The sequence below is a fragment of the Pogona vitticeps genome, chromosome 1, assembly GCF_051106095.1.
Source record: "Pogona vitticeps strain Pit_001003342236 chromosome 1, PviZW2.1, whole genome shotgun sequence".
Taxonomy (NCBI): domain Eukaryota; kingdom Metazoa; phylum Chordata; class Lepidosauria; order Squamata; family Agamidae; genus Pogona; species Pogona vitticeps.
Window position 1 is genome coordinate 282,803,224 of NC_135783.1, and position 288,358 is coordinate 283,091,581.

A 288,358-nucleotide genomic window follows, 5' to 3' on the forward strand; every position below is an offset into this window, starting at 1 on the left:
TGTGGTTTTCACTATTTTAAGAAGTAATCTTCTATTCCTCCTGACACATTTGTGTAAGTTCCCCCCCCCAAGCCTTTTAATAGGTGTTTTTCTTTGTTTGGTTTGGTAGGATGAGTGGGAGAAAGATTCCGTAGATTGGTAAAGGACCACAGAATATGACCTTAAAGCTGGGGGGGGGGGGGGAATTTGTATGCTTGCCCCATTTTTCGGCTTTAGCTATCCAAAACCATGCATGCATTGAGGAATACTTAACATACCTATCTTGTAGTCATTGCTGAGCTGAGTGATTATACCTCCACATATTTCCAGGAAAACAGTTTCTTTAAAAAAGAAGAAGAAGAAATAAAGTATCGATTCAGACAGTTCAAATTTCAGCAGAGACTAAAATTCCTGCTAGCTGCTTCTCACATTGGTAGGAAAAAAACCTGTTACAGTAGTACCAGAGACTGTAAAACAGGAACATCTCTGAGAGCATATGCCATATTCAGCAGCTGTTAATTCCTTTTCCATTTTGGTTTCTGGGAAACGGATAACAAATGGAAAAGTCGTAAGTAGTTTCTCCTGCCAAAATAATTTAGAGGTATGTTTTAGTTCAGTTTCTGTCCTGATCCTAGTGGGAGCAAGTACAGAAACTTAAATAAAATGTATTATAACTTTTACTGAGTGTTGATACCCTGTTCCAGTAAAGGAGATCCTTTGGTTTCAGTTTGTTTGAATTTGAGGCCATTTGTGCCATTACAAGGAGAGTGCATGGTTAAAACAATGAGATGGTGTACCACAAGATATGGTTATGCTCTCCAACTTCTTGTTCTCTAGCATCAAGTTATCTCTGATTGTGGTAACCCTATGAATCAGTAACCTCCAAAATGTCATGTTTTCTTTTATTGAGTCAATCCATCTCATATTTGGTCTTCTGCTTTTCCTGCTGCCTTCAGTTTTTCTTCGCATTATTGTCTCTTCCAGCAAGTCTCCCTTCCCATAATGTACCCACAGTACAACTGCCTAAGTTGAGTCATTTTTGCTTCTAGAGAGTTTAGGCTTTGTTCTAGGACCCACATGTTGATGGGTTCCTAGATTGTTCAGAATTTGGTCAAAGACCCACTTGTTTGTCTTTCTGGCAGTCCAGAGTATCTGCAAAATTCTTTTAACTTGAATGGTTTTAAAAGACTGGGAAGGGGTGGAATCATGGATAATAAGGCTATGAGAGGCAATCTGTTATGGAAATTCTGCAGTAGGAGGGCCAGTCTCTTATTGCCATTCTAGCCATGGAAACCCTTTAGATCTTTTAGTAGGCCTTCTGTAGGCATCTTGTTAACCACGGTTGGAACAATGCTGTACAAGATAGGTCTCTGGTCAGGTCCAGGAATGTTTTTTATGTTCTTGGGAAGCTGGTGTTAACAAACAGTCTCTCTTTATAAACAGGAAAGTATGGAATAAGACAGCTTAATCCCTTCCAACTTTAGCCATCTATTAGATGGGAGTGTAATCTCTTGTCACATCTGGCAAAATATATGTTTCTGTACACTGGGAGCCAACGTGCAATCTGTAAATATCAGATAAGTGTAGCTGACATCATTTCGAGCAGACCGATATCCGAAGAGATCTATTGAGTTCCACTGCCAGTAGACAGCATCTTTTCTGATAACAGTACCTCAAGTGATGGGCCTGGTTTGAATCATCTTGATCATAGTTGCCTCTCAAGACTCAAAGCACAATAGTGTTTTTACATACATTAGCCATTGGGTCTTTAAAATACATAAGGCTGTTAACTAAGTATTGTTCTCAGCCCTTATACTTGCTCTAGAAGGCTTTCTCTCTGCTGCTTCAACTGACAGGTCTCTTTATTTAACTCTTATTTATAGCTTGCAGCTTTTTATCACTCAGCACAATGCACAGAGTCCCATGTGGTGTTCCTTTGCCATTTACATGATAATATACAATTTAACTGTGTAATTCTTTTTAGCGCCGATTGCCAGCGTGCATTTTGCAACCCACTCGGATGCAGCGTTTCAAGATACATTCACCTAATGAAAATACATTTGAATAATATATCAGCGGCATAAATTTTAAACTGCCTGTAAGAGCAAAACGGCGGGGCTACAAACATCCGAAGGTCTCTCCTTCTGTAGAAACGTTTCTGGAAGTATCAACACACAATTGTACTTTCAGTCACTAAATGGATGACACATCATTGCTGCTATAGTGCCTATGCCAAGAAAATTACACCTTTCAAAAAAAAAAAAAAAGCAGGGAGCTTCCTTTTTGAGGATTGGTGACCATTTCAAATTATATATAGGAAGTATGTTCAGGGGAAAAAAAGAATCATTTTAAGTAGATGACACTGATCACTGCAAGCAAGTGGAAATGTGCTTTCGTAAGAAAAGGGTCCAGGATGCATGAACAGACTGTTAGAGCCATTGAACTGCTCTTGTGCATCTCAACTTTGTTCCTTTGCTCGCTTTTCTCTGTTGCTCTTCTTTGCCTTGATGTCCTGCCTGTCCTTCGTTCTTTCAGCGGAGTCTCAGTGAGGTAGTAATCCTGTATCTGGGCTATATCCATGAAAGCTAGCTCTCATGGCCAGAATCCAGTTGGTAGTCTCCAGTTTAAGGAATTCCATTGACTCAATGAAATTGACGTAAGTGTCCCTCACCCTTCAGCAGTTGATTCAATGAATCTATTCTGGCTGGGATTAGCAGTTGGATTTAGGTCCATGAAATGAAACATTCTTTCTACCCAGTTTTACTTCGTATAGAAAACTCATGAAAGAGAAAAGTTCTAGTCTAGCATCCAGCTTCAAATGCAGATTCTAGATGCCAGCCATTCATGGCAGTCCGCAGTGCCTAGCCATTCCACTTTGGTGGGTATTAGGCTTGAGTTTGTGTGTCCTGTTGGCTCAGCTACCCTTAGCCTTAGCTGCTCTGATGCAACAAGTGATTCTGTGTGCATGCTCTGCACAGTTTACAGCTTAAGGGAAACATCCAGGGATCAGTGAGCAGTCTATTTAAAAACTGAAACAACTGTTGCTGACCCAACAAGGGGGTCATCTGAATGTTTTCTGCATCCTTCAAAGGACAAACAGTGAACACTCATAGCAGAAGTAAAATTAGACACCATTTTTTTAATTACTGTGTTTATACAATTGCTTTAATAAAATGCTGGCCTTATGTTTTATGTGGCAGGCTTTAATTGGAAGTTTCCCTAGTTCTGAGGAGACTTGTGAGGATATCCCAATAGTGAACTAGTGTCCAATGGTTTGCTGTTTAGTTGTTAAAAATACACACTCAGATCTGTTGTCAGCCCGTGTCTTGTTCCCACTTGGGTTCAGCCACAGACCTAACAGAGACATGAATTATCTAGTCTGGGACAGAATCTTACACTAAAAAAGTGCACATGAATGCATGCCAAGCCTCTTGCTTTGTGGGACGAACAATACCCAAACTGCGTCGTGACATTTAATGATGTGTTTTGGAATTGTGGGGAAAAAAACACTGTGGAATTCTCTGCATATTATTCTGCTAGTGCCAGGGACCCTGTGTCTCCAAAAAGATACATTCTTGAATTACTATCAAGTTAAGAAACACTCCCTTTCTTTATTTTTTTTTTAAACAAACCACTCTTCTATACATTCTTGGTCAACTGCATTCCTAGCATTCCAACTTCTGCTTAATACAGTGCTGCAGCCTAACTACTGCTGTTCACCCAAAACAAAGAGCATAAATGGTAAAGAAGACTGATTAGAGCAAAAAAAAACTTGTCACAAGAAAAGATGCACCAAGCCCAATAACCTGTAGAAATTTCCATATGGTAGCTGCCTTCCTGAGAAGTTATAAGACAAAAGGAAGCTCATCTATGGCAAGAGAGATGGCTGACTGATTAGGGTATGTAGACAACAGGAGATCTAAAGTCCAATGTGACTTCTGCTAGTAAACAAATCCCCATTTTTTTCAATGAGCCTACTCTAAAAATGCCTACTTGGGATCATCCCATTGGGGTGTCACCTAGATGTTTTGGATAAAGAGTCTCATAGTCTCTGATTGTTAGTCATGCTTGCGGGAACTGACAAGAGACTGGTCCAGATCATCTGGGAGGTGACAGGTTGCCTTCCCTGATGTACATCTACAGGATAATGTCTGTGTTACTGTTTCCACAACATCAGTGTCATTATCAAGGTAGGTGGCCATTATCTCTGCAATTAGGGTTGGGCTGTCTGATACTTCTTGTGCATTTTAAAATCTGTGCTACTTTGGTAAGGACACTGGGGATTCTGCTCTTGTGGGACTGAATCAGAAGAGTGCTGTATGCACAATTCCTTGTTCAGCATTTGAGTATCATTGAAGCTGAGATTAACTGGCTGACTGAATTTCTTCTATTATTATCTTCTATTATTAACTTACCCTTTTTGCACAGAGCATGGAGAAATTATGTTGTTGGACATACAACCTTCAAAGCCATGGTGGTTAGGAGATCCAAAATACAGTATTTAACTTTTTAAAGCAATGCTTTTGCATGTTGGAAGGTCTCTTGGGTTCAATCTCTGCCACGGGCAGGAAGAGTTGAGGAAAGCTTCTGCATAAAACCCTAAAGAGCCACTGCCTTGACTGTGGAGGCCAGGGCCACCAGCATCCCTAATCCAGCCTCTAGAGCTCCGTAGCGGGCTCATCAGAAGGGAAATGGGGTACAAGAGCACCTGAGTTGTGGCCTTGAGATTGTGGCACCACTATTATCTTTCTCCCTCAAGGGAGAAGGCAAAAGAGAGTCAAAGCTAAGGATGATCAACTTTGTCACCCTTTGTGCAGGAAAGAGCGGGTACAGAGCAAAGACAGGTTCCCGATCAAGGTCTGGATCAAAGCCCCAACCAGCCCTTCAGCAAGGGCCTGATGACTTAAAGGAGAATGAGTCTAATTTGGTACCAGTGTTGTGATCCCAGCATTGGTCCACAAGGAGATCCAGGGTTGGGGGGATCTGGATGCCTGGCCTTAAAATGTTTTCCAGCTTTAATACGTGGGACTGCTGCACCAAGGGCTGAATTCATGTAAGGGAACTCCTGCTCCTCTTAAGAGGTAGGTCTTTCAAATAACTTTTTCAGTTTCCTGTCTATGAAACTCACGTTATGATGTTGAGTTAACTCTTCATTGCACTAACACAAAGTTTCCGGTGGATGTGAAATGTGTACAAAAAGCCAGAAGAGGACATTGACACAAATTCATGCCTTGAGAGGTCAGTGTGGCTGAAGTTGTGCATTGTATAAGAGGTCTGTGCCATTTCAGGTTTCAGCAAATATTCATCACATAAATTACTCTGCTGAAGTGAAGAATAAGAGTCAGTTGGCAGGGAGGGGGAAGTTAGAAACTCAACCAACTCTCACCACGTCAGCTTCCTATGAATAGTGACTTTATTAGCTTTTCTCTGCTGGCTGGTTCACACTGGACAGTTTATATTCTGTGACTATTGGAGTAAAAGATTGATCTTTCCAACTGATTCTGCTGCAAGCATATCACAATGAAACTTGGTTACTGAGTCCCTTGCAATTGCCATGCAGTTTGAGCTGCTACTAATTGTAAGGTTGTGTATTTTCTATTTATCTGACTCCACCAAAATCCTGGAACTGGAAGTCAATGTGCACATGAAATAACCTCATTGATGATTTCACTGATAACAACTGAGGAGGACAGATTTGTATGTAACTTTCACAATTACTCAGTAGCTTTAAGACAAGCATGGAACATGCAAACAAGTGTGTTACATCTTTGAAATCTGGGACAGATTTGGAGGCAATTTGTATAAAATGACAAACATCCAACCTTTGTTCTTCTATCTTGGGGGTTGGGGAGTGGGATATAAGTTCAATAAATAAATAGGCTTAAACCACCAACTGAAAAACAAATAAAGGGTGTGATGTGATTTGAAGATAAGGGTCAGAATTCGATTGCTTTCATTATTGTGCCAGGATGATTATTCAAGTGATGGAAGCTGCTTTCTGAGTGTCATGTGGCTGTGTGAATGGGAAACTGGAAAACACAACAGCCCTATTTGTGAATGCCCTTACATCTGCTTAACAGAATGTTGGGCAAATTTTGGTTTAGAGCCTACTACAGTACATTGGAAAGGGTCCCTCCAGATTTGGCTTGGACTTCTTCAGAGGATGCTTGCTTTGGCATGCATGGGTTGATTCAAAACCTCACTATGGAAAATGTGAAATATTATCTGTCTGCCCATCGACTATGAGAGGAAATCAAGAAATCGCTTTAACTTATCTGGTTTTTGATGTTGTTTGGCGTGTGTGTGTGGGGGGGTGCGGTATAAAATGAAATTTAGGCAGGCATAAAACCACCTCCTGACTGGATGAAGCAGAGCAAAGTGTGCTACTTCATCCAGCCTGCCTGGTTTCAGACAAATAGTGCTGTAATGTGCAAGGGAGTCTGTAATACCTTTGAAGTCTGGGACAGATTTGTGGGCAGTTTGTATGAAATGACAAATATCATGGACGTGCCTCTAGGTAAAAAATCAGGGAAGAAATATGGGTGGGAGTCAAGGAGCTATGGGGAATGGGGAATGGAAAACAGATTTTGACTAGCGGGGGGAAGGCTGTGCTATTTTCTGCTCAACTGAGAACACTAGAGTCACAGAAATCTAAATATTTTCTTCTTGATACCAGATGTGACTGGCACTAGATGCCACTGCAAGTAGTGCTTGATGCTGTTATAAAACACCAGTATCTTGCACATTGCTCGCCACACTTGCTTCCTTTTATTTTCCCTCAGGCAGAGGAGAGTCTCTTTTTTTGACTCTTTGCTTTTAGGTGAGAAGCCTAGCTCACCATATGACTTTAAACTAAAACAGGTCCCCCCCACCCCCACGCCACCTGACCCCTACTCATCCCAAAGTCCTCTTTGGTTGCTTTGGTTGCTACATAGTCTGTAGTTGCAACTATGAAGTTGTTGGCTGGCACCATTTTTAGGAGGAAAACCTGCCTTCCTTTCAGTCAGAGGTAAAATGCTGCAGGAGCTTGACTGAGGTTGTGGGGACACTGTGGAACACAGTGTTCTTGCTCAGGGAGCTGGTATCGGGAGCTTCACGCTGAAGAGGCACCAGTGGTTCTGGGCATCTCCCCATTAACCCTCCGCTCAAGCTCCTCCTGAAAACCCTTGAGTACTATGGCTGCTGCTGCTGCTGATAGCTGCTGGCAATGTTGCTGCAGTTCCACAGCCAAAAAATGTGATGGAAATTCAGGAGTAGCCTTGGATATGTTTCTTCTGCATCCCTTCTTAAAGCATCGTGGCTAGATGTAAGACGGAGAACTTGGCAAAGCTGTTCTCTGATTGGAAGGAGGAGCTGTCAGTCACAAAACTCAATTTCTTTTTTCCCAACTGGTGTTTATATAGTGAGTTTGGGGCACAATAGAATGCAGTCATTTTGTCTGTATCCCTCCAAAGCTCCGGAAGAAGCAAAACTCCCATCTGATAAATTTGAAGCAAATTACCTTTGCTCTGTACAAATCAGAAATCTCTCCAACGTGTCTCACCTCAGTTCAGGATTTGCTCAGAGATCTATACCTCTGCTTTATTCTGTTTGAAAACTAGACACAGTTGATCATCCAAAAGTGACATACATTACAGGGGATTGAATTTTACAATGAGCAGTTTTATGGTGAGAGCTGAAATTGCCCAGTATAGGATGTGGAGCTGCTAATCTGTCATGAGATGAGAGATATAAGCAATATCTTGTTAATTAGCAACAATTTGCCATTGGGATTTAAGCCATTGTGTTTATGCCAGCATAACTAAAGAACAGAATTCTGGCAGTTATATGCTTATTTCTGTGCATACGCTGTTTTTATTTATTGTTTTTTTTCTCCTTTGAGCAACATGGTACACTTTCTTTGTGATCTTTTCCCAATGGTCAGTGTGCTGTCTCCTCCTTCACTTGCAAGCTACTGGAGCACAGGCAGGGCAGAATTCAGTGGTCGAGTAAATAGTAAGTTTGGTTTCACTACCAGAGTGTGGGCTATTCAAATGCAGCCCAGCAGTGATGGATAAAGTTGAAAGCTTCATTTGACTCCAGAGGGGTTTAGAGAAAATGCTGCTTTTTTTTTAACATCGCCTAAACCAAGTTTCATTATTTGTTTCCTTTGAATTTTGTCTCCTCCTGGGTGACTGTATTTAACTGATCCCCATTTGCATGCTTGTTGGCTGAGGCCCTAAAATCACATTAAGACTTAACTCTGCTTGGTATGTTACTCTAGAATCATACTATAAAAATTTAACAGCGGCTTTGGGGCCGTGCACCATGTAACCTCTCTACTAACAATAGAGTCAAATGCATAATCAACGACTCAGTAGGAGTCTGTCCGAGAATGATGGCAGGGATTGGGTACACAACCTATAATTTTTTTATATGCAGGTCACTAGCCCAAGGCACTAGGAAGTACACTTTTCTCTGTACTGAGCACATGATCTAGTTTTACAGCCAAGGCAGCAGGGTAGATGTATCGGCAGCAAGCACAAATCCTTGGCCACAAGCAGGCAGACAGAACTGCTATAGGCAACATGTTGTATTTCTTTCTCGTACTCTGTTTTCCAGATCTGTAGAGCAAATTGACAAAAAGGGTAACAACACAGCAATCAAAGTGACCCACCAATGATCTCACACTACTGCAACCTTCTGTCAGGACTGTGTGCGCACCACCAGTCAATAAGGCCTCCGAGCACTTCACTTGCATTAATTCAGTCATCTTTTTATGACAACTTCTATGAGGCAAGCTAGTATTATTACCCTGAAATTATGGAATGGAGCTGAAGGATGGTAGTCTACCGAAGGCTGCACATAATTCATATAGTTTCTAGCTTCCACTTCAGAACTCATCTGTATAATAATTATATTATGATGTAAGGCCTGTTGGTCTACACATGTAGAATTGCTCTTAAGGCACTACGTCCCTCCTGAAAACTTGTCTAAAGGGCTGCTTGCCTCCTTCTGTTCATGGAGCCTATCTAAGAATATAGGAAGGAGCCAACTAGCTGCTCCAGGATCTTGTCCTTGCATAAGCCTGTCCAACGCCCATGGAATTTGGAACATGATGGAACACGAGTACAATAACAGCCTTCTGCTTGTCTGCCCTCAGGTAATTAATGTTGACAGACATACCGCCTCTGATACCAAAGGAGATAGATAAACTTGTCCAGGTTCCTTTTAAACCTGCCCAGGTTCAAACCCACCACTGCAACCTTGCAGTACAGAATTATATAATTTGATTACACACATTATGAAGAAGTCCCAGTTCTAAATCTCCCAGTATTTGGCATCATTCTGTGAGTTTGGAGTCTAGTGTAAATAACGAAGTTTCCCCCCCCCCTTCAACTTCTCTATCCCTAGTACTGATGCTGTTTCTCAAGGACCCAAGCACTTCAGAGAGCCCATTGCTGTATCTCCTGTTCCCATATAAGGGCAAAGTATGAGCACAGTAAAAAGGCTAGCAACTGTACCAATTAAATTTCTTTGCAAACAATGTGTAATGATAAATTTGGAAGTACAGGTGTTCATCATTGCCACCTCCATGGCCAGTCTCTCGCAATGAAAAACCTGAAGTACAAGCCAGTGGATCAATCCATATTAACAAATGTGTCCTAACAGATTTGCATTCTCCAGAAACAGGTATTTTGTAATAGCTTTTAGCAGCCTTTTAAAGACCATTCCAGGGGCAGCAAATGGCTGGACAGCAATGGTAGAATCTGGACCAAACATTAAAAATGGAATCTGCCCCTTCCTTTGCCACTTTGCTCAAGTGACCAGCAACAAGTCTGAAGAGGAGAGGTTCCTGCTAATGTATAGCCTCTGGATATTTATGACCCCAACGCATTAGAAAAACTCATTTGCCACAAGCTGTGATCATATTTCCATTTATTTAGGAATTTGTTTACATATTTTTGCATACATAGGAATGATGTCCTTTAAAGTCAAGGTTTCTTCACACATTATACCTGAAGCATGCACATGGAGTAAATGTGTTAAAACTACAGTTTATGAGAGAGATGAAGTAATGCTTGAAAATAAGTGTACATTCATGTAAAAGCCATACTAAAGCATCAAGGAGGAGTCATTTCTGCTCCATAGGCTTATACACATAAAGGAGTTCACAGTGACTTTGCGTATATCAGTAAACGAGAAGAGACGGAGGCAAATGAGGTTTGTTGTTTCTTCTATTTTTTCCATCAAAAACCATTTTTCATGCCTCAGCAAAGCGTGTCCCAAAAATCCGAGGAAGGCACCATACACCCAAGTACTTACAGAAAGCAGAATTAACAGACTAATAAAACAGATGGTGCATTTAGTGGAAGTGCTCTGAATAAATTCTTGCCTCGGCATTTCAGCAAAGCACAAAAGAAAGGTAGCTCATTTCTGTGCCTGTGCATTTCTGTCATAGGAATCATCCTTTTTTAAAAAAAAATGTGTCTGTCTTGCTATCTTCTTCTTTTGTGTCCTGCTGTGGGGAAGAAATGCATTAATAAACCATATTTCAAAGCTGCTGGTGCAAATTTTTTTCTTCTTCTGTAGGTGATTTTCTGAAACCGAGCTGGGAACTTTCCATTCTGTTCTTTAAAATTGCTGTATATTGCTCTGCATTTTCATTTGTAGCTATGTCGCCTTCAGACTTCTGAACATTTTCTTTCAAATTGCACTTTTATTTCCAGAGCTAATATTGTATTTGGAAACTGCTGGTCTGACAAATATTTTGTGTGCTTCTTATCTAGTCTTCCTTCTGACAAAAAAACATTCATGTGATCTCTGCATGATAGATACATTTGAAGGAGAGGAGAGAGCCATCCTATGGACTAGAGTTACATTTTGTACAGCTAAGAGTAACTTTTTTTGGAAAAATTAATCTTGTCATGAACTTTTGGACTTTTAAGTTCTTCTTGCTGATACATGCCTGATGAAGTGGATGGTCCTGATCCATAAAAGCCCACAGATTGTATAATAGTTTTTTAGTGGCCTGTAAAGTTGTTGGCTACACTTTCATTTGTATTTTGTATTGACCACACAGCTCCCTTTTACAGGGATACCAAGAAATTGCCCCCCTCCTGCTACCAACAAGAACGCACTTGGACTCTCAACATCAGCAGAGCAGAACTACAACCACTAGGTAATATTATTTTGACTTTAAACTGTCTGCAGTTGGCTAAACCTAGTGAGTTTATGAAATTATTACTGCAATTCCCAGGTGGAGAACTCAGGTTTTATAGATCTCCTCCCCACACCAACACCCTGACCAAGCAAAAATGTATCCATTAAAAAAAGAAACCAGATGAGGAAGTGTGTGGGAGTGCATGGCTCATGCCTCATTGTTTGAAGAACTGGGTTGTGATATCCAATCCACAGCTGCCACAGCTATAACTTTAAAACAACAGGCCTAATGCAGCCTGCATCTTACATCTAAGAAAGACGTGTCTGATGACATCCATCTTGCTAAGAATGTTTGAACTTTAAGTTCTTCACAATGTTACATGCCCAACAGAAGTGGATGGTCTTGATACAGGTTATTTACGGGTTCATATAATTTGTTATGAGTGATTTCATCCCAAGCTACATTCACAGATGACAGAGGGTCTAGCTTGGAGAGGTGAAAACCATCACATCTGTGTAGGAACCTTGCCCTTCTTGGTGTATGAAAGCAGCTAGAGGAGACTGGCTGAATGAGTTGTGGAGTGGTGAATTCCTTCTCGCAACAAGGCAGTGTACTAGAATGCCTAAAGGAGACAGAAGTAAGACCATTATTTTAAAAGCTCTCCTTGAATTTTACTGTATTGGATAATAATTGGCCAGTCTCCAATAACCCAGCTCTGGGCAAGGTTTTAAAGCATGTGATGGCAACTCAGATCCAGGGATTCCTTGATGAAGTGGATTATCTAGATCTATTTCAATCTGGCTTCATGCCCAGTTAAAGAAAAGAGACAGTGTTGGTTACCTTGCTGGGAACTGGACATGGGGAGCGTGTCTGTGTTGGTTCTGCTGGATCTTTCAGCCGCTTTTGATACCATTGACCATGGGGTCCTTCTAGGACATCTTTCTGGGATGGGTCTTGCAAGTATTGTTTAACAGTGATTCTGGTTCTTCTTGGTAGGCTGAACCCAGAAAGTGGTATTGGAGGAATCCTTTCCTGACCTTTGGCCCATGGCATTCCCCAGGGTGCAGTCCTGCTTCCCTCATGCTTTTCAACATCTATATGAAACTGCTGGGAGAGGTTGTCTCAATTTTTGAGATATGGTGTAATCTCTACCTTTCCTTTCCATCTGGTTCCAAGGAAGCCAATTACCAATTTTAATTTTTGTAAGCTGCCCTGTGGGGAGAAAGGTGATATATAAATAACATAAATAAATAAATACAGAAATATAGAAATTATGAAAATGATCTACTTAGGGGGTATTATCTTTTCATTTGAAATTACTGGGAATTGTAGTAATTTCTAATGAAAAGAAACAAATATGGAGTTCAGGAACCACTGGAATGTCAAACAAAGGAGATATAGGCATTGCTCCACTTTCTTTCTACCACAACATTCCACCCACTGGCTTTTGTCTGGGTAAGGAACAGAATTTGAGAGGGACAAATCACCACAGCAGTCCAGGACAGACTGCTGACTGAAGCACAGCTACTGTATAACTGACATCTCAATCCCAGTGAAGGCAAGGCCCATAGTAAACAAAGCCATTGAAGTTATTCTGGTATGTGAGGCAGATAATCCCAAACACAGGATAGATTTGAGCTGCCTTGGGGTACCATGCACCTTGAATTGGGTTGGCAAGAGTACCATTTGCTACTGCACAACTATCAGCCATATGTCTTGGACCCTTACTGCCAACTTACCACTACAGTATCAGACTCTCCCATACCCACTATTAAAAAACAAAACTAAAAACCAATGGGGGTTGAATGTTGTGTTATGAACAGGGTGGAATAACATGTCCCCTTTGTTTGGGAATTCTACCCATAAGCTCCTTTCCTCACACCAGCAGTGTGGTGATGATGACAATGATGTCTGTGTAAATAACTAACAATATGCTGCCATTTCAGGACAGCCAAAATCTGTTCCACTCCACCTAATGGTTGAACCTACCATATTAATCAGTTCTTGTGTAGGTGCTATTTGACATTTCTTTAAGAAAATTATTTCAGAAGTAACACATTAATATGAGTCTTAGAATGGATGCATTTTCTACTTTATAGAAGACTGAGTAATTTATAGAATATTGAGATAAACTGGGATTGTATTACAAAACATTCAATACAGGTGGTTGCTCCATAATTAATTTTTACATGGTTAAAAATCTATTTTATAGAATCACACTTTAGAAAGTTGTAAAACAGAAACATGATGCTGCATGATGGATGGCATGCATTATTATTAGTTTTTTTTATAGTCTGTATAGAGCCAGAATTATATAATTTTGCAACCAATGCATAGCTGGCATTGGATCTGACTAATTATATGCAAATATAGACAAATACCTCCATCCAGGGTCTGCTAACAGATATCAACAACTCAACACAGAACCCAGAATCAGTCTGGAAACATCTGTTATAGAGATTTGAGGACTTGTAAAGTCTTCTGTGAAAAATTAGGTACCTGACAGGCTAATCTTCATAACCTTGAAGTGCATGAGATAATTTGAGGAATATAAACCAACCTAAGTCACACAGAAAAGGAGAGAGATTTTAACTTATAACAAAATTCAGATATTTATTTGGGTTTTCCTTCCTCCCTTAAGTGAAGAGTGCTATCCAATATAAGCAATCTTATGAACCACAAGGGATGTTATAGACAGGCAGTTCTCTTTCAGGCTTCTCAAGAGAAATTCAGATTTTTAGGACTGCCCTGTTTTTCTGCACTACTGTTACAAGTTTTGGCAAACATTTTTATTATTTGGGTCAGGATCCAGTCGGGCCACTGTGGTGGAGGAAGAGGCCTATTTCAGAGGAAACAATTGGAGGGATTAGGGAATTGGTCATTTCCTTTTGGTGCCTGAGATCCCTCCAGTCTCATCTCTTCCTTCGGAAAAGCAAAATGATCAGTCTGGATCCTTGGTTAAAGGAGCAAAAACATTTAGTTATAGTACATGCTTTTGTTCTTTCCTTTTGTGTAAAGTGGAGCTACATTTCCAGACACCTCTCTTCAGAGAGGAGAAAAATGGAGGAGAAAGGAAAGGTAGCTAAGAAAGAAGCAACAGGAAGAAATGGTGCTCTCAAGGAGACTGAGAAAACTCTGGAGGAAAACTCTGTAGTTGTGCTAGTCACAGGTAGTAATTGGGAATTATAAACAAGCAGGTCATCCTCCCCACCGGCACCCAAGAAGTAGCATGCTTCTCTTCCCCACTCCAACACTTACTTCCCACCAAACCAAAATGGGCTCCCATTTTCGGCTCTGGAAAGCTGGGATCTCCTCTAGAGCAGTTGTTCCCAACCTTGGTTGACACAGGTGTTTGTGGACTCTGACTCCCAGAAATGTGGCCAGCACAGGTATGGTGAAGGGAATTGCAGTCCAAGAACACCTGGATTGCCCAGGATTTGGGAACTATTGCTCTAGAGGAACATTTCTACTTCCAGAAGAATGTTCCAGTGTGGGGGTCGGGGGTCTATGTTTAAAGGCTTCTTCAATCAGCTCCAGGACCTGATTGGGTTCTGGCCTTTATTGTTAATTATTTTGAACTGCAGATGACCTGTTTCTTAAGATTTGGTAAACAGTTTTCCTCGCTTCATCACTAGAACCAGCCTAAGACCTTTTGCTGCTGAGGAAGAGTAGCAAATGATCCTCTTCTTCATTTCTCACACCCAAGTCAAAGTGCAAAGGACCAGTAGTAAGCCAGGTTATTCTGGCACATGAGGCAGAAAATCTCATAGACAAAGAGCTCCACAGCTCATAACAGAGTGCTTCACTAATAACTAGATTTTCCTCTAACTACTAGATAACAGGGATGTTGCCAAGTCTTTGCTACTAAGCCCCAAGTCCAAGTCCCTCTTAAAAACAAGTCACACACACACACACCCCAGAAAAAGGAAGGGGTGGGTGGGTTACGAGTTTTGAGCGGAGTCTGAGCCATCGAAATAAAATCTGAGTTGAGTCCAAGTCTAGTCACCAGTGTGACTTAAGTCCGATTTAACAGTGAGTCCTGTGACCCGTCCCTGCTAGGTAATATTTTTCCTGTGGCTTTTCTACTTAGTGTGTCAATGAAGTTTAATTTCCAACTGTTCTGATATTGTGGTTGCCATGTCTCTGTTTGCCCCGATCCCAGTTAAAAAAGAAACGATATTCTTCCGTACAAGGCAAAGGAGAATATTCTAGGACACTGGTTCTTAACCTTGGGTTACTCAGGGGTTTTGGACTGCAACTCCCAGAAGCCTTCACCACCAACTGTGCTGGCTGGGGTTTCTGGGAGTTGCAGTTCAAAAACATCTGAGTAACAAAGGTTAAGAACCACTGTGCTAGGAGACGAACAACCCTGTATCTACAAAAATAGAGAAAGATAGATTCATCCTATGCAGTCCGAGTAACACCTGGTACCTCAAATTGATGCAACAAGTTTAGTGTCTCCATCGTGGGGCTTTAACACAGACAGAATCAGAAAATCAGAGAATCATGAAGTTGGAAGGGGCCTATAAGGCCATCAAGCCCAGCCCCCTGCTCAATGCAGGAATACAAATCAAAGGATATCTGCCAGGGGGTTTAAATTTCTCTTGAATGCCTCCAGTGTTGGAGCACTCACCACCTCTCCAAGTCATTGGTTCCATTGCTGTACTTCTCTAACATTTAGGACGTTTTTCCTAACATTCAACCAAAATCTGGCTTCCTGTAACCTGAGCACATTGTTGTGTGTCCTATACTCTGGGATGATCTAGAACAGATAATGCCCCCCCAAAATGACAGCCTTGCAAGTATTTGAAAAATGCTGTTATATCTGACACTGCAACATCTTGTCAGGGTAATTTGGGGGCTATTCTGTTTCTCTCCCTCCCCCTCTCCCAAGCTCTGCCATGCCCTACTGGACTTAGAAGCTCACCTGTTTTTAATATTTTCATGTCCTAATAAAATAATCTTATGCCACTTTAAAGATTAATAAGAGCCATTTGGCATAAGCCACATCTTCTGCAGTCCACAAAAGCTTGTGGCAAATAAAACTGTTAGTAGTCTCTGAAGTGCCACAGGAATTGGTTATTTTAGTGACAGTTGATTAACATGGCTACTCTCTGCCACCACCCTGCCCTGGAAATTTCCACTGTCAATACATATACAAAACATAGCAGAGCCTCTGCCTTGAGAAATGTGACTTCACTGCAACATAAATGCAACCTCAAAGGAAGTTGTACACCAGATGGTAACATGTGTCCTGAACTCTTCAGCAAAATGTGCTCTATTTGTTTAGACCCACATTAATTGCCTTCATTAATGAATACTCAAGGCTTATCCAGATGTACATTTCAAAGAGCTTGGCACAGTTTCGAATTTTCAAAAGAGAATATTGCTGCCTGCAAATTACAGCGCTTTGGAGGTGGGGGCAGGAATCAAAGTTATTTAAAAGGCACAACTTTAAAAACAATTGGGTTGGTGAGATTCCAGATCTCCGGTGAGAGGAAGGAGCCAGAGCATGGGAGATCTGCTCTTTGCTCTTCCTCCCCTCTTTCTGAACTTTCCCAATTTGCTTTCTGTCTCCTAACAAGTTTAGCTATGCCAAGTCTCTCCATTCTTTCTAAAAGCAGCAGCTGTGTTTTACAACTAGCTACCTTTCCTCTGCAGTCCAAAGAAAGCGCTCTCCCTGCCCCTCACTTTGTAAACTGTAAATGTTTTGTTTTTCCCCAAACCATTTCTTTCTCCAAGGCTCATCACACAGTTCTCCTGTAGAGTGTCAGATTAAGTCACACTTGGGTGATCCAGGTTTCAGACCCCACAAACCATGAAATTCACTGCATGGCCAGGGCCAGTTGCCAATTCCAAGCCTCCTTCACAGAGGTGTTGTGAGAATAAAATCAGTGGGGTTGAAGAAAACCATGTCCAGTGCTTTGACCTTCTTCGGTAAGAGTCTAGCGAATAAATGATAAATAAATGGCAGAAGCTTCAAAAATTATCTGTCTCTCATTGCAACAGGATAGTATACTATATCATGTGAAGATTACACAAGATACTTCTAAAGCGCAGAAGAGGAGCACATTATCATTTAACCCAATGGGCTATATTATTGACCTATGGCTTAATGACCTCCAGAAAACCCTTGCTCAGGTCTTGCAAACAGAAGGCCATGGCTTCTTTTATTGAGTTAATTTATCTCATGTTAGAACTTCCCCTTTTCCTACTGCCTCCAACTTTTCCTAGCATTATTGCCTTTTCCAACTAGCCTTAACTTCTTGTATGACTCGCACGGGACAATCTCAATTTAGTTAGCTTAACTTCTAATGAGAGTTCAGATTTCATTTTATTTATTTATTTATTTATTTATTGTATTTTTACCCCGCCTATCTGGTCAGATGACCACTCTGATTTGACCTAGAACCCATGTATTTGAAATGCAGCCTGTATACATAAACATAAAGTCATTGGCTATACTGGAATCAAAACCTATCTCTTGATTTCATACTCCTAGCTAGATTGAGCATTACTTCTTTTGCTACATTCCTCTGAGGAAGTACAAACCAGAAAGTTCTGACAAGTGTGACGTGGATGAGAGATTTCCATTAAGGGTGCTAATATGAATTTTCTAGTGTCTGTCAGCAAGAACAAAAGACATTATCTGATGATTGACAGCTGTAGCCTAGCTGGAAATAGCTGATCTGGTTTTTCCGTTTTTTTATTATTATTAAAAGAATACAAAATACACCTACTACTACAGAAAAAAAAACTATAAAATACAAAACAAAACAGTACAATTACCCATGTGCACCCTTCACCTTCAGGACTAGCATTACACTTCATTCCATCCATTTTCACTCCAAAATTTCATTGTTTCTTCCCTCGGTGTAAACCCCCTCCCTCTCCAAAATACATGTTCTAAAAATACATTCCATATTTTCTTAAAATTGTTATTTTTCATTTGGCCTCTACTTATTTTCATATCACATGTCAGTTTATCATTAATAGCCATGTCTCATAATTCTCTATGCCATTCCTCCAGGTTAAATTGATTTTCATTTCTCCAATTCCTTGCCATAATTATCCTTGCTGCCGTAATCATTATTACTATTAAATCCTTATTTTCTTTTGCCAGTTGATCTTTAACCATATTCAATAAAGCTATTATTGCAGACATTGGAATATTCAATCCAATTATTTCAGATATTTCTTTAAGTATTAATTTCCATTCTTTCTTTTTTCACATAGCCACCACATATGTAAATACGTCCCCTTCTCTTTTTTGCAACTCCAGCATAATGTTGATCTGAATCATAATATCAAACTTTTTACCTAGTCTAGTAGAACATGGAAGGGTTAAACACAATGCTGTCAGACATTTTTTTTACTTATTGTAAAAGCAGGTGGTTTTTTCCTTATTTTGTTGGCATCTTCTTTAAGAACAGAATGCTGAAATAAATCTACCTGTACCTCTCTGATTTTATATTATCTATATTTATCTACCTGATTAACTATCCCAGAATGATACAACACTGCTGGCTTTCTTTTTGTGTTATTTTCATCATGGACAAGGCAGGAAACAGTGTGCTCTGCAATGTCCCCTAGCAGTGAGATGTTATGGGGGTAGTGCCATAAGGGGGTCATTTCCTTTGGCTGAAAGAGAGCATTTGAGGTTCATGGGGCCTTTGAAGTGTTTGTTTTTGTAGATGTAAAAGCAGAGCACAGTGGAGGCAAGAAGATTGCTATGAACAGAAAGCACAGCATAGATTTTACATTGGATTCTCACATCACAGCGTGAGAGTCAGAGCTCTGAGGAGCTGTAGGTAACTCAGTGGCCAACAGAGCATATGTGTTGCATGCCAGAGGATCAATCGACTACATCTTCAATGTAAGTTGAAATGTTCTTCTGAAACCTTGAAAAGTTTCTATGGGTAGACCAGTTTTTCTCAACCTGACATCTTTCAGAGTGTTGGAATACAATTCCCATCTTGCCCAACCAGCTAGTTGGTATGATGGCTGGGCATGATGGGAGTTGCACTCCAACATAGCGAGGGGGGGATGTCAGATTGTGAAAGTCTGCTGTAGACCCATTGATCTAGATGAACCAGAGATCTGATTTGGTGTCTAGTGTTCCTGTACACTATATTGTAAATCCAGAGCTATTTGTCTTCTCCTTTTCCAATCTCTCTCTCTTTCTCTCATTCACAAACACTCATACACACAGAGTACCTTTGAAATTTCTTTTATTGTACTATACTTGCCTGAATCTCTCAGCCAGTTATTCAGGGATTCATAGAATCACAAAATTGCACACTTGGATGGGAAATCAGAGATCACTTAAACTAACCTCTTTTCAATACTGGGCTCCACAGCTAAGCATCCCTGTCAAGTTGCCAGCAACCACTGTTCAAAAAAGCCTCCAATAAAGAAGAGTCCACTACCATCACAGGCAGTTCATTTCACTGCTGAACAACTTGTAACATCAGGAAAGTGAAGACCAAAGGAAACACTTGAAAGGTAGTCATACAGAGAGGGGCATGATCAGGTCTCAGTCTGGCTCAAGTTACAGGAAGCTAGATTTAGACTGAAAATCAGGGAAAAAAACTTTTTAACTGTTAGAGCAGTACAACAATGTAACCAATTATCTTTGGAGGTGGTGAGTTCCTCAACACTGAAGCTAAGCAGCCACCTGTCAGATATACTTTAACTTGTATTCCTGCACTGAGCAGAGTTGGCGTCAATTGCCTTGTAGACCTCTCCCAACTCTATTATATTAAGATGGCATGATAAATTCTTCATAAAGTTTCAGTGAAATTTCATTTCCTGTAATCTCCCCACTTGTTCACAGTGGTCAGACACTGGACTCACATGGTGTCTTTGTTCATGACTGTGTTCGAAACCTCCAGAAGAGAACATGGAAATGATTTTGTAATTGTCTCTCATTCTTTAAATGCTTATGTTACTCTTTACTTGCTTGATTAATAGCTGCAGTGTGCAGTGGCATCTTTATTGTGGCAGAACTTAAAGCTAATGAAGGCTCTGACATGGGAGCTGAGATGATGTCCAAGATCTTTTAAGTCAGCCGCCTGATCCTTGATAGGATGTCCACCATGGCCACAGGGCAACCTCAGTTCATTATGCTGAGGTGTCTCAGGACCCTTATTATTTACCTGCAATATATTATACCAGGGAAGGTGCACATTTATGGCTGAGTTTTATTGCAGTTTGACATTTTGTACGAAGAGTGAGTGGGAGGGAGAGAAGGAGAGGGGGAGAGAGAAATACAAAATTATGTCAGTTATCATGAAAGAAAGAGGGAGTAGACAATACCTATCTAGATGGATGGGTGATCTAAGTGAAAGGCAGTTTTGTTCCATTCCTGAGTTAAAGGCAGTACTGTAGAATGAGCAGGCAGTCAAGAGATAATTATGCCCTATTTTGAACTTGCTCAAGAATCTATCATCTGTCTCCAAGCTCAACCCATGGATCACAGTAATATATAGAGACAAATGGATTTTGCAGCTGAATAAATGGCAATAGAATGTTCGGCATTACAACATAGTCAGTATGTCTAAAAATCCTGAAGAAAATCTATGGCTGAAAAATAAACATAACAGTACTTGGGGTGGGGAGCTTCTGGAGTCAAATAACATGAGTTTACAGAACTGGAAAAAAATATTTATTCTACCCACAACTACCAAGAATTGTGTAGTCAATAAGGAGTTGTGGTCCAACAAAACCCTATTTTTTCCAAAGTCATTCATATGTAACATTTAATTAAAACCCCACTATGAGGCAGCTTAGTATGACCTATATCTAAATTGGTATGCCTCATCTCTTATATAGACATCTGAGCTGTTCCTTCGGACTAGAAGGGCATTTCCAGTAAGATATCTGAGGCTCCAGAAATCTTTCTTAAATAGAAGTTATGATGACATAGTGAGAGACACACACCGTTTTATGATATAAATGCAAATCAGTGTTTATTTCATTGTTATTTTCCAGCGTGCTGTCATTTTAATGGCTGCCATAAGTTTCTTTCAGTTAACAACTAGGATGAGTATGTTCACTATCATCTGCTGAATTTATTCTTCAGTGAAGGAAACAATTTGCTCATCTGGACACAGCGAAAAAAGGCAGATCAGAAAGTTCCTCAGTACTGAATTATTTCCATTAGGATCATACAAGAACAAAGATACCTCTCTCAGATGGATGCCTGCTCCAACATTCTTTTCACTCTGACAATATCTACTAACCCATTCTTATTTTCTGCTATGTTCACAGATTTTATTAAGTATAATAATAGCAGTGTAACAGTCCTAAAAAGAATTAGGAAATGGACTTACAATTGTCATTATCACTGGCCTATCATACCTCTCATTCCAGTCATGAAATAATAACAAAAAAAGTGATTTCCACTTAGATAGGAGAACATATTTTATCCATTGATCTCAAAGGACTGACTGCCAGTCCTATGAGGATTTTGTGATACAGAAAGCAGTGAGTACAGAAAGCACTGAGTTCTATGACTATGCTGCTTTTTCTTTGGCTCCTAAAACTCTCTACTTGTGGTGAATGACAAATGGTCACCTGGCTTGTGTACCATGAAACACCAGTTTATACAGTACATCTTAACTTACAGAAGAAGAGGTCTGTGGAAGACAGAAGAACGTCACTGCTCAATAATTTCAGCAGCATGAGGTCAACCACAGGAAGACCTGCATCTGTTCTGATTCTCAGTCATTCCAAACCTTAGGGTTCGGGCAGAATGGAGTGGCAGTCTCAGGAAGGCAAAGATGGGTGTCATAAGATACTCAGCCACCACACCAGGAATTTTTTTTAAAAAAATAGCATGAGTGAAGCAGCAGATATTTCCTGAGAAACCAACATGTTGGCCCACAGAATATGTCAATTCTGCTTCTTGGCATGTATGTCATCATTTTTGGTGCTATAGTCTACATTTGTTGGAGCCATAAAGTGCCTCAGCAGCCAAAACAATCAATTTGTTGGGACAAATTTTTGCCCCCATTTTTTTTTTTTTGCCTGTAAAAAGGTGGGAAGGGGGACTGATTGTACATGACAAGGACCTGAAGATTAGGATATTTTTTATCATTTATAAGGGGACAATGTTGTAGAAAGCCTATGTTAATATATCTCCTTCAGGTTGGGTCCTCTGACAAAGCATGGTTCTAGAGGGCTGAAATATTCTGTCCTGGTGCATAAGGAATAATTTGCTAATCTGTCAGTATTTAACATGCTTGGAAATCCCTTCCCCGCTTTTCCCTTTAATTTGCCAACTTGCCTGGAAGCTGTATACAGATACTACAAGGCTGACAAAGGCCGAGGCAGCTATCTAAGCAGTAGCTGCAGTGAATAAGGAGCTGCTGAAAATGAGGACAATGTTAAGAGTGGAGAAAGTAGGATGCCATCCAAGAAGGGCAGTGTGCATGGCTGAGTTCAGAATCTAGCCTGATCATTTTTCCTGCTGCCAAGCTGGCAGGGCAACATTTTCCAAGATGTTGGTACTGGCACGCCTGCGGCTGCAATAAATAAAATGGCTTCTGATGCCCCAGCACTGTCACGGCATGCACACTTTCAGTACTAACTAACAGACAGCAACTTTAAGTGAGAGGACTTGAAGCTGTGGGAAAATTAAGGTCAAACTACAGGCAAGGTAACCCAGAAGTAATCAGAGTGGCCTGAGAAAAGTGTGTGACACGAAACCTGAGCTGATGCACTGCTGGGAGTAAGCAAGACTTGATTTCAGACGTGAGAAGTAAATGAAATTATCTAAATTCGGTCCTGGTGGTGGCTGCAGCTAGGATTGGTTCCAGTCCAGCTAAAACAACAAAGAGTCTTGTGTTTTTTGTGCAGCTGACTAATAACGGCCATCTCGAAAAAAGTCCAACTGAGTTAGACCAAGGAGGCAAGAGAGCAACCCTATGCACTTCTATTGAGCAGTGACCCCTACTGCATCCACCTGCGATTTTGAGTACATATGTATATGGGCTGCAGGTCATATTGAAATAATGGGATAAACCTATCACCACTAAAATGCCCCACTACTTTCAATCAAAATAGTCGCAGCTAATGTTCATGACTTACTGCAACTCAGCTTGCAAGTAAGCCTACACAGATGAACTGAAAACAAAATCATATTGCTTCCCTATTTAGCACAATCTACACTTTCCTTCCCTTATTTCTCCTGGGTTGAAATGAAGATTGGCTGTTCCTTGGGGCAGAAACCTCTGCTCTTGTACTGTGGCAACAGCCATGCACACTGAGAGAACTTCCTGTTATTTTTTTAATGAGTGGATGACCTTCTCCTCCTTCACTACCACCAGTAAATTAATAAATATCATAGTCAAACTCACAAGTGTTTCTTGTTCTTAATGAGCAGGGGCATATAGAGGTTTCTGTCTCTCCCTCCCTCCCTCCCTTTCTTTTACACAAAATTGCTTTTTTGGGAGATGACCATTTTTGAATGCACACTGTAAGACATTATGTATATTTGACAAGGACTAATGAAGACATTAGGATGGATCTAGACTTGCAAGGACGCCACGGCAAATGGGCACACACACCCATCACTTTTTCTACTGCTGTAATCTTCAGTTGTCATTTACACCAATGTGATGAGGCTATAAAACTGTGGCCAATCAGGAGACTTACCAGTTTGCAAAGGGGCAAATTGCCATTAAAAGCATGCTGCAGTATGAAATTAGATTTGTTATAACTCATATAGCATGCATTTATGATATTCTCCAATTTAATTGTGGTAATATAAAGAACTTTTAAAATGGTAATTTTTAAGGGGAAATCTTTTATGGCAGCATAAATTTAAGGAAATTAAACAATCACAGAAGGTAAGACTTGAATGGATCGTCAGACAGCTAAAGCCATGTAATCACAGGTTTTATTATTAGAGTAGGCGTGACTCCAGTCTTACAGATGAAATAGGGTTTCTGATCAGTTGATCTACTCCAGTTGTATTGCACTGATTCTACTACTCTGCTCCTAGCTTAAGAAGTTATTTGGGCTCTTGAGAAGCTGCTATTAAGTTACTGGGACTTCTGCACATGTAGGGTGTGCTCTAACTCAAACGAGGAGCAATGGATTGATAAACTAGGAAGGAGTTGGATATAAGTCTAGCCAGCATGAATAAACCTACACAGGTACAATAATATACAGTCAACCCTCGACTTACAAATTTAATCCGTTCCGGAAAGAAGTTTGTAAGTCGATAAGTTCATAAATTGAATCAGCATTTCCCATAGGAATGCATTGAAAACCAATTGATCAGTTCTGGTTGCTTTTGGTTCTTAGGTCGAGGGGCAGTTTGTAACTCGAATCATTAGTTCCCATAGGAACTAATGCAAAGCAGGTTAATCCGTTCCTACCACTAGAGGCAGAATTTTTTCCTTTTTTTCCTTTTAACCTAAAATGACTTAGGTTTTAAAAAAAGGAAAGAAAAGAGGGAGTGGGGAAGGAGGGAACAGACACCTTTTCAACAGAACACCTTGAAAAGCACCTTTTCAGCCAAGACAAGCACCTTCTGGGAAAAACCAAGCACCTTTCAAACAACAGATCACCTTGAAAAGCACCTTTTCAATCAAGACAAGCCAATACAAACACCTTTTGGGGGAAAAGGGGGCAGCAAAGGAGGGAGGGAACACCTTTTAAAGATCGAAAAATCCAAAATTTAAAAAAAGCCAACAAAATTAAAATACAGTCCACACAGCACTGTACCAGGCAATACCAGGCAGTCTGAAGCCTGTCTCCAAATCCACTTTCAAAACACTGGGAAGAGTGAGGAAGCAGGCAGGCACCCTCTTCACTGGCCAACGGTTAACTGAAAGTTTAAATTTCGCACTTTCCCCACCTCCCGTTCACAAGTACAGGCATTAGTTCCCATAGGAACTAATGCAAAGCCAGTTAATCCATACTCTACCACTGTTGTTGTTGTTTAGTCATTTAGTCATGTCCGACTCTTCGTGACCCCATGGACCAGAGCACGCCAGGCCCTCCTATCTTCCACTGCCTCCTAGAGTTGGGTCAAATTCATCTTGGTAGCTTCGGTAAACGTCCAACCATCTCATCCTCTGTCATCCCCTTCTCTTCTTTCCTTCACACTTTCCTAACATCAGGGTCTTTTCCAGGGAGTCTTCTCTTCTCATAAGATGGCCAAAGTATTGGAGCCTCAGCTTCAGGATCTGTCCTTCCAGTGAGCACTCAGGGTTGATTTCCTGCAAAATGGATAGGTTTGTTCTCCTTGCAGTCCAGACAAGGTAGCAATCCATGAAGAGGACTCTACCACTAGGGGAGAAATTTTTTTCTTTTTTCTTCTTTTGACCTAAGATGAACTTAGGTCAAAAAAAGGGCAGGAAAGGAGGGAGGGGGGAGGAAACACATTTTAAACAGAACACCTTTTAACCCAAGCGCCTTTTAAAGAAAACCAAGCATCTTTTAGCTTTAAAAAAGGGCAGGAGAACACTTTTTAAGCAGAACACTTTTTTCCATTCATAACTCGAAGCTCCGTTTGAGCAGTTCGTAAGTCGAAATGTTTGTAGGTAGGGACGTTCGTAAGTCGAGGTTCTACTGTATATGAAAACTAAATTTAAATTGCAGGCAAAAACTTAAGTAAATCCAAATTCAATTCAAAATATAAAAGCATAAGTACAATAAAAATATCAAAAATAATGTTTCATTTACATTTTAAAAATGCAAGGACTTATAGCCTAAAAGGGCATATTCAAGAAGCAGAGAATATCTCTAAAAGTCAAAGGTTCTTAAGAATGAAATATATTAAAGAAAATTACTTTCTTAGCCTTTAAGCATATTAAGAAGAGTTATAGGGGCCTGATGCACCAAGAATATTTTTATAATAGAAATTTCTATTGTTTTTTCACCTCCTGTAAATACAAGGGCTTGTAACTGAGAATCTGGCAGGTTGTCACTGTGATGATCAACAGTATTGTTGTAACTAAAATTTGCAAAGCCTGGAGGAATAAAGATATGTAAAATAAAGGATCTAGTACACCACGGTACTGTAAAACAAAGTAGAGTAGCTACAGAGAGTGCAGGTTATAGGACTTGCAAACACCATTTCCAGTCATATTAACATGTTGCAACATTTTACCAATTATTTCAATATGCTTTCAATTCTCTCCCACGGCTTGACTGGCAGCCATGAAAGAAATTCCTTTGCAGTGCTATTTTACAATAATCTTGCTCACTGGCGGGGCTGGAGCTGGCTGATTTTTTTGCAATGACTTTTAATAAACTGTTATTCAAACCTCATTTTAAAAATACAATGTACATTTTCAGGGCTGCTTTTTCTACACCATGCTTAGCTTAACACTCTATACATATAAATTTCACATCTTGACATGATGTCTAAAGCCTTAATTTCCTTGTAAGGAGACAAAATATTCAGGAATCTGAGAACTTGAATTTAACTTGTTTTAAACTGGTTTAGCTTAGAATTTGCTTTAAACTGAAAATCCTTCTCAGGACCAGAAGCAGGACACTTCTAAGGTTGTTACATCTAATCCTTGAGCTTCCCCCATTCCAATATCCTTTCCTGGTTTAAAAAGGCTTAACTGTAAGTCTTAGCAAAGAGGAAAACAAAGCATTTTACTGTTGCATTTGAGCAGAGCAAGACTAAGGGGCAATTAATTGGTGGAGCAGCCAGGCAGAGCTTAAAAACAGCCAAGCAGTTGTTACTCACCTTTGTTCCAGCAGCTTTACTATTGGTCCCCTCATCTCTTACAAAGAACTGACCTTAAAAAAGAGTGGTGTTATCTGCTTGTGATTCCCCTGTGGACTATTTACCACAGTACATGTGGTGTTTTCAATCCTTATGATAACAGGCTGCTGTCCATATGAAAGATTGGTGTCACCTTCACAGGCATTTGATTTTTAGCCTGGCCCTCTAAAGTTCACCAAATGATTGAAAAATTCTCCTCTCTTCTTCCAATGTATCACAAATGCTTCTCAGCTCTGAAGGCAGGAAGGGCACACCATGTATTTAAACTAAAAGGTTTTGAAGGCATAGCAAGTGGAATGTGGGCATAATGTGCCTCAGACATTTCTATGCCTGCTGGTGGGGAGAGCCTAAACTGTTGGGAAAATGTTGTTGGATTGTTTAATAATATATCATTTCTTTAAATACTAGTAAAAAATAATTGACAATTTGCTGACTTGTGATGACATCCCTAGGGATGTGGTGGCGCTGCAGGTTAAACCACAAAGCCTCTGGGCTGCAAGGTTGAAAGATCAGCAGTTCGATTCCACACAGCAGAGTGAGCTCCCATTGCTTGTCCCAGCTCCTGCCAACCTAGCAGTTCAAAAGCATGTAAATGCGAGTAGGTACATAGGTACCACCACGGTGGGAAGGTAACAGCGTCTAGTTGCACTGGCCACATGACTACGGAAACTGTCTACAGACAAACGCTGGCTGTATGGCTTCGAAACGGGGATGAGCACCACCCTCTAGAGTCAGACACAACTGGACAATTTGTCAAGGGGAACCTTTACCTTTACCTTAATGACATCCCAGAATCTGTCACCCGAGTTTTGTCACTTCAGTTCCTCTAACTGTAGGATTAACCCTGACAACAAACATTAAAGTTTACCTAGAGATTTTACTAAGTCCTGTGTTTCTGATGACTTTGGATACAGAACTATAACAATACTACCTTACATTTCACTAGTACCAAATGACATTTTTCTCACCTGTGGAAGATATCCAAAAGGAAAATATATTTTCCTGTTTCTAAATCTTCAGTTGTAGAAAGAAAAAGTCATACACACATCATAAATATCTATCAAAATACTGCTACTGGTTTCTAAGGACCTTTTCAGGGGATCATTTTATCAAGGAACAAATACTTAGGTGTTTCTCACATGAAGTGTGAGATATATAGGCCTCCTTCTGAGGAAGTAGTTGTGTTTTAAAATCATTACTTTTCCCCAGAGTCAAATATATTTAACAATATATTTCCAGCATTAAAATTCATCTGACACCCCACCTTGCATACCCTTTGTTCCTTGGAGTGTGGTGAAATATGGTTGCATGAAAGGCATGTGAGTTAACTGGATATCCTGGTGTGTGTACGCCAGTGAGTACCTCGTGAAAGGTCTGGTGAAACATTCCTCAGCTGAGTTCAGACTAGCATATCTGGTTTTGTACTGCATTCATTTAGAGAAAAGGTGGACAAACTCACCTTCCCTTTGCTGTAGGACTGAATCTCCATTCAGCCATCGCCAGCAGGTTAATAGAAGCTCTTGTTCAGAAGCATCAGGAGGGCCAGAAGACAACTGCTAGATGCTGGTACCTGAGATGACATCCTGGCCTTCATTCACAGCAGAGAAATCAACCTCACAGCCTCTTGCTTTTGGTAAGACACAGAGAAAAAGCCCTCTTTTCTTCTTGCAGGAAATTTGTTTTGGAAATCAAATTACGTAGTGGGAAATCATTAAAAAAAAACCCATAAGGAATGCACCATCACTGACACTCAGTGTCAGGATTAGTAGTTGAGCAGGGATGGAAACCAGACTGAAAGAGATGTGCATTACACACTGTAAAATCATTGCCCTTGAAGAAGGCCACATATTGATTGGGCTGAAATGTGTTGGGCAGTTTTTCAAAGTACAACAAACCCCTCCCCCTTTTTTTAACATTCAGAAACATTGGCTCTGTTTCACATTGGCTTCCAGAGGATGCTTCTACAATAATTCCTTTTGGCTTTACTTGGTGTTAAGGCATGCAAGCATGAAATTTTCCCAACCTTTTTTCTGTGCAAGTTTTTTTAAAAAAACTTCTTGAGAGATTTCTTCCATGTTTCAAGGTCATTTTCCCCCAGAAGAAGTAATAACCTGCACGGAATTATTACAATTCCTACACAAAATGGTTTCTTTTCTGTGCAAGGGGTGCCAAAGAGGGCTCTGAGCTGCCAAGAATTTTACAGATTCTTGTACAAATGAACAGACAGTAAGACATTCCCCATCAAACCCTAACCAACCCGCTCCCCAGCAAACTAAATAAACAAAGAAAACCAGGAAAAATGAGCTAGGGATCTCTTTCATGAAGATCTGAGAAATCTCATTAGTTCAGTGGGGAGTCTCAGTAAGGCATCTCAGCATGGCAAGACTTGAAAAACGGCTGAGAATAAGAAGTTTAAAAGTATTTTTCACATCTGGAGGGTGGATTTGATGAAAAGTAAGCATAGAGCTGGGTGCTATCTGCCTGGTCTAGCACATAGGGAAGACAAACAGCATGTGCAAGCCTCTTTGTTTAGCAGCAGCTCCATTACATTCTCAGAAATGTTCTAGTTATGCTCCAAGATCTTTCTATCTGGTTGCTCCTAATATTACATTTGAGGCATCTTTCTCTGACCTGCCATTCCCCAGAGGAGCACCAGCTGGTAGAGGACAGGAGCTGAATTTCACAGCTTCTGAATGTTGGAGGGAACTGCACCTGAGACGCCGAGTCATTGCAGTGTACAGTAGCTCCTTTCTAAGATGCTTAGCCAGGATGAAGAGCAATGTGCCATGTGGAAGCTCAAATTGGGTCCGTTTATCACAGAAGCTTCTTTGAACAACTTCATTTTACTCAGGTTCAAACTGTAAAAGTAAAGAAAAACTTCCACAATGGAAAACAAAAATAAGACATGTTCTACTGCATGGTCAGCTTGGCAATAACACTGTTTCTCTCCACAGAAAAAGCGCATATAAAGTGTTCATAAACAAACTTCGAGATGCATGTGGCAAAGCAACCTCCATGAGGTAGAGGAACAGATTCCTGTCGCAAGCCTTGCTGCCCTTCCTTTCCTGTAAAATGTCAGCTCTTGAAGAAGGGAAAATACACATATCATAATGCTTTCCATGTGTATTCCCACATTGCTGTATGTGAAGAAATATTCCAGATCTATCATGAGAACATAAACATTATGGTCCATGTGCTACTTACTGCAAAGTAGTCCTATCAATGGACACATGATTGAAAAATGAAGAATATATGGATTGCATTTAAGTGCCTGAAAGTATTATAATACTGTATTGTCTACTTAATGAAGGTCGGGCAAAGGGTTCAATATCTGCCCCGGTTTCTCCACCTGTAAACTGGATTGATAATATTTATCAAAAGAGTACATAGCCAGAACTAGCTATTTGAAATGTTTTGTATGTGCACTCAGAATGTTTTTGTTAACATATTTATTTATTTATTTATTTATTTATTTATTTATTTATTTATTTATTTATTTATTCATTCATTCATTCATTCATTCATTCATTCATTCATTCATTCATTCATTCATTCTATTTATATTCCGCCTATCTGGTCTTGCGACCACTCTAGGCAGCTGCATACATTTTGGAGTGCTCATGTTACTTGCATATTCTAATTTGCTGGTATTTGGCATGGTCTAAAGAGTTCACAATAAATGGCAAAAGCTAACACGGGCATAGCTTTAAGATATGCAAGCACTTGTGATATATGAATAACCGTGGAAACCGTTTCCTGCAAGCAGATCCATAGGTGGTGTTACACAAAATTTTTCCACAGTCAGACTTTGCCATCTGTGGTACAACACCTTGGAATGGTATCAGTTCATCACATAACTCCCTAGGAATGTCTGCATGCATAAATGTATGCAACAGCAATAAGATTTTGGCCACTGTTTCATGAGATGCATAGCCATCATTCAAGTCTAGGTTCCAACTACAGATGCTGAGGAAGAAATGGAAAACTTTTATGCAAGTGTTCAGGAGGAAATTAATCAAACACATTTCTTTTGAAATGCAAAAGAAGGAAACTAAGCAGAAATGTTGTTGGAGAATTTGGCCTAGGCATCAGAAACAAAGAACAATTCAGATAATTCTATGAAGCCAAAATATATTTATTACAAAGGCATGATTTAGACAACAAATGACTATTAAACACATGGACATCACTAGATGATCTATACAAAAATCAAATAGACTACATAATTAGAGGTAGTAGATGGAGAAACTGAAACAAGACCAGGAGAGGACTGTGGTACTGAGCACAAAACTGGCAATACAAAAAAATTAGAGTAAAACTGAAAAGAAAAACTAAAAGGACCCTAGTACCAAAATATAATTTAAATAACATTTTTGCTGAATTTAAAGTACCAGAAGAATTGTGAATTGAAACCAGACAACTTAAAGAAAAATACAGAAAGACCTTATCACCGATTACACTAACATTGTCCAGACATCCACAAGTAGCTCTTCTTTGCTATAACCCCTCCCCCTAGAATCATGAAATGGAAGGGGAATAGAATCTGATATAAAATTGGCTGGATAAAATTCTTACATCAAAGTGATCAGATTTATTCCCTGCTGTAAAATTCAACCCACACGTGCCTCCAAAGTGTTTTAATCTTTGCACAAGTGCTATAAGGATGCAGCTATTACCCTGAATTGTTTAAAAAAAGCCTGACACACACCCATTTTTCATGCTTATCATTTTCTGTTTTTAAAGTTCTTGTTATTTCTTATGTGCTCTCCCAACAATATACTTGCAAGGCAAGGTCGCTGTGCTCCAAAAATTACATGGACTAAGGGTCTCTGAAGTGGTCACAGAAAAATAATCTCAGAAGGCCTGCGACTAAATAGGTGCATTTCAAGTTATCATTTCTCACTGCCTGCATGATTGTTATTTGCTGCTGAATGGTGCTACTGCAAACACAAGCGCTAGTTCCATTCAAGCCACTGGCTTAGCAAATTATTACTGGGTGTTAAAAATAGAATAAAAGAAAAAGAATACAATCAATAATTTGAAGAGTTGGGTGGATAGAATTCTTATATCAAAACCAAAGGGACACAGAGCACAACTGAATAAATTTAGCCTTTTGTGTGAAAGAACAGCCCTCTAATACTGAAATGGAGGAGGCTTCCAGATTGCAGCCGAAGGGAGGTCTCTTGCCATGCATTACTACGTCTTAATCTGTAATTCATGTTTTGCCTTTTAAAAAGTCATTAAAAAGATAGAGGGCAGGAAGCCTAGGAGAATTTATTGAACATAAAAAGATTGTTTCAAAACGATAGGGTCTAAGCATTTCACTCATGAGAAAAATCTGTTGTATCCTCATTGAAGCATGTAAGCTGATGAATATCAACTACACAAAATTTAACACAAACACACACACACATCCCTCAGCTTCCAGATGTAAATCACAGATTAGCCATTAACCAGGGTGCTATATTAGTGCATCATTCTTAATGAGCCTAAAAGGTTCCTCAGAAACATCTCAAGTAGTCTTCAGGTTGTGAAATAATATAAAGTGGTACCTTAACTTACAAACGTCTCCACTTGTGAACTTTTCAAGTTACGAACAGCTCCATTCACAAAATGTTGCTTCGACTTGCGAATGGAGCCTCAACTGAAGAACAGAAAAAACCTTTCCTGCCCTTTTTTTGATCTAAGTTCAACTTAGTTCAAAAGAAAAAAAAAATCTCCCCCGAGCGGTAGAGTATGGATTAAATGGCTTTGCATTAGTTCCTATGGGAACTAATGCCTCTACGTACTTACAAAAAACAGCCTGAATGGATGAAATGGTTTTCAATGCATTCCTATGGGAAATCTTGCCTCGACTTACAAACTTTTTGACATGGGAACGCCGTTCCAATACAGATTAAGTTTGTAAGTCCCTGTACTGGGATATAGTCTAATGAAGATCTGTGAGTCTGTGAAGTTGGCAGACAGGGTCAAAACAAAATTGGTCTGAGTAGCTTTGTTGATCTACCACCTCAAAAACAAATGAGTCTTGTGGCACCTAGACTAACTTATATTTGGCATAACCTTTTGTGGTAATTTTGAAGAAGTGGGCTGCAGGCCACCAAAGCTTATGCCAAATGAGCTTTTCTGAGTCACAGTCTTAGCTGCAGACAAGCTGAAGCCAAACATGCTTGCTGAGCTCCAGATTCTTCTGTAGTTGTATCCATGATAGAGAATTCCTCTGGAAATCTTCTAATGAAGAAAACTCAAAAGCCACTGGCCTAGTCAATAACTGATGCTAACAGTTATGTGGAAGGGACAAATGTAGAGGGCTGTTCCAAGGCATTTTGCTGCCTGAGGAAGAATAGCAAATGGCTCCTCTAGTAGTTAAGGTGCATAGCACCCAATGTTGGCCAAGTTATTCTGGCACTTGTAGAAGAACATGCAAAAATTACGATAGAAATAAGGAACAGATTCCTGCCTTTTTGTGACTTTCCTTAATCAACTGCCTGAGGTAGCTACCCACTTTCTCTAATGCAGTGGTTCCCAAATGTGGGCCCTGGATATTCTTGGGTTTCAGCTTCAAGAGGCTCTAATCAGCAGCAACACTACCTAGAGCTTCCAGAAGCTGTCATCCATCAACAAATGGGGCACATTTTAGCTCTGTAAGTTAACCTTCCATAGGCCTCCAGCAGGAGGGATTAAAGAACCTTGTAATGAGGGTGAAAGAGGAGAGTGCAAAAAACGGCCTGAAACTCAACATCAAAAAAACTAAGATCATGGCCACTGGTCCCATCACCTCCTGGCAAATAGAAGGGGAAGATATGGAGGCATTGAGAGATTTTACTTTATTGGGCTCCATGATCACTGCAGATGGAAACAGCAGCCACGAAATTAAAAGATGCCTGCTTCTTGGGAGGAAAGCGATGACAAACCTCGACAGCATCTTAAAAAGCAGAGACATCACCTTGCCAACAAAAGTCCGAATAGTCAAAGCTATGGTTTTTCCTACAGTGGTGCAGACCGCCGAAGAATTGATGCTTTTGAACTGTGGTGCTGGAGGAGGCTCTTGAGAGTCCCCTGGACTGCAAGGAGAACAAACCTATCAATTCTAAAGGAAATCAACCCTGAGTGCTCACTGGAAGGACAGATCCTGAAGCTGAGGCTCCAGTACTTTGGCCATCTCATGAGAAGACTCCCTGGAAAAGACCTTGATGTTAGGAAAGTGTGACGGCAAGAGGAGAAGGGGACGACAGGATGAGATGGCTGGGCAGTGTCTGCGAAGCAACCAACATGAAATTGACAGAACTCCGGGAGGCAGTGGAAGATAGGAGGGCCTGGCGTGCTCTGGTCCATGGGGTCACGAAGAGTCGGACACGACTAAACGACTAAACAATGACGAGGCCTCCAGCATAGGCCTGCTCATTATAGAAATACTGCCAAAACAAAGATAACAAGTCAAAGGCCCTACTGAGCACTACTGAAACATTTTTAGTGGAACACCATCACCTAGTACCTAGTTTTCTAACATATCATTGCAGAACTCCTGAAAAAGAACATTCAGTGGCTTTGTTGTGCTTCAGGAACTTATTTTCTAACTTCAAAATGTGTTTTACTCTCAGATGTTAGGCTAACATGTGATTGATAAAGAGGGAGAAAATTTATCAGGAGGCATACACAGAGCAATTCATCTTCTATTTTTTAAAAAAATTAATAATAATCATAGTCTATAAATAATGGTCAGATCCCTTAGTGTTCCTGTCAGACATTCCTGTTTACAACAATGAAGGCATTTGCAGCGGTAATAAGTGAAAATGATGATTAAGATATACTGTAGTCCCATCTAAATACAGCTTTGGGCATTCATAAGGGGATTTGTACTAATTCTTTGTGCCTGTGCATAAAAGGAGCAATGAGGCTCTGTGAATAATTCAACACAGCCCACAGAACTACCTATTTAGATTATGGTCAGGTAGCAGGACAGAATGTTTAGGAGTTAAATCAAATCCTTCCCTTGGCAACTCTGGCAGATTACGTTCTCCCATGGACATGGAACGTTAGTGACAGCTGTGACTCTTTCATTCATAACATTTCGGAAATGGATTTATTCAACAAGGGGACATTACATTTTGCTGCAGTGCACTTTAATATGATAAGGTATCAGTTAATATGGGAACAGCAGGAAATCGGATTAGGTGATCTCGTGGGCCTGCCCGCTAAAATGAAACTAATCATGAAGTCTTACTGCACACATCACATGAAAGAAGTTATCTGCATTACCATCCGTATATTAAACACAAGATGCTCCACTCCTCTACTTGAATTGACTCTTTTCATTACTGTGGCAGAGAATGAAAAAGGCTACATGATGCATCCCACAAACTGGAAATAGTAGTAGCTCTTAAACAAAAAATAATAGCCCACTTAACTTACTGAAAGATTCTCTGCAGGGGAGAGTAAGTAAATCCGTGCACAGGAAACAGGTAAATGGTTTTAGGGATTCTATGCATAAAATTTAAATTTCCCTAATGTACTTCTTCCAAGGAAAGAATTTCAGTTTGTATGTAAAGGGTCTTAAATCAATGGATGTTGGTTTTAAAAAGGAAAAAAAACCCACCTCTGGTCACTTCTTCATACTATATTCTTTTAGGCACAATATAGTATGAAAATTCCTATTCTAGAATTATTTCACTATGTTTCCAAAAAGCAACTAATGTATCTCAGTTGAGTGCATGGATGTGTGTTAATTATCTGGGAGGGGAGGTGTGTTTGATCCTGGCTATCATGGGATCATTCTGTTGAAAGGATGAAGGCACCAAACTATAACGGAGACAGCTGCACTGATTAAATTCCTTTTTTTTTTTTTTTTTTTTTTTGCAACCTGAGCAAGACAATCCTACATGCATGTGCATAGCTCAGGTATTGGAATGACTGAATGTGCAAGAATCTTGCTAGTGTAAGTTAAATAATTTTGTGCCCTCAAGTGGCTTCCAATGTTAGGGGTTTCCAAGGTATGTGACAGCCTTAATGAGTGGTTTACCACTGCCAGCAACTTAAAATTCAACTCATCATCATCATCTTAGAATTTCAGAGCTGGATCATTGAATCCAGCCGGTCAAAGAGGCGCAGTGAGGAATGGAAATTCCAACCTCTGGCTCTGCAGCCAGAGACCTAAACCACTGACTCATAATCCACTACACTCTGTCCACTACATGCACTGGCTGTTTTGGCTGAGATGGCCACATGAACAGGAAGATAAGGCTCCTGTGCCTCTAACAGTTGTACAAGAGGAAATGTTAGTACACGTAGCTTATCATGGATGCCATAATTCCTGAAATGTTGTCTTCTATACAAATATTAAAGGTACAGAAGCTAAATCCTCTTTCACATGTGGTTACCCTATGCTGGGCTTATGCTGATAGGCTAGAAGAGAAGGACAAGGGGCTTTTAGTCCCCCTTCTTTTGGCATCTTCTGTTTCTTTTACTAGAAAAGAAATAATGTATGCCAGCATCCCAACATTCACATTCCTGTGATGAGCATGATGAAGGGTTTGGATTCTGGTATGCCCAAAATCTCTCTCTCTCCCCCCCCCCCCCATGCACCCGCAAGACAACCTCAATCCCATTGGCTGCCTCTATCAACTGTAGTGCTCAAGTATAGAATATGCAAGGGTGACTGAGCTTTTCATGGAACTGGAATGGGGCAGTGAGACGGTCCCTTCCCCATCCATGGGTAAACCCATCTTGGTACTCAAAGGAGAAAATGTGAGCTATCTTAATGTTTCTTGGAAGTCTTGAAAACAGAAGAACTGATTTATGGGTTATACTTTTAGTCCTGGTGTCATATTTACAGCACATGGGGGACTAAGATTTTGCCTGATGGCTCTGTCCCAGGTGTGAAACCGCTCCATATGCTCACAACTTCATATATACAGCCTCTCTGTAGTTCAGGAATGCTTATCATATCTGTCTCGTCCTAAACAATTATATGTAGATAGAGCCTATTCTTAACATAATTTGAGAAATGTTACTTTTTGGACTATAATTCTAGCAAACCCACGCCAGCATGGCCTTTGACTATGTTGGCAGGTGGATGCTGGGAGTTGTAGTCTAAAAGCAACATTTCTAAACCCTGATTTTTACATTTATACCTTTCCAGTACTGATGTACTCTACTGTACCATACTGTACTGCCTTTCTCCCCATTTTAGCTGGCAGGCCTCACACTAATTAAACCTATACAGTAATCGCACTTTTAAAAATACAGTATATTAAAAACTACATAATTTTTTAAAAATATCTGTTAATATTAAAAAGAGACTGACATGCAAGGAAGTACTGTACTGTGTCTCCTGCGCCTAGTCTGCTGTAATAATAACAAAACTTAAACCATGTCTCACAAACATTTACAAATTTGAAAAGTCTCTTATTTTAGAACGTCACAGCCCTAACAAGAGACAAGGAACTGCCTGCAGTTCAGAATACTGTAGTTTCACCGAGCAATGCTGAACAGTGAATGCTGCTGTTGGTCGTCTCTGTTGCTTCTCCTTTTCAAAGTATTTTCATCTGGCAACCATACCCCAAGAAATCTGTGATCCTCTTTTGTTCATTTGAAAACATGTTATTTCCGGCAATGCAGACAACATTTTTTTTTTTTTTTTTTTTTTTTTGCATAGAGGCACCGCAAAAACATCTGTCAGCTTATGAGTTCAAACAGAGGACTCTTCAGGAATGGCAAAGGCATGAACTAACGCCCCAAAGGGGAAGCATCTTGTAAACCTTTTATGAAGGCACAGTGCCACAATGCCCGGAGCAAGTACAGTGGAGATGATTTCGGCGGAGTGCAAGATAAACATGGCAACGGGGGTGAGGGCGTGGGAATGACGGTGTGGGTTTCTTTTCTTCTTTTGTTTAACTAGCAAAGGGCCTGTCATTTGACAGAGTGCATTTACAAATGTAGAAGGTAAGAGAACTCATTAACATCTGGGCTTCTGCCATAAGCTATACATCCCAGCTTCAGACTGATTGTGCATCATTCTCTCTTTTTCCCCCTCACTGGGTCCACAAAATCTCTGGAGCACTCATGAAGTTGTAGAGCCCTTTCTGGCAGTGGTGTTGAGATGTCCATCACAGCCAATCCCTTGCATCAGAAGAATCCAAAAAATACAGGCAGCTGGATCAGTCCATTAAAAAAAAACTAGAGAGGGAGCCATTTCTCTTTTTAAAAAATACCGTATTTTTTCATGTATAAGACACCCCCATGTATAAGACGCACCCCCCACATACTTTTCTAATCAAAATTAAGAAAAATAAGTGGGGCTTAGAAAGTGTAGGGAAGAAGGGATCGCTTTGATCCCTGCTTTCCCATCCATTTGTTTTTGTTCTCTCAGCTTACTTCCGTGTATAAGATGACCCTCAATTTTTAGTCTAAAGATTTTAGACAAAAGTATAGTCTTAAACATGGAAAAATACGGTAATGGCTAGTATCCTGTTGGCAACATGGTAAGGGCTGTTGGTAAGGGCTTCATGGGCAGAGTACTCTGGATTTGGCTTGGCAATCTTCAGCTTGCAATTATGCAAGTGAGATATTGCTCCATTGACAGCAACAGGCTTGCTGAATTTCCCTTTGTATGAGCAGAAGGGAAGGAGAAACTATGCACAGAACAGACTGTTTTGCAGTGTGTTCACCTCTACCAGGATATTAGCCAAAGGCTCTTAATTGCCCATACACGACCAAGACACCTTCAAACACAGGGATAGTTTGCAACAATATATTGTTCCTTAGAAAATCTGTTTTTCTCCCAGGTATAGTGAGCATTGCAACTAAGTTCAGGGAGAATAGGGAAGCCTGAGGGCTTGGTGTGTATGATGTCATAGTTCCTGCTGCTGAAAATGTCCCACAGCATTGACCCTGTGAGTCGTGGTTTCACTACATCACTGCTTACAAGGGAAGCAATGTGTTTCATTGTGAACCTTACGTATCTATCAGGAGTGCAACTTCATCCAGAACAATGGAATACTTAAACCAGGGAAGTGTCCACTTACAGTGTCCCTGCTTTTTTAAGGGCTGAATTTGTTTATCCTTACCTAGCCTATTATGAAGCTCAGACTCTTTGACCACTCTACCTCAATTACATGAAATGAGGAAATATACTGTAGCTGAGTATCACAAGTATATTGTTAACGGTTAAGCTAAATCACTGGATGACATCACTCAGCAGTTTCATATCGATGATAAATGCCATGAGACACAAAGGGGAACATTGGGGCACCACAGAAAACAAGTATGTGCATTCAATCAGTTATTCTTAAAAGAGAAGGTTTTAGTACCAGCCATGCAGATAGGAATGGACCCACTATAATATTGTGCCCACAAGTCACTCTAGTGACCTAGAAGGATATAATGGTCAGTGATGTAAAAAGAGTCACACAATGCTCCATTTCCCTTCCACTGTAGGTCATCCCTTCAGGTGCTTGAAGCACTTTCCGTGCCGAAATAAGTGGTGAATGAAAGGGGTCTAGAACAAGAGTAGGCAATCCTTGGCCTGCAACATGCTTTGGACTTTTCCTCCCAGAAGACCTACAGTAGCTAGCAAGACCAACCACAAGGACCAACCATCAGTAAGTACAAAATATCTAAAATATCTGAGGTTCCTTAGTCCCAGGTGGGATAAACAATTTCACAGTTCACTCAAGTATTTTGTACCCACAGGACATATTCAATTCACAAAACGTATTGCGAACGTGTCACAAGGGGCTCTTAGGATTTCTGTACAAATGGGGAAGTTCTGGACGACCTACATCACTCAAAACAAAGCTTCACTCTGAAGGGACAACTGAGGTGGTGAAGAAACTTCACCACCATCATCACCAGCACTGAGAAGGTTCATACATATTCAGTACAATTGTAAGTTTTCTGGAGCCTTAACAGTTCCCAGACTACTAATCACACCACAAATGTCTTGTCTATATGCATATTTCCAGCAGATGTGCTTTAGCTAATCACTGCATGTAAGCATACTTCAAAACACATAATACACTGTGCTGATTCCAGCTTCCTGCATTCCAGGATGCTATTGGCCTCTTTGCAGTATTTTCTTAAGAGCAAGTCTTTCATCAGGAACTTATGTTGTGGGCTTTCATGCTGAAGTATACCGAGACATAGAGTTGATACAGAAATTCTGCAAAGCATTTGTGTCTCTGTAAATTTGCAACAGCCATCACCAGAGCCAACCTGGCAACTGTAACAGGAATGAGCAATCTCTTCCATGCACGTAATGTTGCACTGATCGTGGAAATAAATCGTCTAGCCTGAGAGTAGATTAAAATAATGACTACAACATGATTTCATGACCGTTCTCTTGGATTCAGGTGTGATGACTACAAACACTATTGGCCAAATTGGCAATATGACTTTTCTGACACAAGCTGACCATCTCTAAATCAGGCGAAAGAGTTCGCCACACTGCCCAAATGAAGAAACTTCAATGATCAATTTACAGCCTACATATGTCTTTAAAACAGAAACATGATTCCCTCCATTAAATGAAAACCCTTAGGTGGGCCCACAGGAGCCTTACATGCTAATCCGCACATGGGGGGAGTTGTTGCCTCCAGAAATTGTTGGATTTCTATTCCCATTTGCCCTTGTGGGAATCATTATGTCAAACGATCAAGGATGTCAAACATTTTTAGGGGGTAGGTTAGTCTGCGGCTGCAAAACAACGAAGAGCCTTATTGTACTTTACAGGCTGACCAAATCTGATTGGTGCTATTTGTGTACTGAAGCCCACATTAAAGGACATAGCCGTTAGCTTTCCTTCACTCAAAAATAAGTAGAGGGATCTCAGGAAAGGGACGAGAGTGCTTTAACCCACATCACAGCTTGACAATTGCAATGTCTGTTGCTAAACATTGGTTCTCCTTTTGGCAATGCAAATCCCAAGGATGGACCCTTGACTGGAGCTGCAGATGAGGAAGGCGTTCAAAGCCCACCCCGTGTTCAGTTCCAGATCCTAACTGCCTCATGAATATCTGCAGGGAGAGCATAAGGGCTTGCTCCCCAAATCTTAAATCTATATATCCTTTTAATGTACACAGACAGACACCAAATGTTGCCATGGTACGCACTATGTGTACACAAATTACTTTAAAATACCACTGTAAACTAACCCTCTCCCCAGAGCAACAACCCATGGACGCTCTTGAGTGTGTCTCCTATGTTTACTTTTGAGGAAAACATTGCTACAATAAAATGCAGCTCTCCTTACTTATGATGACTTACTTTACAATGCCACATTTCTCCAACCATTCCAATATTCACATATCCACCCAAATCCACTGTTATGACCCCCATGTAAAGATCTTTCTAAAAGAAAGTTTCTCAATCAACAAATGGGATGCATCCAGAAAAGTCTCCACAATACACCAGTACATCAGCTGGTGTCCATATTTGAACTGTTGGACCTGGCTGATGTACTGGCATATTGTGGAGAATGTCCCGATACATGATACATCTGATTTGTTGACTGCGAAACTTTTCTTTGCCTTGTTCATTGGACGGCTGAAAGATCTTTATCTGGGAGCAATGAGGCACACACTACAAAATAAAGTACTGTTATGACCATTGTCGTCCACTTACATCACCAAGTGTGAAAGCAAGCGATGGCAGGTGAGAGGAAGAAAGGAGAGCCCAGCAACTTAGCAGGAGAAAGGAAGTAGGAAGAACAAAGAAGACAGTGAAGTCAGAAGGGAATACACAGCAGGCAAGCAGAAGAGAGAAGGTGTGAAGGAGAAGTGAGAAGATAGCAGAGGCTTCATTTAGAAGGCAGGCAAATTCACCAGGAGCCAAACCCCAACTTTAACATTGATCCTAATGGGAACTATGTTCTTAGGCACCATCAGATTGCTTCCAATTTATGGTGACTTTTGCAGGGGTTTTGAGGTTTGTGAGATCTTCAAGGAGCAGTGACAGATTTTATTTTCCTGGGCTCCATGATCACTGCTGATGGAGACAGCAGCCACGAAATTAAAAGACGCCTGCTTCTTGGGAGGAAAGCGATGACAAATCTTGACAGCATGTTAAAAAGCAGAGACATCACCTTGCCAACAAAAGTCCGAATAGTCAAAGCTATGGTTTTTCCTGTCGTGATGTATGGAAGCAAGAGCTGGACCATAAAGAAAGCAGACTGCCGACGAATTGATGCCTTTGAATTGTGGTGCTGGAGGAGACTCTTGAGAATCCCCTGGACTGCAAGGAGAACAAACCTATCAATTCTAAAGGAAATCAACCCTGAGTGCTCACTGGAAGGACAGATCCTGAAGCTGAGGCTCCAGTACTTTGGCCACCTTATGAGAAAAGAAGACTCCCTGGAAAAGACCCTGATGTTAGGAAAGTGTGATGGCAAGAGGAGAAGGGGACGACCAAGGATGAGATGGCTGGACAGTGTCTGCGAAGCAACCAACATGAATTTGACACAACTCCGGGAGGCAGTAGAAGATAGGAGGGCCTGGCGTGCTCTGGTCCATGGAGTCACGAAGAGTCGGACACGACTAAACGAAAACACTCTCCCCAGGGATTTTCTGCAGATAAGTGGGGGATCTGCGTCTAGCGAGGAGGGATGTGGTGCTGTGGGCTAAACCACAGATGCCTGTGCTGCAGGGTCAGAAGACCAGCAGTGGTAAGTTCGAATCCACGCAACGGAGTGAGCTCCCGTCGCTCCATGTCCCAGCTCCTCGCCAACCTAGCAGTTTGAAAGCATGCGAAATGCATGTAAATAGGCACCACCTTGATGGGAAGGGAAAATGGCGTTCCCTAGTCACGCTGGCCACGTGGCAATGGAAACTGTCTTCAGACAAGTGCTGGCTCTACGGCTTGAAAACGGGATGAGCACCGCCCCCTAAAGTCGGACATGACTGGATTAAAAATGTCAAGGGGAACCTTTACCTTTGACCACCGTCTAGCGAGACCTAGCCCAACACTGATTCTTGTTTGGATGTATAATGTATGCATTATCCATAAGGTTTCTCCAGGCCACTACAGTTAAGAGGCTTAAACAAATGTGCATTATAAATGGCATCTCCTCAGTTTCAACACACCCTGCAGCCAAGAAAAGGAATCATCCAATTTGCTTATTTTCCTTTATCAATCCCTTTCCACTCTTTGTACCAAAAAGGGAAACACTCTGTCAACTTCAAAGGACTTTAGCTGATTATTGCCAGACCAATTATTAGGCTTCAAGCTCCACGTTCACATATGGAACAATTGCACAAGGCTGGCTTTTTTAAAAAATAGGGCACGGAAATGCGCGCCCATTCCCCCCCCTCTTCCTCCCTCGCCGCAAGAGGAAAAAATTCTTTCATTTCATTCCCCGCACCCGCCCTTAATGAATCCCATATGAGGAAATCCCTCTTCAATCCACGACGGGGTTGGCAGCTCTTACGATCATCTGGAGAGTTTTCGCCCCTGAAAAGGAAACGGGGGAGCGGGAGGTTAGGAAGAAAGAAAGAATGAATGAATGAAAGAAGGGGGGGGAGAGAAGAGAGAAAGGAAAGGCATTGCCACTTTAAATGACTCAGGAAGTGTGTGTGTGTGGGGGGGAAGAGAAGCCCCAGACTGCCGGCCTGGACCGTGTTGCAGAAGTGAAAGTACTGTACTGCTTTTTTTCTGTAAGGGGGGGGGCAGTTAAAATTTCTGCATGCCGTGGGGATGATCTCAAACGGCTTGCATTTGTCTATTTACGTGCTTAAAAGCAGGGCACAAATAAGATCAACAAAAGGATAAAAATAAAACAGAAGGATTGCCGGGGGGGGGGGGAAGGAACAAAACGAGAAAAAAGGGCAGTTTTAATGCGGAGGAAAAGAGATCGGAGGGAAGACTCCACCAATCCGAAGTGAACACAGATTGTCCTTCGAGGTTACAAAGGTCACCAGAAGTTCTCCTTTCCCCTGAGAGGAGAGCTTCGGGCGTAGTATAGACAAGTGCGGGGTGGGTGTGTGGGTGTGCGTGCGTGGAGTGCAGGCGTCAGGCCTTCGCTCTGGATCGAGCTGGAAATGGCTTCTGCGGACCGGGAAGAGTTCCTCCAAGATGGCACCTGCGACGCTTGCGAGCCCGACGAAGCCCAGCCGGCGGCGGAGGTCTGCGAGGACTGCGCCTTCGCCTTTTGCCGGCTCCACGCCGACGAGCACCGGCAGAAATACGGCGCTCACCGGACGAGGGGCTGGGCCGCTCCCGAGGGGGGAAGGCAGGCAGGGAGCCAGGAGGGCGGCTCGGCAAAGGCAGCCCCCGAAGGCGACGAGCCGGGGGCCCGCAAGCTGGAGCGGAAGAAGTGCGACGAGCACGGCGAGGACCTCAGCCTGTACTGCCAAGCCCACGAGAAGATCATCTGCGTGCTGTGCGCCGTGTCCGGCCCTCACCGGCAGCATGAGATCATCACGCTGAAGGACGCCTACGAAGCCTTCAGGGTAAGTATCCTGACCGGGCACTATGGCGCCCTTGGGGGGCGAGTGGGCATCTCGCTCTCTACGGAGTGGCTTTGGTGTCGGGCTTGATTTCACGGGTTCTGAATTGCCCCTGGAAAAGAAGCACTTTCTCATAACTAAGACCATCTTGCGTGCAAAAAAAGCTACCTTAAGCATCCAGAAAGGACGCCTGTGAAATTCTTGAGGGATTTAGAATGCGCCGGACAGAACGCGCGGTGGCCTGAACGATCCCGAGTGTCAAGATCGCGTCTGCTGGGGAAAGTTTAGAAGTCCGGAGGATTTTTTTTCCCTCCCCGCTTGTTCCTGCGGAGCCCCGCCCCCCGAAGGAGGAATTAGGATTGTGCCCTTTTCCCATGCTCCTCCTGCTTGTTAGAGATGTTGTCCCAGAAGTGGAAGTAGGGGCGGTAAAAGGGTATGTGAAAAAAGGATAGACTGCTGGAGAAGGTAATTCGGAAGTCTCTGGAGAGCCCAAATTCTCGAGACCTGTTCCATTTCTTACAGGAACAGGGTTTGGCCAATCTTACGAGCAACTGTTTTCAGAATGGGTATTTCGAAATCAAATACTGTATGGGTTTACCAGAAGTCTAGCTAATTGTTGTGTAAGGTGACAGCAGGACAGAAATAACTGAATTTTGAATCCATGTACTCTCCTCCTCCTTCAAAGCATTGTGACTGTGTTTTAGACTACACCAAGAAAGGCAAGGAATGTGAGAATTACACACTTCAGGATACAGACCGTCAATACTAACAGTCTTAATTAACGCTTAATTACTCTGAGTTGACATTGGGTTGTTCTGTCCTAGTTATGAGCTCAAGTAGCTTCTCTCCCTTGGCCTATGACAGAGCCAAGCAGTTATGCCTACGCTGCATCTATATAAGAAACAGGTTTTCTTCCTGAAACAGGTTATCCGTGCTTCAGAAAAGCATGACAGGCAAGTGTGTGTGTGTGTGTGTGTGTGTGTGTGTGTGTGTGTGTGTGTGTGTGTGTGTGTGTGTGTGTGTGTGTGTGTGTGTGCCCTGTTTTCACCAAAATACGACCTAGTATGATTTTTCAGGATGCTCGTAATACAAGCCCTACCCCGAAAATAAGCCCCAGTTAAGTGAAACCCCACCTTCCACCACTGTGCAGCAACCAGAAGAACACATGACTGTATTTGAATAAATGTAGATTGTTGTACATGGAAAAAAAACATCCCCTGAAAATAAGCCCTAATGCGTTTTTCGGAGCAAAAATTAATATAAGACCCTGATGACCCTCATGACTTAAGTGGATATTAACATTTTCACCCTGCTGTTGTGTGTAAAAAAGTGTCTGTTATACATATGTTATTACGCTGCAGTTCTAAGATTACTATTAATATGCTGTGTTTTGTTTGATATATATGATGATACACAAACCACAAGAGGAGTTTTGCTGAAGCAGCCAAAGGTACATCTAGCTTATGGTCTGTTTTTCATAGTTCCCAACAAGTTGCACTGAAGAAATGCATAGATAGGATATGATGGTTATAATTCAGTTTGGATAGATTGAGAAGAGAAATCAGTTTCATAGGAACGCTGTCTTGTCATTATCAAGTGAGCTTTGACGACAAAGCTGAACCAACCTCAAATTAATATTTGCTTAAACATGGTGCAACTTTTTGCGTAGACTGGAAACAACTAAACAAGCCATGGAACTTAGTTCCTGCAGAACCATGGCTTGTCAAATTGAGTGAACGCATCCATTCTCTTGTCTTTCAGTTGTCTGTCCAGTCTCTTTTTCAAACATTCAAAATAGTGATTGTCACCAAATCCAATTAATAAGTTTTTGGGCAAAGAAAGGACTTCATTTTGTGTGTTGTGAATCTACCGCTAGTCAGTTTGACAAAGTAACCGTTATATTCTAGAAGGTAGAAGAAGAGTTTCTCTAGGTACCATCATGCATTATTTTGTAATCATTTGTTATGTCTTCTCCTCTCCTTTTAGTTGTCCATAATCCAACAAAAGTGACAGAAGCGCTATCTTTTCTTTGTTAGGAAGACGCTGTAACCTCGTGGTTGTTTTGCTCGTCCTTTGTGAGCTCTCTATTTCTGAGATTCAGGTTATCTGCCATGCTACTAACACCACTGTAAGCAAATGTGGGAGAAGTAAGATGACAGTGAAAGGATATGAGAAAAGTGATAGGATGATGGGCTATGGAAAAATGATATTTTCATGCATAAAATTCATCCTGTTAGCACTGTAATCCTTTGCTAGTTATTCTTCAAAATATATTTGCATTAATCTCTTCATAGGTAGCTAGGTTTCACATGACTTGCAGTCTACTAGTGCTTGAATGAGAGATAACTTTGGTTTATTTAATTACATTTTAAATAGCTTATACACTCTTGCCACCTTTTCCACATGGGAATAGAATTAATGGCGATTTAAAGACAGAAGGAAATGATAATGACAAAGCAAAGTAAAAGCAGCTAATCAGGATGCCAGGTTTGAGGACAGGGAAAAAGGTAAATACAGCCAGGTACAGTGGGGTCTTGACTTAAGAACGGCTTGAGTTAAGAACATTTTGACTTAAGAACCACTCTCATAGGAAAATATTGACTTGACTTACATACTTAGATTTGAGTTAAGAACTAAAAAAACCCACGTGGGAGGCAGGGAAAGTGCAAAATTTGAACTTTCAGTTAACTGTTGGCCAGTGAAAAGGGTGCCTGTCTGCTTCCTCACTCCTCCCAGCGTTTAGAGCGTGGATTGGGAGACAGTCTTCGGACTGCCTGGTACTGTACTGCCTGGACTGTATTTTCCCTGCCTTCCCTGAACCTTTCTTGACCTAAGAAAAAAAGAAACAAAATATCCCCCTCTAGTGGTCAAAGGCGGAATAGAAGCTTCCCGTTAGTTTCTATGGACGGAAAAGAGCAGATACGGATCAAATGGTTTTCAATGCATTCCTATGGGAAATGCAGATTTGACCTGAGAACTTTTTGACTTGAGAACCGCCTTCCAATACGGATTAAGTTCTCAAGTCAAGACCCCACTGTATACCAGTCATTTGCATTTGAGTATATTCATAGGCTGGACCATAAAGAAGCTGAACTATAAAGAAGGCTGACCGCTGAAGAATTGATGCTTCTGAATTGTGGTGCTGGAGAAGGCTCTTGAGAGTCCCCTGGACTGCAAAGAGAACAAACTTATCCATTCTAAAGGAAATCAAGCCTGAGAAGGGGATGACAGAGGATGAGGTAGTTGAACAGTGTCACTGAAGCTACCAACATGAATTTGACCAAACCCTGGGAGGCAGTGAAAGACAGGAGGGCCTGGCGTGCTCTGGTCCATGGGGTCACAAAGAGTCAGACACGACTTAACAACTAAACAACAACTACAACAAATATTCATAGGCTTTCCATTCTACCAATTTACCACACATAACTCAAATGAGAGCATATGGATTCTTTTAAAAATAAATTTCATTGCATATATTACTACAAGGTTATAAAATATGGCTGATTTGGACATTCCAGACCAGACGAGACACTGTTTTAAAAGTGTTGAAGTAGCTAGATTTACTTGAATATTTGTTCTGTTGATTTCACTGAAACTTTCAAATTTGCAAGGCTGTGGTGTAAATCAGCTGTATATTAAATAGAGTTCAGTAAACATGCAGCAAGAGGCTCTCCTGAGGTGAGTAGTACAGTGGTGCCTCGCTTAACGATTGTTCCGCATTACAACGATGTCGCTGTACGACGATCTTTTTGCGATCACACTTGTGATAGCTAAACGATGGTCTAAATAGGGTTTTCCCGCTTTGCGATGATCGGTTCCCTGCTTCGGGAACCGATTGTTCGCAAAACGATGGTTTTTTTAACAGCTGATTGGTGGTTTCAAAGTGGCCACCGGGTGCTTAAAATGGCTCCCCACTGTGTTTAGGGATGGATTCCTCGCTATATAGGCAGCGAAAATGGCCGCCATATGGAGCAGTGGTTCTTAAACTTTGTTACTTCGATGCTTTTGAACTGCAACTCCCAGAAACCCCAGTCAGCACAGCTTATGGTGAAGGCTTCTGGGAGTTGCAGTCCAAAACTCCTGAGTAACCCAAGGTTAAGAACCAGTGATATGGAGGATCTTGGCTGGATGGTGAGTTTTTACCCCACTGGAACACATTGAACGGGTTTCAATGCGTTTCAATGGGGTTTTTAATTTCGTTTTACAATGTTTTCGCTTAACGGCGATTTTCCTGAAACAGATTATCGTCCTTAAACGAGGCATCACTGTATGGGAAAATGACATTGCAGTACAGTTGTTGGAAATAAAAACAATTGTAAGTCACAATTCCATTAATAGGTGACTATAATAATACTGTCGAATATAAAGTATCCTGGGCAGGTTGTAGCACATCAGTGACACTTGCTGGTGGATGGGGCAGTGGGAGGTTCAAAGAAACTTAGTGTTTAAAGTTTCTCTAGCATGCCAGAAAGCCACAGACAGATAATCAATGGCAGGTATTTTAGGTAGCAGATGGCTTGTCACTAGCAAGAGAGGAGAGCAGAATTTTAGTTTATTATTATAAAAACATTGTGCCCTGCCAGTAATACATCTGCATCACACTAGTTGTATATGTACAGCTGTTTGAAGACCATTGCTGTATAAGGGAGCCTTTCCAAGCCCAGTATGTCCAGATGTTTGGGACATTAGCTCCTATCAGTCCCAACTAGCCTGGGGTCAGGAACCTTGCAAATTCTAATCCAAAATGTCAGGAGAACCCCAGGTTAGGAAAGGGTTATCTAAGTTTTTTTCAGAATGGAAGTCGTTAAATAGGTACAGATGCAAATTTTCTTAGTCGGCCTTATCTTCTGTTTCCTTGTGGGCAGGCAGGAAGCAGACAGGCAGGGAGAGGCCCAGCATTGCCGTAGCTATTTTTACAGTTTTACGTCCCCTACCAACCAAGGCACAGCTGGTAAATCTAATTTTAGTTTTTTCCTCCTTAGATATGAATGGTTTGGGGGGTGATACTTCCTAGAAAACATAGCTATGTGCAAAACTGTAGGAGGAGTTACAGATGATGCTTCTAATTTTTCTAGTTGCCAAAATATACCAGGTAGGAAGCATGCCACAGGTGTGCAGTTTCCAGTGATGAAAAGAGTCTGTCTATTTGTGTGTTATTTACTTGACTTAATCTGTGTGGGTGGGGTATTCTATCATTTTCCATCTTCATTAGCCACAGGAATACATTTTTTCTCTTCATATTTACTCTCATATTTACTGTTGTCAATTTTTATTGATCTTTGGGAAAGGGTTCAGGTGTGTTGTTTTACTCAATATATATATATATATTCTAGATCAGTGGAGGCAAACCTTTTTCTGCTGGAGTTCCCAAAATGAGGGGGTGGGGAAGAAACCAGTGGCTGCCGTGCTGCCTGGAAGACCAGAACCGGAACAGGAAGTGGCAGTTTCAGGGGGAATCATGGGGACGTACAGGAAGTTAAAGGGGGAATCATGGAGACAGATAGGAATTTAAAAAGGGGGAATCATGGGGATGGACAGGAAGTTAAAGGACCCAGAACAGGAATAGAAATGGGGAATCCCAGCTGCAGTCATTTCAAAAGGTTTGTTTCTGCAAGGGTGGGTGGGTGGCCCGGTTACTCTCGTGCCAGAAGAAAGGGCTTCATGTGCTGGATGTGGCACGCGTGCCATAGGTTCGCCATCGCTGTTCTAGATCTACGCATATATGGAAAGTGTCAGCATTTAAAGATGTGAATTTTGCTCAAATAGATACGTACATGCCGTAGAGACTAGCAGACTAGCTTTAATAAGCTTTTCCAATATGTTGCATCAAGCACACATCTGCCCTTTTCTTCAAAGCTTTTGCCACTTCTTTTCCTTTCCCCTGTGCTTGTCTTGATTCATTGTCCATGGTCTATACATTGATACAGCAATGGCCAATTTCTTGTGTAAACAAGGTTGGGGAATACTGTCTTCAGAACTGTTGACCATGATATCCAATTTCAGTATTCAGTAGGTTGATACTAAGAGGCAACTGAACTACAGAGGTTTCTGACCTTACATATTAGGCAGTAATATATAAAGATTTCTGCTTGGTTGTCATTATGTTGTGAGATCCCACAAGACTTCAATGCATTTTCCGTGCTATTCACTGTCTATATGAAAGTACTAGGGTTCATCACCTGAGGATTTGGAGCATAGTGTCACCTCCACTATATGGGTGATATTCTCCCTTATTGTCTAAAATTAATCAAGAGAAGGATCGTAAGATGTCCTTTCCATGGAGCATTTAGAAGTTACAGCCAGATTTTTACAAGTCTGCAAATATATTCAGAGCAACTTGTCTGAATAATCTGTGCATCTAGTTGAGATTCACATCCATCCATGATGCGGAAGTAAAATACAATTTCACAAAACTACTCAGGAGCCAAGTATGTGTAATATTTAGACAAGGCTTCCTTGTACAGTATTTGCAGGCACAAGGAAAAGTGGCTGACATACAGTATAAATCTGTCTCATTTATATGCCTGCTGTATACTTACGTGGTTAGTTACTCCAGCCCTATTCAGGCATTGTTAACAATGTTTGCTCAGCATGTGAAGAGAGAATCGTAGTAGCTCTTTGTCCCTTGTGGGTTTGCTCAAAAGAAAAGCGAACTGTCTGAAAAGCAGAAATTTATAGGCCCTTCTCAAGAGACAGAAACCTAATAATCACATATATTTGCTATATTTGTGGGGCGGGGTCTCTTCTCTTTAGGCTAGCTGCTTTTTATGAAAGCAACCAAATAAGGAGGCATGGAGGCATGCTAGCGCTTTTACCTCAGGGGTTAAATAAGCACATTTGAGAGTGCCTGAATAAGGCCTTTCAGGTGATATTGGCCAGAGCAAAGTGGGTCTCACCCCAGAAAGCTTGGTGAAATCTTGAATTTATCCTTTTATTATGAAAAAAAGTCATATGCACCTATACAACACTTAATTTGTATGACTCTTTTTTCATAATAAAAGGATAAATTCAAGATATATATATATTTATTCATATATTTTATTATGAAACGCAAAGCAAACAGTCTGGGTGCAAGCATGTCTCGATGCAGCTTTTTCTTCCTGTGAAATATTGAATTCTTTTATTACTTATTTCAGTGCATTAAATTTCATATTCCTCTTTAATGTTACCCTGTGACATAGAAGGGGGTAGTGTTCAAATAGATTTTTTCTTCACAGACATTCTGTCTTATAACGGCTTTGTAAGGCAGATTGGTATTATTCTTATATGATACACAAAGAGACTAAGAGTGATAAAACAGTGACGAAACAAGTAAGTTAGACTAAGATTTGAAGCAAGTTCCTTCCAGCTTAATCTTCTTGGCATCTGTATTAGACCAGCTCTTTGTAATCCATTTGTTTAGTTTCAGTTTGTGAAGCAACTTAAGCAAGTTGTTATCTTCAGATTGCTGTCTTTCGGGCCAGAAATGATATAACATGCCTAATTTTAATTTTAGTTTTCTTAAGGTTTTACATTAGAAGGACCAAATGTTCAGGCTTGTGTCTTTCCAAATTTTGAACATTTGGGACCTCTTAATTTTCATTGGCTATAACACAAATATTAGCCATATGTAAAAGATTAATATTTAATATTGCCTCACAATCATAAGGCAGTAGAAACAGCTATATTTTGTTTTCACAGCCTGAAGGTATCATCCTTTTGGATGTAAGAACAGGAGTGGCTACCTGAATTTTTTTTTGGAGAATACTGTGGAGAGGTATAAACAAATTGCATTTAACTATGGAAAGTGGCGAGATTAGAGCTACACACCCTATAGGCTTGAAAATGCTAAGTGTTGCATTGAAAGCAGCTCTGTGAATATGTAAGTAGTTGATTTCTCATGTTGGTGAGTATTCAGCCTTTGTGGTGGTTAATTAGTAGGTTTTAGATGGGAACAGAGTCCAATAATGAAGACTATTTCACAGCAACAGTGACAGAACAATTCGGAAGAATGTCTAACATAATGACTGAAATCCTTTTGTGCAGTTACGCAAACACCATAACTTTTAGAGGCAAATTGCTGGAAGTTAAGAAATCTCTATAGACCCTATGTATTGCATGTTGAATCCTGCTACTGAAAATAAGATATTCATGAGATTATCTATGTGCCTGTGGACATCCTTGGAGGTTTCTTAATTTAGGACAATTTGCTTCCAAATAATTACACCATTTATGCAACTACACAAGAAGATTACAGCCTATGTGTTGTTAGAAGAGATCGCTTGGACCTTTAAATATTATTTCCTTTGATGGATCCTGTGGGGAAAGAGCCAGATCTCTTATCAGTCAGATTAAAAGATGTATTGTCAAAACCACAGGTCTTTCATAGGAAAACGGGGGAAAGCGACTTTCTTTAAGTGTACCTCCCTCTAACCCTTGTTTCACTATTGAGAGCTCTTCCTCCCCTTAAGTATGAGCTGCAATTTAGTTCTGGAGAAGACTAGTTCAAGCAAAAGAAACAAATATTTGAGGGACCCCACAAGTGCCTAACACTTTGCATCTTTCGTGGAGTGTGAACTCTTGATTACTTCCTTAATTAGTTCTTTCCGTCTGCTTCATCTTACAAATGGAACTGTGAAAGTGCAGGATTAAATTATCGAGGAGCCAATACCAATTACAGAAAATAAATGAAACATGGAGCTGGGTCACCATTGCTATCGTATTCTCTGCAAGGCCCTTATGCTGAAGGGTGCTGAGCCTCCTCTTGAGAACCGATGAAGCTTTGACTTCAATGGGAGGTGAGGACTGCTGAGCCTCTAGCAGGATTTGAGCCTTCTTGAAGCTGAGCCATGTGACACAGGCAGTGAATGACTCAGCCAGTGCAATTCGATTTAATTTCCATTCCAATAGTTCTCCCACTGCTCTTGGCGGATACATCTTTTCTTCTTCGTTGAGTTCGCTGCGTGCTTAACCTCCGTCCCAAAAGAGCCAATGAATGTATTCAGGGACTCGTAACAGCTTGGCTAATAGAAAGTGCTGAAAGATGGCTGCTCTTCTTTTACTGCACTCCAGTTATGCTGTGGAAGTCCTGGTTGTATTTGCAAAAGTGACCTCTGCCCTTTGTGTTTTCCAGAACAGAGAACAAGTGGACCTGAAGGTGGCCATGCTAGAGATGGTAGAAAGGCTAAAGTTCAAGTGTGCGGACCCCAAAGTAAGTTAATAAAATAAACATATCTCCTGTCTTTTTTGAATTTTTCATTCTCCTTGAGAAAAATATACAGCCTTGCTAATGACTGTCTGCGCATTGCATTAAAGATCTAATTAAGTCTGTCAGTCAGAAAAAAGCGCCAGCTTTATATGTGCCTAGAGATAAATAGTTTTGCTGCCCTTTCTGTGCCTTTTTCAGTTTGTCGCTTGAAATAAGATAATCTATATTTGTTTTGCCAAAGCAGTACACCAGTGTAGCTTTAATCTTTTTACAATTATTTAATTAATCCATTTGTAATTTCTTTCCTTTACTCCAAGATGTTTAGGACTGTATAAATGTAGCATAACATGCATCTCAGAAGCACCTCTATGTAGTAAGGTAGCATCATTTTCAATGTTTTCAGACCCACAGAATCACTTTAATCCAAGGATACATTTTTGAGGGTGTCTGCTTCTTAGTATTACTGTACATTTATATGCTTATTGAATAATGTTGCTGTGGCTCCTGCCTGGCCTAGTGAGATCATGCCCCAGCAGTGTGGGCTGACCCACCAATTAGGAAGAACAAAGTTGGATTTAAATATAATGATTGGCCCAGGAGCATTTGGTAAGTGCAGCTTTGAGCCCACACAGTATTCTAAATGCTCTACTGCATTGGTTCCCCTTACCTGGGGGACTTGCTTGCTTTATGACTGCAGCTTCACCAATGTAACTGTAAAGGCAGTAAGTGCTACCCCAAAGGAATAACCTTCATACTGGTGCATTAAAGATGTACAGCACATCTTTGTTACACAGCGGTCCGTATGTACGTAGTTGGTTGCTTCCTGGACAGCACGTTTGGATGTTTGTGTTATGTGTATATATGTTTCCAGTTTATTCACTGCAAGCACCTGTGAGTGAAAGATGTTTAGGGCACTGGTTTTGAGACTTTCCTTTTGATCACTGATGGCAAATAACATCAACCCCTGACTTTAACTTCAAATTCCATCTGAGTTTTGAATTCGAAATTGATTAGGCTTGCCGTTGATGGGCAGCATGAGGCTGAAATGTTAGCACGTTACTTTCTTCTGTCAGCAGTTGCTAACATACCTAGGGATGCTTGGGTTTGTTTGCTACTTTATCACCCTGTCTCACTGGAAGAACAATCCTGGTTTTGTTTAAAATGCAGCAAGCAATTTTATTCTTCTTTTATGTATCTTATAACAAAATATAAGTTTGCTACTTTATCACCCTGTCTCACTGGAAGAACAATCCTGGTTTTGTTTAAAATGCAGCAAGCAATTTTATTCTTCTTTTATGTATCTTATAACAAAATATAAGAGAAACGTAGATGTAAGAGCAGAGACACAAAGGGCCAAAGTGAGAAAGTCTGTACAGTATAGTGATGGTTGTTGTGGGTTTTTCGGGCTCTTTGGCCATGTTCTGAAGGTTGTTCTTTCTAACGTTTCGCCAGTCTCTGTGGCTGGCATCTTCAGAGGACAGGACCAGAGCACAGAGTGCTACTCCTGTCCTCTGAAGATGCCGGCCACAGAGATTGGAGAAATGTTAGGAAGAACAACCTTCAGAACATGGCCAGAGAGCCCGAAAAACACGACAACCATTAGATCCTGGCTGTGAAAGCCTTCACGAATACTGTACATTGAGTATGGTGAGTTGGACTAGAACTCAGGAGACCTGGATACTGTTCCCTGCTTGCCATGGAAGATCACTGGGACAGTGCTGGAACTGTTAAAACTGTTTCCTAAATATCCCCCTTATCTTGAAGGCCCTGTTAAGGTCACTGTTAGTCAGTTCCAACTTGACCTGTGAGCCTGAAGACGCTGGAGCTGTTGGTGGTGTGCTCTCCTCCACCCTAGAAAGCAGCAAGGAACCTATATTAATAACTCTAGGGGAAGAGATGAGAATGTTGAGCCTGAGATAGCAAGAACCGGGAATTGAGAGAAAAGACTCATCAGTAGCGGAAGCTATTTGGGTGGGAAAGGAGAAGGGTATGAAAGTAAAGGACGATCACGGTGGCACATAACATACAGATGCATGAAATCAGGTGAGAGGTGATATAAAGACCATAGTACTTTGTTGATAAATCTAATTAGGGCTGTTATGTGCATAAGCTGAAGAAATATAGTATATGTGGTTGGAATGAGTGTTTTTAACATAAGGTACCTTATGTAAAAGCAGCTGATGATTATCAATGTAACTGTGCTCTCATTTGCTAACTGACTCCACTTTAAAATGGTCATAAGTAATCTCCTTCTCATAATAGCACAACAATAGCACAAGCAGTAATAGATCATCTCGGCCAGGAGATAAAATTGCCACCATAGTACAGATGCACATGCATTTCTGCAGAGCACAGTTATAAGGGTCAGTTGCTGTACATGTGCTAGCTTAGTAGAGGGGTGAAAATCATTGTAAACAACAGTTCTTTGACATCGGGTATTGGCAGGAAGAAAGAGAGAGTAGTGTATGAAGAGCAGGGCTGCCACATGCTGTTGTCTGCTGACCCCCAACAGAACTGTTGGTTGTCTTCAGGGAGCTTGTCTGGAGATCACCTCTTTACCGTCCACCCCTTGGAATATATTTGTGCCCCCATTTCCATGTCTTTTCATCCACTTTGTCACCCCCAGTGGGAATGTCCATGTGCTCTCTGTGGGTGGCATACCACCTCTCTACAACTGTACCTTCACCCAGTTTGGAAAACGGCATAATAAGGTCTTTTAGAAATAGTTCAGTGTGAAAGCAAGTAGGTTGTTGTAATCATCACCAGAGCCAATGTATGATAAACTAAATATAAAGTGAGCAAAATGATAAAAATGCTATGGACAATTTCTATACATATCTGCAGAGCTATGCTGTAGAAATAAAATGAATGTTACAGACTCAATTAGTAAATGTACTTCATTGAAGAACATACAGAAATGCAAAAAATACAGCTGGGGTAGGGTCTGGGGCAGTTTTTGAGTGATATGGAGGGTTGAAGGGAGGAAGGTTTGTGTAATCACTAGTAGCCTAATTAAACTTATTTCAATATTGTTTATCATGAAATTATGCCCATTGTTAGGTTAATGAAAAAGAATAAATGCTTCAGTTCCATTAGCTAAAATAAAATAAAATAAAAACATCTCCTTCCCCCCCCCAAAAAAAACAAAGACGAGAGAGAGAGAGAGAGAGAGAGAGAGAGAGAGAGAGAGAGAACTACCTTAGTCAGATTAAATCATCATGAATTGTGGAACTGGTTGTGTAGGGATGGAAAAGAAAGTTTCTACAAGCAATAGAAACCTTTGCGTTCATAGAATGAGACCACTAAATACAAATCAAGATTTTTACTAACATACCTCAAATTTAATTAACTTGGCAAAAAGATTTTGAATGCCAGATCACATTTGTCCAGAGACACACTATGGAATGGAATAGTAATACCAGACTGTCTTCTCATAAGTTGGAAAGAGAGGGTAATTCAGAACCTTCTTTTTTTCCTTGTGGAAAGACTTATTCGTTCTAATATATCTACTTCTTTCACTTATTAATGCTGCATTTGATCTGATAATTGCAGGATTATCTAGTCGCTTGAATCTTCATGGTTTTTTTTTAATGTGTCTTGGACAAAGGTGCAGTCCTGAGCACCTTTTGGGTGTAAGTCTTGCCACTCTGCTCTCATCTGATATAAGTGAATATTGTAAATAATATACTCTTAGGTTGTTCTTCATTATCCAGTGGACTAGAGACGAATGCTGACTACCCATTGGTTTGTTTATGGCTCTTGCAGAAAACTTGGCAATAAGCAATTTAAAAAGTGTGCTTATTACAACTATTTTGGCCAAAAGTATACAAAGTCTCATTCTGATTGTTAATAGAAAATGTGATGTTGGCTAAATAGAGATTCTTACAGTTATTCCACCCCTAGAACACAGAGGGTTCATTTTCTAACTACCATATCAGCGATGCTTTCTGTTTCCGCACTGGAATTTATGATGTTGCCTAGAAGCACTTTTGCATCAATGAACTGAGTTTAATACAAGGAGAGAAAATATTTAAATAAGATGTAGATTTCACAGTGTGGCTAAACAAGGGGTAAAAAAATCTGTATTCAGGATGTCCTGCAGATAAAAGACGTTTCAGGGCTCGCCTCAGTTGAGTTGGGGTTATGATGCTATGGACAGGGAACACTGGAAGGGCCTCAGGAGAACCCTGAATAGCATAAGGTAGGAAGATGAAGAATGTCTTGGCTGAAAAACCTTGGAGATTGGTTTAGGTGTGGCACGATATTATTGTTCAGAGCTGGCACATCCAAGGTTGGTACAGCGACCAAATCAGCCATACAAGCATGTTTGGCTGTGGCTGGTTTATGGAAGCAGAGGGATTGTTGTGACATGTGTCTCCTGAAGAACACCCATGCAGTAGTACAGTGTTTATTAAGGACTGTAATATTCTTGGCTGCTTATATATACAAATAGCAATATTAAGGTTTGCAGAATTACAGAAAGTCTCAGTTAGCACTGAGCCTGATCAGTAGGAATGAAGTACTTACTGATAGCTAGAAGAATAAAATGGAGGTTGGGGGTGGAGATGCAGTGTCTGGAATCCTGAATAGAAGTACTGTACACTGCAACATTTTGTTGCAGGTCATAGTTGTCTTTCTTGTTACAAATCTATGTCTCAGTATTGCATTCTGTAACTTAGTGACTAGTTTTATAGAGTTATCTGTTTACTTTTAGTAATCCTGTGCAAGTCTACCAGGTTACAAGTCCCACTGAGTTCTGTGGGACCTTCTCCTAAGTATATCGGTTTCCAACTGTATGTGTCTGTTTCTTATTCTGTTGGGCCCTAGACTCTATGCCTTCAAATGCTCTGCCAGTTTTTTTAGCATCTGCTATGTGCTGACTGTTCCTGGAGTATTTCCCCCCCCCCCGTGTGCCAGAATGGGAGTGGCCTTTGTAGTGTGCATTTCTCCAATAATGTGATGTGGGCTCCTTGCTGAGTGAAGTCAACTTTAAAATGCTGTCATCGGGGCCAGGATAATGGTAATTTTTGTAATATAATATTGTGGACTGTAGTGAAAGATTTATGGACCACACTCTTGAACTGTGTTGAGCATCTGTAAAGAATTAATAAATCCAAGTCCTGTGTTAGGCTGGCTAACTGATTAAAGTTATGTGATTCATTGGTAGAAAGTAGGGAAGTTAATCTACAACTGTAATAGTTGTAGTTAATGAGTTCCTTATATTAAGGCAGATGTTTCTGGAGAAATATTAGCTGATAATGTGTGGCAACTGTTAGAGAAGGAGGAAACTCCCATTAAGCCTATTGGCATTTAAAAATGTGTCTCATTAACCTTTTTAGTTGTTAAAAAAAGAAGAGAAGTTACAGGAAGAACAAAAATTGATCAATAAAATCCACACATTATTTGTTTTTATACCCAGCACAAGTTGCCACTTCAAGGAGACTATCATTTGATGACATTCTGACTAGGTGTCTGCTCCAGAAAGCTCACATTTTTTCTGTCAGATTGCAGAGGGTGAATCTAATATTAGAAATGGTGTGCCATTTTCCCCTTCAAAAGAAGCTGAGATGTTGGAGGAGCCTCGTGGCGCAGTGGTTAAACCGCTGTACTGCAGCTAAAACTGTGCTCACGACCTGGGGTTCAAATCCCAGGTAGCCGGCTCAAGGTTGACTCAGCCTTCTATCCTTCCGAGGTTGGTAAAATGAGGACCCAGCTTGCTGGGGGGGGGCAATGTGTAGCCTGTATAATTAAATTGTAAACCGCCCGGAGAGTGCTTGTAGCGCTATGGGGCGGTATATAAGTCCAATAAATAAATATAAATAAATAAATGTTGCTTCTGATAAACTTGGGGGAGGAGTTGAAGGGGTTAACCTTAGCCAAACGATAACCAAAAGACCTGGAGAGGAAGCTACTTGGGCAGGAAAAAGGAGGAAATAAAAAAAAAAAAGAGAGAGAGAGAGAGAGAGAGAGAAAGCATATAGAAAGCGCTTAGAATACAGAGATCTTCTAGGGGAAGGCTGTTCGGGTATGGAGGAGATGAAGAAAATGGAAAGTGGGAAAGATTGGGGGAAATTGTAAATGAGGACCCATGGACTGGAGAATGGGTTGAGTTTAAAGTGTTAAAGGAGGTTGCCAAGCACAAATGGAGAGAGCAAGTATATAGACGCCCCCATACTGGAGCCAGACCGAGGAAAGAGAGAGACGCGAAAGAGAGAAGGCCTGATTTGCCAGAGAAGCACATACATAATAGGGAGAACGAAAGATGTTTAAAGTATCATGGGAGCTTTCGTGCAATCTGGAAAGACAGCAGGAAGAAGGTATGGGAACCCTATGGTGGATGGGTTTTCTACCTGCCAGAATCCTAGATGTTAAAAATGCTCTCGGTAAACCGAGAGACTGAATCAACAGGCAGCAGCTGAATAACATATATTGAAATGAGAACTTTATCTACAAGGCAGAAAAGAGTAAATAGAATAATTTAAAATCTTGAAATAGCAATAGGTATAGATTGGATATCAGTATGTTATTGTCTCCCCTCTTCCTCATCAATTCCAATTCCCCTTTTCCTTTTTGTCACCCCCAATGTTAAAAAAAAAAAAAAGATAAACTGGATCCAACACCTGGATGGTTGTTTCAAGAGACAAGTTCTATGCCTCTGCCTGTTGCCAGGAATTTGTTCTTGACTGATAAGAAGGAAAGCAGAAGACTGCTTCCCACCCCACTGCATGCTGTGACTCATCTCTTTGTCCTTTGTATACATTTGCTGGCCCGCTTTACTCACATCCAATTAGCCTCTAGCATTCTCACTCTATGCATTTGTTGCCACGTTATCACAGTGTTGTGGGGGGGGGGGAAACCTTCAATTTTGCTTAATAATGCCCCCAAAGTGCAAAAATAATGGTGCTGGCAGTTCTTCAAAGCCTAAGAGAAGCTGTGAAGTGATTTCCATCAGTGAAAAGGTGTTAATTCTCAACTTGATAGAACAAGGGGAAAAAAATCATATACTGAGGTCACTAAAGCGTACAGTGAGAACAAATCTTCCATTCATGAGGTGGTGAGGAATGAAAAAAAAATTGGCCTAGTTTTGTGTGGCACCAGAAACTGAAAATTACTTCTATAGCTTGTAAATAAGGTGTTAGTTAAGACTGAAAAGGTATTTAAATTTTATATTTTAATTGTATTTTCATTGTCTTATCTTTTTATTGTATTTTAATTGTTGTAAGGCGCCCAGAGACTTTTGGGTAGTGTGGGCGGCTTATAAGTCAAATAATAAATAAATAAATTCGTGAGTTGAAGATATGAACAGGAAACATATATCTGTTGATTGTAATATATTACAGCAAAAGGATTTAAGCTTATATGAAGATTTTAGGAAAGAATCTACTGAAGAGAAGGACCCCAAGCCATTTACAGCAGGTAAGAGATGCTTGCATAGATTCAGGAATAGACATAATTTGAAAGTTATAAAAAGTACTGGAGAGGCTGCATCTGTCAGTGAAGAAGCTTTCCAGCCGAATTGAAGAAGTTGATTGAAGAGGAGAACTACCATCCAAATAAGTCTTCAATTGCAAGCGAATAGAATGTACATTCAGAAAAGTGCAAAGCAAGCACCAGGGTTCTGAGCCTCGTGGCACAGTGGTTAACTGCTGTATTGCAGCCAAAAATGTGCTCATGACCTGGGGTTCAATCCAGGGTAGCCGGCTCAAGGTTGACTCAGCCTTCTATCCTTCCGAGGTCAGTAAAATGAATATCCAGGATTAACTGGTACTATGCAGCAAAGCTGCAGGGCATATGATCAAGCCAGGTATGGTGTACCAATTGAAGAATCTTCATGCCCTCAAAAATAAAAATAAAAAATATCTACCCATGTTCCAGCAACATAAACAGAAAGTTTTGGTGGCAGCTATGCTTTATAACTAATGGTTTCACCAATGCTTCAGTTGAAACAGGGTGGGTTGCCATTTATAATCTTATTGATAATCAACAGTGCACCTAGCCATCAAATATCTGTTGCTATAGAATATGAAAACATTAAGATTGTGGTTTTGCCACTGAACACAACCTCACTGCTTCAGCCTCTCAAGTGACAAGTGACACACATCCAGTATGTCAAGGCCACATACACTTTGCCTTGTGTCTGAGCAGATTAGACCAGCAATGGATGTAGAGCCTAACCTAGAAATTATATACAGAATGCTGGAAATCATTCACTATTGCCGATGCAATATCATTCGTCAAAGCAACTGTGGATGAATTGAAACCATATACCATAAATGCCTATTGGAAGAATTTACTGAGTGAAGTAAGGATTTTAGAGGCTTCCTGGCTCTCAGTGGAGAGGTGATGAAAATCATTTGCGTAGGAAGACAAGTTGGTGGAGAGAGTTTCATTGATATGATTAAGGAAGAAGTAGAATACCATATCGAAGAACATGGAGAGGAAAATGAGGAATTAGAAAACTTGTTAAGTCATTGACAGATGAAGAGGAAGATGAGGAGGAAGAAATTGGAACAGAACTAGCAATGTGGACATTGGAAAAAATTGGCAAAGTGATCTGAATTGCACAGGCTCTAAATAAAAAAAAGAGATTATGATGTAACGCAGTATTAAAATCACCAAAGTATCACAACCTCTCCAGCAAATGTTTGATGAACTAAAAAGAAACAGTTTTCTATCACAATGTTTTTCCACAATGTTTTAAAACAAACCATGCCCTACTTTTGACAATGCCAAGCCATCAACTTTGTTTGCTCCTGTCATCATCCAGCCATCAACATCATCTGCTGCTTCTCCAGCTTTTCCATTCAAAGTGCCAAGATCACCAAAAGCAGACTTCTGATGACCTTTTTCCAGAAGGTCAGTAGCCCAATGTTACAATGCCTACACCATCACATCACTTCATTTCATCATCGTAGACATTGTATCATCATCATGTCATCACAGCAACAATGAAGAAAGGAGAAGCCAGTGAATACCTACAGTAGACTAAGAAATAAATGGAAACATGTAATGTAAAAATTATATGAACTGAGCTGTGTAGGTACCAGATCTTTTTCATTGATCCATTGTCCCTTGAGAGTAATAATAATTGTAATCTTAAGAGTGCAGAGCTAGAAGGGATCCTATGAATCATCATGTCTGGCCCCTGTCAAAGAGGCCTAGTGGGGAATTGAACCAGTCTCTGTCTCTGCAACAAGATCCTAAACCACAGAATTATACTTGGCATAACCTTTAATGGGCTGCAGTCCACTTTTTCACATCTGTGTGTGTGGGGGGGGAGGGAGAGACAGAAAATCTGTGGTTCTGGGTATCCATCATAGATCTTGAAGTGTATCACCTGCAGATAATTGGGGACTCCTGGAAGGCAGTGCAGAGCTGGTTTGTGGGCCAGATATGGGTCATAAACTCTTTTAGCGCTTACCATTTGATATTAAGTTCATCCATTTCATTCCATGGCTTGAATTATCTTTAGAATGTTTACCCTATTAGGTCAGAGCCTGAGGATGGGCAAGTTTAGCATGGGGATGAGGTCCACTTCTGTTTTCAAAAGGAGTCTTGTTTTAAAGGCAAATCACTCTTTCTTAAGGCTTCCAGAGCACAATTCCTCTTGTTTTAAGGCAAAGATCTGGGTTAGTCTGCAGGAGTCACAGAAATGGACAGGGAAACTGCTTGTGGGCCGGATTTTAAATTAACTAAAGCAGAAAATATTATTTATCATCTTGAATAAAAATATACTCCCTTTTACTTTCATAATAGTTTATGTCCTTTTCACAGTCAGTTAATTTCTGTTGAACTGGAACATCTGTCATCAAGAGAATGTCATAACATGGATATTAATTTTTACCACATTATTAATTTCAACTCTTTTTTTTCTACTTGACTCTTTCTGATCACTTCTGTCATAAAATATTTCAGATGGTGACTAGAATAATGAGGGATTTACTTCCTTCTGTTTTCAATTGTACTTTTCATAGTTAAATAATCTTAAAAATGTTATTTGGATCTGTTAAATCAGCTATTAGACTTTACAACAAGAACAATCACGTTTAATTTTCCTTTAGGGTGGTTTATTTATATTATTAACTTTTATTTATTTCATTTATAATATATTCTCTCATTCATTTGTGTTCTAAATGGATTGAGTGCCTCTTCCTGTATACTCTTGTGGGATCATTAAGATTTGCTTGTGGGGAGGGCAGGCTATTCCTGCATGTCCCCTCGTTGAGAACTTGTATATAGGAACTATAGAAGACTTTTTTTGGCTGTAACATCTCCACTGTGAAATGCTGTGCCACTGGGGGCTTGGTTGGTGTTATAATTGATATATTTTCCTCATCATGTTAAATAATACAGTATAGTAACAATTGCTACGGAATTAGTAGAGTTAGGGAAGAACCCAGCAAACACAGTACATGAAGAAATGCTAGCTTTTACAAAGTTAGACTTCGCAAAGTAATGAACAAGGCTTCATTTATGTTGCCTATCAATATATTCTTTATATTCTAAAACCATTTTACATTATTTAATTCTTATTTATTAATGCTGTTTCTTTCAATGCATACAAGTCTGAATATAAAAGTATGTATTAGATGGCAGTGTCTGTGGACAGGAATCACATTCTTAACCTGGAATGAATTTCATCAGGACTAAAATTCATATATAACATCCTGGGTTTTGTTCTACCTCTTCTAGGGTATATTGCTGAATCTCTTCCAGTTCTTCCCCACCTCCTTATAACTGTGTTCATGTTTAAGGAGGAGAGAGATAAAGGTAACACCTTGTCACTTTTAGTTTGGACCAGTGATGCGACAGGGAAGGTGAATGTTTCTTTTTTATATCTTACGAGTGGTTCTGGTATATCACCACTGCCAGGCTGGAAAATGTTTTGTCTGTGAGATCTCAGTGGTCCACAGAGGCTTAGGTTTCCTTTCTCATTTTGCCAGGACAGATATCTGAGCACCAACCTTTGATTTCTTTTACCTGGGCTAGAAATCAATGTTTTTTTGCCACCCGCACAACACATCTATCTAGTCTAAGTCTTTTAAAGTATAACTCTGCTGTCTCAGTTTCTCCTTTGATCTGAGTCAAGGGAAATCTGAACAGTACAAGATGACAAATGTGAATGTTACAAGCTGTTTCAGACGTTTGGCAGACTTGCACCAAAATGCCCATTTTTTTATTTTATTTTTTTGCTCTGAGGGAGTGCATCTCAACAGGAAGAAGCCTTGCTCCTCATAAAAAGTTTTAGCCTTGCCATGCTTTTGTTGTTCAGCACAATTTATATAAATGAGATTTGAATGTCAAGATTAAGGAAGTAAAGAACATGAGGTAAACTATTTATTCTCATTGATTTAGGCTGTCTCAATTTGATGAGACATCTCAAACAAGATTTTCCAAGTCCTGCAGGGCAATATCAAGATAAGGAGGGGCATTAAGGTTTTCATATCTTGTGGAGACTGTAAAATTTGTGTCCCTTCCCTCTGACAAGTGCAGTGTGTATATGTGCACATACACAGACATAACAAGCACGGCACAATGGTTGATTGTTAATAAACACCCACTCCAATGCTTCTGAGTAAGCATGACATTTTCAGAATTTTCTTATTACTGCCCTCTCAGAATTTTCCAGGAATTCCCCCAACCAGAATTCTGGAAGTTGAATCCAGAAAGCCAAGTTCTCAGAGCTGCGTCAGTACTCACTGCTTTCAATTTTCTTCGCCCTCAGGCAGATAAAGTGGTTCCAGACTTAGACTTGTGGAGGCGCATGTGAATTCCTGGTGAATTCTGGGAGCTGCAGGAAAAAAATCCAAAATTCTCATACTTACTTCTTAGCCCTCAGGCCCCTTCAGTGAAGCAGTATTTGATATCATTTTGGGCAAACAACACTGTGCAAAAAATTACTTTGTGCAACTATTAGTTGTGTTAGACTGTTATTTTGCACAATTTTGCTTGTTTTGTTAAAAAAAGCGATCTCATTCTTCTTTTCTTTTGTCAAGAGTACCACAAAACTCTCATCCCTCTTGTGGGGAAAGGTGAAAAACTTAACAGTTTTTCATCTTCACTGCCACTATTGATTGTACTCTGATGCACGTCTGCCGTTGTTTCTGTAATTATTTTGAGCTTGGAAGTCAAGCTCAAATTGTTTTCTTTTCTCTCTCTCTCTCTCTCTCTCTCTCTCTCTCTCTCTTTTTCTCTTTTGCTAATTTTAATTGTCCTGGAAGATCTGCATAGACAAACTGTTTCAATCTCTATATCCTTGACTTGTATGGTTTGGCCCCGAAAAATTCCTTAGTGTTTTTGCTCCTGTAGCCATTTTCCCAGCAGCAGTACAAGACTTGATTAATCCACAGGCACTGCCGTTATTTTTAGCATTATACTTTTGCAAAGGGTGGGTGATGATTTATGGCTTTGTCTAGCAAAAATCTGGCTGCCTTTCTCTATATGGGACTTGGATGCATTCCAGCAACTGCATCCAAAAGGCCTCATCTTTGATAGTTGCCATCTTTTAAATAGCTTTTTTATTTCCTTGATTAAGTAGTAAGAACCTGAGAATCCTGAAATGAAAACTACCTGTCCTCCCCCTTGCCCACAACTCTCTCTCTCTCTCTCTCTCTGTGTTTCTTGGGTATGTGTCTGGTTCTTTTCCCCCAGTCATTGGACATGTGTCTATTTTGCCTCTGAGATTAAGAACTGGTAATATGTTTTAGTTTCCAGATGAGTAACAGTAGTACTTTTTCGTAAAGCCCATAAAGAGTCTTATGGTACTTAAATTTTTTAATTTATTTTAAAAAAACTGGTGATAAAGTGAGGGATATAAAAGGTAAGGGGAATGGACAAAAAAAGAGGAGGAGAAGGAGAACATAAAATATACTGTCATCAAATCCTGTTGTTTGTGTTACCATATCAAGTCCATTTTTCGCCTTTCTACAGTTTAATTGCGCTTCCAGATTTCTACTTGCAGTTACCTCTTAGTTTAATTCTATGTATATCAGGCTAGTTTAATTCTATGTATATCAGGCTGTATCTACTGACTTAAGCCATTTGTTACAAAAAATATTGATCTGTAATATTCCACTAAACCCAGAATTGTTTTTACTGAATATTACACCAGAGAATATAGATAAGACAAAGAGTTATCTAGTTATACATATAGTTAACGCAGCCAGAATTCTTTATGCTTAGAATTGGAAGAAATCGGAGATACTGAATCAAGAGGAGCTCTTGGAGAAGATTTGGGAAGCGACAGAGATGGATATACTATCGGAAGCGTTGAAAGACTTCCAGTAGAAGAGTTTTATGGCATTTTAAAGTCTTTTTATCTTGTTTGCATCCTCACCTGGCAAAGACTCTCACCTCCATGGGAATGTGTATAAATATGGAGGACAAGTGTTTGTGCTGTTTGGATCTGCAGAAGTGGATTTTGAGCCAAAAAAGTTCACACTTTAGTTTTAAAGTGTCCCAGTATTTTTTTTCTCTTTCTCTCTCCATCTCTTTCTCTTTTCTTTCCCTCTTTTAACTTTGCCAATGGCTATTTCTCGGGAAGAATTATTATGGTTACCATGTATACCTCAAGTGTGAGAATTAACTAGTGTACTTTTGGAATAAAATAAACATTGATTACACCCCTTTCCGTCTGCATTTCAAGGTTAAAATATTAAGATTTCTTTAACCTTGACTGAAGCCTGTTCTTTAAAACATCTGTCCAGGGCTGATGACATATATTAGTGAATATTACTGGAAATGGGGAAAAAAGGAAGATGCATGTCTTCTGTTTTTGTTGGTGGTCAGACATGGGCCATGACTTTGAGCCTGAGCTGAGAAGCGTAGCAACCGCTTCTGTCCCTTTAAGGACTCAGATGTCAAGAGTGGAATAATTACATTTGTTTGATCCCTTTATGCCAGCACACTTTCATGAAGGCATCAATGTGCCAAGAAACAGCATGTTTTGTGGGAGTTCCTATTTCCTTCTTACCCCATTTGCCTTGTTTGTCTAGAAATTATTTTTAAAATAGAGATGCCAACAAACCATTATCTTCACATTTATTTGCAAAGAAATAAAAGTTTCGAAAGCCACCAAAATTGTTCTTATTGTTAGTCATTTCTTCTCCATAATTCCTTTTTTCTTACTTACTTTGTGCTATTTCAAGTCTCCTACAATATTCTCTGCCAAACGGTGACTCATTTGTGCAAACAGATAATTATGAAGCAAATGCCACTTTTGACAAGCAGAGCAAGCCTGTCAGGCTCTTTTCCCCCTTGGGGAACACCACTTTGTGTTTCCAGTACTAGATTATATTTGACATTTAATTTAAAAGCCCTTGGTACCTACTCCTAGTACTTTACAATGATAATAAAGATAAGTAACTGAGAGCTGCTTATGATAGAACCTTTATTCTTCCAGTTGCCACTTCAGATTTTGCTGAAGTGCCCTATTTGCATTGAAGAAAATACAGATGGAAAAGAATAGATCCAAAATTATTTAATGATGAAAGTCATTATTTTTTATTCCTTGTGTGGTACACATGCATGCAGAGAAAGCAAAAACAAGAGGAGTGAGATGTCTTGACAAAAGAGTCAGTGCTTTGAAGATTCTAATAATTTAGTTTCCAACTTGTTGACACTTACTTTCCTTGTGTATACATGGAAAATATTTATTAATCTGTGGTAAACCTGGCGCAGGGACAGCGCAACTGGTAATATTGGCATGGGCGCTTCAGTCATGAATGGGAAAGCTAATATTCCTTTATACAGTGGACCCCTGACTTACAGACGGCTTGACTTACAGACTTTTTGAGTTACAGACTTCTCTGGCTGCAAAATTTAGGTTTGACTTGCAGCCTGAGAATTGACTTCAGACCAGAAAAAAACCAAAATGGAACAAAAATGGCCTGTTACGGGATTAATCGGTTTTCAATGCACTGTAGGTCAATGGAGACTTGACTTACAGACTTTTTGATTTGAGAACCGCCTTCCAATACGGATTAAGTACTCAAGTCAAGACCCCACTGTATGCTCTTTTCCCCTCCTTTACCTCATAGATACCATGGTGCTGGCATTATCATGGCTTTGTTGGACACTGAGGCATGAAGTAGGTCACATGAACGATTCTGTTTAAATTGAATTGGCTACCAGTTGCTGCCTGGGCTCAATTCAAAGTGCTTGTTTTGACATATAGTAAGCCCTAAACGGCTTGGGCCCTCGATACCTGAAGGACTGCCTCCTTCCATATGAACCTACCCAGCAGTTAAGATCTAGCCAGGGGGCCCTCCTGAAAGAGCCGTCCCTCAAGGAGGTAAGAGGGATGGCTTGTAGACAAAGGGCCTTTTCGGCAGCTGCCCCCAAACTATGGAACGCCATCCCGAGGGAGATTTGTCTGGTGCCAGTGTTGATGATGTTTCAGCACCAGGTCAAAACTTTCCTGTTCCAGAAGGTTTTTAATTGAAATAATATCAACTGTGGATCCTGATAGCAATTTTCAGAACATTGTATTTTTAATTGCATTTTAATTGTATTTACTGTAATCTTTTTAAAGCAAAGCAAAGCGTGCTGCTTATATACCACCCCATAGTGCTTCAAGCACTCTCTGGGCAGTTTACAAGTTAATTATGCAGGCTACACATTGCCCCCCACCCCAACGAGCTGGGCACTCATTTTACTGGCCTTGGAAGGATGGAAGGCTGAGTCAACCTTGAACCGCTACCTGGGATTGAACCCCATGTCGTGAGCACAGTTTTGGCTGCAGTACAGCGTTTTAACCACTGCGCCACGAGGCTCTTGTATTTACTGTATTTAAATGTTTTACTTTTACTGTATTTAAATTATTGTAAACCACCCAGAGACCTTTGGGTAGTGTGGCCAGCATATAAGTCAAATAGATAGATAGATAGATGGATAGATGGATAGATAGATAGATGGATAGATGGATAGATAGATGGATAGATAGATAGATAGATAGATAGATAGATAGATAGATAGATAGATAGATAGATAGATAGATAGATAGATAGATAGATAGATAGATAGATAGATAGATCGATAGATCGATAGATCGATAGATCGATAGATCGATAGGAGAACTTCACTAATATGGAAATACAGCTGCAACTGTGTCTCCACCTCTTCCCTTCAGAGTTAACATCTCAGTTAGTACACTGTAGTCAAAGGAAGGCCCTGTCTACCTTTTAGAATAAATCTTTTAGAAACCTCAAAGTTAGAGAGTCTGTACCATAGATCACATAGGCAAGCCTGTTTCTTTATGTCTGGAAGTGTTGAAGTGTTATCAGCACCTGTTCTCTAGAAGTCCTACATTTCTTGAGATACCGTGTATGCCTCTGGATGTCAGAATATGGTGTGCCAAAACCTATGTGGAAATAGTAGAATCACCATTTTTGCTATATAAACAAGTGGTGCTGTTTTGCATGCTACAATAAATGTATATACATAAATCTGTGTGCGTAGAAATCACTGGGTGTAAAAGTCAATATGAGGACTGGGTTCTTTAAAAAAAACCTGGGCTTCAGATCAGAAGCATTGCTGCCAGTTGGCTGTATGTACCTATATATAATCATGTAAAGAATTTAGTGATAGCTGTACAGTGGTGCCTCGCTTAACGAGCGCTTCGTTTAACAATGAATTCGCATAACGATTAAATTTTTGGGTCCTGTTTCGCTTAACAATGGTTTAAACAGCCTCATGTTTGCTGTTTTTTAAATGTTATAAAGTTAAAGTTTACTGTTTAAAATGTTTGAAATCATAAAGTGCTCTTAATAAACCCTTTGTTAACCAAATTTGACTTTGTTCTGACGATTTTTTAATTTGTTGTTGAATTTTCCCCCGCTTTGAGATGCATTGAATAGGTTCATTTCAATTGGGGAACTGCATTTCACTTAGCGATGTTTCCTATGGCAATTTTCGCTTAAGGACGGCAATTCGTTCCTATTGGAACAGATTATCCGGTTTTCAGTGCATTTCAATGGGAAACCGCATTTCGCTTAGTGATGTTTTCACTTAGCGACGAATTTTTTGGAACCAATTAAAATTGTTAAGTGAGGCACCACTGTACATCAGGATGGCCAGTATTGGGCTGGGTAGGTGCAGGCTGATTCCCTTGCTGGTTGTGGCATTCCCCGTACCTGCCATGCACAGAACTTGGAAAAGATAGTTTTTCTGGGCAACAGTTCCGCAAACCCCTTAGCTACTTTGGTCATTAGCCATGTAGTTTTAGTCAAGAAAATTAACTTTTTCGAGCTCTGCCCATGTATCTTGCTTCTGAAAGGGTTCATTTTCATTTTCAATCCAACATGCTATTAAGGTTGCCCCAGAGACATCTGAAGTTAACGTGGAGGTATATCTCATTACAAAAAATAGCAGTCTGTCAACTTCTCCTAGTTTTTGGTTACTGAGTGCAGTGTACCATGGGCACTTTTTGATGAAACAGTCTCCTAGTATTTGAGATACTACATTTTAAAGTCTAGGCGGTTTCTAGAACAGGAGGAGAGAGAGAAAGTTAGAAACAGATTAACAACGAAGCCAAGTAATTGTGGTAATACAGTCGTGCCCCCGCTTAACGATTGCCCCACATTATGACGAATCCACTTTACGACAATGTTTTTACGATCACAATTGCGCAATTTCACTTAGCGATGATCGGTTCCCTGCTCTGGGAACCGATTTTCGCTTTACGATGATCAAAAACAGTGGATCGTCGGGGTTTCAAAATGGCCACTGGGTGTACAAAATGGCTCCCCGCTGTGCTTAGGGACGGACTCCTCGCTGTACAGGCACCGAAAATGGCCACCGTATGGAGGATCTTCGCTAGACTGTGAGTTTTCAGCCCATTGGAACACATTGAACGGTTTTCAGTGCGTTTCAATGGGCTTTTTAATTTTGCTTTACGATGTTTTCGCTTAACAGTGATTTTCCTAGAACAGATTATCGTCATTAAGCAAGGCACCACTGTACAAAGAAAACATCTGTGATTAATGGGAGACCTACAAGAAACCAGTGTTGTTAACATAGTTTATATCAGATAATGGCTGAACTACTGTAAAGAGACCATCACCACTTAGCTGTATGAAATCTTCTGTCTTTGCTGGAGGGAAGGTGGAGTACCACAAGACATGAAGGATGCAAACATCATCACATTGTACAAGAACAAAGGTGACGGGGCGACTGCAATAACTACTGTGGCATATCTCTTCTCAGCATTGTAGGGAAGCTGCTTGCCCGTGTTGTGCTGAAGAGACTCCAGGTGCTTGCAGACAGAGTCTATCCAGAATCACAGTGTGGATTTCAAGATAGTAGATCCACCACTGACATGGTATTTTCCCTCAGATAGTTGCAGGAGAAATGTAGGGAACAACGACAGCCACTCTTTGTGGCCTTCATAGATCTCACAAAGGCCTTTGACTTGGTCAGCAGGGATAGCCTTTTTAAAATACTTCCCAAGATTGGATGTCTACCGACTCCTTAATGTCATCAGGTCTTTTCATGAATAAATGAAGGGCATTGTAATTTTTGATGGCTCAACATCAGATCCCTTTGACATCCGAAGAAGAGTGAAACATGGCTGTGTCCTCGCACTGACTTTTTTTGCTGTCATGCTGAAGCACACTTTTGGAACTGCAACAGAAGGTGTCTATCTCTGGACTAGATCAGATGGAAAGCTCTTTAATCTCTCTAGATTGAGAATGAAGACCAAAGTCCAACTGAAATGCATGTGGGACTTCCTCTTTGCCAATGATACAGCCATTGTTGCTCACTCTACTGAAGACCTCCAACAACTCGTGAATCGTTTTATCAAGACGTGCCAAGACTTTGGGTTAACAATCAGCCTGAAGAAAACACAAGTCATGGGCCAGAGCATGGACTCACCTCCCTCTATTACCATCTCAACACAAGAATTCGAGGTTGTTCATGATTTCGTGTACCTTGGCTCAACGATCTCTGACACTCTCTTGATGTCGAGCTGGATAAACGCATTGGCAAAGCAGCTACCATATTCTGTAGACTCACAAAGAGAGTATGGCTTAATAAGAACCTGACGGTATATACCAAGATCCAGGTCTGTAGAGCCTGCGTCCTGAGTGCCCTCCTGTACTGCAGTGAGTCATGGACCTTTGTGTATGGCAGGAGAGGAAGCTGAACACATTCCATACGCATTGTCTCTGATGCATTTTTGGTATCACCTGACAGGACAAAGTTCCAAATCGAGTACAGTGGTGCCCCGCTAGACGCTTACCCCAGTAAATGACAAAATTGCTTGATGATTACTTTTTTGCGATCGCAAAACGATGGTTCCTATGGGGGAAATCTGCTTTACGTTGATTAGGTCCTTGCTTTGCGAACCATTTGTTCGCAAAACAATGTTTTTTCTGGCTCCGCAAAATGGCTTCCCTTCACAAAATGGCTTCCCTCCCTTCGCAAAATGGCTGTTTTCTGGACAGAAGCTTCGGAAGACAGTGATTTTAAACAGCTGATCGGCGGTTCTCTATTGGCGATCTTCGCTGGATGATGAGGTATTTCCCCATTGGAACACATTAACCGGTTTTCAATGCATTCCAATGGGGGTTTTTCCCTGCATGACAACAATTTCGCTGTACAGCGATTTTAACTGAACGGATTATCGTTGTCATGCGGGGCACCACTGTAGTCCTAGAATGAGCTGGAATTTTTAGCATGTATACATTACTGAAACAGTGATGTCTATGTTGGCTCGGGCATGTTGTGAAAATGGCTGATGGTTGGATTCAAAAAGATCTCCTGTTTGAAGAATTAGTGCAGGGACATCACCCCAGAAGGAGACCACAGTTGCGATACAAAGATATCTGCAGGCAGGATCTGAAGGCCTTAGGAATTAGTGTTGCCAGATACATGGGTACCAAAAGGAGGACATAGAAAGACAAAGAAGAGGACAGAGGAGGACATATTGAATGTTTCATTTGAATCGTTCCCAATTAAACCCGCAATCAATACAATTTTTTTACAATAGCTGCCAATAAATGTCTCTTAGTGAACCGACCAAGAAACAGTCATGTTAAAAAATAAAAATAAATTCAATTGAGACTTTTTTTCAAAACACCAAAAAATATTATTTAAACAGCCAATTGTACCCAAATCCACCCTGGTCCAGCTACAGGATCCCCCAGCCACTTGCACTCTGTACAGGCTCAGAGGCAACCTTGCGAATCTGGACGCTGAAACAAGGCTCCCGTGCAAGCAAGGGGAAAGCGGCGCCGGGTGAAACCGAATGAGATAGCCTCCCCTCCCCCAAAGGTCATAAGTTCAAGGCTGGGGAGTGTGGGAGTTGGAGTCCCTGAAAGGGACTTTGAACACACACAGTTTGGGCACTCACCTTCCCATCGATGTGCTCAGGCACTGCTTGCTCCTGCCTGGCTCGGCGGGCGGTGCTCCGTTCATGCTGCCTTTCTGGGCTCCACATGGGCTGGGTGGGCATGGCGGCAGGTAATGAGGCGCAGGTGGGTGGGAGTGGGGAAAGATGGGGGGGGGTCCTTCCACCTCTCCCCTGCCATCCAAAACTATAACATAAAATATACAAAAGCCTGATATTTTAACATTTTTTATCTTTGCCTGATGGACAGATGACATTAGGCTAAAAATGGGCTAAATAATAGGGTTGCCTGACATCTGGCAACCCTATTAGGAATGGACCTCAACAAATGGGAAACCCTGACATCTGAGTGTTCAGCCTGGAGGCAGGCGATGCATCATGGCCTCTTTCAATTTGAAGAGACCCTTGTCCAGCAGGCCATGGCAAAGAGGCAGTCTCGAAGTCAGCAAAATCAGGGAGCTGAACAGGGGACAAATTGTATTTGTCCTCAATGTGGAAGGGGTGGTCACTCTCGAATTGGCCTTCTCAGCCACACTAGACGCTGTTCCAAGTCCTCTATTCAGAGCATATTACCATAGTCTCTCAAGACTGGAGGATACCTACCTGTCATCAGATAAATCTATTCTCCAAAGTCTTGTTTCTTCTCTATAGGAGGGAATGTGTAGTGACAGAATAAGTTGCTTAGTATTTTTCACCTATTTTGTATTTTGTTTTGTTTTAATATCAGTTAAAAAGCTTCTAGAAGCTTCTTTATAGTAAGAATCCTATACTTATGCCAGCACCAGTATAATGATATAAGTTACAACAGTGAATTGCCACTGATTATGGAGTTACTGCTTTGTATCCCTTATTCCAGTTCTCCTCAGATGACTAGTCCATGATGAGGGCCACAAATATTAACATATTAACTAGCAACAGTTTGTGTTACAGTTTATACTACTGCACTTACGCCAGCATAACTGGCCAATAGGATTCTGGCCTGTACTGAAATTTGTAAACTGGTAAAATATTTAAATAAGAGATTTAAGTATGCATTCATGAAAATGCGTTAATCTTCCGTGAATAACATAAATATGAATGTGGAAGCTCCTTTGAACACAAAAGAAACACTATCATAGCACTGTATAGCTCCTATTCATTTCAGTGAAGCAAATTTATTTAGATTTTTTAAAATATATATATATATCCTACCTTTCTTCTGAAGAGGACCCAAGACAGCTTATAGGAGACTCTCATCAGGGGCTTGATCTCTATAAGTACTTTGAAGAGACTGAATAGTTTGGAGATGAAAATGGGATTGGTTGTCTTTGAAGGTCACTGGCGCTTCTGCTTAACAGTGCAAGTTGCACCCATTGGAAAATACGGTCGAATATTGATGTAGATCACGGGTTCCCATTCTGGGGTCATGATCTTCAAGGGGATTGCAAAGTGTTTTCTTGGGGGCTGTGGGGCTTAAACCAGCTGTTTCCATCCAGATACCTATGATGAAGCTAATGGGTTACTTCTTGTTTCATTTTCTCCGCAGGGGTTAAAGGTACTGAGTTGGGCTCTTAGAGAGGAAGGGAATGGGACAGGGGAATGGGGGATGCAGTTTTTAAAAGTCACTTCTTCCGTCTCTCTTTTTTCTTCCTCCAGAGAAAAATGGGGTTTCTTTTCCCCTAAGGGTTGTCTCTCTTTCCGGGGTCTGTGGCTTCCTCCCCCAGTTGTGCCTGGGCATAGTGTTGGTGAGTCCATCCCAGCTGGACTGGTGGGGAGGCTAGGAAAAAGTTGGAGTGCAGAGTGGGAGCAGGCAGAATCCACGTTGGAAGCCCAGCCAAGCAGAGGGGAGGGGATTCCCCTCATCAGGCAGTAGATATTGGGTGCCAATGTTATGTGCTGTAAAATTGCTGCTGCCTATGAATTAATGCTCCCCCATCCCTCAAAAACCTCACTCCTATAATAAAAAATCCTGCTGCAGTCTTGTAAAATAAAGGCTGTGGTTTCTCTACTGAATGACTCCATCTCAAGTTATGTATTCCTCTTTTCCTTGTTGTTGCTGTTTAGTTGTTAAGTTGTGTCTGACTCTCTGTGACCCCATGGACCAGAGCACTCCAGGCCCTCCTGTTTTCCACTGCCTCCCGGAATTGTGTCAAATTCATGTTGGTAGCTTCGATGACACTGTCCAACCATCTTATCCTCTGTTGTTCCCTTCTCCTCTTGCCCTCACACTTTCCCAACATCAAGGTCTTTTCCAGGGAGTCTTCTCTTCTCAAGAGATGGCCAAAGCACTGGAGCCTCAGCTTCAGGATCTATCCTTCCAGTGAGTACTCAGGGGTGATTTCCTTCAGAATGGATAGGTTTGTTCTCTTTGCAGTCCAGGGGACTCTCAAGAGTCTCCACCACCACCACAATTCAAATTTTCCTAGCATTATTTTATTTTCTCTTTTCCTAGCATTATTTTATTTTCTAGGAGAGTTTGTCTTGTTGTGATAGTTTATCCCATTAAAATGCCTCTTTGTGCAAATGTGCTGGCGGGGGCATCGCAGGTTACTTGGCTACTATAAAAGGCAGTTACAATTCAAAAAAGGTTGGGAACTACTATCTCAAGTAACTACTTTGGCTGGTTCCATTGTGTTGTGTTTGTGTGTGGATCTTTCCTCTCAAGCTGTTTTCTAATTTTGTTTCTTTTGAAAGAACCTTTGAAAGGAAGAAAGGATCTTGGGTGGGAGGGCCAAGATATCTGACTTTCCATTTAAAATGTGTGGGCGTACAGTACATTTGAAGAAGTAGGAAGAAGAGGCTGTTCTGTGTAAACTCGGCAATCTGTCTTACAAAAATAATGTCTGCTACAAAAGGCCCTTTCAACTATTGATGTCACTCTTAAACACCCACCCTATCTCTTTGGTTCTAAGCAAAATTGCCTTTCGCCAGCTGATTTGTTGAGCTGTGAGTATAGTGTATGGGGGGGGGAAATGCTGCTATTGATGGGGACAGCATCTTTGGATGCAGCATCTAACTGAGCAGTTGTCAGAAGCATTGTTTCTTATGGAATGAAATTACTTTATAAACAGCTGTGATAGGAGATCATGAAGTCAATGTGGCTAAATCTGCAGTGCAGTATGCTGCCACTTTCTAATGGAGCTCAATTGTTACCTGGAGACTCTTTGTTCCCCATATAAAGTAATCATATTCATTGAACTGAATTATTTCTTTGAGACTTTATGCACAGAGGAAGCACAACTGAAAAACTGTAGTGACGTGAGTCTTGAGACCAAACGGCCACATGGTAGAGGTTGGGTAACTCTCTAGCTATGGACTTTCTTAAAAATAAAACAACAAAAAAAAAATAACAACAGGTCTGATTTAAAAAATGTTGTTGTACAGTAACCACATTTATTTTTCTGCAAGTTGGCCTGATATTCCTGATGAGTGCCATCAAACAGCAAATGCACAGCGCACTAATGAGCTGCTGCTGAGCAGTTGTCAGAAGCATCATTTGTAATGGAACAAAATTGCTCTATAAACAGACAGGCTGGGAGGCCGGTGAATGACTAATCTGAAATTCTTTGAATTGGCTTGCTTCATGAGTGGGGAATCCGGCAAGAACAGGGCCCTGCCTGTATTTCAAGGGATTGTATTGTTACCCTTCCTCTGTAGTGGGTGCCTCTGTGTTTTGTACAGAAAGTTGAATGAATGTGTGACAACCAGGGAAATTTATTGGTGACTGCACCATTCTGCAGCGTGGAGATCCTCTACTGAAAACCAATAATACAAAACAGCCTTGTCAGTAATTATTCAGTGGACAGTTGTCTTCCCTCTGCACTTGCTGCCTGAGCGCCCCCCCCCCCCCCCAGTTTTCCCATATGCTTCTTGCTGTGTTATTCAACTGTGGTTTCCAGGCTGCCCATATATGTATGACTGCCAGGAAGAATTGATGGCTGGTGCAGTTATAAGACCAATATAGCCTTATGTGTGACATCTCATCCATGTACTTTTTTCTTTTGAAAGGTTTTATAGACATTTTTAAACCAAAGGGAGAACTACAGTAGTTTCTATGGGATGGAAAAGGCAGAGTAAGTAGGATTCACTTCCTTGGCTAGTTCAGTGGTACATGGGTTGTGTGTAGAGAACAGGGTATAGTGGTAGAGTTCTCTATAGGCATTTCCAGATAGCATGTCCGAAGTAGATGACACACAACATATACGTATTAAAAAGAGAGTGTGATTCCAGATGGATAGTCTGTAGTGCTACCATTCAGAAAGATGTGCAGCTATTCTGTCTTACTGACTTGCACAGACTTTTTGCTGAAAGGAAAAAAGATAAATGTATAGGTGAGAAACCATGAAATAGTCAAAAGTGAAAGACTGCTTCTGAACTTCCTCCTCAGTTGTAAAATTCAATAAATGAGACAGGGCATTTTAACAATAAAAGCTTTGTCTGGAAGGCTTCGAAGGTATCATGCTTTATTTATTTTTCAGAGGATTAGACATTTTATTAGTCTGTTCTAATAAAAGCAGAGTTAAAACTTACATGTTTATTTCAATTTGAGCTTTTGTGAATTTCAATCCATGTGCTTGGACTCTGGTTGGGGGAAGGGTAGCTATGAAGGCGGTCAAAGTAAGCACTGCACGTCCAAATCTCATACCCACCTTCCCCACTACCATGGACTCTGTATGCATACTGTATCTTTGGTCCAGATATTGGGCTCTGTATTTTGAAATTGATTCTTCAGGTCCATCAGAACACAACAGTGATCTTAAAATGTTCATTTTGAAAAGAGGGAAGAGGATTATGGGTAAGCAGTTGATTGATTAACAGTATACATAGGTTACCCTATAGCAGAGTTCTCAAGGTGACCCACAACAATAAGTTAATTTGAGTTGGCAAACCCATACTGCCTGAAATGCCTGAAGTCTCCCCCACCCCCCACCTTCATTTATTCTGGCTTCCGTCCTAGTTTAAGAACAAAAATAGGATTTAAAAGTGCCGTAAGAAGGAGATTGGAATTGTGTTTAGAATACCATTTCCCAATCTGGATTGAGTGCTGAAGTCTTGTGCCTTCCATGACCATTGCTATGTTGACACATGCTGCTGACTTCCTTTCTTGTTTCCTACAATATACACTGTACAGTACAGCTGCAAGTTACTGCGCCTGATCACTGTAAGCTACTCTGGTTACTCATCTCCTTCTAAAGATAATTAAACATGGGGCTTTTAGCATTTCATGGTTTGCAGTCCATATATATTAAGAATCACCTTTCTTTTTCAAGCATCATCTTTTCTTGAGTGAATCCATCCGGCAGGTCAAGGCCACCTATCAATAACGGCTCTCCATCCAAGAGAGAGCGTGGATGGGCATTTATAGTGGTGACTCCAAAGATCTGAAACCTTCACCTTATTAATAGGTTTGGGATAGATAAAGGCTGGGAGGCTTTCTTTTTAAAGCAAATATTTAGCTGACCTCATACTTCTTCCTCACAAAAGTGGTTTTTAAAAATTATCATTAATGGTTTTTCCTCTCATAAGTGCTTTTGTACTGTTTTTTGAGGGAAACAGTTTTGCATCAATAAAGGCCTGTTCATATTTAAGACGTGCTTTCCCCTTCATTTATATCTTCTACCCTGTCACTGAAATTGCAGAACTTCTGAAGGTGAAAAGCTGGCTGGCTAACTAGCTTTATAGCTGGCAGGATATCTGGCTAATAGGATGAATGCCTCTGAAGTAAGTGAGCTGTTTCAGCATTCCGGTTTTACTGCTTCCTACCCTTGACCTGTGCAGGTTGTTTCCCTCTTGAGAATGCCGCATGGGCAATTTCTACAAATGCTTCAGCACAAGATCTTTTTTTAAAAAATCTCATTTTTTGCCACTATCCAGTAGTGCTAATTGAAGAAGCAATGTGCGGCTTATGCCGTATGCCGACTGCAGCCCCACCAGAAGAATGCAGTGGTTGTCTATCAAGATATTTCAGAAGAATGCTTCTTCTTTTTTGGTACTTAAAGTTTTTAATATTTTCTCTCTCTCAGCTACCATTAAATGGATGTGTAAAAAGAATCTGCTTGCAAGCTTTGTCTTCCACACCATTTTCCCCCTTTACAGCAGCCTCATTTTTACCAGCATTCAAAATAGTGCCCATCTGTGATTTGCAACTTCAGTTTTTATAGGTTACTCGCTGCCAGTTAGTGTTGACATGCTGAGCTGCTAAAGTCATACAGCCGTAGGGACAGAATTGGAGAGGGTGTTTTGGCCGATCTTTTTGGAAGATACTCCATTTCTAACACTTTCTTGAAGCGACCATGATGGTTCCTGGTGTTGGGAAGTAGATGTTCAGCTTCCCTGTCACAGGCCTGGAAAGGAAGGCTCCTTGGGAATATTGTCCCAGCCTCTTCCTCCTAGCAAAAGGTACACAAAGATTGCAGTCCCTTTATGCCAAGTGTGGGGAGCTATGATCTTCCAGATGTTTTCACTTGTACCTTCCATCAGTCCCAGTGGCATGGCCAGTGGTAAGCAACTGTGACTGTAGCAGCCCAGAAACACTGATTGGGTCAAAGGCTTCCCACCTCTACTATACACTCTCACCTCGGAATCTCTCCCACTAAATGCAGTGGAACTCATATCTTGATAAATATGCATAAGATTGCACTCCATGTTTTCTGTGCTTATAGATTTGCCGTACAGAACTATGGCTTGTACCTTTGCATAATCCGCTGGAAGAGAAACATGCATGAAGCTGTCTGTGTGTGAGGAATAAATAGAAAAAAATCTGAAGCAAAACTAAAACTGTTTCAAAGAGCTGAACCTTTCTCTGAAATAGCTAAATAAGCCAACCTATTTAGGAAGCGTAAATTTATGCATCGTGTTTTTGGCTGTTGCTTGGAGGAAACTGGATGTTCTTTATGATTAACAGACTTTCTATATATGAGGTGTTCATGTTGGCTGCTGGCATAACATTTTGCTGCTGTTCTCTGGTTTGTGATTTATTTTGTCATCTTGAAATCTCTGTCTATAATGATGATGATGATGACAATAATTATTATTTAATTTAATTTAATTCCAATAATGGACCAGAACTTTTACAAAGCAATAATGAGCTAGTTCCCAGTTTTATTCAAAATATGATTGGTGATTACATTTCTTTTCTTAGTCCATTGGACTACTGGTGGCCGTCCAAATGTTGCTGGATTGTAACTCCTATTATCCTTCATTACTGGCTACAGTGATTAGGGTTAATGGGAGGGAGCAGGAGTCCAACAACAGCTGGAAGACCACTGTTTGCTCAAACCTGATTTAGCAGATATCCTTTGATGTGAAGGTTCCTTATCCGATGGCTTTCATTCTCTGTATCTAGACAATCTTTCAGCTGGCCTTAGGTTTGTGCAAGTTGCAAAACTAGGGTAGATTGACAATTGTTCTAGGCACCAGAAGTCTGGCCATTCTTTCATGACCCTTATGATGAACACATTTTGGGCTTCTATTAGCTATGTTGAAGTTCTGGGAGAAAGATGTTACTTGCTACCAACCATAAACCATGTTGGCATGTATCTTCAGGAATCAGTGTGCTGTCCTCCTTCAGTCCTCCCCTCCAGAAATATTTTTGGTAAATTTACCATCACACCACTCCCTCATCCCTTTTTCACTTTTCTTGTTCTACATGCAAACTCATTCGTGGTGGTCCAGAGCTATGACTTGTGAATATCATATGATCCATAAGTTCTGTTGATGTCCTTAGCAAACCTCAGAAAGTCAAAGTAATTAGTGGATTATTCCAAGTGCCCTTGTAGTTACCTACTATGATAAAACTATGTTTCTAAAAGAGCTGAATGTTACCTGGAGGGCTATGTTACATTCTGATGCTCTTGTTCCATATTCACAGTAGTAACATGAATTAGATAGTTAAGATCATGATTAAAAAATGGGAGTTAAAGGGAATGAAAATTAAAATATTTATATAGAAACACAATATTTAATAAACATTTGGGGAATCGTGGTCATTGTACTCCTAAGGGAAGTAAATCAAATAGCTAAGATCATGAGTGCATCCAAAAATCTGTCAAAGTAATTAAAATGTTATATTTATATCATAATTATGTGTGTGAGTTTATCACTCATTAAGTTGTAATCATAATCATGCTGGGAAAGGGAATTAATTACAATTAACTAGTTATTTCCAGCTCTGGGTGGTTCTTTTTTAGCTTCATCTCCCAGTTCTTTTGGTCATGGAAAGTAGAAAGGCCAAGATCCCACAAGATACTTCATTTTCCAGGACCAGCAGACCTGGGATCTTAAGTCCTCTTCCATTTTTTCTACAGCTATCTGTCGTGCTTGCCAAAATCCTTTCGAGGGGGTGTCCCAGTCTTGTAGGACAGGTGTTCAGGGTGCACAGAGGGGTTGCTGCAGTGGGGAAGATGGATTGCTGAAACACCAGAATTCAGTGAAAGTTCACTGTTGGGTGCTGACCATGGAAAAATCCATGTCTGAGTCTGTTTGAAAGAATGGGAGAGATGCAACTCATTCCATGTACTTGGAAGTACTGTAGCAAATATTGCTTCTTTACTACTATTTCACATCAAAACTCTCTGTAGGATTCAAAATTTTCCCTGCTCCAGATAATGGCTTTTTATTATACTTGTTTCAGTTCTTTTAAGTCCCCTTATTCTTTTATATTTTAGGTGACTCAGGGTGAAATGAAGCAATGCATTCAGCAAGAATTTGACAAAGTACGGCATCTCGTTTGTGAAGAGGAGCGGCGAGCTCTTCACCTGGTGGATCTCCAAGAAGCTTTGGCCACAGCTCACACCACAGAGGTTCTGGCCGACATTGATGTCCGCATGGAGAAATTGATGACTGAGATGGCAGAGCTCACAAGACAGCTTAACACCTTTAATGAGCTAGCCCAGCTCAAGCCCAAGGTAAATAAAGAATGTACAAAGCAGCTAACAGCAGCGGGCTGTAAAGCTTTATGATGGGTGCCAAAGTTTAGCCTCCTTTATTGGCTGTCAGTGGTTCAAAGGTGGCCACAAATCCAAGGGGTTATGCAGAATTCTAAGCAATAACCCATTATGAATTGTGTGTGTGGTTATATTGATACCTAATTCACTTAATGTGGTTTACAAGAGCACATGGCCATCTGCTTTTATCTGTTTGAAAGCTAGGTTGTGGTGCTTTACAATAATGAGATGGTATATCTCTGAACCTGAGAGCCTCATGGCACAGTGGTTAAACTGCTGTACTGCAGTCAAAACTGTGCTCACGACCTGGGGTTCAATCCCACGTAGTGGCTCAAGGTTGACTCAGCCTTCTATCCTTCCGAGGTCAGTAAAATGAGTACCCAGCTTGCTGGGGGGGGGGGCAATGTGTAGCCTGCATAATTAACTTGTAAACTGCCCAGAGAGTGTTTGAAGCACTATGGGGCGGTATATAAGCAGCACGCTTTGCTTTATAGAGAGATGCTAACACTTTTATAATCTTCTGAATTCTACCTTCTTTGCCACTTGCTTCCCTTCCAGCTGGAATTCCTAGCATACACATCATCTTTGATCTTGTTAGATCACCTTACAAATTCTAGTTTAGAGTAATAATAATTTTGATATTATTAGTCATCTATGTGGTCTATGTGTTCCAGAGTAGGAATGAGTAGACATGGGGGAAAAGCAAGGCATAGCGCCACATCATATTGCATAGCTATGCCTTCAGTAAGCAAATGATGTAACTCACAGCAGCTTCTCATTCTAGCAACCTGTTGGATCCCCAAATTAAACAGTAGGCAATGGATATTAAGCAGCAGTAAGAGGGGCCAGTGCCAGCTTACTTTCCATCATGTGGAGCAGCAGCTAGTGAAGAAGGTCTGGCTAGCATTGCATGGTCACGCAGAGCAGGAAGAAAGTATTAATGCTCATCGCACTCCAAACAGCAGTACCAGCAGTTGTATTCTAGAGCCCAAGCTACTCACCCCTCCAACAACACATCAAGCTTTCTGAAGACACTGTCCTGACAAGCATGGTTGGGGTCTGTCCTCCAGAGACACCATCCCAGAAAAACGACATGGCATGTACCTCGCACATGCAGGAGCCCTATGACGCAGAAGACTGATCCCTTGTCCTACTGAGCTGAAAAGGAATCTCTTTGAGGAGGTCTGGTCCAGATGGCAGTGGGGCTGCTGTCTTGCCCACCAACTAGCATGCCCAGTGAGCTCTCAAGCAGAGGACATTATCAGTTCACACTGCTCACACCTAAAACCTGGATCTATAGAAAAACATACTTTCCTTAAGGTCAACCTACCATTGCTAGGCTTCCTTGAAGTCTGCTGTAAGTAAGAGAATGGGACACTCTGCTCATAGCAGCAGGTATGCCATATTTCAATCTGCTGCCCCCTCCTTCTGTTTCATTCATTCTTCCAACTGCTACTCCAAGATTGTGCTCACTCACCTCATTGTATTGTGCTCCTTGCAATTAGCACAGTTCCTACCCACCACAGGCTGCCAGAGCTGCCCAGAATATTTTCCCACTTCCCAGCACAACTTGTCCTCTGCTTCTCAAATACCACTGACGTTCCTGCTGTTGAGGGTTCAGTCCTTATGCCAGTTACAGTCATTTCCTGGGCACTGCTGGCTGTTGGTATGCACTCTTTTTTCTTTTCTTTTCCCTTCCCAGTTCCTTGGGGAGGTCGTCAGAGGGACACAGGAAAATCTTTCAAAATCTTTTGCCTTCCACATCTTACACTGAATTGAATTTCCTCATTTTGTTGTCTATTAATACAGTTTGGAGAGATCCATTTGGAGATCTTCACAGTGTGCTTTCTGCATCCTTGTATGACCGCGCACTCTGAATTCAGATTATTTTGCAATGAGCTAAACAGCAGGTCATTGACAGACTTTGCCCAAGGAGAGATTGTAGCTCATTAGCAGATCACATGCTTGGAATACAGAAAGTCTTAGGTTCAATCCATGGGATCTCCAAAGAGGACAGGAATAGCTTTCACTTGAAACTTTGGAAAGCATCTGCCCTTCATTGTTAACAACAATTGGACAGAGAACCAACAACCTGATTCTGTGTAAAGCAACTTCATTGTCGTCCTAAATTGTCATGTATCATAAGACCTATCAATTTCTTCTTTTTTTCTTTTGTATTTTTTATTTTTTATACGGGATAACAAAAAGGAAAAGGGAATTGGGATTGATGAGGAAGAGGGGAGACAATAACATACTTTCATCCATTCTGTACCTATTGCCATATCAAGATTTTAAATTATTCTATTTACTCTTTTCTGCCTTCTAGATTCAGTTCTCCTTTCAATATGTACTGTTCACAAGCTGCCTGTTGATTCTGTCCACTTGTTAAATAGATCCCATCTTTCTGTTGCCTTTTGCAAGGGATAGTCCTTCATGACTTCTGATAAAATGTCCATTTCGGCTATTTCCCGTATCTTTTCAATAAGATCTTCTTGTTTCGGTACCGTTGATCTTTTCCAATTTTTAGCATATAAAATTCTAGCTGCCGTAACTATGTATATAACTATATGATTCTTTGACTTATCTATATTTTTAGGTATCATACTCAATAAAAACAGTTCTGGTGTTAATGGCACTTTACAGAGCAATATTTGTTCCAACATTACATGTACTCTTTTCCAATATTGTTTCGCTACTCCACATGACCACCACATATGATAATAGCTTCCCACTTGTGATTCACATTTCCAACACTTATTTGATACATCTGTATACATCTTTGACAATTTTTCTGGGGTCATGTGCCATCTATAAAACAGACCTATCAATTTCTTCTAACTTTTTCCTTCCTATTACAAGATCTAGAAGAGATGGGCATGTTAGTCTGTGCTACCATATAGGGCAATAAATAAATAAATAAAGGAGACAAAAACATCATGGCACTTTAAAGACTAACTGCTATATTTTAATGTGAGTTTTTGTGGATGAGTCCAGTAGACTCAGAGGAAGTGGACTTGTCCATGAAAGCTCATATCAAAATATAGCAGTCTTTAGGGTTCCACAGCATTTTTATGTCCCCACCACCACTTGCCTCCTGTTATTATACTCTTCTTTTACATTACAGTGGTGCCCCGCATAGCGACGTTAATCCGTTCCAGGATTAACGTCGCTATCCAGAAACATCGCTAAACGGAAAGAAAAACCCCATAGGAACGCATTAAACCCTGTTTAATGCGTTCCTATGGGGCAAAAACTCACAATTCAGCGAAGATCCTCCATAGGGGTGGCCATTTTTGCCGCCTCAGTAAGTGAGGAATCCGTCCAGAAAACAGTGGCCGGCCATTTTGGAACCGCCGATCAGCTGGTATTTCCCCCCAGCTGGCCGGCAGGCGCTTCGGCAGGTTGGTGAGACAGAGCCTTTTGCAAAGCCATCATGTCTAGGGCATGGCTGACAGAGAGCTAAATCCAATTTTAGTCCCAAATAGATTAGACACATTAAATCAGTATTGTTTAAAAAGAGTTAAATTAAAAGTCCCATTCATTAGTGATTCTATTCTGATAGGAATAATAGGTGAATTCTGCTCTAAGTAGGCAATGTGCATTTGCCATCTTAATTAAGTATGTAGCAACTTAATTAAGTATATGGCAAGTATATTTCAAGGAACTACAGGATTCTACAAACTTGGGGGAGGAGTTTCACTTGTCACGGATACTGCCTTGTGAAATTTTCTGTTAACATACAAAAGTAGAATTTGGAACCATTTTCATTCAAAAATGTTTTTCATTGAAAAGAGAGAGTAGTAATCATAGACTTCAACAACCCTGATATCTATTGGAAGTTCATCTTGGCCAAAACATAATGTCCAAAAAATTCCTCACTCCATTTTCTAGAATGTGTGAAAGCAGAAACAAGTGGATCAGCTGTCTTCAGTCTAGTCCTTTACCATCATGGAATAAATGCTGTGTGAAGTAGAAGTAGCGGGAACTTTGTGTAGAAGTAACCATGCCCTCTTGAGATTTATTGTATGTTGGAAGGAAAAGCTGAAAGTAGTGTAACATATGTGCTGGACTTTAAAGAATCTAACTTCAATATATAGAAGGGAATACTGGATGTGATTCTGTGGTCACACCTTCTGAGAGAGAAGAGTCTACATGTAGGGTAGGAATTTTATAGCGGTGAGATCCCTGAAGACTAGAGGCAAGCAAATATCATCCCCATTTTCTAAAAGGTGAAAAATAAGATCTGTGCAATTACTAGGTGGTCAACTGGACATCGATATCAGGAAAGGTTCTAGAAATGACTACAGTGCTTTCAGAAACATGTAGCCGCCTAGAGTGGTCAATATGACCAGATAGGCGGGGTATAAATAAATGAATGAATGAATGAATGAATGAATGAATGAATGAATGAATGAATGAATGAATGAATGAATGAATAAATAAATAAATAAATAAATAAATAAATAAATAAATAAATAAATAAATAAATAAATAAATAAATAAATAAAATAGCTGGGTATCTCAAAGAAATGTCAGACTAATCTAATCACTTTTTCTGGCAAAGTCACAAGCTTAGTAGATGAATGGGATGCTATGGATCTTGAGTTCAGCAAGGGTTTTGATGAGGTCCCTCATGTTCTTGTGGCCAGGCTGGTAAAGGGCTAGATGATGCTACTGTTAAGTGAATGTATAGCTGGTTGATGGGCTGTATCCAAAGAGTGCTTGTAAGTGGTTCCTCATCATCCCAGAGGTAAGTGACAAGTGGGGTGTTTACCACCTTTATAATTGACTTTGATGAGAGTGTGAAGGGGATGCTAATTAAATATGTAAATGAAACCAAACTTGGAGGCATTCCTAGTACCTCAAAAGACCGAATTAGGATTCAAAGTGACCTTAACAGATTGGAGTATGCATGAAAAGACCTAGGGACTTTAGTAGGCCACAGGCTAAATTGTGGGATCTGACCACCAAAAAAGCAAATGCAGTACTTGGTTGCATCAACTTTATAGTGTACAGGGAAACTATACTACCACTCTAGTCTACTGTGGTCAGTCCTCAGCTGGAATAGTATGCCAGTTTCTGGGCACTATAGTTTAAGAAAGACTACAACAAGTGAAATTTGTCCAGAAGAAGGTGGCCATGCTTGTACAAGGTCTGGAAAGCATGTTCTGTGAGGAACGATGAAGGGAGCTTAAAGAAGAGAAAACTGACTACGCATTTACTGAGACTGCCAGTACAAGCAGAGCTGAAGTTCCACAATATAGTTTGGCTGCCTACTGTTTTAAGATTATCCTGGGAGTTCAGGAAAATCGTAGAATGTTTCCAGTGCACTCCCATTATTTCATTTCTGGCTCAATATTTCTATCCACACCAATTTTGCAGATAAGTTTGTTGATGTTATATTTTCTAGTTCATTGGACCTTCTTGCCCAGTAGCATATAGAGCACCCCTCAAAATTGCCTTCCCTCTTTTTCTGTAGACTTTATATCTGGCAATAACTATATCCACTGATCCTCAATATAGAACCAGCCTTTTAATATGCCTGCTACAGTTATATTTCCATTTAGTGCCAAGCAGTCTATTTCCTTCATTTTGGCTTGGCAGCTTCTGGCATTAGCATATAAACATTTCCACATTTCATTCCTCGCCAAACGTCTCTGTATGTGCATGCACAGTTTCTCTACTAATTCCCATTAAATTATAGTCATTTGTTTTCTTTATGTTCATTGCTGAGTTGCTTATTATTTATAAAATGTCCCTGTGCCTGGTGTTTTGCAGAGTGATAACAGAGGACAGGTTCCTGCCTTAAAGAGCTTACAATCTAAAAGGGTCTTCCTGAACCTCAGTGTGTCTGAATGTTTTTGGATTTCACTATCTCTGACTGAGTTGACTCAAAACATCTAGAGGGGGGAATCATGTTGTGGGAGGCTGATTTATAAGGTTTTCTCTCTCCCCCACTTTAGGGCCTGAAATATTTACACTAGTATGCATAGAGCATTAGTAGTCCCATCTTCAGTTCTGAAACTGAACTTTTTATTGATCATTTACAAGCTAATTTCTTTTTCTCCCTTACCTATAAGTTATTCCTTAGTGTGATAGGTTGATGAAGACTTATTCAATCCTAGGGCAGAATGTTTTGCAATCTCATAGTACTGTGGTATGGCAGAACATGGTCCTGGACATCCTCAGTGCTTAGCTCATGGTCTACATTTTATCTCTCTTCAGTGGCATCCCTATTTGCAGCCTGTTTATCTTTCTCTATAAAAGCTAGTGACACTCACAGATTTGTACATTTGTAAGGCTTCAGCTGAGGATGAAACTGGCACAAGCACAGCAGTGGTTTCCATCCCAGGTAAACAGGACAGATTGCTAATGCTTGTAGATCAATATGTTGAAAGGTTGGAGAGAAGGAGGGTGGAAAGTGTGGCTGAATAGATCCTGATCAAAAGGAGATTTATTGTAACACAAAATGGGAATGAATGTAAGAACATTAAAAACTCTTGCTGCATCAGGCCTGAGATTCAGCTTGTCCATATTTCTGTCTACAAAAGCAGGAAGATAGAAGTTGATTGTCTAGAATCTGACAAACAGGATTGGAAAGTTATATTTATTCCTTGCTATGGTCTTCTATTGTGTAGCATCCAGGGTATATTGTTTCTGTAGACAGACATTGCATTTAGCTGCATGACTAATAGGTGTTACTAGAATGAAATTCAATAGGTATTTTAATCATTGCTTGCCTTTTAGACGAATGAATAGTAAGGAATGAACATGGAAGCCCATCAGCTATATGGATGCACAACAGAGCATCAGTATGGGACTTCAAGGAGATGGACATGTTCTTCAGGATTGGGTCCATTGGTGCCTTTCAAAAGCAGCAGCCCAGGTTTCTGCTCAGTAGAATGCACAGAAAAGCCCCCCAAATGTCCATGTTTGAAATTAAATGAAGTTCTTGCTCTGAGATTCTTTTACTTTATCCTTTTGATTTGTGGCCTGCATATTCCCAAGTTAAAGTTAAAGGCTTGGAAGTTGAAGTTTTGCTTCTGCTCCTGTCTAAGACTTTATTCTGACATCTTGAGTTGAGATATAAATGGACCCTAATCAAAACTTGAGCCACTTCGTAGAAGTTGTATCAATGATGGCATCAGGAAACTAGGTTAAGAAAGAGTTTGTACTCAAACCGTAACTCTCTTTTTGTTCTGAGCACAGACTGAGTCCATTCAGCGCCTTTTGATTGAGTTGCCTTGGAAAAGAAACTAGTGGTGCTTTGATAGATAGATGATAACATTGTTGATCTCCTCTGTAGATCACAGAAATCTTTTCACACTGCCAGAACCATGACATTCTTTATTCTTTTCCTATTTTATATCTTCTTTGAGGAGAAGGAAAATTCTCTGCAGTGGTCTTTGGGTTTGAGAATTTTCTCTTTGTCAACCTAGACCCCTGAGGATATGGAATTTGACACTTTGACCTAAATAACTTACAAAAAGCCACGCTGACTTATCCACCACCCTGTTGGTCAACAATGTGCAATGACAATTCCATATTGACTTTCAGGTTATTACTTGATTAGCCTGAATGCAACTGAAGTTTTGTGGGGTCTTACTAAGGTCAGTATATAAATGAAATACTGAACACTGGCAGCTTTTGCCTTAAAAAAATAGTGAGTGTTATAAAATGTGGCCACCTCACTCCCAACATATGCCCACTAAGGGCCCGTCAGAACCCAGAAGGGAAAAAAAGAGTGCAATTTACCTGCCAGGTGTGGATGATCTGTGGCCCTCCAGGTGTTGTTGGACTGCATCTCCCATCAAGCTTAGCCAGCAGGCACAGTGGTAAGAGTTGCAGTCCAAGAATACCTCAAGGCACCCAGATTGCCTGGCCTGATCTCAGGTGTACAGTTACTACATGTGCCAGTAAGTACAAAAAAAGACTAATGCACAATGAGAGAATCCCATAAATATATGTTATTTCAAGCTACAGCAGCATGTTCACTGTTACATACAGCACTGATGTTACCTGTCTGTCATGGGTTTGGAGGGAAAGTTCCATCCTATGGGGAGTGGAAGGCGGGACATCAGGAGGAGGGACTGTACTGTATAAATATGTGATGCCTGTGTGGTGAAAGACACACTGGATGAGATGCTGAGAGACACTGGGTTGTGACGAAGCAGCAGCTGGGAAGAAGAAGCTGTTGTGGGAGTCTGTGTGTCAGACAGGGTACTACTGTGTGTCAGAGTACCAACCTGATAGGTTCAGGTGTCTGTTGGTTAGCCAGAACTGATAGGTTCAGGGTCTGTGCTTTAAGTTAAGGGTTCTGGGTGAACCAAACTGTATGCTTGTATGAGTGAGAATAAGCCACGTTACTTTATCCTATTCACCTGATTGTTTTATTTTCCCTGTGTGTATTTAAATAAACCTTATTCTTTTTATTGTTTAAAAATCCATCCCTGGTCTGTGTGACTTCTTACAGGGAATGGTTGGTGGCAGCTTAGTGAAACTGTGTGACAGATCCCAGTAGGTCTGGGTTTGTCACATTGATTGGTGTCCAGCGTGTGGGATACGACTGGTCCAGTTGTCCAGCGGTCCAGCAAAGCCTTGGCAAGTGTGCCCAGAGCAAGGGGGGTCTAGTCAGGGACAGTCTGAGGCGCGTAGGTAATCTTCTAGGTGTACCTCACGGGGAGGTGCGCTAGTAGAAGAACGTGCCAACTGGGGAGACTTAGATTAAGGTGCTCTGAGGCAGCCTAGTTTTGGCGGGAAAAGCTGAGGCAAAACTGCGTAGTAACAGTGAGCTAGCTTGCCAGCTGAGAGGCCCAGCAGAGGGGGGTAGGCTCTGACTCGATACTGTTGCAAGTAGTGCTGAAGAACAGCAGCAATCTCTAGAGAAAGCTGGTTCTGAGGCAAGAAGGAAAAAAGTGGTCGTTTTATTTTGAGGCTTGACTTTTTAAAGCAGCCTGTTCTGAGGGGGGATTATGCCCTTGACTCGAAGCCAGATGGCCGAAATGAGTGAAGTGAAAGACCCCCAGATTGACCAAGGTTCTGAGGATGAATTTGGCTCAGTGCAGGGTGACAGCACAGGAGAGCAGAACCCAGAACTTAGAAAATTGCTCATAGCCCAACAGCATGAACTGAGGATGAGGCAATTTGAAATGGAGGAAAGGGAAAGAGAAGAAAGGGAAAGGGAGAAACAGCGGCAATTTGAATTAGAGAGAGAGAGATTGGAAAGAGAAGAAAGATTAGAGAGAGAGAAAATTGCTCTGGAAAAAGAAAGAATGGCGTTTGAATTAAGAAAACTGGAAATGATGAACCAGAACAATAATAACAATAGGGATTCTGAGGGAGGCCAACTGTCTAAGGCTGACCTGAAGAAATTCCCTGTGTACCACAAGGGAGATTGTCCCGAGGTGTTCTTTTCCTTAGTGGAAAGAGCGTTTGTGGACTTCTCAGTGAGGGAAACTGAGAAGATGACCATCATGCGATCTTTAATCAGTGGTAGCCTGGCTGAGGTTTATGCCGAGATGCCTGAGGAACTGATGAAAGATTTTGCAGAGTTTAAAAAACTGGTGTTTGCCAGACATGGGATAAATGCAGAGCAGCTGAGACAAAGATTCAGGTCCCTCACCAAGAAACCAGAACAGACTTTTACCCAAGTGGGGGCCCAATTGGTGAGGCTGCTTGAGAAATGGCTATCGCAGGAGGGAACAGAGACCTATGAGCAGCTTAAAGACTCGATAGCACTGGAACAGTTCTATTCAGTCCTGCATGGGGAATTGAAATTCCAGGTGAGGGAAAGGAAACCAAAATCTGTGGCACAAGCCGCAGAGATCGCAGATTTTATTTCCCAAATAAGAAAGCCCTTGGGTGAGGGGAAATCTGTAGGTAAACCCAAAGAAGCCTACAGCAAGTACTCTCAGGGACCAGGGAAAAGCCAGCAAGGGGGAGGGGCCCATGGTGAAGGGAAGCCCTCAGACATGAAACCAAGACCTCAGATTTTGGAGGGGAAACCAAAACAAGATGAGAGAGAATCAAAATACACCAGAAAATGTTATTTCTGTCAGGGAAAGGGTCATCTAATCTCAGAGTGTGAGAAATTAAAGCAGCTAAAAGGAATGGTGCCTCAGGAGTCTAGTGGAACCAAGCCAAAAGCTGTGTTCTGTGTCCAGAAAGAGCAAGGCTCAGTGTCACTGAGGGAGCCTGTTGCCATGGCTACTCAGTCTGGAACAGCTACCTATGCTGATCAGGCTGAGGAAAATGGTCCTCTTGTGGAGGTAAAACGCTGCTTGCTGGTGAAAACAGATTCTCAGTTGTTTGAGACAGCAGGGGTGGACGTAGGAATACTTGACCGTCAGTATAGGGGGCTGCGGGACACTTGTTCCCAGGTAACCCTGTGCCATCCAGATATTATTCCTAGGGAGTTTATAATCCCAAATGAGAGCATGAAGGTGGCAGGGATTGAGGGGCAGGTAATCTCTCTGCCAGTAGCAGAGGTACCTGTCAACTTTCAAGGCTGGAGGGGAGTTTGGAGGCTAGCGATTTCATCGAATCTGCCAGCAGCCGTGCTCGTGGGAAATGACCTGGCTGAACATGTAAAACGGGTGCTAGTGATTACACGCTCACAAGCCACCACAGGGACAGTTCAGGGGGGTAATGATGAGCCAGAGACGGAAGCAGAGGGGAGTTCAGAAGCTGTGGTGGAAACCTTAACCACAGACAGCAGATTTGGACAGGAGCAAAAGGCAGACGCCACTCTCCAAAAGTGTTTTGAACAGGTGACTGACGCCCAGCTAACACCTGAAACCCCAGTGAGATTTCTGGAGAAAAAGGGGATTTTATATAGAGAGACCCTGAGGAATATCTCAAAAGGGGGAGATGGGAGCAGAAGTCAGCTGGTGGTACCTGAAAAGTATCGCCCCATGATCTTACAAAGGGGGCACTCTGACATGTTTGCTGCACACTTAGGGGTGAAAGGGCCCCTTGATTTGATCAAGCAAGATTGGGAGCAGATCACCCAGGATGACCCACAAGACGTTGTGACATACATAGACACTCTGATGAATGACCTAAGGAGAAATCTAGAGCTGGCAGCAGAAAACCTGCAAGCTCAGAAGGTCAGACAGAAAACATGGTATGACCACAAAGCTAGAGAGAGGCACTTTGACCCAGGGGAGGAAGTGCTTTGGCTTAGGCCCTGCAGAGAGAATAAACTGCAGCTCAAATGGGCAGGACCATATAGGGTCATTTCCAAGATGTCAGACCTGAACTACCTAATAGAGCAGGAGGAGAACCAAGCAAGGAGGGTGGTTCATGTGAATGCCCTAAAACCCTACTACAGAGGGGAACAGAGGGTTTTATTCGCGATAAAAGCAGCTGAGAGTGAGGAAGCGGAATTACCCTTCTGGGAGGGTAGAGGGGAAGTAAAATACAACCCAGAGGAGGTAAAGATCAGTCCTGCACTCACCCAAGACCAGCAGCAAGAACTAAAAATGCTGCTTAGGAAATATCAACAGGTGTTTTCCAACAAGCCGGGGATAGTGAAGGGAGTGATGCATCGGATCCACACAGGGGATGCACCCCCGCAGGCAGTATCCCCATACCGAGTAACGGGACCCTATAGGGACAAGGTGCGGAAGGAGCTGGACGAGATGCTGAGGGAGAACATAATCGTCCCCTCTTCTAGTCCTTGGTCCTCTCCGATAGTCCTTGTGGACAAGCCTGATGGGAGCATTAGGTTTTGTGTCGATTACAGGAAATTGAACCGTGTAACCACTCCTGATGCCTACCCAATGCCCAGGCTAGACAACCTGATTGAAACCATAGGGGGTTGTCGGTTCATCTCATCATTGGACCTGGTAAAGGGATATTGGCAATTAAGAATTGATCCCAGGGATCAAGAAAAGACTGCCTTTTGCAGCCCTTTTGGTCTCTATGAGTTTCGAGTCCTGAGCTTTGGTCTCAGAAATGCACCAGCCACATTCCAAAGGCTGATGGACCAGACCTTGGCAGGGCTCAGTGACTTTACAGTGGCCTACATTGACGACATAGGGATCTTCAGTAATACCTGGGAAGATCACCTGATACACCTGGAGTTAGTGCTGCAGAGGTTAAGTGCAGCAGGGCTAACAGTAAAGGCCAGCAAGTGTCAGCTGGGTAGCCCAGAAATAAAATACTTGGGTCACATGGTAGGGGGAGGAGTGATAAAACCCCTGGAGGCCAAAATAGAAGCTGTTCGTGATTGGCCTAGACCCAACACCAAGAAAAAAGTCAAATCATTTCTTGGGTTGGTGGGCTACTACAGAAAGTTCATCCCGAGGTTTAGCGAGATTGCGGCTCCGCTGACCGATCTGACGAGGAAGAAGGCTGATGACCGCATCCCGTGGACCAGCGACTGTGAGGTGGCGTTCCAGAGGTTGAAGGAGGCGTTAATCAACTATCCAGTCCTGCATGCTCCAGACTTCGACCGGGAGTTCATCATCTACACCGATGCGTCTAACAGCGGGGTAGGAGCAGTTCTGTGCCAGGAGGATGAGAATGGTGACCAGCATCCAGTGTCCTACCTGAGTAGGAAACTTCAAAAAGGTGAGAGACATTTGGCAACCGTGGAGAAGGAGTGTTTGGCCATAGTCTACGCGATCCAGAAGGCCAAGCCTTACATCTGGGGAAGACATTTTATTCTGTGTACTGACCATTCACCATTGCAATGGTTAAAGACTATGAAAACCCACAATAGCAAACTTATGAGGTGGGCTTTAAACCTACAGGACTATGACTTTGAAGTGAAGGTGGTCAGAGGGTCAGTGAACTGTGTTGCTGACGCCTTATCAAGAAGACCTGAAGAATGAAGACGGCGAAAGAACATGGACTATGTGTATATAATGATGACAAAAAGTAAAATGTACCTGTTTTTGAATTGGTTTGTATGAATAAAGGTAAATTGATGTAATGTAAATGGTAAATGTTTAAATGCATAATTGCTATGGTTAACTTAGAGTGTAAGGATGAGTAAGTATTATATGGTATGTATAACTGTTGTTTTGTGTTTTATCCAGGTTGTTTTTTGGTGAAAAGCACTTTTAGCTTTCCCCCTACAAAACAACTTATAAAGAGGGGAGGTGTTACATACAGCACTGATGTTACCTGTCTGTCATGGGTTTGGAGGGAAAGTTCCATCCTATGGGGAGTGGAAGGCGGGACATCAGGAGGAGGGGCTGTACTGTATAAATATGTGATGCCTGTGTGGTGAAAGACACACTGGATGAGATGCTGAGAGACACTGGGTTGTGACGAAGCAGCAGCTGGGAAGAAGAAGCTGTTGTGGGAGTCTGTGTGTCAGACAGGGTACTACTGTGTGTCAGAGTACCAACCTGATAGGTTCAGGTGTCTGTTGGTTAGCCAGAACTGATAGGTTCAGGGTCTGTGCTTTAAGTTAAGGGTTCTGGGTGAACCAAACTGTATGCTTGTATGAGTGAGAATAAGCCACGTTACTTTATCCTATTCACCTGATTGTTTTATTTTCCCTGTGTGTATTTAAATAAACCTTATTCTTTTTATTGTTTAAAAATCCATCCCTGGTCTGTGTGACTTCTTACAGGGAATGGTTGGTGGCAGCTTAGTGAAACTGTGTGACAGATCCCAGTAGGTCTGGGTTTGTCACATTCACATATCAACATTGCACTAACCATAACATCATCTCCACAGATCTACACTATCCAAGCTACAACAGTCACTTGGATAGATGTTAATTACCTTCAGCTTCAAGAAAATTATTCAGCAAGTATATATTACAAGATGCAAAGAACCTTGTTGGTTCTTTTTCCAGAAAACATGTACTCATTTTTAGGTACAAAGGCAATGTCTCATAGGACAGATAAGGCAAAACTATTGCTCTCCTGCCTGGCCATGAGCCAGATTCCCAAAAATCAACTGTTTAGTATTGGAAGAGGTGTGCTACATTGGGTGGAGCAAGGTGAACTGGGTGCAGAAACAGGATGAATCGGGATATAACGGGAACCTCAAAAAGCAGAACTGTTCTTCTGAACTCACATTTATCATGGTAACACTTGTCTGTTTTATAGAAGGCAAACCAGTTGAGTTCCCATAGAGATCCAAGATTGATTCCCACACCTTTGCCCTTTTCCTAGCTAGGTGTCAGACAAGAGTGTATTTGATATCCCTGTCTGCTTAGTCTGTGTGCAGAACATATCCAATAAAAGTTGGAAGGACAGTTTCTTGTTTAGAGCCTTGTAAACCCATAATACTTCACTTGAATTCACCATCCAAATTCTTCCACATTAATTTTCCTCATTCTGTTCACCTTCCAAAAGAATGGGTGGAGTATTCCATTTATTTTATCTAAATTAAGTCAGCTTGCACCGTATGCTATCTCACTCATATTAAGAGAGCTATTGGAGTTGGGGAGTATGTTAAAGCGACATGCCAAGTGGTGATTTCTAGAACACTTCCACAGATGATTAATGGGTCAGAGGTCATCACTGCCTATCTTCTGTAAAATAATATGAAGTTATTAGCTTTGAAAAAACTTTCGGTAGAGGCAAAAAGGAACAAATACATCAAGTATACTTGCCTGCCGTTTCCAGAGTGGTAAATCTTGTGATTGCTCTCTTGAAGGGAAAATGTATACACAGTGAAGTACCCAAATAGCTGCCAGTGACTTGTTTAGTTGGGAATTTCTGTCTTGGAAAACAACAGATATCATGACCATAACAACACCCAACATTTCTGGACTTTCCTGATTCTTTTCTTCTCTGAGTCCAGGACTAGAGAGAGTCCATACCTTCCAGGCAAGATGTAGACTTGCACACTTTATGGAATATTGGTTGGTCTAATAAAAAAGATTGCCTGTCCTGTAGATTTTGGTTTTGTCCAAAATCTCCACAAGTGGAGTATGGATCTAATAGCTATTCTTGCTTTTCCCCGGCATCTGGTTTTTAGGTATCTATTCTATGTTTTTGTCCTTTCAGACTGCCTAAATTGGAAGTGACCAAATCACATCAAGTGAGTTCTTGATGTGATTTCCCTAAGTTAATAATACATTCCTTAGGGTAGCATTTCCTTTTCTGCTTAAAAATGCATATTTTTTGTAGTATAGTAGTTGGTCTTTTTGTAGAGGTAATGTTGTGATCAATAAACCAAAGAATTATTCTAAATAGAATCATAATTCAAGCAAGATCTATATAGAAACGGAAACAACGTGATAAATGAGGTGATTGATAGGTTCATTAATGCAGTTTGCAATGTATTTCTGGATGGATGAAATTCTTTAGTAACCTGGCTCTGTCGTGTTAATACACTTCCAATAGTAAAATATCATGCATGCAAAGGTTACAGTATATACAATACATGTGCCCCATTTCTCTTCTGAAGGATGCATTTTCTTGAAAGGGAGCAAAGAGAAGAACAGGACAGTCTTTAACATTATTTCCAAACAGTACTGTTTTTTAAAATAGGGATAACAAGACAGAGCAGTTGTTTTGCACTGGATCTGATCAATATGTAAAGTTGCATTTTGCTGCATTGGCTTATCTCTAAGCCACTATTTTCTGCTGTGGCTCAAGGTCTCTATGGCAGAAACATTCTTTCTCCAGGTGGACCGACTATTACAGATTGTGGTTAACTCCCCATCCCAGGGCTTGAGCCTGGGACATTCTGCCTTCGGAGCACCTGTGGCGATCCCCCTTTGTGCCCTATATACCTCTGGGCTCCACAAAGGTAAATACGCCCTTTTCGCTGCCACCAGGTATTATACTAATACCAAATCAAATCCCACACACTCAGGAGCTGTCACCCCAAAGGGTCATACAATTTCAGGAATCAAGGGTTTTAAATAAATATTCTTTTATTATCGAACAAATCATAAGGAGAATCAAATATAACTGTTTCATATGTTCATGTATAATAAATCAGGTGTTAACGTATATCAGATCATGTCAATATTTCTCTTGTTATACTTAGACATTCATTCCTGCTTGTTCACTATATTTTAACTCTTTCAATTCTCTTCCTTGACCCTTTTTCTATTCCTAAATCCTAGCACTCTCTTAATAACTTCTGGTCCGTAACTCTGCCTGAACCTCTCTCAATCTCTGATTCCAACTCCTAACTGTCTCACCCAGCTGTTCCAACTGTCATTCTGACTCCACCCCTCCTGCTCCATCCCCTGATTGACATGCAGGAATGACGTCATACTTTGGGTTCCGTTACAGCACCTTATATAGGGGGGCTTTACACTCAAACGTTTAGAGGGTGTGCTTCCTGTACAGTACAAGATTCCTGGGGTAATGCTTGTCCTAGCTTCCATTTGAAGCACCAAGTTGTGTACCTATCGTACATAATTTATGAAAGTACAGATGACAATGTGTCTGTTTGTTTAATAACACCATGGATAATGCTTTTGTGCCTAGTTAAATAAATCCGATTAAATTTCAGTATTAGCTGAAGTTTATATTGTGCATCTATTCTCCTTATCAGACTCTCAAAGCAAGCAGATATCAAGGCTTGCTTAACATTCCCCTTTTTCTTTACAAAGAGAAAATGCTACATGCATTAACTCCACTGTGATATTTACATAGAATTGATTATTTCAATGCCCTTTACTTGCTCTCAGAATGTGATATAAAATGTCCTTAATGCTCTGCTGAGAATTACAAAAATTTGCTCAGCATTAGACACTCTGGTGAGCAGTGGAGGCCCCAAACAGCATTTTAACACTTTCGTGTTGTCTTCCGCTCCCATGCCCGAGCTAAAACAACAACCACCCGACCCTCTGTGTTTGGGATTGTAGGCATTTACGATTTGAGCATCATGGCACGTATACAAACATATAATAGGAAATGCTAGGTATCATTAGAGCTTTCTGCAATTAAACACCATCTGTCAGACCAAGCACCCGATAAGTGTTATCATCCTGTTAGTGTGTTAGTAGGATGGGAATACGTTATCTTCAACAAACAGCAATCCTGAGCCATTCCCATCTGGCCAGAATGACCTGAGAATCTAATGAAAATGAGAACGGTTAAAGCACCATGCTTAGCTGATGAGAGGTGAAATGTTTAGTTGTAGAAGTGCCAGTTATTACTGCCCCAAGCAAGCAGTCCATTGTGCCCTTCTGATCAAATGCTGCCTGAAGCTTGAAATGTAACTGTGATTCTTTCTGTTAGCAGAAAAACCCCTCCCTGTCATCATTAACCAACAAGCCCTTTATGTGTCTGTCATACGTTACGTATTCTCAATAGTGTAAAAATGAAAATAAATGTTTGCAGTGCTGTTTCCAACATCTTTGTTTTGCATGTGTTCTCTCCTACAGAGCACAGATGAAGAAACCAGGTGAGACCACTTCTCTTTGCACCTCCTCCCACATTCTAGCCCTTAACGTAATAATAAGAATAATAACAACCTTTGAACTGCAGAGCTGGAAAGGACTCTATGGGTCATCAAGTCCAGCCCTTGTCAGTGAGGCACAGTGGGGAACTGAACTCCCAGCCCTCTGGCTCTGGCAGTCAGATACCTAAACCACTACGCTATCCAGCAGTTATAACTTGAAGTGTCTCTGATAACATTAGGAATTATGGCATGAGGTTACCATCCTTGTAGAAAATACCATGGGTTCCTGTTTTATGATTGCTAGAACTTTGGTAGAATTTTGGATGATCCATATTTTATTGCTTCTGAATCTGTTTTTCATAATGCTTTTACTAACCATGTTTAATATAAAGTTATTTAATTCTTCTTTAAGATTTGAATAACATACTGTTTTTAGGTTTTAATACTGTGTTTTTAATGATGTAAGCCTCCTTGAGTCCTTTTTTAGGAGAAAGGCGATGAATTATTTTAGTCAGGCCGAGAGTTTCTTTTCCAGGCCCAGCTCAAAGTAGTAGTCTTGACCTACAAAGCCTGATATAATTTGGGTCCATGCTATCTGAAGAGCAGTATCTCCTTCAAGGGAGGCCTTTCTTGCAGCCCCATCACCCTCACAGAGCAGATCTGGTGATGACATGAAAGGGGTGTTTCGGTGGCTGTTTCCCAGCTCTGTAAATCTCTTCTGAGGGAGACTGGGCAGGCCTTTTCCATCTCTCTGTTGCCTTACAGGCAAAGCTCTTTCTTTTAAGGCAGAGTTTTGGCAACTGGTCACTGAGGCAGAAGGTTTTAATGAGGACTATTCTGCTTTACATTATACACTACATTTTTACTTATGTGTTTTTAAATTGTTTTAATCTACCGGTAGTTTTAATGCACTCAAGTATTTAACTGAGTTTTAATATTATGACTTCTTGTATTTTTACAATTAGAGATGTGCTCTTTCACGCTTATGGGTTGCAATTCCTGGAAATTCAGATTGACACACCTGCACATTTTGGCCCTGTAGAAAAGAGCTTTGGATTTTTTTTTCCACCATCAGCTTCCCTGCACTTGAATTTCTGTTCTTGATTTGTGGAAGGGAGGGAGGGAGGGAGGGAGGTAAGTAGGTACAGTGCTTCCTGACAGTCATAGCTCTTTGGAAAAATTTTCTTCCCTTGTTTTACAAAACAAAGAGCACATCCTTATTAGTGATATCTTTATTTTAAGTATTTTGTAAGCTGCCTTAATTTCCTGTGTTGGGCAAAAGAGGAATATATAAAGAAAAGAACAATAACAGAGGCCATGTTAACAACGTATTGAATTGCTTATGTAAAAAATATATTAGAGATTGTTAGTTCATTATTTCATGGCTGGTTGGTTAATGTAATATATCATTAATTGTCTTGATTCCTACGATGGCCAAACCAACACATAAACTGCCCTGATACAGCTGTTGTTTGCTGTCTTTAAAGTTGTGCATGAGTAGTTTCCAAAAACTAGGACACAAAATGCTGGGGACGAAGATTGTCGACCAGCTATGTTGTTTGTTGACTCATACTTTGAAGTCAGAGAGCCTCACAAGATGTTTGACAAACTGCTGCTGTAGAACATTTGAGTTGTAATAATGGATCCAGTCACTAACTCAAATGATCTGAAAATCATTTTGAGGTAGAAGCAGTCACCTGATGCAAGAACTGAATTCAAGCTATATTTCAGGTATAAATCAATTCATTTGAAATGCGGTGTTTGAAGATGACATTATGGATGCAAGACAAATGAATGGGTTCTAGATCAAATCAAATCTGAACTTTTGCCAGAAGCTAAACCGGTGAGGCTGTTGTAATTTGGTTATATCACAAGAGGACAAGACTCATTGGAAAATATAATAATCTGTAAAAGGTTGAAGGCCACAGGAAAAGAAGACAAATGACCAAAACATAGATTCACTCACTAAAGTAATCCACAGCCTTTAGTTTCCAAGAGCTGAGTAGACTGTTAGTAACGAGACTTTTTGGATGTGATTAATTCATAGGTTCACATTAAATTGGAAATAACATAGTGGCACACAACAATGCCACAAAGAGAGAGACCTTGGATTTTTCTCCTACAGATTTGTATGACACATTTCATACCTTCTACTACAGCCTGTTTTTTACCTTTTAACCTGTTTATATACTCAAAATGTGCTTTTTAAATATAGGAAAAATATATTTAAATTTATATATTTAAATGTTTTTCATTTAGCTGTGAGCTCCTGTGCTTCTTTTTGAGGGGGGTTTAATCCAAGATATGTTGAATTTCATCATATTTGTTTTCTGCTAGGATTCTTTTACGCATCTGCCTGCAGTACTGCAGCAGGGAAACGGGAATTCGTTTGGACAATGCCTGATGCAATCCTTATGAGGCCCATCAGAGTGACTTCCATTATTTTGACACTGAGTTTGGTGCAGGCTGACAGGTTGAATGGATTGTTCTGCTTCTTCCTCTCTTCCCTGTGGGTCTTACTTTTTTTACAGCATTGTGCTTTCCTTTGTAGGAGGAAAGACATGTTCTAAAAATACGAGGTGCATTTAGTATACCTAATGCTTATAATTTTCAGATTGTTGGCCAAATGAAAGCTCAGATGATCATTTCACATGTTTATCATTTTCAGGAAGTTTAAGCTTTTCTGAATCAGTCTGAATCAGTTTTGACTTTGTGGGAAAGCTGTGTTGGAGTGTATCGATGAAGATAGAAATGAAGAGAGCAAATAAAAGTGACAAGATGATGACATATGCACATATGGAACACAATTTGTGGCTCTTCAGTGCCAGCTAGACGTTTGACAGTGTTTTGACACTGAGATAAAGCATGCTCAAAGCCACTGGTACAGAACTTTCAAGGCAGTTGCTCAGCTGCAGGTATTGAGGCCTGCTGGTTTGTTTTATAGTTGCCCATCTCTCTTATTGGAACTCTTGTGTTTTATTTATGTTGGGCAGTTCGTGGGGTCTTGAAGTGGCACGTCCAAGCGAGTTTTCTAGCAACAGTGTTGAAAAGCAGCTTTTCTTAAAGTAGGTAAAAGGAAAGACTCCTTGGAGTCTTCTGCTTCTACCAGTCAAAATGTGCCAGAATTGTCGGCAGGCTTCTGGCAGCAGTTTGGGGTATAGGATTTCCACTGGGCCCTTTCTGCCGGAATGGTTGTGGCTGAAGTGACTGCTGGGTTTGGGTCGGTAGTTGAAAACAACCAAGGAGGTAGAATGTATTTTTTTAATGAATTGATCTTCGCCATATTATTTGGGTTTATGTTGTTTGGATTTGTATGTGGGTGGTGTCTGGGGATTGGTGGAGGTTCACCAGTCTATTTTATAAACTGCCCAGAATAGTGGGTGTCACTGAGTGGGGCAGTATACAAGTTAAGTAACTAATATAATATAAAGTAAAATAAAATGCAAACAAAACACAGGAAGGTGCTATGTGCCAAGTCAGACATGAAATCTCTTGATGCGGTTTGAGATACATGGCTTGATCTGAGGACCTTTTGCATACAAAGCATATGATCTGTCATAGAGTTAGAGACCTTTCCTTCCAACCAATGAAGAATGGTTAATACTGAGTGGCAGGCATCAGAGCCAAATGAAAAAGAAACAATCGAAACCTAGTGTATAACCTAAATTTAAGCAGCTTTGCTAGTATTGCCACATTCTTCAGTGTTTACCCTCCTCAGCAGCTTAGATACTGTATGCTTCAGTGAAAGGCAGTGGACAATTTGATGGCTGGTCACAAGCTCTTTATCCATAGAGATGGGCAGGTGACTGGTTCTACATTCTTCAAGGTGACACCTGATAATATAGACCTCAGCCGGACTCTTTCAGCCTGCCAGATTCATTTTCAAACTTGAGCAGCTATAGATCCCATGGCTAGAGCATTCAACCAGGGTGAGTTTTGAAGGCTGGAGGTGTATTACTACTTCCTGCAAATGGGGTTATAAACATTAAGATAATGAATGTCTGAACTAATTTAAAATAAGGAAGAACAATTGATGTGTTCTTCTCTATGAAGAGTGTATTATCAAGAACTGAAGTACTCTAACTGCGTTTTCAGCTGGATTGCAAGAAACAAGTACATTAGCACGGCAGATTGCCGACCACAAAGATATAAAAATTGAATAGAAAATTCAGTTGTGGAGCATACAGCTTAGTCAGACCATAACAGGGAATGCACTTCTTGGCTTTTCTGGGTACTGTATTTCGGAAAACTTTTACAACACATTTGTGAATTTTGACCATTGTGGAGTAAACCTATCTGTGAGATGAATTTTTCAATTCAGCTATTCTTGTTCCCAGAAATTCTTCATCTTGTTCTTCATTACTTACTTGGTTGGCCCTCCCCCCTTGCCCTTTTTCGTTGTCGTTTAGTCGTGTCCAACTCTTCGTGACCCCATGGACCAGAGCACGCAGGCCCTCCTGTCTTCCACTGCCTCCAGGAGTTTTGTCAAATTCATGTTGGTTGCTTCGCAGACACTGTCCAGCCATCTCATCCTCAGTTGTCCCCTTCTCCTCTTGCCGTCACACTTTCCTAACATCAAGGTCTTTTCCAGGGAGTCTTCTCTTCTCAGGATATGGCCAAAGTACTGCAGCCTCAGCTTCAGGATCTGTCCTTCCAGTGAGCACTCAGGGTGGATTTCCTTTAGAACTGATAGGTTTCTTCTCCTTGCAGTCCAGGGGACTCTCAAGAGCCTCCTCCAGCACCACAATTCAAAGGCATCAATTCTTCGGCGGTCTGCTTTCTTTATGGTCCAGCTCTCACTTCCATACATCACGACAGGAAAAACCATAGCTTTGACTATTCGGACTTTTGTTGGCAAGGTGATGTCTCTGCTTTTCAAGATGCTGTCAAGGTTTGTCATTGCTTTCCTCCCAAGAAGCAGGCGTCTTTTAATTTCGGGGCTGCTGTCTCCATCTTCAGTGATCATGGAGCCCAAGAAAGTAAAATCTGTCACTGCCTCCATATCTTCCCCTTCTATTTCCCAGGAGGTGATGGGACCAGTGGCCATGATCTTAGTTTTTTTGATGTTGAGTTTCAGACCATTTTTTGCACTCTCCTCTTTCACTCTCATTAGAAGGTTCTTTAATTCCTCCTCACTTTCTGCCATCAGAGTGGTATCATCTGCATATCAGAGGTTGTTGATATTTCTTCAGGCAATCTTAATTCTTCTGGCCCTTTTTGGGACACAAAATAACTTGTTTTTTCACAGTATGGAAGTTTGGGATAGCATGTTCTAAAAATGAGATTTAGACCAGGAGTAGTCTGTTTTTCCTCTTATGACAGAGGGCTATTCATCAGAACATTTTTTACGGGTAGGTTTCATGGCTTCAACAAAGTGGTTGTCTTTACCTTGAAGTATTTTGCTTTTGGCTCACACTTTGATCAGAAATCAATACAAATACTACAAGATAAATGTTCTGTTAACAAAGACGCGGAGCTCACTTGCAGAGGGGCATGGCGTGCTTGTGCGCATGTAAGAAGGGGTGAAGTTTGCTCGCACAGTGGTGGAGCGTGCATGTGTGAAGGGGCGGGGTGTGGTCACGAAGGGGCGGGGTACATTCATGGAGGGGTGGGGCACCTATGTGTGCAGGTGGCAGGCCATACATGTGGCTGGGGTGTGTGGGTGGAGTGCGTGCAGGGGGGCGGGAGATCTGTCTCCGTGGCCCAGTCCTGCCATGGCCCGGGACCGGGGGTTGCGGACCCCTGTGGTAAACAACTTATGGCATGTAATGCACATTCCTTAGGAAATAGTTGCACATATGTGACTGCCACTGTCCTTGTTTGCAGAATGTATTCCAACTCTTTTCAACCCTTTTAGTGCTGACGGAGACCTCTTTTTGGTGGTTTAATATTTCTTTACAGGTTATTCACATTTCTCAGAACCCAGTTTTTTGGGGTTTTTAAAAAATATCTCACAGTGACAGTGAGGCTTGCAGATTTTCTTCCTTGGTTGGCTGTAGGTGAACAGCCTTCTCTTGGTGACCTACAGAGCTGTTGTCGCATGCTGTACATTCTGTCATGGGCCGTTACAGTCCCCTTTGTTCTCATTTCTTCTCACTAGATATGTTCTCCTCAGTGAATCACCTCTCCCCTCTCCCCTACAGAGTGTTTTAGACCCCTGAGGTATCTTCACAGGTACAAATAGCTTTCCCTGCAGGAATCTATGGAGATGTTCTGATAATGCTACATATACAGAGTGACTCAAAATTCGAGTACAGTACTTATATGAGAAGTTCAACAGTTTTCAGGTATATCACCATGAGTTAAACTGCATTTATAGGACTCAATAGCAGCTTGGTGAGAATACAAGCAACTGTGTCCCCTCCTCATGCTTTGGCATGCCTTCCTAGGTAATGCTTAGGCACAGACTCTCCAAGCTTTCCATAAACAGTAAGCTCCATGAGGCATCAGCTGTGCTTTGCTCACTAAGGTTAATTGTAAGTTACCATACAGAAACCATTCTGAAATGCAAATTTGAAGGAGTTCCCATGCTTTTATTTTGGCAGAAATCGGAAATTTCAGAATAGAAAAGTTTCCAATATTTCTGTAACTATTTTGCCCAGTTTCATTATTTTTTTTCCTCTACCTTTCCCATATGATTCCCAATCTTTCTACTCAGTTTAAATTCTCCTTAGATGCAAATGTGTTTGTGCATTCCTCTTTCTCACCCTAAGGTTTTTTACTCCCCAGATCCAGCTATTTCCACTTTTTTATGCCTTTGCCCTTTTCTTTCCACATCTGTATTCTATGTATGCTGCCCTGTTCTTTGGGCCTTTCTTACTGACATTCCTTGTTTGCTCTCTGTCTGTTCTAGTTATCTCTGCCATATTTATTTCCTATTTAAAATCATGCAGCTCTGTGTCTTCATTCTGAAGCATCCCACATCTGACAGTATTCTTGACCCTATTACTACTTTTCTTGCTGTATGTACACTTAAGTAGTACTGGCAGGATCTTCTGAGGGACTCTTGAATATTTGCTCTGGAACTCACAAAGATAGTTGAAACCTTTTGCACATCTGAAAGCATTTTCTATAAATATCGAAATGCCCTTTATTTTAGACCACTCAGGGCACTGACCACTCCTCTTTGGTTTCATTGTTTATCTATGTGGAGGAAGAGTTATACCCATGAAAAAGACTGGAATTTGTATGGCCTGCCAAGGCTTTTTGTGCATAATGGATCTGACAGTCTCCCACTTGGAAAAAAATGACCACCAAATAAATAGAAGTGGGCATGATGCTCATAAAATGTACCTTTTCTTGTCCAGATAGTATTTTTGGAAAACTGGAAAAGGTCTTGTTGTGCCAGTTTTACCCCTTTCTTTTCTTGTAATGACACTGCAATGAAATTCCTTGATGCAGTACATCTAGGTAAAGGTAAAGGTTCCCCTTGACAATTTTTGTCCAGTCGTGTCCGACTCTAGGGGGCGGCGCTCATCCCGCTCTTCAAGCCATAGAGCCAGCATTTTGTCCGAAGACAATCTTTCCGTGGTCACATGGCCAGTGTGATTTAGACACGGAACGCTGTTTACCTTCCCACTGAGGTGGTCCCTATTTATCTACTCGCATTTGCATGCTTTCGAACCGCTAGGTTGGCAGGAGCTGGGACAAGCGACGGGTGCTCATTCCGTTGCGTGGATTTGATCTTACGACTGCCGGATCTTCTGACCCTGCAGCACAGGCTTCTGCGGTTTAGCCCACAGCACCACCACAGCGCCACCATGTAGATGCAGTACATCTACATGAACTGAATGAAGAATGTTGATTAAGTTGCCTCCACACTATTGTACTTGGACACCTTGAAAAAATTTATACAGTACTGTCCCATGGATCTGTCTCATTGCTTCATTGTTTCAATGTTTATTTGTTTCTTTACACTCCCACTTTACTTTTTGAAACTAAATATCTATAAGTAATCTTTTAAGGCAGAGCACTTACAGCACAGTTCGCATGATCATAAACAAACTTTGTTAAAAATGTAAAAAAAAATCCATACAGTATAAGATAGCAGTATGGCAATGAACAATATAGGCTACTAAAGCAGAAGGATAGATACAAGTGAATAGATTAATTAATAATATTAAATGTATTTTAAGAACTGCTTTAAACCTGCAACATTAGGAGACATACCTCATATGTTGCCAGATCCAGTGGTGCCAGCCTCAACCACCTAAGTCTTTATGCTAGCAGCAAAAATATTCTTCCTAGATGCAGATTTGCCTGTGCTTTTCTCTTTCACACCCTCATGTTTTTTCTTCTCATGTCCAGGTATTTCCACTTTTTATGCTTTTTCTCCTTTGCCCTTTTCTTTCCGTATCTGTCTTCTGCGTGTGCTGCCCTGTTCTTTCCTCTCCCTTGTGCCGTTTTCTGTATTCTGTACACGTCTCCAAAATGAATTGACTGTTCTAAATGGACACAAAGGAAGGCAGCAAAAAGGCTGAAGGAAGGCATGAGGCTAAATAGGGACAAACTATGCAAGTATTGCCATTGCTATAAAATTGCAATGTCCTGGATACTCTTAAGTCCAGTGTTGAGAGGTCCCTTTCTATTCATGCCGTCGTCTTGTTGTCACTCAGCACTTACGTTCCTACTCTTCAGTATAATGAGGAAAGGTATTATGGAAAGTATTTCAGCAAGAGAAACTTCAGGCACCCATTAAACATTGCAGCCTTAGGGGGAGTCCTAGGTTCACAACATTTCTCTCTGTGACAATAATACATTGTTAACAGGATCCCAGCAGAAACTGAAATTACAAATGGGACCAATCTACTCACCTTACATAGATTGGCTCCAAGTTAATAGCCTGGTTCTCCCACAAGGGAGCAATTGTCCATTGTCTCTCCATCTGTCCTCCTCCTATCTATTTGATTAGAGTGACTTGGATGGGAGCCAGTTTATGTGCATGAAAATTGAGATTTAACCGGTCTTTAGTTGCTACTTTTTAAAGGCAACTTTTTCCATAGGGAAGATTTTTAAACAAGAAAGTCAATTACTGTAGGTAGCACCTTTCTGCCTTTTTCCTATTCCCAGGAAGTTTCTCAGTTCTCATTTAGTTGTAATACCGTTTTATACTTCTGTGGTGGAGAAAGTTAAATGTTCAGTGAAATTTACCACTTTACTAAACAAGTTCTGTTTCTCATGAACCAGTAGTTATCTATACCTCATTATGTAAATTATCTGTCAGCTCCAAAAGGATGTAAAAAGACCCACAATGCCCAGTGACGGTGACCTTTCTACATAAAAAAGCAAATGCATTTCTGTAATAAATTAATTTCTCTTGACACTTACAAGCAGACAGAAATTTAAATCCACTCATTATGGTCCTGGATTCTCAAAAAATACATATCTAGGACTAGGTTATTAGTGTACTGCTGGAGAATAGCTGGGAAATGTGCTACAGTTAGGGCTTGAAAAATTTGGAAGGAGTGGGTTGTACTATAGGTTCCAGAATCCCCTGGACAACATAGGCAGTGACTATGTTGGCTGAAACTTCTGCCAGTTGCTATGAAAATAACTAACATTTCCAAACTCTGAGCCAAGTACATTTTCTATCAAGTGCAGATTCAGTAGTTTAGGTAGCACATTATTGATGAATTTAGGTTTTTAGTTAAAAGTCCAAATACTGGTTGAAACAAACATTTTACTCCTTTGATATTCCTCTCCTGCAGATACATTGCTCCTTAACTAGTATGAGGAATATGCTAGATTAAGTCTGTTTCAATACCATGTTAGTTCTATGGGTGTTCATTTTTGAGTCTTATTTTCTATTTCTGGACTAATGTATGCCTTTTAAACATATGCACAAAATTAATTTGTGAATTTGTTTTTAGATATTGAATTACGAATGTTCACATTTAGACCTAAATGTATGCATTTTATTTTTGTATTTTGTCTTAAAATGTGTGTTCTGATGTCTTTCTTTAAATAATTGTGTTATGCTCATTTTAAGTCTGGGAGATGTTAATTAAATTGGCTTGTTTTGGTTTCCACAAAGTTTGTATTTGTCAAGTAGGTGTAAAGTACAGTAAGTGTAAAGATTACAACAGAGTAATGCAGTTTACAGGTATAGGGCATAATTTGTACTAATTTTTGTCATAGAATTCATCTGAAGTATGTTTAATAGTAGGACCTATAGGTCCATTCACCAATCCGAAGTAGACGGTGCGATTCTACCGATGGCTCCGCAGTGTACGATCCGCTGGCCACTCTTCGACCTTGCAGCAAGGCTTGTCCTCCCGCCTCCTGCCAGGATTGGCGAGCAGATTGCGTGCTGCGTAGCCATTGGTAGAACTGCACAATCCACGTCCACTGCAGATCAGTGAGTGGACCGTCCCGCCCCATGGGACTGGACCCTCATTAACAACACCTGTGCGGGGATATTCGTATACGAATACAAATGGCCGCATCTCTAGTCTTCATGGTTGAACAGTATGGCAGATGTTGGGTAGGCTGCTAACATTACCATACAGCTATTGCTCCTGTTTTGTTCTAATGCAAACAATACAAAAAGTACGTTCAGATCATAGAAAGACATACCTATATAGACCATTCTGCCAATAGCCAGGAAGAAATTCAACTTGGCCTTAGTCTTTATCCAAGTTTTCCCTTGGTGTTCGCTAAGCTTTAACTTTCCCCTAGATTTTTTAGATTGTTTGTTCCAGCAAGCCTTCCTGGAATCTGGATTTCAGGTATGATCAGACAACTTCCTCTGAAGCAGTATTGGAGCTCTCTCTTTTTAAAAGGTTTCCTTAAAAAAAAAACACAGAGAGAGAGACACACAGAAAACATGAGAAACATGAACTTTATCACAACATTTAATTTGGGTCAGTCCTATAGCTGGAGTGGCATGACAGGCATCAAGATCTGGAGCAGCAGAGTTCAAGTAACTGGCTCAGGGAGGTACTGGCAAGGAAGGAATGCAGAGAAGATCAGAGCCAGAAGTAGCTACTTATCTTTGCAAGAGTGGGAGACTCAGGTATCACAATGAAAGCCATTGCCTCAAGTACCTGCTTAGATTTCAGCATGCTGACAACCATGTCACTGTGAGCCACAAACTGCTTGGAGTCAGCATGAGCTTCTCTGGATGTTACGGTGTTATTACTGTATGAAAAAGTTTCATTAGGCCTGCTCATGACAGCCTCTGTCAGCCTTGCTTTAGGTTAAGAGCAAGCATTAATGAATAATTCGCCTCATATTGTAAAATGTTGGTGTAAGGTTTTCAACTAAATCCGACACAGCTTACTGTGACATAACAAAGAGTCCATATACTTGATCTTGACTCCATCTTGTCTTGTTGAGGTATACTTGTTTTCTTTGTATTTCTCCTGTAATTGCTGTTGTTGTTGCTCTTGTACTTACACGTTTCTTGATACACTAAATCCTGTAAGTGGATTGCGTTCAGATGCAATGTGGTACAATCTAAAGCAATTTAAAACAACTAACATACTGGCTGAAATCCTGTTGCTTAGCATAGTCAGCTGCACTAGAGTAGGCCTATTGATTCAATGCAAATTTCATTGATTCAAATAGGCCTACTCTAACTGCAGCAATCTTTAGTATACTAAGTTGCAGTAAAAGTCAGCCCATTTGATTCACTGGAACTAATGGAGGAGTTGACTCACCAAATCCTCATTGATTCAATAGACTTACCGTAGTGTGACTCACTACACTAAAAATTACAGCCACTAAATGATTGTAAAACATTACAGCAACTATGACTTGGCAGAGGAACTGTAATCATTGCTTGCCGTGATGAGCAGAGTGATCCCATTCTATGTCCAGACTGCTTTCTGTTCAGTAATCCTCATTGAACACTACCAAGTGACTCGTTTCTGAGCAGATTTCATAGGATCAGATTGTAGGTGCTTTTGTGTGGCATGTCTTTAGTTGTCACTGTATTTCAGTGTAGATTTGAAGGTTAGGCTGCCACCTGCATAAGAGATTTAGGAAAGCCTTGACTAAAATGCATGTTAGCTGGTTGTCAGGTGAGTCTACTATGCCATTTGTTGCATTTCTAAACATAGCATACATACAGAGGTTACAGAAACACCAAACTACATTGCCATTGTTACTTCTGCCAGGCGTGGTCTCTGATACTGCTGAGGCTTTTTTTTAAATTCCTTAAGCAAGTGGTTTGGAGAGAGAGTGTTTGTTTGATCAAAATGAGTCATGCCATTTGTCATCTTGAAGTCATTCCAAAATATTTTCGTATATGAAAACAGTCATCTGGCGTTAGAAGTGTGTTCTCTGTTTACATGGTGAAAGGTGGAAATACATTTTGGAATACAGTGGTCTTCCCAAGCAAAGGCAGAACAGTGTGTGATTATTTGACACATAGCAATGTAGCTATTTTTAAAAAAGGTATGTTTTACAGTGCTGCTAAGAAAACCTTGGCTGACCAGTAAACACCCTCTCTGTAACTGTGAACATCATCTGTTAACTCTGCAAACTCAGTTCTTGATTATTTAGGGTTTAGCAACACTGCTGCTGAGGAATCTTTTTAGTTTGATTTTCCAGTTAAGGATATTATTAAAGTTTTGGTGCAATGGAAGGCTGGAAATGAAAATGGGAAAAAATGAGCACATTAATAAGGCTCCCCCCCCCCCAACTTACAGGAGAAAGTATTGCTCTGTTTTCTTGTTTGGAGGAAGGGAAGCAGGAAACCATACTAAGTTCCCATTTGAAAGAAAAGGGGCATTTTTAGTTCCAAGTTATGTCCTCTGACAATAAATGAAAGTGTGTGTGTTCTTGTTAATCTCATTATGCAAAACTGAACTTTGGCCATTGTTCCATATGCATGCCAGATGGAATGAGTACATAAACTGACCAACTCAAATGAATTCATTTTCTTTCTTTTTGCTCTTTGTCCAATTATTTTTTAAAGGGAGAAAGGGTATAATTAAGGTTTACTTGAATGTATGTAATATATGTGCTGCTTTAGTATAGCTAGGCCTTAAAAACTGCATTATTGTTGCAGTTGCAACTATTTTAGAACATGTAACCTTAGGAAAATTGTAGTTTCCATTATCTTAAGGAAAAATTTAAAATAGTGCTTGCTACTATTTTAATATTTTAGACTACCTTTCTGTAAAATCTCAAGCTAACGTACGAAAACCGTTTTTTTTTTTCAAAAAGTGAACACTAAAATCAATAGTCCTGTTAAAACCAAAAATGTAAAAGTCCTAATTGAAAATACATTTCTTGATGTGGTTTCAAAAAAACAAAGAGCTTTTTCGAAACCACAAATCATTGTTCCAAGGGATACCTTCCAGTATTTGGGAGCAACACAGGAGAAAGTGCTATTGAACATGTCCCACTTTGCAGCCTAGCTGCCACATTTTAGTGCTAATTGAACTGAACATTTATGGAGGGTAGGTCCAAGTACCATGCAGTACAGTTGTCTGAGCATGATATGGGTAATTTTAGCCATATTAGGTTCCAAATTAGTAATGACTAGTACTGTATCTGACCCTTCCCAAAGGTATTACATTATCATTTACACACACGCAAAGGTCATGGCTAAGTTGGCTTTTAACAAGATAAGGTGTAGATAGTTATAAAATCTTCTGAAGACAGAGAATCAGCTCTTAACAAATCTGAAGGTTGGAAACTGCCATTAATGCTACATAATGTTGTACCATCAACAGTCTGAAAATCATCCAAGTCTGAAATTTAAAGTTATTAATAATGTTTGTCAGTATAATATTTGAGAAAGGAGTGATGCACTTCCATGTATGTATTATCCCATAGGTTGCATGCTTACCATCATTTTGTCCTCAGATTTTACAGCACCTCTCCCAGTGTTAAATACTATGATGAGTTCTCGCCCTTCATAAAACTGGTGATCTAAGTATATCTGTAGTGCCTGCCACCTCTTTTGAGTAGCTATATTGCAGTAAGAATTTTAGGACATTATGGTAGAGGGGAGCTTTAGAATATTATGATATTGCAAAACAATGTGTGCTGCTGTTGCACCTCTCTCTAAAATGGGCTCCATTTATTCCTTGCTTTAGCCAACAAAATATTCAGGTTAAGGAATAGAATAATGATACTTAATTTCTGTACAATGTGTTCCAAATACTTAAACCACCTCTTGCACATTATTTCAGCAATCTGTGCCACAGCTACCGGAGGTAGGAATCATTATATTCAAATTACAGATAGAGAATATATATACATACTCACACATTAGAGACACATGTTCATATAAATGACCACTTGATTATAATTAATGGCAATCTTTCCCATACTTTTCCAGTTATAAAGTAATCTGCAGTTTAACCTTCATTTGTTCTGGTGGCACCCTGGGGCAGTGCAGCTTGCCTAAGACTTCTCCTGAAGGCACAGTGGAGGATGAAACTCTGACACTTGGCTTCACAGCAAGATGCTCCTACCCACAGAGCTACCAAGCCAGCTGGAGAAAGCATAAGCTTAAATCCTGCTATGTAAATTATGCCTACAGAAGGATGATGACATTGTCTGTGGTGTAAAAGCTTCCTCCTCCTTTCCTGCAGCTTGTCTGATTCATGAATACAGTAGTTCATTTATTGCACAGAAGCCATGGGAGCCACAGGACAGAAGGATGAAGTCTTTAGTCATGCTGCTGGCCCTGTCATCACCTTCTCTCAGGTATAACTTACACAACATGATCTTGGCCAAAGATTTGTTGGACTAAGTTAAGATGAAAAATTTTAATGTCAACATGCAGCCTTCTCCAAATGAAGAGATAAAATAGCGAATTTTCACTTGGCTTTGAGCTGGTTATTAAATAGATGTTTCTACCTAGCCGTATTTTGTTTTCTAGAATGTCTGATTTTGGTCAGTGATTTGACAGAACTTTTCACTGTCTCAAGAGACTGAGTTGACATCAGCAAGTTACTTTAGAATATAGCATCAGAGAAAGAAAATAGGTTCTTTTATCAAAAGTATCGGTCATTTCTGAGGATGCCATTGCTGAATATGCTCAGAATACACTCACTAAATGACACAGTCTTGCTGTAAAGCCTAAGAAGGCACTAGTTCATAGCCCTTTACTCAAATTTGAGGACGCCGTGGTGTTGTGAAAAGCCTCTTCATGAGAGCTGTGTCATTCTCACAGAGAGAAAAAGGCAGATCATGTGTGACAAATTATTTAATAAATTTCTAGTAAATGGATTTCTCCAGGTATCAGGCAGTAGGACAAGACAGAATGTATGCTTGTTAGATCATTCAAATGTTGAATATCCTAGTTGTTTGAGCAATGTAAAAAATTTTTCTCAGTGTTTGGATATGCACAACTGCTAATTTATCAATAATGGGTCCTTTCAAGGAGAAAGGTGGAGCAAAATATTTAAAATAAATATATAATAAATATGTCTAATTCTTTATTTCTTGTTCTTTTCCCTGGTTAGTACAATAAATGTATACGAACATCCTATTTAGGCAGAAAGTCTTTCCTGTGTTGGCATTTTATTATTCACGGGGATTCACCCAAACCTGTGATAAACTTCATAATGTGATAAAACTGACAAAAGTTTATACCACTAGTGAAGACTTCATAGAACAAATCAACACAACCATTCCTTTGAAAATTCATCATGTGGAAAGTGTTTTTTTTTCTAGGCACAATTTTATGAGAGCCAGAATGATATAATGGGTTGTGTCTGATTAGAATTCAGGTGACCTGGGTTGAAGTCTCCACTTGGCCATGGAAACTCACTAGAGATGGCAAAGATAAACCCCTCCTTGAAAACCTTATTGGGTTGCCATTAGTCAGAAATGACTTGATGGCATATACCAAGTACAGCTTTATATAGCACTGCAGCCTTTTGACTAAATGAGCATGTGTGTAATTTCTGATAAACACATGAGGAGTAAATTGCAGAAGTACTTCTGCAAAGAAAATAGTATTTATGATTCAGACTTACTGCCAGCATAGTTTCTGAGAAGAGTCAAATAAATGTATTGTAATTTCTGGAGTCTGAAAGGTCAAGGAGAAATGAAAGGTCAGCCCTTGCACCAAGTTGTATTATTGTTTCTTGCATTACTACGAGCTGAGCTGAAACTGACTAGGCATTGGTTTGTAGCAGCATCAATTAAAAACAGATCCATACTCTCACATTGTTCTAGTGACGTTTATGGGGCTAGTTATGTGTTGTCAAGTCACCTCCATCCTATGGTGACCCTAGTAAAGTTTTCAAGGTATCTGAGATGTTAAGGGAGTTGGTTTAGCATTGTCATTCCCCAATGAGTTTCCCTGCTTGACCAGGAACTTGAACCCAGGCCTCCTAAATCCTAGTCTGACTCTACCCATTACATGACACTAGCTTTCATGACTTTAGTAGCATTTGCAATTGCTTAGGAAAATAGTGTTCAAACACCTCGTCCCTTTACTATGCTATGTGAAACCTGATGTCATAGTAAGGAGGAGGAAAATTCTTGCTTTGAACTGGTGCTCCTTTTTCTTTGAAATGATGTTCCTTGCACAGCCTGAACAATGGCAGCTTCTCCAGTGGTACAAAGTGGTTATTTGATCCTAGCTAACCCATGTTCAGATCCAGAACTCTCCCGAGGGTGATCATATTGGTTTCTTTTTTTTCCCTTGTTTTTTACATGTGTTGTTTTTGCATAGCTATGCAAATTCCATAGATACAGTTTGGGGCCTAATCTGTGGCTCAGCAGGGAAAGAAATTTATTTCCCTCAAAGCTCTGCATATCTTAGTGCACATTTTCCTTCAGCATTTTATCTGTTCTCTTTGCAAGTCTCCCTTCCTCTCTCTTCTGCAATTTTACTGCTTTACTTATAGGGGGAAAATACAAACAGTTCCCATTGTGGTTATATTTCCACCACCACCCCTCCAAAAGTGCCACTGTTCATCCAGTGGCAGGTGCAGGCCAGTTGTTGTCATGGCAACAAGGGAAGAGTGAGAAAATCGGCTTAATTCTGCAGCTGATCATTAAGGGGAGGGAGAGGAGATAATTGCAGCAGGAAGGGGGGAAGCCGGTAATTATATGAGAGTGGCACAGAGGAAAAGGCAGGGCACAGATGCTCTTGGTGTGTCATACTCTGCTACAGCCGTTTAAGTCCCTGCAGCCCGCAAAGTGGTGTGAAATGAGGAACAGCGCTGTTTCAAGCCGGGTAGATGAGCTCCTTGGAAGCATTAACCTTTGGAAGGGCAAAATGCAGAGACCTGTTTGATTAAGGGGTGGAAACTAGACAAAGGCAGTCATTTACCTGACACTTGTGAAAGGCATATGTTCAAGATCATGTAATGCTTCCTGGGTACATTTCATAGCTGTCTTTGTCTCTGAGACGCACAGTTACATACACCCCAGTGAGGATGGTACTCCAGTGTGTAATTGCATGTGTATAGCTGTAATCTTCATCTGCCTTAACAGTTATATATCACGGCTAGGGAAGTGGTATTCTGAATTTGTGGACTGGGAATAAACGAATGAGCCCTTTTGCTTATTCTAATAGAGATGTTGATATTCACATCCTTTTTTTTTATCTGCTTGATAAGCTAAAGATATCCTAATATCCTAATGTCTTGGAAGTAAGCTGTGGTGCCCCAAAGTTCACTTGCCTCATGGCTGAAAAGGTGATTCAAGGATCCTGGGGCAAAGGAGGTGACACAGCTACCTGGGACAAGTGCCAGTGCAAAGCTGCACTAGACTGCTCACCAATGGGTGCCAGCTTTGGCTAGATGTGCCAGGGCCAAAACTAACCTTGCAAGTAGATAGGTTGCCATCACTTCTGTACTAGTCCTAGGACTCAAGCCAGAGGAAACTTGAGGGCATGTCTGCACTGGCAGAATAGCTCACTATAAAGTATTTCTGCCGTACATCAAAGGGATAACGGACCGCATGGGGAAACGTAAAAAACCACAACCTACAAACAGTACTCAGGCCCACCACAAAAATACAACAAGTCAGGAAAGGACAAAAGGGACCCCCTCACCACCGCAGGAGTATACCAGATACCTTGCAGTTGTGGCCAGGTATATATTGGAACCACAAAATGCAGCATCCACACCAGAATCAAAGAACATGAGAGACACTACAGACTAAAACAACCAGAAAATCGGCAGTAGCTGAACAAGCCCTAAAACAAGCAGGGCATGAAATTCTGTTTCAAAATACTGAAGTACTGGACAACACCAGCAATCATTATGTTAGACTGCAAAGGGAAGCCATTGAAATCCACAAACACCAGCAGAGCTTCAACAAAAAAGAAGAAAGTCTAAAACTAAACAAAGCCTGGCTCCCAGCACTGAAAAATACAGACTGCAAAAGGTCAATGAACTCTACCCAGCCACAAGGACCAGTGATCACTGCACACACAAGACCAGCTAACAACATCCATCAGTCACAGTGACAAATCATCTCTCCCCCTTATCACAACAATATACCCACAACAAAAAAACACAATGATCACCATAATCACCCAATCTCCTGAAAAGGACAAAAAGCTGATCGCACAGCTATAAATACTCAACTGTCCAACAAACCACAACAGAGCACAGACAGAGTTCTGACTCCTGTCCTCTGAAGATGCCCGCCACAGAGACTGGTGAAACATTAGAACGAAAAACTTAAGAACAGCCCAGAAAACCAAATAGCCCAGAAAACCCACAACAACCATCGGACCCTGGCCATGAAAGCCTTCAACAATACACAGAATAGCTCACTATTTGGATCACTTTTGGTGCTGTTTGGTTTATGGCCTCCACACATGTTTTGACTTAGAGTGATCCATCCTGTCCCTTTTAAGAGCTGTCCCACTTCTTTTTGGTACAGCGACAGGACTGCAGGTTTTTCGGCACAATTTGGAGCTCTCCTGCTTAGCTCTTTCTGTAGCCTGTGCAGGTGGGTAGCCCACACCAAAATAGATCTGTGGGTGGTGTTATTTGAGGTGATATATTTGGTTGGTTGTGGCCTTGCAAGAGACGTCAATGAAACCCTACTCTATTTTCATCTATTTTATTGTATTAAATTATTAAATATATTTTTCTATTCAAGCAGCACTATTCTAGATAAATGGCATACAGTGATGTTATTATACGTGCCAAACTAGGCAGATGTGTTGCTGTTTTGCTATACTGCATACTTTATTTAACACAATAAATAAAGTCACCATGGCCTGCTGAATTATGGCCATAGGAAAAGGGGAAGGGGCTGTGTCAGTCCTTCACCCCTCCAATTTACTGACAGATTACAACATCTCTCCTTCTACCCATCCCCCATTGTATTTGTAGTTGCTTGGAGGGGGAGGAGATGTGTGAAAAGTATATAAAAGCAACAGTTGGTAAAAACAGTTGTTTTGGAGACTCCCAAAAAATAAAGTGCCTATCTTTGGGTCACTTGCTCATTTATTTAGTGCCCACCAGTGGAGCCACTGCTGCCTCACAGATGGAGAGGGGGGGGGGACTGACCAAGCAACTCGATGGGTTCTGCCCCCACAAGGCGAGAGAGCCCCAGTAGAGCCATAGCTGAGAGGAAAGGTGGGAAAAGGGGGGGGAGGTTACCTCCCTTCTGTCTTCCCAACCAATGTTTACTGTACCATTGCTGTCCTTTGCTGCTGCTATTGTTGCCTCCTTACTCACAAGTAAACCAGCAATCCATAGACCTGTTTGGACCTTTCTCACAGGACAAAAAGCATCAATGTGAGCAGAAGGATTTCTCAAGTGAGCATTAAAATCACACTAAAGATAAAGACCTTTTAAGGGGTAACCAGACTTCTCCAGTGTCCCCTGTCTGGACATGCCCTTAGGCTTTACCAGACATCTGTGTAGCTGTGGGGAAGGTAAGACCCCAAACCCTGATCTTCCTCCTTCCCTAGAGTGGCAATCCATTATTTAGATGCTGTATCCAGAGCAGACGTGCATACACATATCCAGAAATATAGACGTACACAAAACACATGGAGAAGGATATTTATTTTAAAGAGGCATAGAGGAGATCTAATTAAACACATATAACATGCCAGTTTACCGAACTTCTTTTTAGAATGCAGACAGAACAAAGTAAGAACTTCCTCACCTATACTTAACGAATGTATACAGACCATGCACAGAGTGCCTCTTAAGAAACTTCTCAACAGAGTGACAAATTAAAATGAGCTAAGTGTGCCCAACATTGCTCAACAGACTTTGCCAGCTTTTGTACACTGAGAACCATTGATGCATTGTAGTAATGAAACTGAACCCACAAAGACTGGAACTTTCTAGAATTTTACATATGTGCACATTATCACACGAATAGAAGCTACAGTTTCCAGGAGAAAGGCAGCCTAGAAAGAAAACAAACAAATGATAACTTTCTTAATTAGCAGGCCACCTCAGTTGAACTCAGGAAGCCATAAGAAAAGACCAGCATGTATGCTCACAGGGAGACTTGTTGCCTCAACTGTTGAGTGGACATTCTGCTAAAATAGCCACGGTTGGGCATATGCAAGAGGGGAGTTTGTGTGGCCCTAAAAGTGTTACGAAATGCTAAATTGTTGAATGTTGTAAATAAATATATTCTGTAACACATGTGAGCTTCCTTGTTAATTATTTCGCAGTGATAAATAGCAGTAACGCTGTCCTATGAGGGTAGGGCTGATGTCAACTAACATCTGCTCCTAAGGTAGTGGTGGTGATGGACCTGAACCAAAACAAAAAGAGTTGAATCCAGATTTGGGGGGCAACTGTGAAGCTCATTAGGAAACTAGAGATCAGTCGGTGTTTCAGCAAGGATCCAAGCAAAGAAGCCCAGCTATACCTGAATAGCTCAGTAGCTCAGCTACATGTAACTTGAGGAACTGGTCCAAAATTGGCAGCTTCATGGCAGCTTTGTTGGGCCACTGCTGAAACACCACCATTTGGATATCTGTAGGCATTGTTTTGAGATGTGTTAAATACAGAACCCCAAATGTTGTGTCTGCTCCATACTTTGCATTGTAATGCAGCAGAAATAAAGACAACAGTTCTTTTTACCTGAAAATTGTCATTGTAGTGCCAGGTGAACCTTGGCTGCCAAATTTGCTAATTTATTTCCAGGTAAGGTAAAGGTTCCCCTTGACATTTAGTCCAGTCGTGTCCGACTCTAGGGCACGGTGCTCATCCCGGTTTCCAAGCCGTAGAGCAAGCGTTTGTTCGAAGACAGTTCGAAGACATGGCCAGCATGACTAGACATGGAATGCCGTTACCTTCCCACCAAGGTGGTACCTATTTATCTACTTGCATTTTTACATGCTTTTGAACTGCTACGTTGGCATGTGAACCTTGGCTGCCAGATTTGCTAATTTATTTCCAGGTACCTTAAACCAAATTGAACTAGTCATTTAATCCATCTTGTCTCATGAGGTGATTGGAGTGAAGAAAGTTGAGTAACCTGCATGTAAGTGATCTGCAGTTCATTGGAAGGAAGGTAGATATAAATATGATATATATACAGGGCCTTGATTACTTCTATTTTCTATAGCTGTCAACAGCCTAGCATGTCCTGTCACCAGAAAGAAATACTTATCACTCTGACCAATACAGTGTCTGCTTTTTTTAGATGAATAAGTCCTTTCCTGCTAGGCTTAAATATCTATCTTGATGGAATCATAGAGAAAAATTAAATGGCATAGTGGGATATTTACTGAAATAAGTCTTGTGGTGAACGTCTTCCTACAAGAGGCGTGCATCGAAGGAGTCCAAAAAAAAAAGGCCTTGATGTTGGTGAATGCCCTTTTGTGATGATAGTGCCCTACTTCTGCCCAATCTGTTGGTAAATTCCCTAGTCCCATACTTCAGACCAAAAAAGGGTCTGTGTGAGAGGAGGGATAAAACCTCTCCCTGGATTTTGTTTTTAAATGGTGTTAACTTTGCCCTAGTCCTTCTGCTGTATCTTTTGTTTTTCTTCCACTTTATCTTTTACTCTTTGCCTCTCTCTTTCTATGAACCTTTCCTTTTCTGTACATACCTTTGCTGCCTAACGAGCTGCTGTTAGAATCTGGAAAGCAGCAATTAATACTGGAGTTGAAGTGTTTGACTGACATAATAATTATGTTGGAAAATGTAATTTTCTCTGGATATTAGAGATGGGATTATTTCAAGGAGATCTCATTAATGTGCTGTCTGCCAACAAAGAACCTAGTAACCTGTGTCTTAATAAGATTAGCTCAAGGGTCAGAATGTAGGAGCCTGTTAGGGTAATATTTGTCCTTTTGTTCTAAAGAAATACATTTTCTTCTTATAGTCTATTTCACAGTTTTATGAGTCAAGAAGCCATTATATATAGTTTATCTTTAAGTGCCAAGGGGGTTGAGTGGTGGCTATGCCAGTTTATTAAAATTAGTCTCTGTTGTTTTTTTAAATCCTGTCCCTTTATGTGCTAAGTGATATTAAATAGAATGGCCCTTCTGTTAGTGGATGTCATATAAAATGTAAATATTACTACCTGGATCGGAATTAATATTTTTTTTCATTATAGAATCTCATTTACACAAAACACGTCTCAATAGATTTTGAAGATCATCATCTCTAAACTCACCCTGCTGAATTCTGAGTGCAAAAATAACACAGTAAATGAACACAAAGGTGTTTCATAACAATGTTTTCAGCTAAAGAATGAGAACTCTGAGTGCTCTACGAGACAGCTGGGAACTTTCAGATTAATCTTCCGATTTATTTGATCATACAGAGGATGAACACTCTCACTTGTGTGCCACATTCTTCTGTTGATTTCTGGAGTAGAAGATATCCCGTAAACCTCTTCTGGCGTACCTGACTCTGAAATAAACCTCAGCACAAATAACTCTGGTCAAAACCCAGTGTAGGCAGCCTGTGTAAGTCATGTGTTTAAAAAAATGTTTTGGAAATGGAGTAGGATGTCTTTTTTTAAAAAACTGTCTCTTGGGTCATAGATATTATGTATAAGAATAATAGTCAAAGCTATGGTTTTTCCTGTAGTGATGTATGGAAGTGAGAGCTGGACCATAAAGAAAGCAGACCGCCGAAGAATTGATGCCTTTGAACTGTGGTGCTGGAGGAGGCTCTTGAGAGTCCCCTGGACTGCAAGGAGAACAAACCTATCCATTCTGAAGGAAATCAACCCTGAGTGCTCACTGGAAGGACAGATCCTGAAGCTGAGGCTCCAGTACTTTGGCCATCTCATGAGAAGAGAAGATTCCTTGGAAAAGACCTTGATGTTGGGAAAGTGTGAAGGCAAGAGGAGAAGGGGACGACAGAGGATGAGATGGCTGGACAGTGTTTGCGAAGCAACCAACATGAAATTGACAGAACTCCGGGAGGCAGTGGAAGACAGGAGGGCCTGGCGTGCTCTGGTCCATGAGGTCACGAAGAGTCGGACATGACTAAACAACGACAATAAGAATAATATCTGAAACATAGACATTTTAAATGTGGATATGTACTATCAGTCTAGTTTTAACAGTGATCTCTTCTAAGGTGTAGAGCAGTGGTTTCCATTCTTGAGTCCCCAGATGTTCTTGGACTAAAACTCCCAGAAGGTTTCATCTTTAGCTGCATTGACCAGGATTTCTGGGAGTAGTAGTTCAAGACCATCTGGGGACTCAAGGTTGGGAACCACTGATGTAGAGCATTATTTGTGCTGGCATAAATAGGCCCAGTTGTCTCAATTTCCACTCTCCAAATTCAACTGCAAACTGCTCACAACTTGAGATGCTCACAAACTGCTGGTTTAGTGGTTCATGCCAGTTCATATTTCATCCGAACAGGTGTTCAGCACTTCCCAGCCCCTTGTCTTCCGATGGGCACCCACTCAGAGTCAGTGCCCCAGCTTCCCTGCCTTGTCTCCTCTGTGCACTGCGTCTGAGTGGCAGGGTCTGGGAAGTGCTGAACACCAGTTTGGTGGGTTGTATCCATTTCTACTCACAACTATTTACATGAAATTGCAGTTCACTGAATTGCTATAAGATGGATGCTCCCTCACATCTTAAGCCATGGGGAGATACTGAGAATTTCCCCCACGATATTTACTGCTATGATTAGAGTCAACTTCTAATCAACTGTTGCATATCAAACCATAGAAGTGATAGTAATCAAATGAACAGTTTCACTTCAGCCATGCTTCTTCTTTACTTATAGGTATCATTTCCATAAAATTATTATAAAATGTAGATGCCCAGCCGAAAGGATATCATTTTCTTCTTCGCTGGTACCAGTGCTGTCATATTTTGAGTGGATATTCAGATTTGTACCATATCCAATCAGGCATGCTGTTTTTGTGAATACTGCAAGTCAGACGTAGCACACATATGACACCATAGCAAACAATAGAAGACCCGATGTTCCTAACATTGCTGTCTTCCTTGAATTGCAAAACTGTCAAACACTAGAGAATCTGTGATTGGGCTCTGATCTATTTAATAGATCACAAATTATGCCAGATTATCAAAATCAAATTTCTCTAATTTGGTGTTCCCCAGACATTGACCAGGACATCTAGAAAATTGGGAAAGACTACAGTATTCTAAATGTTGGCCTTTGTGCTTGCATAACTATGAAATGGAGTAATCTAATAAGGGGTAATTTGGCATCACACAGAGTTTTCAGTAGGAAATCAAAGACACATTAAAACCATGCTGCTTGGTTTTCTTGCATCATCTGGTGCAATACCTCCTTTGCACGCTCCTCCTTCTGCCCACATCTTATTGGCCTACTTCTGCTCCTTCATTATTAGAACATCTGTCTTTTTCTTTCATTTCATGATGAACGTGCTTGATTGTACTAATTTATCAGAGATGCCTCTCTTAATTTAATTAAATTGCTTCAGTGACTAGAGGCCATCAACAGCTAGCCACGCTGCAGCCAGATGAAATGATGAAGGCTGCTAGACCTCTTGGGTACACCTCCTGGGAACAAATGATCCTTTCTTTCCAGGGAGATCTATTGGTAGACATTCATCATTTGTATCCATAAATTCCTGAAATTTCTTCTTTTTGACATAATCTGCAACCTTCTCTAAGCACACACTAGTGTTACATTTAAGACCATTGTGTATTACTTATCCTACGTAACTATGTATGTGTATCTATCCCAATAAATTCTTATAATATACTTTTAAAAAATCAGTTGGGCTCTTAGATCCAGGCCCAGTTTTCCATGGGCAGAAGACTTCTGATTCAACAAAACACTTCTGCTGGGGAAAACAGGGAATGAAGTGATGTTTATTAGGCCCTCTTTCCTTTACAGCAGACCTGGGCAAAGTGCGGCCCAAGGGCCACATATGGCCCGCGAACCGCTCCTGTCCGGCCCACCAGTCGTCGCTCCGCTCTGGTGTTCAAGCACTTGTTCAAGCCCAAGACAGACTGGATTCCTCTCACTGAACAAGTTGAACATCAAAACCATTTACTGTACAGCTTTTTGTCTAAAGTTGATCAGTTGCTTATCTTTAACATACTGCAAAAAACCTCTTTAGTATTTGTGAAGATTAACAAGTTTAAAATAAAAACAATCGTAACATCACTCTTTCATTTTATTTTTAAGTAAAGTTGGTTTGGCCCACGAACAGAGTTCAGATTTTTCATGTAGCCCCTCCTATAGAAATTAATTCCTCACCCCTGCTTTACAGTGTCCTCTTTCCCTCCTCCTGAAAATCTGTTCTCACTGTAGGATGCTCCAGAACAGCTTGTAGTGCTAGGAGCTACCGGAAGAAGAGGTAGAAGTGATCACACCCCGTCTTTCCCATGAGTACTGAGCAAATTCTGTGCACAAGGCAGGAAGAAATGCTGGATCCTAGCCATTGCCTTTCACAGCCCATATTAGTTTAATAATTATCAGGACCTGGAGAAAATTCAGACAGCCCCCTGTGACAAACCCAGACCTACTGGGATCTGCCACACAGTTACACTAAGCTGCCACCAACCATTCCCTGTAAGAAGTCACACAGACCAGGGATGGATTTTTAAACACATAAAGAATAAGGTTTATTTAAATACACACACAGGAAAATAAAACGATCAGGTGAATAAAATAAAGTAACGTGGCTTAGTTTCACTCATACAAGCATACAGTTTGGTTCACCCAGAACCTTAACCTAAAGCACAGACCCTGAACCTATCAGTTCTGGCTAACCAACAGACACCTGAACCTATCAGGTTGGTACTCTGACACACAGTAGTACCCTGTCTGACACACAGACTCCCACAACAGCTTCTTCTTCCCAGCTGCTGCTTCGTCACAACCCAGTGTCTCTCAGCATCTCCCAGTGTGTGTGTGCTTCACCACCCAGGCATCACATATTTATACAGTACAGCCCCTCCTCCTGATGTCCCGCCTTCCACTCTCCATAGGATGGAACTTTCCCTCCAAACCCATGACAGACAGGTAACATCAGTGCTGTTATGTAACACCTCCCCTCTTTATAAGTTGTTTTGTAGGGGGAAAGCTAACGTGCTTTTCACCAAAAAACAACCTGTATAAAATACACAACAACAGTTATACATACCATATTATACTTACATATACTTACATTCTAAGTTAAACCATAGCAAATAGGCATTTAAACATTTACCATATACAATACATCAATTTACCTTTATTCATACAAACCAAATTCAAAAACCAGGTACATTTAACTTTGTCATTATTATATACACATAGTCCATGTTCTTTCGCCGTCTTCATTCTTCAGGTCTTCTTGATAAGGCGTCAGCAACACAGTTCACTGACCCTCTGACCACCTTCACTTCAAAGTCATAGTCCTGTAGGTTTAAAGCCCACCTCATAAGTTTGCTATTGTGGGTTTTCATTGTCTTTAACCATTGCAATGGTGAATGGTCAGTACACAGAATAAAATGTCTTCCCCAGATGTAAGGCTTGGCCTTCTGGATCGCGTAGACTATGGCCAAACACTCCTTCTCCACGGTTGCCAAATGTCTCTCACCTTTTTGAAGTTTCCTACTCAGGTAGGACACTGGATGCTGGTCACCATTCTCATCCTCCTGGCACAGAACTGCTCCTACCCCGCTGTTAGACGCATCGGTGTAGATGATGAACTCCCGGTCGAAGTCTGGAGCGCGCAGGACAGGATAGTTGATGAGGGCCTCCTTCAACCTCTGGAACGCCGCCTCACAGTCGCTGGTCCACGGGATGCGGTCATCAGCCGTCTTCCTCGTCAGATCGGTCAGCGGAGCCGCAATCTCGCTAAACCTCGGGATGAACTTTCTGTAGTAGCCCACCAACCCAAGAAATGATTTGACCTTTTTCTTGGTGTTGGGTCTAGGCCAATCACGAACAGCTTCTATTTTGGCCTCCAGGGGTTTTATCATTCCTCCCCCTACCATGTGACCCAAGTATTTTATTTCTGGGCTACCCAGCTGACACTTGCTGGCCTTTACTGTTAGCCCTGCTGCACTTAACCTCTGCAGCACTAACTCCAGGTGTATCAGGTGATCTTCCCAGGTATTACTGAAGATCCCTATGTCGTCAATGTAGGCCACTGTAAAGTCACTGAGCCCTGCCAAGGTCTGGTCCATCAGCCTTTGGAATGTGGCTGGTGCATTTCTGAGACCAAAGCTCAGGACTCGAAACTCATAGAGACCAAAAGGGCTGCAAAAGGCAGTCTTTTCTTGATCCCTGGGATCAATTCTTAATTGCCAATATCCCTTTACCAGGTCCAATGATGAGATGAACCGACAACCCCCTATGGTTTCAATCAGGTTGTCTAGCCTGGGCATTGGGTAGGCATCAGGTGTGGTTACACGGTTTAATTTCCTGTAATCGACACAAAACCTAATGCTCCCATCAGGCTTGTCCACCAGGACTATCGGAGAGGACCAAGGACTAGAAGAGGGGACGATTATGTTCTCCCTCAGCATCTCGTCCAGCTCCTTCCGCACCTTGTCCCTATAGGGTCCCGTTACTCGGTATGGGGATACTGCCTGCGGGGGTGCATCCCCTGTGTGGATTCGATGCATCACTCCCTTCACTATCCCCGGCTTGTTGGAAAACACCTGTTGATATTTACTAAGCAGCATTTTTAGTTCTTGCTGCTGGTCTTGGGTGAGTGCAGGACTGATCTTTACCTCCTCTGGGTTGTATTTTACTTCCCCTCTACCCTCCCAGAAGGGTAATTCAGCTTCCTCACTCTCAGCTGCTTTTATCGCGAATAAAACCCTCTGTTCCCCTCTGTAGTAGGGTTTTAGGGCATTCACATGAACCACCCTCCTTGCTTGGTTCTCCTCCTGCTCTATTAGGTAGTTCAGGTCTGACATCTTGGAAATGACCCTATATGGTCCTGCCCATTTGAGCTGCAGTTTATTTTCTCTGCAGGGCCTAAGCCAAAGCACTTCCTCCCCTGGGTCAAAGTGCCTCTCTCTAGCTTTGTGGTCATACCATGTTTTCTGTCTGACCTTCTGAGCTTGCAGGTTTTCTGCTGCCAGCTCTAGATTTCTCCTTAGGTCATTCATCAAGGTGTCTATGTATGTCACAACGTCTTGTGGGTCATCCTGGGTGATCTGCTCCCAATTTTGTTTGATCAAATCAAGGGGCCCTTTCACCCTTCTCCCAAATAAAAGTTCAAATGGACTGAACCCGGTACTGGCTTGTGGCACTGATCGATAAGCAAACAAAAGGGATTGCAGCTTCTGGTCCCAATTGTTTGGATTCTCTGCCAAGTAAGCCCTAATCATGCGCATTAGAGTCCCATTGAACTTCTCAGTTAACCCATTACTTTCAGGATGATAGGCAGTGGTTTCCTTGTGCTTAATTCCACAGATTTGCCATAAGCGTTTCATGAGCTTTGACGTGAACGATGCGCCCAAATCTGTGATTATCTCTGAGGCAAATCCCATCCTGGACATATACCCCACCAAAGCATCGGCCACTGTGTTAGTTTCAATGTTAGACAAGGGTATGGCTTCAGGATACCTTGTGGCATGGTCCACAATTGTTAGAATGAATCTGTTCCCCCTCTTTGTGGCCTTGGGCAAAGGTCCCACAATATCCACCCCTATGCATTTGAACGGAGTGTCAATCACAGGCAAAGGGCACAACTTTGCTTTGGTCCTGTCGCGGTTATTCCCCTGCCTTTGACACACATCACATTGTTTACAGAACTCCCTGATCTGCTTCCCTATGTCAGGCCAGTAGAAATTCTGTGTGATTCTCTGCTGTGTTTTGTTCACTCCTAAGTGCGCAGCAAACATGTCAGAGTGCCCCCTTTGTAAGATCATGGGGCGATACTTTTCAGGTACCACCAGCTGACTTCTGATCCCATCTCCCCCTTTTGAGATATCCCTCAGGGTTTCTCTATATAAAATCCCCTTTTTCTCCAGAAATCTCACTGGGGTTTCAGGTGTTAGCTGGGCGTCAGTCACCTGTTCAAAACACTTTTGGAGAGTGGCGTCTGCCTTTTGCTCCTGTCCAAATCTGCTGTCTGTGGTTAAGGTTTCCACCACAGCTTCTGAACTCCCCTCTGCTTCCGTCTCTGGCTCATCATTACCCCCCTGAACTGTCCCTGTGGTGGCTTGTGAGCGTGTAATCACTAGCACCCTTTTCACATGTTCAGCCAGGTCATTTCCCACGAGCACGGCTGCTGGCAGAGTCGATGAAATCGCTAGCCGCCAATCCCCCCTCCAGCCTTGAAAGTTGACAGGTACCTCTGCTACTGGCAGAGAGATTACCTGCCCCTCAATCCCTGCCACCTTCATGCTCTCATTTGGGATTATAAACTCCCTAGGGATGATATCTGGATGGCACAGGGTTACCTGGGAACAAGTGTCCCGCAGCCCCCTATACTGACGGTCAAGTATTCCTACGTCCACCCCGGCTGTCTCAAACAATTGAGAATCTGTTTTCACCAGCAAGCAGCGTTTTACCTCTATAAGAGGACCATTTTCCTCAGCCTGATCAGCAGAGGTAGCTGTTCCAGACTGAGTAGCCATGGCAACAGGCTCCCTCTGTGACACTGAGCCTTGCTCTTTCTGGACACAGAACACAGCTTTTGGCTTGGTCCCACTAGAATTCTGAGGCACCATTCCTTTTAGCTGCTTTAATTTCTCACACTCTGAGATTAGATGACCCTTTCCCTGACAAAAATAACATTTTCTGGTGTATTTTGATTCTCTCTCTTCTTGTTTTGGTTTTCCCTCCAAAATCTGAGGTCTTAGTTTCATGTCTGAGGGCTTCCCTTCACCATGGGCCCCTCCCCCTTGCTGGCTTTTCCCTGGTCCCTGAGAGTACTTGCTGTAGGTTTCTTTGGGTTTACCTACAGATTTCCCCTCACCCAAGGGCTTTCTTATTTGGGAAATAAAATCTGCGATCTCTGCGGCTTGTGCCACAGATTTCGGTTTCCTTTCCCTCACCTGGAATTTCAATTCCCCATGCAGGACTGAATAGAACTGTTCCAGTGCTATCAAATCTTTAAGCTGCTCATAGGTCTCTGTTCCCTCCTGCGATAGCCATTTCTCAAGCAGCCTCACCAATTGGGCCCCCACTTGGGTAAAAGTCTGTTCTGGCTTCTTGGTTAGGGACCTGAATCTTTGTCTCAGCTGCTCTGCATTTATCCCATGTCTGGCAAACACCAGTTTTTTAAACTCTGCAAAATCCTTCATCAGTTCCTCAGGCATCTCGGCATAAACCTCAGCCAAGCTACCACTGATTAAAGACCGCATGATGGTCATCTTCTCAGTTTCCCTCACTGAGAAGTCCACAAACGCTCTTTCCACTAAGGAAAAGAACACCTCAGGACAATCTCCCTTGTGGTACACAGGAAATTTCTTCAGGTCAGCCTTAGACAGTTGGCCTCCCTCAGAATCCCTATTATTATTATTGTTCTGATTCATCAGTTCCAATTTTTTTAATTCAAACGCCATTTTCTCTCTCTCCAATGCCAGTTCAAATTGCCTCTGTTTCTCCCTTTCCTCCCTTCTTTCTCTCTCTAATCTTTCTTCTCTTTCCCTTTCCTCCATTTCAAATTGCCTCATCCTCAGTTCATGCTGTTGGGCTATGAGCAATTTTCTGAGTTCTGGGTTCTGCTCTCCTGTGCTGTCACCCTGCACTGAGCCAAATTCATCCTCAGAACCTTGGTCAATCTGGGGGTCTTTCACTTCACTCATGTCTGCTATCTGGCTTCGAGTCAAGGGCATAATCCCCCCTCAGAACAGGCTGCTTTAAAAAGTCAAGCCTCAAAATAAAACGACCACTTTTTTCCTTCTTGCCTCAGAACCAGCTCTCCCTAGAGACTGCTGCTGTTCTTCAGCACTACTTGCAACAGTATCGAGTCAGAGCCTACCCCCCTCTGCTGGGCCTCTCAGCTGGCAGGCTAGATCACTGTTACTACGCAGTTTTGCCTCAGCTTTTTCCCGCCAAAACTAGGTTGCCTCAGAGCACCTTAATCTAAGTCTCCCCAGTTGGCACGTTCTTCCACTAGTGCACCTCCCCGTGAGGTACACCTAGAAGATTACCTACGCGCCTCAGACTGTCCCTGACTAGACCCCCCTTGCTCTGGGCACACTTGCCAAGGCTTTGCTGGACCACTGGACAACTGGACCAGTCGTATCCCACACGCTGGACACCAATCAATGTGACAAACCCAGACCTACTGGGATCTGCCACACAGTTACACTAAGCTGCCACCAACCATTCCCTGTAAGAAGTCACACAGACCAGGGATGGATTTTTAAACACATAAAGAATAAGGTTTATTTAAATACACACACAGGAAAATAAAACGATCAGGTGAATAAAATAAAGTAACGTGGCTTAGTTTCACTCATACAAGCATACAGTTTGGTTCACCCAGAACCTTAACCTAAAGCACAGACCCTGAACCTATCAGTTCTGGCTAACCAACAGACACCTGAACCTATCAGGTTGGTACTCTGACACACAGTAGTACCCTGTCTGACACACAGACTCCCACAACAGCTTCTTCTTCCCAGCTGCTGCTTCGTCACAACCCAGTGTCTCTCAGCATCTCCCAGTGTGTGTGTGCTTCACCACCCAGGCATCACATATTTATACAGTACAGCCCCTCCTCCTGATGTCCCGCCTTCCACTCTCCATAGGATGGAACTTTCCCTCCAAACCCATGACAGACAGGTAACATCAAAAAAACCTTTATCTTGATTATTTCTCCTCCTTCTGTTTATACTGATGGAAAACAAAATGCTTCCTCTTGATACTTCTGCATTTTTCAATAAAATGCAAAACTGGAGGAAATGGCTAAAATTGGATGTCCAGTGGCTTAAACTTTCAATGAGAGAGATCTCAGTTTAAAACTTTGGTCAACCATTAATTTGCTGGCCTTGGCTTTTAAATCTTAAAATAGAATTTTAAAAAGTTTTTGTGTTTGTGAAGCTTTCCCCCACACACATCACTTTATACTGCTAGGTAAATATTTATGCAACTTCCCTGAGCTCTTTTGATAAGACATGGTTATCTACGGAAATAAATTATGAGCTCTTTTTCAGCACAGCTCTTTTAATGCTGCTGTTTCAAATGGTAGAAAATGATATTTAATCAGGATTCCCAGATGCCATTACTATCAGAAATAAAACACCTGGAGTCTGATTGGCTTTTAAATGTCATTGGCTAAATGTTGGCATTTGGGCCTGTGAGTTAGTATATTTTCGTTGAAATTTATTGCTCCTATTTTAAAGCACATGGAAAATGCTATAGTTTTCTATCTGGCTCATGACAGTCAAGTAAAAAACTGTATTTGCCTTATCAAAACATAGCTTAATCAAGATGCAATTTTAACTCCTTCCCCACTCTCCACATACTCTTTAGGCCAACATTTGGAAAAGAGAATGCTTTCTCAGAACACCAGATGCTGTACAATTTCTTTCTGAAGTACAGTGACCAAAATCTCAACCAGTGGACCTAGGAAATAGACAAGGAGTCCAGAAAATGTGCTTTTCTCCTGCTATGTCTTTCATACTGTTAATCTAGTTAATCTCTGATTTTGCCTTAATTGTTCCAGAGATGTTCAATCCCTCAAAGAAATTAATGGCTTGGTATTACATGCAGCCCTCTAGTTAATCTGTGGCAGAGCCTGGATCATCTGTTCTATTTCTCTCTTTTGAATAAATCCCTTCTAGTTGCTGTTAGTGCACTTTCTTTGCCCTGGATAGTGAGGCTGGTGGGAGTGGAACAAATCCTCCATCCTTCAGAAGATAGATCTGCTTTTAACACAGTATACTCTTACAGTTTTGCCTCCCTCTATAAAACAAATTGAGGATTTTTTAGCTTGAACCTTGCTCTGTTGGGTAAGCCAGAAACATTGGCATACTGTTTCTTATTGAAGTAGAGGAGCTGAGGCTGAGCTGGGAGTTATTTTGTTCTAGATTCTGCTGAAGAAAGAAAAAATCAAACAATGTGGCTCTTGTGATAAAAGCCATCCCATGAGTATTACGATTTTTGGATGGACATTGCTTGCATTTCATGCTAGCAGGGAAGAAAGGGTGTTCTTTCTTCCTCTAGTTGTCCTAGTTTAACTCCACATCATTTTTGAAAATTCCAACCACACTTTGGAGCTGTTGCACGAAGTTTCATCTTGTACTTTTTGGAACCGTATGACTTTTGTTGTGTTTTATTGACAACAAGAATATGGAATAATTTTGGGGTACAATAGCATCCCTTCTACACAGAGTACATGTAATATCACTTGTCACTAAAACAAAATTCAGTAGACCTGAGCTAACAGAACTATAGTAGAAGCAAGAAATAAGTCCTGGTTCTGTGTCAGGCCTGAGACATCAAGGGTTTCCTGTATGTGTGGGTGAGTCTTGTATGCGGAAACAGTGCCAACCCTAACTTACACTTGTGTGCAAACCATGTTAGATACTGATACTTAAACCATCTAACCTACTGATAAGATGTACAGTACTGTATAAGGAAAATGAGGCAATTCTGCTGAAGTGCTAGTATAGATCAGGGTTTTATGTGTGGCCTTCTGGAAAATGTATAGATTCAGCTTTGTATATACAGTGGTGCCTCGCATAACGAGCGCACCGTTTAACGACGAATCCGCATAGCGATGCGGATTTTGCAACCGTTTTTGTGATCACATTGCAATGTTTTAAATAGGCAACACATTGCATTGCGATGATCGGTAAGCATTTCGCTTACCGATCTTCGCATTGCGATGTTTTAAAACAGCTGATCGGCGGTTCCAAAATGGCCACCGGATCAACAAAATGGCCGCCCACAGCGTTTTCGCGCCGATTCTTTGCTTACCGAGGTGGCAAAAATGGCAGCCCTATGGATGATTCCCGCTTAGCGGTGAGTTTATCCCCCATAGGAACACATTAAATGGAGTTTAATGCGTTCCTATGGGGTTTTCCGTTCTGTTTAGCGATGTTTCTGGATAGCGACGTTTTTCCTGGAACGGATTAACGTTGCTATGCAGGGCACCACTGTAATCTGAACATGGATCCATTGCAAAAGGTACATTTGCCCAACTGCACTTCTTGTGTGCAAAATTGGAAGATTGTGTCTTACTGTGGTGTCATGAGGATGAAAAAGTTAAAAGGATATGCTGGGCTTCATTTACTTTTAGACTAAAGTTGTAATCAATATATAAGAAATTGTTTGAAACCTGAGCACAGCTGAGTGCTGTATTCCTCTGCCAATTAAAAGGTTTTTAATCAATATTTGTACAACCAAAATGGCTTATGTAGCCGGACTTGTCGGCAATATCTATATGAGTAGGTGTGCTCAGACTACCGTGATTCTCTCTTAAATGCATTAGAATTACTCCCCTGAAGGAAGATATGAAAGAACAGATTAATATTCTCAGTGCATCATGCGGAAGGCTGGACTGGAGGAATCCCAAGCTGGAATTAAGATTGCAGGAAGAAATATCAACAACCTCCAATATGCAGATTATACCACTCTGATGGCGGAAAGTGAGGAGGAACTAAAGAACCTTGTAATGAGGGTGAAAGACGAGAGTGCAAAAAACGGTCTGAAACTCAACATCAAAAAAACTAAGATCATGGCCAATGGTCCCATCACCTCCTGGGAAATAGAAGGGGAAGATATGGAGGCAGTGACAGATTTTACTTTCTTGGGCTCCATGATCACTGCAGATGGAGACAGCAGCCCCGAAATTAAAAGACACCTGCTTCTTGGGAGGAAAGCAATGACAAACCTTGACAGCATCTTAAAAAGCAGAGACATCACCTTGCCAACAAAAGTCCGAATATTCAAAACTATGGTTTTTCCTGTAGTGTTGTATGGAAGTGAGAGCTGGACCATAAAGAAAGCAGACCGCCGAAGAATTGATGCCTTTGAATTGTGGTGCTGGAGGAGACTCTTGAGAGTTCCCTGGACTGCAAAGAGAACAAACCTATCAATTCTAAAGGAAATCAACCCTGAGTGCTCATTGGAAGGACAGATCCTGAAGCTGAGGCTCCAGTACTTTGGCCATCTCATGAGAAGAGAAGACTCCTTGGAAAAGACTTTGATGTTGGGAAAGTGTGAAGGCAAGAGGAGAAGGGGACGACCGAGGATGAGATGGTTGGACAGTGTCATCGAAGCAACCAATATGAATTTGACACAACTCCGGGAGGCGGTGGAAGATAGGAGGTCCTGGCGTGCTCTGGTCCATGGGGTCACGAAGAGTTGGACACGACTAAACGACTGAACAAACAAAAATCACAAGACTACCTGAAGTTTGGTGAATATTCAGTATGAGATATTTTACAAAATTTACCAAATATTTTCAGCACATTACTATCATCATAAAGATTCAACTGGAGACGTTTACAGATGAGAGAGTTGTTACCTTATTTTTCTGTATATAAGATGATACTCTTCTTTAAAATCTTTAGATTAAAAATTGGGGGTCGTCTTAGACACGGAAGTAAGGAGGGGATCAAATTGCTTTGATCCCTGCCTTCCCCCTCCACTTTCTTGCGAAGAAAGACATTTTGGGTTAGAAAAGTGGGGGGTCTGTTATACATGGAGGCATCTTATACACAGAAAAATATGTGGGGTTTTTTTTGGCATTCTCTTTAAATTCATCGTGAGAATTGCATTTTAAAATTTCTAAAGGCCTCTCTGATTTTTAATCATTATATTAAACATTCATTTTTAAATATTTCAGACATCTGTAGTAGCTATTGTTTTTATTTTCAAAAATTCAGTGTTCTAAGCCCCCCCCCTTGCTGTTGTTTCTCTTCTGTGAAAAGTCAGTATCATTAACTACTTCTTCAGAGGGTTTTTGATGGGAGCAGCTATGGAAAAACGTGAAATTTTCTAAAGTACAGTAAAAGGAAGTATCAGTAGAGACCAAGGCCCAGATAGTTCATACCTGCTATGCATGGATGTGAAATCCTGGCCATGAAGAAAAAAATCAATTCACTTGGAATATACTGTTGGATAAATTTTACAGATGCTGAGGACCACCAAAAAGACACTAAGTGCTAGACGAAATCAAATCTGAACTCTCTTCAGAAGCAAAAAAAAAAAAAAAAAAGACTAAATTAGGGTTACCTTACCTTGGATATATCATAAGAAGGCAAGATTTACTTAAAAAGGCAATAATGCTGATAAAAATTGAAGGCAGCAGGAAAAGAGGAAGAACAAGTATGAGCTGGATTAATGCAGAAAAAGAAGCCATAGCCTTAATTCCGGAATACCTGAGGAGGGTTGTTAACGATAGTACCTTTTGGTGCTCAGTAGTGTTACCATAAATCAGAAGCAGCTTGACAGTACATAACAAAAACTCAACTCTCTCTGCCTTCTTGAGGAGTCCTGTGTCATGTTTTGAGAACTTTGATCTTAATGCAATACTTCCCACTTAGTTGGTCAGCTTGTATTTCAAGAAGAGGTGCTTCATTTAAGCTGAATTTTGATTTCTCTTCAATTTCTTTGCTTCCCAAACATTGAAACACAGATTCCAGCCCACACAGCGCTCTCTTTGTTCGGATCCCTAGTCTAGCAACTGCTCATCTGCCTATGCCTTGAAGTGGCAGTTTGCCAATTTCTGAGCCTCTCTCTAATTTATGTGGTATACCAATTTCCTCATTATTGCTTTTATGAACAAGGAAATCTGAAAATCCATTACTTTTAAATGTCTTGCTGTTATGGATACATTTGCTGTTCGTTATAATGGTGCCAGTCATAATGAATCCATTTTGCATTCATGCAGATGTCACCAGCACTTTTGGATTGTTCTGCTGTCAAATACATCAAGAAATGGACAGTTAAAAGCATTTCCCATGAGCCTGTTGATCCAGCAAGAGAGCAAGGGTCAATCCTTGGCACCTCAGTGCTCTGCTAGAAAGTGTTGCTTTGTCCTGTGAAAAATCTGCAACCAATCGTTATGGCTTGATGGACTCTTTCTTTCTGACAGTTTAATTGGATCACAGGGGTAGCTGTCTAAATGGCCCATGTTCACTGCAGATGTTCTGTGGTGACTTCAGCCATTGGTTTGAGGACATGGACCTCTCGCTCACTCAAAGGCTGTATTTGATTGTTCAAGGCAGGTAAAAGGGGGAGCTTTTAAAACTGGCCATCTTTAGAATAGCCCGTGATGTTTTGTAGCCCACCACACGTCTTTTCCTCTCAGACGCTCATAGCCTTTAGCCAGCAGAGGCTGGCGTTTCAATGACAAGCCTGTTGTTTGTAGATAAACTCTCCCTAGTTCAATGATGCGACATCTCAGCTCAGTGAACCGAGAGAGAGAAATAATTTGTTGACAGATGTCTGGAATTAAAAAAAAAACACACAGAATGTCTTAAGATTTGATATGAATTGTAAAGTGTGCAGAGCTGAGCAAGGAAAAAAATAGTCCAGGAAATATGGGGATTAGTAGGCATCCATAACAAGTGTGATCTATGTGTCTCCACAATCTGGACACCAACCTTCTCCAGCTATTCAGTCATTTCCTTCCTCTCACAAAGGAAACAGTATAGGGGAAGGTTTTTTGTTCTTTTAAGCCAGTCAGTGGTTATCAAAATTTCCAGGATTCACACCCATTTATTTTTTTTTTTATTTTTATTTTTTGAGAATCCTTTGTAACTCCCCACCTCTGCTTTGACGACATCTGGTCCCTTTTAGCTAAAATAAGAAAATAATTTTAAATTAAACACAGGCATTTAGCAAAAATGGTTTGAAATAAGAAAGAAACATGAATAGATTTTTCACCTTAGAAAGTTTATAAAAATGGAATTTATCTGAAGAATAGCAGAAGCAAAATCCATCTGAAATGGATTTTGCCTCTGCTGTTCTTAAGATAAATTTCATTTTCATTAGTTTACTAAGATAAAAAAACCTCTGTTTCATTCTTATTTCAAACAATTTTTACTGAGTGTCTGTTTCATAAAAGCCCTGGGTCATCTTATGAAGGTAAATGGAATGGTATCAGAAAAGACAAATGGAAATACTGCTTTAATACAATGTCTTGTTTGAACTGTGGGATTTTCTATGACAGACTGTGTTGAGGACCAATAACTTAACATGATTTTAAAGGAAGAATTACACCTACACATCAAGAATGAAGCTATTCATGGAGAATAAGTGTATTGTAAGTCAAGGTAGCTGTATATATATCTCCAAGATCAAAAGCACTATATCTCTGAGTACCAGTCACTGGGGAGAAACGGCAGAAGAGGGCTTTTGCCTGTGTCCTGCTCGTGGGCTTTCCAGAAACAGAAATGGCAAATCAAGGAGTCATGATCAGAAGAGCATCACCCCACGGCTAGCTCAGTAGTTTTGGTATCTGGTAGTAGAGCCAGAGGTTGGGAGTTTGATTCCCCACTGTGCCTCCTTGACAGGGACTAGATTCAATAATCCATAGGGCTGCTTCCAGCTCTGCAGTTCTAAGATGATGATGATGATTAAAAACACATTACGAATATATGTCAGCTGCAGTAAAATGATCCGCAAAATGTCTTATGGAATACAAAAGTTTTCAGAACTCTTTAACAGTGGGAAGAATTAGGAGGCTTGGTGGAGCTCTTTGGGAAGGGAGTTCACAGGTTTTTCTTCACCTTTATAACCTCCCACACAAACATCTTCAAACTGGCTACAGCAGAAAATCTTCTGTTTGATGCAAATGCTCTTGTTAGTGGACCAAAGCCAAAATTATTAACCCCCTTCTGTCCATTCCCTCAGGAAGATGCTTCAAGTCTAGTACTATAACTGTGTCAGCTTCTTCTGCACTTCTTCAGGAAAAGAATCAAAGCCTCACTAGTTATGTTCTCTTGTGGAATCCTATGTTATAATTAGCATGTATATACTCCAGACACCTGGCTGTCCTGGACATATCCTGGACAAGAATACAGAACAATTTAGAGCAATTTCCCCCAATAAATGCATACAAGCAGAGTGGTAGCAACCTGACTGCTCCCTCAAATTATCAGTTATGGTGAGGACCATCACAGCATGCTGTGTGAAACAAAAGATTTCATGATATTTTTGGACTGGTAGAGAAAAAGAAAACAATTGGCAAAAGTATATATGTGGCGATCGGACACACACAGCCACTAATGCATTCATCAAAACATCACAATTCCACACTGTTTTGGGCATCAAAGAACAACAATTAACATGGATTTTCCTCCATAGACTTTAATTGGTATGGCTGGGTGACCAATGTAGAAAATGTATTGCTTTGTGTGTGTGTGTTCTTAACATGTTTAGAGGCTAAAGATTTTTTTCTAATTTTTTAAAGAATATTTGTGTTTTGAAGAAATGCAATGTCTTATTTCAACAATTTTGATATTTTTCTACACTTTGAAAATAAGGTTTTTAAAGCTTTTAAAATTATGACACTTTTACTTTTCAACTGATGTGTACTAGAGATGTATTCTCTCTCTTTTGGTTTTTAAATAAGCTTAATTGAAACATTCTTATTTTTTGCTTTTTTACTGTTGAACAATATGCTACTGTATTGTATATTCAATAATGCATTCCTGAATATTACAAGTTACAAAGGAGAATTTTTCAATTTTTGTGCCTAAAGTTTTCTTCATAGTTTAAGATTTAGATTTTACAACTCTGAAGTAATTTTGTGCATATGGAACAAACAATGTAGATAAAATAAACCTTGTAAAGCTGATGTTGTCTGAAATTATTGTAACAATGAAAATACTCATATTTTTATTTTCAGATGAACATTAATTTGATTGTCAGAGTTTGCTTGGTTTCATTCTGGAATTAACCCTTTGTTGAGATTAATGCCAACTGTGATGAACATAAGCTTCTGATATTTCCTCCCAGGGGGAGGTCTATGAAATTTTGTACGACTCCTGGGGGTGGCAGTCAGGCTTTAGCTAAGCTAACCTGACAAGATCTCAGGCCCATCTACCTCAGTATTGTTTATTCTAAATCAGCAGCTCTACCACCGAGCCAGTGGCCTGGGGCTCTGACTGGAAGAGGGGGCTTCATACTAGAATTCAAAATGACAGGTCTCACCTTCCTCTTTGCTGATAAGTCTGTTAACGGTATGATGAATCTTTGGCCTTCCAGATGTTGTGGAGGACAACTTGCATGTTCCCTTTCATTTGGTCCCACAAGATGGGGGCAGGACCAAAACACTTTAAGAAGTTCAAAGGTTGTTCACACATGGATGACAGACTTCCCATGGAACATTGCTGAGGAAGTGAGCATTTTATTAAAAAGTATAGTATGACCCCCGTATCTGCTGGGGATTGATTCCATTCCACCTGTGGATACTGAAAACCATGGTTAATAGTGAACACAAGAGAGAGAGAGAGAGAGAGAGAGAGAGAGAGAGAGTTCAAGCCACAATATAAATGATGTATGTCAGAACACTTGTCTTGTGAACAGAAACAAAACTTATTTATTGAAGTGAAACAGATTGAATAACAGCAGAAGTTTCTCAGATGCACATAATGCATCAGCAATTCATTGACAGTTCTCTACCTATTTTTCTAACCAGCTCTATTTCTTAGTATCTCATCCCAGTATCGCTCCCTGTCTCTGACTAACCAGCCCTATCTCTCTATCTGCCTGCTCCTCCTTCACCCAAGCCTCCTATATATTCATTGACTCCGCCCCTCCAGCTCTCTCATAAATTCATACAAATCAGCTCATAAATATGAATGGTATGAGTGAAAGGGCCAATCGCCACACATGCATTACCAGAAGTGGCCACTAGAGGGAATCGGAGACCATGTTATGTATTCTTCACTAAAAAGTATTCATAGCTCAGTCTCTGGCTCCCTCTAGTGTCTGGTTCTGGTAATATATGTGAAAATAGTTTTTTTCTGGATTGTTCTCTTTTAATATTTTAATATTTTCAGACCATGTATAAGTGAATCAGTGGATACTGATCTCGTTGATAAGAGGGTCCTATCATATATGTTTCAGAAATGTTCTTCACAGAGAAGAAAGATTCATGTCTTCCTCAGATTGAGTGGTGAATCTGATTGGATCCTTTTTTTAGTGGCATGGACTAAGAAAACAACCCATTTTGAATAACAATGATGATGATGTGTTGGCAAATTGATTCCGACTTACGGTGACCCTTTCCATGAAGCATATAGAGAAGTGGTTTACCATTGTCATTTTCTGTTTGTGTCCTGGGATTACAGCTTGTCAATGACTACCCAGGCTGGCTCTTCTTCTTAGAGGCACAGTGGAGAATCTAACTCTCGATTTCAGCCAGATATCTAAACCACTGAGCTATCGTGCCAGCTGTTTTGCAAAATAGAATGCTAAATTCCTAGCTACCCTGCATTTATGATGTGCAAACTTTTGCTACAATCTGATTTCCACTGTCTATAAAATGAGTATTTGGATCAGGCTTGCAGTAGTTAGTGGATATCTTCTTGCCATTAATGTGTCTGTGTTTAACCAATCAATGTTGCTCTTCCGTGGAAATCAATTGGAAAACACCCTTTTTCTTTGGCTGCAAGCACAGCACTGTCTTTACCACGTCTGTAATTTTCTCTGTTCACCTTAGCACTCGTGAATTGCTAAAAACAGCTGAAGCTGCATAAAGTGATCTGTTTGCAAGTGAGTGGGGGGGGGGGGGGTTTGCAGCATTTTATTCCCTAGGCAGTGGTAGGCCTCGGATGTTGCCTAACCAACTGGTTGAGGATTTAGGACTGCTGCAGAAATTGTACCAATAAGGATGGCTGTAGAGGCCAAAACAAAATGAGAAAGATGTGAATTACCTCAGTGACAGGGAAAATTCAATTTTAAGTGATATCCTCTTTATCTAAAACAGAAATCAACCAAAGTTGAACAAAATCAGTCTTTCCATATACTATATGCTTGGTCCAGGAAAAATGTTTCCAAAGCTCACATTTGTATCAGGATGGAGTGGTGGAGGTATCCAGTTTTGAGGCAGTCGCTCGGGATGTATCCACCTCTGTAAAGGCTGTGTTGCCCTCACTCCTGCCTGTGTTAATCTTTAACTGAGATTCAGATCAGTGGAAATCACAAGTCTTGTACAGTGGTGCCTCGCTTAGTGATTGCCTCGTTTAACGATGTATTCACTTAGCGATGAGGTTTTAGGAGCGATCTTGCGCTCCGTTTAGCGATGTTTCCAATGGGGGAATTTCGCATAGCGATGTTCGGGACCATGCCTCACATAGCGATGACAGTTTGGGTCCCCCTGTTTCGCTTAGCGATGTCCATTTTCGCTATTTTTAAAGTGTCTTAAAATGTTCAAAAATTGTTTAAAATGCTTGGAATCATTAGTGCACCTTGTAAAACCTTTGCAAACTTAATTTGGCTTTGTTGAGTCTTCGTTAATTTTTGGTGAATTTTTTCCCCCATTGGAATGCATTGACAGCTGTCAAACCTACAGTTCAATGCATTTCAATGGGGGGGAGAAAAAATTCACCAAAAATTAATGAAGACTCAGAACAAAGCCAAATTAAGTTTGCAAAGGTTTTACAGGGTGCACTAATGATTCCAATCATTTTAAATAGTTTTTGAACATTTTAAGACACTTTAAAAATAGCAAAAACAGACCTGTCAAAACCATTGAAATGCATTGAAAGCTATTCAATGCATTCCAATGGGGGAACCGCGTTTCGCTTAGCGATGTTTCCTGTGGCGATTTTCACTTAAGGACGGCAATCCGTTCCCATTGGAACGGATTATCCGGTTTTGAATGCATTCCTATGGGAAATGGTGTTTCGCTTAGCGATGTTTTCCCATAGCAATGGTTTTTTTGGAACCAATTAACATCACTAAGTGTGGCACCACTGTATCTTATTCAAAACTAGTGTTGGAAGCAGTCTTATTCCTCTTGTGCTGGTGTTATCCTTTGGTTCCTGGTACTTTCTTTGCTTGGAAAAAATAAACTGGGTAAAAGCACCTCAGCACCCTGTCTTCTCCCTCCTTCCTCCTCCTCCTCCTCATCCTCCCACAAGTCTTACTAAGAAAGCAGGAATTCATAGGCTTTGTCCACTGGTTCCCAAACATTTTGGACTCATGGCTCCATTGATCTACTGACCATGAGGGATGGCTTCCCTTGCTTGGAGGGGCCATCAGGGGTCTCTGTGCTACCAGGGTCAGGATCTTCCCAGCCATCCCATCTCCTCCTGTTCCCTGAATAGCCCCGAGGGCCCACCTTCTTCCAGGTCCTGACACAGGGAACTCACAAGACCACCCAGCAAGCACCTCCACTGGGGACCATAGAGATAGTCCAAGAAGAGGCAGGCGCATGGCCTTCACTTCTGGTTCCTGTTTGACATAGAGCTATGAACAGCTCTTCTACAGCTCCTCAGAACAGCCTTCATAGCTCTATGTGCCATCCGTTTCCCCATTGAGCCCCTAGCTTTGTTCCTGGGCACCCCATGGAGCCGCAGCGCCCGGTTTGGAAACCCCTGGCTTTGTCTATGTCTATTGGGTAGGAAAATTACAAGGACAGTTTTTCTGTTGCTGGAGCTCCTACAACTTGATTTCAAGAGGTATTTTATAGGAGCTGGCTGGGTAGCTCAGTGGCGTAGGTATCTGGCTGCAGAAGCAGAGATTTGGAGTTTGATTCCCCACTGTGCTTCCTGAGAGAAGAGCCAGTCTGAGTAGCCATGGACAAGCTGCACAGTCCCAGGGTGCCCCCAGAAGCAGGAAATGGTAAACTACTTGTGAGTATTGTTTACCTAGAAAGAATCACAATTAGAGATGGGCATGAACCTCAATTTGGAGGTCTGGCCCAATTTGTCCCTGCACTTGCACAAGTGTTGTGCAGACACACACCCCTTCCCTGCACACTTACCTATTCCTTGAGCGATGCACTCTTTCCTCCCCGCCTCCTCAGCGTGACTCATCTTCCCTGCAGCCTGCCCTTACCTCTTCTGTCCTCTGTCAGCCACCCACTCAGACAAGGAGGCAGGGCAGGGATTCCTCCAGCGCTGCCTTAGTGTGGCTGGCTAATAGAGAAGGTAGAAGAGGGAAGAGGTGAGTGGGTAGTCTCACTGAGAAGGCAGGGAGGGAAACACATGCCACTTGAGGAATCGAGGAGCATGCAGGGGAGGGAGGGCACCATACCCACAAAACACCTCTGCAAGCACAGGGGCAAATTGGGTCAGACCTCCGAACTGAGTTTCGTGCCCATCTCTAGTCACAGTAAGAAAGAATTTCCTTGACAGTACATAATTATGAGAGGTAGTAATTCAGTTCCTATTTACAAATGTCATAGAAGTAAGATGCTCAGATACTGTCTGTGATTTTGAAAAAGGGTGTTTTGCACTTCGTAGTAGAGGGCCTAGTATATAACTACACAGGCCTTTGGACAAATAAAAAATTCAGCTCTTTAACTGCAACACAAATCCTAAAGTCCTCATTCAGTGTCTTTTCCCCACTGGGCCTCCTTGTCAGGGTCTGGACTCAATGATCCATAGGGTTCCTTCTAGCTCTGTAGTTCTAAGATGATGATGATTCAGCAGAATGGAAAAGCTTGTATGCTGCCTTGGTGCATGCACATTTACCCTTAAGAATCAGGGCAGGGCCTCTTTCTTTACCAGTTAAGAACAGACTCAGTATTCTGAATTTTCTTAAGGCTGAGCAACAGGATTTCAGCCAATTGTGTTTGCCATTTGCTGTTGTGGAAACAGAACTTAAGATCGTTTGCCTCTCTAACTCATTCTTGATCAATGGTTTAGAATGTAGAAGCCAAACAGTCGTTTTGTAGAGTTTCTTCTTTGTATCATTTTTATTTCATTTCATCCTAGATTTGAGTTGAACAAGCAACACATATCTAGGACATCTTTATTTAAATTAATTAGGTAAAATAGAAATGAGGGGGCTTTGTACTATATACTTGTAATTTATGGCAAGAGATGTAAAATACATCATCAGTTCACTATAGAAGCCTCAGTAGATTACTCTTTTGCTCTGTGAAGGGACTTCATCTATTAAATCTAGAGAATGGTTCTTGTAAGCTGTTTAGTTTATCACTTGTATTAAGAACAGGCCATCCTATCCCGGTTCCTTGGAAATCCTGACCTGTTTCCTGTTGTCCTGCTGCAGAATGGAAGGGCAGTCACGTAAGTGTCGCCTATCCAACCTCAATCAGGCTCCCCATCATGGGCCCATTCTTGCATTGGTTGAAAGATTGGTTGTGCAAATTGTCATTAGTCACACAGAAGTAAGCATACATAGTTGCCCTTCATTTCTGTGTTTAGACAATAAGATACTGAAACATGCAACTCATAGTGGTCCTAATGGCTGTTTGTGATGCCAGGAAAAGATTTTCCATTGTAAACTTCATTAGGAATGATTGCTATTTACTTTCTAGGAAATACCTTCTCATAAAAAGAAAGAAAGAACCACACAAAAACTTTTATCAGTCCACCAATCACAATTTACAGCACTTCAAACTGAAGACAGATGTAATAGTGGAGGGGGAGGGGGAAGCTCAACAATGTTGATGGACAGATAAGACTACTAGTGTATAAATCTCATTTTATTCCTATCACTTTTGGCCTTTTGCTTGCTTTCATGTCTGGAGAATGCTAAAATGTGCTCTGTGGGATGCTTCATTAGATTTTTACTCCCAGATGGGCAGGGAAACATATGTGGGCAGAAAGAGGCAGGAGCCGAAGTGAGTAATAGTATACTTGTTTGGTGCTTATGTTGCAGGGGGTGGTATAGCCAAAAAACACAAAGCAAGCCTCTATTGCACCTACCTGCAGCATTTGAGAAAGCAGCAGACTACTATATATTTTTTCAGCGGTGGACAGGATGTTGCTTTCCAGATATTGCTACAACTATCTTCCTTCACCATTGCATATGCTGCCTAAGGCTAATGTGAGTTGAAGTCCCAACAAAAGGCCACATTTTGCTTCCTACATTAGGTCCATGAAATAGGCCAATGCTATTCTGGGGACAGAAAGGGGCCGCCATAATTAAAATATCTGTCCTGAACTAGTCTCTAATTGAGAAGAGTTCAGGACAGGATGCAGAACTGAATGCCAGGCAAAGCAGAAAGGTGTGGGTTAAACTTAGAAAGAAGTGAGGTGAGACATTGCCAGGGTGCAAACGTTGACTTCAGTTGCAGTTCGACCTGATTTGAAATATATATGTATATATATATATATATAAGGCTCTCAGATCAAGATATGATTGGCCAATTACAGTCAACCCAGAGTGTTTTGGCTCACGCAGAATACATTATCATAGCATTGTGTCTCTGCCTGCTTCTAAAGTAGGTCAGCAGCCAGCATCTCATGCTTGGAAGCCAAGGGCTGTAAATCACCTAATTGTCCTTTGCTAGGATGTTCACGATTTTCTTCAATCTCCTGGGCCTCTTTAGAGGTCATGTTCTCTGTTTGGTGAAGTAGGGGGTGCAACAGAGCATATATCTTTCCAAAATAACTGGTAATTGGCAGTTGTTACCTTTCCTGTCCTATCCCTCTGTGTTCTCTAGCACTGTCAGTTCTGGCTAACATTAAACAGCTTGTGTTTGATAGGTTCTTGTGTCTGTTATGAGGCATATTATGACTATATTCTGTGAGATCTAGGATTAATGGTATTTGATGGATTTTTTTGTAGCAGTACTTTAACTTCTTGCATCTTAACCTTAACACATTTGCATCCCCATATCTAATAGCAGCTTTTCTGGACTAAATGGTCAGCAACACTTGGCTGAGATTCTATTTGTTAAGCTGTATTGGCTTGCTGGTCTGTATCTTCCCAAGCCATATATCAAAATAGTGAAAACCAGAAGCCTTGGGATCAATTAATTTAACCACCTTCTGCCATGACCATGGAGCAGCATCAGAAACAAAAGATAAATAGTTACTTCATTTCTCGGCTGCCTCTGATAAATGATGGAGTGATAGGGTTGTGTTCTGAAAGAAAGAAGCAGAGCCTGGCGTTTTGCATAGACTTGTATGAATAGCTGCCCTTGAAAAATCAAATTGGATTTTTGATTGTAGAGATCCTGGTGTCTGTCTAAATAGTGCCCCTTTTCCCTGGGTTCATTAAAATGCCGGTGGTAGTGCATCCTGTTGTCATTTTGAAATTTGTCTCCTGCCAAGAGGCTTTGCCAAGAGTTCACATTGCCTTGAGGAAAAAAATAACCTACCATTAGACTTCAGGCATAAGAAGTGGTTTTCATGTGTTGTTCTTCTCGTTTGAATCCCTTCCCTTTATTTTACCCTACTGTACTTTCAGAACTAGATATTGGGGCACAGGAAATTATATACTTGCCCCTGTGCTCACTCTGAGCTCACTTAGCACCCTTAGTGTCCTTTCTAGATAGAATGAATAGCTGCAAGTGAAAGTAATTTGGTGGAAAAAATAAACGAGGAGGCACTGGTCCTGGGAAGAAAAAGGAAGGAGACCTTCAAGGAACAAAGGAGACGAGTATTTAGTCCAACGTACTGTATTTCAGAATAAATCTTTTCTTCAGGAACACTCTTGAATAACAGTAGTTGGCAGCTGCAAGTCATACTAGCTTTATCCTGCTTCCCTGACTGGGGTAACCTTCTTCTGAATGCCCACTGCTAGCAAAATGGTTGTGTCATGCTTTTAGAATGGGCATATGATTTGCCACTATGAGAACCAGGATGCCTTTGATCAGACCCATCAATGCTTCTTAATCTGATCTGTTGAAAAAGGAATGACTTAAAAAGGAGTTAGACTTGGAGGTCACCGTTTGCCCTTCCTGAGATTCAGTTGCCTCAGCAACTCCCAACTCGGGACCTTTTTGAGGACCTATTTCATACCAGTCACCAATTGGGAAACAAACATCTTGAGTGACTTAATGTCCATGTTTACATTTTATATACAGCACACTCATATATGCTACATTGGTTTGAGATAGCACAACGTTGGGTTCTGGCTCTGTTTTAAATAAGTAGTAAAATGCAAGGTTTTGTGTAGAATTTTATAATTGCAGGTTTATACAAAAACAAAACAGACTAACAAATGAATGTAAGGAAGAATGACAGAATGGAAATGGACTCATCCACCCACACAACATGCTGCTGGTTTTACTGTGCTGAGTGAGTCCAGTCAAGATTGGTAGCCTGTGTTCTCTTCGCGAAGTTGCCATATCTCTCTCCTCGCTTGTAATTTTAAGCATTTCCAAAGCATCCAAGAGGAAATGTTGTGCTAGCCAGGTGACTGAATGAATAATTGCTCTGCACCTTCTGTGATAGTCATGTATAAAGATGCTGGCACTTTTAATAATCATCCTGTCCCCTGCTCCCAAATCCTTCTAGCTGTATTTTCCCACATACAGTGTTGAGCTTGTAATTTAGAGCCGGATACTTCGGAGCCTGCGAGAAATTTGATGTGAGCGGTGCAGCATAGAGCTGTCTTTCAAGAGGGCAATGAAACAACTGCCTGTCTGTTGCCTTTTGCCAGTCACTTGTGTTAGGGAGCAATGCTGAATTCAAACTAGCTTGACGTTCATGGCAGAGTAAAAAAAATGTTACAGCGGCAGCCCTTGCTGCTAAAGCAACACATTGCAAAAGGAAGCAGCTAGAAGCTTCATGACAATGGCGAACTTGCTTTTGATTTCTTACAGCTTGGTTTGCCTCCTCACAGATTCACTGCTACATTGCTTCGGGCAAATCACTATTCTGCAGCCTAACCTTCACAGGATTTCATTAAGGGCAACTTTAGATGAAAACTGTCAAGCTCTTTTCACATTGAAAAGTTCTGTAGTAAAGAAAGTAGTGGTAGTCTTAGAAATGGCTTCAGAATTACAAATAGCTGTCATAAATAAAGACATTCTGCCATTTTTATGTCTTCTTGCAAGGAGAAAATACAACTGAGTTGGGAAAACTTTCAGAAGGCCGCAGCTCACGTGGAAGCGCAAACAGGGTGGGGGCTGCTTGCGCAACCTACCTACCCAGCAACATATTAGTGCCCTAGTCTCAGCTCTTTGCGTGTAAGAGCCATTACCCAACTCATCCCTGGTTCAAATTGCACCTCTTCCAAGATCATTAGGGAAGAACCACAGCATCACTTTGCCTACCTAAAGCATGGGCCTGTTGACACTTCCTCTAACCTGGCTAGGGGGCATTCTCAGAGAATCCAGGAATATTTTCTGCCATCATTCAAAATGCCCACAGGCCACGTCAGCCACTTCTTTTGGATTGCACCAATTACTTCTGGTCACTTCTAGTTTCTCAAAAATGATAGCATAGGCTAAAACAATATACAGGATCTCCCTACCTTTTGTTAGAGGAGAATTGCACCTTTGTGAGTTTCCAGAGGCACTGATTTTTTCTTTCTGGAAAAAAAAATAATTAAAGGTGGGCCTGTGGTAGTTGCAAAAACAGGTGTAGCTGGCATAATATATGTGAATTACTTTCATTGTGTTCTTAAGTGCTATACAAATGCTAAGTGTAGTAAAATACAGAGAAAAGAAATAGTGGTTTAGGTGCTCATTAGGGGTGATAAAGTGATAACTGATGAAAAAGAAAAAAACAAAAGTGCTTGATTTCTACTTTAGCTCAGTTTTCTCCCAAAAGAGAAAACTGAGGTGACCCTCCTGGCAAATATGAAGTACAAGTGGCAGAAACAGGATTGCAATTTGAGACTGACAAATAGTCAAGGCATACCTTATTATTTGAACAAGTTCAGATCTCCAGGGCCCAATGAACTGCATCCAAGAGTTGTGAAGAAAGTGGCTGAATACAGTCGTGCCCCGCTTTACGATTGCCCCACATTATGACAAAACCGCATTACGATGACGTTTCTGCGATCACTTTTGCAATCACAAAACAATGGTCTGAATAGGCTTTTTTTCGCTTTGTGATGATCGGTTCCCTGCTTCGGGAACAGATTCTTTCCTACAGCTGATTGGCGGTTTCAAAATGGCCACCGGGTAAATAAAATGGCTCCCCGCTGTTTTCTGGGACGGATTCCTCGCAAGACAGCCACCGAAAATAGCTGCCCTATGGAGGATCTTCGCTGGACGGTGAATTTTTAGCCCATTGGAACGCATTAAACGGGTTTTAATGCATTTCAATTGTTTTTTTATTTTCGTATTACGACATTTTTGTTCTACAACAATTTCACTGGAACGAATTAACGTTGTAATGCAAGGCACCACTGTATTTATTTAAAATATTTTTCCTCCGCCTTTCCCCTGGAAAAGGATTCCAGATGGCTTACAAAAGTTGAAAACAATGAGCATACAACAGTGGTTAACATAATTAGAAGACAATATTTAAAACTACGAACAATGAATAAGGAGGCATCTTACATCATTAGCAGGCAATATTAAGGCAAATATCAATAAGAACACAAAAATTTAAAAAATGTCACTTTGACAAATGGAAAAGACAAAAATGGAAAACACACAAAAAAAGTACTAAAAAATACTAAAAATCCAGTCAAAGCAGTAATGCATAAAACTGTCTAAAAATCACACACAACTGACTGGTTACTGAGGGAAGTCTTGCCTGAAGAGAAAGGTCTTTGCCTACTTGTGGAAAGATAACAAACATGGGGCCAGACTGGCCTCCTGTGGGAGGGAGTTCCAGAGAAGGCTCTCTCTTGTGTCCCCATCAGACACACCAGTGAAGGTGGTGAGACCGAAGGAAAGGTCTCCCCTGATTATCCTGATGATAACCATTATAATTAGTGCCTATTATTTTCTTGAAATGACCGTAGGTGCAAAGATGGAAAAGAATTTTCCTCTCCTGAGAAGAATTCATCTGCATGACCGTGCTTCATTTTGGTGTTTGTGTTAATGAACTATGCTAACACAGTGTCTGGAAAATGGAAAAGCCTGCTCAGCTTTTCCTACACACGAGGCTCTTACTTTCTCCTGTTGTTTATATACAAACAAATTCACAGTCTCTCTCTGTCTTAAGCTACCTATTCAGCGTGCTTGGCTCTACCACTAGGTTGCATTAAAAATGGCAAAAGCTGGCTGAAAATAGATTACCTCTGCAGATGGCTTCTAGAACCAGCATGCCTTGCCTACTCAAAAGAAAACAATGTGGTTCCTCCATTAGTAGCTGATTGATCTCCGATTATTTACCTCTGTGAGGGAGCTTCAGCCTTTTGTCTCTCACTGTGATAAACGCAACCTGGGACAGAGTTTGATCTTAGCATCAATCGGCGACAAAGCAACATATTCCATTAAAGAACTGCATGTATAGAATGCTGCTGGAACCCTGTCTATTCCATCTCCAGCAGTTCACTCAAGCTTCTGCAAAATTTATTTTTTTATGTTGCACTTGAAACTTCAAAAGGGGCTCACTGTAGGTAAAACATTTTTCCATTCTTACAACAATAAAATAGCTTGCTGCTTTGCAGATGTATTTTTATTTATATAAAAGTACATATCTTTTGCTCCCGGAGCCCATGCATCATTCAGAGCAACCCACTGCAATTTAAAGCCATACTATAATATAAAATTATATGTTCAGTAAAAAATACAACAAGAATGCAAAAGCGATAAAAACACAGATGCAGAGACTATAAAGGCTGAGATAAAGCAACCTTTAAAACAAAACCAACACTTAGCCATTGGCTATACTGGTTACGAAACATGGGTGTTGCAGTCTTACAACATCTGGAAGGCCCATCTCCCTTTTCCCTCTTTTGAGGCAAAAACCTGGAGGAATTAAAATATCTTCTATAATAGGTAGAAGACATTATTTCACAGGGAAAGGTTTTCAACAATATTGGTACATCTACAGAAAAGGGATTCATTAAGGTAGGTGAGACACAGAGAAGGGTTTTGCCTAGAGTGGTCCTCACCCGACCAGATAGGCGGGATATAAATTAAATAAATAAATAAATAAATATCTTAAGCTGCAAGTAGGTTGGTAAAAGACTGAGGTAGACAAATTGTGTCTCTCCAGATATTGTTGGACTGCAACTCCCTGTCTCCTGGTTATTCATGTTAGGGCTGATGGGAATTGCAATCCCATAACCTTTGAAAGGCTATACTTTGCCCATTAATGGAATTCAAAGAGGCAAATTTCTGCTACTTTAGGTACAACCCATTTAGAGTTGTGAAGTAGTCTATTAACAAGTGATGAAAATTATAAATACCTTGGAAAACTAGAAGCAGATAACATCCTGCACACAGAAGTTAAAAGATCTGACAGAAGGAATACATCAAAAGACTGAAGAATCTTAAAATCGAAATTGAATGGTGGAAATACAGTCAAAGCCATAAACACATGGGCAGGTCCAGTAATTAGTTACCCAGCTGGAATAATATATTGAGCGCCAAATGAATTGGACCAAAAACACGAAAGTTAATGAATATGCATCACAAAAAGTGATGTGGGTAGATTATATTTGCCGTGAAAAATTGGAGACTGTGGATTACTACAATTACTGTAGGTAATTACTGTAGGAGCCTAAATGATTATATTAGTACAAATAGAGGGGAAAGTATCTAAGGAGACTAGAGAATATTTTGAAAACAACAGAAACAAAGGCACAATATAAGAAACAACATTTTGAAAATAAATAGTTGGAAAAATAAACCACTACATGGACAACATCTGGGAAATATTGACGGAAAGCATGATCATAATTCAACATGGGCATGGCTAAAACTGGGGATCCTTAAAAAACACCAAAGGGTTGATTTTTGCTGCAGAAGCACAAGCACTCCAAACCAATGTGTTGAAAGCTAAGATGACGATGATGATGATGATGATAATTTTGCCTTTTCAGCTGCTTTCATACAGATTATCCCATTATGATGAGACTCAACAATTAATCAAGAATGATAAATTTTGCAGACATTTGTCAAATCCCCACTTGCTGCTGAAAATCTCTGAATATGAGGACAATTGAATCTCAGTCTCCAGTCATAGAGGTCAGCTGCTTGTTCGTATGTTTCCAAGAATCTTCTGTGTCTGTTTCCCTGTTTTCAAGGGAGAAGCCCAGGCTGATCCCACTGTCTTCCTTGCTTCTGGCCTTTTAATCTACGTTCTGAGGAATGGAGCATGACAGCAAGAGGAGATTCTGCCTGGCTGTTCTTCCCAAGCACTGAAGGCAATATAGGATAGAGGAAAAATAGAGATATATTTATAAACCAAGTGCACGGCATATTCTCATCTGTCAGTTGCAAGGTTTTATATGAACAGACACTCTGGTGGGAAGAACATCTCTGTGTATCTTTCCTTAACTTCTCAATATTAAATGTTGAACTGATAGAAAAAGGGCGTATCATATATCTGTGAGTGTCCTTCCCCCCCTTTTTTTAAAAAAAATCATATTTGTGGGTGACATTTTTGTGAGTAGGTACCGTCTTAGATTAAAAAGATGAAAGGGAGGGGGGAAGAATGCAATCAATTGCAAGGTGAATTTGATCAGACATTTGTCTTCAATGATGTACAAGCTTTTAGCTGTTAGGGACAAATTAATTTTATTCAGGCTCCACATTCCACTGTTAGCTAATCAGGAGACCTTCCACAAAGATGAGATATCTGCTTTCCGGAATAAGTTTTAAAAAGTAGTACTTCAATAAAATAAAAACTATAAATAGTGTGAAGTGAAGAGGACGGAATACATCTCACATCTGACACCAGTTTGGCTTTTGGAGAAGCATGCCGTCAAATAAATGGCTTTAACATCTGGTGTGTTGGAAGGAGCACTTGCTGAAGTACATCTTCTTGTGGATTTGTTGGTGCTGAGGGAGAAGAAGAGTGTTTTAATGCCTCAGAAGTCTGGTTTCCAGATAAAAGACATAGGGGCAAACAATGGAGAGGGATAGTTGCTCACTCTCTTTATGAATTTCCTGTGGGATGTCTTAGTGGCTACTACTTGGGAAGGTCCAGACATAATGGGAAACCATGGTTTATCACTACATGAGTAAGCCAGACCAGGGTTCAATCTCATTGGCTCCCTCTCTTTTCTTTTTCTGTGTCCCGAGAGAGAACCAACCATTATTAAATTAATGACAGTTTACTGAGCTGTGGTTAATGAAAACAAGCCAAGAACAAACCATGATTCATTTTCTGGCCTGTTTACACTAACTTTAATTTAATCCTTAAATATGGACATGGGAAGAAACCCTTGTTTAAAATTGTACCCAGTCTCCCTTTTTCTTTTTCTTACCCGGAAGACAGGGAAATACGGCTCTGGCAAGCTTTGAAACAGTTCAGATTAAATTTAAGGCCACTAAAGTACAGTGGGGTCTCTACTTAAGAACTTAATCCGCATTGGAAGGTGGTTCTCAAGTTGAAAAGTTCTTATGTTGAATCTGCATTTCCCATAGGAATGCATTGAAAACCATTTAATCCGTATCTGCTCTTTTCCGTCCATAGAAACTACAGTGGAACCTCTACTTAAGAACTTAATCCGTTTTGGAATTGTGTTCTTAAGTTGAAACGTTCTTAAGTTGAAGCAAAATTTCTCATAGGAATGGACTGAAAACCAATTAATCCGTTCCAGCTGTTTTTTTGTTATGTAGAGGTGCGTTCGTACATTGAAGCATTAGTTCCCATAGGAACTAATGCAAAGCTGGTTAATACGTACTCTACCAGTAGGGGGAGAATTTTTTTTTAACCTAAGATGACCTAAGGTTAAAAAAAGAGCAGGAAAGGTTTTTTTTCCTGTTCTTATCTTGGATTTCTGTTCTCAAGTAGAAGCAAAATTTAGCAAATGGAGCTGTTCTTAAGTTGGATTGTTCTTAAGTAGGGATGTTCTTAAGTAGAGACCCCACTGTATTAGATTGCATACAGTGTTAGTTTGATCCATCATGAGAGAGTTCCAGCTCTAAATCACCTATTGAGTGTGTTGGTCATTAGCGGTGGTATGGCAAGAAATGCTGACACTTCATGTTTGCAGGCAACTTTGCAAAGTAGTTCCTACTATTGCCATAATTTTATAAATATTCACATTTCATGACTGGTGCATTTCACCAAAGCTATTTTTTAAGAATCCTCAAAACATGCTACTGGTTTGTGTTTTAACCTTTTCACTGTAACTTAGACCTTGAGAGACATTTCGCAACTGAAATCGTTTACCACTGTAAACATAAGAGCATTTGGTTCATAATGTTCCAACACAATAAATGTGGAATATTGCTCCCTTCTCGTTCTGTGCTTTCTATCATTTAAGATCAGGGATTCAGTGTTTTGTGGTCTTGATGTCCATGTGTAAACTCTTTTCATTGCCTTCTTGTGGGCATGTTTATGACCAGCACACTTTCTGATAATTGGAAGTGGAGTATGGTTTTATCCTGCCTCTGTTATCAGTCAGTTAGGATAGTCCTATAGTGTAGATTGAGTCAATCCGATTTTCCAGTTAGGTGTCCTGCTTTCTGTACAGCTCTTTGGGAAAAGTGATGACACATTAATCACCTGATGCAAGTAGTCATATGTGAGTAAATAGGAGGACATAATAACAGTTGTATTGCCACAAAATAAAATGCTTTTTTTCCCCATGTGGGTCCAGCTTAGGATCACCAGTTGGGAACATATAAATGAAGCTATCTGATATTTAGATCATTAGTCCACGTTTCTTGCCATAATCTGTTCTTACTGACAGCAGCAATCCAACATACTGGGCACAGATCATTTCCTTCATTCCTCTTGGCTTAGGTGGTTTAACTGGGATTTAAAGGTTATATCTGTGGAAAGCATGTGCCTTGAACTATGGCAGATATCTCAAGTGGTTCTCAACTAAGGAAGAATTAAGTACTGTGCATTCATAGGTGAAGTGATCTGAGTTGAACATAGCCACCCTATGACCTACACATGCTTACTATTTTATTCCCCTTCCCTGTTTTAGATTGCAAATAAGTATATTTGGGGGATAAATAAGAAGGTCCTATTCCAAAGCTGGATGACACTTAGGCAACTTATACTGGGGTATAACAAATTCCTTTATAGAGCTTGGGAAAGGTACATTTTTGGCATGAAATTCCCAGGATCTCCTAACTAGCATGGAAAGAAGCCATGTTGGGTTGGGGATTCTAGAGCTTATAATTAAAAAAAAACAAAGAACAACTTATCCAAGTTTTAGGCCATTACTGCTTCCTTTATATACTGTTGCCACAACAGGAGAAACTTCCCTACTGCCAAACCCTTTCCCTCCACTAGAGGCCATGATCATGTGTAAATGCATGCTGCTGCACACAGAGGGCTTGATACAATGCTGTATCCACTGCCATTCCTAGCACATTTGTCTGCACTTGTCCCTGTTAATCATTTGCACATGTAAATGTTAAATACAATAATAATGTATGGTGAAAATGCATAATGACTGAAGCCTGCCATATCATTAGCGTCTCAGAAAGGACAGGCATCTTATGATGCGCTTTTCAATTTTTCATTGATATTCATAGGACTCTAAATTAATAAAGAGCATCAGAGAGTTTTCAACACTTCTCTGCTAATGTTGTCATATTCTCTGATCCCAGAATTTGATCTCTTCGGCAGCTCTTGACAATTTTCTTGTGAAGACACTGTGAGGAGGCAGAGAAGAAAAGGAGGCAGTGCGTTGCGGGGAGCTTATAATAAATCTGGCTCCTCATTACAATTGTTGCTGTTGATGACATGCTGATGACTGTCAGTTAGTGTTCCAAAGGCACTCTCCATTACATAAAATGTGTAAAACTTATTTTTGAGGGCTTTTGAGGTGTCACACATGGCAGATCTCTGTGAACTGTTTTTGACACAGCTGTGTTTTTGCTGCCTCCAACGGGGCTACAGTGAATGTCTGACTCAGATTTATATTTCACGTGTGTGTTTTTAAACAGTGATGCTGGGAGCTGCCTTGCACAGCCTGAATTTCCTAGAGTAATCCATGTAGGAAATTGCATTTGAGTTCAAACTCACCAGGCATAAACTCTACAAACTGGTTGTAGTACCAGAGATGTATCCATAAACATGTGACAACAAGTGCCTCTGAGCATGGGCAGAATGCTGTTGAGGAAATAATCCGTAGAATTGTCTTCTACTTACATTCATACTTAAAAATGTTTTACACTATATTATTCTTATCTTCTTGTTCTTGCAGGGGGCCATGGCTAAAAGCAATACATATACAGTGGTGCCTCGCATAGCGAGGTTAATCCGTTCCGGATTAACCTTCGCTATGCTGAAGCATCGTTGAACGGGGCAGGGAATTCCATTGGAACGCATTAAACATGGTTTAATGCGTTCCAAATGGGCCGAATACTCACCGTTCAGCGATGCTTCTTAATGGCCGGCAGCCATTTTCGCACCCTCCCCTCACTTAACGAGGGCGCGAAAACGCTGCGCGCGGCCATTTTGGGCCATTTCCGGGCTTCTGGCGGCCATTTTGGCCGCCGAACAGCTGATCATCGGGCTTCGTTTCGCGAAGATCGGTAAGCGAAACGCTTACCGGTCTTCGCAAAGCGAATTTTGCCCTATTAAAAAAACGTTGAGCGATCGCATTAGCGATCCCAAAAAAGGGATCGCTATGCGATTTCATCATTGTACGGTGCGCTCGTTAAGCGAGGCACCACTGTATCATACTTGTTAGGCTCTGGTTTGTTCCTACTCCTTGCTAGTAGCTGTTACATTTTGTTTCTTCTCTAAAGTTCTTACTGTTTGTGCCTTCCTTGCCGCCCAGAGTAGACCTTTGGTCCAGATGGGTGGGGTAGAAATCCAAACAAACAAACAAATACATAAATACATAAATACATAAATAAAATTACTGGGCACTATTTTGGGTTTGTTTCTGGTCCAGGAATCTTTAATGCTGCTCTAAGGCCCATAATGTCCTTTCTTCTTGATCTTCAAAAAAGTGCAGGTTTCCTTTTACCTCCGTTCTTTCCAGCCTCAGTTGATGAATTCTTCGCAAAATAAGATTTCTGAGGAAGGTCAGAACAAGCTTGGTGGGAACTTTGCCTGAGGGAAGCTGGAGGCAACTCTGAGGCAAATAAGTGGCTTTTAACTTTCCCCCCATCCCAGCTAATAATCAGTGGGTAGCAAGTATTTCCTATCTCTCTCCTCCTTTGTTCTTTGCTGCTTTTATGTGTTGTTTTTGCTAAATTTCTACCACTACAAGTATAATATAGAATAGATATATAAATAGATATATATTAAGTTTACCCCATTCTGGCCTATGAAAAAAATTGGCTAATGTGTCCATCACACATGCTGGCCTGTACGTGGCATACACATTATTTTCTATAAAGAAATGAATGAGAGATTTCTCAATGGAGTGGCAGCTGAGAATTTTGCTTACTTCCTCCTTTGTAAAGAAAGAGAGTAGTTTGCCCTTCTGCTTTGCCAATCCCAGTCGGAGAACTCTTTAATATGAAAACTATCAAGAAAGATACTTTGTCCCATAAATTTAGAGGATAAATGATACTGACACCCTCTGGTCTACAAGTAAAGAACAAAATCAGGTAATTGCATGCATTTTTCTTTTTCAATGATCTTTGTTGCACTGGCTGTAAATGGCCATCCATGTGTCATATCATTTGCTTCATTTAGGATTTAAGTCTTTTGGAAGGACGGAGATGCGGGAAGAGAATGTAAGTCTGTTTAGTCTCTTCCCAACAACCATTAAAATAATTTCTGAAAGACTGAGATGGCTGAACAGATAAAACTATGTTAGCCATTTCTAATCAAAGGCCATTACATCCAGATCAATTAGTTTATTGGGAACCATTTAAATGATATGTAGGCTATGTTTAGAAAACAGTTTCCCAGTTTGCTTGGCTCTAAAGAGTTGCTGGGAAAGAGCACAAATGTCTACTATCAGGATGGCAGAGGTACAGGCATTTATGTGAGACCATGAAGGCAGTATAAGTACTGTGCATCTGTGCATTTTCAGCAGCCTGATGATGTGGACAGAAACCTTAGAGAGGGGAAGGGTATCACATGACTGCTGGACCCTTGCCCTTCCTGGCTTATAAAAGCTTCCATAAAGGGACTGATTGAATGGGTAGGAGGAGTGGTGAATGCCTCCTTGCAACAGGGCAGGATCCCAGCATGCCCGAAGGAGGCAAAAATAGAACCATTTTTGAAAAAGCCCAATTTAGATCTGACAATACTGAATAATTATTGACCTGTCTCTAATATTCCAGTCTTCGGCAAAGTGCAGGAGCAAGTTGTGGTTTCTCAGCCCCAGGGGGTTCTGGATGAGATGGGTTATCTAGCTCCATTTCAATCTGGCTTCAGGTCTGGTTATGGGACAGACTGCTGTGATTGCCTTGGTGGATGACTTGTGTTGGGAACCGGATAGGGTGTATATCTGTCCCTGTTGGTTCTGCTGGACATCTGAGTGGCTTTTGATACTATCAGCCATGCTATCCTTCTGAACCCTCTCTCTGGGATGAGACTTGGTGGAGAGAACTCAGAAGGTCGTGCTGGGGGCTTCCTGTTCAACACCCTGGGCACTGCCGTGCGGGGTGCCTCAGGGTTCTATTTTGTTTCCAATGTTTTTGTGTCCCATATTATTTAACATTTACATGAAACTGCTGGGACACGTTGTCCAGAGTTTTGGGTTTTTGTGTCACCAGTATGCAGGTGACACCCAGCTCTATCTCTCCTTTCCACCTAAACTCAAGGAAGCTATTTCGGCTCCAGATCAGTGTCTGATGTCCATAATGGATTGGATGAGAGTGAATAAGCTGAAATGTAATCCAGACAAGACAGAGGTTAAAAGGCTATAAAGGAACTAGTTCATTTTGGAGTGGGGGGATAGTTTTGCATTTTTAAACTTGGGGACCTTGAGATGGTCCTGTGGGCTGCAAAAATATCAGTTTATTGTCACATGTAGCATGTGGACCACATGTTGCCCACCCCTGATCTAATAGAAAAAAAAGTTCGTAAATTATGGACTTGCCTCTTTCTGTATTCTCGAAGGCTTTCAAGGCCAGGATCCAATGGTTGTTGTAGGTTTTTTGGGCTGTTTGGCTGTGTTCTGTTTTCTTCCCAACGTTTTGTCTCTGTGGCATCTTCAGAAGACAGGAGTTAGAACTCTTGTCTGTGTTCTGATGTAGTGTGTGGGATAGTTGAGTATTTATGGCTATGGGATCAGCTTTTTGTCCTTTGTAGGAGATTGGGTGATTATGGTGATCAGGGTGGTTTTTGTTATGGGTGTATTGTTGTGATAAGGGGGAAATGATCTGCCACTTTGCTGAGTTTTAGACTTCCTTCTTTTTTGTTGAAGCTTTGCTGGTGTTTGTGGATTTCAATGGGTCATGGACGGCATGGGGAAACTTTTGAAAAAAACAAAAGCCTGCCTCTCAGCACTGAAAAATACAGTTCGCAAAAGGTCAACGAACTCTACCCAGCCACAAGGACTGGCGATCACTGCACACAAAAGACTAGCTAACAACATCCATCAATCACAGTGACAGATCATCTCCTCCCCTTATTACAACAATACACTCATAACAAAAAAAAACACCCTGATCACCATAATCACCCAATCTCCTGAAAAGGACAAAAAGCTGGTTCCATAGCTATAAATACTTACTTAACTTTCCCACACATGACACCAGAACACAGACAGAGTTCTGACTCTTGTCCTCTGAAGATGCTAGCCACAGACACTGGTGAAACATTAGGAAGAAAAACCTTCAGAACATGGCCAAACAACCCAAAAAACCTACAACAATCATTGCCTCTTTCACATTCCTCCCAGTGTGTCCAGTGTCATTTGATTACCAGCTCTTTTTGAACAGCCCATTTGCAGTTGTTTTTAGACCAGTTTTTCCTAGCCTAATCTCATACATTGAGGCAATATCTCATATTCTCAAGTTATTCTCAAGACTTTTTAGGGGGAAGGGAGTTGCTACAGATGATGAATAGACCATAAAATAGATGGCAAAGAAGATGAATACCCTGGGGAAACTTGCTATGTGTCACAAACCCTGATGATTTCTCAGAGATCTTCACTGCATTAGCTAGCATTTATTTTCCTACACTATAGAAATGATCACGACAGATTGGAAGTGTCACTTTCACCTTTCTCCTACATTTCTTTTCCCTGTTGATTTTGTTGAACATCTATAGGAAGATGTACATACACTAGCAACTGCACTGACAAGATGAATAACAAATGCTATGCAAGCTAATTGACCTGAAAATAAAAATTAAATAATATCTTACTATAGTGAGAAGGGGAGGGGGAGGCCATAGTTTCTCTGAAATATAGTTTGTTTCTGGTGGTCAGTAAATAGCTCAAAGCACATTCCAAATACAATGATTTTCGTACATTGGCCCTCTTAAGTAACTACTTACAGTGGGGTCTCTACTTAAGAACTTAATCCGTATTGGAAGGTGGTTCTCAAGTGGAAAAGTTCTTATGTAGAATCTGCATTTCCCATAGGAATGCATTGAAAACCATTTAATCTGTATCTGCTCTTTTCCGTCCATAGAAACTAATGGGAAGCTGGTATTCCGCCTTCTACCACTAGAGGGGGATTTTTTTTCCCCTTAGGTCGGGGAACAGTGTTAAAAGCACTTCTGACGAAGCTAATTTTGAAGCAATGGACTGAAAACAAATTAATCTGTTCTGGCTGTTTTTTTTTGTTATGTAGAGGTGTGTTCGTACATTGAAGCATTAGTTCCCATAGGAACTAATGCAAAGCTGGTTAATACGTACTCTACCACTAGGGGGAAAACTTTTTTTAACCTAAGATGACCTAAGGTTAAAAAAAGAGCAGGAAAGTTTTTTTTTCCTGTTCTTATCTTGGATTTTTGTTCTCAAGTAGAAGCAAAATTTAGCAAATGGAGCTGTTCTTAAGTGGAATTGTTCTTAAGTAGGGACGTTCTTAAGTAGAGACCCCACTGTACCTCATCCACTGTTAGCACTGTTTATATATCTGTACTATTGGTTTAAGACATGCTGCATGCACTTCTGTGGTACATGAATTACCTGCTAATAGTGAGCTGGAGAAAGAGACACATCAAAGGGGTAATGGCCTCCAGAACAGCGTTTGTGGGTCCATTTACCCACACTTCAGATAACATGTCTTTCTTGTTTTACACAAGGTGGTATGTGCCTGATTCTGTAGAACATGACCTGCCTGGGGGTTCCACAACATGCTGGGACCGCAAATGTTTTTATACTTTGGCTGTCTTTTTCTACTGCTTCATTGGACATGTTTTCCAACACAGATCTCTATCCTGCTTTTACCATGTCTGTATTAAACATGCATGCATATGTGCTGCTTGGTTATCTCATTATTTCATCATCTCTGTCAATACTTCTTATTGGTTAACAGGTATTGTAGAATATTCAGATACAATTCATAGTCCCCTTGTGAGGTTCTTATCCAGTCTATGCATCTCTCTTTGCTGAGAATTCATGGCACTTCTTCAGATTATCTGTGGGTTCTCTAGGATGTGGGCACACCAACTGCATAGTGGAGCACATGCTTTCAAGTCCAAACTTTGACATGTCTTGTGAACTGAACCTGGAGAGCCACTGGCAAAGTAGTCTATATTGGGTTAGCTAGATTAGTAATCTTATAAAGTATGATGATATTTACCAATATTAAATGGTTTAAAATGGAAAATAGACAAATTCACGGAAGCTGTCAATGGCTCCTAATCATGATGCATATACACTGCCTCCAGAATCAGAGGCAGCTTATCTCAAAATACAATCATAGAGGACTAATATCGGGACATGAGCTCTTACCCTCATGTCTTGCTTATTATGGCCTTCCCATAGACATCTGTTTGGCCACTGGTTACTGGGCTAAAAGGAACTTTGGACTCATCCAGCAGACTGACTCTTCAGTTCTAAAACAGCTCAAATTCCTGTGTCCTTTGATTATTTTTAAGCTATAGGTTTTGTTTATTGTCCTTTGTTGATACCTTGTACAGTCTGAGCTCATTACCCCAAATCCTCTGCCATTGTTTCCTTGAATGGAGAGAGTGTGTTAAAACCACAGGTAACAGTCTGATGATGTTCGTCCCATGACACCTCTTAGCTCTGGGCCAATGGTCCTTTGGAAAACATTTATTTTTCTGTCACATTCTCACATCTGCTATCTTTAGTCATATTCTTTTAGTCTTCCTTTAAAAAATGGGTAGTATTCTGCATAGTATGCTCTCTGATTCCTAAAAAGACATATTTTCAGGAAAGTTCCTTTTCCCAGAGATTCTTTGTTTAAAAAGAGCTCATCTCTCTGTGAACTCCTGGCCTCCCAGTGAACTTGTGGCCTACAAGCAAGAATATCACAAAGACTGCTAGTTCTATGGCCATCTGGTCTGCTTTTACTAAAGCTTAGGCTCAAATGACGAATAAGCTATCTGTGTTGCATATTGTCATATGACAGAGAATATTCCTTTTCTGGCTCCAGATCCCCACCCTTTTGTCTGCTATACTTTGTCTGCCTATCTTGTTACCTCTTTGTTATATTCAAAATGTCTGAGAGAAGGCTGGGGGGGGGAGGCATTTTGAAAGGACTGTGTGCAGAGATGGTATGAGTCAAAAAACAAATAAATATATAAATATAGCAAATGAAATGGAAACTTTGTCCCATACTGCAGGCATAGCGGCTGGTAGAAAAGGGGTATATGAGCATATTTTGATGTCCATACCTGAAGAGCAGTGGGTAGTAATTAGTGAGAACTTGCTACGACTTGGTTCTAATTTGTTCTGAAACTGTAGTTCACGTAAAAATAAGTCTTGTGGCAATCTAATATGTTTTGCTTTTCAACCATTGTTGCTTGAACTTGTATATTATGGGAAACTGTGGTTAGTTTAAAAGTGGAGACTTGCGATGTCTTTCACTGTCAAGCAAGAGAGAAGAATGGGCAAGGGAAGCACTCAAGCCCAAGGCTGACGTTCAGTTTTTCATTTAGTGGGAAGGAACCATCCATTACTGGTAAAAGGATCAGGAAGCAAGCATAGGAAAGCCTTTGCTAGTCATCCATTTCCAGTCAGACTAGACAAAGACTAGGCTAGATGAATAGGAAGCTTAACCTTCTGTAAGACAACTTCCTGTATTCCAAGCCATGATGGTTTTCTTCCAGATATGGATTATTCTTTGATAAAGAATGTGCATAAGCTTATTTAGGAAAAAGTAGTTCAGTAAGATGTAAGTAACGAGCAATGCATTAAGTCTCTATTTAAAATGTGTATTTTAAAGAATCCGTAAATAGAATACTGAACCAAATCCTTCTGAAGCTAGTGGGACTGAGCTATTTGAAAATAGTGTATACAAGTTTGCATAACACACAACCAAGAAAAGCCTCTGGGAGATGTGAGTAGGTTAATCTCTACGAAGCAGCCACCAGTTCTCAGTCTAACTTGGAGAATTTCTTATAGTTAAGCCAGAGAGGGGGTTTTGGCCTTAACATTAGGCAGGCTTATTCCTCTCCTATTGAAGATTTGCATGGTGAATTGAATAATGAGTGCACATTTCCAAACTAACTCACAGCTACTGATTTCCTATATTTGTTCAGTTGAAGAATGGTGCGTTCATATGTATTTCTACCTAAGAATTCATTGCTGCTTAACTAAGAATGTAAGTCCTTTGTTTGATTTTGAATATGCCCTAGATCAACCTTATTCTGTTAAGCTTTATACTGCATTGGTACCAGTTCGTGTTAATAGCAGGCCTTAATATCACATATTATAATCCAGAAACTGATGTATGATGTTATTCTACATTTTTTTTTCTTCCAGAGCTGATGGTATCCCTCCACTGAGCCCTCCCCAAAGGGACCGGCCATATAATGATGATGATCCATCACCTACCAATGGACCCTGTTAAGCAAAAGAAGTTTAGCTACTAAGCCGGCTGTGCAGGTATTTTTACTCAGCGGCCACAAATATGCTTTATAATATATTGATACAATACATGGTGTGGAATTGATATGTAGTTATATTTCAATGGATGGGGTCAGAGTTCAGGTATTACTTAGCCAACTATGGGTGACCTTGAGCAATACATGGTCACATGGTCATTAGAATAAAATAAAATTAGAACATATGGTGATTTATTTTGTGATCATGAAGGAAACTAGACATGCCACAATAATAATAGGATCCAATTTCTTATTTAACTAGGTGTTGTCTGATTCTTGGAAATGTGTCCAATGACTAATTCATTAGAGACCATCATAAAGAGAAAAACCACAAAAGTTGACAACAGGTCTCTGTGCTGTGCACTGTTGTAGGTAATTCCATAACTGGAGGACATCCAGACTTCAAGCCAGGATCACTATAGGTTGAATCCAGGCTAAGTTGGCTGAACATTGAAATGATATGGCTGCACATCTGCTAGTCTGGATTTGACTTGTTTTATTTCTGCTTTTTAGGATTATTAAAGGAATCTAGTTTCCATAGAGTATGCCCACCCTTAAGAGATTATTTTTAAGACTTAAATGTATACTCTGTGGACTACAAAAAATGCTTTTATGCCTCCAAATCCCTAACCGGATGGAACCAATTCAGCAGTAATTTGTCCACAAGGAACATTTGAAATCTCATTGTGAATTGCATAGGACAGGACCAGATTTTGCCCATTTGTGTTCAAAATATGCTGGTGGTATTTAGCTTCTCTAGTAACTTACACAGTTCAGATCTATGAGCAACCTAATTTTTTAATCAATTTCTCCTCAAATCCAGTGTGCAAATAATGGCTGAAACTGGAGTAGGCCTATTGAATCAGGATGATTTATTGAGTCAATTTCTCTATAAGTTTCACTGATTTTGCAGAATCATAGAATGACAGAATAATTAAGTTGGAAACGCTTATAAGGCCACCGAGTCCAACCCCTTGCTCAGTGCAGGAATCCAAATCAAAATAGATCTGATAGATGGCTCTCCAATTTTCTCTTGAAGGCCTTCAGCACTGGAGCGCTCACCACCTCCCAAGGTAATTGGTTCCATTGTCGTACAGCTCTAACAGGACGTTCTTCCTGATTTTCAGATAGAGTTACTCTAGTTGTGATTTACTACACTATAGGATTTCAACCACTGTGTGGTTGTGACTGTGGCAACTGAGAATTTGACTGGTAATGTGCTAAGGTAAAGGGATCACATATCAGGCCTCCAGAATGAGTAAAAAATTGATTGGGGGGGGGGGAGAAGACTTTCTGCTGTAGAATTTTGAGATTCAGGGCATTTTAAATGGCAGCTTTACTAATTTAGCCTCTTCTGATTTTGTTCAACATTCCAGAGCTGTAAGAGCCTCCAGTACTTGCATCGGGATTATTTTTCTAGGCAAATGAATGGGGTGGGGTCTTTTTCAGCCCATTATACAACAGCAAAATCATATCATGTTATTAAAAGTATTTCTTCATCCTTTCACCCTTCATATTTGCAAAAACTCTCTCTAACATTGGCTTTTCATTAGTTGCAATAAATTTGAATCTTGGTTAAATTGCAGCTAGGCCTGACTGATCAGTAGTATTTTAAAACCTCTTGAGATCCCCCCCCCCCCCCCGCAGTAGTCAAAGGGAAGGAGAACAATACAGTCTTGCTTTGGGTTTAATTCCAAGAGAGGCCATGGATACAGTTCAAACTCTAGGAGGCTTTCTGGGAAGAAGGTTTCACAAAGGATACTTTGTTCCCTTTCGGGACAGATGCCACCAAATAGTAGAGTTCATTTCTTAATTATTTTTCCAGGGTTGCACCATTTCCAGTTTACTCCCAAGTACTTTCACATAGAAACGCTTGGCATGACACAGGGGGTGGAGAGAAGTGCTGAGAATTTGCTTTTTATGCATGGCATGACTCGTCTCATCTCTGTGAGCTCTATCTTGTTTCTAGGATACCCTTGCTTGGTTTTAATTTATGGGACCTGTTTTATTAGCTTTTTCATTCCTCTGTCTCCCATCATCCCCAATGTGCTTTGACTTTTCTACTATGCCTCTTTCTGCTTGGAGACAAGAATAACAGTGCAAAATAAATATTGAAAGACTATGGACTAAGATTCTGATACTCTGTGTTTTCAACAACAATGTGGAGCTTTTAGCGAAAGACTGATGATACCAAGTTCTTGGAGTTCAACAGGATGTGCTTAAGTATGTTCACAAAGTAGTGTACATTGGAAGTGAGAGAAGGATGTAAAAATGACCGTCCATGCCACGAAGAATTTTAATCAAAGTTTGCTTATTTTAATGCTTTAGACGAAGTCTTTATTGCTCAATCAACAGATCATTGCAATATTCAAATCATTAATACACCAAATTAGTACGTAAATTATGTCATGCCATTAGTATTTTAATAAAGTGGTGTGTCATCTTCCCTTTCAACATGAAATTAATCATCACATCTTAATAAAAGGATACTAATAGTTAATCCCAATCATAGCTAAATAAAATGGAAACCAACACTTTTCTGCAACAGCATTTCAAGGGGATAGTATTTTTTCTGATCAAGAAGCAGTCAGAATAAGCGGTCTTCCTACCTTTCCTCTCAGATGGAATCCTTTTCAGATATGTACTTAAGCATGTTCTCCTGAGTCTTACTTGAGTTATTTTGTGGAACAGAAAACAAAAAAGTGCAAAGTAGTAGCAGGCTATTTTTTTTTTGAAGCAGGTGTTAGACTGAACCAGATGGAAAGTGGTTGTTAAGAAAAAGAGCAACACGTTTGCATCCCAGTAATGAAAAGAAACAGGTTTCTTTTAAAAGATAGACATGATGTTGGCATTATAAAGAATGTCCAGCATATACAGTCATTATGACGAATCCGCTTCATGACGACGTTTTTGCGATCGCAAAACGATGGTCTAAATAGGGTTTTTTCGCTTTGCGATGATTGGTTCCCTGCTTCGGGAACCAATTCTTCGCAAAATGATGTTTTTTTAACAGCTGATCAGAGGCTTCAAAATGGCCGCCGGGTAATTAAAGTGGTTCCCCACTGTTTTTAGGGACGGATTCCTCGCTATACAGGCACTAAAAATGGCCGCCGTATGGAGGATCTTCGCTGGATGGTGAGTTTTTAGCCCATTGGAACACATTGCACTGTTTTCAATGCATTTCAGTGGGCTTTTTATTTTCGCTTTACAATGTTTTCACTTAACAGCGATTTTCCTGGAACGGATTATCGCCGTTAAGCGAGGCACCACTGTACTTATTCACTGTCCTTTGCAGAAGAACATTAAGGAAGTTTATGTGTAAAGATGGGCATGAACCTCAGTCAAAGAGCTATATTCTGAACATTCAGTGAGTGTGGCACACCATGACAAAAACCTGTACAGAGTCAATCTATAGTGACTTGACACATAATTAGAGATGGGCACAAACCTTGATTTGGAGGTTTGTGTCGGTTTGTTGGACCAGCGCCATAGGTGCCACATGTTCCCTTCCCCCACCCCCTGACTGGATCCCCTACTCACCAGCTGGTGTGTGTTGCTCTTCTCCTCCTCTTTGGGCAGTTGACCAGTTCAGCAGGAGCACATGCTTCCTTCCTCCACCTCCTCCAGTAGTCGTCCACTCAGACAAGAGGCAGAGCAGGGATTTCAGAAGTGCTACCTTCAAGTGGGCAGCTGCTGGAAGAGGTTGAGGAGGGAAACACACATTTCTGCTTCGACTGGTTAAATGCCTTAAGAGGGGGAGAATAGCAGTGTGCACCAGCTGGTGAGTGGGGGATCCAGTCGGGGCATGCTGCACCTATGGTGCTGATCCAACAAACTGGCACAAACCTCTGAACCAAGGTTCATGCCCATCTCTAGTTACGTGTCAGGTCACTATGGATTGACTCTGTGTAGGTTTTTGTCACGGCGAACTGCACTCACTGAATGCTCAGTATGTTCAAAATACAGCTCTTTGACCACTGAGTTGAACAAGAACATAGCAAAGAAAGAAGATCTGATTTCTTTCTGATCAAATGATACTATCTTGAATGAAGTCCTAAAATTAAGTTTGAACCCAGAGGAAATAGTGAAGGTCACCGTTTATTTGTCTTTAGAAAAATCATTGCTGTTCTAAAACTGTTGACAGAAACTAAGCATGATACACCTGGATTTAATTTATATTCATAGAGGTGAGATGCTTCCTGTACATAGTCCAAGAAGGGAAAGTCCTCCCTTAAAGTTTTTTTTAACAGTCAGTAGAAGACAGTGATGGATGGCATTGTGAGATTTTTTTTAACCTACTCTACAAATAGATGGTACAACTCAGTATCTAGAACTGACAGTCCTGCCCTTGTGGACGGCCATAAATTTTGACAAGCTCTTCGTGTCAATCATGTCTAGATCATCTTTCAGAACATAAAACTCTTGTAAATCTTTCATAAAGCAATGCATGGGTTAAAGTTTTCATCTCTACCAAAGACAGAGCTGTCTTGTCTTGTTAAGAAAGTTAGGAAGGAGAGAAGGGCCATAATGTAATACATTATTCAGTCTGAAATGTGGGAGAAAATCATGCTAGTCCCTCATGTCTTCCAACTGCATTTTCTACTTATTTCTGTTTGCCTTGAGTCATTGTTGGTCCCAGGATTGTGCATAATCAAGTTGAAAGGGAATAAGCAAGATAAGAATGTGATGAGAGGGAGAGAGAGAAATAAAAGAGATTTCATAGATAATATTCTGTCCATATCTTTAAACATAAGTGTGAACAGATAGATAGACAAGTTTAGAGACATGAGAATCAGGATTCAACACAATTCCTCTCCCCCGCCCCATTGCTGAAATCCACAGGGGTAAGGAAGTCACAACTAGAGTAGGCCCATTGAGTCAGTTGAACTTAATAACCAAATCCTTTCTGATTAAATGGGCCTATTCTCGTTGTGACTTACTGCTGGATTTCAGCTGGTGAGTACATCTAGAAGGACCATCTTTGTACTTTACACCAGGAAATGGGTTACCCTTAGTTGACAGTTGATATGATACATGAAGTCCCATTTTCTGTATCCTACAAGCAAGCACCGTAGTAGTTTCCAGTAGCAAAGATTGTAACATTTACGTCCTATGCTATGTAGTGTTCTTTGAATGTATTAATATTACTGGAATTATTCACAGCCTCTTCACAGGTGAGGGACCAATTAGGATGATGCACCAAGATACTGATGGATCCAAATGGTTTCCTGGTGGCTCTTGGGGAATTTCCAGTTGCCTTGGCCTGCAGTCTTGTCAAAGTCCTGATCGACCTTTGGAACGGGAAAATGGCCAGGGCTGTGGGCACAATTGATCCTAAGCATCTCCTCCCTTGGAGTGGAGCCAATTCAACCCACTGGTTTTCCAAGAATTACCAGGAATGAGTGGGATAGAGACCAAAATGATAATGGTGGAAAATTTGGAGTGAATCCAACTGAACATGGGCTAGAGCTCATTTGAAGGCAACAAAGAAAGGATTCCTCTGTGCCATCATTGTGTCTGCATAGAGTCATCCACCAGAGTTGCTTTGAGTGGTCTGGGGCTTAATGCATGTCCCACTAAAAGTATAATACCAGCTCTAAGGAATTTGCACAACACATTACAGACAAAGTCACTCAGAGGCACTCTGAGTTGGATGCTATAGTTGATCATAGAATCATAAATTCACAGAATAATTGAGTTGGATCATGCCTATAAAGCCATCAAGACCAACTCTCTGCTTAATGCAGGAACCTAAATCAAAGAGGACCTGACAGATGCTTGTCCAATATTGTTCTGAATGCCTCCAGTGTTGGAGAGTTCATCACCTCCCAAGTTAATTGGTTCCATTGTTGTACTGCTCTAACAGTTTAAAAGGTTTTTTTCCTGATACAGATCCTATAACTTTGGCCTGTGCTTGTTCTTGTTACAAGAGATACTGTATGTTGCAATTGGTGCAGAGGATGTGGACAAGATTCTTGGAGAGGTGAAAACTACCACATATATGCTGGATCTATGCCTTTCCTGGCTTATAAAAGCAGACAGGGGTGGGCTGGATGAGGGAACTGCTAATGCCTCCTTGCTACAACACAGGGTGCTGGTATGCGTACAGGACGCAATAGAGACCATTATTGAAAAAGCCCCCTTGAACCTCAGTTGTCCAGTAGGACAACTATTGGCCAGTCTCCAACATTGCATTTCTGGGCAGAATACTGGAGTATGTGGTGGTTTCTCAGCTCCAAGGATTCCTGGATGAAGTGGATTATCTAGATCCATTTCAGTCTGGCTTCAGGCCTGGTTATGGGTTAGAGATAGCTTTGGTTGTCTTGGTGGGTGGTCTATGTGAGGAAAAGGAATATGTCTGTTGGTTCTGCTGGGCCTCTCAGAGGTTTCAATACCATTGACCATTGTATGCTTTTAGACCGTCTCTCTGGGATGGGACTTGGAAGCACTGTTTTACAGGGGCTCCAGTGCTTTTTGGAGGGGAGAACTCAGAAGGTGGTGCTGGTTGCAAAATGTACATATTTCTAAGTGATTTAATTGTACCAAGTTGCTCCCCCCCCCCCAAAAAAAAGCAACTGCTAATGGTCTCAGTTATGTAGTAGTTCTTATCCTGAAATCCATATGAGAACCTGAATTGAGGACTTCCTCAAAATTCATGATAGGCTCTCCATTATGTCATTATCCATTGAAGTTTTTCTTTCATTTGCAGAGGGATGCACCTACATTCAACATCTGTATGGTGAAGATACCTTGACATCTTTGAAGATGATCTCAAGACCTGAATCTGTATCGGAAGAAACGAACTCCTTTTTGTTTTTGCAGTACCTTTCCACTTTCTCTCAGATGCTCTTTTCTTTCCCTCAGTTGCCTTCTTTGCAAACACCCTGTTTTTTTATGACCAGTGAACCTTATTCCCAAGGATTGACAGTCAACCTAAAGACTGAAAATATGAGATTAGTAATTGAAATAAAGATAACACTGAAATACAGGTATAAAAGCCACACTGGTATCAGGGTTCCTGAGGACTTTTTAATAATTCGTTATAGCTGAGATGAAACCACAGTTTTTGAAAAACACATTTGAGAATAAATTTTTAATTTATAATATTGTTAAAATGGTGGCTAACTTTCAGTATAACTTAAAAGTGTTTCAACATGGGTTTTGTTGTTGTTGTTTCTTATTTAAATTCTTAGATTAGGCTGATACTTTCCAGTCTGAATATACACTTTAGCTATAGGCCTTAAAATCCCAGTACTTAATGCACATTTCTATAAGAACTTTGCTTTTTTAAAAAATTAAAAATCAAAATATGAGACGCCTAATATATTGAACTTTACAATATTATCTTCAAAGCTGTTTTTGTTCATTGGTCTTCTGGTTTCCAGTTTCTCTTAAGGTTTCAAAATTTGTTGGGGGGATTCAGATTTTTTTAAAAATATACTTAAAAGGAATACTAACAATTTAGAGCAGACATTCTAGTAGCAGCTAAATTTTGTTCCTCTGTTGTTTTTCCTACATGGGTTTGAAGAATCAGCAGCACAAAGCTTCCATTTAAGCAAATTACAATATTGATATTTGACCATGTGTCAGAATTTCCATATACAGTGGTGCCTCGCTTAGCGAGTGCTTCGCTATGCGATGAATTCGCATAGCGAGGGGGTCCGGGCCATCGCTGGAGCATTCGCTCAGCGATGGCCCCTATGGCGATTTTTCGCTTTGCGATGATCGCTAAGCGATTCGCTTAGCGATCCTCGCAAAACGAAGCGGGGGAGAACAGCTGATCGGCGGTTCCAAAATGGCCGCCGGAAGGTCAGCGCCGCATTTTCGCGCCCTGCCCTCGCTTACCGAGGGCGCGAAAATGGCGGCGCTATGGGACAACATCGCTTAACGGTGAGTTTTCAAGCCATAGGAACGCATTGAACGAAGTTCAATGCGTTTCTATGGCTTTTTTTGTCCCGTTTAGCGATGTTTTCGCATAGCGAAGGTTAATCCGGAACGGATTAACCTCGCTATGCGAGGCACCACTGTATATTGTTACTGAATCTGAAGATATTAGAAAGGATTCAGAGCTGTGCTATTAGGGTGATAAACTATTTAGGTAAAGTATGCCATCTGAAGTAGGGATGTGGTGGCGCTGTGGATTAAACTGCTGAAGCCTCTATGCTGCAAGGTCAGAACACCTGCAGTCATAAGATCGAATCCACGCGATGGAGTGAGCCCCCATCGTTTATCCCAGCTCCTGCCAACATAACGGTTCAAAAGCATGCAAAATGCAAAAATGCAAGTAGGTACTACCCGATGGGAAGGTAAACGGTGTTCTGTGTCTAGTCATGCTGGCCATGTGGCCAGGGAGGAGTGTCTGCGGACAAACGCTAGCTCTATGGGTTGGAAATGGAGATGAGCACCACTGCCTGGAGTCAGACACGACAAATTGTCAAGGGGAACCTTTACCTATGCCATCTGAAGTAAGTTGAGTTCACTATAAAAGAGGCTTGAGGACGCAGAATCCATAACTCTAATCATGGAAACAGGACTTCTGGTATTGGAAGAAGAAGTCACAATTGATTGTTACTCTCTCTCAAAGAAAGTAAGAATAATAACCAAAATTCAGTCCCTGTTCTCAACTAGAGCAATCCATTCCTGAATGGCAAATCAACACATGTGTAAGTCCTGTCAATTGAGTTGAGCTCCTGCTCTAGGAAAAGCAGTTGGATTTATGGCAGTGGATTTAAACTCTTAACAAGGAAAATTTACTATGGGCTAATTGAAGTCTCCCCAAATGGATTGGAACTTGCATCATCCTTGACTGCTGGCTGTGCTCACTAGGTTTTTTTTAGTATTTATTTAAGGACAGGGTAGGGAATACAAAAAGTAAAGGGGAAGAAGGAAGAGGGGAAAAAAGGTTAGGGGGATAGGAGAACACAGAGTATACCATCATCCAATCAATTCATATTACAATAACAGATCAACTTTTTGCTTTTTCACAGTTTGATTACCCTCCTACTTTCATCTTATCATTTAATTTTAGTTTAATTCTGTGTTACTCCAACACTATCTGGTAACTGCAGCCATTTATACAATACATCCCATCGCTCAGTTTCCTTTTGAATTGAACAGACTTTCAGCCCATCTGACAGAATATCCATTTTTGTCACTTCCCATGTTTTCACAATAATTCCCATGTTTTCAGTGTTTCTTGAGATTTTTAACATAATGCTTTTTTAATTTTGGAAGCTGCATAGGTCACTGGATAACTCTCTATCCCATCTATGTTACCGGGTGTCATGCCCAATAAAGACGGTTCTAAAGTTTGTGCAGCGTCATTTAAGTTTTGTTTGGCATCTAATGTCCCCTCTTTCGTCACTTTCATCAGATCTTCTATTTTGCTAAGACCTTCATGTACTTGCTGAAACCCTGTTACACTATTATTATCTTTTGCATAGTAATCTGCCATTCCTTTTCTATTTCTTGTACCACTGTTCCAAAACTTTGGGATTGAACAGACCAAGTCTCAATTTGTTGTCTTAAATTTTTGGAGGCCATCTCAGGCTTACCAATGAATTGGATTTGTATAAATAATACTATGCCCTTAACCACAATGATCACCCCTTATATATCCTTCAACAATTTCCACAATTTTATCAACAATCCAAACCCCTAGTCATAAACCTCCCCTTAGATCTCCCTCCAATCTTTATCCAAATATCATAATATAAAAATCAACTTTTAACCCAGCAAATTCAAAATTAAATAGAACCGTGGCACAATTATTTCTTCTTCTCCAAAGAAGAAACATAAGGTTTATTTTTCCGTCTCACTCTCTCAGCTTCGAAATCAGCCTGTTATATTAAGAGTTCACTTGGGGAGTAAAGTTAGTTTTGCTTTTGAGGCAGACTGATAAGATAGGTTTGCCGCTGCTTTTCTTCTTTCAGCCAAATATTTTCATTCTTATTTTCAGTTTAATGGGGCTATTTCAAAAATCAAAGGCTTCAGCTTACTTAGTTGTCACATATTTTAAGCTTATATTGGTTGTTCTCCTCTCCCCGATAAGGGGTTACTCATGGCTCCGTGCCAAATATGGCGCCCACTCCGATCCATGCTGGGTGATTTCTTCAGAGGGAAGAAGTCCAGGTTTGCATCCCTTTCTTCTCCTTCTGCTGCTCACCATCTGCTTCAGAGAGACTTCTCCTAGACTCTCTTTCGATCCCCATTTCAAAAAGGGGATCCCGGACCAGACGGTTCCAGTGTTTCCAGAGAGAGCTCTTCTCTGGAGCTACTGGCAGCACTGCAACAAAGCCCCGCCCCCTCACTAGGGTTGAAAGGGGTTGCATCCTGATTTAGATTAAGACCTATAGCAATAGTTTCAGAAAGGGAGATGTTCCCTGTACAAAGCCAAAATCTCCTTAGGAGATTATCAATGTGGGTCATGCCTGAAAAGTTTGTTGGCAAAAATGGACTATGTGGCAGTATGTATGGCTGCTGCCTCTGAGTGGCAATAGAAGTGAAGACGGGCCCATTAAGAGCAAGTGCTTTTAGCCAGTGGTAAAGGGAAGGGGTTAGTGGAGCAGAAGAGTGGTAGAAACGTCTCATAGACTTGAGAATGAATTGGGAATGTAGAAAGCATCCAACAGAGTCTAGTGTAGACTTTATGACATCAGAAAACATTGAATGCTGCTGGCATCTCTGTGCATAACATGTGCTATATTTTCCCCATACGATCATCTCCCTTTCTCTCCTTCTTCCATTGTTGAATAGTAAGCTCTGTTACAATTCGGAATTAAGATTGCCGGAAGAAATATCAACAACCTCCGATATGCAGATGATACCACTCTGATGGCAGAAAGTGAGGAGGAATTAAAGAACCTTGTAATGAGAGTGAAAGAGGAGAGTGCAAAAAACGGTCTGAAACTCAACATCAAAAAAACTAAGATCATGGCCACTGGTCCCATCACCTCCTGGGAAATAGAAGGGGAAGATATGGAGGCAGTGTCAAATTTTATCTTCCTGGGCTCCATGATCACTGCAGATGGAGACAGCAGCCCTGAAATTAAAAGGCGCCTTCTTCTTGGGAGGAAAGCGATGACAAATCTGGACAGCATCTTGAAAAGCAGAGACATCACCTTGCCAACAAAAGTCCGAATAGTCAAAGCTATGGTTTTTCCTGTCATGATGTATGGAAGTGAGAGCTGGACCATAAAGAAAGCAGACCGCCGAAGAATTGATGCCTTTGAATTGTGGTGCTGGAGGAGGCTCTTGAGAATCCCCTGGACTGCAAGGAGAACAAACCTATCAGTTCTAAAGGAAATCAACCCTGAGTGCTCACTGGAAGGACAGATCCTGAAGCTGAGGCTCCAGTACTTTGGCCATCTAATGAGAAGAAAAGACTCCCTGGAAAAGACCCTGATGTTGGGAAAGTGTGATGGCAAGAGGAGAAGGGGACGACCGAGGATGAGATGGCTGGACAGTGTCTGCGAAGCAACCAACATGAACCTGACACAACTCCGGGAGGCAGTAGAAGACAGGAGGGCCTGGCGTGCTCTGGTCCATGGGGTCACGAAGAGTCGGACACGACTAAACGACTAAACACACACAAGCTCTGTTACAAGAAAACATTTTGAGTATCTATTTTTCTTGTTAATAATGCACATCCTCTGTATAATAAAGAAAGCCATGTTGGGTTGTAAACCCTTGGTAGTGTGCAATTCCAGATAATTATCCTGGTGTCTTTTGGAATAGCTGGGTAAGATGCTAGCACACGTTTCAAAGTGACTATCCCTCACCCCAAACAATTACTGGTTTCTTTTATCTTTATGGCCTATCTGTCCCTTTGAAGTGATAAAGTCTTCAGGTCCAGGGTTTTATCTTTTAAGGTGACACAGTTGGGGAATCTCTTCAGCATATGAAGTGAAACGTAAATTGGAAGGAAATAAACTCTTGTCACCAAACTGCAGGATCTTTGCGAATATTAGACGGGCTGAAATTAGCTATTTACAACAGTTCACTCTCAGCCTGACTGAACCCAGCACTCCCATGACTAGCAAAATCCTCGTTCCTTAGAGTCTTTATTATTATTATTATTATTATTATTATTATTATTATTATTATTATTATTATTATTATTATTATTATTATTATTATTATTATTGTAGGCACACAGGAAAGATTTTTTCCTTTGAAAGCTTGTCATAATCCCATCCATGACTGGGGAATTTTGTATAGTATGTAGCTCAAACTATAGGCCAGACTTGTATCAAAATCATATCCAAATGATAACTTTTCTTTTTCTTTTTCATTTCTTAGTTATTTTTCTCCAGTTTCCTGTGGTGGTTGGTGGATTATGTTATCAGTGAAAAAACATTTTCCTGTATACTGTGAATAAATGAATATCCCTATGCTTACCTGATTAACAACACTGATGAAGAGACATCAGTAAATGGAGCAGTTCTTGTGTTGTGAAGGACAGAAAGGAAGAAGGATTTTAGGCCATTCCAAGAATTTATCCTTTGTCTAGCAAAGTGTGTTATATGTAAGGGACTGATGGTGAGATAGGAAAGCCTGTAGCTAGATGCGTCAGAAGACCCCAAAAGAATCTGTGTGCATCAGACAAACCAATTTCCATTACAAGGGTAAAAGTTCCTTGATCCCTACTTAACAGTGCACAGAACCCCCATTGCTGTAACCCATTTGAAATAAGTATCACATACTGTATAGAAAAAGTAATGGCTGAGATATATAGTGCAGGAAAAGGTAATTAATTCGATAATAATTTCATCTTGTTATTATTCATAATATACAAAAAGCTGTGTGCACGATCCAGACATCCTTTCAAGATCCTTTCAAGGCATGAAGATGCTGGTTCTTACATTTCATGTCCAATAGAATGGCTGAGAGAGTTTTACAATACCTGTTGCATAGTTGAATAGATGGACTTGTAAGCTCCCACCATGCATTAATCATGGGAAGAGAGTTTCCAAGTAGAAAGCGCCAGAAGAACTTTACTGGTAGTCCAACCCACAAAGACACATAGTTTACATCCCTCTGTTGTCAAAACGTACTGAGCATAGATATCTGAAAAACAGGAAGCCTTCAGAGGTACAGCTACATGATCTGGAAATCCAGTCACATAGCATTCCTACTGCTGTGGAAGTCCACATATAAAATGTTCCCCTTCTCAGACATTCATATTCAAGAAATTGACATGAAGAGTCAGTGTATGAAATGGTGTGACTTCAGGGCCACCAACACAGTGTCGCTGCTTCTTTTTACACGGTGACATCATGAAATTAATGTGTGAAAAGTCCAAAAAATATGAGATAAATTTAATAGTACAAGTTCACTGAATTTCAGCACATATCAAACAACTAACTTAGCATCTTTTTTTAAAAAAAAAAAGTTAACATTCGCTGACAATATAAAATTACATTTGAGAAATTTTTTTCCCTTCATATTAAAAGATACACTATTCAATAACAACTACAAGCTATTTTGAAAAGGAGCAATATATGGTTAAAAATAAAACTAATATTGGCAGTTGAACTGAAGTCAACAACCAGCGTAATTTTGCTTAATTTCCACGATTTGCACAACTGGCCCAATTTGCACAAAAATGTTTCTCACCAGTTTGAGAGTTCCAGGAAATTCTCGCCCTGTTGCTGATCAAGGAGAAGAAATTTATTTATTTATTTATTTATTTATTTATTTATTTATTTATTTATTTATTTATTTTATTTGTTTGTTTATTTATTTAATTTTATTTATATCCCGCCTATCTAGTCGATTAAGACCACTCTAGGCGGCTCACAGAAATTCACAGGAGCTTGCATTTGCACCCGAGGACAAGACAAGTGAGGTCTTACATCTCTTAAACTGCCATCCTATTCAGGCCATCCATGGTTCTCGGGCACAGCAGTGCCAGTATAACATTAAGGAATAAGCAGAACAACAGGTAGGTGTGCACTGACAGAGGTGATAAAATGTTGATGAGGTATAGAAGGCTTCTGACTACACTAGGGTATTTCAGGATAAATAGCCCCCGCATTGATCTGGTGGCTCTTTTTAGTAACACGCCTCTATTTAGTCTTGCTGATATGGGAAACTTTCCCAGTTTTAACACATCATCAGATTTCATGCCTAGGTTGAGTGACACTCTTCATTTTTGGCTCAGTAAAAAGGGCACTGAATTTATTTCTGGCCTTTTGGGCAAAGAATCCGACGACAGCGCTCTCTGAGCAAAGGGTAGCTCTAAACTATCTGCAGAATGTCTAAAGCTATTGCCAACACCCTGGGCAGACTTTCCCACTTAAAATGACAGATCAGGCAGTGAGATGTGATGCTACGTGGACATAAAATACTAAATTCCTGTAAGATAAAAAGAAAATCTAGCAGTAACAAAAAAGTTGAAATCTAGGCTTCTCGGCAGAAAGTTGTTTTTAAAAATGTTTTTAAAAATATAAACCTGGAAATAAAGAAGACATGCAGTTATACCATATGCAATAACAGATATATACTGCCTTGTAGATGCATTGCATATTTTAAAAAATCCATTGTATGTATACTGTGTACTAGCATAAATGCAGAGGAACAGATATATTGGAAAATAACAAAAACATGGGAATTGTATAAGGAAAGTCTCTTAAATTTTTTAGAGAGGAAAAATGTGGCTACACATCATGTTTTTTAAAAAATAATTTATAAATAGATGGATGTGGCTTTTTGTAGCTAATGTCCAATGTTGGCATTCTCTGGGAGAAAAAACATTGCCCTCATCAATACCTCAGCCTAAATCCAACATTATGGTTGTACTACTGCAAGGTCCACTCTGTTAAGTGGAGCTGAATGTCTAGAAGTAGCCAACAGAAAGGATTCCTCACAATTTTTCATTCTTGTAGCAGCCGTGTCACTACTTCCACCATTGCTAAATCCAGTGTGCAAGTTCCATTGGAATTTTTACCTTCCTGTCATTGTGCTTGCTCTAGGCCAAAGTAAGAAAGGTCCAGGCCTCTTCCTTTACCATCCCTCTGTCTCCTACTCTCCATTTCCATTCCAAATGGCCAAAGGCACCTTCCGTTGGCTATTTTCCTCCCATTTCTGGCAACTTTGCAATCTGATTTAGGCTCATAGATACTATTTTACAAAACAAGAAAGGACCAGATAGTTATTTAATGGTTTTGAAACCCACACAAATACACCCCAAACTAGACTCCTTTACAAGGGAGTGAGATAGTTTCAATGAGCACAAATTATATTATTTCTCTGGTCGAGACTGATTTTTTTATATTATTTCTCTGGTCGAGACTGATTTTTGAATTAACAACAGTCTTATAAAACCAAAGTTTTAAACAACTGACTGAAGCAAACATCTCACTGAGATTCCTTTTATTTATTTCACTATTCTTGCCTAATTTTCAATTTCATATTGTAGTTTTTCCCCTTTGTCTCCTCCTCCTTCCTCTTGTTCATCTTTTTTTTCCTGAGATCATCTGTCACTGCCATTCCCTTGTCATATCGTCATCATCTTTTCATTGCTTTATGGCCTCTAAGATCCTGTTTCAGAACTGCATCTTACAAATGGACACTCAAAATGCCTCTTTTGTTGAGGAAATCAACATCCTGTCAATTTCTGTCAGATTTGGAGGGGCTTTGCTAAGCAGGGGCTTCGGAATCACGAGTCAGAAATCTGTCTTTTTGCCTGGAAACAATTCCTTAAGGTTGCAGAGCAAGTAATCTGAACAGACTCCTGCAATGCCTCTGCCTCTCTTTGTAAGAGACATTCTGTTTCATTAGTCATGGCATCAGTCACCCGTGGTTTAAATCGACAAGGCCATCAATCAACCCTTGAACAGCAGTGGCACCGAACAGTCCAGTTCCCTCAGCACCAAGTGCTGCTAGGCACTGGCATACCTTGTCTCAACTGTCCTACTATTGATTGCTTTGAGTTTGAGCCTGAGGGAGTGGACATGTCCACGAAAGCTCACATTAAAATGTCACAGTTCGTCTTTAAGGTGCCAAAACAGTTTTCCTTTATTTTTCTTTTGTTTTTATTGGGTTTGACTGTTTCCATCTGGACCCAACCAGAGTCCTCAGCTGAGGCTTCTGTTATTCCTCAGAAGGACCAGAAAGTTTGTCAAAAGCATCCTTCATCAGATCATGAATCCTCTCTTCCTAAAATACCCATATTCACACCCACACAAAAAAGTTAAATGTATTTTGTTTGGTACCAGTGTCTACATTTTCTCTGGCTTTGACTATGCCATTGGCTTTGACTTAACCACTGCATTCAGCTCTACCACTAGGCTTGTCTTTACCACTGGCTTTGACAATGAATGAGCTTTGCCAACCACTTCAGCTTTGACTATCTCTTACTACCTATCCAACCATCAAGCTTCATCATAATAAACGTACTGCTCATCTTGGCCTTATCATTGATCACATTCTCCACACCACTTCCATTGTCAGTCTCAGTGCTTCCAATCTCTACTTGACTTTCGGACAGTTTCCTGTCAAGACTAAAGACTACCAGATCATTGGGACGATTACTACAAACTGTACTTCTGCCCTTCTAGCCCTACATCACACACTGATAATTTTTCCATATGGTGACTACTCTGACAGGTGAAACTTTGAGCAGTCTGTGCTTGATCCCATCTGATCAGTACTGGGACAGTCAGATGGAGCATTGATACTGAGAGAATGATTGATATGTTCCCTGATCCCAAAACAATCATTGACCCCAGGCTGATCATTGATATTCTGCTTATTAACGAGAAGCTCATCAAACCTTGGTCTCCTGAACCATTGCAACAATATCCACTATCCAGCAATATCCTCTATCAACCTGTGTGTTCTTCATAGTATCCTCAATGGGTACCATTCTGAACACTACATGTGCATTGCTCCTTATCCTAGCTCTTGCCTCCACATGTTGCTCTTTGCTTAGAAGAAGGACCATCATGTCAAGTCTCTGGACATCCCAGTTTGTGTTGAGACATACTTTTCTGGAATTACTAGCTATCTTCAAGGCATTGTGAGTATTTTCAGCACTTCTCAATCACAATTCTGTTCCAACTGCAACAGACAACACCACATCAATGTTATATATAGATAAATAAGGTGTTCCCATGTTCTTCAATGCTCTTCACTTTCAGGTTGTGGGAATGGTGCATCATGCTATCTGCTGTACATGTTGAAGGCAATATGAATACAGTGGCTGACCCAAGCAGCACTTCTGTCTCCATATGATTGATTAGTTCTCCAGGAGGTGAATTTTCACCATTGTCCAAGTGATCAGTGGGAACGGGGAAAAAGCAGAGGAAATATTTGAACCAAGGGAAAGAAATGTATTGCCCAAGAATTTCCTCTGCCTGTTTCCTCCGTTCGCATCAATCACTTGGGGCACCTGCAACCATGGTTTGCCAGCATGCTTTGTCTCATAAGAGAGTAATATCATCAGCTTCCCCAGTCCTACATCCATTACCTGAAGCATGATGGCACCTTAAACCAAACAATATGAAAGATATGCAGTATCTTCTTCCAGAAAAAGCATTTAAAGTCCTGAGTAGAAGCTCCGACAAGCTCAGAAACCTTCCCCTTGTCTATCCTGACTGAAATAGGAGCCTAGACTGAGGCTCAGAAATTTTCCACTCAGAAATCCTATCTCAGAAAATGGGGAAAAAAACTGGCAGCTTGGGAGCTTCATTGGGTTCACCTATTCTATTCCCCCATCCATCACTTTTTGCGCCTTCTTTTTTTTCAATTTTTTAAATTTTTTTTAACATGAGGGGTGACAAAGGAAAAAGGGGGTTGGGATTTATGAGGAAGAGGGGAGACAATGACATATTAATATCCAATCTATACCTATTGCCATGTCAAAATTTTAAGTTATTCTATTTACTCTTTTCTGCCTTATACAGTAGATAAAGTTCTCATTTCAATATATATTGTTCAGCTACTGCCTGTTGATTCAGTCCATTTGTTAAATAAGTCCCATCTTTCTGTTGCCTTTTGCAGAGGTTGATAAGATATCCATTTCGGCTATTTCCCGTATCTTTTCAATAAGATCTTCTTGTTCCGGTACCGACGGACTTTTCCAATTTCTAGCATACATAATTCTGGCTGCCGTAATAATGTATATAACTATGTGTTCCTTTGACTTATGTATGTTATCAGGTATCATACTTAGTAAAAACAATCCTGGGGTTGTGTGTGTGTTTAGTCGTTTAGTCGTGTCCGACTCTTCGTGACCCCATGGACCAGAGCACGCCAGGCCCTCCTGTCTTCCACTGCCTCCCGGAGTTGTGTCAGGTTCATGTTGGTTGCTTCGCAGACACTGTCCAGCCATCTCATCCTCGGTCGTCCCCTTCTCCTCTTGCCATCACACCTTCCTAACATCAAGGTTTTTTCCAAGGACTCTTTTCTTCTCATGAGATGGCCAAAGTACTGGAGCCTCAGCTTCAGGATCTGTCCTTCAAGTGAGCATTCAGGGTTGATTTCCTTTAGAACTGATAGGTTTGTTCTCCTTGCAGTCCAGGGGATTCTCAAGAGCCTCCTCAGCACCACAATTCAAAGGCATCAATTCTTCGGCGGTCTGCTTTCTTTATGGTCCAGCTCTCACTTCCATACATCACGACAGGAAAAACCATAGCTTTGACTATTCGGACTTTTGTTGGCAAGGTGATGTCTCTGCTTTTCAAGATGCTGTCAAGATTTGTCATCGCTTTCCTCCCAAGAAGAAGGCGTCTTTTAATTTCAGGGCTGCTGTCTCCATCTGCAGTAATCATGGAGCCCAGGAAGATAAAATTTGACACTGCCTCCATATCTTCCCCTTCTATTTCCCAGGAGGTGATGGGGCCAGTGGCCATGATCTTAGTTTTTTTGATGTTGAGTTTCAGACCGTTTTTTGCACTTTCCTCTTTCACTCTCATTACAAGGTTCTTTAATTCCTCCTCACTTTCTGCCATCAGAGTGGTATCATCTGCATATCGGAGGTTGTTGATATTTCTTCCAGCAATCTTAATTCCGGCTTGGGTTTCTTCCAGTCCAGCCTTCCGCATGATGTATTCTGCATATAAGTTAAATAAGCTGGGGGACAATATACAGCCTTGCTGTACTCCTTTCCCTATTTTGAACCACTCAGTTGTTCCATGACCAGTTCTAACTGTTGCTTCCTGTCCCACATATAGGTTTCTCAGGAGACAGATAAAGTGGTCAGGCACTCCCATTTCTTTAAGAACTTGCCATAGTTTGCTGTGGTCCACACAGTCAAAGGCTTTCGCATAGTCAATGAAGCAGAAGTAGATATTTTTCTGGAACTCTCTGGCTTTCTCCATAATCCAGCGCAAGTTAGCAATTTGGTCTCGAGTTCCTCTGCCTCTTCGGAATCCAGCTTGTACTTCTGGGAGTTCTCGGTCCACATACTGCTGAAGCCTACCTTGGAGGATTTTGAGCATAACCTTGCTAGCGTGCGAAATGAGTGCAATTGTACGGTAGTTGGAGCATTCTTTGGCACTGCCTTTCTTTGGGATTGGGATGTAGACTGATCTTTTCCAATCCTCTGGCCACTGTTGAGTTTTCCAAACTTGCTGGCATATTGAATGTAGCACCTTAACAGCATCATCTTTCAAGATTTTAAATAGTTCAACTGGAATGCCATCACCTCCACTGGCCTTGTTGTTAGCCAGGCTTTCTAAGGCCCACTTGACTTCGCTCTCCAGGATGTCTGGCTCAAGGTCAGCAACTACATTGTCTGGGTTGTCCGGGATATCCAAATCTTTCTGATATAATTCCTCTGTGTATTCTTGCCACCTCTTCTTGACGTCTTCTGCTTCTGTTAGGTCCCTCCCATTTTTGTCTTTTATCATGTTCATCTTTGCGCAAAATGTTCCTCTAATATGTCCAATTTTCCTGAACAGATCTCTGGTCTTTCCTTTTCTGTTATCTTCCTCTATTTCTTTGCATTGTTCATTTAAGAAGGCCCTCTTGTCTCTCCTTGCTATTCTTTGGAAGTCTGCATTCAAGTTTCTGTAACTTTCCCTATCTCCCTTGCATTTTGCTTCCCTTCTCCTCTCTGCTATTTCTAAGGCCTCGTTGGACAGCCACTTTGCTTTCTTGCATTTCCTTTTCTTTGGGATGGTTTTCGTTGCTGCCTCCTGGACAATGTTACGAGCCTCTATCCAAAGTTCTTCGGGCACTCTGTCCACCAAATCTAGTTCCTTAAATCTGTTCTTTACTTCCACTGTGTATTCATAAGGGATTTGGTTTAGATTATACCTGAGTGGCCCAGTGGTTTTTCCTAATCTCTTCAGTCTAAGCTTGAATTTTGCTATGAGAAGCTGATGATCAGAACCGCAGTCAGCTCCAGGTCTTGTTTTTGCTGACTGTATAGAACTTCTCCATCTTTGGCTGCAGAGAATATAATCAATCTGATTTCGATATTGCCCATCTGGTGATTTCCATGTATAGAGTCGCCTCTTGTGTTGTTGGAAAAGAGTGTTTGTGATGACCAGCTTATTCTCTTGACAAAACTCTATTAGCCTTTGTCCTGCTTCGTTCTGAACTCCAAGGCCAAACTTCCCTGTTGTTCCTTTTATCTCTTGGCTCCCTACTTTAGCATTCCAGTCCCCTAGAATGAGAAGAACATCTTTCTTTGGTGTCAGTTCTAGAAGGTATTGTAAATCTTCATAGAATTGTTCAATTTCAGTCTCCTCAGCAATGCTGGTTGGTGCATAAACTTGGATTATTGTGATGTTGAATGGTCTGCCTTGGATTCGTATTGACATCATTCTATCATTTTTAAGATTGTATCCCATTACAGCTTTTCCCACTCTTTTGTTGACTATGAGGGCTACTCCATTCCTTCTACGGGATTCTTGCCCACAATAGTAGATATGATAATCATCTGAGCTGAATTCGCCCATTCCTGTCCATTTTAGTTCACTGATGCCCAGGATGTCGATGTTTATTCTTGCCATCTCCTGTTTGACCACCTCCAGCTTCCCAACATTCATAGATCTTACATTCCAGGTTCCTATGCAGTATTTTTCTTTGCAGCATTGGATTTTCCTTTCACTTCCAGGCACGTCCACAGCTGAGCGTCCTTTCGGCTTTGGCCCAGCCACTTCATTAGCTCTGGAGCTACTTGTACTTGTCCTCCACTCTTCCTCAGTAGCATGTTGGACGCCTTCCGACCTGAGGGGCCCATCTTCCAGCGTCATATCTTTTAGCCTTTTGTTTCTGATCATGGGGCGTTCTTGGCAAAGATACTGGAGTGGCTTGCCATTTCCTACTCCAGGTGGATTGCGTTTAGTCGGAACTCTCCACTATGTCCTGTCCGTCTTGGGTGTCCCTGCACGGCATAGCCCATAGCTTCTCTGGGTTACTCAAGCCCCTTCGCCACGACAAGGCAGCAATCCATGAAAGAATCCTGGGGTTAGTGGCACCTTACAGAGCAAAATTTGTTGTAACATAGCATGTACTCTTTTCCAGTATTTTTTCGCTACTCCACATGACCACCACATATGATAATAACTTCCCTCTTGTGTTTCACATCTCCAACACTTATTTGATACATCAGTATACATCTTTGTCAATTTTTCCGGGGTCATATGCCACCTATAAAACATCTTATATATATTCTCTTTAAAATGAACCGATCTTGTAAGTTTTATGTTATTTTGCCATATTTTCAGCCATTGATCAATATCAATGTTGTGTCCTATGTTTTGTGCCCACTTGATCATAGATTCTTTAACCGTTTCATCTTGTATTTTAATTTCCAACATACAATTATACATTTTCTAACAATTTGTTCTTTTGAATCCAATAAAAGTTTATCAAAATCGTTTGCTCTGAGTAGAAACCCTCTATTTTATCTTTTGTATATCTAGATTCTAGCTGTATTCTAGACCACCAATCTAAATAGACATTTTGCGACTCTAGCTCCTCTTTAGACCTTAATTCACCATCCTTTTTAATAGATCTTGATATCTTAAAAGATTTGCTTTTGTCATAAGATTAGGTTGTGTAAAGGCCTCTATCGGTGACACCCATACAGGTATTTTATCTTTCTCCACATTCCCAGTAAAGCTTTTCTTATCATATGTGAGTTAAAATTCTTTTGTTCTTTGTCCTTTTTATATCATAAATAAGCATGCCAACCTAATTGCAAATCATGTCCTTCCAAGATAAGTAATCTATCATTTTCTAGAGTTATCCATTCTTTTATCCAATCTAAGATACAAGCTCTATAATACAGAACCCAGTCAGGAAGACCAAAGCCACCCCTCTGCTTAGCATCTTGCATTGCCTTAATTTTAATTCTTGGTTTTTTACCTTGCCATATGAATCTCATGATTATCTTATTAAATTCTTTTTAAAAAGGACTGTTTTAATATGATAGGGATTGACTGGAATAAAAATAAGATTTTTGGCAAGATGGTCATTTTAATTGCTGCAATTCTTCCCAGCAATGATAGTTGTAATTTGTCCCATTTCTCCAAATTGTTCTGTATCTCCTTCATTAATTTCATATAATTATCTTTGATCAGTGTACTTGTCTTCTTTGTAATTTGTATTCCTAAATATCGAATTTTCTTCTCCTCTTGGAAGTTTGTCTTCTCTATTAACTCTTGTTGTTCCTGTTCTCTCATATTTTTAGTAAGTAATTTAGTCTTCTTTTGGTTTATTCTCATCCCTGCCATATCACCAAAATTTTTTAATGTTGCCATCAGGTCTTCTATTGAATCCAGTGGTTCTTCCAGTATGATGACTAAATCATCCGCAAAGGCCTGGAGTTTGTAGACTACTTTTTGCACCTTCTTAACAAAAGACATTATCCCACTCCTCATTGTGTGTATATTTGGCAACTATTATAGCCTGTGTGGTCCCTTTGGTTAGTGCTCATGTGACATTCACCTTTCAGTGGTTAGTGTTCATGTGACATCCACCTTTCAGCCATTTATAACTGTGCACCTCAGATTTGTCACTTTCTTTTTTGAAACAGTGACCTCAGAATGTTGGGCCAGTGAACTCTGTGCATAGTGGGCTGATGCCTCATTTTTGGACTTTCCAAGAATGAAGATCCATCTCAATGAAATTAAGAGACACAGATGTACTGTCGTTTTTTATAATTCATTGAGGTTTGTCTAAATTGTCCGAAATATTGCAATGTCAGTTTTAAATCATGAATCATTTGTTAAGGAGGAAATGGCTTTGCTGCCATTTATTTTTTTAAAATGCAGTGTTGAAAGGGAAATATGCACTACTAATAATATCTTCTGTACATATAAAAACCCCAGCTAATGCAGACGGAAAAGAGATTGTAACATGAATCCCTTGAGAAATACTCAGCAAACAAGTGCTTGTTTTTTCCTTCCCATAAGCATTCAAGCTAAATGACTTCTGTCCCAGTTACTGTGCTACTGTAATAGGTTTCAGATGAAGCCCATGTGTGGTCTCTGTTCTGTCTGTGAATGTTACATCGCCAGACTGTTCCTATTACACATGGTAAAACTCATTATCAGAGTAGATTCACCATCTCCAATAATTATGAGGTGTTCATACATTTTATTTTATCACTTGATAATGAAAATATCAAGTGATGTCTTACACATGTGAAAGGACCACCACAGAGTTAAGAGCAAATGCACACCTTGTGTATGGCCATGTATTTATTACCTCATGCAATTTTCCCCCAATGGAATTCAGCACATGAACCAAGCCTACACTTGGGATGAAGCAAACCCCCACATATACTATGGAGAATTATATGGATAAACAGGTACACAAAACAGGTTTGTCCCCTGACTGAGTACAAGCAAAATTGTACATACATTGCTTTGCTTTATCTCAAATATAATTCAGGCTACCCTACTGGGAATGTAGCTAATAAGGCATGTATTGTTCTGCCAGTACAGCTCTGGATTTCAAGGATCTACGTACGAGTTACATGATAACATTTACACAGACATTGGATCTTTGCCTATTCTTCTAAATCCCATTCCCTGAAATGCTGATGCAGGAACTTAATTTGGCAGCACAAGTTAAGGGATCAAGTCTTGTACTGATTCTGTCTCTCTCTTGAGCATTGCTATAGTCAGAGCTAGCTAGGGTACTTTGCTTCCTGAGGTGGAAATGGCACACTGCCTCCTACTGACCCAAGTCAATGAACATAGTTCTGAAACAATCCAACTTATTTGTGGCATGTGAGATGCACATACGTACAGTCATGTGAAAAAGAAAGTACATCTCCTTGAATTCTATGGTTTTATGTATCAGGACATAATAAACGTGATCTGGGCTTTAGCAGGTCTGAAAATTAGGTAAATACTGTCATGATGATGGGATATGTAGTCAGAGAAATGTAAAATGGAGTCAGACAGGTTCTGTGTGGAGATGATTTGAGAGACATTGGAATGTGTTTTTCTAAGTGCCATGAGAGTGTTTTCCTGAAGACTATTACAGCAGGGATCTAAATATCATGAAGGCCAAATTAGGAGGCCCGTGGAAGACTCAACATTCCAAGCTGGCTGACAAAGAGATAAACAACACCTGGACTCTCGTGGGAATAAGGGAAGGAGAGAGGTGGTAAAACCTCTTAAGGTTAATTAGTTAACAGCCAGAAAGGCCATGAAGAAGGGAGGAGTTAGGAAAATGTAGAAAAATGGATGATGGGTTGCATTAAGTTAACTGAAAGTAACGGAATGTGATTCTGATGGTTCGTGTGTTGTTCTGTGATGGATTCAATTCCATGAAGGAGAGAGGAAGAAGGAGGTGGGGCTAGTCCACTATAGCCCACCTTAATTAGCTTTTTAGTGTTCATTATTTTAAATGGGAAATAGTTATCTTATTTAACTGCAATGATCTTTGAATATGTTCTTGATGCTCATACTTATGCAATACAGTGGTGCCTCGCTTAATGAGCGCCCCGTTTAACGATGAATCCGCATACCCATGCGGATTTTGCGATCGCTTTTGCGATCGCATTACGATGTTGACATACTGTTAGAGCAGTATGTCAATGGAACCAATTGCCTAAGAGGTGGTGAGTGCTCCAACACAGGAGGTAGGTGTTCAAGAGAAATGTAGACAACCACCTGGCAGATATCCTTTGATTTGTATTCCTGCATTGATTGGGCAAGGGGTTGGACTCGATGGCTGTATAGGTCCCTTTCAACTTCATTATTCTAAGTAAAATGAAGCTGCTTAGATACAGAACAGAAGCAGCCTACTTCTTGTCAAGAATAATCTAATTATCTTAATTATCTTAACATTTTCATTTGTTTTTAATTTTACGTATATTTTATATATTCCATAATTTAAATTGTGCAATGCACTGATACGAATAAAGGAAGAAAGCAACTTATTACCAGGGATTATGAACATATGATAAATACCAGAACTAGAGATGGCATAAATCAGAAAAATGTTGATTCTCCAAGGTTGACAAATCACAGACTACGAATTTATGATTTTTTTCTTACTAACTGATTCATTGATTTCTTGATTCATTTTTTACTTTACAACTATATGAAATCCCCCCCCCCCAAGCACCTAGAGACACCAAATTCACACAGAGACTTCCTCTGGCTCTCTTCTACAATCCCTCCAAGTATGGTGAAAATTGGATTTCAGACATCCAAGTTACATACCCACAAAGTAGGTCATCCCAGGAAAGTGCCCTTTAGCAACTGGTTTGGGGAAACCCAATCTTCACCAAACTTGGAGGGTATCTCTAGGTGCCGGGGGTGGGCCGGTTTATAGCCCAACAAATTGATGAATCAAAATCACTAAAAATTCAATGATTCATATTCATTGGGGGCATTGATTTGTATGAATATGAATCGACAGATTAGCTATTTTTGAATGGATTTGGTGATTTGTTTTTAATTCATGCCCATCTCTAATCATAATTGATCAGAAAAGGTGTTTGTTTTTAAACTACTGTTTTGAGAATCTCTAGCTAGAAGGAGATATAGGCCTCAAAAGTAACTTTTCCAATTTGTACACATCATATAATGTTATGGCATGTGTAAGTTTAAAAGCTGAACTAGGTATTTCTGAAGAATCATCACATAGTCATCAACGTGTCTTTAATGAATCAAAATAAACAATTTATTAGGAAAAACAGATTCCTAATAAACTATAGCAATTGTGTGGGGACCTTGTAAGTAGGGGACCTATGTAAGTACTTTACATTTTATTAAATGTCAGCTTCTGGTTCCCTTCTATGTTTGCTTTCAGAAGCAGCTATGTGAGTGAGAAGAAACACTTTGGGCAGATTTAGAATAAAACCATTTTTAATCACAGAATTATTCAGATTTTTCCCCAAATGATTCCTCACTGATAGAACTTCAAAAGATTCCCAGGTTTTTCCAGAGAAAACTGTGTTTCAGATTTAGAAACCCCTATAATGGTCTATAATTGAGAGGATCCACGCAGAAAATCACCCTAATACTTTTGAAATCGTTTCCAGATTCTCCTTCCCATCTTCTGCTATCCAAAACACCTGACACAACTTGGAAGAAGGGTTTGCATGTAATACCAAGCCATGGAAAGGCACTGGGTTTCTGGTTAATTCATTTTTATCCATTTAAACCCAGCACTATTCCTCATGATTGTTACAGCAGTTTCTCGTAAACTACCGAATGCCACGTTAGTCCTTGAGCGCAAGGATTATATTGTTCCCATTTTGTTCTTTGGCCATGCTGATGTATTATTCAGATTTGGCTAAATTATGTTTTGATTTGACAGTGACTACGCTGCTCATAGGACTGCTAAAAAGGTTTTTATTAAGAAATAAGTACTCTCTCTCTCTCTCTCTCTCTCTCTCTCTCTGTGTGTGTGTGTGTGTGTGTGTGTGTGTGTGAGAGAGAGAGAGAGAGAGAGAGAGAGAGAGAGAGAGAGAGAGAGACTAGAGGTTTTCTTAGTTCAGACTGATCTATACATTCTAGCAGCCTCAACAGCATTTCTGGAGATATGGGGCACATCTCCTGAGTAATATACATCCAGCAGCAGCACAGATGTCAACATTTTGTGCAGTGTTGCAAGTTCTGTTGAAGTGCTCCCTTTGAGATCATCATGCATGACTGCAGCTTGCATGTGAGAACAACATGACTTGGCCCAGCTCTCTTCCATTGCTCTCTTTTTACACTGATTTTTTTCAGAAGCAGAAAGAAAGGAGGATGTGTGGCAACAACAAATTAGAAGAGGCCCACTGAACTGCTGTGTTTTTTTTTTAAAGTGGATCTTCAAGTTGCCCTCAGCAACATAACTGATATTTTAGAATTGTTGAATCTTAAGGACAAAAGAGAGGAAAAGGAGAACCATGACCAAGCTACTTTTGGAACAACACAGAAAGTTTCTCTGACTGTTGGTTATTGGTGCTCTAAACCAGTGGTTCCCAATCTTGGTTAACCCAGCTGTTCCTGGACTGCAGCTCCCAGAAATCCTGGCCAGTGGTGAAGGCTTATGGGAGTTGCAGTCCAAGAACACCTGGATTACCCAAGATTGGGAACCACCGCTCTGGTCTATTTCAGCTAAAGGCAGTATGGAAGGTACTCATTAACCATGCGATGTGTGAAGCACTATTGCTTTCTTGGCTGTCCTGAGTGTCTCATTATTTGCTTTTGTTGAATGCCTGCAGGTTCTCATACTCTGAGAGAAATTACCCCTAACCACTTTCTTTTTCCTATCAGCAAACTTTAATTATTGTTTTATAACCAGATGATGCATGCAACTTGTCAAAAGACCCAAGAAGAGGATGGTATTGGTGCAGCTCCCATACTGATTCTTGGAAGGAAATGTATCCTGATCACAAGGGTTTTGGTCTGACTGATGATAATGATGTAATTCAAGGTCCTTGCAAGCAAGATGAGGAAATAAGGCGGGGAAATAGGGCTGTCTTTCTACCTTTCATCTCTTTCCTCTGTCCTTTAACCCTCTTACTGTATACCAGACTCAAGGAGAGATGCAGGACCTTTGACATATTGTTGTCATTTGGGCTATTCCTTGTCTGGTATATGACATAAAATACAAGCAACATATTTAGTTCTCCCAGGTGTACAAAGCACTTCCCATGTATCTGCAATGTGTAGGAGAGTGAGAAAGCCTGCTACTGTGGCTCACGTCTCTCCCAGCCCCGCAAAGCCAGGAACCTGGGTCTCAGCTGGAACAGCAGGTCAGAATGAGGAGGAAGCCATGTCCTGTGACAGCAGACAGTGGCCAAGCAATCCAGAGATGTTGTCAAGACGGCTGCCAGAAGAGCAGGGCATCCAGGGGAGGCAGGAGAGGAAAGGGACAGGAAAGAGGAGGGGGAAGAGAGGAAGGGAATATTGAAGAGAATGAGAAAGAGGATGGTGTGAACTGCCAGCAAGGGGCCAAAGCAATGCAGGGCTGAAGCAGTGAGCTAGGACAGGCTGGAGGAGTGAGAGGTGGAGGCCAAGGAGAAGCATCTAGGAACCAGAAGGGAAGAAGGACCGATGCATGGGTGGCTTCAGTCCTCTGACCTTCCAACACTGGCAAGCCTTAATGGTGAAGGATGATGATTTCCACTGTTTCTCCCCAAATTGGCAACAGCTGGCAATGCCTTGCCCTCCTCCCCACAACCACCAGCCCATTTACTCTGGGGATTGAACCCAGGTTCCCACCCAATACTTAAAGCAAAGCGTGTTGCTTATATACCGCCCCATAGCGCTTCAAGCACTCTCTGGGTGGTTTACAAGTTAATTATGCAGGCTACACATAGCCCCCCCCCAGCGAGCTGGGTACTCATTTTACCGACCTCGGAAGGATAGAAGGCTGAGTCAACCTTGAGCCGGCTACCTGGGACTGAACAGCTGTAGGTCACAGATCCACTGGTGCTCACCCTGGCTATAGTTACTGGAGTCCCATGTGGTCATCCTGCCATCACTCGCAACTGCTTTAACCCTGCTAAAACATACTGCTGGCACAGTGTCTATTGTATCCTTCCTCAGGACAGCTATGGACTTAACCTGTGCAGTACTTACTTGAGGCAAGGCACACATCCTGCCACCCTTCAAGATTGTTATGGCCTCAGCCCTGCCAACATCTATCTGAGGCAAACCATTCATCCTGTCTCCACTCAGGACTGCTGTGGCTATAACACTGATGACTTTCTTTCTTTCTTTCTTTCTTTCTTTCTTTCTTTCTTTCTTTCTTTCTTTCTTTCTTTCTTTCTACTCTGGGTGGTTTATAATAAGAGGAAACACAATCAATATGACATAATATAACAATAACGAAACAAATAATAATAAGATAACAAATAATCCAAAAATAATCCAGATATCTAACAAGGCTAAACCAATAATGGCAATATAAGAAGCAGAAGGATAATGAGGCTCAAAGGGGGATGCCCTTAAAGGCTTCTGTGAACAGCCTTGTTTTGAGCATGCTCTGAAAAGGGATGGTGCCTGGTACAGCTCTACAGGACCCCATTTCATAAGGATGTTGTGAACTGGCAGCAAGGGGCCAAAGCAATGCACAAGGGGCACAACTGAGCTTAATTTTTTGTAGATGTTTTCCTGATTTTACATGGAGTATGGCCTGCAAGGATCAGGCGATGTGGGCTCATGTTCTTAGAGAAAGGTGGTCCGCTAAGTCCCAAACTGTTAAGGGCTTTACAGGTAAGAAAAAAATCCATGAACCTAGCCTAGACAGGCAAAGGAAGCCAATGCAGACAGGCCAGGACTGGGGAAATGTGGTCAAATTTGCTCTCACCAAACACCTGTCTGACAGCTACATCCAGCACCTGCTGCAGCTTCTGAGTCAGTCTCGAGGTAAACTCCAATTGATCTTTAAGATTACCAATGCTTTCAAGGCCATTCAGTCAAGTAGGGGCACGACTGGCTGGTCAACCTCAATTGGTTACAGCCACAATTTGGGATTCCCAGGAATTGGCTGGGTCCAGGAACGCACCCAGGTTCTGAATTCAGTCCCCAAGAGAGAGTGTTATGCTACCAACATAGGAAGACAATCCCCTAACCCAGCGATGGCGAACTTACGCTACACATGCCACAGCTGGCACACGGAGCCCTTTCTGCTGGCACACAAACCATAGGTTGCCAGATCGCTACTCTGCCCGCCCCCTCCGCGCAGCCAAACCTCAGGAGGCGGCTGCAGCCGGTGCTGGCTCTTTGGCAGGCGGATCCAGAGCAGCTGGTGCTGGCAGCAGAGGGGCCTTGAAGCACTTCCGTGATGGGATTCCCCCTTGCACTTCTGGTTCCTCCGGGTCCACTGCTGCTATTGCGCCCGCTGTTATTCCCCCCCCCCCAGTTTGGGCACACAAGCCTAGAAAGGTTCACCACCACTGCCTTAACCTATCCAATGGACCTCCCAGAAGAATAATCCAGGTCTTATTAACCTGGAGCAAAGCCCCTACCACTGAGAATGGCTGGAGCGTTAATTTGGCTTTTAACTTCTTAGCATCACAGAATAGTGAAGGCGAAAGGCACCTATAAGGCTATTAAATCCACCCCCCCCTCCCCAAGGCAGGAATACAAATCAAAGGATATCTGTCGGTGGTTGTCCAAGTTTCTCTTGAATGCCTCCAGTGTTGGAGCACTCACCGCCTCTCAAGGTAATTGGATCCACTGTCTTACTGCTCTAACAGTTAAGAGGTTTTTCCTGACATTCAGTCGAAATATGGCTTCCTGTAACTTGAGCCCATCATTATGTGTCCTTCACTCTGGGATACTCAAGAACAGATCCTGTCCCTCCTCTGTATGACAGCCTGTATATCTCCTACTGACCACTTCCTGGGCTGAGGCACCTAGCCTGACACTCCGAGTAGTGGCGAGGCCACTAGATGGGGGGGTTAATATTTGAAATAAATAAAATAAATTCCAGCAGTATAGCCCTGAATCCAAGGAACACCCACCTGGCAGATCTGAGTGAGCCAAAAAGCATTGAGGCCTGCAGGGGGCTAGACTATGGGAGAGCCAGTGGAGAAGGGCACTCCCAGGAAGGGACCTTATTCTCATGTTTTGACAAGTTCATGCAAGAAAGGAAGAGACAATCCCCGAACTCTGATCCTTTTTCTAGCCAAAGGAGGAAGTCCATGGAGGGGATTTGGGGGGGGGGGATTAAAAGATGGGAAACCGTTGGCCCTCCAGATGCTGGTGAATTATTTTACCTCAGCTTTGGATAGGGCTGATGGGAACTGGAGTGACTTCTGTGGTGAGAAGATTTTAGGAGGCTCTTAGACATTTATCACATTGGTTATTTCTAACTAAGTTCCCCCCCCCACCAAAAAAATCACCTCTCACAAGGTTGTAGTAGGTGTACAGTATTAACAACAGTTTGATATCCAAGGATTCACCAGACTATTTTAATATCACCAAGGAACCAATAGCTCTTAACCACATTAGTTTCCTGTTCCAGAACAAAAGCAGGGTACACAGCAAACAAAAAAAGAATGTATTTTTCATTTCTTATCCAAGGCAGCCCTTCCACAGGTGCACATTTTTAAAGGTATAGACAACCTTCATTTTCAAAACAAGGACCAAGAGGTCACAGATGGAGTGTTTATGCTGTGGGATGGAAAACCACAGTCTATAAGATATCATATCAGAAAGGTGATGAACAAACGCTTAAAATAAGTAAATCTATAGTAGTGTAGTGAGATACAAATATCAGCCTGAGCAGAAAAGATTACATGGGACCTGCATGGAAACACATGGCTGCACCTTGGGTCTATTGCTGAGTAAATCTGAGCTCAGTGTGAATGAAGATGTTGTGTACAAGAAAAATGGTTTTGATTCCAAGAACGTTCCAATGTTTTGTATGCTGTGATATCAATTTTCCCCCCTTTCAGAGGAAGAGAACATTCTAATCTGATGGCTTCATGTCTGCTTTGCACAGGTGATGTTAATTATATGAACTCCAATGAGTTGGGAGTTGCTATAATGAAGTCTGGATAGCCTTAGACTGGGAAGACTTGAGTTTAAATCAGTGCTCAGTGACAAAGTTTACTGGGCAATTTTGGGCCAGTCACTGTCTCTCAATTTGGCTTTATTCTATCCTTTCAAGATTACAATATAATAAATTCCCAGTCTACTCTTGTGAATGTCTTGGAGGAAGGATGGTCTGTAAGCAGCAATGATTTTCTTTGAACATTTCCAGATATAATTTGTTACAGAAGGGGCCTTCACTTCTTTTTAGAATTTTTAATTGTTTCTTATGTTTTAATTGCATTTTTAAAAATATTAGTATTATTAGTTGCGTTGAGCATGCCTTTGTCAGTGTGAACAAAGCTAGGAGATAAATTTAATGGCTAAACATAAAATAAGCAATATAAATACGGATGCCTACAGAGAAAGTTTTCATCTTTTAATCTATATTGATTAGGCCAAGTCCCTGGCTCAAAATCCAAAGTTGCTTTTGCAGGATATTCTAACACTTATTTTTTTGCATTACCCATATTTTCTCAGTGAAATTATGCCACCCCTGTTCAAATATGAACATTTTAAACTTAAAAAAATTTACTGCATTGCAATTCATGACCCAGGAAGAAACTCGGCTAATTTTCCCAAGGTGGAGAAATGCCATTTATAATGGCCTGAAAAGGCATAAACATCCGAGCACTGAAAGTAAATAATTACATATTTGGAAAGCACATTTACTGCCTAAAGTCCTTGGAGGAAGATGAGATATAAATAAAATAAAATAGAACCTGTGCTTAATTTTGTTCAGTTGAAATAACGAGGAGCTCTTCGCACTTACCTTTGGCCATCGGCCAAATGGATTGCTGGCCTCAGTAATGCCTTTAAATACCAGGAAGCAACAGAGTAAGGAGCTTGTCCACCAATCTTAAGCAAGCTTCTCTGGAAGCAAAGATGTGATACTTGATCAGAAGAAAAGATAAATCCTTCTACTGAATTGAGTAGCGCAGCACTACTCCAGCTGGGAGGAATATTTCTTCTCAGCTCCAGCTGGTGATCAGTTTATTCCCTCAATCATGTGGATTGATGGACCTTGTCATTTTACCCTAGTCTCTGGAACTGCAAATGTAATCCTGGCTCATGTGAAATGTCAGTGCCTTGTTTAAAACTTCCTGAGTGTTTTGCTTCCTGCAGTATAAATCTAGAAACTGGCAGCCATTGCTTGCGACCATGGTAAGAGAGGCCCATCCTGGACTTGTCACCTGGGGAATAAACAAAATAGACTGTTGTGAAACATTGAGCAGGTCTTCCACTTTTTGGAGATATACTAATTGGCAGGGCTGTGTTGAAGATTGGGGGACAGTTGCTGGGGCAAGAGGGTGCACTGTTTCCCCCACTATCCTGACCCTCCACTTCTATCCATTTGCACAGAAGATACGAGTACAGTAGTTGTGTGGCATCTAAATGTGTTCCCTATTATATCAGCTTGCAAGGAGGAGAGAAGTTAGCCTAAGAAAATGATTATTGGGGGGGGGGGAATTAAAATCTTCCTCCTGTCACCGCTTCCTTCAAAGCAATAGTAAGGAGCTGCTGCTTACTACTGTGTTTCCCCAAAAATAACACAGGGTCATATTAATTTTTGCTCCCAAAAACACATTAGGGCTTATTTTCAGGGGATGTTTTATTTCTTTCATGTACAACAATCTACATTTATTCAAATACAGTCATATCTTCTTCTTTTGGTTGCTGCACAATGGTAGAAGACAGAGTTTCACTTAACTAGGGCTTATTTTAGGGGTAGGGCTTATATTACAAGCATCCTGAAAACTCATAGTAGGGCTTATTTTCAGGTTAGGTCTTATTTATGAGTAAGCTGGGTAAAGAAAACTTTGAAAAATGGTGCCCACAGATCTTGTGAAGGCTGGCCCTGTCATTAGGCAGAGAGACATTTGTATTTTAAAGCTTGTTATTTTATTGTGTTTCAGTTTGATATTGTCGGTCTCACCAGTTTGCTGTCGCCAGTATGTGGACAACACTCAACTTTATCTTTCCTTTTGACTAAATCTGAAGAAGCTATTTTCATTCTAGACTGGTGTTTGGTATCAGCAATACTCTGAAATAAGGGCAAACAAGTTGAAACATAATCCCCATAAGACAGAGATGCCCCTGGACAGTTGAAAGGCAGATCAAGAAATAGGGATAGAACTTGTGCTGGATGAGGTTACACTCCCCCGGAAAACACAGGTGCACAGCCTGAGTGTGCTCCTGGATTCATCTCTGAGCCTGAATGCCAGGAGTAGCCAGGAGTGCATTTGTACAGTTAAAACTAGTGTCCCACGTGCACCTTTTCCTGGAGATGTCTGACCTGGCCACAGTGACACATGCAGGAGTTACATCCCTGTTGGATTTCTATAACACACTCTGGAAAGTGTTTGGAAGCTTCAGTGGGGTCCAAAATACTGCAACCAGATTGTTAACTAGAGCTACGGAGTTACAGGGAACACATAATCACTGTGAGCTTCACTGTCTGCCAGTCTGCTTTTAGCCCAATTCAAAGTGTTGGTTTTAAACTATAAAGCCTTAAACGGCTTGGGTCCAAGCTATCTCAAAGACTGGAGTTCCCTTTATGATCCTACTCAGCTTTTAAGATAATCAGGGGAGGCCTTTCAGTCCTACCTCCCTCACAGATGTATTTGGTGGGGGCACATTGCTTTTAATGTGTTTTTAATACCGCTTTCGCCTACAAGTTTTTAATATAGTATCTGTTTACTTTCTTTTTAAATTTTGCATTAAGTTGTTATTTTAACCTTTAATGTTATGTCTTTGAATATTGTAAGTGGCCTTGTATCCTTTTTAGGAGAAAGGCAGCATATCATTATATTAAATTAAATTAATTAAATAAATAATAAAGATAGGAAAGGAAACCGTGATAAGGCCTACTCAGTTATATTTCAAGATCAGGTCTTCTGTTCAAGAGGGGACATGTTAGTCCTTTCCGCTGTGCTTTTGCTTTCATTACACAAAGGAAATAGCCTAACGAGGGAGAGGCTGCCCTACCCATGTAGGTTTGTTGTTGTTTTAAATCAGGGTTCTGCCTCTTATGGAGAGCCTACACAGAGGGAACACCTTCTCCTTCTTCAATGTCTCCTGAGGAAAGAAATAACACACACTTCAAGAAGAACGGAAAAGGCTATGGTGTCTGTTCGCAGCAGGAATAGCTCTGAAAAGAAGACCTGTGCTGTCAGCTCAGAAATACCTGATCCTCTGTGTTTGTGTGCCAGAAGCTGGAGCAGAGCCCCCTTCCTGCTTTGTCTTTAGGACAGGTTCACAGCATTTTCCAATCTGGCTGATCACTTTTTCAGCAGTTCCTTGCAGGGGGAAAAAAAGAACTCAAAGGTTTTTTCCCTCCCATCCTTGAAGAAGGAAAACGGTCCAATTATAAGGAGAGGAATCTGAACCTGGATAGGAAAACCAGGTCTTCATATTATGAGTGATATTGGTGTAATCATTTCAGGTCTGTCAGATTTCGTTAGAGCTGTACTAGACAGCCCAGGTTTGCTCCTCGTCCACTGTTATTTTTTTACACAAAGTTTTCTCTGGAGTTCTTGGTTTGTTCGTTCTCTTAAATAATGAATTTATAATGGCCATTTTAATATAATGGTGTCCTAATTAAATGTTTCAGTCTGTTAATTGATCAAGCCAGACTTATGACACAGGTTGAGAGCTTATTTTAGCACAACCTTCCTCAATTCATGCATCATCCATTTTTCAGACCATGAAAATGATTTTGACATACATCATGGCGGTCACAATACTAATCACTCACCGGCCTAGCCATCTGAGATATAGTTTTTGTTGCCTTTGTATGTGCATCAACGTTTCATTAGGCACAGAAAACGTAAAACTAAGCCAATGTGAAGATAATGCTTAATGGGTTTAAGGTATCATAACTGATATTATGGAAGGGATGGGAGGGTCTTCTCCTTATGCAGAGCTCTGAACATTTCCTTATGTAGAGACACACTGGCCACAATCCTGTTGTTTAGCATGGTAAATTACACTAGGATAAGCCCACTGAATTAATGCAGATTTAGTGAGTCAACTTCTCCTTAAGTGTCATTAATTCAAATGGACCTACTCTAACTGTGATTTTAGGTAAAGGTAAAGGTTTCCCTTGGTCCAGAATGCAGCAGCCAGGCTCCTTAGTGGGGTGAGAAAACACCAGCATATCTCGCCCACCCTGGCTGCTTTGCACTGGTTGCCCATCCGTTTCCGCGTTGACTTCAAAGTGCTAATGATCACTTATAAAGCCCTAAATGGTTTGGGACCTCAATATTTGGCAGACCGTCTTCTCCCACCCAGATCTACCCGAATCACCCGACATAGCCAGCAGGGGCGGCTGAGGGGTCTGACGCCAAGGGAGGCCCGGAAGGAAAAAAACAAGAAACCGGGCCTTCTCGGCGGTGGCTCCTCGGCTGTGGAATGCCCTCCCAACAGAAATTCAGCTGGCACCCTCACTGGGTGTTTTTAAAAGCCAGTTAAAAACTTGGTTATTCAAGAAGACCTCCCCTCCAGTCAATTAAGTCTTTCACTTTTTTCTTTTCTTTGCTGTTCCATCTTGGTAATTCTCTCTTTAAATTAATTGTTTTAAATTGAAATTGTAGTTGTAATTTTATGATTTTATATATTTTTATACTGTTCTGTTTTATTTTGTAAGCTGCCCCGAGTAGACATGGTCTAGAGGGGCGGGGTAAAAATCAAATAAATAAATAAATAAATAAATTGACAATTTTTGTCCAGTCGTGTTCAACTCTAGGGGGTGGTGCTCATCCCCGTTTCCAAGACATAGAGCTAGCATTTGTCTGAAGACAATCTTCCGTGGTCACATGGCCAGCGCGACTTAGACACGGAACGCTGTTACCTTCCCACCGAGGTGGTCCCTATTTATCTACTTGCATTTGCATGCTTTTGAACCGCTAGGTTGGCGGTGATTTTACTTTAGCTTAATAATAATAATTGTGTGCTGTCAAGTCAACTCTGACTTATGGGGACCCTTTTCAGGATTTTCCAAGTAGAGAATACCCAGAAATGGTTTACCATTCCCTTCTTCTGTGGGTTTCCCAGGGCCACACAGACTAGCTCTGCTTACAGGAGGCAAAGTAGGAAACTGAACTCCCAGTCACTAGCTCTGCAGTCCGATGCCTAAACCACCGAGCTATCCAGCCAGCTTTACTTTAGCATAGCAAGTCACAGTTAGACTAAGCCCATTTGAATCAGTGGAACTTACGTAAGAGTTGATTTCCAAATCCCCATTGATGTAATAGACCTACTCTACTGCCATTCACTATGCTAAGCAATGGGATTTTAGTTATTGAGTTCTATGACAATTATGAATTTCTGGATAGATTAGTGGTCTAGGTATCTGGGTGTTATCGGAGTTCGATTCCATACTGTGCCTCCTTGTCAGAGGCTGGACTCAATGTTCTAAAGGATCCCTTCCAGCTCTGCAGTTCTTAGATTATTATTTTTATAAATGAGTCACAGTTGCATAGATTTGCTTGCTTTCTATAATTTATTCTGAGGGTCATCAAGGTGGTAGAAATGATGTCAAAATCAGTGCAGTCCACTTAACCTTTGTCTCCTTCTCTGGTGAAGAGAAAACTTAATTTAATCCTCCCCCTCAATGTGGCTCCTAAGACATTTTGTCAGGCAATGCCACATATTTCCAATTGTTCTCCCTACAGCCATAAGATATGCAGCTCTAGCATTTTAAAAATGAAGCTGGAAATTCTCTTCTTGGAAAAGTCTATGCTTACTATTCTAAGTACAAGAATTCACATGAAAATAGAGAAAATAGAGAATGTGCTTCTTGTCTGTGTCTAGAACCAAAAGGGTGGGAAAGGTGATAGCTAATTCTCAGAAAGGATTTTTTTAAAAAAAAAAAAATCAATTCTGTACTTCTGTCACAGCATGTAAGACCAGCTTACCATTGGTTCTCATGAAAAAGAGAGAGAGGAAGGAAGGAAGTGTACCTGTAAGGAAACATGCACTTGGAGTGAAGAGGCTGTACTGTTTGTGGATATTATGATTTTTATGTAGCCATTTGGCAAGCTCCTAGTCTGTTTCATCCTACCAAACAGTGAAGCCGACACTAAAGCCATGCTCTTTGAAGATTTCTTTCCCTCTAGTGAATCAAATTCTTCTTGAAGAAGGATGACTGGCAGCTTGATGTCTCTGGTATGGGACGTAGGTGGTAGCTACTACTATGAAGACAGCAGAACTGAGAAAAGGGTTTTTTTTAATGGTTATGGAGAACAACAGCATTATTATTTGGCAGACAGAGGCAACAATATTGGAGAACAGGAACAATGTGAAGAGTTTGAAAGAGAGTGGTATGTGGCATACAGCCTATTCTACAACCTTCCTAAACTACCCTACTGCTAATACGTATGGTGTAGAACATGGGTCTAAATCCTTTTATGATTCCCAACTAGAGTTGATTCATTGAATCAATTGTCAAATAGTGAGTTAATGTTTATGCAAATCCTGCTGATTCAATGTGTGAGTGCCAACTGGATTCAGATCATGATGCCATCTCTAATGAGATTCAACTGATTGTTTGGACAAGCTGTGTATATGGCATGTGGCACCTGCTATTTTGTCCTTCACCTCAGGCAACAAAATGTTTGCAGCCAGATCTGCTGCCAAGTCACTATAGAAACTTACAGTTCAAAGTAGAAGCAGTTGACATACAGTGAAGTCAAAGAGAAAAATCAGTGTGACCAACACTGTAGTGTGGGCTCCACGTTTCCACTTTCTTCATTTGGCACACAAGCAATTGTAAAGTATCTCCGAAAGCATAAACCTCTCTTTCCATCTGGCTAAGAAACCAGGGGAAGGAAGCTGGACCACTTCACTGGCCCTTGGATGACAAAGTAGCTCTTCAATTTATCTTGCTTATACAATATTTGATTTGCTATCCAGCCCTTGCTTGACATTTATTAATGTTTTCTTCCACTTGTGCCGTCTTACAAGCTTTAGGTGAGTGTTTCTTTTCAGTGCATTCAATTTATTTTTGTGCACAAAGTTTCTATTAGACATAACCTTTCTAACAGCAGGAGGGATTAGGGCGTAATAGGATCCTGTAATAGCATAAACAGTCACAGAGAGGAGAGGATGAAAACTGGCTCAGGCACATTTGCTTCCTAGGATCTGACTTCCAAGCCACAGCCAAACTTGGGTCCAGGAGGAAGTCTATAAATTCCCAAGGCTTTAATGTCAATGTCCATAATGCAAAGTCAAATCCGAGTAAGGAACACATGCAATACATAATTGCCTGCTGAAAAGAGCAGGCTGCAGATTTCATAAAAATCCAGATAGAGAGCGGTTTCTCAGATGTTTTTGTTCCCTGTACATTTATTGGGACTTCTACACTTGGCTGTAAGGAACAGCGGCCTGAGGTACTGACAGGTGCCTGCTCTTTTGGTTGTCATTGATAAAACTTATGAATTGCCTAGAATTATGAGGTTGTGCTTTCCAGGGTAGTTATCTCATAAATTTAAAAAAATGTCCTTGATGAGGAAGTCATGGAAAGTCCTGGTGTGTCCGCAAAAATCTCTTTTAATAAACAGTGTGTAGGCTAGGAGAAGTGGGTGCCCACACATGTACACATACTCTAATTTTAGTATTGGAAGAAGTCATCCTGACAGCTGCTGTTCAACGCCTACAACCCTTGCCCTCTTCTACACAACTATTATTAAGTGTATAGGTTCCCCAGACCACTTTTGTATCATCTGGCCACGCTAGTCCTAGATATTTTGTTCAAATAATATATCAGCACTGACAAACTCTCAGACACCATTGGAAAATGTTTGGCAAAATCGTTCTGCTGTGACCATTCAACATACTAAGGGCTTGGCTAGATGGCTAAATTGGACTGGTTGAATTGAGCTAAATAAGGTTGCTTCAGGCTTACATAGAGGTACGATATGCTACTTGGTGCAATCTTTTCATTCACATGGCATACTCACCACAATCAATCTTATTTTGTCTGTCTCCCTTTAAAGGGGAAGAAAACAACAGCAACAAAAAAAAACCCTTTCCTTGTCTCCTCCCACTTTTTGCTTTCTCCTTCTAGTAAGACTCTTTACTTTTGATTTTTTTTATTTTCTAAAAGGTACAGCACACCACTGCTGCCCTGAAAAAACACTTTGCTTCCTCCCTCTCTCCCTCCACAGAGGAACAAAGGAAGCCTTTAATTTCCAAATATTATTATGTGGCTAAGCTGTCTGCTTAAGTCACTTAATGATATTGGGAAATTGAAAGCGGCAAGATATCAACTTTGGTTTGCTCCCAGCAATGGCACATGCTGGAATCAAATCAAAAAAGAGCCATCCCTACCTATATCTTTAAAAAAGGTAGCCCTTGACAATAACCACAAAAAGTGTGGGTAGCAATACTCTGGAGATGAGTTGGTTCTCACTGGCACTTACATTGTGTGGTTGCCAGTACCAAGAGCAAACTAGCCTGTCCCCAGAGAAGACCAAACAGCAGGAAAAAATTCCACCTTATAAGAGCACTTGAAGGACCATTTTATCAACATCACTCAACGTAAAATGCTGTGGTTGCTATGTCTCCAAACATTGCCCAGTAAACACCATCCTAAGACATTAATTTCCCTTCAAACATTAGTGTTTATTACAATTATATGTGGTGAGGCTTGTTCCAAAAACATCTTTTCCCCCATCACCTGCAACTAGGATTATCAGGCTATAACCCAGAATGTCTTTAAATTCCAAGACAAAGTGGAAATCCAGACAGCTGTGGCTCCAGCCCACTCTTCTTGTTTTCCTTTCTCCCTCGTAATCATCATGCATGAGGAAAAAATTAATTGCACTGAGTGACCTGCAAGATATTTTCTGACTCAGTGGGAATTCTAATGCATAGAGGATTAGAATTTAACGTACACATCCTGTATTCCCTGCCCAAAATGAGAATTCAGCTGACACTCCTGCCCCACCCCTGACAACGGGGCCACTTTACTGGCACCTACCACTCTTTCTCTTATCTGCATTATGGTTCACAATTAAGTGACCGGGGGCGTTTCCCCCAACACTTTATATTTGCTGGGATAAAAAAAGGAGGTCAAAGGCAAAACATAATAGATTTGGGGGTGGGGCAGTTCCAAAACTATACATGGCCAGAGGGTGAAACTTGAGGACTGGGCTTAACATTTGTTCAGACGACAATGCTGCAGGATGCCTCTGTTTTAAGCCTAGAAATAAAATGTAACTCTGGGGGACTGAAATGTCCTGTCTTGATGCATGCAGGTAAACAGGGTTGGACTGGCCATCTGGCAGTTCTGGCAAATGCCAGAACGGCCGATGGTCAGAAGGGCCGGTTCCTGCCTCAGCGCAGGGCCAGGCTGAGCCCCCCCAAAAGAGAGCGAGTGAGTGAGAGAGCGAAAGGGAGCCTTCCCTCCCCGCCCCCTTGCCTTGCCTTGTCTCCTCCTTCCTCCTCCTCCCGCCCCCTCCAGCTGGGGCGTCCCCCCCAACCTCCCCACCTGGCCCAAGAGCGCACCCGCGCCCGAGGGGGGGGCAACGCCGAGGCCCGGCTCCTAGCGCGGCAGTGAAGGCGGGCTCCGGGCGGCGGACGCGGCGGCCATGGGGACACGGCTGCTCCACCTCCCTCCCGCTCCCGTGGAGCCGTTGGCAGCGGCGTGCTTTGTTCGAGGCTAGCGCGGGTAGCCGAGACGCCGCGGCTTCCCGGCCCTGCCTGCCCGCCGGCTGCTCTCAGGCCGCGGCTGGTGCTGGTGGCCGGCCGGAGGGTCTGGCCGGTGCATCCCCCACCCCGCTCGCTCGCTCGCTTCCTCGCCCTGGCGCGCCAGGGCCGGGGAGAGCTGGAGGGCGGAGCGGGAGCGGGAGCGGCGGCAGGAGGAGGAGGAGGAGGAGGCAGCCTCGCCTCGGATCCTCCCCCACCGCCCGCCCGCCCCGCTGCCCGGGCGCCCAGGTGGCTGAGAGCGCACGGTGCCCGGGCGCGTCACCTTCGCCGGGCGCCCTTGGCCTCTCCAAAGGGAAGCGCGCCGCTGGGGGATGGGAGAGGGAGTGGGCGCCTTGGCTGGCCTTCCCCGGGCGGGCAGGCGAGGAGGGAAAGCCGAGGAGGGAAAGCCGGGGGGGCCCGGAGAGGGGAGGAAGAGGAGGAAGGGGGCGAGGACGGGGAAAAGAGCGGAGGGGGGGACTGGAAGAGGTGAGGAGGGCCAATCGGAAACTGGAAGCCGAGAAAGCCTCTCCTCCCGGGCAGGGGTGGCCATGCTGCCTCCCAGGAAAGCCCCTCTGACGAGGCTGGGCTGAAGTTTCGTCGGCAAGCCCAGCCTCGACCGGAGGGATCCTGACCCGGTCCCAGGAAGATCAACTTTCCTGGCCAGTTTTTTTTTTAAGTGATAATTTCCTCATCAGAGCTGGGCTACGCTGTCTTTGTTTCACCGTCCCCTGAGAATGTCACAACCCCGCTTTAGATACGAGTTGCCTTCTTATCCTGCTCCTTAGGATGCGCTGCGGCAGAAAAGATACACTCCTCTTGCACTGTTTATTCGTTTCGTTCATATCCTCAGCTCCCTCCCAAGTTTTATCCTCCTCCCTACAGCCCTATGAGGTAGGCCAGGCTGATGGCGAGAGCACCTCGCTCAAAATCCCCCCGGTGCATTTCAGGGGTCCATAGGGCCAATCCTGGCCCAAAGCCAGGTGGGCCTGTGTCCCCACAGCCGGTGGGCCTGTGTGCTCTAAATGCCAGGGCCGATTTTTGGTCCCAGTCCGGCCCTGCAGGTAAATGTAGTACAACATCCTGTATGTGCCATTAGATGGCTCTAAGGAGAAGGTGCTGGTGCTACTCAACCTTTATCAGGGAGGTTTCAGACCACATGCATGTTTTCTTTGTTACAACTCAGAAACATTACTTTTGGGACTACACTTCCCAGCATCCTTCAGCCAGCACGGCCAGTGATCATCTTGGCTGAAGGATTCTGGGGTCTGTACTCAAAAAAAAAATGTAACTTTTCCAGCTGCAAACTAGTTACCCTCTGGGATGCAGCCTTCACTTTATAGATCATCAACTTCCTTCTGAGCCCACATCCAGAATTATGTGATTAATCCCTATGATTACTTTTCCTCCTATGAAGAATGAAAAATCCACATTCCTAATATAGGCTTGGAGCCAGGCAGCCAGCCCTTAGCAATTGTGGTGCAGTTTATTATTGTCCCAAGGGTTAGAAGTCAAGTTTTCAGAGTTTTTTTTTTAAGTGTCTGGAGGGCTCTGGAATGCAGTCTGGGGCCATCTCAGGCAAACCAAAATCTCCTTTGACCAGGTGCTTAATGCCTCTTGGATGGGGTTAGGCCCTTGCATGCTAATATTGCGCACACCCACAGCACTCTGAGCTGCAAACCCAAAAATAATGCAACTGAGCGCTTGGAAAGAGAAGTTCTGGGAGGGAGACAAAAGGCAACAGAATTAAAATACAATTGGCTTTTCCTGATGAGCATAGGATTCCATCTGGATCAAATGAAAAAGCAAGAATAAGAAGAAAAGAAGACTGGAGGAAGATATGATAGCAATTTTCAGGTACTTGAAAGGTAGTCATACAGAACAGGGGCAAGATCAGTTCTCTGTCACCCCACGTCATAATGGGCTCAAGCTTCAGGAAGCCAGATTTAAGCTGAATATCAGGAAAAACTTCTTAACTGTTAGAGCAATATGACAGTTACCTTGGAAGGTGGAGAGCCCTCTGATGCTGGAGGCATTCTAGAGAAAATTGGACAAGCATTGATCAGTTCAAGTTTTGACCTACAGCTTTGAGGGGTTAACTTTACTCCTCCATGAAATTAACTGACTTTAGGAAGGTCCTTATTTTTCATACTAGCCTACCTTGTTGTGAGAATAAAACAGAACATGTATCATATATGCTGCCTATATTGGAAATAAGATGTGATATTTAATAAAGAATAAACAACGACACTTTGGAAAGCTTATGCAGTTGGGGCCATTTCTTTGTATATGTTTTTAAATGGTCTAAACCTGGTTAATGTGCCTCATCAAAAGATGACACATTTGAGGAATCATTATTTTACAGATCCTTTGTATACATTAATTAAGGATTGCCGAATTCTATGTATAGATGGAAAATAGAGAAAAGACTATTTCCCCCCCTTTAACTCCCTCACTCCCATCCTATTTGGTAGAAAAATCACCCACAGACCACTTCAGATGGAGACATAAATCTTTGGGGAACAAATGCAAAGGAGATAAGGAAATGTATACAACATTATTCACAAATGAGGTTTGGAATCCCAGTTTGAGAAAAAGCAGAGTGGGATGGACAGAGTCTGTTAATTTTCTTTCACGGACCTATAAAATGAACAGTGGGTAATATGAGTTTCAGTATATATTTCTATATAAGCGAGAGCCTTGCCCATGCACTTTTAACAATTGTTGGACATGCAAAAATCAAGCAGCTGTTAGGCAAAAAAACACACCTATTTTATGTCTGCATATCCAGCTGTTATTAAAAATGCAAAAACAGATCAGTAAAAGAAGGCAGGCTCACTCCACAGCGCATATTTTGTTCCTCAGTCATTCAGCTAAATGAAAAGCCATGAATTGAATGGATTATTTTATGATGGCTTGGTCTGGAAAGGGAATAACACTGATTCGAGTAGTATCTGTCTTTGTGATACATATACTGTATATTAAATGCTGAAGCAAACAAGTTGCATAGAAGTGCCTCAGCAGAGAGATATATAAAACAGAAGCTAAGCAACAGTTGCAATTAATGATCACCCACTTATAAAATCAGCCAGTTTCTGATAAATGCTATGGTTCGTGTTAAATTCTTTAGAAGCAGTTAAATTGTCAGTTGAACCTCATAACCCAGTTTTCTTTCTTTCTTTCTTTCTTTCTTTCTTTCTTTCTTTCTTTCTTTCTTTCTTTCTTTCTTTCTTTCTTGTAAGCTGTCTCATTAATTCGAGGAGCCATCGGTCTGAGAAGAGGACTTTGCTCATCTAGCTTTTACCCTACAGAAACAGCCGTTTCTGTTATGGTCAGCTGCTCCTTAACGGTACGGTGTCTGAGGCCAAGACACAAAGCCACTGCCTTCCTTTAATACATGAGCAGACATTAGCATTCTGCAGCAGCAGTTCCATTTGCAACTGTGTGCTCTGCAATAGCCAATCGCTGCCCAGCTCACTGGCACCATCTGTGTCATGTCGTCATTCTCACAAGTGCAACAAAAAGGGATTGGCATTCTGTCTTTGGTAAATGGAACACAGGCTTAACAGTGGGGCATAGCTTTGCTCATTAGTGTCACAAAGCTTGGGCCTCCCGGGCCATTGTTTTCCCTGCACTAGGGAAGCCATCGCCCTAAAGTAGCTTGCTAAAGTTCTGAACTAGCGATAGCTCATTGCATAGCTTGCCTACAGGAAACAGCAACCACGACCAGTAGTGCTACCAGTTAAAGTGGAGAAGAGAATCCTCTGGCCCTTCAGATGGTTGGGCCTTTAGTGGCCATCAACACACAGCATGGGTGAAGGTAATGAATTGCGTGGAAGCTGTGGTTCAGAGCCTTGGTTAGGAGGGGATATCAAAGCTTCCACAATCTTGAATGAGAGGGTCTCAATATGGAAAAGACACCTTCCTCTAAACAAAGTAGAACTGGGTATCAGATCTGCTGCTGCCCTTCAGTACACCCAGTATTACACTAACAGTTGTCTGATGCCTTGGGGCCTGCCATTTTACATGAGCTATGACAGCAGTCCTTGCCAAAATGGTGCCATCCTGATCAGATGGATCACAACTCCCATCATACACTGTCAGCATTGAAGGGCTAGCTGCGGATGCTATGGATCCTAATCCAATATATCTGAAGATGTCCCCGGTAGGGGAAGGCTGTGCTATAGGAATGGACTGGGGAACACACCATGAACCATTAATATGACAAATTAGGGTAAAGCTGAAAGAAAATGATAAAACAATCATACAGTAGTACCAAAATATAATTAAGAAACAAAACTAAAAGGGGAAAGAAATGGGATTAGATTAGAATCATAAATGCAATTTTTCAGCAATGTGTTTGTAGGGCTAAAGAGAACCATTATTACTTATATTTGCAAAGAAATAGAAGAGGACCATAACAATGCCAAAAAGGGTGAAACAAGAGATTTTTTTTTTTTTTGGTTACAAAATGCTGATTTCATATCTTGAAACAGTGCACCCTTACAATGAAAAAATGATCAGTTTATTCTAATACAAGGTGCTCCCAAACCTCTCCCTCTGACTGGCTGAAACCCACTGCCGGAGATGGCCTTCTCACTCTGTCTTAAGGGAATCCCAAAGTGAACTGGAAACCAGTGAAGCTCGTGAAGCTTGGATGTAATATAATTATATAACATCTGGTGAACAGCTTTGCAGTTATACTTTTTAGATTAATTGTAATTTTCAGACTGTAGATGCCCACTGAGCTTCATAATATGTTTTCTCAGGTCCTTTTTCCTTGAGATGTGTAATCCTTCAGTTAACTACACAGTTCAGAAATAAGTAATTTTTGCAAAGAAGACACCCTTCCATTAGTGGCAGGTGTGAATGATGCATACAGTCTTTCAGAGAGAGTTAATTATCTAAGTGCCTATCGGCTGTCAGAGAGCAAAGTGCTTTTGAAGGAAGTAGGCAGCTTACAATTGAAGCTACTCCTCGTTCTAAGAAGAAAAATCTTTAAGTATAATAATACCTTTTTCATCCCTTATTGCAGGAACATTCCAGAACTTGTGTCTGTAACGCTAGTGAAAAAAATGTGTACTCTCTAATTAAAGTTAGTGTTCTGACTAATCAAGTAAAGCTATGGCAGGCAACTGGCACAAATCAAGGAATGGTCACCTCCTGGATTAGGGAGGGGAGAGGCACAGCAGAAATTTGCTTCATGCTCCCAATTGTAAGAAATTTGGAGGTGTGTCATAGAAAAGTGATGTTCTTTTAAAAGCTCTTTGCCTTTAAAACCAGGTAGGATATCTGAATTTGCTTTGCTTACAAGTCAATTCTTCTTGCAGGTTTCAGTGGCAAGGGTCCCTTGGGGGACTTTGGGGAGCCATTAATAAGATCACCATTTCAAAATTTAACAAAAGATTTTAAAAGATAATTGTTTTCCTATCATATTTGCCCAAACATTCCCCATTGAGAGCTATACAGTGGTGCCTTGACTTACGACCACAATCCATTCCAGAAGATGGATGTAACTCAAAATGGTTGTAAGTTGAAGCACCATTTCCCATAGGAATGCATTGAGATGCGATTAATCCATTCTGGCCAAAGGAAAAAATCACCAAAAAACCCCACAAAATCACTGCAAGACCCATTGGAAACGTGATTAATCCCTTCCGGCCAAAGGGGAAAAAAGAAAGAAAAGCAATCAAGCATGCAAGACCCATCGGAAATGCACAGAAATCAAATGACACAGATCAGAAATGCACAGAGAATGAAGGCACCAGGTCGGAAATGCAAAGAAAACAAAGGAAAAAGCAAGGGAAGCATGCAAGACCCATTAGAAATGAGGGGGGAAAAACCAAAAGCAACAAAAACCCCAAGACCCATCGAAAATGGGGGAGGAAAAGCCAAAAAACAAACATGCCCCCAAGACCCATCAGAAATGGGGGGAAGCCAAAAAACAAACAAACCTCCCAAGACCCATCAGAAATGGGGAAACCCCCCCAAAAAGTAACCAACCCCCCAAGACCCATCAGAAATGGGGGTAAAGCTAAAAACAACCCCCCAAGACCTATTGGAAATGGGAACCCCCCCAAAAAAAGCAACCAAATTCCCAAGATGCATTGGAAATGGGAGGGAAAATCCAAAAAATAAATGAGCCCCTAAGACCCATCAGAAATGGGGAAAAAACCCTCAAAAAGCAACCAAACCTCCCAAGACCCATCAAAAATGGGGAGGAAACAAAAAACAAACACCCCAAGACCCATCAGAAATGGGAATAACACTCCAAAAAGCAACCCCCCCCCCAAGATCCATTAGAAATGGGGTGGGGAAAACACAAAAAAACAAACTGCCCAAGACCCATCACAGCACAGAAACATAACCCCCCCCAGCCCAAAACCATGCTGCAAAAACACCCAGAACAGTTTTTAAAAAGCAGAAAGCAGCATCTTACCTTACCAGGCAGCCTGAAGTCTCCCTGCAAACAGACACACACACACGGTCACTCAGAAGCAGAGGCAAGGCAGTCCCAAGCCTCTTCCAACCACACACTCTCTAACTGCTGGGGCGAAAGAGCTACAAAGAAGCAGCCTTGTCGCCACCTAAAGTTAGCAATTTGAATTTCCCGTCTTTTTCCCTGCCTTTTTCTGTTCATAAGTGGAAGCTCCGGTCGCAAGTAGAAGCAAATGTTGTGGCCGGAGCTGGTTGTAAATTGAAATGGTTGTAAGAAGGGATGTTTGTAAGTTGAGGCACCACTGTAAAAATTTCCACAGCTTATCTGCTTCCATAAAGAATATAGCTGGAGTTAGTCAGGTTTCTCTGCATTTTCCCCTGCAGATGGTAGCCTGAACCATGGTATCATGTTTCTTAGGGAATTCTTGGTCCACTATTGGAAACCACTATTATGGAAAGATATTTGAAAGTTAATAAAGAAAAATTAAATGATATTATGGGTGTAGTTCAGGGCATCAAAGATGTGAAGACTACTATCTGTTCTTGAGAACAAAAATTGAAAGGCCTTTCACCAGTAGAGGAGACTTAGTTATCAGCATATCCAGCCCTATTATTGGGCAAAGTGACATTGCTGCCTCAGGCCACAGAGCTGAGGTGTAATTAAAAGGCAACATATTGGCTGAAATCCAGTAGTAAGCCGCAACTAGAGCAGGCCCATTGAATCACTGGGGCTTGGGTAAGTCCATTCTTGTGGAAGCTGCTTCAGTTCAATAAGCCTGTTATTGATTTTTTAAAAAATCTTTATTTTATTTTCTTTTGCTGTCAACGTTAGGCCGAGTACTTGTAGGTTTTTCTGCCTCTGTTGCCAGAATATCTTGCCTCATGTTTGGTGCCATGGACCTTGATCTATGCACCATTCGCTTTTCCCTCTTAAACAGCAAAATGTCTTGAGCTGCCCTTTTGGTATTAATTTCCAAATTTCAGTCTACAGAGAAGAGGCCCAACATCCTGGTGGTGATTTGCTGCTTTTGCAACTCTCTCAGGTCACAATTACCTCGATTTTCCCAGGGTTGGCAGAGAAATGAAATAAAGGAAGAGAGGCTCAGGGGTCAACTAAAGAGAAGAGATGAATCCAGTGGAGAATAAACATCCACCAGCTATTGAAGTGCAAATCCAAACAGCACTGTGCTTGTAAGGAGGTGAATAGCCAGGCACTCATTAATGGTAAGAGCTTCACTTTTAAAACATGATAACCAGAGTCCATCCTTCTGAATAACTAACAAGGAGTTTGGCTTGATAAAGTGAAGTAATTGATTAGGAAACAGAGAGAGGGGTAGGGGGATTGATTCATCTCCTACATTTGGTAGGGACAGAAGGGCACTTCACGGTCACACGTACTCTTGGACATATATCTATCCATTTGTGTCTAGAAATGTATGTGTAGAAGAAAAAAAGGGGAAAGATTTCCTCACCCCACTAAACTGAAAAGGAAATTTGTGGTGAAAAATGTCTTATGAAACGCTGTCCCCCTTTTTTAAGAGTAACCAATGAAATACTCTGAAGTCCAACGTCAAAACAATATAACTCTACAGATGATTCATAATACTGCAAACTTCTTTGAACTCAAGGCAATCACATTTGTGGTGATAATCTATTAAACTTTTAATGTATGGTTCAAACACCAATGACATAATCAGATTTCACTGAAACACTCTGAAATGCTGTGTTTCCTCCTGGCTGCTTGAACCCATTTGATCACTTCCAAAGTCTTGGCACATCTTAACTACCAGCCTCTCTTATTTGAATCCAATCTAAATATTACATGTCTAAATTAATATTCACTTAGGCATTTTTCCCAGTTCAAACTAATTAAGAATAACTCCGAAATAAATTCTATCGAGTTCAGCAACACTTACCGCCAAGTCAGTATGTACAGAGTTGCTGCCTTCATCCTGCGTAACGTAAGAATTCCTACACGTCAATGAACTTGATGGTAAATTGGGATGGAGACAACAGGGTCAAAGAGGGAAGGAAGCATCTCATTTCTTATCTTTCATCTTAGTTCTAGTCTTATTGGACAAAAATACCAACTGACCAAAAGCTTATTATTTATTCAAGACATGTTTATTCTGGTTTTCAAAGTGATGTATAACAAAATCTTGTTTCCTTTTCAAACCCTATTAGGGTATTACAATACCCACATGAAAATATATGAAACCACAAGTGACCCATTGTCATGCAACACTTTCCTGTTTCCCCAGCTGTTCAGGGCAAATAGCAAAATCACAGAGCCTGATGTATTCACAGACGCCAAAGGCTCCAAACTGTGGATCTACAGAGGGTGCTGGATGACAAGTACCACCATCATGAAGACACAATGACAGGAGCTGTAGACCAACAATATCTGGCCACTCCGTGTGCTATTCAGAAACTTGCTTTGCTATAGGACAGTGATTCCCAACGTTGGGTAACCCAGCTGTTCTTGCACTGCAACTCCCAAAACCCTAGCCAGCATAGCTGGTGGTAAAGGCTTCTGGATATTGAAGTCCAAGAAAATCTGGATTACCCAAGTTTGGGAACCACTGCCACAGCATAAAGATAGAAATACTCTCCACTACACAAGTCTGTCCCAAATGCACAGGGAAAACAGAAAGAGCTGTGTGGAAAGGGCAGAGTTTAGGGGATTAAAAATTAACAATATATATTTTTTTCAACTACAGTTTCTGAAATCTCCAGGTTATGCTGATTTGGAGTTCTGGAAGCTTTAACAGAAAACAATGAAACTTCCAAACACTAGAAAATAAGGATGAGACAAAGAGACAATCCCATCACCTTTTCATTTCTTGTGTTTTGCCTCTTTACTGATAATTGAATAGGACTGATCTGGAACCTCCTTCAAACACTCTAGAACTGTACTGAATTAACAATGGGAAACAGGGGTGAGAAACCACAATTATAAATTCCAGGCCCCACCCCACCCTCCATGGATTGCTTGGACCCAAAGCTTTTGCACTGAAAAGCCAGCATTTTGACAGAAACCTATTTTGGTTTTGGTTTTTGAATAATAGCTCCTAATGTTTTTGGCCACCAAATTGTCTGGGAGATTCTGGATGCTAGAGTCCAAGAAAGAAAATTTTCTAAGCTCTAGAAAAAGCAACTTTCTTTTAATATTTGCATTGTTAAAATGTTTGTTTGTTGAAGTTGGCTTCTAGAGATGAATGTGCTACTTAACATACATTCTAGGAGTGTAGCCCCAACCCATACAGACCAAACCACGCCATAGCTGCCATCAGCCCAGGCCATGCCCGCTTGTATGCCATACTATAGTTTGAAGGGAAGGGTAACTGGGAGGACATTTTTGGCCCTTCCAAACCAACCCACAACATAACCACCAACAGCACAAGCCATGACTGCCTAACACAGGGGCCCCAAACAAAGAGCACTATAACACAGTTTGAGAGGGGATACTGCCACAATCCAGCCATCGGTCACATGGGACTACTGGGAGAGAAATTGCTTTTCCTGTGTAGTACAGATATGAGCATCCTAAACATGTAAAGATAATCCATGTATAGAAGCAGACTTGAATTCACTTTTAGTCCGGGAATTGTATATACAAAAAGAAGCTCTGTACACGACTTTTTCCAAACAAGTCACGGGCACTAAAAGCCCTTTTCAAAGTGCTGCTTTTCCTGGGACAGAAGGGCATGATTCACAGACCCACAGAATAAAGAACTGCAGAGTCCAAACTGTAGGCTACAGACTGGAGTTGGCAGAACCAAAGTGAACCTTAAAAAATTGGTTCTCTACAAGTGGGAACAGCCAATGGCACACCTATATCAGTATACTCTATACTCCTCCAAATGAAAGAATTTATATTAGATGCCCCCCAAATACTCAAGGTTGCTTGCTATTGGGGAAAACCCAGCTGCTATATTTTTATAAGGTTTAAAATTTATTTTGTAAACCATTTTGTATTTTACTTGTGTTCATATATAGCCTATTGCCTAATTTTATATTCCCTTCTGTTAATTATCTTGTGCTGCTCCTGATATGAAGACAGAAAGAAAAGTTAACACTTAGCATTCAATGCTATGGGTTGCCTAGGTACCATTTGCGGGTAGCTCTGCATGGACCAAGTATTTTCACAACTGCTGCCACGCTTAGATATCTATAACCCTGCTCTGTGAACACTGTGAATTGCTTCACACCTTGGCTAACTACATGACAAAGCTTGCCTCTTCTTGCAGAACAATTGGCTATACAGTGACCCCATGTTTTGTCTTACACCTTTGTTACCCTAAGGGCTAGAAACTTATTGTGGTTTTTTTTTTTTTTTTTAAGAAATAAAAAATTAAAAATGAAAGCTTAGAATCCAGGACAGCTGATGGACAAAATGGGCACTGAGTAATGCATAAACTCTTTGCTTGCAGGATGCCAGTGTAGAACAGGAAGACAACACAAAATGGAAACGGTTAACCAGCACCATGGCTATGCCATCCACATTGGTTGTTGCTGTGGTTGCATTTCAGTTTTCTGGGGGGAAAAAGTCATGAAATCTAATTTGCAATTTACATAAAGTATTATTTGTCCGATGTCTGATGGGTTTTGAATAATTAAAAAAACTCAGTTTTTTTTTTAAGTGAAGGTAGCTAGGCTTTTAACCATGGGGCAAGTAACAAGTTTTTCTTCTCACACAGAAGCTCAGCCTCATCAATTTCTTTTCTGTCTACTTTGCAGCTGTTGAAGGCAGGGAAGCCTTTTTAGAAATATGGCAATCCCAGTTTAGACAAAACCACTCTGCTGGGGGGAGGAGGGAAAAAAAGCTCTTCAGGCTATTTTGATTCGCTTCTATAGTTCTCAACCATTCCAGCAGGGGGGGGCTGATAGCGTCATTCTTTCATGGGGGAGGGGAAACCCGAAATACCAATCCACTACCACACAGGCATTGGTCGCCCTGTTAGATGACCTACCGAGGGAGGCCGACAGAGGGAAAACATCTCTGTTGTCCTCCTCGATATCTCAGCTGCCTTTCATACCGTCGACCACGGTATCCTCTCGGGGAGGCTCTCCGAGCTGGGAATTGGTGGCCTGGCATTGGCCTGGCTCTGATCCTTCTTGGAGGATCATCTTCAGAGAGTCCAGCTTGGGGAGGGGGACTTGGCCCCATGGAGCCTCAATTGTGGAGTTCCGCAGGGCTCAACCCTCTCCCCGATGCTGTTTAACATCTATATCAGGCCACTGGGTGGGGCCACCAGGGGGTGTGGAGTATTGTGCGATCAGTATGCTGATGACACTCAGCTTTACATCTCCTTTTTTTCCAGCTACAGAGGATGCTGTTCTGTCCCTTCAGCGCTGTCTGGGGTCTGTGCTACAATGGATGCAGGAAAATGGGCTGATGCTGAACCTGGACAAGATGGAAGTCCTGAGGGTGGGTGGAACCACCGTCAGCAGTTTGGGAAACTCCCTCTCTTTCAGGGGGTGTGTGACTTTCGCTGCTAAGAATGAGGTTCACCACCTTGGTCCATGCACTTGTAATCTCAAGATTAGACCACATCAATACGCTCTACATGGGGCTACCTTTGAGATTAATGTGGAAACTCCAAATGGTGCAGAATGCAGCGGCCAGACTTCTTAGTGAGGTGAGGAAACATCAACATATTGCTCCTACTCTGGCCACATTGCATTGGCTGCCCATTCAATTCCGTGTTGATTTCAAAGTTCTGATGCTCACATACAAAGCCCTAAACAGTTCAGGACCTCAATACTTGGCGGAATGCCTCCTCCTACCTAGATCTACTTGTATCACCCGATTTAGCCAGGAGAGGTGACTGAGGAGCCTAACACCGAGGGAGGCCTGGAAAGAAAAAACAAGACACCGGGCCTTCTCGGCAGTGGCTCCCAGGCTCTGGAACAAGCCCCCCCCCTGAGATTTGTCTGGCCCCCTCACTGGGCACTTTCAAAAACCAACTCAAGACCTGGTTTTATAGACAGGTCTTCTCTCTGAGCACTACGTACCATTCTCTTTTTCTATATCTTTATCTACTTTGTTTTGTGTAAATGGTGTAAATTGTTATTTTATATTAATTATTTTTATTCTGTGTTTTGTGAGCCGAGCAGAGTAGACTATGTCTAAGCTCAATCAATCAATCAATCAATCAATCAATCAATCAATCAATCAATCAATCAATCAATCAATCAATCAATCAATCAATCAATCAATCAAGGAACAATACAGACACAGCTCTCTTATAGAGGACAGCAGCAGCAAATCAGATGGTGTCCGTGTAAATTAAGTACTTTCTTTGACTACTGAGGTGTGTAACAATAGCCACATTGTCTTTTGCATGAAGAAAAAAATTAACCAAAAGATTGATTTTTCTCCCGTTCAAAAGACTACTCTGTAAACAAAGCTATCCTGTTACAGAGGAAGATATAGTCTTCAGGCTAGAGTAGTCAGGAAAGCGCCTCTCTATCTAGGTGTCTGTTGTGTTAGTCATGCCTGCATTTTGATGGGGGGGGGAGGAAAAGAAAAAGTGAACCTAATATATTAAGCAAGGTAAAGGTAAAGGTTCCCCTTGACAATTTTTGTCCAGTCGTGTTCGACTCTAGGGGGTGGTGCTCATCCCCGTTTCCAAGCCATAGAGCCAGCGTTTTGTCCGAAGACAATCTTCTGTGGTCACATGGCCAGTGCGACTTAGACACGGAACGCTGTTACCTTCCCACCAAGGTGGCTCCTATTTGTCTACTCGTATTTTACATGCTTTCGAACCGCTAGGTTGGCGGGAGCTGGGACAAGCAACGGGCGCTCACTCTGTCACGTGGATTCAATCTTACGACTGCTGGTCTTCTGACCCTGCAGCACAAGCTTCTGAGGTTTAGCCCGCAGCGCCACCACGTCCCTATATATTAAGCAAAGCCGAACTCTAGTTCTGAAAATATTTCTTTGCACAATTTGGAAAATGTCCTTTTTGTTTGTTTGTTTGTTTTGGAATGACACTTTCCAGATGTCAACTTTCAGGGCAAGAAGCACTGGAAAGATATAAGGCTTTGTTTCTGTATGTGAGGGGGCCTTATAACAGCAACGGCCTTCACCATTTGGCAGCTAGAACAGGTCCTAGTCAATTACAAAGGTGTTTTTATTGGTGTTTTTATAGGTCACATTATTGGTGTTTTTATAGGTCACATTACCTGGAGGCCCAAATCCACAAGCAAGGGCAGACAGTCGGTGGATGCATGTAGTTGGGTCCGCCGTAGTAGAGCAGCAGCGTCATTTAGCTGGATTTCCTTTGTGCTCATATCTACATACAGGTGGCCCACATGCAGCTCCCTCCCAACTCATACCACCATGCATCTATGACATTAGATGGGCCTGCCTCCTGGACTCCATTTTGACCCTGAATTTCTAGGAAGGGGCTGCTGTTCACGTAGTAACCCTGCCTAGTGGTTTGTTTTTTTACTTGAGGATTCTGAGATGTCTAGCCCTAAATTAATTTGTTTGGGGTCTTTGTTGCACAGTTTGGATCAGCTACAGGCTTCCACTCTTAACAGATACATGAGGAAACGAAGAAAACATTGGGGGGGGGAGACTAGGGAAAAAATCCTGAAGGTCGGTGTACCTGTTGTCCAACACATTACACCCAGCTTAGTACATCACTGGAATACCAAACAAAATCATGGGCCCTGTCCTTTTAGAGAATGAAATAACTGATCAAACAGGGAAAAGTCCATTCAAATCATTCCAGCTGGAAAACAGTGCAAGTCCCCAGTAGTAGAGAAAAGAACTCTGCACTGAGAGCGAAAAGGGCGGGAGTGATTTGAATTGGCATTTGCATTGTGTGACCTGTAAAAAAAAAATTAAAATGAATGTATCTGTTTTACATCCTCAGCAAATCCCCCAGTATTTGACTGTGTAGTTGCAGCCAAACTATATTTGCGTGATCAGCCATACAGCCTTGAGAGAGAGAGAGAGAGACAGAGAGACAGAGAGAGAGAGGTTTTCTTTTCATTTTCATGTTCATTAATCAATAGTCTCATTTTGTGTTTCATTTAAACAAGCAAATTTGCTAGCAGCGATGGAATGAGCAGTTCAACGGGGACCTTCAACAATAGGATGGGCATTTCCTGTGTACACAAACCAGGAGACCAGAGCTTGGAAGTGTTAACGCTAATGCATTGATGTTACAATGTCGGAGAAGGTTAATATGTTAACATTAAAATAACATTAAAAAACACAAATCAAATTTTTATAGTACTACATAAAATTTTTAAAGCATTTGAAATTATGAAAAGTGGCCAGTAATAAACGATGTAACATTACATCTTTTACATAAAATCATGTTTTTGCCCTTTAACTTTAAACATTAAATTTAAAAATTGCCATCAACAAGTTTAAGAATTACAGATAAGTAATTCATTTTTAATGAATTATTTCCAAGTTGGAGTCAACTAAGAGCTGGTCCTCTGTGATCATTTTAGTAGCTGGCATTATTCATATCTTAGCAGATAGTCGTTGCGATACTACGGTCCCCAGACTATTTTCAACAAAGGAAGTTGGTAAGCCGAGTGTTACCTCTGGTCAGAGATCAAACATAAACAGTTCAATTTCTTCGTGTGACTCTTGCCTTTCCCGATGGGATTTTCAGGAGACAGTCAAAAGTGCATTGTTTTCTCAGGCTTTTGAACTAGACAGTTATGGTTGAATCTGCACCTTAAAAAAATAAGGAAATTCAAAGCACTCATCAACCTCTCCCTTCATTCAAAACATGAGTAAATTGGTTTTTAGACCTTAATTTCATCCCTGGGTGAATGTAAGAAGTGACCCCCACCCTTGATCCTCTAAAGTGAAAAGGCCTCTGTTATGCCCATTAAATACAATGGGTCTGTCTCCCCCCCCCCTTTATATGGGGATGGGCTAGTAAAGCTTATATAGAGAGGATTGCATGCAAAACTGTTGTTTGTACTTGCTAACGCTATCAAAGGCTGTGCACAAGGTTCCCTCTAAGCTGTGCGGCTACATAGTTACATAGCACTGCAAACCACCCCCCATGCATCCACAGTGTGTTTCCAGCCCCTTTGGTTCTGGTTGTGTCTGGAACATCAGGCGGGGTGGGCAGAGTCATGCATGCAGCAGTGGAGTTGTGCAGAGGAACATAAGCTTTTCATCATTGAAGCTCCTCCACACCACTATCAGTGTGCTGTACAGGGAATGAGGTGGCTAGAGATGTTACACTCTATGGTTTAGGTGAAGTAGAAGTTTAATGTACCATTTTTACATGCCCATGTTTTGAAGGAATCTAAGGCCTGAATTTCCTTACCTGGTTTGTGGAGTATTGCTTCAACTTCAATGCTTTGCTTTCAACAGAAGGCTTTTTTTTATTTTGGGCATTGCTCTGGTTTTTATAACAGTAATGCATTCCCAGTGTGGTGTAGTGGATAGAATGATAGACTAAAACTCTAGTGAACAGGATTCAAATCCCTTTCACTCACCTGAATAAGGACCTAGCTTTGGGGCTGCATCACTTAGTTATGCCCTTGCTTCTTGCTATTAACGTACAAAAAAGGGAAGCTCCCACAGTGCTTTCTGAGACTTTCAGTTCTTCAGGAGGCACGCTCTGTAGAGATTAAAGAGCAGTGAGACTACAACTCCCAGAAAGTACCACAGCCACTTCCTTTTTGTACATTAACAACAGGAAGCAGCAGTGGAGTTGTGCAGGGGAACATCTGGTGAGGAAAATATAGGTCTGACTCTGTAAGCCAGAATGCCCAGAATTCTGCCCAGGAAATTCTTGGAGTCCAAAATAAATAAATATGAATGGCACATCCCTACTGGTTAGTGTTTCCCCAGGAAATATATTCAAAGATCAGAGTCTGTTTATGCAAAGATTATCCTAACCAAAGAGAGGAAATTTAAAAAGCCCCCATTTTTATTGTCACTCTGAATGGTCCATTTGAACTAAAGGCACAAGTAGAGATTTCAAGCTATCAAAAAATTGAAGGACTGAGAGGTAGAAATGTAACATCAATGATTAATTGTTGTAATAATAAAGGAAGGAAGGAAGGGGGGGAAAGCATAGAGTCCAGCATTACTTTCTGTGATAAGAGATAATCTTTATTAATCACACCTACACTGTGTAGTCTTGCCCGTTCTCAGGACACTGGCTGAAGTCTCAGGATATTGCTAGGCTTCTCTGTATCTCCAGACAATGACAAAATCTCAGGGTGGGAAATGCTAGAGAAGAAGGTTTGATTTTTGTGTGTGATGCAGGATGCAAGCCATTAAAAGATAGCAGCAAATATGTAGGTTTTGGGTGCCTTTAGCCATCTGGTAACCATCCAAAAATGCTTTACTCCAAGATCTGGACTGCAATATTTTCTCATTAGAAGGGTTTTACTTGGTGTAACAACCCCAGACCTACTGGAGTATTCCACCCTGTAGTTATGCTGCCACCAACCATTCGCTCTCCCAAGTCACACAGACCAGGAATGGATTTTAATAAACAAGAGAACAAGGTTTATTGAAAAAACAAACAGGGTAAATAAAAGGATCAGGTAAATAGGATACTGGAACTTGGGATAGTCCCAATCATACACATACAACAGATTGGTTCCCACGGAACACTTTAAGGTAACGCACAGACCCTGAACTTATCCGTTCTGGCTACCTAGATAGAAACCTGAACCTATCAGGTATGTACTATCTGACGAACAGTTGTACCCAGTCTGACCCACAGACTCCAACTCCACTTCTCCACGTCAGCTCTCTTACGGACTTCCCCCAAATATATACAGTACAGCTCCTCCCCCCTGATGTCCCGCCTTCCACTCCCCATAGGATGGAACTTTCCCTCCAAACCCATGACAGACAGGTACCATCAGTGCGGTATGTGACACTTGGATTCTGGATCCATTTACCTAGATATGCCTGGTGCCTATTTACAAAATAAGGTAACCCAGAAGCAGTTTTACCTCCACTTGCAAACTTGGCCTGCCTTGTCTCTGGATCTTTGGCCCTAAAATTTCAGAAATCATAGAATAATTGAGTTGGGATTATAAGGCCATCGAATCCACCCCCTGCTCAAGCTTGGAATCCAAATCAAAGTAGATCTGACAGATGGTTGTCCAATTTTCTCTTGAAGGCCTCCAGCATGGGAGCACTCGGCACCTCCCGAGGTAATTGGTTCCATTGTCATACGGTTTAACAGTTAAGAAGTTTTTCCTGATATTCAGCCAAAATCTGGCTTCCTGTAACTTGATTTCATTATTATGTGACTTGTGATTGAAAACAGATGCTGCCCCTCCTCTGTATGACAGTCTTTCAAGTATTTGAAAAGTGCTATCATATCACCCCTCAATCTTCTTTGCTCAAAGCTAAGTATGCCCCATTCTTTTAGTCTTTCCTCATAGGATGCTGTTGAAAAGAAAGGAGATTTTGATTAGCTTTAGGAAGAACCTCCTAACTGTGAGACCTATTTGACAATGGTATTGACTAGAGATATATGAAAAAATATAAATATAATATAAAAAATAAAATGGATATAAAAATGGATCAGTTTTTCTGACGGATATAGCTGATTCTCATATATTCATCAATCCGTATTTGTAAAATTTTAAATCAGGATGAATATGGCTTGAAGAATATTTCCTCGGTTTTATTCATCAATTCGTTCATATTCGTCTATATTCTTTATCCCTTTGGGGGGGCCTCTCTGAGCTTGCTGGTGCAAATTTGAAGCTCTGGCAAATCAGGACAGAGATCCTGGATTGGCATGTCGGGCAGCCAATAGCGCTGCTGAAAGGTGTATCTTCTGCACGTGGAAGCTCAGGCGATGGGGAAGAACACTGCCGATGAGTTCCTGTCCACGTTGCAGGAGTGGGCACTGGAGGGGGAGGTGACCCATGGCCACATGGTCACAGATGCCAGGTGGAACATGTTGGTGGCATTGAATGTGGTGGATTTTGAGGGCATCATATGCATGGCACACAAATTACACCTTGTGGTGCATGATGCCCTCAGCCTGTGAAGCCACGTCAAGCCCAAGTGGGATGCAGGCTCCTGGGAGACACGGGCAGTCCTGGAGCAATGCCGCCAACTGGTGGGCCACTTCTCAAACAGCCTGAAAGCCCTCCGCTGGCTGCAGGACAGGCAGGAGGAGTTGGGTCAGGAGACCTATGTTCTCCTGACAGACCTGCCCATCAGGTGGAACTCCACCTACACCATGGTGTCCCGCCTGGTGGAGCAGAAGGCTGTTTTGGAGGACATCATATGCCATCCACACCCATTCTGCCCAGGGGGAGAGAGGTGGGCATCAGTGCCACGGATTGGCTGGCCCTCTCCCAAATGGTGGAGGTGCTCAAGCCCTTCCTGGAAACCACGGACAACCACGGACAGCAAGTCCGAGGGAGGTCATCCCCCTGATTCATGCCCTTGATCGGTCCCTGGAGACTGCTGTGGCATCAGGATCCTCCCTCCTTCCACGGACCAGGGCTTTGGTGAAGAGGTTGCAGACAGATGTGCAGAAGAGACTCTATCCTGTCTACAGCAGTAGAGCTTACAATATGGCCTGCCTGTGTGATCCTTGAATCAAGGGGGGGCTTGGCAGCACACACTTCAGACCTCGAAAAGTGGAGAACAGAGCTCTCCACTCAAGTCCACAGGGCGCTCGGGGTGCAACGCTTGCGTGGGGTGATGGGAGCATCAGGACTTCACCTGGTGAAGGCTCCATTCACCACCACCATTACTGCAGCTCTGTGGTGATCTTGGCACTTGCCTCAGAGGAAAGACAGCCGGCTGAGGAGGATTCAGCAGAGATAATGGTGTGGGAATACCTGGCTGAGCCCCCTCAGCCCCACCAGTCAGATCCTCTCCATTACTGGGCTAGGAAATTAGTTATATGGCCGGAGTTGTTCAATGTGGCCATAGACCTCCTTTCCATCTCCCCCACCAGCGTCCAGAGCGAGCATGTGTTTTCCCATCTCAGAGACATACTCTGACCATGCCACTCGTGTTTGGATCCCGTTACTGTGGAGAGACTTGTTCAACAAGGTGAACCTTCCCTTGTTGGGCTTCCCCTCACTGAACCCAAAAAGGTAGGGTTCCAATGACAGTCTCTCCCTTAACACACTGCCTGCCTGCCCACCTGCCCACCCTCCAGTCACCCTGAAAAAAGAGACCTACCTACTTGCCTGCCAAACTATAAACCTGCCCCAACTCCAGGTGCCAATTCTAGTCACTTCCTCAGGCCAAGTCGTACCTGCCTGTGCCTGCCTGCTGGATCAAGTCAGACCAGCAGGCCAAGAACTGTTGAATTTCTGCCTGCCTGCCTGCCTGCCTGCCTCTACTTTGCTGCTGCCAAATTACCTCAGTGCCCTAATGGGGCCCCAAAGTCTACTTTCTGGCTGCCTTGTGCCTGAGTGACCGATGGGGCAACACACTCTACTTCGCTGCTGCCAACTTACCTCAGTGCCCCGATGGGGCCCCAAAGCCTGTCCAGGCATCACACCATTGCACGGCTTGAGACTGCAGAGTTTATCTTGTGCCAACAACAATCACCAACCCTTTTCTTCATCAATAACAAAACAAAGAACACCATTGCGCAGCTTCAGGCTGCAGAGCTGATCATCTGGTTTCCCAAAGCTGTCCTCCTGGCTTCCTGCTGCCAAGAGGGCTGGGCTGACCCAAGCCCTTCCTGGTAGTCAAAAACAGCATACCGGACTAAATAATTAATTCTTTCTGGAGGCTTGTGTTTCATATGCCACCTTGATGGCAAACACCACCCTCTTGCTCATCAATGTTAAAGATTTCTGCCTACTTTGCTGCCAGTTGCCTCGGTGCCCGATGCCTATTAAGACATGCTTTCCCACCTACTTTGAAGCCAACTACCTCAGTGCCTGATGTGGCAACACACTCTGCTTTCAGTCCCATGCCAACTCAGTAGGTAGGCAGAAGTTGGAACAAACTACCCAAACGAATTTGCTCATCTCACTAGCGGCCCTGCGGATTAACCACTGTAGTAAAGCAATGCATCTGGGCTCTGCCCCACCCACCCAAAGCCTGTCTGCATGTCACCTGAATGTGCCAAGAGGGCCATCTAACCCTTTTGGCTGGCACACCTAGAGGACCCCTGAAAGAACAAAGAGGGCCGTTCAGCTTTCTTGGCAGACCCATACTGAGCAGTAAGAAAAATGAATAAATAGTTGCTCTTGTACAAATGGTGTTCCCTAGTCATGCTGGCCACATGGCAATGGAAACTGTCTTCGGACAAGCGCTGGCTCTACGGCTTGAAAACGGGATGAGCACCACCCCCTAGAGTTGGACACGACTGGACTAAAAATGTCAAAGGGAACCTTTACCTTTACCTTGTACAACTAAAGTGTACAAGAGCAAAGTGTTAGGCGACACCCATAATGTGCCAAGACAGAGGGCTGTCTGGCCATGTTGGCACACCCAAAGCCGGGCTCTGCCCCATCCAAGCCTGTCCAGGTGTCACCCCATTGCCCCATCTCCTGGCTTCAGATGACAGAGCTTGTCTGGTTTTCAGCACAAGCATCTTTCTTTCTTTGAGGGTTGTCAGCAAGTCTGGTTAGACGTTGGTGGACAGGTGAGTCTCCTAGGCCAGGCTCTGCCCCACCCAAAGCCTATCCGTTTTTGGATGTCCCCCATGCCAAATAGGGCCTGTCTCAGCCCTACCCAAAGCCTGTCCAGGTGTCATCCCATCGCCCCATCACCCGACTTCAGATGGCAGAGCTTGTCTGGTTTTCAACCCATGCCAAGGGGGCCAGCCTGTCTCAGCCCCCCCCCCAAAACCTCTGAGGACTATCTTTATCATATCCAGGTGGTCTCAGCAGCCAATTTGCAAGCAATCCCTAGCTTTCTAGTTGTAAACGAGTATCTTTGTCTCCCCATCACCCAGCTTCAGATTGCAGAGCTGATCTTTTTCTGACACACTGTTTTCCTGCTGCCAACTTCCTCAGTGCCTGATGGGGCAACACATGCCACTTTGCTGCTGCCAACTACCTCAGTGCCCAGTGGGGCAACATACTCTACTTTGCTGCTGCCAAACTACCTCAGTGCCCCAATGTGGCCAACAAAGCCTGCTTTCCTGCTGCCTTTTCCTTCAGTACCCAATGGGGCCAAAAGAGCCTGTTTTCTTGCTGCCAACATCCTCAGTGCCAGACGGAGCCAAAAAGTCTGCTGTGCTGCCGAATACCTCCTTGCCTCTAGTCCTCCTGAGGGCAAATGTAATGTTGTGCTGAGCTGAAGACAAACTCGATACCTCCTGCATGCCTCTCATTCTGCTGGGGCTAAATATAACTCCCTCAATGCCATGGGCTTCTGTGCCGTGAGGTAAACTCTTCTGGGGGACCAATTTGTGGGCAAATAACTCTGAGTTCCAATATCCAATCTTCACCAACTTTAGCAGGCATGTTGGGGAAAGACATAGGAAGTTAAATTGTGATTCTGGGGTCTCTAAGTACCTTGGGGGAGTTTTCCTGGGGGTCCTCTTTGTGACACTATAACCCAGGGGTCCATGGTCCACTATTCACCAAACATTCAGGAGTTATAGAAACACGTCTGAGGAGGCCTCCCTGTACATTTGGTGTCTCTAGGTCATCAGGGTCCAGTGTTATAGCCATTTAAAGTGCAAATGAATCGACTGATTCATCGATTCGTTGAAGAATGTTCGTATGTTCATATTCGTTGATTTATTAACCTTGACGAAGAATGGATCAAAACAAATTGCCATTTTTTAATTCATCCCCATCTCTAGTATTGACTGCCCCAGAAAGTGATGAACTTTCTTTCACAGGAGATTGTTTTAAGCAGAGGTTGGATGGCTACCTATTAGGGTTGCTTTAGTCTGGGATTTTTTGCATTGACAATGGGCTAGACTTGATGACATTTGGGGTCTTTTCTAGCTCTACTGTTCTATGAGGCAATTCTAATACAGTGCCTAGAGCCGCCGCATAAGAAAATGGAAAACAGAAGTAGAAATAGCTGTCATTAGCACACCAAATCTGATCTTTCCCGTGATTTTATGTACATATTTAATAACATGGAAGAAAATATGAAATTCTAAACTGAAGCAGAGATAATGCAGGGCTGTGATTGCCCTGGAGATCATATAGAACAGATGTTTGTTATGTGCCATCAAGTCAGAACCTGCTTATATTTACCCTAATAGAGCTTTCAAGATAAGTGAGCTGCTTAAGGAATGGTTTTACCAGTACTACCCTGCCCCAGTGAGTCGCCATGACCAAGCAATGATTCATACATAGGTCTCCAGGATCCTAGTCCATGACTCTAGCCACTATTCTAGAGCATATACAAATGAGGCATTGCTATCAGCATGCCCAAAGTTGTGGAAGTACAACAACGTATTTTCAGAAGGACGTAACAGGCAACCGCACCCCTCCCAAAACAGCACCAAAAACTGCCCAATGATGAATGAGAATGCTCAGCAGCTGCTGGGTCTCAATTAAAAAAGAAAACAAGGAAGAAGTGAAATGGTTTGTTGGAGATGAGAACATGGCTGGCTGGCTGGGCAGAAGGAATGCTGAAGAGGAGCTTTCCTATTACAACATGGGAAGAGAACGTTTTCTTTTATATTCCACTTGTGCAGATAAATAAATGCTGTCCTGCTTGTGTTTCAGTTGCAAATATTATACATGCACAACCGGGTAACATGGTAAAATTTAACACATTGCTGGCAATGCTTACATAGAAAGAAAGTATTTTGTGTCAGAAGCCACAGTGTTCCAGGCACGAGATAATTATTATCAAGTGCAGCAGGTGGAAAAGAGCCTTTAGCATGCCTAACTGTGGAAGGAGGTGTCATTAGTGTGATCCTTTGAGAGAAAACAGAACATTAAATATACACGAGAGTATCCATGTTTTCATCTCTCAAATTTTGGAGTATACAAGGTTGCATTCAAAATATTTGGACAGTGAGAGATTTTAATTTGAGAGTAAACAGGAATAGTAGAATTATAGGGAGGGTGCACAGTGTATGCAGGAGTTTGAGATAATCCACTTCTAGCTAATACAGTTTGCCCTTAGTGTCAAGCACTGGGAGTTTCATACCAGCTGTATTTATAAGGTGTTTTAATCCTGATTATAAGTCTGAGTGTGGGGTTTTCCTCTTACCAGATGCCTAGATCTTTTTTTCTCTTTTTTTAACCTCTACTTCAGCAAAGTGTTTGTTGATAAATTGTTGTGTGTCTGCAGTTAAACTTCCACTGCATGCAAATGAATACATTACTTGCTCTACCTATGTTCCGACAGAGATGGCAGTCTGAAAGTATATAAAAACAGCAACTCTACTGTATGGGTGACATATGGCCGGAGAACAGGTGTACTACCCTGATATATTGAGTTGAGGTTCTCCTCACTTAGCTCATGAACTTCCCTGGCTCTTCTGGAAGTATTTGAGGGGACTTTGCTATTTAAGAGTATTGTTTGCTATCTCTGGAGTTGGTGAAGTTCCCAACTTTCAAAGACATCTCCAGTTCCTTATTTCTGCACAACTTAATTTGTATAAGGCATGGGACCGTCAAAAGAACATCAGCAGAGCATTTATGGACCAGAAGAAAAGTTGATCTAGCCCATAGAATTAGCTGAGATTTTACTGCATGAGGCAAAGAATAAAATGGCAAGCTTATTTCACTATGAGTGACCGGATAGCATTCACATGAGGCAATAAATTCTCATGCCAGATTTTATAACACACACAGTTCTGTCCTCCAACAAAGGTGGAATGGTTGTTGTAGGTTTTTCAGGCTGTTTGGCTGTGTTCTGAAGGTTTTTTCCCCCAATGTTTTGCCAGTCTCTGTGGCTGGCATCTTCAGAGGACAGGAGTTAGAACTCTGTGTTTTGGTGTGGTGTATGGGATAGTTGAGCATTTGTAACTGTGGGATCAGCTTTTTTTCTCTTTTTAAGAGATTGGGTGATTGTGGTGATCAGGGTGATTTTTGTTATGCGTGTATTGTTGTTATAAGGGGGGAGATGATCCGTCACTATGATTGGTGGGTGTCATTAGCTAGTCTTTTGTTTGCTGTGATCACCGGTCCTTGTGGCTGGGTAGAGTTGGTTGAGGCTCTGTTTGTCAGTACTGGGAGTCTGTGGGTGATCATGGAACAAAGGAAGGCTAATTGCCTTAGAGAGAGAGAAAACAAAGGAGTCGACAGCTGATGTCCGAGCCAGCAGAACCTACTGGCAACACCCTGAGGTCTCTTTCATTGACTTATCATGATTACATAGTATGTTATACGAGAAACAGATAGGATACTAGTTACCTAATCATAACTAGGATAGGCTAAAATAACCCTTTGATCTTATGTTCTACCTTCTAAGCAAAAGGGCAGAAGAAGGGGTTACCCCATCTGCTGGCAGCTGCCACTTCCTGCCAGGAGTGTATGCACATCACTGGAACAGAATGCAGCTACAACCTTTATGCAGAAGTTTCCCACATTTCCAGTTTTTTGTTTGTTTGTTAAGCAAAAGCACATATTCTTTCATATATTTGCAAACTACATATAAGTCTTTTCGGTGAAGGCCTGAGGGCAAAGCTTTGAGACAGGTAGTTATTATGGGAAAGAAGGTTGGTATACATTGAATAAAACAACAGGAACTTATAAGGAGTATGAGGAGCATAATTCCAAGAATGAGAACACAACACAACAGCATCACGGAGTTGGCATTCAGCTGCCAGATAATGGCTGCTAGAACAGTTTCAGGAGTTTCCAGGATCTGCTGCTGATTTAGAGTTCTTTTTGCACCAGCACTCAGTGTCTTTATAATTCCCCAGGTAACTTTGGGCTGAGTACCTTCAGGTCAGGCTGGGTGCTTCCGGCAACATGCAGTCATCTGGTCCTGATCCAAGGCCATCGCTGGATTGAATTTCGGAACTGGGTTCGGCAGGTTGAGATGCCAACTCATTCTTCCCACGATATGGCCTCACACACCAAGCCAGGATCCACAAGGGACCTGTGGGAGTAAGCACAGAAGCATAGCCGTGACCCCATGTTAGTAAAGGGGCTGGACCCTCCCACTGAGGGTCGGGAGGGTGCTTATAAGTCACCAGCAGCCGTTCCATGGGGATTTCTTTACAAAAGTGTTTCTCTACTGGTGACAACTTATGCTGACCTGCAGATACAGTTAAATGATTTAATGTGAATAAAGCTAGTGATACCACATCTGGAACATCTTGGGGGTTAATCCTTCTGTTTTTTGTTTGTTTTGAAAGGAGAAATTTAAAACAGCTGTGTGCTTATTCTACAATAGCCTGTCCTGTGCAGTTATAAGGAATACCATGGGAAAGTCAAATGTCCCATTCATCACAGAAAGTGGTAAATGCATGAGAGGTATTGTTGCTGTTGTTTAGTCATTAAGTCATGTCTGACTCTTCATGACCCCATGGACCAGAGCACACCAGGCCCTCCTGTCTTCCACTGCCTCCCGGAGTTGTGTCAAATTCATGTTGGTAGCTTCAATGACTCTGTCCAATCATCTCATCCTCTGTCGTCCCGTTCTCCTCTTGCCTTCACATTTTCCCAACATCAGGGGACTCTCAAGAGTCTCATCCAGCACCACATTTCAAATTATGCACTACTGGAAAAGTGGGGCAGAAAAGTAAATTGTGTTGATGATAGTTTTTGTTAGCATTTCTTAGAGGTTTAGCAGTGGAAATCGCTGTCCAGGCAGTCCAGAAATAACTCACACACAGTCCAGCAGAATTTCCTTCAGCAACGTGTGTTTACAGCAGTATTTACAGCATTCTGGCAGCATAACTTGTAGAAGTGATCTTCAAGCAGGAAGATACAATTGACTGTACAATTCACACTTATATACACATACAGGTTTGCTTGTACCCAATCAGATTACAGATTGCATCATCCTTGCATCAGCATTGCTGAGTCATCCTGACTCAGTTTTAACACACCTGATCATTATGGCTTCTCATTAATATACTCCATTCTGCTCAGGCCTGTAATTTTCCTTGACAGTTTTCACTGCTCCATTCTTAAGAAGTTATCTTAACGTTCTTAATTCTGTTTTTTCTCAGAGTCTGATATTACTCGATTGTCCCTGATATACTTCTAAATTATAATCTATTGCCATATGGGGAACAAACCTGGAATAAATTTACATTTGAATTTTTGCCAGTGTTTTAAAATACCATTTTATTGAGATTTGCCAGCTGTCAATCTCTTCTGCAAATAAAGAATATTTTTCGGTTTGATTGAGAATCTCTCCCCTTCAAATTAGTCAGGTTCTCGACCTTAACCAAGCACTTAAAGTGATGCAACATTCCTGCTTGATATCTTTCAGTGTCTAGACATGCCAATCCACCTTCAATATAAGCAATTTTTAAAAACTAAATGGTGATTTCTTCTGTTCCTACAGAAAATGCCAAAGAGTTGTCGCCTTTGCAAAATTAATGTTATTAAAACTTGTGATTTTGATACTGGGACAGCATCCGATCATGTTTTAAAAGTATTGGGGAAATATGTTCATTTTGATGGCTTTGATGGCCAAGAAAATTTTATACTACCCATTTCATTAAGTGTTTTTTAAAATTTTCTTGATATAGCTTGATAGTTGTTCTATGTCTACCTTCAATTTTTGTTGTTCTTCTCTTGGGTTTTTCATAATGGCTGATTCAAACTGCAAAGCCCTCCGGCCACAGTTTTTGAAGCTTTCCAAATGATTGCCAGGTTCTCTAATGACCTATTGTTAATCAGAAAACATCCCTGCATTTCCTTTTACAATATTTCAACTATTATATCATTACAAAATAAGAGTGTTTACTCATCTTCAAAACTTTTCAAAATTCTTCATTTCTGCGTTGCTTTCTAAACATTCAGGATATAATCTTCATAAATAAACCTGTTTCTACTGTCTTAATTCTCTCTGTTACCACCGATGATGTAAAAAACAACAACAGATGTATGCTTCTGTAACTTTTGAGGTTTTTTAACAAGTATAATCCAGTTCTTTGTAATAGCATTCATATCAGATGTCTATCAATATTTCTCCCTAAAGATTTTTGGGAATATAACTTTCTGAATTACTTTTAATTTTCTTTCTTCCACCTTTTTTTATGCGAGAAATCTGTTCCAGTTCTTCTTAGTCCGGATTTTCTTCTTTGTCCAGATTTTCTTCTATAAAGTTACTGCTCCTGGGAATGCACAACTTGGCTACAGTGACATATACCTTAGTCCCGTGCTGGTTGATTACTGTGCACTGTATGTGGGACTACTGTTGAAGAGTGTTTGGAAACTTCATCTGACCCAGACAGTACAGTGGGATGGCTAACCAAGGGCAGTTACAGGGAACATATAACTCTCTTTTTCTCCAAGAGCTTCACTGGCCACTGATTCATTCCCAGACATACAGTAATTCAAAGTGCTGGCTATGACCTATAAGCTTCTACATAACTTGAGTCTAGGTTATCTGAAATACCATATCCTGTCATACAAACCTGCCCAGCCCTTAAAGACCTGCTGGAGAGGACCTTCCCAAGGTCACTCCACCTTCAGAGGCTGATTTGATGGGGACACAATAAAGCATCTTCACAGTGGCCATGAACAGGCTCTGGAAGTTTTTGCTAAGAGAAGCTAGTTTTGCCCCCTCCTTGCTCTCCGCCTGGTGGCACATGGAAACTTTTTTTTATTATTTAATTAGACCTTTGGCAATTAAGAATCTCTAGTTAAAAGATCTGAGTGGATGTTTGGTTTTTACTGTTTTAAGGTAAATTATTAGTACTATAGTTTTAATTATATTTTAATCATAGAATTGAATTGAATCTCGTTGAAATGCTTGTAATTGTATTGCATTTTAATATTTTATTTTTTAAAAGCATTCTGTAAACTGCCTTAGGTCCCGATTCTGGGAGGAAAGGCAGCATACAAATGAATAAATAATTATATATAATTATATATATATATATCTCAAATAAATACTGCCCCACCTCTCTTTTTGACATCTACGCTAGTAGGAAGTACAATGGTGCCTTGCTTGACAATGATAATGTGTTCCGTTAAAATCGCTGTTAAATGAAATCGTTGTCAAGCGAAATTTAAAAACCCATTGAAATGCATTGAAAACCATTCAATGCATTCCAATGAGCGAAATACCTCATAGTGCAGCGAAGATCCTCCATAGGGCGGCCATTTTCTGGTGCCTGTATAGTGAGGAATCCATCCTTAACACAGCAGGGAGCCATTTTGCACAGTGGGGAGCCATTTTGAAACCCAACAATCAGCTGTTTTTAGATTGTCGTAATGCAAAGAATTGGTTCCCGAAGCAGGGAATCGATCATCGTGAAGCAAATTTTCCCCATAGGAATATCATTTTGCGATCGCAAAAAAAAAAAACATTTATATGCTTCTCATTAATAATCATGTGCTGGCATACAATAACTAATCATGTGCTGTCAAGTTGATACTGACTTTTTCTAGGAAAAAGTATTTGTTTATTTATTTGATTTGTATGCCTCCCACCTAGCAAATCACTACTCTGTACAACAAAGAGTATAAAGAAACTATGTAATATTGTAAAACCCTAAACTATCTTACTCCTAAACAAACAGGACAAGGCAGGTGGCAAAATAACAGTTCCAAAGCATACAAAACAATATTTCTCTCTTCCTTCCTCCACTGTCATTAATTGAGGAGAGTCTCCCCAAAAGGTTCCCTAAACAACTCTATTTTCAAGAGCTTTTCAAAGGTGCGAAGGGAGGGTGCCTGATGTAACTCCTGCGGGAGAGCACTCCACAAGGGGGGGTGCTACCGCTGAGAAGCTTGGTTTCGCATTGACATTTTCTGGACTCCTCAAAAAGTATTGAGTATTCAGTAGTTGGTAACCAGTCCATCCTGCCAGTGGTACTCTGGGGCCATGCAGCTGGACCAACACTGCACATGCTGCTCTTCTCGGGGAGGTGCAGTGCATATTAAACCCCAGATCCCTGTGCAGCAACCCACACAGCTGTTCAGTCAGCCATTACAAAGGTATTACTATATTAAACACAAATTACACCTTTTGGTCATTGGCTGCCTTCACTCTCTCTTGGTCATTGGCTGCCTTCACTCTCTCTTTAATTTTCCTTACTCCCTTACTTAATCTTTTTCCTCCTTCATTTTTATTACTTTCTACTGATCAGATCATCATCACTACATTTATTTGCTGGGCATCTTCAACCATATGGATCACATTCACAACCCCTTCATGTTAAGTTAAATCGTTTATACCAATATCGTCGCAAACATACTGTCAAAAAGTTACAAATGTTATCTTTTTTTTAAATCTCGGGAAGCACATCAGAAAATGCTTAAGTAGAGGTTCTCTGGCTTTTCAGTGGCTGACATGCTCAGATTTGACAGCTCTCGTCAAAGTAATCTTTTCAAGTTCACCTTGCTCTAGTACCAACCCTTGTTACATTCAGGTGTTGCTGCTGTTGCAGATCCCCATTGACCACTAAAGGTATTTCTGCCAGGATTCGTGTGTGATTGTGTTAGCTTCATTTCAGTATGACTGATAAAACACAGAGGCCTGATGTCAGCAAATGAGAACAGGGAGATGGCAAACCAAATAACAGTGGTTGTGAGCATGATATGAAATCACAACAACCATTGGATCCCGGCCGTGAAAGCCTTCGTGAATACAGTGATCTGAAATGTTTGCAAAAGAAAAAGGGGGGTGGGTTATGTGTCTGAAATAAAACTTTCTGTCTCTCCTTGTTTTGTGTGAAGAGTCTGTTCATTAGTTCCCTGCAGCACTACTCCATCAAACACACACACACACACCCCAGAATGCCCCAGCTCTGGATTTCAGTTTGGTCATCACCTAGTGATTGTAATCTAGTGTGAGTCAACAGATGAATGCCCAGCTCCTTTGAAAATGAGAACATGAGACAGCAAAGATGTTCAGATGCAATGAATTCCAAACCTCTGTAATAGGCATGCAGAGATGGGAATACTGTATCAGGCAGTGCACATTGGCACGTTGGCATGTTGTAATGCAGGAGTGAGAAAATGTATATTCCCAAAACCCCAGATTCTGTATCACATCTAATTGCCCTTATCTCTTTATTTTAGCCATATGTGAACCAGCAAATCTCCTTGTACCTTTCAGTTATGTTGATTCTAAGAGGCATAGTAATTGGTTACAAATTACCAGTACTGAGCAAACTGCAAGGCTGGTGGTTGCAACCAAGCTATTGAGCACTTCCTTAGCAAGCTAGCTATGTCCCTTAATGCAGTGGTCCCCAACCTTGGGCCTCCAGATGTTCTTGGACTTCAACTCCCAGAAATCCTGGCCAGCAGAGATGGTGGTGAAGGCTTTTGGGAGTTGTAGTCCAAGAACATCTGGAGGCCCAAGGTTGGGGACCACTGCCTTAATGTTTCAGTTCACAGTACCAGCCCGCTGCAAATCAACAGAAAAATTAGCTTCTTTCTCATCTCTGTGTGAATGATATTCCATTCAGATCCCTGCCACAGTTCTTTTCACTGGAAATTCTAATTTAAGAAGAGATGCATTATTGAAGTCCAGTGTAAAACAATATAACATATTTTCTAAGGTAGAAGCCACATCAGAGAGCTGCAGTAAAAGAATAATAGATTTGTGGAACCTTGAAGACTAACACATTTCTTGGCTGAAACTGTGTTGTGTAGTGACGCCAAAGGCTAACCCTTTAAAGGAAAACTAAAGGAAAACTACCATAAGTTAAGAGATCTCCCTTATTGGTTGCTCACCAAGTCAGCCTGCAACAGATAATGCCTACAGATATTTCTTAATGTATAGAAATTTGCCTCCAAAGTTATTTTAGAGTAGCTGTATCAGAAATTTGGCCATTTATGGCATAAACTTTTTGGACTACATCTTTTTCTCTCTTGAAGTGAAGTTTTGAAAATTGCTCAATAACCAAGACATCCTGCCTGTTCCCACTTGAAAAAACCAGGAATATTAGAACCCTGCTGGATCAGAATGAGGGCTTACTTTGTCCAACATTCAGTTCACACAGTGGCCAATCCACCAGCAGGACAGGAATACAACAGCACTATCCTTTCAATTTGCACCAGTAAGTGATATACAGATATACTCTAATACTGGATGTAATCCATCTTAACTTCTAACCAGGGATAGCTAAGGATTATACTACCTGAATGTAATCATGCACTGAAATGGAAAAGCAGAACTGGGTGTCATCAGCATAGTGATGGCACCCAGCTCTGGAATTTTGAATGAACTCTCCCAGCAGCTGCATATAGATATTGAATAGCATGGGGAACAGAATGGGTCCCTGTGCCCAGTCACCATGAGACTAAAGAGAAATCCCCTGGTGCCATTCTCCAGAACCAGCCTGACAGGTAGGAACAGAATCGCAGCAACACAGTGCCTCCCATTCCAATTTCATGGGGATGGTCCAAGCTGATACCACGATCAACAGTATCAAAAACTGCCAACAGATCAATATGGCTGGCCTTCCTGTGTCTTTTACTCTGGATGAAGGCATTGGTCCAGGCAACGAATGCTATTTAATTCCCAACCATGGCCTGAAGCCAGACTGAAATTGGTACAGATAATTTGTTTCCTTGAAGAACATCTGAAGCTGCCCAGTCATCAGATCCTCAAGTGCCTTGACCAAAAAGAGGTTATTTATGGTAGGGCAGTAGTTCTCACATACCTTAGGGGTCCAAGGAGGTCCTCTTAAGGAAAGCATGCACTACTTCTTCAAGGCAGCATGCACCACGCCCTGAGATAATGAGGCATTTACCACTTCCTGGACCCATCCAGTCAATTAATTTCTGCTAGATCATGTTAAAGCTGGCTGGATAGCTTCGTGTGCTCAGTATCTGTATGCAGAGCCAAAGGCTGAGAATTCAGCTCCCTATTGTGCATCTCAGAAGAGCCAGCCTGGGTAGTGTTGAGCAAGCTGAACAGTCCCAGGATGCCCCCAGGATAAGGGAATGGTAAACCACTTCTGGGTACTCTCTACCTAGAAAACCCTGAAAAGGGTCATTGTTCCCTGTTTCCCTGAAAATAAGACCTAACCTGAAAATAAGCCCTGGTATGATTTTTCAGGATGCTCATAATCTAAGCCTTACCCCAAAAATAAGCCCCAGTTAAGTGAAATCCCGCCCTCCACCATTGTGCAGCAACCAGAAGAAGATGACATGACTGTATTTGAATAAATGTGCATTGTTGTACATTTTTTAAAAATCCCCTGAAAATAAGCCCTAATGCATTTTTGGGAGGGAAATAAATATAAGACCATGATTCAAGTGTATTATAGACATCATCAGGTCACAATAATTGAAAATGATCCCAAGTAAACTGACCAGATGATGCAACAGACTTCCACTTTGACGATGTTGACAAAGCTGTCACAACAATTCTTATTTGAACACAAGTAGGAACCTGGAAAATATTTCCTCAATGTTGACTAGAATCCTACTCTGGATTTGTACTGGTGCTAAGTATAATTGTGCAAATCACAGTTTCAAATTGCCACTAATTAATGAGTTGCCATTTATATTGCGGGTTGTTTGATTTGGTGTGCAATCCAAGAATGGGAGCATCAACTATTAACAACAATTTGCCATCACAATTTATCGTATGCAGTTATGCTTATGTTTGTGTAAATCCCCAATAGGAGGCTTGAAACCTCCTTCCAGAAATGCAAGATTCATAGGTACCACAAGTTCAATAAGTTATATCATCACACCACTTTTACCACCACCACTACCACCATAAACTTCAAATAATCTGCATTCTCCCATCTCCTCCACTCTTGTTTTTCCTAATGTTTCCTTTTTTCAGTACTAAAATCCCAGGTGCCTATAGAGGATAAAGTGAAATTTAATGTTTCTGGAAAGCCAGTCAGGAAATCATAGACTCATAAAATTATAGAATTGTAACACTGGAAGGGATCCCAAAAATGATTACGTCCAACTCCATACCAGAGTATAAAATGCAACAAGATGCACAGTATCAGAGCTTTAAAAAATTCTGTTTTAGACTATTTCCAGAATTCCCAACTAGCATACATTCCTGTAGCTTTCCATTAACTGTTTTCAGACATATCTGCAAATGGATTTCAGCTGTTTGCAAAATAGCTGGGATGAAGCTTTCCCAAAAATGATCACATCTACTCATGAGAAGATTTAATTCTTAAAGAAACCAGAGTTTATGAATATGAGATATTGTGTTTCTGTATCCACGATTCAAAATGCTCTTTGCTTTATATAGCAAAAGGCAGCCTGAATGTTGACACAATGTCAGTCAAGATGATCTACAGGATGCCCTCTTGTGTTCACTGCCATTCACAAAGATACAGCAAGCAAGTGAAAATCTCAGAACCTGACTCCTTTTTAAATCAGTTAATCACTTCTCACCCAAACACAAAGCAAATGTCAGGGGCGTTTGTGAGCCTATTTCCCACTTGAAAACCTATGAAACAAATGAGAGAGAGAGAGAGAGAGAGAGAGAGAGAGAGAGAGAGAGAGAGAGAGAGAGAGAGAATGAACATAAGACAAGGGGGGAAAACCTCAGCAACAATTTCCAATGAGAACTCTAGCAACTAGACATGGAGACGAATAAAAAAGGCATCCTGATATTCGTTACAAATTGCTGATTCATTAAATATTCATCCCTTCATATTTGTGGGTTCCAGAAACCCCGACAAATATGAAGGGATGAATGTTTCCCCATTTTTATTCATCCCCCCCATAGGAAGAGAGGGAAGGCTAGCTTTCCCTCTCTTTCTGTGGCTCTCCCATAGTGCCTATAGGCCTGCTGATCAGCTGATCAGTGGGCTGATAGGCAGCCACCCACTCCACAGCCTATCCCCCGCTACTTTCTCTCCCTATCTTAGCTGCTGCCACCATCCAGCACCTCCGGTGACATCTCCAGCTGGCACCCACAGACAAAGCCTGCAGTAAGGGACACCAGCCGGCATTTGCAAAGATGGCATTTAGGGTTGGGAAGCTGCAGCCTCCAACTTTGCAAAGGGCAGGCTGGATTCCCTTAGCAAAAAGCAGACAAGAAATCAACAGGCAACCTAATAGAGTAAGTGCCAGGGGGAGGACAGAGACTGGGAAAGAGTTCTGCTCGTGGTCCATGGGTTGCACTCTTTGCAAAGGTATAATAACAGGGACCTGCTCACAAGTCAAAGCAACCTCCTTGTTTGGGGATTTCATCCTTTCTGGAGTACTCTTAATTCACCGCTGCCCCCATGAAACCCCAGTTTTTGACTCTCCTTTTCCTGGGTTTCTCATGTGGTATAATGGATAGCGTTAAATACAGTGGTGCCTCGCTTAGCGAGTGCACCGTATAGTGATGTTTCCGTATAGCGATCCCTTTTTCGGGATCGCTATACGGAAACATACCCGATCTTCGCAATGGGGAAAACCCACATTGCGAAGATCGGGTATTGCGGCGGCCATTTTGGAGCCGCCGAACAGCTGTTCGGCGGCTCCAAAATGGCCGCCGGAAGCCCGGAAATGGCTGCCGGCAGCCGTTTTCACGCCCTGCCCTCGCTTAGCGAGGGCACGAAAATGGCTGCCGGCAAGGGGAATCCTCGCTGAACGGGTAAGTAAGCAAGGTATTGGAACGCATTAAACTAAGTTTAATGCGTTTCAATACATTTTCCCTACCCGTTTAGCGACGATTCCACATAGCGAGGGTTAATCCGGAACGGATTAACCTCGCTATGCGGGGCACCACTGTACTTTGCAGTTTCCAGCTCTGCCATGATAACTCACTGGTGTGTGTGTGTGTGTCACTGGTAAAGCCACTCCTTAAATATATCTCACTTACCTTGAAAACCCTATTAGGGTCACAATGAGTCAGTTCTGGCTTGATGGCACACAACAACACTTTCATTTTAGTTTAGGTTGTTACCTTTTCTAGTCACATTGCAGCTCTCTCAATATCTTCCTTGCCCCCACACTTAGCTAAGCCTTTGCTGAAGCCACACCTCTTCAAGGCAAGCTTATACCACACATGCTCATCACTATGTTTTTTTTAAATGTGACATTTGTAAGAACCAGTATTTCAGTTCCTACAGCCTTGATTCTGTCTGATTAAGGACAAGTGAGTGGGTCAAACAATTATGTGTGAAGATAAGCAAAATTGGTCTTTTCAATTTATTTGAACTACTGTATTTTAAATCTGGGGCAGCTTGGGCTCATACTGACATCTGAACTGGGGGCAGGGGTTTAATATCAGTCAAAGCAACCCTTTAATCAATCCCCCTCCCTTAAATTTGGCACAGAGCAGGAGTAGAGTGTCTACTACAACTGTGCCAGTTCTGATGTTGTTCTAACATCCAGTTTAAAAGTTTTATATATATAACTATAATGGCTACCTTATTTTTGAAATTGCCTTCTAGAATGTTGACTCGTTCTGTCAAAAATATCAGAAACAGTACCTCTGTTCAACAAGTCTTAAGTTACACATCCTATCAAACTGTGGGTGGTTTCATTCATTGACTAATCTCATGGGAAGTCAGTTTTCTCACCAAACAATTAGCCAACATTGTAATTTCATGTTTTGCCTCATACATCCATTTCTATAAGGACTAGGGGCTAGTTTTGTTTGGAATCCAGGGCAGCTGATAGGCTAAATGGACAAATGTGTGTCATATCTGAAATCTATGTAAAAGCAATACAAATGGATGATATTATATAATTTGTGGCAGCTGATCAGACAGTGCAAGTTCACTTTAGAGCCTGGAGGGATGTTATCAGAGTAACTAATCTGAAAGAGAGAAAGAACAGGAAGACGAGATAGCCCTTACATTGTCTGTTCCTCCTTCCTGTGGAACAGCATACTCTAGACTAGGGGTGGGGAACTTTGGGCAATCTCCAAGTCCTGGAGTACAATTCCTACAGTTCTTTGTCATGGACATTCTAGGCTGAGGGTTCTGGGAGTTGTAGTCCAACAAATCTGGAGCGCCAGAGGTTTGCCATCCCTACTTTAGACCCACAACCCTCACCTTTGCTACATTAGGTAGGGCTGATGGGAGTCACAGTTCAGTTAGAGTCAGAGGGCCTCATGTTCCCCACCCTCACTAGAAGAGGTGTCAATTGGGGCTCTGTTCCCATCGCTACTGCATTTTGCATTTTATATTTTAAAAACCCTTGCATTTCATGAGTTTTGGGGACTCTCAGCTTGACAGTGGACCTCCAGGCATTATATATAATCAGTCTCCCAAGGTCATAATCTAATTTCTTCCACTTTTCTCTAGCCAAAGGACAACCTTCTTCCATACATAAATAGACTGCTTTAGCACGTTCAACCGGCTATGGTTTTGTGATTTCCACATGTGGCAGTAATATGTTCATTTCAAATGGTTTGTTTAGCCTCTAGCTGCTTCCTCCCACAGAGCTAAAGGTTAAATTTGGCACCTGATAAATTTTTGAGACAATAGAGACTACACAATTCAAGCTGTATTTTGTATCATTTTCCTTTGCCAGAAAGGCAGATGTTGGTTCCATAAATAAACATTTACGCAGTGCACTCAATATCTTTAGCACATGCTAACGTTCTGCTATTTGCAGAAAACAGAACTTGATGATAATTTGCCACACAGAAATGGCAATGATGACTACATTGGATAGTTTTGTTGCCCATCTCTTCTAGTAGACTGATGCTGTCATGTCTAGGATAAAGGCTCCTTGTGCTACACTAGGCAACTTTCCACTGTGAACAAAATCTTTGATATCTCAGACAAATCCGATACCACATGTCTCTAAAGCAAGTAGATTTCACTAGGAATTTTTGTTCCTTCCAGATGTTTATAGGCTATACCACCAACAAAGTCTGATCATTGGTTATCCTAGCTGAGACATACAGGAGCTGATGTTCAAAATATCTAGAGAGCACTGGGTTTCCTACCTTGACTGCAATTGTTTGAAATGTGGATTCTAGCTCAGATTTCACAAGCATGTTTTTCGGTTAATCTCATCCGTTTATGTTTATGCCATGTTCGCATGTAATTGTGCCCAAACTGGCTCACAACATATAAAGTGACAGCAATGAGCATTGTTTAAACATTATATCAACAGATAAATACACAGTAAATATCAAATAATACAAGTACTGTATGTGCTGTTTCTAGCCAATATAGTAGTATGATTTATGAGTTTTCCATGATCTGTCTCCCATTGAAACAAATTGGGAGGGGGAGATATGAGTAACACCTTGTGACAGGTAAGGTCTGTCTCTTTAAGAGACCGGCTTAAATGAAAGCCCCCTCTTCTTTGTGGGTATAGTTGCCTTAGAGATTCTGCTATAACTGTCTGAGTGAGGTTTTCCTTGAACCAAGATATGTTGCTGTTGAATGTTTTGTAAAGTGGCTTGGGAAAAAACCCTCATTATTTAAAATGATGGGTAAGAAAGCAGTGAACATTCCAAGCTACTATAGAAACACTAACGTGATAGGGGAGGTGAGATAACGTCATGAGTTACCACCATCTTCTTAGCATTCATATTATGGAGTGCAGCAGCAGCAGTGAGCTTTGTTGAAACTGGTTGCATTTTGCTTTTTTCCTACAGTGGAAATATGCACACTGTGGATACTGAAAGGCAAGCAATCAAAGTTGCTAGGAACCTAGCAAGCAAAGGGGAGATGCTAAACATTTCATAAAGTGCTTATCCCATCACTTTTTACAGCCAGGACTGATAGAATATACAGCCCACAAGCAGATTTAATTCACAGAAAGTGATGCTTCTTGTTGTCATGCATACAATAGATCAGAAAACCAGGCCAGTAGTTTCTTCTCCCCTTCCCTCCCAACTCCAGTCCTCATTGCCGCATCAGCATCATGGCTGTTCATTTGGAAATTGACATGATCATTCACTCTGAGTCACCGCCTTCCCAGGGCATGTGGTTAATTGGCGCTGTACTTTCTTCTCTTTTGTTTATATCAAAGTCACTTTGCTCGCTTTAATATTCTAGAGGAAAAATCTGCTTCTAAGCATTTTGGATGCCGTATATTCTCCTGCGAGCTACCTGTATGGCATATAGGCTTTTTCCTGTCACCATGAAAAAGAGCTTTGCCAAGGTCCATCAACAGTCATAGTGCAATTCCCTCACTCCTTCCAATTTCTGTGTCCTATTTGCTCAGCCCGACATATTTATTACTAGTTTCGGTCTTGCATGATCAACTGATCTAATGTGCTGTGCAGTGCAAAGCAGGAGGGAAAGCTCAATAACAGCAAGTCAAGACTGCCAACATATTCCTTGGGGGTTTTGAAGAGGGAAACATTGGAAGCACAATTTTGTCCCTCCTGCAGTACATTCACAGTATTTGCACTGATATTTCTTGCTAAAGAGGAAGCCCAAGATTACTTGGCAGGGATACCGAGAAATTTTCATTTATTTACAGTGGACGATAGTGCTCCTATTACCTGCAGCCACGTGTATAAACTCCAAGTGGTGGCTTTTCCTGAAGAAGATGCCAGTTGAAACAGGAGTAAAAGTGTGTGAGAGAGGGGACTTAGCCTTGCCTTGGAGCACAAGGAAAAGCCTAAGTTGCCACTTGCAAGTCAGGAGGTTTGCACTAGACTGAAGTGCTGAGTGACTCAGTACAGTTGATATACCACTTGGAGCTGAAGGCTGCAATCCTGAATATGCCAAGGGGGTGATCACACAGGGAAATGGATCACATTTTTGACTACTTGTAGAGTGGTACAGTGTGGTCTATTTTCTGGCAGTCATAAAAAGTATACAGAATTGTGCATCAACCAAAGTCTCAATCTGGGCCCAAGCTTGGCCTTTTTGGCCCAGCGTTAGGGCTATTACTTTTTGGGGCCAAGCTGGAGCGATTCCTTTGGCAGGCAGAAGAGTCATAGAATCATAGAATAATTGGGTTGGAAGGGGCCTATAAGGCCATTGAGTCCAACCCCCTACTCAATGAAGAAAATTCAAAGATCTGACAGATGGTTGTCCAATTTTACTCTTGAATGCCTCTAGTGTTGCTCCCCACCTCCCAAGGTAATTAATTCATAATGCTTAGCAGTTAAGACATTTTCCTGATATTCAGCCTAAATCTGGATTTCTGTAGCTTGAGCCCATTATTACATGTCCTGGACTCTCGAATTCTCAAGAACAGATCCTGCCCTTCCTCTACATATGACTACCTTTCAAGTATTTGAAAAGCACTATCACTTTTTCTTTCAGTTTAAGGAAACTTGATCCCTGCAAAGTGACCCTTTCTGCTGCAATCAGACATGTACATTTCCGGCCATCTGATCACACCCTTACTTTGAACTAGCTTCCTTTGTAGTCAGTATTGACTACAAGTTAATCTACACAGAAACTGGGATTTTCCTGAGTAATATGTTCATTGAAGACAGACAAAATATGCAGTTCTTATTGGAAATAGTTAAAAATAACTTTCTTTCAATATTTGTGAAAAAGAGAACATGGAGCAGACTGCCAGCATGATTGGAATCAGGTTTTGAATGGGATGTCTAGGGATTTTCCTTTCAAATACAGAGTCTGGGTTATCTCTATTACTTCAACACTTTTGTATTCCAACTGATAGGTAAAGGTAAAGGTTCCCCTTGACAATTTTTGTCCAGTCGTGTTTGACTCTAGGGGGTGGTGCTCATCCCCATTTCCAAGCCATAGAGCCAGCGTTTTTGTCCGAAGATAATCTTCCGTGGTCACATGGCCAGTGTGACTTAGACACGGAATGCTGTTACCTTCCCACCGAGGTGGTCCCTATTTATCTACTCGCATTTGCATGCTTTCGAACCGCTAGGTTGGCGAGGAGCTGGGACAAGCGATGGGGGCTCACTCTGTCGCGTGGATTCGATCTTACAACTGCTGGTCTTCTGACCCTGCAGCACAGGCTTCTGCGGTTTAGCCCACAGCGCCACCACGTCCCTGTATTCCAACTGATACATCGTCATATATCTGTCCCTCTGGAAAGAAAAGACTACCTGCCTCTTAAAATGGGTGGAAACTCAGGAAAGTCTAGCCCCTGGTCACTCAGAGAATTGGGTTGCCTGGAAGTCACTTAATAGGATATAGACTGGAGTTGCCAGAACCAAAGAGAAACTAAGAAAATTGAGGTCTTCACTGACAGTTCTTTGTGAGTACAAAGAAGTACAGGCAAATTCACTCCTATGTCTACTTTATGCCCCTCAACATATACCATGGAAGAGTCGAGGCCAACTGCCCCAAGAGCTCTGGATGTTGTTAGATATTGGCTGATAATTATATATCTATTAAATGTACTGTGATGTGAATAAAGAAAGAGTTTCCTCCCTACTACCATCCACCTATGTTAATAAAGCATTGAAAATTGTATGTTGCATTGATTATCCAGGCTAATTTTTTCAAGTGACTAATGTTTTATTCATGTCAGTTTCAGAGAGAGACATTGAGTAAACCAGTCATGAGACAAGGGAATGTCTTTAACAATTTCCTGATGCCCTGAGCAATGATTCTATCTTTTCTTTTTAACAGTGGCGTCCCAAGCATATGACACATCTAAATGATGGAGTCTCACACAGGAGCCATTCTGTTGGCATGGGCAATTTGATCTCCGACAAGCCAATCACGGAATATTCCCATTAATTTAGACTTTGGTGCAGGGAGAAGCCAAAGGAGAAGCCACCACATTTCTTCCATGGAGGAGCATAGGAAGTGTTTAATTTGCCAATATCTTGAAGTGGCTCTCTTATTAATACACTTCACAATATGGCAAGTTGACAACTGGATCAAATAGGGTCCCTTGAGATCTAGCATGTCATTTGGATGGCATTGCACCAAATGGCATACCACTCGTCTACTCAACTCCAAGTGACCCTATTTAGCCTGCACCAGTCTGCTCTGGAAGAACCCATGCAGACAAGCCCTAAGTTCTTTTTCTTCTTGGGCGATTCTCTGATCTCTCCTCTCTTTGTAGTATCCTCCTTTAAAGACACTAGTGGAAAGAAGAGTGGCACAAATCAACAAAGGTTTGGATGTTCCTAACTGTGGGTGGTTCATGGACCAGGAGAAAGGGACTGCCTTACCTCAAAATTTCCACACGGGGTACCCATCCTCCTTGGTCACAAACCACCACTGTTCCTATTGAGTGCTCACAACCTGTTGTGTACCAGTCACTGGTGCTCTGTCAAGTTCAATAGGACAGAGAAAAGAATTGACCCAAAAGCAGTGGTGGGATTCAGCCGGTTCGCACCAGTTCTATAGAACCGGTAGCTAATGTATGATCGGTTCTGCAGAACCGTTTGCTGGCCTGCTGAATCCCACCACGGGCGGTGGCGGCAGCAGCTGAGACCTGCCTCCTGCTGCTGCTGCCTCCTCCCCCCACAGCGCCCAAGCTTCAGCTTCCCTGCCTCCTGGGTCCTACTAGATCAACTTTACTCAGATAATGTTCGGAGTCCAATTAACTCCAGATATCACTTGGCTGGCAATCACTTGGTTAACATGGATACCCCTCTGGAAAAGTGGCTAGAAAGTAACTAGGAGATTAATAACAGAGCTTAGTATTTACATAGTGGCTGAAATCCTGTGAATATCTGATGATGTCATCAGCTGCAGCGATTTTTCAGAAATAATTTTTCTTGAAGTCCTCCCTGGAGGTTTGCTTTTGTCATGGGGAATCTATTGGGGGAACCACAGGATGAGAGGGAAAATCTTCAGTTTCCAAAAATAACAGTGATGAGATTACATTATTGCTGGTGGTGTTTTTCAGAACTTAAAGCCATGCTGCAACTCATAATTGCTTTCCCAACCAGCAGCCCTGGGAGCTTCTGAAGGAATCAGAAATGTTTTATTTCTGAAAAATAGCTGCAGGTGATGATGTCATCAGCCTTACATGACAGAGCTACACATAGAGGATTCCAGTCAGCATGCATTGATTGTTTCAGAGCATTTGACATCCATCATGTGATTCATCCTTACATGCCAAAAAACAAAACAAAGACCAAAAAACATCAGTATTAACACCTACATTTTGGAGATATGAAGTTCAGGCTGGAACAGAGTTTAGTGGTTAAGAGTACTAAGTTACGGAAACATCTGAACCACAGAGGTGTAATTTCAGAACTACATACAAAAGTAAATGATGCTATTATGCTGGATGGCTACCCTGGCAGGACTAATATCAGTGTAACCTTAGTTTGATGTTGGGTAGTTGTGTAAGTATATGCATGCTTACAAGCACCCTTCAGAACTTCACCCTGTATAACACTAGCTGGGCATGCAGGGGATGTGTATGACCACATGCATAATCATGACTCCCTCCCTAGCCTTCACATATGGTTTGGTGAATAGAGTTGTAGCAGTCAAGTAATTTTTCAAAGGGAAGGAAGGAAGGAAGGAAGGAAGGAAGGAAGGAAGGAAGGAAGGAAGGAAGGAAGGAAGGAAGGAAGGAAGGAAGGAAGGAAGGAAGGAAGGAAGGAAGGGGAGAGAGAGAGAGAGAGAAATGTAACTGCAACATTTCAACAGACTTCCAGAAATCCCACTGACATTCTTGACAAACATGTGTTCATTGATGATACCAAGGCAGTACTCATGTATCAAATACATAATCAATGTGCAGTAGCTTGAATGTTGCTGTGATGCCTGAACAGGAATGAACAGATAGGAGTCTTTTTTTTGCCAGTAAAGGAGTTCAGCAATGAGGGTATCTAAACACAGAACCAAGAATGGGAGAAGGGCGACCTCTGGCCTTTGGAAGATCAGAGTTTCATCTGTGGAGGCCTCCTCCTGAAGCCCGACAGAAAGCCAGCTAATCTCAACTGATGAAAGAAAAAACAAATCTACAGTTTATCATTTAAGAAGTTCATTTGGGATAGCGCCTAGATCAAACTTCCATCATTGGAGGTCTTTTGCGGCTCAACTAAAAGAGTAGGAAAATAACTTTTTTTAAAAAAATCTTGGATTTGGTTTTTATGTGTGTTATTTCTTGATTTTGGTTTGTTTGCAATTGTGTTTACTTTATATAAAAAAAATAAAAGGGCAGGATAAGGAGAAGCAGGAAGTGACCTAGGATAAAGGAGGAAGGAAGAGAACCTGAAAGTAGCAATATAAATGTAGATCAAGAAAAGATGTCTATTTATTCCCACCACTAAGGTTTTAAATCACTTGCTAGATGCTTTGGTGTTCTAGAAGGAGGAGGAGGTGGTGGTAGTGGTGGGGTTTTTTCCAAGCTGGAGAGATGGTAGCATGAGGTGCTGAAAGAACCCTGAGGAGCGGATGATCAGCACAGGAAAGAACTGGTGAGAAGACTGTTTGTATTTTGTTAATGACATTTTAAGAAACTCCCTAGATAGATATGCTGAGTGACAGCTGAATCTTTGAAATATCGGAAGGATTAAATCAGTGAATGATTGTCTATAGTTTTCCACACTTGTGATTACTTTGCTAAAGAGCAGCGCCTCAGGAGCTCCCCTGGGTGATTATCATAAAGTAGCTTAGAGCATTTAGGTTTCTTTTTTATTCTGATTCCTTTAAAGCACTGAAAGCTGTGTGAGTTCTTTGATACCCTTTACTTTCTTGGTACTTATTAAAATTATGACCATTTCTTCTATCTCTTTTCTTTGGGTAGTTTTTAGATTTAGTGCATTTTGCAGGTTTGCAGCTGAGGAATACCTTAAGTTTAGCACTGCTTCTTGATGATGGAGTAGAAGCAATGGTGGGAGTGTGTTTTACAGTCTCTGTCTTATATATCATGTATATATTTCCTAGAAAAGGAATATCTGGCCTCAGACTATGGACATCTCTAGGGGTTGACTAGAGGACACACTTAGCTGTATATAGAAGCAGTGCTCCCTCAGGTGGTGAACGGTGTCTGTTTATCATGGCACTGGTGCTCTTTGTGGCCTCTGTGAATGCACACAGTTGGATTGTTCTGTGCCTGCGCATGACATTTCGGAAATTTCTAGAGCTTGAAAACGTGATAATGAGACTTTCTCCCATGGAGCACATGCTCTGCCCTCCCAACGTCACCTCAGTTCCTTTTTACCATCGTTTCAGTAGGACATATTTTGGAACACTAGAGTGATAATGCAGCAAGTACCAGTATCAGCATCCTCACTATCGGAAACAACCTTTCTATCAGCAACAATTCCAATTATACCAGCAACCATATTGATCATTACGACCACAAGCTCCTGATAGAGCCTACACGGCACCATCTACATCTACATTCCCTTCTTTTCAGCCCCAACAACCACAACCTCATCGGCAGCCCTTTTGACATCAACAAAAGAAGGGTAAGCAGTACTCATAGATCACTTCCTTCTCCATTCTGAACCAGACTCCATCCTTTCATCTCCGCTTATGAAAAAAAATTACTAATGACAACTGGGTCCTTTCTATTATCCAGAACAGCTATTTCATTGAGTTCTACTGTACCCCACCCTCTGGCATTATTCGTACTACCCCATACTCATTAGCCCTCTGTGAAGAAGTCTCCCTTCTTCTACAAAAGCAAGCCATAGTCATAGTCTCTTCCTCTGCATTGTATGAAGGATTTTATTCTAGGTATTTCACGGTCCCCAAAAAAGATGGAGGACTTTGCCCTATTCTCAATCTCAGGAACCTTAATAAGTTCATTCGACCTAGACGTTTTCAAATGCTAACTCTTGAAACTATCATCTCTCTCCTTTCGCAGGGAGACTGGTTTGTCGTTATCGACCTGAAAGATGCCTACTTCCACATTTCTATTCATCCACTTCATCACAAATTTCTACGATTCTGATTCAGCATCTCCTACCAATTCTGCTCCCTTCCATTTAGACTTTCCATGGCACTGAGGACATTTACCAAATGTGTGGCACCATTCACAGCTTACCTTCGACTCCAATGTATGACCATTTTCCCGTACATAGACGACTGGCTAATAGTCACTCTTTCTCATTATGATGCAATCAGAGCTACCTAGTTAACTCTTGACACTCTCCAAAACGTAAGTCTCAAGGTAAACCTTACCAAGTCTCATCTAGAACCCTCGCAGACTGCCACCTACATTGACATGTATTTTGACTCTCTTCGAGCCAGAGCCTTTCTACCCCAAGAGAAAATCATCAAACTGAAACAAGCCATTTGACCATTCTGACCTTTCCGTATCAGTGCATCAAGCCCAGCACCTTCTCAGAGTCATGGCATCTACCACAGCTGTTATCCAGCACACAAGACTCAAAATGAGATTCCTACAATCATGGTACCTATCAGTATTCGATCTCATAGCAGACCATCCTTCCAAACATCTCATAGTAACATCAGAACTTGCCAGTCAACTCACCTGGTGGACGTTCCTTCTTCACTTGATGGTAGGCAGACCTTTCCAACCTCTACAGATCTCCATACAAGTCACTACCGATGTCAGCCCTTCGGGATGAGAAGCCCACTGTCGACATCACAAGATGCACAGTCTGTGGACAAAACAAGAACAATTACTACACATCAATCATCTCTGTTATTCGACTCCGACAATCCATGCTGATGCTATTCTCATCACCCCATGGTGGCCATGTCAACCATGGTTCACCCATCTGAGATTGATGTCGACCAATGTATTCCATCTTTCATCGATCCCCAACCTTCTAACCCAGGACAACAGGATGATCCTCCACCCTGACATACGCTCTCTGAATTTGACAGCCTGGATAACACTCCAACATTAGAAATGTCTTAGATCGAGCTCGAAAGCTGTCTACCCAAAAATTATACCAAAACAAATGGAAATTTTTCATCTCCTTCAGTCATTCTCAAAACTTACCCACAATCCCAGTTTCTCTAAGGACCTTACTTATCTTTATCCTCCACCTCTTTGATTTTGGACTACTTCATTCTACCTTAAAGATTTATATTTCAGCGGTTGTAGCCCATTAGCCCTCTCATTCTGAATCAGCAAGGCTTTTTTCCCACCCAACTCTAAAAAGATTCCTCAAGGGACTCCAGAATATTCGCCCTCCAAGACAACAACCTCTGCCTCAGTGGTCCTTGCAACTGGTCGTCAATACCCGCACTCAACCACTCTTTGAACCAATGGCCACCTGTAATCTCAAGTTGCTTTCTTTAATGACATTGTTCCTTGTTACAATAACATTGGCCAAATGTGCAAGTGAATTAGCAGCTCTCAGATCAGATCCACCCTATCTTCAATTCCATCCAGACAAGATCACCCTCTATTTTGATGTATCATTTTTACCCAAAATTGTCTATGATTTTCATCTTAATCAACCTTTGATTTTGCCAACTTTGTTTCCATCTCCTTCTACGGCCTTCGAGCGCTTGCTCCACAGGCTGGATGTACGATGTTCTCTAGCCTTCTATATCAATAGGACAAAAGTATTCAGGAAGTCTCCAAGATTTTTCTTATGCTTTCAAGGCCCTCATAAAGGTGCCCCAGCCTCATCCCAAACCATCTCTCCCTGGATTGTTCAGACTATATCATTGGCCTACGAGCTTTCAGGCAAGACACCTCCTGAACACTTAAAGGGTCATTCTACCAGAGCACTGTCAACCTCTACTGCTCTCCACTGTGGAATAGAGCTACTGCACATCTGCTGTACAGCTACTTGGTCTAATCCATCAACCTTTGTGAGACATTATCACCTTGATGTCCCAGCAAAGAATGATGCTGTATTTGGCAGAGTGATCCTGACATCTCTTCTACCGTGACATCCCACCATCTGATAAGTGAACTTGTTAGTTAACCCAATTGTGTGCATTCACAGAGGCCACGAAGAAGAAAGAGAGGTTACCTACCTGTAACCATGGTTCTTCTAGTGGTCCTCTGTGAATCCACACATCCCCTCCATCCATCATGCTGTCTTTTAATACAGTACCTTGACAGCAGTGAACTATTATAGGAACTGAGGGGACGTTGGGAGGGTGGAGCATACACTCCATGGGGGAACGTCTCATTATCACATGTTTTTAAGCTCTAGAAACTTCTGAAACATCCTGCACAGGCCCAGAAAAACCCAATTGTGTGGATTCCCAGAGGACCACTAGAAGAACCATGGTTACAGGTAAGTAACCTCTCTTTTTCCTTCATTTCTATGTCTTGCGTTTAGACCTATAGTATGTTATAGGATTGAACACTAGAAGGTAAACATTGCCTTCTGTTGCTATTACTGTGTTTCCCTAAAGATAAGACAGGGTCTTATATTGATTTTTGCTCCAAAACTGCATTAGGGCTTATTTTCAGGGTAGGTTTTAATTTTTTTTTCATGTACAACAATATACATTTATTCAAATACCTTCATGTCATCTTCTTCTGCTTGCTGCACAGTGGTGGAAGGCGGGGTTTCACTTAACTGAGGCTTATTTTTGGGGTAGGGCTTATATGACAAGCATCCTGAAAAATTGTACTAGGGCTGATTTTCGGGGAGACAGGGTAGCCATTACATGTGGAGAAAAAAGTATTTTTTAAAAAATGGGCAGGGGTTGGTGGCCATGAAAGGTCACACAAACAGCCCTGGACAGCCACATGTGCCAGTCATGTGGGTGGCACATTGAACACCTCTGAGTCACGACAGTAGTCAAAGCCAAACCTAATAGCCTGGTTTTTGTTTATCTTCAAAATGCTATCGGATTTCCATTTAGACTATTAGCAGAGTGACACTTGACCCGCCCAATCTTGGGCTAATATGGCTGTTTTCATAAAGATATGGCAATTGTTTAGTCAATTTGTTTACTTTCCTTTTAAGGATCAGTTTTTTTAGTCTGTGTTTCAATGTGTTATATTTGCCAGAATCCTATTGGCAGTTTGTGCTTGAATTACAGAAATTGTGTAAACTCCAGAAATAAATTGCCATTCATTAATGAGGTGGCTGTTTGCATTCCTGACTGCATGCAGAATTGGGTACATACCCAGGAATGCAAACACCAAGTGTAAGTGGAAATCACCAATAGTATTCTGTGTATTAACTAATGAGTAAGTTAAAATAAGGCACTTGGTACATTCAGAGGTTGGGGGAATGATTGGCTACTACTGGATTGACCAACAGTCACCTTAGCCCAGAAAGATCTCTACAGCCACATCTACTAGAGGCAGCATGCGAGGCTGTAAAAACTCCAGCAAATTGTGTGGCATGTTCACACTAGTTCTGATAGCTGGATCATCACTCTTGCGTTTTAGATGTATTCTAGATTCCTGTAAGATTGGCAACAGTTTATTTTTTCCTTTCTAGAGAGGTATTTTGAAACTCTTTTGCCATCACTAAGTTTCACCCTGTCTTGCTTTCAGTCAAGGATCTCTGCTAGTGCAGCACGTGGAGATTATAAATCTCTTACTCATCCTGGGGGGGGGGTAATGGAGCTCTAAAGACATAGAGATGGTGGAAGCTAGGAAGAGTGAGAGGATGGCTCATCAGAAACATCCCTGGAGAAGAATTTGCCACTGGCAGCTCTTGAAAGATGACCGGCTGTTAGATTAATCTTCCATAAAACATCATTTAGACCATAGTAGTTAAACTAAATATGTGGTCTTAAGAATTTGCTATGTTCCTCTTTTAGTTTTACCACAGAGAAGAATAAAGAAGCCCAAATTGGATACATCAGGGTTTTTATCTTTTAATATTTTTGTTGTGTATGGTTGAAAGGAGGATGACCTAAATAGCTTTCTCTGACTGCTGTACAGTTCCCAGTTTTGTGGCTTCTTGAAAGGTCACAACCACAGACTGGTCCAATGTTCAACCCACATTTCTGCCTGCCTAGAATGAGCTGGGCTTTTCTTCATTTGAGTTCAGCTGAAATCCATTGATCAGTCTATGAAGCAGTTTGTGGCTGCTTGTTTATCATTTCAGTCTGGCTTCCGTACATCTGTTCCTGTCATTTTTGCAGCACTTGCTTTAACATCCTTTTGTCACCCTGCTTGACAACAGAGCACGACCAGTGTGATGCAGTTGTCACAACTGGAGTGTGGATGAGGAGAATGAAAGGCCAGGAAAATCTCACCAGTGGTTTGTGATGGGACAGATCAAAGGGGGGGGGGGAGGAAAAGTGTGTTGATTATATACTACCCCAGAGTGCTTAAAACTCTCTCTGGGCAGTTTACATTTCTTTAATTCTGTGAGCTAGATATTGCACACCCCAGGCAAGCTGAGTAGTCAATTTAAAGGACTGACCTCAGACGGACAGAATGGCAAGTCAACCTCAAGCTGGCTACCTGAGCCAGGGATTGAATGGTGGTTGTTAGCAGAGTCTTGACTGCAGTACTGTAGTTTAACCAATGTGTCAAGATCAATTCAGGATACCTTTGTAGACATCCTGTGGGAATTGTCTAAATAAAAATAAAACATTCTTTTTAAAGTTTTGCATGAAATGGAAACTGAGCATGAGAGTGTTGGTGAAAATCACACAGAGAGTTTTTTGCTGGGCATGGAATGGACCACAATTTTTAAACAAAGCTTAGCCTTATTCAGGTTTTATGACTGGGCAATGAGAATGGGCCTAAAGGCATGATATTGGTGTATATTGGTTGCACTCCTGCTATCAAGCAACATCCTCTTAAGTTCCTTAGCTCCCCCATTGCCAAAACATATGTGAAATCCTTTGTGCTCTTTGGAGCCCTGATAAAGCAGAGTTTCCGGCTTCGTGGAGGTTCCTCCTTGCATTCAAGTGCACATAAAGTCAGGGATGCTGGGAGCTGTGATCTAAAACATCTGGTATACTCCAGGCGGAGAAGGCTAGCATATATTATTCAGACATAATGCCCAAATCTCCTAGATCACATGGGATCATGGAGGATGAAGAAAGGAGAAGAAATCTTAAAAGAGCTCTAGACTTATTGCTATCTAAGATATAGAGGCAGAAGCTGTCTTCCCAGGAGGCAAATCCTAGCAAAGATCCAGATTTGTCTCCTGAAATCTCCAGACAAAAAGCTTTCTTGCCCTGAAATGAGCTGCCTCGGACTGTAACACTGTGGTAGATGTGCAGTTAAATATTTATCCAAGCCACAGCCCTGCCATCTGCTTCATACAGCAGGTCACCCTTCCAACTCAGTCTCATCTCTCAGCTTCTTTATTCCCCCAAAGTAGAGGAAAAACTGAATTGAACTACTGCTCATTAAACCTTTCTAATGAGTGAAAGAGTTTGCAGATGAGGCTTTCATTATGGCATTTTCCTGCCTCATTCTCGGCATCCTATGGAGACTTCATCTGAACATCCTCCACTTCTAATCATTCCTTATTTTTTCCCTGTCTTCAGAGATGTTCCTGACCATTCTGCTGTGGCTTTTTTCCCCCTTATCAAGGAAACTCCATTAAGGGGGGAAAGATGGAATCGCTGCATAGTGCCTTTTGACTGTGAAGATCTCTCCATCTGGAAAGTGCCCCTGGGACAATAAACCTCGGCCAGATGTAGCAAAACTTTTCATCTGTATCTTTGCAAAAACAGGAAGGAATTAAACCGGGGTAATATGCAGTTATGTTTGCATGAATGATAAAGCACTACAAGGAGTCCCCGGTGGCAGAGACAGCTGATTTGGGTTCCCTGCTATGTGTCCACTTTGTATTGCTTGTCCTGTCCTTCTTCATAACCTACAGAATCTATAGCGAAGTCAGGCCTGGAGGTATTAATCTATAGTATAGATCAATAACCTCAGGTTTGTGTTTGCTTTTTCTGACACGCCTCTTCCTCTCTGCCACTCTTAGGCAGCCAGTGTCAATAGACCCTCCCTTTTCTTTCTTATTGGTATATCATTCATAGAATATACCAAGAAACTTTCTTTTCACTGGAGAGAAATCTTCCATGAAAACTCAGTCATCTGTTGTTGATTCCAAGCATCAGGCTCCATTTAGGCTAAGATTCAGCAGGGTCCCCACAATCCTTTAGTATCATATTTGCTTAATTCTTTCTTTTCAAAATATTTTAATAATTTATTGTTTTTAGCTTTTAATGCTGTTTATTTTCTAACACTGTAAACTGACTTGTATCCACTATTCAAAGTCCATGAGTTAGAAGGGCAGGTACCGGGAGAAGAGGACAGAGAACTTTCTTTTCCAACAGCCATAAAATATCCATTTATGGGAAAAGAATACATGCTCTCTATCCAGATTGACGTCCATACCTATGCCAGACATAATCAATATGTCTGTCACCCTCACCATCTAAGAGTGGTGAACTGCATTTTCATTCATTTGCTAATGGCAGTAGAGAGTTTCTGACAAGAAATTGATGGGGGGCCCTGATCCACTAAAAAAAGGGTTAATACTGTACTGCAGTGCATCCTTTTGGCTTTCACTTGTCATTAGTGTGAGAAGAAGCTTATGTATGCAGGTTCTTCCGTACAATCAGGAATTCTAGACAGTCATAAAGCTTCACAGCTAAATGAAACCTGATAGTGGTGCTTGGGAAGAAAAGACTCAGGGAGTCTTGCAATTACAATATGTAGCAGTTGAAAAAACCCTTCCCTATAAGAAGGAATTTTAGAAATAACCCCCAAATTTCTGTCTGTGAGTGGGTGGGCACTGACCTGTGGCAAGGGGCAACCTTAGTGTCTTCCCTGCCACACCAGGGTCCCAGCCAAAGGGGGATGGAAGGCTATGAATAGCTTCCTTTATTGGCCACTACCCAGAAATACCACATCTCCTTTTATGAGCTTGCTCAGGTTTTAAGATCATTGGGGATCCCTTTCTTTTAGCCCCACACCACCTTCACAGGTGCACTTGACGAGGACACAGGAGAAAGTTGTTGCTCCCAGACTCTGGAACTCCTTCCCACAGGAGGCCAGGGTGGCCCCATTTTTGCTGTCCTTCCGCAAGCAGGCAAAGACCTTTCTCTTCAGATATGCTTTCTCTTAGTGACAGTCTGCCTGAGAAAGGGTTCTCAAAATGGGGCTGTTGTGTTACTGTTGTTTTTAATGTGGGTTTTTTTGTACTATTTTTATCTGGCAGTGAATTTTCCATCATGTCAATTCTGACTTACAGTGACCCTTTTCAGGGTTTTCAAGGTAGAGAGTACTCAGAAATGGTTTACCGCTCCCTTTTTCTGGGGGCACTCTGGAGCCATACAGCTCTTATCCTGGAATGCACAGTGGGGGAATCAAACTCCCGACCTCTGGCTCTGTAGTGAGATACCTAACTCACTGAGCTATCAAGCCAGCTCCTTAGTTTTTAATAATATAATTCTTCTCAAATATTGTAACTTTTAAAATATTGTTTAATTTTAATACTGCTAGTGAACTTGAATCCTTTTTAACAAGAAAGGTGGGATATAATTTTTAAAAATTAAATAAATACATTATTCTCAGAGAGGGTAGGAAGAAATGAGCAGGAAAGTTTCCACACATGAATCTTCCTGCCAAGTTGATGCTATGAAAGAGGATGTTGCTGAAAAGCAAGGGAAGCCTGCATGGAAGATGGAGAGAGAGAGAGAGAGAGAGAGAGAGAGAGAGAGAGAGACTACTGAGGACTGAGGGAGAGGAGAATAACAGAGGCAGAAGGGTGGAGCCCAGGAATGGACTGATATCCCTGAGTGAGAATGTGGGATTGACAAACTGATGGACTATGACTTTGGTAGATTCTCTCTAACTGATGAGCTATTCCTGATTGAACTCAGCACTCCCTAAGACAGAAAGGGTCGAGTTTTTTAGTTCCTACCTCATGGACTACTGTGGGTCAACAGTAGGGTCTATCAGCAGTGCCTGGCCAGATCCTGGGGATGCAGGTCACACTGACCCCAACCCAGGTGAGACGATAAAGATGTCAGAGACAGTTTAAAAGACTGTGCCAGATGGCCCAGGACTTGAAGGGAGAAAAGGTTATACCATGAGCGATTCCTGTTTTTGTTTGTGCTCGAGGTGTAGTGCTACCAAGGGAGAAGTGGAACTGCTCTGATGGGACTAAAAGACTGGACTATACGGTGGAGAAGGGTTGGGAGAAATGCCCATGGGTCCCGTGATCTCCCCACCCCCACCCCATAAACAGTTCTACAATACAAATTTCATTGGCGGCAAAAGCTGTTGGACTTTCCTTATGATGAACAGCATGCCTGGTGGTCTATTCGGTGTCCATTTACCCATGGATGGACTAACCCCCCCCCCATGTGCCAAAGAGTAACCACCATGGTTCCCTGGCCACCAAGCCCCCAGAAGGCTTTAGCAAATGCCAACAGATTCCGTCTCTACAAGGGGGGATAGTTTTGTATAACTGCGGAGGACAAGTTTACCTCAGTTATAGCGAAGGCTTTGCTTGCCATAGTTCCCTCTCATCCACACATGTATCATTCCCGCTCGGAAATCTTTGCAGGGGAGGCACTGAGGCACTTTGACTTACATTCAAGTATTTAAAGTACATTTTAGAGTGCGCGGTCCAAGCAGAAGGCTCAGATTACCGCACAATGTGAATTTGTGCCAAAGCCTGACTTATAAAATTACCTGTGGAGAACTTTCTGCTCAGGCTAAATACAGGCACCGACCTGCCAAGTCCGTACACAGCTGTGTTTAGTTTCCTTTTTGACGGTGGCCCAGAAGAAGAGGAATTTGTCCAGCGTTCGTGTTTATAGTGGAAACTGCTCTGTGTTCTGTCTGCTGTGCCTTCAGCTTCCCTATACAGGTGTCCAGCTCCTGGACAATAACAAAACACACGGGCTCCTTCTGACTTTAATTACCTTTACTGGAAACTTGCATTTAGGATAAGGGGAAGGCGCACCTGTTTCCTATCCCTTGGATCATTCCTCTTCCTTGCTTTGTTTACCAGCAATTCAGGCAGGCTTATCTGCCAGCACCTGTGCTTCCTGCCTGGAAAGTGGAACACACATGCGCAGGCATGTATTTCAAGTTGAACTCAAGTGCAGTAGACCACAGCAGTTTGGCAGGGTTTCCTCTTGCCTAGGGCTGAGAAAAAGCTGCAGTCAGCTGCAAGCCAGACAATATTCATATGCCGTTAAAATGAAGAAATCCCCTGATGGAGTGTGAGACAAGACATCTACACCTTCTCCCACTTGTTTCCTGCCAATCGTTCCATCCAATCACTGTGTCCCTTGGTATCCTGTACAGAGAGGTGGGAAGGTGTGGGGTCACCTCCTTGGACACAACCAAAAGGGGAAAAGAATGAGAGAAGTTGCAGCTGCCTTCTCTTTTGCTCAGTCTCCTATGCATGTGCCTCGTGTTAAGGTATATTGATGGACTCCAGCTTGCTTCACTCACTGGAAAGCCATAGAAGCCCTTTCCTCCTAGGCACCTGGCCTAACTGAGATCCACTCTGGCAGGGATCAGCCCTCCTCCATTCATTTCCTTGCTGCTCAAGACAGGTGGGTGAAGTGTGAGTCCGGACCTGCAGTCTTTTGCTGAGCTGGTGCTTCCATAGAGAAGAAGCATGCTTGAACATGCTATGGAACAATGTTGCCTTTAAAAAGATGAATAGAAATTAGTTGTTTTGGGACTCTTACCATGTTAATACTCATTCTATTCTGCAACCTGTTCCGACTCTTTTACTGCCATTCTGACTTCCCAAATTCTCTGAAGTGAGAGATTCTGAGGGATCTTGGGAGTTCTCTGGTTCTTGAGGTCCATCAGAGGTGGCTTTCATGTTACTGGCAAATAGGAACTAATGAAGGCATCTTCATTAGCTAGATGTGTGTGACAGTAGCTCAAAATTTGGGACTAAAAGTTGAGCAATAGGCAGGGACTGAGTGATGAAATAAATCAGCTTCCAAGAGTGGGCCAGGCCTGATTCTGCATGAGTCTAAGTGCAGCTGCATTGAACAGGAAGCCTGATGTATAAATGAGTATGTGTACACACAGAGCTCACATCTTAAGAGTGTATCATATGATGGAATTAGTAGCATTGAACATAAATCAATACGACCTAATGCAGCCTATTACTCCACTAAGATGTTTCTGTGGCCTTTGGCTCTGCCAATCATTATATCTTTGTGATTAATGTGCAGAACTCTGTGGGGAAGAGGGAGTGCCCTAAAGTGGTTCTGATTACTTCCAGCTATGACAAAGCATGATAATAGTTAATTGCTCATTTTATCTCCATAAAGTGACAGCTTGTATCTCTTCTTGCCTTATGTGTACATGAAGCACAGCTGAAGTTAAGAGCATTCCGTTGCCTAAGATTTCCAAGCTGCAATCTGAGACAAGGGGGTGGACCTTAGTGGTATTACAGGGGCATGATTTTGCTATGCCACAGAGGTGGGGCAGGCAAAGGTTGGAAGAAAGGCTAAAACTCCATCTGAATCCACTGATTCTGGAAATGGGTGTGAAGGGAATTGGAGGAAATGGGCCCAACTAACCAGATAAAGCCCTGTTGACCAGCAATACAGCACTCCACAGCCATGAGAACAACATTTGGACAGCCACATAAGTGACAAAGTGCATCATGCCTTCTAGGTCACCACCACTAAACTAGGTTTTATATTTGTGGCTTTATCTACATTATTCATGATGAGGAGGGATTCCAGCCCTAGCACTACTTCAGAGAATTATGAATGTTTCACCAAGTTTTCCCTTTTTCCTGTGCCATTACTGTATGAGCTTGCCTAACGTGAAGGCTCCCATCCTAGGGCACTGTCCCTCCATCCCTCCCTTACTCCAAATGGCACAGCACACTCACATATAGACACTTCTTTTCCCAGTCTCCTCCCTTCACTCCTGCCATTTGGGTGTGCTGACACTGGGCAGTTGCAGGACACATCCAGTCTTCACACTGAGCTACTGAAACTGATGCTAGCTGGGATGGGGTAGGAATAGATACCTAGCTTTTGTCCAGCACCCTAAAATTCCCTGCCTAGAGATCCGTAGTAAGCACTTCTGAGATTTTAACCAGTGTCCTGAGACCTGGCAACTTAAATATCAAATATATACCAACTGTTGTGGATGGCAAACAGCTGGACTTCCGTTTCAGATTCAACAGTCATAATACTTTACTTGGTATGGCTATAGTGAGAACTAGGGTAACTGGTTCTCCAGATGTTTCAGTTGATAAGTCCCATCATCCCCATCTAATATGGGTAGATAGCTGTAGTCTAATGTATTTGAAGGGCCAAAGGTGTTTTTTTAAAAAAAAACTTTTGATGCATGGTGATCTAGATACAGATCAGCTGCATTGCATTATACAGTTTGAATGTTTTGAGGAAGTCTTCTGCTTCAGGAAGAAGCAAGGTAAAGGTACCAATTACAAGATGAGGCTCAGCTGCCCAGAGTGATAGGAGAAACTGTTTGCTTAGGCCCGGCTTCTAATGAGATAAATAGCCAAACTGAAGATCAATCTTTGAAGGTAGAGTTTCATAAGCCTCAGTGGATCCAGAGTCATTCTTTGGTTGGCTGGTTAGGATTCTCCAAACCCTCAAGGAGACACTTTTCAGGCCCACCCAGAAAAAAACTTAACTTGGTGGCTGATTATTGTAACAGTTGCCAATGTTACTTTTTTAAGCAAGCTAGTGGAGGGAGTAGTGGCCAACCAGCTTCAGGCACTCTTGGATGAAACCAATGCCCTCAACCCATTCCAGTCCGAGTTTAGACCATGTCATGGTAGGGAGACAGCACTGGTGGCCCTGCATGATAACCTTCTGAGGAAGTCTGACAGGGGTAAAATGTCTCTGCTGGTCCTCCTCGACTTCTCAGTGGCCTACAATACTGTTGACCATGGAATCCTCCTGGGGAGACTCTCTGGACTGGGGATCAGAGGCCTGGCTTTGTCCTTGACCCGGTTTTTCCTGGAGGACCACTCCCAGAGACTGCAGCTTGGGGAGATGGCCTCCACCCCTTGGACTCTAGATTGTGGAGTCCCTCAGAGGTCATCTCCCTGTTGCTGTTTAATATCTATATGAGGCTGCTAGGGGAAGGCATCCAAAGATTCGGACTGGCTTGTTACCAATATGCTGATAACATGCAGCTCTGTCTTCCCTTCCACACTTCTGCAGTGGATGCCATCCAGTCCGTTGAGTGCTACCTGGCTCAGTACTGGAGTGGATAGAGGAAAACAGTTGGAGGCTGTATCTGGACAAGTCCTTTGGGTGGCCTGTCTGTGGATTAGGTGCCTCTCTCTCTTTTGGGGGGTACTCTTTCTGCTACTGCATAGGAACCTGGAATAGAGGAGAAGGGGGCAACAGAGGATGAGATGGTTGGACAGTGTCATCGAAGCTACCAACATGAATTTGACCCAACTCCTGGAGGCAGTGGAGGATAGGAGGGCCTGGCGTGCTCTGGTCCATGGGGTCACAAAGAGTCGGACACGACTTAATGACTAAACAACAACAACTCTTTCTGCTAAGGATAAGGCTTATAGTTTGGGCATACTTCTCAACCCAATGCTATCAATGGAGACCCAGATATTTTCTGTGTCTGTTCTGCCTATTTCCACCTGAGGCAGATTACCCAGCTGCATCCCTTACCTTGACACCTGGTCCCTCACCACATCAGTCCATGCACTGGTAGTCTCAAGATTAGGCTACTGCAATGTTCTCTACATGGGGCTACCTACGAGGTTGTCATGGAAACTTCAACAGGTCCAGAACATGGCAGCCAGATTCCTGAGTGGAGTGGAAAAATATCAACATATCATTCCAACTATGGCCACCTTACACTGGTTACCTGTCAATTTCTGTTACCACTTCAAGGTGATGGTTTTAGCCTATAGAACACTAAACAGTTTAGTACCTCACTACATGGTGAAAAGCCTATTTCCAGCAAGATCTGCCCATTCTACAAGAACATCCCAAGCAGGCTGGCTGCTGATATTAATCCTGAGAGAGGCCCGTAGGGAGAAGATGAGAAACCAGGCCTCCTCAGATGTGGAATGAACTCTTCCCTGCAATTTGCTTGGCCCCTTCACTGGTGATATTTTAAAAGTCACTAAAGGGAAAAAGAAAGGTAAAGTTTCCCCGTGACAATTTGTCCAGTTGTGTCCGACTCTAGGCAGCGGTGCTCATCTCCGTTTCCAACCCATAGAGCTAGCATTTTGTCCGCAGACAATCCTCCGTGGTCACGTGACCAGCGTGACTAGACACAGAACACTATTTACCTTCCCACCAAGGTGGTACCTATTTATCTACTTGCATTTTTGCATTTTGCATGCTTTCGAACCACTAAGTTGGCGGGAGCTGGGACAAATGATGGGGGCTCACTCCGTCACATGGATTCGATCTTACGACTGCAGGTCTTCTGACGACATCATACCTGCAAGCTCAGCTGAGTTTAATTAGCCTGTCTGTCCAATGTCCACCATCTTAAATGTTTTAAATGCTTTGAATGTTTTAAAATGTTTTGTTTTGATGTATTTTTATGTTTTGATTTTATTGCTTTTTTGTATTTTATTATTTCTATTTTTTGTTATGTTAAATGGTACTAGGAGGTATTCATATGCTGTAAACCACCCAGAGTGGCCTTGGCCAGATGAGCAACACAAAAATGAAATCAATCAATCAATCAATCAATCAATCAATCAATCAATCAATCAATCAATCAATCAATCAATCAATCAATCAATCAATCAATCAATCAATCAATCAATCAATCAATCAGGTGATCTAAACCAAATGTGGGTTCCTGGATGTTCTTGAACTGCAACTCCCCGAAATCCTCGGCAGCACAGCAGGTGGTGATGGCTTCTGGGAAATGCAGTTCAAGAACATCTGGGGACCTCAGTTTGAAAACTACTGGCCTAAACCACTGGCATATAGAATACATTGCTCTTTGCAAGGCTTATGACAGAGACATAGTTATGGTAGTTTGAAATGTAAACAACTGGAGCTTGGCTCTTAGATGTCCCCATTCAAGACATTCATTCCCATCATTTTACACATGCAGAAGCTTGTTCATGCCAACACAGGTGCCAACATTTGCACAGGCAGGCCTCCTGTACCCCTTGCAAAGGGTAATCCTGATTCCACGTGCAAGATGCTCAGCAAAGCCAATTCAAGATCCTGAATTAGGTTTTTAAAAGTCTTTAGACTTTGTAAGGCAGCTGGGCCTGGTGAGCACTAAATATTACCATCTTATAATAGAATTTGGCTCATGCCTATTAGTTTTATTGGTGGCTGCTGCCTTGCTATTTGAACAATTGCTGAAATCCTGTTGCCCATTTCTGCAAACAATGTAACTATTAGAGCAGAACTGCTGAAAATTGAGAAATCTCTGTAGACTGTATCTGTTGCTCACTAATTTGCATAACACACTATGCAACAGATAATGCCTACAGAGATTTCTTAACTTACATCAATTCATTTCCATTATTATGTCATTTGCATAACTGTGCACCAGAAATTCAGCCAGTGTCTTGTTCTAAGCAGATGTAGGAAAAGTTATTTCTAGGACTGGCTACTGTACCAAAAAAAAAAGAGAGTAACTTTCCCCACCACTGGTTCAATAACTATTTTAACAATGGTGTGCACCTGAGATTGATGTCTACACAAAGAAGCATATCAAAGGTGGGATATCATCTGAACATTGTGTTTGCTGCTGGAACTGATTCTCAAATGACATGGAAACAGATGGGATACTCTGAATTGATAGTGCTCCACACCCTAAGTTAGCCAAAACATGCTGTTCTCTTTTAAAAACAATTGCTAAGGAGGGACATCCAACAACCTGGTGCCATCTGGGCTTCCTATAATCTGATGCAAACCCTTCTTGGCAGCTTCTCACTTTGAATCGTAGAGGGAAAGGGCTTCCCTACTAAGTCATCAACTCCCTGGGTGGCCTCAGGACAGCTCCGATTCCAGTTTCTCATATGGATATAATAACTTCTTTCATAACATTCCTGTAAGAAAAACAACACGGCAAAGATTATATTCTAAGTCCTATCCTTCTGGTTCAAAGGCACCCACAGCTTCACCGCCTGTAGGGGAACCGCAGAGCAATGTTAAGTGGTAGAAGCTTAACCAAAGTTTTGGAAAGGCTGGCAAACCTCACTTCCCAGGAAAGTTATTTGCAGGGCCGTGTTTATACCAACAACAAAGATGAAAGACCAACTATATGTTTCCTGGCTCAGTGATCAAAATGAAAGATAAGATAGGCTTTTTGATCTCTGCCAAAAAGATTAATGTCAGTGCAGAGTGATTAGTTCCCTCCAAGCTGGAGATTAGGTTTGTAAACTTTCCCATTACTGGCTTCCTTTACCAGGGAATCCCTATAGGCCTCCAGAACTGTTTTCAGTTAACTGCTGATCTCCCATTCACCCCTTGTCAGAAGAATCATCCTATAACCAGATTGAATCAATTTTTTAAAAAATACACTTTTGTCAGGAGTTCCTTTTAATCAGTAAACAGAAATAAAAGAAATGATATGCCGGTCACTAGTAGCTTCTTCCTTCCTTTTCCTCCTTATTTTTACTTTCTCGTGACTGCAAAAAGTATTAATTGAAGAGACCACTTACTTGGGGGGAAAAAGAGATGTGCCTATCTATAAAAAGGATGTCTTCCTGCAAAAAGGCCATATGCTCCTTCTCTTTTGTTCAGTTTGGTTCCAAGATCTTAGTTAAAACTGGATTGCTGCTCCCTGATCATAAAATCTGCAGAGGATTCAGATAAAAAATGTGGCAGTTTATTTCATCTCCTCCCCCTGCAGTGAGAAGGTTCAGGGATTCCACCACCAACTCAGGGTTTCTTTCATTTCCTTAGCCCAGTTTTCTGATCCTCAGACACTTGGACAGCCATAAAGACTGTCAAAAATTGCAGAGAGAAACAGAGACTGGAAAGTGGCTTGAAATGCCCCTCCAGTTTTGAAAATGAGAGTTTTGAGGATGTTAAATATTGCTGTGATGAATTTAAGAGGAGAACTATCTCTCTTGCAGGCTTCCTGAAACTTCGGTTTGCTTTTTAAAAAATTTTTGCTGGAAAAAACATGGGCAAAGCTTTTAAAAGGACTAGAGAGGTGCCAGAATAGCTTGGGGGGGGGGGGAGGACTTCATGTAGCTTCAGGGCTGTACTTTCCCCCACTTGTCTTTGAATCAGGTCACTGAAAACATAGTGCTTCTGCAATATAGGACCCAGAATCCAAATGATGTTTGCATGATATTTGCGAAACTCACCTCAGCCACCTGACAAGGTGCCAGGCTGCGTCTTGGTTGTGTGCCCTGGTCACGTGCCCCGACTGTGCAACCAAGATATGTTCTAGCATCTCCTCAACCTATGCAACCTTACACAAACAGCAGTAGGATACTGGGAAAAAAAATTCTTTATATGTATCCACAGTCTGAGCGTAAAACAAGGATTTACAGTCTTAACATGTCAAACACGTCATGTTCCCCATCAGATTTGTAGGGGCACAGCCTTCCTAAAAGATAGTGGAGACTGACTCTCAGCCTAGTACCGGGGCATACAAGCTCTAGCCCCTGGGTGTCTTGGCAACTTCTCTTAAGCCCTCGTGCTAAGTACTATGTAATAGCATATTTTGGGCTTGTCATGGTGGGGAGGAGACGTAGCTCCTCTCTCCTCTAGTAACTCTTAAGCTGTATGTGTTGGCATGTGGTGTGTGTGTGTGAGAGAGAGAGTGGTATGTATGAGTGAGTGGTGTGTATGCATGCCTAGACACATGTTTGCTGGTCAGCCAGCTGTTACCCAGTGCATCCACCCTGAATCAAGAAGGTTGTGCATCTCTGACCCCACAGGACAAAACGATGGTTCATCTCCCATTCGGCTAATTCTCAGAATACACCTGGGTTAAATCTAGCCAAACCACTTTCCTTGGGAACATTGGGAAGACATCTCTCAGTAAAATCTTGAATCCTTTGACAATCATGGCTTCTGGACTATAAGGGAACCCATTTGGCCTAACCTCAGTCTATCACAGTATTAAGAAATCACGTATTATAGAGGGTTCTGCTGAGCTTTCCAAATTTATAAAAGTCATATATTAGCCCAGTAGGGCTCATGTTTCTTTAGTGAATTGTGATGACCAGCAAATCACTGGAATGGGTCTAAAATAGTAAAACTATTTATTTATTTATTTATTTATTTATTTGTTTGTTTGTTTGTTTGTTTGTTTGCTTGCTTGCTTGCTTGCTTGCTTGCTTGTGTCTTTGTTTGTTTGTTTGTTTACTGCATTACTCCTTAAGAAGAACCCAAAGTGTTAATGTAGTTAGTATCTGATGCAAGTGATTCACAATAGTTTGTGTTCTATGTTTCATAGATGGGAAAGTGTTCTTTACAAAAACAGTGGACCAGATCTTGCTGCCTTCCTTTCTCCAGCACTCATGGTTCCCTCTAGGGCAGTGTGTGATACTCCTAGTTAAAAGTGAAACATTTGAAAGACTCGCCTTAAGTGGAAAACCAATTGCCTTGGCAGCAGCCCCTTCCTGGAGCTTACTGTGAATCCATACATGGCTCCACAAAGCCCATCAAAGGAAACAAAAGGTGCAAAGGGAAATAAAATAAATACAAATAAAAGGAAAGCCATGGATACAACCTGTTCTGGACTGAGAAAAAGCATCCCCAAAGTGGCCGACGTGTGCAGTGCAAACAACCAATAAGTGCACCAGGTGTGTGGAGCAGGAGAGATGTGAGGATGAAGAGAATGCTGACAGGCTCTGAGATCATGTAGTGTTAATTCAGGCTACAGGGCACTGAAGCAGCTGCTCTTTACGTAGCCGGGATGGAGTCCAGTGCATTTCATTTAGAAGAAGTAGATGTCAAGATAGGTGTGTTTGCATTGCTGATTTTGTGGATGTCACTGCTATGCTGAAAGATCTGCAATGAGCATATGCTATACACCATCTGCACTGACAACAGTTTCTAGTTGCAAAGCTTATTACTTTAAGTGGAACAATGTGAAGGTGTCTCCTTGTGCAATGGGAATGAATATGAATCTATGCTATAAGAAGAAGAGGGTTTCTTTCCTTTTAAGAAACAGGAATAGAATCAGCACTTTTAGAGAATGGTAGTTAACAACATCATCCTTAGATTAAGCCTGGCTGCCCTAGAAAAATCCAGAGCATAGATATGCAAAGTGTATTGCTACAAGTAATGAATGGAGGAGACAGCCATATCCTGAAACCAATATAAACCAGCAAAGTAGTAATCGGAAGGAAGTGTATGTAGTGCAGGCCAAGCCTATCACTCAAGAGCGCTCATTAGACCTTATTCTCATAAACATACTTATTGTTGATGTTTGAAATTTAGAAATTTATAGATTTTTTTTTTAGTTTGTATATTGCTGTGAAAATGGAAGTATGGTTTAAAAGTACAGGTATGGAAAAAGTTTACATAGGCAATAGCTGTTTTCAAAACAACACTGTTTCCAGCCTGCCTGAGAACAAGGTCATTGAAATGATGACACTGCTTGGAAGAATTTCATTTATGACTGTTGGCTTAACATGGAAGTAAACTAAAAAGGTTGCATGGGGGGAAATGATATAATGAAAATGGTTTTTGCTAGTCCAATAGTACACCCTACTGGTTATCATAATAATTTAGCAATGGATTTGAACCCTGGAGCTTTGTTAGTTACAGGTTCTCAGAAGTCTCAAGACTTATAAAATTGATAGTCAAAACAAAATCAAAACCATAATAATGGAGATTAGCCAACTATAGGTTTATAGATCTCTGGAGTCACAAGGACTACGGGTACAACAGAATTTTCTATTCATAACATGTTGCTAGACTTCCAGGACCTTAGAATATGCTACCTCTGCAGATAGGAATGTTTACAGAAAGGGAGAAAGTGAAAATTATTTAATGAGTTATAAATATGGAGACATAGGACACATGAAAACAGGGGCATTCATCTTATCACAATAAGATGGCTTTACACTGTGCTACACATGCCAGATATCAACAACAATAATGTAGCAGAACAACTTGACAGAGGCTACTCAGACATCATGGATTTTCCTCCATAGATTTTAATTGTTTTGTTTGGGTAACCATTTATTCTCTGGGTACTAATATTATCATTAGAGGCTAATAAATGATTTTTACTAGAGATAAGCATGAACTGCAATTCCACAGTTTGGCATGGTTCATCAGTTTGGCCATACAGCTTCTTCCATGGATGCCCCAGCTTCCCAGCCCTGCCTCTTCCAGCAGGCACCCACTCAGAGGCAGTGCCTGGAGGAGGCTGGGCTGGGAAGCCATACGACTGTCTCAGGGGTGGGGGGAACTGAGGCTCCCACCAAGGGCACCTGTAAAAGTGGTGGGTCCAAAAGATAGGCCTCTCCTGATGATCTTAAGACCTGGATAGTCTAATAATGAGATACACAGTCCTTGAGACACCTTGGATTCAAACCATTTTATAGGTTCTGCTCTGTGAGCAGAGATTATTTATTTATATTTGTTTGATCAGACAGAATAACATTCACTTATTAGAATTCCTCATCAGATACCATGTCTGCCTCCAAATTTTGAAATCTAAGACTAAATGAGAGAGAACAACCTCTTAATTCCTGTCCTATATACATTAATAATGTTAAATCACACTGGTTTCAAGTTATAATGATTCTCATAGACTTTTCTAGGTATAAACCACTTACAAGTGCTTTATCAGTTTCTCCTTCTGGGATTGTGTGGCTTGCCCAGAGCTGTTAGGAAGCAGAGAATGTAACCTCAATAACTCTGTGACATCGGCTGGTCCCTTTCAGAAGGCATAGTAGGATTTGAACTCTTGGCCCCTGGCCCCACAGCCAGGTGCTCTAACTCAGTGAATTCTTGTACACCATATATCTGAGCTTAAACATGTGTGAAACTGACATTATTTTCCATTTAGACCATCTTCACTCCTCTTTCTATGTTATCTCTGTTTTGTCAATTAATTTTATAAAGTGCCATTAACTCAAATGGAACCAGATAGATAGATAGATAGATAGATAGATAGATAGATAGATAGATAGATAGATAGATAGATAGATAGATAGATAGATAGATAGATAGATAGATAGATAGATAGATAGATAGATAGATAGATAGATAGATAGATAGATAGATAGATAGATAGATAGATAGATAGATAGATAGATAGATAGATAGATAGATAGATAGATAGATAGATAAGTCTGGACATTGACATTTTATAGAAACTAGAATCTATATAGGAAGTTTCTAGTTACTAAAAATCATACTGGGTCTTCTTTTGACTAATCAAGGAGACTAAAATGTGTTGAGTACATATATGTTAAAAGGGAAAGGGGTTGGCTTTCAATTTCATCTTTAACTAGTTTGATTAAGTTTTGGAGGAGAGGTGCTTTGCCTTCCATTGTAAGAAAAAGTAATGTATTTCTGCTTGTGTAGTGGATCATGAACCATTAATATTCACCATTAGAGTAAAGCTGAAAAAGAACACTAAAAGAATCATAGCACCAAAATATAATTTTAATAGCATTCCTGATGAATCTAAATACACATAAGAAATAGAATTGCATTATTAAACTCAATTGACCACAAACTAGAAGAACAGGCAAGAAATAATAGTCTCAGTCGAGACTAGGAAGATCAGGAATGAAGGAATTAGAAAAGGTCATCAAGTGTAAGGATGTGTTACTGGGAACCAAGACCAAATTCATCCAGACTGTTGTATTTCCAGTCACCATATATGGGTGTGAAAGGTGAACAGTAAAGAAGGCTAGCAGGAAAACAATTGCTATTTATTTTATTTTATTCTTGGAATATGGTGCTGGAGGAGAACTTTGCAGATACCTTAGACTGCCAGGAAGACAAATTTACTCCTAAAGCAAATCAAGCCTGAACTATCCCTGGAGGCAAAATTGATGAAATTGTGGCTGTCCTCCTTTGGACACTTCATGAGAAAGCAAGATTCTCTGGGAAAGACAATAATGCTGAGAAAGATGGAAGGCAGCAGGAAAAGAGGAAGACGAAATATGAGATGGATCGACTCCCCAAAGAAAGCCAGATTTGAGCTTTAAAATGCTGAGTAGGGCTGTTGAAGACAGGACATTTTGGAGATCTCTCATGGGTTACCATACATTGGAGATGATTTGATGGTGCTTAACAACAGCAACAGTGGTGCACTTGTGGTAAAGATAGTCTTCTCCCTTCCCATTATTCAGAAATAGAGACCAGCTGGCAAAGAACTGTACAGTGGGGTCTTGACTTACGAACGGCCCGAGTTACGAACATTTTGACTTAAGAACCACTCTCATAGGAAAATATTGACTTGACTTACGTACTTAGATTTGAGTTACAAACTGAAAAAAAACCACGTGCGAGGCAGGGAAAGTGCAAAATTTGAACTTTCAGTTAACTGTTGGCCAGTGAAAAGGGTGCCTGTCTGCTTCTTCACTCCTCCCAGCGTTTAGAGAATGGATTGGGAGACAGTCTTCAGACTGCCTGGTATTGCCTGGACTGTATTTTCCCTGCCTTCCCTGAACCTTTCTTGACCTAAGAAAAAAAGAAACAAAATATCTCCCTCTAGTGGCCGAAGGCGGAATAGCAGCTTCCCATTAGTTTCTATGGATGGAAAAGAGCAGATACGGATCAAATGGTTTTCAATGCATTCCTATGGGAAATGCAGATTTGACTTGAGAACCGCCTTCCAATACGGATTAAGTTCTCAAGTCAAGACCCCACTGTACTGAGAAAGAAAGTTTAATATGCTGATGATGAGCACATTGTCATATTCTCTAAAACAGGCATATTATAAATTAACAATAGTGTGATACCTACTTGCCTATGTATAAAATCTCCAGAGCTGTGCAATATATGGATAAGTTCTATTCCAACTCTATCATTCCATGTGAATTGAACTACTCACCCTCTGATCTGGGGGTCCACCATTCTTCCTCTAATCCCCATCCATCTTCAAGGAAGTGGAATAACTGCAACGAACCATGTCATAGAATGCCATATCATATTCAGATTGCTGCAGAAGTTAATAGCTCATTTCTCTGTTCTGGAGCTTGAGTGACCATGGAAATCTCTTGACGTAGTATGCTTGAACTGGATATTTTTTGTTGTTTAACAGAATGATACTTCATTGTCTTAAATGCCACTGAACATTATGAGATTTTTGTTCCTGTGCAAACATCCATAGAATTGTGAAGTGGGGCATGAGTTTGCCTGCCATTCTTGCCATATCTCCTTCACCCATGTTTACCACCATGGTGCAGGAACCAGTAGTCTGCAAAACAATTGTTTTTATTGAACCACACTCAACACAGTTAGCATCCCATAATATAAGCTGAAATATATGACGGTTCCTATGTAATTCAATGCTCATTTCGTGCATAACATCTCAGTGTCCTTTTCAGGGTTCAATGGCAGTATCCCTGACATTCTTTGGGACATAACAGGCACTTTGCATAGATGATAAGAGGGGGTACCACAACAGGGATGGCTTGTACAGCCCTACTGGAATTAAGTGGCCAATACTTTCCTGTTGGGCTTTCCTGAGTAAGCAATGTTTGGCAACCCCTTTCCTAAGTCTTAAGCCAGGGTACCATGGCAGCTTCTGACTCCTCTAGTGAAATAAGTTCCTGCTCCTGGCAACATCTCTCCTGCCTCTCTCATTTTCCTCAATATGAGGGCTTTTGTGGCCATTGAATGGTGCACAACTTCATTTCTTCTACCTTAGGCACTGTAAAAGTTATTATTGTCCCTATCTAGGGGTCTTTTGTAACTATCTCTTCCCATTCTTCAATGTGGTTGATTTTGCTTTCCTATCTCTCCTAAGGTTACCATACATGTTTCTCCACCACATCCTTCCAATCTTTCCCTTTGACCTTCTTCCCCTGCTCTTTTCTCTTCTTTTATATTCTCCTCCACCTTCCCTTGTTCTCCTCTAGGGGCTGTCCTTCCCTTCCTGCATTTTTCCCTTCCTCCAATCCGTCTCTTTTTTCTTGTTTTTTCATTATCTCTCGCTTTTTCCAAAATGATTAATGTCTCCCCCTAATCAAGGGGCAAATGAGGTTGGAAATTCCAGTATCCTTGGGGAGAGGTAGGATGGCCCGTCAACAAGGGTTCTGTCCTCCTGGTTGTTTCTCTCACAAGACAGGAGGGAAGTAAACTGACTTCCAGTTCCTAACCAGTTTTTATATCATTAAAATGAAGGAATATATGTTTATGTATTATTAATCAGTAAATGTATGTATCCATTTATAATAGCATAGATTTTTGGAAAGTTTAATGAAAGGTCAATTATGTCAAAACAATCTAATGTCCTTATTTTTAAAAATTGTTGCTTTTTTTTTAAAGAATCAATGATTATAGCAGCACTTAGTAGGGCTTTTGACTCTATTCCAAATGTCATTCCTTTAAAATTTAAAATAATGCCATATAAACCAGGTTCAAAAGCTCTGCTAAATCAAAATGACTTATACATTTGTTGAAGAACCACCCTCAGAAGTTATTAATGGAGAAATGCCAAAGCAGGAGCAGGAGGTAAATGAAGTTTTACAATTGCTAGCTCTGAACCTGCTTTTTTAAAATTATTATTATTATTATTATTATTATTATTATTATTATTATTATTATTATTATTATTATTATTATTATTATTATTATTATTATTATTATTATTATTATTATTATTATTATTATTATTATTAATGACTGGGATAAGAGCATAATGGGATGTTAAACAGATTTGCAGATGTCAGAAAACAGGCAAGGTAAACAGTTTTGTAACCTGAATTACTATTAAAATGTAGTATTAAGTTGGATAACTAAAATAGTTAACTCCCAGCTTCCATAAGTAGAATGGGTAGGAAGGAGGTGATTCCCCTTTAACCCCACATCTTCTCACAGGCTCTCAAAATCTGCTACAGGTGGTCAGAGAGATGCTCTGTAGCCAGGGAGAGGATAAGATCCTGCAGGAGAGAGGAGAAGACAAATTCCTATTGCACAAGGAGCCATCATACAGTTGGAGGGTTGCACACCTGGACTTCAGACTTCAAGGTTATGTTCAGCAAAGGCAATTATAGGATGGGATTAAAATTAAATGCACAGGTTAAAATGTGGAATGTTTTTGGCAAGTTTTTGTACCAAAAAAAGTACAGTACCAAGACTAAATAGTAGGAAGCACAGGTGGAAAGAATCTAGGCATAAAGTAGGTGAAACATTGGCTAGTTTTGAACTTCACATCTTTACCCATAAGGGTAGCATTACCAGGTCACTTATGGAAGCTGGGAGTTAACTATTCTCTGAGTTTTCATGGCCAAAACCTGAGCCTAGGGGACGGATCTATGTGATGTCACAGAAGTGGGGTAGGCAACCAGCATTGTTAAGGCTCAGACACTGCTTACACTTACATGGAACATCAGTAACACATGGGGAGTTTTGCTAGCCCTGTGCTTCTGTTGAGCCTTGAGGAAGGCTGACTGTGCCAGGCCACATCAGGAGTTCTTCCAGGCCCTGTGTTGCTGGTGGTGTTGCACTCCCTGTTGTGTTCCACATGGCACTCCCTGTTGTGTCTGAAAACTAGAATGTTGTTGTTGTTTAGTTGTTTAGACATGTCCGACTCTTCATGACCCCATGGACCAGAGCACGCCAGGCCCTCCTGTCTTCCATTGCCTCCTGGAGTTGGGTTAAAATCATGTTGGTAGCTTCGATGAAACTGTCCAACCATCTCATCCTCTGTCGTCCCCTTCTCCTCCTGCCTTCACACTTTCCCAACATGAGGGTCTTTTCCAGGGAGTCTTCACTTCTCCTGAGATGGCCAAAGTATTGGAGCCTCAGCTTTAGGATTATGCAAACATAACAAATGTGAAAACCCTTTTGTGTCCTGTCAATGAGTTTGAATGCCTCCTGGCTATGGGTACCCAGGCTTCCAAGTCAGCTCATATATATAAGCATCAAGCATCCTTCTCCTGCAGAGCTGCTTACTCTGCCTTTCTGCTGGAAGACCTAGCAAAGCATAGCCTTAGACATCCAATATAAGGTAAAAAGCCATAACTGAATGCAGAAGTTTTATATATAAAATATTCAATCTACTAAGCTGATCGTGAATGTTTCCACATGTGTCTTTCTGCTTGTTTTTGAACAAAAATTGCTCAGATACTAGGAAAATTCTGCTGTGGAGCAAAGTTTTGAGCCTGGGTCTCTCTCAATCCATCATCTTATGAGCTTGTGATGAGGCCGACACTCAAACCATATTTGCTAGGAATTGAACCGTCCTAAATCCTTCTTCAAGGCATGCGGCTGAACAGCACTCATACTTGAATTATTTTCTCATTCTTAGGGTCCTCTTTGCTTGTCCACATCCTTGGCCAATTGCTCCAGTGCAGCTTCCCCCCATTTGTGTGGGCTACGTGATCCCCTAATTTTCACCGTTCATCTTAATGCACAATTTATTCTACTCTGCCCTGCCCTATCGTTTGGTATCTCAAGGGATTTTCTCTGCAGGGCTTTCACTGAATGGTAGAAACTATCAGGGGGGTGGAGGGAGAGACTTGAATTTATTAATTGGAAAAGCACTGAAGCAAAGGTTCCTTTTTATTATTATGACTCATAAAATACTGGAAGGGATGTCTAGGTTTAGCTTAATGGATTACTTGTACTTTAATGAGAGTTCTTCAAGATGGGAGGGAAAAAAATCCTGCATTTAAAAATGACCTTATTATCCATTTATAAAATCCAGTCCCAGTTTGGTTAAGTCTGAGAACACCATGTACAATGACCCTGCGACTTTGAATTTCGGATTTCTTTCAGCCCCCTTCAGATTGTAGCTATGAACTCTACTCAGGTACTCTGAGAATACAATGTGATGACAAGAATGAACCTGGTTAGACATCTGGATTTGAAGTAAGAGCACTGGGGATTTAATTATCTCTTGTAAATGAACGAATACCCTGGATTCTCCAGGGTTTACCCTGTTTTGGATTCCATTGTGAATATTATTCCCACCAGTGTTCTCCCTTTTCCCTGGCTGTGGGTCATGCTTTTCTAAATGAATTACAACAGCCACAATGACAATACTGTCTTGGGTTTTGATTACCACAACATGTTTAAATATTTAAAGGGGGAAGAGAGAAAAAGGAGGCAAAAAGCAAAAAAAAAAAGTGGCACTTTATAGATTAGCAGATTTATTTCTGTGTGAGGACACAATACCCTTTATTAAACAGCCTTTTTTTCTCCTACTTTTTTTTGCCTTTGATTGCTTTTCTCCATTTTTTTCTTTTTCTTCTTTAACATACTGAGACCAACTAACAAGGGCACTTCTTTAGGAATTAAATATTGAAGTTCTTGTTACTAAGCTTTACCATAGCTGCAGCTTCCATTTTTTTCATGCAGAACAGGAGTATGGATGTGATTCAGATAGCTGCAAAGAGAAGCCTAGAAGGGGAATTTGGGGTATAAGAAATGGGCTCTGCAAAAAATATACCACCTTCTAAGGAAAAGAGACTTAGAGAACTTCATATTATAGTCCCTAACTACTTGTGCTACATATTGTCTTAGAAGCATTTCTTCTGTTTTTGTCATGTCCAGAGTTAAACACTTTGTAATTGTCTGACTGCAAATGTCCAATTCCAGTTCTAATGATGGGCTATTTGTAATGTACAGTTTGACTCTTAGTGATAAACCTTGGAATTCTCCTTGAATCAGAAGGGGACATAGATAAGAGGCCATGTGGTTTTGTAAGCAACTCCGTTCTCAAGATTAAAGATTTACAGAATGCTTGTAGCTCAAATATTTTAGTGACAGTTTGAATCTTGCAGTAGATACTGGGTTTTATAGCAAAGAGTAGCAAGACAGACTCCTGCAATACTAATTACTGGGACTTTTTTTTCCTGCTGAGGCTGGCACCTTGTCAACAGCCCATGTGTCTGAGCTTACACCAGGAAAGCAGAAGAATAAGCTGCCACCTGGTAGGTTTGGCTCCTGCAGTTTCCACCTCACAGTGTCGACCTATAAATCAACAGATAATGAGTTCGCTAAAGAAGATGAAGGATTTTGCTAACCCCTCCTTCTAAAAAAGGCACTGTGGATCTAAGGAATAAGTAGAAACTTTGCTATAAATATCCTTTTAAATCATGAATCTCCGTTTTCCTGGAATTTTTTTAAAAAATATAAGCATCAGATAGCAATAATGTGGAAGTTACAAATTTATACTGGTAGACCATGAGCATGGAAAAATTGTTCTTTTGGACTACAGTGACTATGCTGGTGAGTGTGTCTGGGTTGCTTAGAAAAGCAACTTTTCCAAGTTTTGGATGAAGCACTGTTTCAGAATTAGCTTCAGATGCTATGATAACTGGCAATATAGTCCTATTATTACGTGCATGGACAAAGGGCCACATCATGTAATAGACCTATCTTCTCTGCCAGTTTGCTAGGCTCTTGTCTTTTCCTTTGAGGGTTGTTGCCCTTTTCCTATAGGATTGGAACTTCTATACTTTTCTCCCCTGTTTATGATTTGTGGTGGCTGTTAGGCAGATGCTACAATTAGTTGGGATGCTACCTGTATTCATAGTGGTATGCTTTATGATGAAGAAGCTATGATGAAGAAGCATGGCAGCATGGAATGAGGCACTACTGTAGAGAGGTAACCCATGTGGCAGGTGAAGAAATTGTTAGTTGACTTTGCTTGAGAAGCCCAAGAAAATTTGGGGTCCTTTGATTCCTCTGGTGGAAATTTTTCTTGGGCAGTTGGGTGCAGAGGTCAGGATGCAACTGGCACCACTATGGAAGAATCAATTTTACACCCTGACCCAGATATGTGGCTTCTCTGGCTGGACATGTGCCAGGAGGCCAAGAGGGCTTGTGTGAAACTCTCTGCCACTGGGTGAGAGGACATCAATGGAAAATGGTGCATCCGGAGGGGGAGAGGAACGGTATGGAGAGAAATCCAATTCTCTTTGTGGTAACATGAATGATGACAAAGTACTTCGATTCTGGCCTCAAACGTCCTGCTGCAAATCTCCTGGAACACAGGACATGAAAGAGGGAAATGTGGCCAGCCCTGGCTGACACTGCCCTTGAGCTGCTCCTCTTCACCCCATACCAACGTAGGTGGTGAACATGTCTTCTGTATGGCTAGGGATGTCCTGACCCCACAGCATTCCCAGCTGGTGCCCAAGGGAGTGAAAGACTTGGTTTTCCTGAAGGTGAAGCTGCCTCTTCTGGGCTACCCCACTCTCATCATAGATGGAGGGAGTGTAGGAGAGTGGCCACAAGCCCACCTGTGCTATTGGTGGCCATATGCAAAATTGGAAGGATAAGGTAAATGCCCCTCCCAGTGGCAAAGTCCTAGTGGAATGGAAGGAATTTTGGGGAAATAAAGGTAAACTGAAAAAGTTAAACTTCTAGGGTGCAAAAGATAAGCTGGAAAGAGCATTGGGGGAACAGTTTAAATGAAAAGATTTGACCAGGAAGACAAAAGGAAAGGTTGTATTTTCCCTGCTCATCCTTTAAACAAACAGGAGGCAGAACAGAAAATAGTGTGGCCTCCACTCCTTGCCCCAAAGATATTTAAAAGAAGAAATTCAGACCCCACTGTAGAGAGGTGATCCACTTGCAGTAAGAGAGATGGTTCTGTCCCCATCCTTGACTTCTGGTTGTGAGAATGCAGAACACATACACAAAGCTGATGCACGGTGAGGTGAGAGAAAGAACACTGCTTCTGGCAGGTGATGGTATGGCATGGTCAAATTTGCATTGGACTTGGCCGGGCAAAAATGTGGGTGTTAATTTGACATGGAGGACCACGAACAATAGAGACCTAGTATGGTAGGAAGAGGAGCTGGAAAGGAAGAAAGGAAGTGCTGAGCATGGTGCCTGAGCTTGCCCACCTAATGCCATGAGAGATTGGCTTGGTTAATTCCGTTAGCCAAGTGCTTGGGTGGCAAGATCAAACAGAGGGTCGTCTTGTTGTTGACTCAGTCTGTGCAGCTATTAACCTGAGTGGGTCTGGCCAGTTGGCCACCAGCTGGGCAGCAGGCAGCAGCCAAACCCAAGGGGACAAGAAGGAAAGGAAGGCTCTGTCTGATGCCAGCTGGTCTGTGCAGTCAGTACAGTTGGGGAGCAAGGAAGCCTGGCTTGGGCTCAGCTCCAAATAGCAATTCTAAAGACAGCAATTGTGCCACCATTACTGGCAGCCTACAGAGGCCTGATGGGGTAGCTTCCCAGTGGTTTTCCTCTTTCTCATCTGTCTGTACTCCTGTCTGATGATGATGAATCACAGTTATGTGCTACTGATGGTGGTGGTGATATGAGTGACACTGTGATGTTGATGGTGATTAATTTTGATGAATCTGATTCTGAATGTCTTTCAAAATTAACTATAAAAGAAAATTACTGGACTGGTAATGCTGCCATCTGCCTGCATGGGCCTGAGATGAAATTGATGGTGGTGCTGATGATGGGTTTTCTTTCTCCTTTGTAGCCCGCTTCTAGGGTAGGTGACATTTTTGTGTCTTTTGCCTTGCCCCTGCTTTTAAAAGAGCTCCTTAAAGGTTGGGAGGACCGACAAGTGAAAATGCATGAAAAAAGCAAGGTTCTTGTATGTTTGATGAATGACTCAGAATATGAATGAATCTGGGAATGGAAAAGCCCTACCCCAACCCAAAATAAGGCAAAATGAATGGCAAATGAAAGTTTTCAGTGTGCCATCCCTAGCAACTTACTGCTGAAATTTGACATAGTTGGTATTCACCAGTATGTGTAACAGGATTTCAGTCATTGTTGACTATAGCATAGACTTGACAATTCTAGAGGACTAAGCCACTTCTCAGAGAAATCCCTCATTTTGTGTATAACCATCTATTTCTATAATCCATGACCAGATGTGGAAACTGCTGCTTCTGAATCCATGGCAGCTTTTAGTCCAAAACTTAAAGTCACCATCTAAAATATGCTCAACCTACTTCAGCACATTGGATAGCTCCTGAAACAAAAAAAAAACTAGATTGACCAGCTGTGCATAGCAGAGTCACCAGCTCTGAATTGCTTCTTCAGGCACATGACATAGAGAAGCCAACCATACAGGCTGTTGAATGTTACTCCAGCATTGTAAACGGGATGGCATCTCCCATCATATCTGAGGGCCTGAGGTATGTCAGAATCTGCATTGCACATACAGGTCTGTCCTGGTCTAGCAATGGTGATGCCCATGTGCCAGATAATTAGCATAGCCAGCCAACCATGGACCAACATTTCCTCCTACTGAACACTTGAGAATGAACATGAAAGCAATAGGCAAAGGTATTTTTATTAAGGAAGAACTTTGGCTTGCAAGAAGATGTGCAAATGAAGCAGTCCAACCAATTTTGTGCTGTGTCTTCTACTTATTTCATTAAAAAAATTGCCTGTTATGATGATATATATTATTGTTAGCTCCCTGAGAACTCTTTTTCACTGGAAGAGCACATTATAAGTTAAACAACAACAAAAAGTTAGGGGTCTTTTACAGCTGATATTCCAATAAATGCACTGTTATTTTACAGTTCTGCAACCTTTTGTAAAAACAGAATAACATAGTTTCCCAATCAGAAAACTAAAGTTTAAATACTGTACAGATGCAAAAGTCTAGTTACAGAAACATACAAAACTTTTTTTCAATTATTTCCAATGCAAGGAATATGAACAATGACAAGTATGCTGCAGTTTCAGCAAGTTAATGACAGCCCAGTCAAAAGAGTGTTACCAGCCTCTCCTTGTTTTCTTCAAGGTCAGCTGGGATGAAGAGGATGAGACAGAGAGAAGAAAAGGAGCACTGAAATGAAAGGAAATAATTAGATTGGATTTGGTACCCAGTCAAATCAAGGCAGATATCTCAGTTCCCTGCTGGAAGAGTTGGTACCAAAGGCCTAGGATAATGAGCCCGTCCCTGTGCTCCCAGAAATGTCAAAACAAATCCCTGGGTTTGGCACTGAAAATGGAAGGATCTCTCTGCCAAACAGAAGAGCATATTAATCTTGATTGATATCATGCACTGTCATCTTTATAATTCTGCTAATTCCCGTTTGCATGAAATAATTCAAGAAAGCTGGCTCAAGGGCAACGCTTGTCGAAAAGCTGCAGCATCTGTGAATCAGATCCAAAGTGAAACAGAACAAAAGGTGATTCCCCTCTATCACACTGCGCATTGAATATTCTGGAAATGCATGCTGGGTGGAATGGTTAAATGTGGATCTCAAAAACTATATATATTACAAAGCGCTGAATTGCGTTTGCCCTCACTACTACATCAGGATCAGTTTTCACTGATTTCCAATGCTCTTTAGTTAAAATCCTGGACATTTTGAGCTATCTTCTTTAGGAATAGGTCTCTTGGGAATGGGTCTATAGGTAAACCAATTTTTTTCAGTTTGTACTACTGCAAAATTACTGCAACATTCTACACAGTATTCAATGTAATGATCAATCTGGCTTTGGACAAGATAAACAAACTGCCTGTTCCCAGATGAAGCTGCATGGCTTAAAGAGTATTCAGTGAGCAGCAAAGCTACCAGAAACACTATTTTGGTGTTGTTATTGTGCCTTGAGAGGAAGGGAAGCTGTTAGTCCCACCTATTCTTTCATGTCTTCTGTAAAAAATCTCCACATGCACTGATTTTCCAAATCAGCGGCCTCTTGGTGTATTTCTGAACTCATTATTCAAGCATGTGAATAAAGCTCTGGAGGGGCCCTCCAAATGTTTTAAGCTACAGCTGCCAGTATCCCTGACCACTGGCCATGCTGGCTGGGGTTGGTGGCAGATGTAGCCCAAAAACATCTAGAGAGACCCAGTTTGGGAAAGACAATCTCATTACACACATTTTCCTTCTCTGGCATGTCAGTGTCAAAAGGAGTCCCTAAAGGTAGAAGACTGGAAACTATGATGCTAATAATAATATAGCGGTATCAGAAATGGATAACTGCTTTTCCAGATACTGTACACAAGCTGAAATACAGGCTGAATGGAGCCTTCACAACCTAGGCTCCTGTCACTGGACGCCATATATTCTGCACCTGCATAAGCCGGATAAGATCTTTCTTGTGAAATCTGAGATTTCTCCAAGCAGCTCACAATGAAGGGGTTAGTGGTCTATTCTACTCCTTCACTTTCTAGGAAAATAACTTATGTTTGGAAGAGAGAAAGGAGACCTGTATTCAGCATGCCTAGGAAAGTATCTCCTCTTAACTTCATGATATTTTCCAGCTGAGGTGACTTGTTTAAGGGACTTGTTCCAACTTGGTAAAAGGAGATCCACCCCTATACTGGCAGAAATTCATTCATCACATTCTCTATTACGCTGAAAGAAACAGCTGCAATATTCCAGCTGCCATCCTGAGCAGAAATAGCCCATTGCTTGAGTGACATGTTATTAAAGGACTCGTGGAGTTTGGAAAGCAAAGAGCAGGAGGCCAGAGGGTTGTTTTGCTTGGAAGCAGTTCCAGTAAATTACAGCATGTCAATGTATATGCACGATACTAATGCAGCTAATGTGCCAGACTATTCACTGCTTAAACTTGCTCAGGAATCAGAGAATTAGCAATGGACAGGGGATATTTTCCATCTGTACCTGCAAATTTCCTTCTAAGTAAAAAAAGAAATCACAGCAATTTCAATGGAGCTTACTTTGGGGTAACTCTGTTAAAGGTTAGAACCAAACTCATTTTCAGTAGCTAATCATTTTTAACAAGGCAAGTCATTCTTGTAGCAACTTTTGTTGTGACAGCTCCTGGTAGACCCCAAAGTAGGCTGCTTATGAGGAGCACACTGACTGAGGGAACTGGACAGTAGACTCTAGTATTGAAGGTTTTTTTTCTTATTATTATTATCACATTGGCTGAAATCTTGCTGATTAGTGTAGTAAATCACACTAGAGTAGGTCCACTGAATCAGTTGGGATTTAGTGAGTTGATCCCATCATACGTTTAATCTATTCTGATAATGATAATGATTCAAAAGGATCTGCTCTAGTAGCAACTTCCTATGCTAAGGTACATTGAGCAACAGGGTGTCTGTGACCTCCTTGTGTTTCATTTCCAAGCTGATTGTTGCCACTTCCTTTTTAACGGAAAATGCAAATGAAACAGAATACTGTAGAGGGAAATACCCATGTCTGCCCCGGATGGCTGAGTACCCTCTGATACACTGTGATACTTTAGGACGGATATTTACACATTTCAAAGAGGCCAAGAAACAATCTGCATTCCAAGTATGGATCTTCTTCTTCTTCTAGAACATCAGTACATGTAGCAAATGATTTAAATCTTGAGGGGTGAGAATAAATAGACAGTGAAGGAGGTTTCTTCCATTTTCTTTTCTTGATCTACATTTATATTACTACTCTTAGGCTCTCTTCCTTCCTCCTTTATCTGAGGTCATTACTGGCATCTTCTTATCCTGCCTTTTTAGCTGAGCAGCAATAAATCTCCAATAGTGGAAGCCTGAACTTCAGGTTTCTGTAGCTAAGTTTAGATCTTTCCTCCTGCACTGTCCCAAATGAACTTCTTAAATAAGGAACTGTTGATTTGTTTTCCCTTTGCCAGTTAAGATTAGATGGCTTTATGCTGGGATTCAGGAGGAGGCCTCCACAGACTAAACTCTGATCCTCCATAGGCCAGAGGTCGCCCTTCTCCCACTCTTCGTTCTGTGTTAAGACACCCTCATTGCTGAACTCTTGAGCCTTTAATGGGAAAAGAAGACTCTTATCTGTTCAGTCCAGACATCAGAGAAACATTCAAGCTGCTGCACATTGATAATATTTTTGATATATGGGTGCTGCCTGCGTATCATCAATGAATACATTCTGGTTGAGAGTGTTAATGGGATTTCTGGAACACGCATCCCCTGCATGCCCAGTTAGTGTTATACAGGGTGTTGCAATTATATGAGTACCATATAGCACCCTCTCAACATCTCTTTCGCAGAGGGAAGATGACCATGATGCCCTCATTTGTGGAACATTCTCCACACTGAAGTATACCTGGCAGTGGTATGAGGGAGCACAGGGGATGTTACCCAGGGCACAAAATTCTTAGGGATGCAAAACTGCACAAGAAAAAAAAGGAGTAATAAAAAAAATTAAAAACCCTATGCTATGCCACTGACAGGAACCGCCCATCCCTGCCATTCCATTGCTGGGCAGGGAAAGGAGGGCAGGTGGATGAGCCAATGAACCTAGAGGTAAGTGACACCCGGGCCAACTAGCAGGGGCTCAGCAAGAAGGGCACATCTGGGTGAGAGAAAGTGTGGGTTCCTGGGGCCAGCCTTTCTGCTCCCTGGCAGCAGGAGCCGGGCAGAAGGGCTGGGAGGAGCTGCCAGCTTCCCATAGTGACTGTGGGTGGCAGGAGACTCTTCCCCCACCCACCTTGCTCTCTGGCTGTCTTTCCGATGACCAGCAAGTGCAGCAGAGCCTAGTTGCCCTGGCTGCTGGTGGGTGGAGAAAGAGGCTACCTGCCAATCAGGTGGGAGGAGAAGGGGCAGCTTCCTTTTGTGGCATCATCTCCTAAGGTTGCTCCGCCCCTCCCTGTTCTGCTGGGGAGATTCACCTGGCTCTGGGAAGGGGCACTCTCTGGGTCTTAGATCCCCAGTAGAGTAGACCCAGTGATTTAGTGGGGCTTATGTTCGTGTTGATTTGTCATTCAGGTATTGATTTAGTGTGTCTATTCTTAGTTGAGACAATCAGTGGGATAGTAGTGAGGATGTATTTTTCCCCAGACTCGGAGTGTGTCTTTTGCAGTCCTGAGGTTTACAAAAGTGGTTTTCAGATGGGGTGAGAAAAGAATCTCCAAAGGTCCCTTTACAATTTTAAATTATTTTCCAAGTAAATAATTGTTAACATTTGATTTGACTACATTCACATTTGGATTTGTGACTGCATAATACAGTTAAAAAGTTTTTAATATTCATTTTGACTACATGCCCATTTTTATAGGTTTGGGGGCACAATACTTGCCTTGCTCCAGGTGCTGGCAACCTACGCGTCGCTAATACCTGGCACCTTTCCTGTTGTCTCTTTGATGGCAGACAAATATTTTTTTCTTCTTCTTATAGTCACAGGCCTCTTAAGCCATTTCCCCCATTTTAATGCTGTTTTCATTGGTGTTATTACTGGCATATGACTAAAACCAAATTTACAGTTTATGTCCTGTTTTACATATTTCTCTTAACTTCTGTGCCATCTTTTGCCAAAAGAAAGACTAAAAATATAGCAAATACATCAATGGTGCATGCCTCCATTAGGTTATCCAAGCCAATCCTGGATTGGTATAGTCACACACCATTGATATTGTCTTTTTTAAAAAAAACTTTTACCAAAATGAATAGAAAGAAAGGTCAATTTACCATCTAAGCTACTTATGGCTCTGAGTCAAGTGGTTAGAGTCCCGATGTGGAACAAGTTAAAGAACCCCCTCATCCATGAAGCACACTGGATGACCTGGGGCCTGTTGCTCCTCTCAGGTGGACCTACTTTTCATGGTTGCTGTGAGGAGAAAATGGGGAAGAACAGGAGGATGCCATCTTGAGGTTGTGAGATGAAAGGACCGCTGTAAATATAGTTAATAAATAAATTGGAGAAAAACTAGGGTATAAGTGAAACCACAACTTGGAAAATTACTTTTGAAAAGTAATTCAGTCCCAGTGTTCAACAATAGCATATTATATTGCTAGTTGCATTGTTTATAAGAGAATGGCATAATGAAGTGTAAATCTAGGTAAAGGTAAAGGTTCCCCTTGACAATTTTTGTCCAGTCGTGTTCGACTCTAGGGGGCGGTGCTCATCCCTGTTTCCAAGCCATAGAGCCAGCGTTTTGTCCGAAGACAATCGTCCGTGGTAACATGGCCAGTGCAATTTAGACACGGAACACTGTTACCTTCCCACCGAGGTGGTCCCTATTAATCTACTCACATTTGCATGCTTTCGAACCGCAAGGTTGGCGGGAGCTGGGACAAGTGATGGGCACTCACTCCGTCACGTGGATTCGATCTTACGACTGCTTGGTCTTCTGACCCTGCAACACAGGCTTCTGTGGTTTAGCCCACAGCGCCACCACGTCCCCTTATAAATCTAGAAGATATGACAATACAGAAATTTTGTTCCAATTCATTACATTACTTCTGAAATGTAACTTTGCTACACCTTCATTTTTCTCCAAAGTAAATAGTTAAGGTAATGATGTTGCTTGTAAGACCCCACTTCCAAGTTCTCAATGCAACTAAAACAGAAATACAATAATAAAAGTCATGATCTGTTTCTCTGAACATCTTTTATCTTTTGTTCTGTTTTCAGTAATTGTTTTTCCCATTCA

At 41.4% G+C, this 288,358-nt stretch overlaps 1 protein-coding gene and 1 long non-coding RNA gene across 7 annotated transcripts in view; both read left to right on the plus strand.

Moving 5' to 3' along the window:
- The first annotated feature begins 28,359 nt into the window (after nt 1-28,359).
- TRIM44 (tripartite motif containing 44) lies at nt 28,360-174,623 on the plus strand. 6 transcript variants are annotated; one of them, XR_012082481.2, is made up of 9 exons: nt 28,360-28,512; nt 29,834-44,320; nt 53,430-53,507; nt 82,500-82,739; nt 100,099-100,118; nt 165,098-165,220; nt 166,259-166,292; nt 168,292-168,354; nt 171,929-174,623. XR_012082481.2 is itself a non-coding variant. In XM_020782798.3 (7 exons), the coding sequence occupies exons 2-6, from the start codon at nt 43,910-43,912 to the stop codon at nt 165,183-165,185; spliced, it is 837 nt and encodes a 278-aa protein (XP_020638457.3). In that variant the 5' UTR covers nt 28,360-28,512; nt 29,834-43,909; the 3' UTR covers nt 165,186-165,220; nt 171,929-174,623. The 6 variants fall into 6 exon arrangements, 1 of the variants encoding a protein (XP_020638457.3); XR_012082480.2 differs by lacking the exon at nt 166,259-166,292; XR_012082483.2 differs by lacking the exon at nt 100,099-100,118.
- Nucleotides 174,624-288,265: 113,642 nt separating this feature from the next.
- LOC140702627 (uncharacterized) overlaps nt 288,266-288,358 on the plus strand; it is a 5,980-nt gene continuing 5,887 nt past the window's right edge. Inside the window, exon 1 of the long non-coding RNA XR_012081850.2 lies at nt 288,266-288,358. This exon is cut by the window's right edge and continues 155 nt beyond it. This is a non-coding gene — a long non-coding RNA (uncharacterized LOC140702627).

Excerpts from the sequence above, each read along its gene's own strand:
- TRIM44 (XM_020782798.3), top strand. The coding sequence starts at position 43,910 with ATGGCTTCTGCGGACCGGGAAGAGTTCCTCCAAGATGGCACCTGCGAC. Across the intron at positions 53,508-82,499 it reads TCAAGTGTGCGGACCCCAAA|GTGACTCAGGGTGAAATGAA; the intron begins GTAAGTTAATAA and ends TTTATATTTTAG. Across the intron at positions 82,740-100,098 it reads TAGCCCAGCTCAAGCCCAAG|AGCACAGATGAAGAAACCAG; the intron begins GTAAATAAAGAA and ends TCTCTCCTACAG.